This window comes from Podarcis raffonei, chromosome 8, assembly GCF_027172205.1.
Source record: "Podarcis raffonei isolate rPodRaf1 chromosome 8, rPodRaf1.pri, whole genome shotgun sequence".
NCBI lineage: Eukaryota > Metazoa > Chordata > Lepidosauria > Squamata > Lacertidae > Podarcis > Podarcis raffonei.
Window position 1 is genome coordinate 35,767,482 of NC_070609.1, and position 243,524 is coordinate 36,011,005.

Consider the following 243,524-nt stretch of genomic DNA (forward strand, 5'->3'; position numbering starts at 1 on the left):
CTGTACTCGGGAAAAGTCCACGTCTGTTGCGCCATCAGAGGAGACGTCCCGCTCCCCTAGGAAGGAAGCCTCCCCCCGCCGGACTTTCCTAAAGAGTCCCGTTGCAATCGGGCTCCGGCTGGTGACTACGAGCTTTCCTTACGCCGCCCCGAGGGGCTGCCTGCCTGGGGCCTTGATCGGCGCAGAAGGGGAGTATCCCGAGCGGCGGAGGGAGGCGGGACGGGCGGCACGAGATTCCGGAGATTTTGGCGCCTCCGCCCCCCGGGAGGGGCCGAGCTCCCGCCCGCCAGCCCGCCCCTTGCTCGCCCGCCCGCTTTCCGGGTGGGCGCCGTCGACGCCGCCGCCTGGTGCACTCGGGGTTGACCGGAGCGCAGCGCCTGCACAGCGACGCGCCTCCACCTCCTACCGCCGCCGCTGCTCACCGACGGCTCTTTCCCGAGGGCTCCTCCGCCCAGGCTAGGCTGGGCGAGGCGGGAGCCCAGCTGGGAGGAGCCGCTGATTCCGCTGTTGCTGCTGGTGGTTGGCGCTCGGAGAAGACGACAGGCAGTGGGCGAGGGAGCGATCTGCCGGGCAGCGGCGCTGCTCTCCGCCGGGAGACTCGGCTGAAGCGCGCTCGGCTCCCTGCGCCGAGGCAAAGGCAAACGGCCGCTTGGGCTCGCCCTGCCCGCGGTGAGGAGCGCCCGAGCGGTGAGTACGAGGCGAGGGACGAGGGGTGCGTGTGGGACTGGGTGCCATTGCGCCGCGATCCCTTCCCAAGGCTTGGATTTTGCGCGCGCGCTCTCTCTCCAGCTTGCAGGCTGTCTCTTTTTGCTTCTGGGAGTTCACTCGTGCCGCCGTACCAGACGCGAGTTTGCCACGGAACGGGCGCTTGTGGAGCCCCCTCCCCATTCCATATCTAGCTGACACACGTGTTCGGCGAACACAAGTTTGCCCCCACCTGTTGGTCTCGTGTTTCCAAGGCCAGTGTTTTAAAACACAGCTTATTGGGCTCGTTTATTTTCTGAAGAACGGGTTGCGTGTGCGCCGAGACTCGAGAGCCGCCTGTTTTGGTTCGGGGTGAGCCTGCAATTCTGCATGCTTCTGCCTTGGGGGATGCTGATGAGAATGGCAGAAAAATGGGAGAGAAACGTTGGAGACAACAAAGCAGAACCCTGGAGCGGAGACACTTTGGAGACAAGGAGGCAGGAATCCCAAAAAGGGTATTTCTGTGTGAGTGCAGAGTGCCTTCAACACAGCCAGCTCACACATCGCTGGGGTCAGGGAGAATGGGCTTTCAGGTTAAAGAGAAGCAAGCAGACTGAGGAGCTGGCATCTGCCATTTTTTAAGTGGGATTTTGGGTGACCCCGCCTGCCCTTCTCAAGCACACCTGGTTGGTGGGTTTATTTTTGCAGGGAAGGGGGTGCTCTCTTGACAGACTGTGGAAGGCTGCCGTGTCTTGGGGAAAGGAAAGGCAGGATAGAAATGCAATAAATACTTCAAAGAAAAATATTTCAATAATTTGTATGCCACTTAGTTACAGTACTAATTAATTACAGCAGTTAAAAGCAGAGTTCTAAAAAGCAATTAAAAACTCCCAGAAGCAATTGCCTACTCTCAAACAGTTTCAGTGTGGCTGCCAGAATGCAGGAGCACCCCACAATGTCCCAGATGTGGGGACCACCAGCCCATAGTATTTTCTTTCTTTCCAGGGTTGAAGCTCAGTCTAACCCAAGACTATGGCTTCAGGTGTTGTTGCTGGACTCCCATCATCCCCAGGCAGGATGGCCTGTTGTTAGGGATGATGGGATTTGGTTCCAACAGTGCATGGAAGGCCACAGGTTTGCCCCTTCCCACTTTACGACCTGATGTTGTGGCACTCTGAAGCACCTGTGCACAGTTTGCTCATTCACACCTGTTCATAGGTCTCCAACAGGGTGGAGAGGTGTAAAGCTTCAAATCAGTCTGCCCCCATCTAGTTTTCTCTGCATGTTTTGGACTACAACTCTCATCAGTCCCTGTAGCCAGCAGCCCCAGTGGTCAGGGATGATGGGAATTGTAGTCCAATGGCCCCCAAAGGGTTCTCCACCTCTGGCCTAACCCAAAAAGGTTGTTGGGCAACCCTAAAATGCACTTTTCCTCCACTTCCCTAGGCCCTCTCACCACAAGAACAACGGCAGCTGGCCTGGGGCCCCTCTTCCATTGGGTTTTCAGTGGGCTTTTATTGGTATGGTGTCCTGTCTATGGGATGTAGTCACCAGTGCCACTTGTGATTCCCCCCTTAAAAAAAAAGATACTCCCCACACCTGTGCCAGCAGTTGGTTGTCAATATTTAGAACTATATCTGCTGTTACCCATTGCTCTTTGGTTTTGTAGTATTGAGGGTTTGAAAACTAACTTTAGAGAGACTTTGCATTGTGGGGTTAAAAAAATTATATAAAGTGGCTTACATAAGGCAAGATAGCTCTTTTAAAATAAGGAATATACAATTCAGTGTTCACTGCTTCATTGAGTAACTGCAGCCGAAATATAAATGGAAACTAGTGTTAAATCACACATTTCAACCTCCCAATGGCTGCAGTTGTTACTTGCTTGTGTGAAACTGTTCTAATTCATCTCCTTGGAGCACTACTTCATCTTTTCCTTATCGAAGGTTTATTATTATTATTATTAATTATTTATTTTTCAATGGTACGATAGCAAATATAGCAACTCTGTACATCCCAAAATGTCCCAATCGGGGAACTTCGCACAGGTGTCTGGTGGACCACAGTGAGAACAGGATGCTGGGTGAGAAGGGACCCCTGTGTCCTGACCTGGCAAATCTATTTTTGTAGGTTCTTATGAAGAGCATATTATATTCTTTTAAAAAAGGGGAAAGATTGGGGTGGCAGGGGAGTGTACAAACAGCATCCACCACAAAGAAACAAAAGCGGGGAGAGGAGGTCTACATGAGAGGAGGGGGGAAATATCATAGTGTATAAAGATAAATGGTGTTCTGTTTTAGTTAATTAGTTAACTGAATTATTAGGAAGAACTTTCTGGCAGGAAGAGCTGTTTGACGGTGGAGCAGACTCCCTCCCAAGGTGGTGGACTCTTCTCCCTTGGAGGTTTTTCAACAGAGGTTGGGATGCCCCTCTGTCAGGGATGCTTTAGTTGTGAGTCCCGCGTTGCAGGGAGTTGGGCTAGATAACGCTTTAGGGACCTTTCCAAATGTACATGGAATGTTTGTCCCACCCTAATTCCTAAAGGAGCCCACGGTGGCAAAAAGATGGAATTAAATATAAAATGAAAACAACTTGAAACATTTAAAGCAATGAAAAAAAATCTCAAACCATTAAGAGCATCCAAAACCACTTAAGAACAGTCCCATATCCCCATTATCCTATGGCCGTGCTGGCCTGGGCTGATGGGAATTTTAGTCGCAAACACCCAGAGGGCGCCAGACTTGGGAAGGCTGTTCTCAGCCAGTAATGTCCAACCTGTGTGCCTTGCAAGAGCTGCCCATGTGCTTTGGTACAGTAGGTGAACCTCCAGTGAACTCCAAAGAGTTCATCCATAAATGAGGATCCCCACTGCATCTCTGCATGAGTCATTGCCCTGGTAGTTTTGCTGCATCTCAGAAGAGGGTTTTTTTTGTGTGTGTCACTGCATGAACTCCTGCTTGGGGCTTGTCTCTTTTAACTGAAGAGGCCCAGCCAAATCAGCAGTCCCAACAGAAGCACAATAGCATGGGACTCCTCTGAGCATACAAAGCTGCCACATACCAAGGCAGTTCATTGCACTTGTCTGCACTGGTTTCAGAGTTTAAAGCCAGAGATTGATGGATGGCCAGGGATTGAGCCTTCTGCGTGCAGAACAGATGCTCTACCACCTTCCCTGATGGCTTCTCAGAGGACCTGTAACTTACACCTTTGGAAACATGAAGGTGAACCATAGCTATCAGAAGTTGGGACGTGCTGTTGCAGAGGTTGGGGTCCCAGTCTTCCTTGGCACTTGGCTTGGTTCTGGGAAGTCCACACACACACTGTTCTCTGTGAGAACTCCCCCTGCTTTGTTCTTCTTGTTAAGCTCTGCCTGATACTGCATTAATGTTTTGCCTGTATAAACTCAAGTTCCCGCCTTCACCTGTTCTGTGTGTGTATCTCCTTTCAACCTTCGCAAAGGCCATGGCAGGGAGATGGAGGCTGGCTCTGTTTGCAGCAGGTTATGCCCCGTGCAACTCAGTGGCACTTGCGCTATCGAATCAGGGACTAAATGAGATCTCGTAACCCCATTAATCCATCCCGATTTTGCATTTGGTTCTGGAAAATTGCTGTAATTACTGTGTCCTACTTGTTTCACTCTCTCTCTCCTGCTATTGAATAGATGGTGACTCGCTCTCTGCAGCAGTTATCTGAACAATATATTGGCACTTCCCCAAGATAAGTGGCTGGATCTCTGAAAATGTAGCTGTATAGAGAAAGTTCATTGCTTACAGTTGAGCTGCCTGTTCCTTTTTCTTTTTCATGCCTCCATTCAAATCAGATTCCATCCTCCCTGTCAGAATGCACTTGATCTCTAACAGCTTCTGTGGCTTGCAGTACCCAGTTCAGACATTACACTTACATAGATAAGGTTAAGGAAACCTTGGTTTGGCATGGTGTCTGGATGGGGAAACTGTGGTTACTGCCCTTATTTCATTTCAAGGGAACCCTGCAGCGGAGCACTGAGCAGCGCCATAAGACGAAAGATTACTCTAAAGCTGCAGGTCTGGAAGCTCAACCCATTGTTTGTGTTGTTAACCATGGTTAGCCCAAACTGTGGCTTGGGCTAATGTTGACCTGATGTGGTGTGACTGATGTTCCTTGCACTCAACCACTGTCAAAGGAAGGCTGGAAATGGCTCAGAGGTCAGCTGATCCAAGCTCTGGTCTTGGGGCAAGGCAAAAAGGTCTAAGGGTTAGAGACTTTTGCCCGTCCAGGCCCATTGTGAAATGAGAGCACGTCCACCAGTGAGATTTAAATACTTCACTCCATTAAGTGGGTAGTTCTTCTGATTGCTTGTGTCTTGAACTGGGCATGTTCCCTTGGCCTCTGTTTCCCCTCTGCCCTTGGAGGCAGGCTCAGGCGGAGAAGGGAGGCATCACTAAAGGAGCCACTGAGCCCCCTCCCCCAGCCCAACACCGGGTAGAAAGTCTCAGGTTCAACCCCCACCAGCAGCATCTCCAGGTATTGCTGGGAATGTCCCTTTCCTGAAACCCTGGAGAGCACCTCCCAGACAGTGCAGGCAGTTCTGAGATAGATGGACTTGTGGTCTGACTTCGTATAAGGCAGCTTCCCATATCTGTCTTTGAAGGAAGAACAAAGGTGATCAATTGAGCCTTAGAGGTCCTTTTAATGAGCAGGCATTGAACTCAGGAAGACAGCACTTGGAGCTTCTGAAAGGCCAGCTCTTTCTAACAGTTCTAGGTCAGAGGGGCAGCTTCCAGCTTGAGCGCTGGTGCTCAGGTGTGCTGGAGACAACGTTTCCAATTCATCGGACCCACAAGACTTTAAAGCACACTCAAATCTGCTTTCTGAATCCTTATTACAACGAGGTTATCCAAACTCTGTAATAACAACTGCCATTCAAAACACACAATTAAGAGAGAGGTCGACCCTTCTGACATCTGGTTCGCATGTTAACACTAGATCTTCACGTATTTTCGCTTCCCTAGAATATAACCATATGACTTTTGAAATTGAGAAAATTATCAGACGTCATTGGCATATTCTTAAGGACATCCCTGGGTGTGATAATACCCCCCCTTTTTTTGCTAAACAACACACCAAGTCACTAAAAGATATATTGGTGCATATGGATTTAAAATCAACACCCATACAACGTACGTTGGCAGGTCCTCCACATGGTTTCTTTAAATGTGGGCATTGTACCTCCTGCAAATATGCTCTGCAGGTAAAAGAGTTTAACAACAAAGAAGGTTTTAAGTTCGTTTTACAGGCATTTGCCACATGTGCTACTGCACGTGTAATTTACATGATTAGATGTCCCTGTGGATTGTTGTATGCAGGTCATACTCTCAGACCTATCAAAGTAAGAATAGCAGAACACCGATCTAGGATCAGGAACAATGTAATAGAGGTTCCTTTAGTACAACATTTTATTGAAGCATCTCATTCCAATGAGGACTTGACATTTTTTGTAATTTGGATGTATTCAGGTCCTGTAGAATGAGCTAAAAAAATCCACATGCAGAAAGAAACTAGGTTTATTTTCTTATCCAATTCCTTACATCCCTCAGGTCTGAATACTGAAATTGATTATAGTTGTTTTTTGTGAATTTGTGCTAATGTTTACATGTAGAACACCTGAGCATGGACTAAGTTTGTTTCACCTCTGTGAGCCAAGTGGATTATTTTGAGTACTTAATTGTGCATCTGTGGATTGCTGTTAACTTTAGATCCAAAAATTGTTTACATTGATGTATGAGTTTGTATTAATGTTTATATGTATATCATCTGAACATGGATTAAGTTTGTTTTATTTCTGTTGTGATATATGGGTCACTTTAAGAAAGATATTCTGTATCTGTGGATTGCCAACACCTGCAACCCAATCAATAGACTCTGTGAAAGGATTTTGTGGGACTGTAACAACCTTTCATGTGGCTTGTTTGGACTTTATGAACAGACAGGTGGAATAGACACCATTACACGGATGGACCTTGTGCATGAACTGACTGGAGAACGATCTGATCCACTGGGTCTTCTGCTTTGTTTGTTGAACTTTATGAGTTACTTCTGTTGAAATTTAATACAATGAATAGTATACCTTATTTATCTAAGAACACAGCCGGTTACGTCTCGTGTGTTTATTGAGGAGACAATGTTTGGGCAGATCTGACATTCTGTTGCTACCATGTTTTTGGGAGGCTATAAAAGTTGTTATATGCTCAAGATTCTCTTGGCCCCTGAGAGATCTGGTAGGGGTGTGACAGGCTCCAAACCAATCCAGAACTACAGCTTGCTCCTCTGGACCTTCTGGCCTTCTGTGGTTGCATTAGGAATGCATTCAGAACGCAATGCAAAAGGCATCGGAGCAACTGGTAGTTCCCAGTTCCTCCACTGTGCTCTCTGTCTTTCGAGAATGAGTACGCTCTCCACTTTTAAAAGCTGTTTTTGGCTAGTTGCCCTCAATTCTTGTGGGTGAGGTTGTTGTTGTTGTTTTACAGCAGTAAGCAGACTTCTTCCAAATGTCAGAAGTTGTCAGACTGCTTAGCCTTCCAACCTGGCAGAAGCTTTTGAGGCCTGGGCAAAGAGGAGAGCCTCTCCCGCCCTCTGATCCTTTTAACTAGAGACCCTGAGGATTGACTCTGGGACCTTTGCATGCCAAGCAGGTGCTCTGCCACTGAACCTGAGATGTTTGCCCAGGTGCAAAATATGAATCCTTATTAAATGATGTCTGATAAAGGTTGCTAGAGCCTCTAAGGCTCAGACCATGAGACAGGTGGAATACAGCTTGGTCGGTCTGGCTATGCTTGGTGGCTGAGGGGGTGGAGCTTGAGCTGGGGGCGGAGCTAATAGCAAAAGCTCTCAAACTAAGCGGAACACAGCCTGCTGTGTGTAAACAAACAATCATTTCCCAGCAGGAAATAGTCTTCAGCTTATTTGGCAATAATGTGGGTCAGGAAGGCGTTACACCTTTCTAGCAAATGGATCTGTTGAACAGAGAGAAAGGCCTCCCCTCAGATCTGCATACCAACCTCTTATGCCCAAGTGCTGCAAGACGACTCAGTTGGACAGAAGCTCTCTCTCCTGGGGACTGTCCGGGCTGGGCACATGTTTGCTGCCTTCTTTTTTTACTGGCAGGCTGTTAAACATGTCCCTGCAAGCAGAAATCTAGCAGGAAAGGATTCTTCCATCACTGTGTGATGCCAGTAAGAAGCTTTGCTTGCACTCCCAGGGACATGCGTGGATGGTGTAGATTTGGCAGAGGCTCCTGGATGTGCCTGAGGCATGTTGCCAGGCACCCAGGTAACTCTCAATCATTACAGGGGAGACCCATGTTGAAAACACAGGATGATTTCCCCTCCCCTTTCTTTGGCCGCCTCGTGTGATGCAGCACTGCCCCCTCTCCTCAAGCCATAGGCTGTGTTCTTAATGTTGGAATTGGATTTGTTTGTGAGCTGGATTGGATTTTGCACTCACGGCTGTAATTATAAAGGTTGCCTGCTGCCACAGGAGAGAGAAGTGGGAGTGCTTGTGTATGTTTCATTCATTGATGCCCATTGAGTATTAGAGGATACACAAAGGTACAGCTGATTGCCACTGCCAAACGGTGTTGTGAGCTGCGTGAGAACAGTGGTGCCATGTTGGAGGGGGTTTTCTTTCAGCATGGCCAATTATGTATCGCTAGTCAGACATAATGGGTTATATTTCCATTCCTGGGGGGGTCTTTTCAAGTAAGGATCAAAAGCACCTTGCAGAAAAAAACACTGTTGGAGGGATAAAATGGCACCATAGAGATCTGGATACCAATTCTGGGGAAGAGGATGGCACATCAGATACTGCCTTCTGTGCTAGACCATTGATCATCCAACTCAGTATTGGCAGTGACTCTTCAGGGTCACTGGCAGGGACCTCTCCCAACACTACCTGCCAGGACCTTCTGCATGCAAGGCTGAGGCTCTGCCATTGAGCTACAGCCCTTCCTGTAGTTGATCTATTCTTTTGGATTATCCCATTTTCTGGAAAGACAAGATGGCGCCTTCTCAGTTCCAGGCACAGAAGCCAACCAAGACTGGCAGCCGAATCTGACTCCAGCAAGGGGAGTGCTGGCGAGGGGACAGGCCCAGAGTGGTTTAACTGCCCATTCCTTTTCCAGGGAACATTGGGAATTGTAGCTGTGGGAGGGGAATAGGGGTCTCCTGACAACTCTCAGCGCAGTTAACAAACTACTTCTCTCAGAATTCTTTGGGGGAAAGTCCTGATGGTTTCAAGTGGCATCGCAGTTCTTTAAATGTATGGTGTAAATGTGGCCTTGGATCATTTACTCTTTGTTTAGAGAACTTTGGTCTCTTTCATTCACTGAAAAGTGTAAGCAAACTGGAACTCACTTCCAGGGTGGCTGGTAGCATTAGCAGCGCTTTAGTAGTCATTTTAAAATGATTATTTAAGGTTCAAGAAGACTTTTTATCAGAGTAGATGAGCCATGCCAGGACACTTTTTTCCTGCCCCCCCCCCCACTAATCTGAGCTGTTTGACAGGCCTGGCTGTGCATTTAAGCTCTGAGCAGGATTTATTTTAGTTGTATGTTAATATTTTAATACATTTTAAAATGCATTGGCATCTTTCTTGAGGTTCCAGGGATGGGAATAGCAATAAGTTTGATAAATCGTCATGCATCCTCTTCATTTTGCGGTCCACCCCATTGGCTCATTGCAGATAACACGTTTGCTGCAAAACTCCATATTGCCTTGCTTAAACCCCCAGCTTGCTTTTTCCATGCCCACCAAAAGTCAATATGAATTGTGGTCAAAGTTCGCTTTGTTTCTGGAAGAACCCTGTCCTTGTTCTAGGCATGCTTTGGAATAAGCCGGCAGAGTCCTGACCGCACCACCTGACACTGGACCGCACCACCTCAGAACGCAGATGAGCAGGGGAATCACATTTTTAAAGCACTATCGGTGAAAACCCCTCTGTAAATATCACCCCTGTGCCACAGGTCCAGAACAAAGACCTCCTTCCTAGTCTGTTAAAAACAAACAAACAAACAAACAACCTCCAAACTCCTTGCAAATAGAAAAGTAGTGCAACAAAGGTCTGGGATTGATCCCCCCCCCCATTTAACTTTCAGGGAATCATGGCTGATTTTTTATTTTGTTTTAAGCATAGGGAATCTGTACTTCCCAGTCTGCAGTGGTAACATTCATTCTGCAAGACTCTCCCATCTGACTCTCCTGCCCCAAAGCCTTGCATGGCCTCTCCACATCATATGCATGTTGCTTGTGACAAGACCCTCTTGTGCACTGGATCTCCAAAAAAATGGGGATTCTGGGATTGTGCAAAGCCTGTATGTGTAGATTCCCCTTTTCACCTTTCTCACTGCATGTGAAGATCTCGGAGGTAGGGCTCATAGAGGCTGGGGGAGGCGGTTCTCTTGTCCTCTCCATGCGCTGTATGTTCACAGGGAGTGGCCCAAGTAAACATCCTTCTAGAACTTGTGTTTCAGTGAGTTTCCAGGTAATGCCCTCCTGTATCCCCTTGTGGCCCTGGCTTGAAGCACCAGTTACAAGCATGGCCAGGAGTGGTCTCTTAATCTCCACTGTCATGAGCTGACATAATGATGTAGGCAATCTCTTAGACCTGCTGGGTCCAGGGTTTGTGTGTTGTGTGTGTTTGTGTATACATATACAATCTCTGTAATGCATACATCAATAAGAGACTGGAGCCTGCTCTGGCCGGCCAGTGTTCTTTCCCCACTTTCTCTGGTCCCATCTGCCACAAACTGCCTTGTGGACGGGAACATCAAAGGTCGACCCCTCTTCCAGGAGGCCTGGCTGCTTGATCTTCCTTTTCAGTGTGTAACTTTGGTATAGCCATTGTATCTTATCAATGTTTTGGCATCAAGCCAACAAATAAGATGCAGAATGACTAAATATATGACACAGGTAAAGTATTTATTTTTATTTATTTTTTGCACTTCGTATATATGCACATATGAATGGTGTCCCCATCTTTCCTCCAAGCAGCTTGTGGCAGCCTGGCCCCTCCCACTTCATTCTTTCCCCTCCCAACATCCCTGGGTGGTTGGTTAGGCTGAGACCAAAATCACCTAGTGAGCATCATGGCCGAGTATAAATTTGGAGCCAGGTCTCCCTGGCCCTCCTGCGGTGTTCTAGCCCATGGGGTTGGGGAGCTAGTGCTCATCAAATGCTATTGGGTTCCCAACTCCCATCAGCCCCACAAGCATGGCCAGTGGACTCAGGGATGATGGGAGTTGTAGTCCTCCAGCAACACGCGGAGGGCTAGAGGTCCCTTTCCCCTATGCTAGTCCTGACCCCAGTCCTGGCTCTAAAGTAGACCTGGAGCTCTTTTGTCTTCAGTGCTGGCTCCAGGGGATCTTTGGCAGGATGCCCTCAAAGGATTCCTTCCACCGCCATTAGTGCCAGCTGTTGCTTGCTAGGCAGAGCCAAGGCAGAAGCAGATGGTGAGCCTGCCCCTCTCTCTTGACACTCCTGCTGCTGTTTTCTTGCTCTTCCCCTCTGGGCCAGAAGGAGCAGGTTGCAGTCTCGAAGGGGAGGAGTAGTAGCTGGTCCAGGGGGCTCAGGTCAATGGGCCCCTCTGCTGGGGTGTGGGGCCATTGACAGATGCCTGAGTATGCCAGTCCTTGGCACCAGCACTGTTCACCTTGACCAAACAAGCATCAAATTCACTCTGGGCATCCGCCCTATGGCAGTGCCTTGTTGCAGTTTTGTGAAGTAGGCTTCTTAAGGCCTTTGCTGGGTTCCCTCCTTGCTTTAGATTGGGGCTGTTCTTAATTAGCTTCACTCATTAGCTTTGTTTGGCTTGCTTCCTTGCATAATGGCAAAAGGTGGAAAGGAGCAATGCAAGAAGCATCCCTGTAGAACAAGATTCCCATCCGCTCTCCAGTCACCTGCTGAGGATGGGATGAAAATCAAGGGAGATGCTTTTTTTAATGGATCCCTTTAAGAAACAACCCCAAGCTCTTCACTTTGGTCTGGCTTTCATGAGCTGGGCTCTCTTGTTCCTGTTCTCGGACCCTTTTGTACGGACCATGTGCATGTGGAGCAAGCTTGTTTTCTGCTGCTCCAGAGGGGAGGATCCGAACCAGTGGCCTCCAATGACAAGACAGGAGATAACAACTAAAGCATAGGAAGAACTTTCTGAGGCTAAGAGCTGTTCTTGGATTGGTCTGCCTCGGAAGGTGGTGGAGTCTCCTTCATTTGAGGCTTTTAAGCAGGGGTTGCGTGGCCATCTGCCAGGGGTTCTCAAAAGCAGTGATAGCGAAGGCTCCATCTTCCAAGAACTAGGGAGCTTCACAGGTATCTTTTGCTCAATAACTAAGTGTGCCCCGTCAGCTCTTCACCACTTGACTGGTGGTTGGGTCATGGTCAACAACTGAGGCAGATGCTCCATGATTCTGATTCTGTGCCCTCTAGTAAAACTTGAAATGGCACTTTCAGCTCTTCTCACCTGCAGCTTGATCAATGACCTCTGGAGGTTACCTGCAGCTGCCAGTGAGATCGGCAAGTGGCATTAATTGTGGGAATCAGAGGTGTGAGGTCCTTCCTATAGAGATCACAGTGTTCCACTGGGTTTCTCCATTCCACCAGTATTCCACTATGCTCCCTGTATCAATGCCATCCTCTTGAGACAAAGCACTCCAGTTCACCATATTGTCTCAGAGGCTTCTAGCATTGCTGTATAAACACTTGTATATACTATCTCTCTCCAAGTGTCTTTGGCACTTGTGGCTTGACTTGTAGTGCTTTGGCCTCTCTCAATTGCTGTCCCGTGCGCCTGTAGCCAAAATGCCTAGTTCTCCTCCATCCCCATTTAATTTAATCATCTTCATTCATACCTGGGAGAGATTCATTCTGAACCTGATCCTCCTCAGCTCCTGATACTGAAGGAATCAGCCCTGCGTCCCTTCCTTCCTACCTCCCCTGCCTTGTGGAAATGTCCAGCCAGTTTGAATGCATGCTGTGATGTCATTGCAGCTCCTTTACTCCACATCACCGGTTGCCGTTTGGAATTGGGGGTGGGAAGCACAAACTTTTGACACAATGATGTTATGTCTCGGGGAGTAGGCGGCAACCCTTTGATATTCATAAAAAACAACCAAGTGTCTTTTTACCCTTTAAAGATCAACAGATTTATTGTGGCATAACCTTTTCTGGGCTAGAGGCCACTTCCTCAGGCCCATGCCAGAACAAATCTACCGGGCTTTTTTGCTGCCACAAGACTGTGCTTGCTGCCCCTCTATAAATAGTTACCACTCTGCATGTAGCATCTCACCTTTGCCGAAGCGAATCATCTCTGCCTGACCTTTGCTAAAGGAAGCATCTCTTTGGAGGCGGATAAGTGTGCTCAATGCACCTCTCTCTGCTGAGAAGAGATTCACTTCTCTTGGGTGAGCAAGTTCCTTCTTCCCAACTGTGAATAAACTCTACAGCACAGGGATAGGAATTAGCAACAGAGCAGTCCACATGCGGCTGGCTTGTGTGAGCTGGCAGTGGAGCCAGGAAAACTCTTACTAGCTGTTGCTTCTCACTGCAGAAATCACCTGTCTCCCTTGTGGTATATTAAATTGAGCGAGAGAATTTGCAAAAGTGTTTGTAAGCATGGCATGCGGGGGATGGGAAATGGTCAGAGGTTCTGGATGAGTTCAGACATAACAGGAAGCTGTCATTTCCTACAGGGTGTGCCTTAGGCTTATGTGTTTTATACCCTGGAAGGAGGTATAGATGGATACGTGCTTCATAACCTTCATCTATGGCCGTTCCTCATGTGCCCCATCCAATGGAGGTGTGGGTGTGGGTGGGTGTGTGATGTGAGAGTGAGGCCTTTTCAGTGGTAGCTCCCCATTTGTCAAATTCTCTCTCCAGACCTCTTGAAATTAACACAAGAAGAGCCTGCTGGATCAGGTCAGTGGCCCATCGAGTCCATTTCTCACAGGGGCCACCCAGATACTTCTGGGAAACGAGCAAGCAGGGTTTATCCACAAGAGGACTCCCCTCTTGCAGCTTCCAGCAACTATTAATCAGAAGCACTCCTGCCTCTGTCTAGTTAGTACAGTGGTACCTCGGGTTAAGTACTTAATTCGTTCTGGAGGTCCGTTCTTAACCTGAAACTGTTCTTAACCTGAAGCACCACTTTAGCTAATGGGGCCTGCTGCCGCCGCTGTGCCGCTGGAGCACGATTTTTGTTCTCATCCTGAAGCAAAGTTCTTAACCTGAGGTACTATTTCTGGGTTAGTGGAGTCTGTAACCTGAAGCGTATGTAACCCAAGATACCACTGTAGTCATTGACAGCCTTCTCCTCTGTGAATTTGTCTAATCCTGTTTTGAAGTTGTCTAGGTTGGTGGCCATCACTGCCTCCTTTGGGAGCAAGTGCCATAGTTTTATCTCTGCACTGTGTAGACTTTAATGGACCTAACTTAGCCATAATAAATTCATCAGGTCTACTCTGAGTAAAACATAGTTGAGAACACCCCCTCATTTTTAATTTGGAGGGTTGTCAGTGCCTTTTCTTGCACTCCTTGTTCAAGAAGGTGAGCAGGACATGCTGTTCTAAAATATATTGTCAGATGAGTGTCTTAGTCTGATTTAAAGATAAAAAACCATGGGAAGGTAGGTGGGAGCCTTGAAGTTTTCACCAGCACCCAGTGAGCAGTCCCACAGGTTACCTGGTTGCAGCCTCCCATACGATACTGAGGTGCCCTGTAATTATAGCAATTGTTTCTAAATTTGGTTCTACACATATATGAATCAGCTTATGCAAATTTTATACACATCTCTGTCCTCATTTGTCCTTTTTTATTTTGTGTGCATGTGATTTTTTTTTCTTTTTGGCCCTAAGATACAAACTTTGACAGAGCTTTGTATATTAACCCAGGAAGCTGAATATAGCACAGTCCTAATTGTGTGACAGTGCCCAAGGCATCTCTGATCAGAAGCACAATTTCTTTCCCAAAGGTGATGCTCTTACTGACTTCAAAGGGAAAGTACTCTCCTGTGCATCCGTGTACTTAAGGTATTGTCTATCAAAGTTGGTGAAGCTGTTTGTCACCTACAGCAAGGAAAACCCAATGTGGCTCTCCTGGGTCTCTCTATTTAGTGCTTGGCGAATTTCAAATGCTGCTGGAAAGTGTCCTGGAACTCTGAACTTGCCTCTTGCTTGCATGGGTGGTGGATAAAGACAGGCATGTGTGTGGAGGTAAAAGGAACATTTGTTGCTGTGCCCACCTTCCCTTCTAGCTCTGTTCCCTACTTGCCCATGGCCTTCGGAAAATTGCCCAGGTAGGAATGCAGCTCCTTGGGCTGGGGAAAGTTCATTTCCGCTGACCTGCAGAAATCCTTCTTCCAAGCCCTTCTCCAACAGCTTGAAGTAGTGCAGCCCAAGGAACGCTTTCCATTTGACCCTGCCGGTAGTCATGCGAACTGGCCCCAAGTGCACTCATGTTGGGGTTCTGTTCCAAGGGTTCTCCGTCTACGTGGAAATTGTGTCTATCCAAACCAGTAGAACAGCCTCGCGGCTAGCAGGTAAGGGAGAGAGAAAGAACTCTCCTGTACTCCCAGGACCCATATGCTGAGTGGGCCTCGTTCCCCTACCCGCCCCCCCCCACAAGCAAGGTAGGGAGCTTAAAATCTTGACACTGGAAAACCTTAAAAAGATCTGGCACAAAGAGAGTTTTTAAACTCTCTGTCATTCTTCATTTACCGTATTTTTTGCACCATAACACTCACTTTTTTCCTCCTAGAAAGTAAGGGGAAATGTCTGTGCGTGTTATGGAGGGAATGCCTACGGGTGGCATGCCTACGGATTTTCCTCCTCTAAAAACTACGTGTGTGTTATGGTCGGGTGCGTGTTATAGAGCGAAAAATACGGTAAGTGGTGCAGTTTCAACCGGCCAGCCTTCAACTGCGTAAGTTCAAGACCTCGCAGGCTAAATGAGCATAAGATGTAATTGTACTGTAGTTGCAGGTAAATCTCAGCACCCCCCTCCCTACATTGCTGCTGGATCCAGCTGAGCACATGACTTCTGGATATCCCCCCCCCAAAAAAATCTGTCTTTAACCCTACCGTACAGTGTATTATTAGTACAGTTGGAAACTCCGTGTTGCCCGCCCGCAAGTGGTGATTATCTACTAGAGCTCTGCAACTCAGCGTTTCCACTCAGTGAGACTCACTTTTCTTTTAATTGCACCTTTTGAATTGTCCTGCGAGTCTCCTTCCTCTTACCTTTCAGCCAGGCCCCTTAGCTTTGTGTTAGCCAGGCCTGGTGTCTCTTGCATTCCACCGACTCTCTTTCCGTTTTGTCGGCGTAAACTGACCGAAAGAATCCCCACGCTTGTAGACGCACGCAAGATCACGATGTGTTCCATCTTTAGCTTGCAGAAGTCTATTGAGATTGAAGGTGAGTACTTGGGAGTCCCTTTGATTCTCTGCTCTGTCTCCAGATCTGCCCCCCACCCTGCTAGCTCAGGCTTATTTTTTTAAAAAAATCCCACCTCATATCTTCCACCCAGAGGCAGACACCAAGGACTCAGTTCTAATCCCTGGTTAAGTCTACAGGTTTGTCTTTCTACAAAGCAGACACTGTGGAACTTCTTCTGTGAGTCTGCTGTGCAATTTGATGTTTTTTTTTTTTTTTGGTGCATCTGTGTTTTTATCACTGGTGAGGATGGTGTGGAAAATGCTTGGTATTTAAGCTGCTTTCGAAAACTGCTTTGGAGAACTGTGCACCTTCCCTTTGAAACAGCATTGCTAAAGCCAGGGCTGTCTTAAGCATATGCAGCGCCAGGGTGAAAAGATCCACCCGGCGCCCCCCCCCCCCCAGGTTGCCCAGTCCCAGGCATGCAGGAGGGCGGAGCCGGCCGGCCGGCCGCCTCAGCATCTCGCTGGCTTGGTCGCCCCCGAACTCAAGGCGCAGAGCCGTCCACAGCAGAAGAGCCCACCGCGGTGCTCCGACTGATGGGCGGGCTCTTCCCCGTACTCAACTCTCGGGTCCCGGACTCTTGGCCTGGTGCCCCTGAGAGCCCAACGCCCGGGTGTCCCGCACCCCTGGTGCCTATGGGTAAGACAGCCCTGGCTAAAGTCCTGCTTGATGTCATTGTACATGGCAAATCTTTGCTGGAAGATACAGTGGTACCTTGGTTTGCAACCGCTTTGGATTACAACCATTTTGGATTACAACCACGTCAAACCTGGAACTGCATGTCCCTTTTTTTGGATTACAACCCATTTTTGGGGGGAGGCCCCATTGGTGAAAGCACGCCTTGGGTTAAAACCTGTTTTGGTTTACAGCCGGACCTCCGGAATGGATTATGGTTGTAAAGCAAGGTACCACTGTAGTAGAGAATCCACTCTAGTCAGTGACTGAAATCAATTCATTCTTGCTAGAGAATCTCTACTGGTAGGAACTTAACTCCTCTCATGTATATGAAGCTTCTTCACATGGAGTCTAACCATTGGTTCCTCCAGAGTAGACCTTCCCTATCCAGGTGCCTCCAGATCTTTTAGACTGCAACTCCCATCATTCCCAGCTGGCAAAGCTGAGGCTGGTGGGAGTTTTGTAGCCAAAATATATGAAGGGTAGCAGGATGCTTTGCCACCTGACAACTTCAGTCCTTTTTGTCCCTCGCAGGGTTCTGTACGTAGTTGTGCTGTAAACCTAGAGTGGGGAACATGCATCCATCCATGTGTTTTTGGACTACAACTCCCATCATCCCTGACCATTGGCCATACTCATTGAGGCTGATAGGAGCTGCAGTCTATGAGTAAGCCACCTTTGTGTTAGGATTGTAGGCCCTTAAAACTGGGACATGTTTGGTGTTGGCCCCACACCTGGCAGGTGCTGCTGGGTAGGGTGAATATTGTTGGCCTGGACTATGGATGAGGGAGAAATTCAATTTAATATCCATTTAAAGATGAATTTAGCAAAGGTGTGTTTTCCAAAACAATAAAGCCGGGGTTGCTTTGGAAAGCTAAGTAAGCTGGGATAGCTCAGTCAGTAGCGGGTGAGACTCAGAGTCGTGGGCTTGAGCCCTACAATTGGTGAAAAATTCCTGCACTGCAGGGGTTAGGACTAAATGATCCTCGTAGTCCCTTCCAACTCTACGGTTTTGTGATTCTGCTATTCTGATTCTGTGGTAGAGTGCTCTAGTGTTTGAATCCTACTTGCTGGTTTCCTACAATTCTATGAGGACACTGTCATCCTTTGTAATTTGTGCTTATCTAAATTTGCAATGCACTTCTATAACCAAAATGCATTATGTTAGGGGGAAAGTGTACATAAGAATTAATTTATTGGTGAAACTAACATTTTATTAGGAACAACTACTTACAAAAATGTTTTCATTAGCCAACACAGCATACAAAAAAAATCAATAAAATACAGAAGACTTTTCATTAAAATAATTTTAATAGCGAATTGTTGCAGATATGTGTACTGAATGTCAGCTTGGAAAGTACCAAAATTGGCAAGGTCCTTACTTTTTTACAATAATTTTTATTAATTTTCAATTACAATCCAATAATAGCCTCATTATAACAATACCAAATTATAATACAATTGCTAATAGCAATCATTCAAATACCGAATTATATGATTTACATGGCCACCCGCTTGCTAGATTTGATAGTTTTTTTATTTCTGCATTCCAAAATCTTACTAATTTCAATTACATTCCGGTCAAAATAATAATCCCTTATACAACAACTGCAATATTAATAACTTCTATTTGTGTTGACACATTAAATGATTTATAGAATTACAAGTGAGGCACTCAGACTATATCCTTGTTCTTCCTGTGTGTGGCAGTTATTCTGTCTGTGGTGTTTCTTCCTGTCCTTGTAAAATGCTTTGTCTATCTTTTCCTGGTTGTTGCTGTTCTCCATCATGCCTTGGGTGGAGCTGATATCCCAGGCAAGGTCCTTTCTTCCCTGATTCTACAAGTAACTCATAAGGAGGGATGGTAGTCCAGTAGGAGAGCAGGTGTTTGTATGCAGAAAGTCCCACTATCAATTGGCAGGATAGAAAAGTGGTTCCCAAACTTTTTCACACCCCTGCCTTCTTGATTCCACAAACTCATCCCCCTTCCTATAAAAAACATTATTCACACTAGTGGTTTGCGCCACCCACTAAGGAAGATAACGGCACAATAAAATTCAAAAGAAGCAAAAATTAATTTCACAATATTTATTCAAAATCCAATTAACATTATTTCATTCAATCCGTCCAACAAAACTGATAAACTTGATCCAGTGATGCTGGCTTTTCAAAGTCTGCTAGTCATTTAGCAAGAACCTTAGATGCCATGTGTAGTGAATACACTTCACTGTTCAAGTAAATGCTTCATGCAATGTTTGGGCTTGAAGAAGTGATGCCAGTCTCCAAATTACTGGCTTGAAGCCACTTAGCAGCAGTCTTAACTCACCACTTTCAGTGCCTGCCTTCCTCTTAGCACCCCCTAAGTAATCCCCTCTGCTGTGGGTGATACTGCCCCATTTGGGAATGGCAGGAATAGATCAGGATCTTGAGACTCTGGAGAGCCTCTGCCAGGCAGTGTGTGGATCTGAGGTGTGAAACCTTAGGCCTGGGGGGCTGTGTGTGGCTTTCCTGGCCTTTTCTATCCAGTCCTGAAGACCCACCCTGACCCACACCCCCTGCCCTGCCTCCACCCAGCTCATGACCCTCTCACCAACCCTGCTCTGTACCATCTTTGAAGGTTTTTATTGGCTGTATTGTGTCCTCAGACTCTGAACATGCTGTTATTTATTTATTGCATTTACTGTATATGCCACCTTTTTGTCCTCCACGGAGATCAAGGTGACGTACATGGTTCCTCTGCTCTCTCATTTTATCCTCACAACAACCCTGTAAAATAGGTTAGGCTGAGAGACAGTGACTGGCCCAAGTTCACCCAATGAGCTTCATGGCTTAGTGGGGATTTGAACCCTGGCCTCTTCCAGGTCCTAGTCTGACAGACTAACCCCACTAGGATAGAGGGGTGTGTGTGTGTTGAAATTAGCCTACTGTACAAAGGTAAAATATTTATACTTTGCTCCCTGCATTTTTGCTTCTGGCCCTTCCCATCTCTAGCATGTGGCCCCCAGAAACTTCCCAAGGGACACATGTGGCCCACCCATTTCTGGTGAAGGCACTGCTGGGTTGGATGGAGAAGATGGTCTGACTTTGCACTTCCTGTTTTCCCTGCGTACATCCAGAGAGCTATTTTTAAGTGTGCCTGGAGGACTCGCAGGCACCCAGCAAGACTTCCACAGCCGGCCTTCATGTGAAGCGTCACTGAATCAGTTGCTGCAGAGAATATGCTCCAGATGGGGTTGGTCGCATTTCTCCATAGTACTCAAAAATAACACAAATGAAGTAAAAAAATAGCAGCACTGGGCTGCCTGTGGAGGGGGCTGTTTTTGTTCCTTGTGCAAAATGGTCTCATGCTAGCATGGCCCAGGGAGGCTTATTATTATCATTATTATTTTCTTATATATATGCCACCCCTCTGACTGGGTTGCCCCAGCCAGTCTGGGGGGCTCCCAACAGAATATTAAAACCACAATAAAACATCAGACATTGAAAACTGACCTCTCTTTCTCCCTCTGCCCCCCGTCCACAAACAACAGAGCCCAAACTGCTTTTGAAACTTCATGGCTTGCCATGCCTGGCCCTGGAGAATGCTGCAAGGCTTAAAGCCTTAGTGGCCTTGTGCACCTCAGAGTTTGGCTCACTGTGCCTACAGAGAAAGGACATTAAATAAAGTAACAAAATGAGCTCATCTTTCTCCCATCAGAGCAGCGGGGTGGTTGGGGCCATGTGCGTGACTAATGGCAAGGGGCAAACCAGCAAGCTGCAAGTCTGTCATTAAAACCAGGTGCAAGTTGGAGAACCCGTCAAGCTGTGAATGGGGAAAACACTCTGCCTTGTTGTTAAAAAAAGATGATGAAGGAGCAGCGCAGAAGCTTCCTGTGGCTTGCTCCTGGAAATCTGGGTGCCCCCTGAGCAAACCCAATGCAGATGGATGCAGGAGCGAGTGTGGGTATTGGTGCAAAACCCATGGGTCTGGTGGGCACTGGAGACCTTGCTGAAATGTGCAGAATTCCAGTGGAAAAGTAACAAGCATAGCATGGAACAGTGTAGATGAAAAAAGAGAAAGGGATCTAGGAATCTGCGTCCTGCATACTGGAAAAAATGACTTTGGGCCAGTCCAGTGGACATTCCATTTCAGCCATATTTGGAGCTGGCCTCCTAGCTTGGGAGCAATCAGTGTTCAGGCTGATTTGCTAGTTTCCTGCTGTACTCATGGAGCTGTTGTGGAGTGAAACATGCCTACCTTATCGCCCTCCTGGTGTAAGGGTGAACTGCTATGGATGTGCCTCCTCTGCAGCCAGTGTCTAAATGTCTGCAGTCTGTACTTGATCCTGCAGGTACAGGTTGAGCCATTCATTCATTTTATTTGTACGCCGCTTTTCCAGAAAAGAAATTTGTGCTCCAAGCAGCTTAAAGCAAAAGAACAGGAGTACATTGCAAACGAAAGCAATTTCATAATAACACAGCAAAACAACATAGCATCAGTTTCACAAAAACAGCAGGACAATAACATAGTAACTGTTTCATAATAAGATTTGCAAATTAATAGCAAATCTAATAGTACACAAAAAACAGATCTCAATGCTGTAAATGTAACAAGATTACATAAATAACATGCAGCATCCTCAAGCAAAAATAACAAGGGAGCTTCACGGTTTGACCATGGCCCTAGGAACACCCCTCCCAAGATGTTGCTCACAGTCCCTTTCCTGCAGCAGCTTCTTATAAGGCTTCCAAGAGCAAGGGGTGGGGTCGTGTTTCAGGTGTACATCTTGCAGGACCGATGCCTGATGCAAGAGCATAGGGCCTGAAGGTTTATCCTAGCTTGTGTGCTTTGCTTGATTTTAAAATGCCAAGATGTCAGTATCTGTTTTTACAGAAATGCTCAGAATGTGGAGGTGTGCCAATAGCATTATTCAGCTGTGATTTCTGCACAGCAGCAGGGTTGGGGTTCCTGGCAACTCTACAGTGCTATGATTCTAACTTAAACACTATTTTAAGGGCTTGTTGGTGCTGACCTTTAAATCCCTAAACTGCCTCGGTCCAGTTTACATGAGGGAGCGTCTCCACCCCCATCGTTCTGCCCGGACGCTGAGGTCCAGCGCCGAGCGCCTTCTGGTGGTTCCCTCATTGCGAGAAGCAAAGCTACAGGGAACCAGGCAGAGGGCCTTCTCGGTAGTGGCACCCGCCCTGTGGAACGCCCTCCCACCAGATGTCAAAAAGAAAAACAACTACCAGACTTTTAGAAGACATCTGAAGGCAGCCCTGTTTAGGGAAGCTTTTAATGTTTAATAGATTATTGTATTTTAATATTCTGTTGAAAGCCGCCCAGAGTGGCTGGGGAAACGCAGCCAGATGGGCAGGATATAAATAATAAATTGTTGTTGTTGTTGTTGTTTTCCCTCTGCCAGGCTTAGGCCATCTCAGCCAGCAGTGGCCCCACTCCTGAGCAGAGTTTGGATCTGGCGTAACTTTACACAGGTTTAATTTACTTCAGTTTCTTTCTTCCCCAGTGGATGGGCCTTTGAACCTAACCTGCATTTTCTTCCCTCCTAGTCTATCCCTTCAGAGCTAAGGCTGGTGCCAACACAGCCGTTGTGAATTTGGTTTTGGTGTGGAAAAATGATATAAATAGAACAAGCCTGCTTATTTTAAGGCTTTGGTTGCGTGAAAAGTATATTTAAAAAAATAATAATGGTAGGTGGAAACACTTCATTCTCGTCTGGACTTATTCTCTCTCTCTTTTTTAAAGGTTTTTTAACAGGCCTGTAAAAACAGAGTTCTGAAGGTTTATCTAAATTGGAGGGAAGTGGATGATTAATAACCCTGAAGTCTATGACCTCAGGACTTTCCCCCTTCCTGTAGACTTCCCTATATAGCTAGTTTTTGTTTGCTCCAAGTCACACTCTTTACAAACCAAAACACCTTGCAGCATGGAAAAACATGAGGCTGGACTCTAAGGCTGCCTATGCCCTAGATCTTTAAGTGCATTCTTCACATGCACACCCCACTGATTTTGCATTATAACAATTCAAAACATGTATGCAGTGCAACAAATAAACATTAGTTAACATGAAATAACCATCATGTCTGCTTATATACAGTGGTACCTCAGGTTACAGATGCTTCAGGTTACAGACTCCGCTGACCCAAAAAATTGTACCTCGGGTTAAGAACTTTGCTTCAGGATGAGAACAGAAATCGCGCAGTGGCAGCTGGAGGCCCCATTAGCTAAAGTGGTACCTCAGGTTAAGAACAGTTTCAGGTTAAGAACAGACCTTCAGAACAAATTAAGTTCTTAACCCGAGGTACCACTGTATACACCTTTAAAGCACATTTGAAGTAACTTCTTTCCCTCAAAGAATTACAGGCATAATAATAATAATAATAATAATAATAATAATAATAATAATAATTATTATTTATTATTTATACCCCGCCCATCTAGCTGGGTTTCCCCAGCCACTCTGGGCAGCTTCCAACCGAGTATTAAAAACACAATACAGCATCAAACATTAAAAACTTCCCTAAACAGGGCTGCCTTCAGATGTCTTTTAAAAGGAAGTTTGCTATAGTTTACTCCTCACAGAGTTACAATTCACAACAACCCTTCACAAACTACAGTGCCCAGAATTCTTTGAGGGAAAGAATGTGCTTTAAAGGTATAGCATGTGCACAGCTTAAGGCTCAAGATATTAAGCCTTGGGTATTGGTATAATAGGGCCTGAGGCCTATGTTGTGATAGATTTCCATTCCCCTCCCTCCAACCTCTCCCTCTCTCCTACTTGGGCACTCACATTTAGCCTAAGTGTTCTGCATAGCTCTGAGCCTCCTGGGTGGTTTTCTGCTTAATGCTTGTTTACTAGTATAGAAACCATAGCATCATTAAAATGATGTCCATTACTCTAACAGAGCTGTAGTTATACTAATGTGGAAACACCCAATTCATGCAAGCAGCTAAGACGAAGAATCTGCCTACCAAAACACAGGCATTAAAATACAACATCCGCCATCAAAAAATACCACAGAGCAATCCCACTAAAACATTAAAATATAAACACCCAAAGTTAAAATGTAATCGTAAACGTAACTGGAAACCGTCACGTAACAGGAAATATAAAAACTTACAAATGTGCACGTTTATAAAATAATATCGGAGGATAATGCAGCACTGGGTGAATAGATAATGGTGTTTATTTAATTAGTGTCATCATCACCATTTAATTTCTAGCGTTTTATTATTTTTATATAATATGAATTGCTTCCTGTGAAACATCTCAAAGGAGTTTAACAAAAATAAATAAAACAATTTCAGATATTAAAAATCATATATAAAAACAATTACAACAATTTCAGATATAAAAACAATTTCAAATCCAATACAGATACAAGTGAGGATAAAAAAATCTCCCCTCAAAAGGTTTGTTGAAAAAGGAAGGTATTGAATAGGTGCTGAAAAGACAACAGAGATAGTACCCATCTCATGTATATTAGTGTTTATGTACTCAGTTTCAAAGTACTTAACACACATGATCTTAAACTACAGTCCTAAATACTTACTGAAGCATAAGCTCCACTCTGTGCAGTAAGACACACTTCAGAGCAAACATGCATATGATTGTGCTATTAATCTTTATGACAGTTCTGCAAGGCAGGGTAGTATTAACTCCATGTTGCAGTTGGGAATAAAGCTGACTGTTCTTAGACCTCCTGGAAAGGAATCTGTGGCTAGGGCAAGATTTGGATCATAGATTTTCACTTACTCCTCCTAGTTTGCCCAAAACCCTTTTGAAATAGTGGTTCGGTTTCATGACGGGGATGAACATGAGGTATGGATGCTTTCCTACAAAAATGAAGTACAGTGCTACCTCGGGTTACAGATGCTTCAGGTTACAGACTCCGCTAACCCAGAAATAGTTCCTCAGGTTAAGAACTTTGCTTCAGGATAAGAACAGAAATTGTGCAGCAGCAATGGGAAGCTACATTAGCTAAAGTGGTACCTCAGGTTAAGAACAGTTTCGGGTTAAGAATGGACCTCCAGAATGAATTAAGTTCTTAACCCAAGGTACCACTGTATGTCTTTTTTTTGTCTTTCAGAACTACCTGTATTGTTTTTCTTAACACGCAGTTTCATTTCAGTGTAATTGACTACCCCTTAATCTATAACTAAACCAACAAAGATTTTTTTAACAGCCTGACCCTTATTTAAACAACTACAATTAATGCCTGAGCATGACCCACGAGGGGCTGCAAGATTTCTCCCGCCTGTCCTTCAGAGAAATTCAAAAGACTCTAGTTGTTTTTGCTGCAGCGAATGGAGTAACAAAGCTACCTGAAAAGTAATTTGCTCTAAAAGCCCCTGTTTTGCACTGGCTTCCAAAGCAGGGCATGTTAGCAAATGAATCACTATTTCCCCCTTCCCCAATAATAATAAAGAATATTTAGTGAAATGCTTGGGTTGGTTGGTGCAGCTGATTGTATTTGCAGCTGCAACTCAAAGAGAAAGTTTATTTGGGAGGGGGTACATGTTTGTGTGCAGCGAGAGTTTTCATCTGTGTACACGGGCCTTGATGCATGTTCAGTAAAGTCAGGATGCATCTACCACCTGATATGTGCTTGCGCACCCACACACTCTTAATAGTAGTAGTAGTAGTAGTAGTAATAATAATAATAATAATAATAATAATAATAATAATAATATTTATACCCCGCCCATCTGCCTAGGTTTTCTCAGCCACTCTGGGTGGCTTCCAACAAAATATTAAAAATACATTAAAACATCAGTCATTAAAAACTTCCCTAAACTTCAGATGTCTTCTAAAAGTCAGATGTTTATTTCCTTGACACCTGAAGGGAGGGTGTTCCACACACCCTCCCTTCAGGTGTCAAGGGGATTAAGAATTACACAACTTTTAGAAGACATCTGGAGGTAGCCCTCCTTAATGCTTGATGTTTTTATTATGTTTTTAGATATGCTGTAAGCTGCCCAGAGTGGCTGGGGAAACCTAGCTAGATGGGCAGGGAATTATTATTATTATTATTATTATTATTATTATATTTTATTTTCCCTCCCAACTTTTCACTTCAAAGTTTAAAATCAGGGCAAAATGGAGACTGCGGGAAATAGGAACTGCATAGGACTGTATGCATGTATATCTGAAGGAGCGTCTCCACCCCCATCATTCTGCCCAGACACTGAGGTCCAGCTTCGAGGGCCTTCTGGTGGTTCCCTCACTGTGAGAAGCCAAGTTACAGGGAACCAGGCAGAGGGCCTTCTCGGTAGCGGCACCCACCCTGTGGAATGCCTTCCCACCAGATGTCAAAGAGAAAAACAACTACCAGACTTTTAGAAGACATCTGAAGGCAGCCCTATTTAGGGAAGCTTTTAATGTTTGATGCATTACTGTATTTTAATATTTTGTTGGAAGCCACCCAGAGTGGCTGGGGAAGCCCAGCTAGATGGGCGGGGTATAAATAATAAATTATTATATTATTATTATATGAGAGCCAGGATCTCTGCAAGCAGCTGTAAGTTTGTGAAATAAAGACTCTGAAGTTTAACACACCCTAATACATGGTTCCCTCCAGATGTTTTGGACTAACAGCTTCCATCTGCTCCAAACAGCAGGGCTTTTTTTGGGGGGGGAAGACTCCTTAGAGAGATTCTGTTTCTGTAGCTGGTGTCGTTGATTCTCTCTGCATCTGCAAGCAACTTGGAGTAGAGGGCCCCCCTGAGCATGTGCAGAGCTCTTCCCAGCCAGCTGCTCTGCCTCTGTATTCAGGAGCAGTGGCTGTACAACAAGCTGTCTTTCTGCAGATTGAGCCCTCCCTCCTAACCTGGCTGATGTTGTTCTGCCTCTCTTACGGACATGGCTGGCCTGCCACCTTCTGCCCAGGACTTGAAACTGTCAGGAAGATGTGATATCTCTGTTGGCGGAGAAATTGAGATGCAGCTGATAGGGCCTGGGGCCGGGGGAGCTTGGAGAGATGGCTGACCCTGAACAGGATGAAGAGCACAGCTGTCAGCAGCTGCCCACAGGAAGAGACAGCAAAGCCGTCATCCGTGGGCAGTCATGCCTTTTGTGAATTAAAAAAGAGGGGGCTGTGAATCAGGTTTTAATGCTCTCCCATAGGGAAGCAGATGCGGTCCACCGAACTGGGCAGAGGATGCTGAAGGTTTTGAGCTGGAGGGAGTGGCAGTTCCAAGGATGTTCACCCAGATGGCCCTTGTTTCAGAGATGGAGATGTTGAAAGCAGCGTGTTAGTTGGGGTTGGTCACTTGTCTGTCCAGATAGCTGCACAGCCAGGGCAGGGAAGTTTGTTCAGTCCAGGGATTAGGAACCTTCTGGGCACAAGAAGGAGCCAAGGATGGGACATAACCTTTGTACAGCTGGCTGCATTGCAAAAGCCAATTGTATCTACACACATTTATCTCCACTGCATTATAGAATTGTATAGTTGGAAGGAACCCAAAGGGTCACGTAGCCTGGTGTGTGTGTGTGTGTGTGTGTGTGTGTGTGTGTGTGTGTGTGTACTAGAGGCATTATTATAGTTCAGTGGCATGTTCCAGTTAGAACAAAGCACTCAAGGAAGGTGTGGAGCCAGTGATGGGGTGCCTTGGGGAAGGTTCTGAGAGCCAGATAGAGATTCTTAGAGGGCCACATTTGTCCTCCTGTGTCACTGTGAGAGTCACACCCATCGTTCTGGCTACTTTTGCCTCTGGCCACAGCCACTGTTTCTGTCACCTCGCCTGCCAATGGCGCGTGGCCCCTGGAAGACTCTGCATCTGTCATATAGATTCCATCACGCAGACAGAAAAATCGCAATAGAGCAAGCCAATAAAAATATTCAAAATAATAGAGAAGCAATAAGAGAAGCAGTGAAATAGGGGATTAAGAGCAATGTGTGAATTAAGAGCAATACGAAAAGCAGTGAAATAGCAGCAAAACGTATTAGCAATAAATAGCAACATCCAACTTGGCACTGTATCATTGTACTGAATGAAATAACTCATCGCTAGATCATTGAACAACAGTGAAATATACTTGCCAAGGGAAACCAATTTGGAGCAAACCTGTCTTAAATGTTTGTTTGAAGGGACTTATGGTCTTCACTTGGAATTGAGTTCCATCAGTGTGCATCTTGACACATCACCTCATTTTGTTTTATATTTTATTATACTTTATGTTGAATTTCTGAAATTATAGAAAAAACAAAACTTCAGTATCATTCTCACAATGACCCAAATTGGGGACACAATGAAAATGCTAAGCATAAGCGATATTAATTCGAGCTTTCAGCGGTAAGGAAAATAAAGCAAAGACCCAAAACTACCTCTCTTAGTTTGATGGAAGAATAAAGTTGTAACAAGTTGCAGTCTTAACCATAAACACAACAAAGTTAAAACTAAAAGCAATGGGCAGGCCAGCTGAAGCTGAGAAGAGGGAATCTGCAAGGGAGTGAGTACACAGGATTGATATGACATTTGAATCATAGAATCATAGAGTTGGAAGAGACCACAAGGGCCATCGAGTCCAACCCCCTGCCAAGCAGGAAACACCATCAGAGCACTCCTGACATATGGTTGTCAAGCCTCTGCTTAAAGACCTCCAAAGAAGGAGACTCCATCACACTCCTTGGCAGCAAATTCCACTGTCGAACAGTACTTACTGTCAGGAAGTTCTTCCTAATGTTTAGGTGGAATCTTCTTTCCTGTAGTTTGGAACCATTGCTCCGTGTCCACTTCTCTGGAGCAGCAGAAAACAACCTTTCTCCCTCCTCTATGTGACATCCTTTTATATATTTGAACATGGCTATCATATCACCCCTTAACCTCCTCTTCTCCAGGCTAAACATGCCCAGCTCCCTTAGCCGTTCCTCATAAGGCATCGTTTCCAGGCCTTTGACCATTTTGGTTGCCCTCCTCTGGACACGTTCCAGTTTATCAGTGTCCTTCTTGAACTGTGGTGCCCAGAACTGGACACAGTACTCCAGGTGAGGTCTGACCAGAGCAGAATACAGTGGCACTATTACTTCCCTTGATCTAGATGCTATACTCCTATTGATACAGCCCAGAATTGCATTGGCTTTTTTAGCTGCCATGTCACACTGTTGGCTCATGTCAAGTTTGTGGTCAACCAAGACTCCTAGATCCTTTTCACATGTACTGCTCTCAAGCCAGGTGTCACCCATCTTGTATTTGTGCCTCTCATTTTTTTTGCCCAAGTGCAATACTTTACCTTTCTCCCTGTTAAAATTAATCTTGTTTGTTTTGGCCCAGTTCTCTAATCTGTCAAGGTCGTTTTGAAGTGTGATCCTGTCCTCTGGGGTGTTAGCCACCCCTCCCAGTTTGGTGTCATCTGCAAATTTGATCAGGATGCCCTTGAGTCCATCAGCCAAGTCGTTGATAAAGATGTTGAATAAGACCGGGCCCAAGACAGAACCCTGTGGCACCCCACTAGTCACTCTTCTCCAGGATGAAGAGGAACCATTGATGAGCACCCTTTGGGTTCAGTCAGTCAGCCAGTTACAAATCCACTGAGTGATAGCATAGTCAAGACCACATTTTACCAGCTTCTTTACAGCTTAGCTCACGTGTTTGGCCACTATGTTACATGGGTGGTCAAAGCACCAGCAAGGCTCCTCTCCTTGTAGCAAATGCCTTTTTATGGGGAATTTAGGAGTTTCATCCCTCCCCTTGTACTAATAAACCTTTCTACCCTTGCAGATTGTCGGGAATTGTTGCTGCCTGAGCTGATGGCGTACACAACCAGCTCCAGCCCTTCCGTGCCAGTGGGGCCCCAGTACTGCGTTTGCAAAGTCGAACTGTCTGTGTGTGGCCAAAATCTTCTGGACAGAGATGTCACCTCTAAATCTGACCCCTTCTGTGTCTTATTTATGGAAGTCAACGGCAAGTGGACAGAGGTAAGGCCCAAAATGTTGCCCTGTGTCAGGAATGGCCATCCTCTATTGGCCAGTTGGTGCAAGTTACAAAATGGTTGCCACAGGAGCATGGCATAACACAAAATGGTGGTTGTGGCAGAGTGGTATAATGGATTCAGTGTTGGAGAGGCTGAGACAGATGATCAGCTAACAAGAATTTTGTCATGGACTGGTTGGATGCAGAAGAGTGATGGGAACCCCCAAGGGAAGAAGGCTCAGAGCCAGGGGATTGGTGGTGGGACGACACTGAGTGGTTGGAGAGAGAAGAGGGAGCAGACTGGGAGGAGGTGGTGTCAGAAGCTGAGGAGGCAAGAGGGTTTAGTTAGCAGGAAGAGTCTGTGGCAGAGAGAGGTCCAGAATCAGCGGCAGAAAAGGAGGCTGGAGAGGAGAGGGGCCAAGAGGCAATATGCTCCTGGCAATGATAAGAATATTAAAGTTCATTTAGATAGAGAACCAGATTTGACACACATTCAAGCATTTACAAACCTAATCCCTGGTAAGAATTCAAAAGGGTGAGGGCTGGTCAGCTACAGGCATGCTTGGAGGATACGGATTCTCTATTTAAATAATAATAATAATTTAGGTTTTCACATGATACATCTTAGGAACACGATATATTACAATTCTTATTTTTCTGTGACTTCCCATATCACTTGATAATACGTTATATCGCCACTCTCTGAACTGCCCATTTGTGAGGATGCGGATTCTCTCTATCCATCACAATCTGGCTTGAGGTCTGGGTCCTGCTCTGAGGTTGCCTAGAATGCCCTGAAGGACGCCCTTTGTTGGGGAAGAAACAGAGGGAGTGCAGCACCGTTGCATCTCTCCACCATTCAAGCAGCGTTACGAGTTATAATCCAATATTTGTAAGCTGACCCATTGGCTTTTTTGTGTGATGCCCCCACCCTGGAAATAGTAGATCCTTGCAGTCCTGGGTGTGGTGGAAGGTGGTGGACTCTCCTTCATTGGAGGTTTTTAAGCAGAGGTTGGATGGCCAGGGATTCTCTAGCCGTGATTCCTGCATTGCAGGGGGTTGGTCTAGATGACTCTTTGGGTCCCTTCCAACTCCACAGTTCTATGATTCTATGAAAGTCTGTGAATCTGCGGCCCAGGAATCAGTTATTCTCTGGGCAGAAACCTCAATGGCCTCCTGCTTGCTTTGGTCATACATTTCTGTTATCTCCTCTTTGCAGACGCCTGTATTGATTAAATCTGCTGGCAAATTGTTCCCTTTCATAGACTTCTTAAAACGTTGTTATAGCTTTATCAGGAAGTCCAAAGAGCAAGCAGTTAACCCAAGGAGCAACGGTCAGCAATCACTCTGCAGGGATTCCTTATTGTCTGTTCAGCTTACCGGCAGTAGATTGTCCGCCACCCTCTTCTTGACTTGTGCCAACTTCCCACAAGCTCCTCCAAAAGGAGAAGACTGCGGGCAGGCTGGCCAACAAACCTGCATATGAACCCTGCTGCCTCCATCTCCATCTCTGGACAACCACTAGGTTCTAACCAGTGTCAGTCCTCCTCAGAGCAGACCCATGGGAAATAATCATTCCAATCAGCCTACTCTGAGTATTACCTGGATACAACCCATTAAGTCCACAGTCTAAAACCACCTAACTGCCCCACTGTTAAGCAAGGTTTTCTATAGCAGTTGTTCACTCTCCAAACAGATACTACTGTTGGCTTTCTTTGACAAGAAAACCGCATGCTGTGTGAAATGGAGTACGGACACACACACACACACACACACTGACTTAAAAGATGGTGCCTCTCTTCTGCGCTAATATATTCAGAGAGAAGACACGTCGTACTGCCCAGCAGCTGGGATTTGCATGCTCTTGGGTTTATTTTGTGAATAACATTTTTTTGCCCATAAGGAAGAATCAGCCCTGGTTTCTCAAAGCGGACGGCGTTGTTGCTTTGGATGATATGGGGGGGTGGGGAAGGAAGGGTAACAACTCTGTGGTGATGAGAGGCAGATGAACACAGGAAAGCAGCTGTGTTGTAGAACTGCTCAAGGAAGGAATTGGAAGCTTGTTTACACAGCTTTGTTTATATGGTCAGAAGCTGCCAGAAGGTTCTGCTCTTTCCCCTTGTAGTCTGCACTGGAGTCATTTACTCTGCAATCACTTCTTCTGCCAAAATGGTATCTGCCCTTTGGATGAAACCATGTGGTAGGACAAAAGCAAATCCACTGTGATGTTTGTGTGTATGCACTTACATACATGCAAAACCAGATTGATCCACTCCTATGGAAGGGGACATAACTTATTTTGGCTGTGTACACATCATACATTTAGAGTACATGCCCCCCCCCGAGAGTCATGGGAACTGTAGTTTGCTAAGGATGCTGGGAATTGTAGCTCTGTGAAAGGCTAAACTACAGTTCCCAGGATTTTATTTTGGGGTGGGTCGGGGAGGGGTGTTGTGTGCTTTGCATATATGGTGTTTTACACAGCATGATGAAGCAGTGAACTCTGAGGAATGGCAACTCTGAGCAAATTTTGAGAAGGCAAAAGGGGGAGATAGTGAATTTACCAAGAACCAGAAAATACAGTGCCTGTCTGGTGAAGGAGCGGGTAGCAACTCCTTAACTGATGTCAGTTTGCTATGTTCATGCTTGGTGCAACCAAGCGGATTGACTGGAGTTGAAGGGGGAGCCAAATACAATATATTTGTGGTTCCATGTTTATTTTCAGCTGCAGGGGACAGCGTGGTACAAATTCATGGTGAAGACTTTAGGTGCAGAAGGTTCCAGGTTCAGTCTGCAACATCTCCAGGTGGGCTGGAAAAAGATCCTGGAGACCCATTCCTGCCAATCACTGTAGACAATACTGAGTTGGCTGGAGCAATGATTTGACTTGGTATAAAGCAGCTTCCTGTGTTATTATGTTCTTCCAATGAACAGTATTGTGAGGCTCAGACTGCAGGGCAGGGGGAAAAGCAGATGGGAGTAAGAGAAGTGTTGGGGCAACAGATTTTGGAGCTAAGGAAACGGGGATGGCGAATCATTCTTAGAAACATGGGCAGTTTCAGGGCTGGGACTGATGGGAGTTGTAGTTCAAAACATCTGGAGGGGACCAGGGTGGTGAAGGTGGGTGTAATAGGAAGTATGTTCCTGAATGAAAAAGATTCCCTTTCCTCCTTTTTGTATTATGAAGTGCCATTTTTCACTGTCCTGTTGCTCCGAGCTCCTTCTCTGTTCAGGGTTTTCATCAGAACTGAAGTGTATGGGTTTCTTTCTCTCCCTCCCTCTCTCTCTGTAATGCCAACTTTTCAGATGTGTGGTTTTTATTTCGCCTGGGCTATTTTTGGACTGTTGCTTCAGAAAAACATGCGGTGAGGAATGTGAGAGAGAGGAGTCTTCAATGGGCAGTCTGTGAGACACACAGGCTGTTGCTTGCTGCTTCGATTCTGAAGGGAGGTCAGAGGATTGTCTGAGCTGGCAGCGGGTGTGGAAAAGGGGGAGAGGGCATATTTTCAGCCTTCCCACCAGAACCTGGGCAGCCTCCAGAAAGATGTGAAACAAAGAACAGACACTGACCCCTCCTGAATGTAAAAGTCTCCAGTGGGAAAGGCTTGCTGGCACCAAGAAATCAAAATCGAGGCTGCATTTTTAAGTGTCGCTTGAAAAGTCCCCTTTCATCGGTCAGATAATAGTGGTTTGGGGGCAGATTCTGGCCCACTAGGGAACAAGAGGGAGGTAACGGCTTGCTGAATGGGGACCCCCAAGGTTTCTGAAAGTACAAAAAACATCTACCTGCTACAAAGCCCCCATAGGGATGACTGTGCTCGGTAGCAGTGGAAAGCTGGGCGTCAGCTGGAAAACAAAAATAGAAAACTGAGATGGGGTGTGGAATGGAGTTTCTGAGGTGCACTGAGCAGAAACACTTCTGTTAGGAGATGGGAATATATTGCAAAACTCTGTCGCAGGTCCCACTTGTTTGTGATCTGCAAGGAAAATATCATAACTTTTCACTCTCTCTCTTTTCCACATTCCTTTGCATGCCATACCGTGGATGGTTCTATGAATCTATAAAGAAGGCAGTAAAAATGTTGTTAGGCAACAATTTCTTATTACTTATTTGCAGATGTATGTAAAGCAGCCTTTTATGGGGCAGGACACACAAATGTGTGTGGATAAAAATGAGTTGTGGGTTTGTTTGTTTTTTGCAGTTTGCTACCTTTTCTTTTTATATAATGAAACATCAAACATTAAAAACTTCCCTCAACAGGGCTGCCTTCGGATGTCTTCAAAAAGTCAGATAGTTGTTTACTTCCTTGACCTCTGATGGGAGGGCATTCTACAGGGCGGGTGCCACTACCAAGAAGGCCCTCTGCCTGGTTCCCTGTAACCTCACTTTTCGCAGGGAGGGAATCGCCAGAAGGCCCTCGGCGCTGGACCTCAGTGTCTGGGCTGAACAATGTGGTTGGAGACACTCCTTCAGGTATAATGGGCTGAGGTCATTTAGGGCTTTAAAGGTCAGCACCAACACTTTGTATTGTGCTTGGAAATGTACTGAGAACCAATGTAGATCTTTCAGGACCAGTGTTATATGGTCTCAGCAGCCACTTCCATCCATGGTGGTCAGCCACCATTTTTATTTACTCAAGATGCATGGCCCTGAATATAACAAACATTGTTCCTTGACCTTCTTTGGAGCACTTTGTGCCATATTTGGATCTGCAGTGCCAGCCTTTTTGTGGGTAATGACTAAAAACTGGAACAAGAAGCAATTAACTCTGTAGCTATGCAAAGGATGTTCAATGAATTCCCTCTAGTTAATCAGTGTTGGTATGTACAAATTAACTAGACAATTTTGAAAAAGATTAAAAAGATCTGCTGAAATCTGCAGTTTCCCTTCAATCTCAGCCGGGTTGGAGGGTGGGGGAGTCCCATGGAAAATGAGCTGGGATCCTGGATTTGAATCAGACCGAAGCTAAGAAATCACATCTTAGATGGGTGAATCATTCCCAGCCATACAGTCAAATGGACTTATTTGTACAGCCTGCAGTTAAATGGGGTTAGTAGTACAGCTGCCCGTTGTGATTTAGCAGAAACGTAGGTATAAATGCAACTAAAATATAAAATAAATTTACAAATGAAACAAAAAATAAAGTGTGAAGCTGCAGCATACAGTGCCACAGTGAAACATATCATTCAGTGCAGAGAGAAACCACAATCTACAATCAATTCGGAGTTTCAAGGTTGTGCTATGTAATTACTACTAATACGTAGCTGATTATTTGATTGCCATCCTCCCAAAAGATCGTGTAGGAAGCTGTTTTGAGAAGATAATATTCCTTTTCTGCTCTCTCCCCCCCTCACACCCCCGACAGCTGGTCCACAGTAACTCGCTGTTCCATTTCCCTTCCAACCTCCCCTTGTATTTTTAGCAAAATTACCATATTGTTGATGTGCATTTCCAAACATTTCTCCCATTTTTAAAAATACATTTCAGCAGAGCTTCTTTCCCTTTTTCCCTCTCCTACCCCGCTCACCATTTTTGACTCTCCCCCAACACACACGTTGCGTACCTATTTCTAGCTTTCAAATGTTCCCAGGTTTTGTTCATATCCTTTTCCTGTTTGACTCTGGCATCTATGCGCATTGGCAGGGTGGAATGGTGGTGTGCCTAAACGAAACACAAGGAGTGATGGCGGACAGTAATTTAGATACCTCTAAAAGGAAATTGAGAAAAATTTATGGTAAAGAAGTCTATCAATGGATACTAGTAATGAAAGCCATATTATGAAGCTTAGGCTTGCGCAGGAGAGCGCCTACTCTGTGGCAGCCCCAGAATTGTGGAATTCCTTCCCTTCACCTTCATGATACAGCTTTGCTGAAGTTGCACCTTTTAACACCCTGGCCATTTGAAACTTGTATGTTCATTTATTATTTTATTTATTACATTTGCATACCGCCCTCCATAGATCTCAGGCCAGCTGACAACATAAAATTACAATATAAAAAAACACAGAATACAGAATAAAAATAAGAACAAAAACAAAGCCCTCCCAGTTGAGAGAGATTTTAGGAGTTACTGTGTTCTTGTGGTTGTGCAGTGGTACCTCTGGTTACGTACTTAATTTGTTCCAGAGGTCTGTTCTTAACCTGAAGCACCACTTTAGCTAATGGGGCCTCCTGCTGCCACCGCCGCGTGATTTCTGTTCTTATCCTGAAGCAAAGTTCTTAACCCGAGGTACTATTTCTGGGTTAGTGGAGTCTGTAACCTGAAGCGTCTGTAACCTGAAGCGTATGTAACCCGAGGTACCACTGTAGTTTGCATTGTAATGTTTTTATTGTTGCATTTTAAATTGTTGTGACAATTTAACCCTGATGATGAAAGGCGAGGGAGGAGAGCAGCAACAACATAAAAAGCTTGCTGAATCAGACCAATGGCTCATCTGGCCTAGCACCTGTTCCCACTGTGGCCAACCAAATGCCCATTATGGGAAGCCGGCAAGCAGGATTCAAGTTTAAGAGCACCTCCCCTCCTGCGATTCCTAGCAGCTGGTATTCAGAGGCATACTGCCTCCAACCAGGGAGGTAGAACATAGCCATTGTGACTAGAAGTTGTGGATAGCCTTATCCTCCATGAAAACGCAGGTAAAAAGCCGGGCTCAGGGCTGCTAACACCAGTAAAATTACAGTAAAAACATAATAGGGGAAAAAACCCAATTTAAAATACAGGTTAAAAAGCAATTTAAAATGCCGCCTCATTTTAAAAGTAGCCCATAGATCAAAACCATAAGGGGAGGGAAACATAAGGTCAGACTGAGTCCAAACCAAAGGCCAGACGGAACAGCTCTGTCTTGCAGGCTCTGTGGAAAGATGTGAAGTCCCGCAGGGCCCTAGTCTCTTGCGACAGAGCTTTCCACCAACTCGGGGCCAGTACTGAAAAGGCCCTGGGCCTAGTTGATAAATAAATAGAAGCATCCCCACTTGTGTGCGATCGACACGTGTGCGACCGTGTACATGTGCAGCGCCAGGAAATAAGTAAATCATTGAATTCATACCCAGAAATGGAGGGAGAATGGTGGAGAGTCCTTGTGGCTTGCAAGGAAACCCTCCCCGGAACCCAAAGAGGACTTCAGTGAGGGCAGAGAAGAGACTGGAGGTGAAGCGGGGCTTTGTTTAGGCTGCTCAGCCTCCCTGGCCAACAGCTGGTATGTGGGGTAGCACAGCCAACACTTTTCTGCCCATCCTGCAGCCTCCTGTCAGCCCCAGAGCTTCAACACTAGTTGTGTATATTTTTGGTACAGTATTTTTGATTTTTGGAGAGGAATATTTTGAGAGAGTATGGTAGAGAGGGCATTTATGTGATTTTCACTTTTGCGGCGCCATAACATAACCCCCCCCCCCCACATACCTTAACTGGGAAGTCACTTGCAGTCCAGAACAGGTTGGCAAATGCTGATATAAGCCCTGATCATCAGAGTTTATTGTGTGCGAACAAATTAGTTTAATCTACAATTTTTTTCATGTGGAAACAATTTTTTATTATTCTTGTTGTAGTTGCAGCAGCAGTGATTAATCACCTTTCTGCCCAACTAGTGATACAAAATATAAAATATATACAATATTAAAAACAACAATGTGGATAAAAACAATGGTTGAATCAGAACAAAGCTGTAACTGGGGGGGAAGCGGAATAAAATTTAAAGCCCATCAAAAATCCGGCAGAGATTTTACTAATGGCATGCCAAAATGTTCCGCTGTGTTTTCATCGAACATTGCACATTGATTGATGAGAAAAGGAACTGCGTCTGAGAACTTTCAAATAGGAGAGAAATGTTTACTGGAAAGAAAAATAGACATAAGAACATATGAATAACCTGCTGGATTAGGCCAAAGGGGGCTCATCTAATCCAGCATTCTGTTCTCACAAGGGCCAAACAAATGCTCCAATGGGAAACCAGCAAGTAGGATTTGAGCGTAAGAGCAACTCTCCCCTCCTGTGGTTTCCAGCAACTGGTATTAAGAATCATTGCTGCCTCCAACTGCAGAGGCACAAAGCCCAGCCATCGTGGCTAGTAGCCATCGATAGCCCTCTCCTCCATGAATTGGTCTAATCCTCTTTTTAAGCCATCTGGGTTGGTGTTCCTCACTACCTCCTGTGAGAGTGAGTTTCATAGTAAAACCATGTACTGCGTCTTCTGCAACCTGACAGCAGTGGAGTTGGCTCAAAACCTCACACCCACCGAAACACTCAAGGAATTCTCAGGTGCCCTGACAAATAGACGAGGAAAATGGAAGACCCTTTCGTAGGGGAAGCAAACTTCCACGAAACCATACTGGTTTTCAGAGCCGTCTTTTCCATAGGGCTTAGTGGGGCGTCGCACCAGGGCACCGGCCTCTCAGGGGCATCGCAGCAAGTGGGGGAGCTGTGTGGCTTTGACGGTGGCCTCCCCTTTCCCTGCACGCCCGCCAGCTGTGCCCCGCCAACTTTAAGGCTGGCGGGCATGCAGCTTTCCTCCCAAGCCTCCTCGGGAGGAGAGCGATCCCCGCGGAGGCTTGGGAGGGAAGCTGCACGCCTGCCAGCCATATGGTTGGCGGGGCACGGCTTCCATCCTTAGCCTCTGTGGGGATCGCTCTCCTCCCAAGAAGGCTTGGGAGGAGCGCAACTTCACTCCCAAGCCTCTGCGGGGATTGCTGTCTCACAGCAGCATGGGGGAGAGTTGCGCCCCCTCCCCATGGCTGGCAGTGTGCAGCTATGGCCACCCCAACACTATCTGTGGTAATTTGGGGGTAATTTGCACCCCGGCGCCACATCTGCTAAAAACGGCCCTGCTAGTTTTATTCCTTCTAAGGCTTGGTAAAGATAGGGCCAACTGACCTCCTTAGCAAGGAAGGCCCACAATTGAGACTCCTGTGAGGAGGTTTCTAGGTGAGGAAGGGCGCCTGAGGTGACTGTGGCGGTTTGGTGAAAGGGCAGCCTCCTTGCCCCAAACCCCTTTCCGAGTTTCTGTTCTGACAGTCCCAACATTGTTTGCTGCTGAAGGCAAACCGATAGGTACAGAAGGGAAATTGTAGGGGAGGGGAGTTCTTCTTCTGGGAGGCGAGGTATGCATTTAAGGGCTTGCACTTTCTCTCTCAGGAGTATAATTTTGCGGGAATGTGTTGCCAGGACAGCAGGCACCTCACGCCCGCCTGATTTCCATAATCCCTAACAGAAGCCCCTTTCAGAGTTAAGGAGGCATTAGCACATAAATGCTCCATTTGAGGTCGAGTGAGCCTCTGAAGTGTCAGCGTTTTCCAGGGCCTGTGGCCAAGAAAAGCGTGTTGGGGCTGGAGCCGGGCCCTGCGCACATGCGGGCCCTGGGTTTCGGCTCCAAAGGCAGCGCCTTTAATCTGAGAAACATTGCAGGACACGCTGTGCGCCACTTGGCAGTGAATTCTCCCAAGACAACTTGTCTCTCTTCAGGTGGCTTTTAACGCTTGATACAATCACTCCTGCAATTTTGAGTGATTTTAAAGAGCTTTATCTTGGGATAATTGGAGCTGTGTGGAAACAGGGCCTTTCTGCGTCATTTTTCCCCTCGGAGCTTTTTCTCTGTCTTTTCCCCTCCTCCCTCCTTTTCCATGTAATTCAACAACAAGGCATGGAATCCAGGCTTAATTTGTAATTATAAAGGTGCTAGGAAGGTGTGTTCCTCGTTGAGAGCTGTGCTCTTGGACCAAAAAGCACTGTGACTTAGAAGCAAAACCTCCCCCAGTGGTGGTATAGTGGTTGGAGTGTTAGACTTGGACCTGGGAGAGCAGGGTTCCCACTGGGCCATGGAGCTCCCAGGTGACCTTGAGCCAGTCACTCTCACTCAGCCTAACCTACCTCACAGAGTTGTTATGATGATTAAATGGGACAGAGGAGAACTATGTAGGCCACCTTTCGCTCCCTGGGGGAAAGGTGAGGAATAAATAAATAAATGGGCTGATAATTCGGAGATTCTCATCATTTCCCCTATTTTCAATGTGCAGGTACATCCCCACCCAGGTACAAGAGGAAAGTATCAGCCAGCTTTGGGAAAACACCAAAGGTTGCAGAAATAGAGGAATGTTCGGCAGTGGGGAGGGAGAGCTCAGCAACAGCCCCATGCTCAGTAGCAGCTGAATTTGGATTTACTGTTGGGGATGGGCCGGGGAGGTGGGGACAGACCAAAAACCATAAGAAGAACATTAGAAGCTTCCTGATATTGGGTCAGGCTATTGGGTCCATCTAGCTCAGTATTGGGGTCTCCCCCAGCCCTTCCTTGTGTCATGGCCCTGTCAAGCAAGGAAAGTCGAGAGTGAAGAATTAACTCTTTATTGTCAAAAGTACACTTACAAGTTAGGAAAAGGCATGCCCATCAGTTATGTGTTTCTCAGCTGCTCCCAGGTGTGAACCCAGTGAGGCAGTTGCTGCAAGAGAGAGGCCCCGTCCCCTGCTTATGTATCTCCCCAACCTGAGCTCTGTTCAAGCAGGTGAAAACTACGCCTGCGTGTAACCTGTTTCCTCCTCCCACTTCAGTCCTCCTGGTCCAGGGAGACAGTGGAGCAAGATAGGTGGGGACACAAGGAGGAGGTGTGGAAGCCCTTGACTCTACACCAGCCTGACCTGCCTCTCCCTCCTGCTGCACCTGTTCTTCACTCTCCGATCCTGCAGCTTCTCTTGCCTCTCATTCTCATCTCCTGGCTGTCACAGGCTCCCCCAGTTCACTGATTCCTTCTTCCAAGTCAGTCTCCAATCCCACTTCTCCCCCCATCCAGTCCCTAACTCATCAGTATCCAGCTGGATAGCCACCACTCCTCAGTGTCCAGCCAGTCCCTGGCCCCTGGAGATGCTGAAGATTCAACCTGGGACCCCCTTTCAGCCCTAAAGCAGGTGTACTGCTTCCGAGCTTCCCATGTTGCTTATGGGAGTGAAGATATCTTAAAGTCGTACTTCAGGAGACTGTTTGGATTCTTTGTGAAATAAAGGGAGAATAGAAAGGAGAGGGGGAATTCGGTGAAGAGGGGTGTGGGCAGGGCGTTCACTTTCTGCTTCAGTGTGGCTACTGTTTTTTCAGTCAGGTTTCTGCACCCACACCCACAGATGTGGCCTTTTTTGAGGGGGTGTGTGGCCTGGGAGAGTTCTGGGGGCCAGATAGTGTGCCCTGCAGGGCCACATTCAGTCCTGTAGGCCTGGCATTCTACACCAATTTTGACTAGTACTGCTGGCGATCTGGAACAGGACCGGGAAGTGGCATGTGCCCTAGAGAGAGTCCTGAGGGCCACATAGAGAGCTCTGCAGGGCCATATTCAGCCTGCGTGTCTGAGGCTCCCAACTCCCATGAAGAGTACCATTTTATGTGCACCTGCAGAGTCCTGCGGTCATCTGTCCCAGGCTTCTTGCAGCTGTCTAAACTCACGTTCCGATTTTCCCTTCCCTCCTTCCTCATCGGCTCTGTCGTGCATTATGCCTTGAAGGCCTGCATTGGCACAGGAAGCACAGCCGAGAGAGCCAAAAACCTGCCATTCTCCTCACTTGGGCTTTTTCTAGGAATGCAGATTTCATTAAAGAGCACAGCCAATTATGTGAAAGTGAAAACTTCACTGCCGCTTCCTTCACCCCTCATAAGCCTTGCGAGTTTGAATGGGTGCCAGCGAGGCAGATGGAGTAAGTTACATTGGTACCAGTCCCTAGGAAGGAGGAAAAGAGGCCCTGCTATTGATCCCTGCAAAATATGTTGCCATTTCAACATGGCAAGATGTGGGAGGTGTGAGGGAGTCTTTGCTCCTTCTCTTGCATCGGTTCAATTTAAAAGTGAGCATGCAAAAAAAAAAAAAGAGAGAGAGAGAGCGGAAGAATTCAGTCTCTTTACTGAAGCAAAGAGAACTGATTTGTGTTGAAGCACGCATATATTGGCACCCAAAGCAGTGCTGGCACCCCCACCCCCAAAACTGGGGAGCCTTTTTCAGCTCGAGGGCCACGTTCTCCTCATGGGCAACTTTCTGGGGGCCACAGACCAGTGGAGGGTATGGCAGAAGTAGATGCGTGCCCACAATCTCAATTTCATCAAGGCAAGTGAGAGTTGTTATCGTAGATCAAGGATACATCCAGCCAAGTAAAATCACCAGCAGAGGCCACAAAGCAAGGCCAGGGAAGGCTGTGTCTCAGGTGTGTGTGTGGCCTAAGCAGTCTCAAGGGCCTGAGATTCTTCCACTCCTGTAGTGGATTATCTTGATGAATTCTGAGCTGAATTTTGTAATTGTGGGCTCATTATTACACTGGCTCCAAAAACCTACAAAACTGCAGCACGATACAGTGAAACAATATGACCCCCCAAAAGATGGAAGTGCACAGTAATCACTATTATTATATATTAATTTTTTATACCACCCTTTATTTGTAGATCTTAGGGCAGTTCACAACATAATGTTCGGGCTGCTGCATAAGCAGGTCAGCACTGCTGTGCTCCGAGTCTTACCTGTGATCGATGTTCTAGGTCGATAGGCCACAACGACTGAGTGGCCCCCGAATAAGGAGTCCCAGACTTCAGGTGGTGTTCTGCTGCCTACACTGGTGTAAATCCATGTAGTTCTTATTCACAGAAGTTGCTCCAGAACTGTATGGAGTGTACCTTTCATTTTCCCCATCGACACTGGTTGATATTTTGTGGGTTGGTAGGGGGAGAGGTCTTCCCTGTGCAACATGAATTTATCCATGGAAATCCTCTGGATTTTGCATTTTAAATATCTGGCGCCTGCCTTTTTAAGTGAACTAATGTATTGCACACTTCCTGGTCTAATCAGAGAGCATAATAATATTTTGGATGTTTCAATTCTTTGAAATTTATGATACAGAACATGGGCTTTAAAATGTACCATATGCATTAAAATACACATTTTCTGATTAAATATGTTTAGAGATGCATAAACATATTGAGTAAAATATGTACTAAATATTAAAATGCATATTTAAATATGTGTGCCATATTTTTATTTTTTTTAATTGCAGAATGGGTTGAAAACAGAATGTAGCAGTATTATGGATAAACACATGTGAAATTGATATGGGATTGCATCTGTTAGTCATGTTATGTTAGTCATACCCAGAGAAATGGACCTATGTTGGTCATGGCCATTGATTTCAATTGGTCTCCTTGTGACTATGGCTAACATTGGATACAGCAGATTGGCTGCAAATAGATGGATACCACCATCAATATTATGACCTTTCTCAAACCATTTTTGGAATGATTTTCTTTTCTTTCTTTTTTTAGTGCAAAACTGCCCTGGAGAGTAGAGGGTGCCAACATCTCAGGCTCTTGCCTGTCAGTGCTATTCATAGGCTGCTTCTGCTGCAGCCTTGCAGAATTGCCTTTGTGTTCAGAACTCAACCATGGAGAGGAAAGATATATGTCTGGACTGAACATAGCAAAAGCACTTTCAGATTGCCCCCAACACCCTAAAAATGTTCCACCTGTCTTCACCATTATTTTTCAACAAAAAACTGTACTACGGTCTAAAAGTTGATCGGCTCGTTGATCTAAACTCGTTGATCGGCTCACTTGTTCAACCTAATTCTTTATTTGTAGATCGACAGGACAGAAACAGCTGTGAACAACCTCAATCCAGCCTTCTCCAAGAAGTTTGTCATAGATTATCGCTTTGAGGAGGTTCAGAAGCTGAAATTTGCCTTGTTTGACCAAGACAAGTCAAGCATGCAGCTGTACGAACATGACTTCTTGGGAGAATTTTCCTGCACCCTGGGAACAGTGAGTGTTACTACCTGCTTAGTGGAATCCCTAAGTTTCTGCTTCCAAAGTATTGCTGGTCATTGGCAAATTGTTGCTAGTTCTTCAGGCAGCGAAAGAGATTAGAAGGCAGAACAGGGAACAGGAACATAAGCAGGACCCTCCTGAATTAGATCATAGCTCTGTGGAAAGCCCGCAGCAAGACATTAAAGGTAACAGTGCTCCATTGTTGCTTATTCCCATCTAATCTAGTTTACCACCATTGTATGTGAAGGTCCTGTTTCACTATCAAGCCTATTCTCCATTTAATAGACCAATCATCTGTGCACTGATTTATCTAATGCTTTAAAAAAACTCATTACAACATCTCATTGGCTAAATTACGTGCTCTGTAGAGCAGTGCCAGTCTTTGTTTACTGTGCCAATATCTGAACTGCTAGGTGACCCCCCCTCCCCAAAAAGCCTCTGTAGGCATCTTTCAAACAATTCCCCAAACAGTTATGAGGTTGCCTTTCAGATACAGGCAACCTCACAAAGCAATTTACACTTAACATTACAGCAAAACATCAGGGCAGCTTTGAAACAAGGTGGTTAGACTAAAGAACTGAGAATTAGGATGGTGGGGGGAAATCTGCCCCACAGAAAGTATGAAGAATTTGTCAGCCTTGCATAACCATGGGAAGAATTGCATTTCAGGAACAAATGTCCCAAGAACCACAGAGAAGCCATTTGGGGGTGACTGTGGTTTCTTGCTCTCAGTCATCTCTTGGATCCTCTTTCTTTTCTTTTTCTTCTTTCTCTCCTCTAGATGAAGATTCTTTCCATCACCTGCTCCAGTTAAAGCTAGTGATGCAAAGGGATACTGGCACTCACAACAAGCCCCACTTTGAGTGCAGATCCCAGCTGGCTTTCTGTGAGCCCCACTCAGCCCCTCAGTACTTAGCAGGAAGCCTGCTGGAATGTCCTCAAAGTCTTCTCCTGGGCCCAACTTTTTCTCCAAAGGCACGAGCAGCCCATGAATAGCCTTGGGAAGGAGCTGCCTGAATGGCGTCTGAGAATGCCATTCTCTCCCTCTCTTTAATTTCACTTTTACGTCAGGCTTCTGCTAGCTTAGTTCGGCTAGACTGTTGCAATGCACCTGATGAACCCTGCGGTTAGATTGAATGGAAAGACTCCTTCTCTTTGTCACCCCCTAGCAACCTCGGTGGCCACGTAAACTTGAAAACCAAGGAGATAAATCCCTTGGTTTTAGGCATGAGGTGCATGCATGCTGAGATCAGGAACACAAGTCAGGTCCGCCTGCTGAGCCGCTCTCTGCAAATGCCCTCTCCTGTTGTGCTTCCGTCTCTTTCTCTCCTCAGCAGTGCTGAGTGTTTTCCGCAGGTCCAAGGCAGGATGTGAGCAAATATGAAATGTCACCATTCAGCACGTTGTGCAAGTGCATGTTTGAACAGGGATCTTAACTCTGTCCAGTATTGGGTTTTTGGTTTTAGTTTGTTTTGGGGTGAATATTTTTTATTTCATTTTATAATATGTATAAAATGGAGAGAACAGTTATAACAACAGATGGAAATTAAAATAGGAAAAACAAACTATATAATAGGCACGTAGAATGAGTACAGTCACACATGGGTTATAAGTCAAAGTAGAGGATATTAGCATTATCTGATTATCAGCTATCATTCCAGATCTGTCCAGGCCTGTGACAAGGGTTGCCTTGAAAATGATGGTTCTGTTGTATATGTAAAAAGGAATGTCAAATCATATAAAAAGTATCTGGAGCTTCTGGTCCTTGTCAGAATCTCAAATTATGCATCATTTTCTCCATTTTGGCTAGATTCCAGAATGAGTGGTACCAAGCGCCCAGTGTAAGGTTTGGGGCTGTTTTCCAATGAGTTTGCAATTAATGTTCCAAATGCCAAGATAATAAATGAGGCCGATTCTTTTGGCAAGTTGGCATCATCAAAAACATTAATTTTGGGCAACAAACAATAGTTTCTTTAGTAATTTGTCAAAATTAGTATCTATCAAAATTAAATCCCTCAAATCTTGCAACAACTTAGCATTGCCACCATAAATAATAATGACTACATCCAGGATTGTACTCTGTCAGATCATTGCTACAGACCTCCCTTTGTTTTCTGTTCTTCTCCCTTAGATTGTCTCAAGCAAGAAGATGACAAGAGCACTCCTCCTGGGGAACGGGAAGCCAGCGGGAAAAGGAATGATAATGGTATGGGGGACATGAAAGCAGAGGTATAAAGAGGGTGGGGACTTGGATTCTGAACTTAAATCCCAGTTCTGCATTTGGGATATAGCTGGAATCCTTTTTAAGCCCTTGGTTTTTTAATGACTGCTGTGGGAGCCACCCTGGCTGGTCACTTTACTCCCCAAGATCTACACACTTCCCTCCGAAAAGAAAAAAACACACAAAGTGTACTTTTCTAAGGAACTGGAGTAAAAGGTTGCTCCAGTAGAATTGATCTGAGCCCTGAAAAGAACATAGAACTGAAAGAAGTGGGAAATGGAGCCACTCTTCCAGATTCCTTCTTCAGCTCTTTATACTTTTCAAGAGAGAGAGAAAGTTAACCAGCCTCTCATTTAAAACAAATTCCTCTTCCATCCCTCTGTTTTACCCTATTTTTTATTAGAAGAGCAAAAACAACAACCAAAGGGACCAGAGCAGCCAAACTTCCAAGTCCTGATTCATTCATTTCCATAGCAAAGCTTAAGCAGAAATTTCAGTGCGTGCTTAAACCTCTCACCCTGGAAACAAAGCTTCACTTGGACTGGGTGGCATCCAGGTTTTAAAAAAAATGGACTTATGTCCATATGAAACTATTTGCATAAAAATGCATATGCCATGCACTCCTTTATTTCTTCTGCAAATTTGTGCACAGTCTGCAAACCCATAAGCGACATGCAAGATAAATCAGAATAAAAGGTTTGGTTTATGGGGATGAGTAGTGTTAGTGGTAAGAGGAACAGGGCTTACTACTTAGCAACAGGTTTCTTAGCAACAGTTTTTCCTCTCTTGCACACTTGTGCACACAGAGCAGTGCCTTTCCCATTGTAGACATGTCTGGCTAGTTTTGCAAATGAAAGGAAGTGATATTGGCTTGCATTAAAAGCGCGCACACACCTCCCTCCAATCCTTCTCATCTATAATTATCAATTGGAATGAACTGTTTGCTGCACTCTTGATGCCTATACATCATCATGATATATCAAATGCACCATGAGCCATGCTGTGCATATTAGCTCACTGGTCCTTACATTGCAGCCTTGGGTTCACCGTTGCTGCTTCCAGCTATGCTTTCAATGCCTTCAGCCACTGTAAACCCACTACATATTGGTGTGTGTGTGTGTGTGTGTGTGGTTGCATTCCATGGAGTGCGTCTGAAGCCAAAACTGAGTATAGTCAAAACGCATTTGGTTCAATGGCAAGTGGATTTGCCAAAGTCATTTTTCCTGGAACCATTTTTCCCTTTCCACCCACTTTCTGCCCCCTTTTAATTTTTTTAAAAAAAATATTTTGCCACATGCGGAAAGTTGAATGTGCAGAAGTTAAATGTGCATAAGTTGTGGACTTATTATATGATTCCATATTGGAAACAGGAGAGAGAAATGGCAAAGAGTCAGAGGTGTTTTTGAAGGGATTTTTCCAACTTACTTTTTAAATGTAACCTGACAAGTGGCTCCCTCTACAATAGAAACCCACAAATTCTGTGCATGTTTCTTATCCCAGGAACCTTGTTCCTGCTCAGCAAAGTTGAATCTAAAGTGAACAATGGTGTTGCTTGAATTGCCTTCACTGCAGTAATCTTGGTGTATTGTCACCAGCTTGCTGAGATGTGTGGGCAGAGGAGGCTGGTCTATGATGTCAAATGGGGAATTGCCCTAAACAACCTCGGTCTGCCCATAGCCAGTCTCTGGATACCTGCCTTCTTCCTTACAACCAGTCCAAGCTGGAGCTAAACAAGAACAATCACACAAATTGCCCATGAATATATGGGAGAACATAAGAAGGTGCCTTCTACCAAATCAGACCATTGGTCCATCAGTACTGTTCACGGTGACTGGCACTGGTTCTCTGGGGTCGCAGACAGATGCTTCTCCTAACCTTACCTGGGGGATGCAAAGGGGTCAACTTGGGCCCTTCTGCATGCAAAACAGATGCTCTGTCACTGAGGATTCTCTGGCTGTGATTCCTGCATTGCAGGGGATCAGTCTAGATGGCCCTTGGAGTCCCTTCCAGTTCCACAGTTCTATGATTTCATGCATGTTGACCAAGAAGGCACTCACCAGAGAATATTTTCATCTTGAAATGGAACCAGCAGGATGCTCAGTTGTTGTGTTTCCTGAGCTTTGATGTATGCAATTGTGCATACATTTTTCTAGTGCAGGAGAGAAGGAAGAGCTTGGATAGGATTGGCCAAGCACACTTCGTTGCTTAAGGCAAAGGGCAAGATCACACACACAAACACATTCCACACACAAAAGCTAACTGGGCTAGCATTTGACTCTTATTTCACCACTGGTGATGGGACAGCGTCCAAGTGAGGACAGCAGGTTAGTTCAAGAGGGTGCATACGGTCCACACTACCTCTGCCTTCCAAGCCCTCACTGCCACTCAGGATGTGCCACCTGAGGCAGCTGTCGCACTCAGCCCAATGGTAAGGCTGGCCCTGAGTTTGGCTGCTGAATCCCTGCATGGCAAAAATTGCGAGCAGCAATCCACATAATTAAGGCCCCATTAATATTGTCTGCCCAACAGAGATAGGAAAACAGACATCGTCCAGCTCCTTCAAATTAAAACAGCCAGATGGACCATCATTAAAATGGAGAAAAAATAAAAATATCGCTATTTCCTGTGTTACAGGCTGCTTTAAGCATACTCATTGATGTGGGTGGTTCCTCCCCCCCCCTCCACCATAGGAACAAATATATATATATTTACATAGCTTGGCAAAATAGTTATAGGAGGAGATGCTGGACTAAATGGGCCACTAGCCTGGTCCAGCAGGCTCATCTTACGTTCTTAGGAGCATTTGGCCATGCAGCTCCCACTGGTGTGGATGGGGTACATTGGATATCTGTACATAAAACTCAGAAATATCTAAAAGATGCCACACCAGCCCAGATTATGATTAAAGTGGAGTGAGAAGGAAAAGGTATTGGCAGCAGGCTTCCGTGTGGAGGCACCCTCCAGCCCAGCACCCTGGAGAGAGATCTCTAAGGACTTCCTAATTGTGAGACATTGACGCCCATTGATAAAATGTCTACCAGCTATCCTGGCCCATGAGTCAGGAGCCTGTGGCCCTGCAGATGTTGATGGACTGCAACTCCCTTCAGCCTCAGCCAGCGGTCAGCAATGGTAGGAGCTATAGTCCAACAATATCTGGAGGTCATCAAGTTGGAGAAGGCTGTTCCTAGCACTCAAAACTGCTGTGGAGAAAGAGGTTGAGCTCAGGGCTTGCCTTTTCAGTTTGATGGGCTGGTGACAGCAGCTGCTTTATGATGCAAATTGCAGTCTCCTCTGATTTGGCTGCACCATGGTGGGCTATCACCTCCCTCTGCTGATCAGGTGTGCTTGATTTTAATGCCATGGGATCTGCTGAAGGCATCTTCATCTGTGCTTGCCCTCCCCATGCACTCAGCCAGTCACCAATCAAGCAGGAAATCTATGCAAGGAAACTGACAGTGGATTTAGAGAGGGGAACGGTGTAACTTGAACGCTCCGTGTTCAAAACTGGCTGCTCGCAGGGCTGTTGTGAGGATAAAACAGGCAGGAAGAAAACTATGCAAACCATTTTGAGCTCCTTGGGGGGGAAAGGTGGGATATAAATGCAATGAACGAATAAATAAAATTGTTGTAAATGGTGCTTTGCGAGGAATTAAAAGGACAGGCCTCCAAGGGGCATACTAACTAGACACAGACCCAATATCTGTACCAGGCTGACTAGATTTTACAGGAAATGTGAGGGGCTTTTTTAAAAAAAAACAGGGAAACAGCTGAGACCTACACAGAAGGCAGGAGGGTGCAGCTGGGTCCCATTGGGCTGGTGGTTTGGTGCTGCTGTGCCAGGAGAAAAGGTGGAGTGGGGGGGGGAGGTTTAACTGTTTGAGGGCAGCAAAATGGCAAACTGCCTGGAGATGCTCCATGCTGGAACGAGGCAGTGGGGCTGACCGACTGCCAGCACGTGTAGGTGGCTCGAGTTGTGCATGAAGCAAGCGTCGCGAGGCCAGCCGGATGAGGCTGGCAAGGCAGCCCCCTCCTCCTCCAGTGCAGGATGCGCTTTCTGTGCTGGCAGCCGCTTGCCTCTGCTCAGAGGGAGCTGTCTTCCTCCCACAGAATGAGAAACGTAGTCTTTCTTTCTCTGTGCCAGGGGAGAAGGGGAGCCTGAGGCCTGAATGTGGGCCCTCCTGGCCTTAAGGGAGGCTCTTCCTCAGGCACTGCCCCTTCTCCCCAGCCCTGCCCTGCCCTCTTCCTGAGTGCTTTTGCCCAGCTGGACTGTGTGCTTGATCTGGGGATGATGCTTCTTGCCTGCCTGGATGGAGAACGTGTGTGTGTGTGTGTGTGTTCACATAGAAACCTGTGAATTTTGTGTGTCCGGAACACAGAGCCGCAGCTATTGCTCTCCCCATTTTTGCCACTTCCATAAACCTGGAAGAGGAAAGTGACACTCTTTCCCACTTTCCTCTCTTGACTCCATGTGCTTTTCCAAGGTGCTTTTCCTGCACTGCAGGGGATTGGACTCCATGTCCCTTGGGGTCCCTTCCAACTCTACAAGTCTTCTATTATCTCACATTTTTTCACTTTGCGGTTGGACCTGTGTTCCCAGAATTCTGTGCTCTAGCCTAGGCTAAATCTACTGAATTCCTGGACCAGAAATGCCAGTGATGGAAGCTATAATCCAGAACATGTGGAGGGCACCTGGTTTGATGAAATCCATGTTGCTGGGCCCTCAGCCCTTATTCAGTTGAAAATAAGGCTCCTGTGTGGAAAAATTAAAATGCTGGACTCAACCTCTGTTCTGGCTGCAAGCACTGACATCCAGCCATTGTGCTCAGGAGGAGAGAGAGAGAGAAAGAGTATGAAGAACATTTGCAAAAAAGAAAAAGAAAAAGCAGCCTTGGCATCTTCTTCTCTTCCACCCACAGTGCCTGGAACCGCCTCTCACTCCTATGTTCCTTTCAGCACCTGTTCATGCAAAATAAACCCCAAAGCAGAGCAGCCGCAGGGAGGCCAGTGACAGACGTCTCTCAGCACCAGGCTCTGAGACAGGGATCCCCACTCGTCGCACATGGGCACCCTATTGCTCAGATTAGCAGAGCTGCTGGCTGGAGGATGGAACTGCAGGCAGTTCAAAGCAGGATGCTCAACACTAGATCACGGTCCCAGGAATCTGGAAAGCCAGTCCCATGCCATCGACAGCAAGGCAATTGGGCAACCTTGTTGCTCAACTTCAAAGCAACGTACATTTGGATTTTTGAGCAAGTGCTGTGGTCACTTCTCTGCTGGCTCTCCTGAATCAGCCTGCCAAAGATGCAGAAAGCACACACACACACTGCGCTTTCCCAAGAGATAGGGGTAAAAGCTGGACCGCATAGAATCATAGAATTGCAACTATAGAATCCTTGACAGATGGCCATCCAATCCCCATTTAAAAACCTCCAATGAAGGAGAGTCCTCCACCTTCTGAGGGAGTCTTTTCCATTGCCAAACAGCTCTTACTGATGGAAGGACGTTCCTAATGTTTAATCGGAATCCCCTTTCTTGCCATTTGAATCCATTTGTTGGGGTCCTACCCTTTGGAGCGGCAGAAAACAAGCTTGCTCCATCTTCCATGGGACAGCTCTTTAGATATTTGAAGTTGACCATCACATCACTGCTCAGTCTTCTCTTCTCCAGGCTTAACATCCCCATCTCCCTCAGCCGTTCCTCAAAGGAAACTTTGAGGTCCTTGATCATCTTGGTCACCTGCTCTGCATGCATCCGTAGAAGACCAAGTTAAGATTCAAGGAGTCTGTAGACTTAGTCCTATCATATACTCCGGCCCCGTGCAGCTTTGCTTTTTCACTTCGGGGCCTGCATCCGCATGACACTAATGAGGAAAGAAGAGGCGCAATTAACCAACTCGTCTTGTGCTCTCTCCACCAACAAAGGCTCTTTCTGACTCACTGCTTTTTATTCAGATCATGCTGGAGAGTAAACAGCAGCCCAAAGGGAAGAGCTATTTCCAGTTGTGGTCAATGTCATTTTCCCCCCTAAGCAAGATCTGAGTGGGGGGACCAGAGGAGAGACACCCCCACTGACATGAGCGGCTGCAGGGGGGGAGCAGTTGCCCCTCCTTGGATAATCACCAGGTCCCCAGTTTTCTTTCTTTCTTTTTTAAAAGTGCATTTCTAACATTTGTAGACCCTAAGGAAGCAAAATGTGCAAGCACTATTTTCTTTCTCTCTTTTTTCAGAATCTACCCTCCAGATGTTTTGGACAATAGTTGGCATCAGCTTTTGCCAGCATGGCCAATGGTTAGGGCTGATGGGAATTCTAATCCAAAATGTCTGCAGGGCACCAGTTTGTTCTGTTCCATTTCTCCTGCCATCCAGTTTTCCAGGGTTTTTCTGCAGCAGTCTGTCAGCATTCTGTGGACACTGAGCAAACTCACTCCACCTTAGACTGTTTTTGGATTCCCAACCCCCCAAAAGTGTTTCCCCCCCCCTTTCAAATAAAAGAGATTTTAGCTTTGGTTCCCTCAATCCTTTCAGATACCTCTCTGCTCTGTATGGCTGTTGTTGTTTTGGCTACATAGGCAGCAGCAGCACTCACACCTGAACATTGGGAGTAGATGGAATGATTATTTAATTAAAGCATTTCCACACTGCTCTTCAGCCAGAAAAAAAAGACTCTCAGAGCAGCTTGCAAATTCCAGTGATAAGACAGTCCTTATCCTCAGATTTAGAACCTAAAACATATGACACAAAAAGAAAAGGGATTGGAAGGGAGGAGGAAAGAAAAAAACTCAGGCATGATTTCTTGGTTACAAAAATCCTATGATGAGCAGCTGGAATGGGGGGAAATATAAGGAACAGAAGAGCCAAAGTGTGCTGGGCAAATGAAATTCTGCCATCCCATCCCTCTCCCTTCCCTGTAGCTGTGTTTTTCCACAAGCTATGTTTTTCTTCATCTTTGGGGGCTCAAACATATAATGTGTGAAGAATGACTGGAATTTTCTCTTGTCTTCCAGATAGCAGCTCAAGAGCTGTCGGACAACCGTGTGATCACTCTTAGCATGGCAGGCAGGAAGCTGGATAAAAAGGTGCGTGTTTGGGGTCCTGCTTCTCTCCCCCCCCCCAATAAATTCATATGGATGCAACATGTAGCCGTTAGGTGATGCTACAAATGCTTGTTTTGACATTGCACTGCACAGTGTTGAATGCAAGGCAGGAGCCCGGTCCTCCAGTGTTGTGCAGCAGAGACCACGCACAGACACGAAAGGGCTTTTCAACCAATGCTGAACAGTTGGCAACTGTGCTTGGATGCAGTAGAGGTAGAGGAAAGGAGTGTAGGAGCCAGAAATTTTAATAAGGCACACAAATTCTCTCCTTTCCCAGACCTGTTCATTTACCTTCTAACTGTCTACCCTGCCTGCATACCATGAGGTCTAGAAACTTGCCAAAGGAAATGGAAGCAAAGAGTCTCAAATAGGCTTTTCCTTTCTCTTGGAGGGCACAAATCCTCCTTTAGTTGATTAGCCTCTGGTTCCTACCCAGCTCTCCTTTCAGTTGCCAGAAACAGCCTTTTATTTTCCTGAGCTTTACTGATGCAACTTTAATCCTGCTGACTGTTTTATGTTGCTGGTATGATTTCATAGCTTTTATTGTACTTTTTTTTTTATAAAAAAAAAGGTATTTGCTTTTTAGGGTTTTATTTTTGTAAGCCTCCCTCAGATTGTGAGTGAAGGATGATATAAAAAAGACTTTGAATTAATGCATAAACCAAATAATCGGTCCCTGTACCAATAGAGATTCACACCCTGCATGGACTTCTGAGAAACCCCTGTGCATCTATAAATAAAGTATGTAAACGGACTGAAAACAAGCAGTCCTTGAAGAGGCAAAGCTCTGAAAGGCCTGTTGAAAGAGAGAGAGAGAGCCCTAGAACTCTGAGGAGAGACAGTTTGTTTTCAGGGTGGTGCAAGTCAAGGTTGATGGCTCCTTCCATAAGCGTACTGCCTGGTGCTTTTTTTGATCTGCATTGCATATTTTTTCCCTCTGAGATGCCTCTGCTCTTCATGTATTCCCCCACCCTCTAGTTCCCTAGGATTTATCTTGTGAATGTTCATCGGTTCAAGAACACATCTCCAACTGAAGGCTGCCTGGGATGGCATTGCAGTTTCCCACGGACAATAGTAGCAAAGGAAAAGGGTTTAATAGACCCTCTTGCCTACGGCTCTTCCATTCCTGACTGCAGCCTCCATTGCTGCTTTTCAGCAGCTTAAACTCTAAGAGATTAGTCATGTTCTCTCTAGTATCATTTAGTTTGGGCCATGGCTGTTGGGGAGCCCTTTAAATACAGGACTGGTTCCAAGAGTTGGCCTGGTTGGGCATCTGCTGGGGTGTGTCCACACCCCAGTTGGGGAGCCCACTGACAAAACCCACTACAGTGAGGAGGTAGAGAGTGCAAGTCCAACCGCTACAGTCCCTGGCAACCCTGCCAAAGTTGTTGAGGATTTGCATTTCGGTGTGAGTGCCAAGAGACCATTTTGAGCCAATAATATTTGTTGCTTTGGGGAAATCAGACCATCTGTGGATGCTACTGTTTACCCTGTGCTTAGATGTCTTAAGATTTACAGGCCTCCATTTCTTATTCATTCAAATTGTAGCACTGGGAGGACCCTGCAAGACACATTGGGTGCCTCTGATTTATAGCCTAAGGGGAAAGACTTCCTCCCTCCTCCTAATGCTACGTTACCTGGTGCTGATTTGAGGCAGCTGAGCTGGGGTAATTGTATAACCGTTGCGATTATTTTTTCCTCTTTCATCCCCCTTGCAGGACTTGTTTGGAAAATCAGACCCATTTTTAGAGTTTTATAAACCAGGAGACGATGGGAAATGGATGCTAGTTCATAGGACAGAGGTAAGCAGGGTCATCTGTTAGCATCAATGAATTCCCCCATTGAGAGATGCAAATATCAGTGTTTTGCAGCAAGATCGCACTCTGCCCATGTCCCATGCTGCCAAGGACCAGATATTTTGGGTGATGTTTTTGAACAAAGTGAAGTTGAGGTGTCCCCCAAACACCTCGAAAACCTTGAGTGGGTGTGTCTGTGTTGCAAGGGATAACAACTGGCTTTTGTGAGTTTTAAAAGCAGTTTCAAGGCAGAACTGGGGAACCATTATCAACCAGAGGGCCACATTCTCTTCTGGGCAACATTCTGAGGGCCATGTGCCAGAGGTGGGTGGGGAGAGAAACCAAAAAATAAGTGGAACATTGAATGTAAATGTTGTACTGTAGCCTAGTTTCTGCACACAAACACACTTCAGCCCTTGATAATGGACTAGCATCCAGTTCAAGGGCACCTTCCAGCCCAGCAAAATGTGGGGTACAGAGCAGGGCTGGTGGGGGATGTGGCTGGGGTGACTTCTGAGGGCCAGATAGGGAGGTTTGGATTGCCGCATTTGGCCCCTAGCTTGAGGTTCCCGTCCCCAATGCAGAATGAGTTGCATTGCAAAGGCAAAAAAGCAATATGGCCCAAGAAGAATTATGCAGCACTCTTCATACTGCAACAATTACATCTAAATGAATAATGTAGAAACCCATGTTCCAAATCCTTCTAAGGGGACATGGGGGAATCCAGCCATCCTCCTCCAGGGACTCTTTGCACTGGCTTGTGGTAACTGTGTCCAGGTAGTTATCTTGGCTGTTTAAAAAACACACCACACCACTAAAACATCAGCAATCAGTTCCTGGGGTGCCTCTCCAGTTTTGGGAGCTGCTGGAAAAGGCATAAATCATAAATGTTTTGGGAGTTTTTTGGTGAGAACTGGAGGTCTTTGCCCCCCCCCCCCATGGCCTAGCAGGACAGAATCCATGGGCTTCAGACCTTACAGCTGAACTGCTATTGTCATCGGTATTAACATTCCTGGCTGAATCCCTCCAGAGACTTTCTAAGACACCTCTTGCTTTCAAGTGCCTTTGGGAGCAATGAAAAGAACCTCTGTCCTCAAGTTTCAAAGTACTGTAAATGTCTTGGGTGCACATTGACAGGCCCATTCAGATATTAGTTTTTGAATGTAGCAAAAGCCTGGTTTGCCCATCCCTAAGCAATTTTTTCTCCCTCCAAGACCTCACTGATGTTGGTAGTGACAAAAAGAAAAAGACCCAAAGCAGACACAGTTCCTTTGTTGGACAGAGCAGGCAAAAAGCAGTTTCTTAAAAAATATAGCTCGGTCGGTAAACATTGAGACTCTTAATCTCAGGGGTGTGAGTTAGAGTCCCACATTGGGCAAAAGATTCCTGCATTGTAGGGGGTTGGACTGGATGATCCTCTGGTCCCTTCCAACTTTACAGTTCTTTGATTCTACCCAAGCCCGAGCTTTTACAAACCACTGTGCCTTCCTCTTTTGCAGGCCAGAAAAGAGACAGACACTCTCCAAGGAGACAATTATCAATACATTTGTTTTCTTCTTCTGTGCCAATCCTAAATACATTACGCAGAAACCAGTGTCATTGATTTATGAGTTCCTTAATGCTGATTTCCCTTCTTATATGATCCTTGAAATATTAAAGAGCTCTTGGCACGAAGGCAGAAAATGGCTCATTTTGGATATAATGCACCATTTAGCATTACATAAGTGACCATAAACTAGCCTTGGGCTCACATATTCCCTGCTCCCCCTCCCCTTCTCTGGAGGGTCCACAAGGAAGAGATGGGAAGCTTTCACTTTCTGCAGGTTTTTGCTACATCTGAAATAGGGGTGGAGGAGGGAGGGAATCAGGTCGCCTTAAAGCACAGTTTCTTGACACAAGCCAGGACCAGCATTAGAAGTGTTGCACGGTGTGGGGTTCAGAAGTCCACTTTGCACCAGTGGTGGTGCAGGGAGGGACAGTGTTGTGTGGGAGAGCCCTATCCTTCCCAGTTGATTTGTGTTATTGTTGACTGACACATTGTGTGATATTCTCCCATGTTGGGTTGTAAGTGTGCATCCTTTGAGACTCCCACACAGTGCTCCAGTGTCTGACAGTTCTGCACAGGGAAGTCTCAGTTTTACATCGCAGTTTCTCTTTGATCCTTTCCACTCCTTTGCAGGGAAGCGTTTACAGTCATTTTAACATTAACATTTAATCCATGCTCTAACTGGCAATGCCTTGCTCTTGATAAGAGGCCAATCCTGCCTCACTCTTCAATGCAAAGCCGATCCTCTCTTACTGATGTGAGTTCAGAGACAAGGCTACCTTTTTTTACATCAAAAACTCAATTATATTTGTAAATCATTTAGGCTTTGCAGGTTGAATGGGGAGCACATTGCAGTCATTGCAGGGGTAGAAACAGGGGAAGGTAGAATAAATGCATTTGTAAGCGAACCAATTTCTGGTACACATTTTGAATAACCCATGCTGGTGGGGTGGTAGTCTTCTCCACCTGATGAGAGGCAATAGGACAAAGCAAGGGTCCCAGGACTTGGGAGGAAGGCCCAGGAACTGCTGATTCCCACTGGCATCTACCACCTTGAGGCTGTTGCCTTGCTCTGCCCAATAGTAGGGCCGGCCCTGGTGTCTAGCTTGGCCCTTGGTGTGTTGGCCTTGATTGTGAAATGATCTCCCCCTGTGCTTCTCCCGTCTCTCCAAATTGCAGGTGATTAAATACACGCTGGATCCTGTGTGGAAGCCGTTCACTGTGCCTTTAATATCTCTGTGTGACGGAGACGTCGAAAGGCAGATAAAGGTACCAAGGGCCCAAGTCTCCCTCTGTTTCAGTGGTTGCCAACAGTTTGGGGTGCAGGAGGGCATTTTGGAATTTTGAGATAGTGCCGAAGGTACCAGTCATAGAATGGCTGCTTCCAGGCTTGTAAACTAGCAGAAAATGTTAGGTCTTTTTGTTTGAAAACCTTCCTTTGTTTCCAGACATTGTGAAGTTGGGTATGCACAGCATGTTCTGGTGATTATGAAATCATGGGCTCCACTCCTCCACAGAGCAATTTTACAACATTTTAAAAATCGTTTTCTTTTTCTTTTAAGGTCTTCAAATGGGAATTTCTTGGAAGTTTCTGGAAATAGCAATATTTGTTACCATAACCTTCATCTTTATCCATTAATTGGATCTGTTCCTCTGTAATTACTATTTCTAGACAGCATCTCATTATTTCTGACACCTAGTTCTAATTCTTGGAAAAAAATAAACGATCCCATTTCCGAGAAAGATGAGTTTCTTTGTCACAAAAAATGTGCAGCTCAATTTCAGGCTTCTTTAATGGGCAGCCCAGAAATAGGCAACATGAGGACACCTGTTTGCTTCTTTAAAGAAAACAAAAAACCCCACTCACTGCTCCTCCCTTTTCTCCCACCAGATCATATGTCATGATTACGACAACGACGGAGGCCACGATTTCATCGGGGAGTTCCAGACTTCCGTTGCCAAGATGTGCGAAGCCCAAGATGCCTTTTCGGTAAGCTCTAGAGAACCACTTTGGATATGAAGAATAGGAAAACGCTCTGGCCTGAAGGCATTGTAGCTGCAGGCAGGGCTGGGAGAGATTCCCTGCCTGAAACCTTGCAGAACTGCTACCAGTGTGGTGTAGTGGTTAAGAGCTATAGACTCGTAATCTGGGGAACCGGGTTCGCGTCTCCGCTCCTCCACATGCAGATGCTGGGTGACCTTGGGCCAGTCACACTTCTTTGAAGTCTCTCAGCCCCACTCACCTCACAGAGTGTTTGTTGTGGGGGAGGAAGGGAACGGAGAATGTTAGCCGCTTTGAGACTCCTTCGGGTAGTGATAAAGCGGGATATCAAATCCAAACTCTTCTTCTTCTTCTTCACTCAGTGTAGACAAGACTGAGCTAGACAGAAATTACAAGGCAGATTCTTAAATTCACCTTGCTAAGCAGATTTGGGGCTTGTCAGTCCCTGCATGGGAGACCACCTGAGAAATACATGTTGGGTTCTGTGATGTAAGAAACACGGCGGGATATATGTGTTGTAATAGTAGTAATAAGAAGAAGAAGGACAATAGAAGAAGTCTCTTTATGCTGAGCCATTGGTCCACCTAGTACAGTAATGGCTTGTCTGGTAGTAGTTTTCTGATGTTTCAGCAGAGAGTCCTTTCCTAGAAGGACCGCCTCTCCCCATATAAACCAACATGGACGCTGCCTTCATCATCCAAGGCCTTCCTTTGTGTGCCTCCTCCCAGTTAGGCTGATGGAGATGACCTTGCTCTCTCCCTGCTCAGAGGCAGGGTAGTGGTTGTGCAGGCCTGCAGCAAGGTTTCGGGAAGGGCCATAGCGCAGCGATGGAGCATACATGCGCACACAATTTATTTGTATGGCACTTTTCCATGGTTCAAACCATGCACAATGCGGTTTACAGCATGACAATGTACATCATTACAGATGTAACAAAAGTAGCCATAAACAATAAGTAAAACACATCAAAAAGTGCACAACCAAATAGCCAAAAATGTCACTAAAGGCACCCCCCCAACAACAACAACAACAACAACACCCCCGTGCGGGAGTCTCTTCAGCATCTTCAGCTTTTGCAGCTGGAGTCAATCACAGCTCTGCCCTCCTAGGCCAGGTGGATAAAGGCCTGCAAGGCAAGAAGCAGGTCTTCCAGGATTCACAGCCTTCACATGCAGAAGCCTCCATCTCCAGGCAGGTGCCTGAAACTCTGGAGAGCCGCTGCTGCCAGTCAGTGTAGCCAGTACTGAGCTAGATGCAATGGTTTGACTCAGTACAGTAGTTACAAACGCTTCGGGTTACAAATGCTTCAGGTTACAGACCCCGCTAACCTGGAAGTAGTACCTTGGGTTAAGAACTTTACCTCAGGATGAGAACAGAAATCGCACGGCGGCAGTGGGAGGCCCCATTAGCTAAAGTGGTACCTCAGGTTAAGAACAGTTTCAGGTTAAGAACAGACCTCTGGAACGAATTAAGTTTTTAACCTGAGGTACCACTGTACAAGGCCACTCCCCCCTTATTGGTTTTGTACTGCTGTTTGTGTGGATGAGTAGCAAAAATCCAACTGGATCATTAAAAAACAAAACACAACCTGTTGCTGCCTCCATAACTCACATTCCCCTACGCTGCTGCATTGCCAGGGGGGTTGGACTAGACGACCCTCCGGGTCCCTTCTGGTTCTATGATTCCATGATTCTGCTTTGTCTGGATCGATGTGCCATCTTCGTTCCTTTACTTGCATTCTCTTGGTTTGTTATTTTCAGTTCTCTCCAACCTCTCGCTCATTAGCAAGCCTTTACGTTGACAGTCAAAGAAAGTACTTCTTTTCCACACAGTCATTTAACTAATGGAATTTGCTCTCACGTGAGGTAGTGTTGGGCACCCATGTGGATTGTTTTAAAAGAGGATTAATGGAGGAGCAGGGACGCGGGTGGCGCTGTGGGTAAAACCTCAGTGCCTAGGACTTGCCGATCGTCAGGTCGGCGGTTCGAATCCCCGCGGCGGGGTGCGCTCCCGTTGTTCGGTCCCAGCGCCTGCCAACCTAGCAGTTCGAAAGCACCCCCGGGTGCAAGTAGATAAATAGGGACCGCTTACTGGCGGGAAGGTAAACGGCGTTTCCGTGTGCGGCTCTGGCTCGCCATAGCAGCGATGTCACGCTGGCCACGTGACCCGGAAGTGTCTGCGGACAGCGCTGGCCCCCAGCCTCTTGAGTGAGATGGGCGCACAACCCTAGAGTCTGTCAAGACTGGCCCGTACGGGCAGGGGTACCTTTACCTTTTTAATGGAGGAGCAGGCTATCAATGGCTATGTCAGTATGCACCTGAATATTAGTCACTAGGACTCACAAGTGGGGTGCCCAGGCCCTGCTCGGGGCTCCCCATCAGGGCATCTGGTTGGCCACTGTGAGAACAGGATTATGGGCTCTGCTATTATAATTTCTCCTACCTATGGCACACCCAGTTATATAAGGGATTGGATGGATGTTAAACTAAGATGCTAAACTAAGAACAGGTTTTTTTCAAAGTCCCAAACATTTTACCCTTTGCAGAATGGGAGAGCCAGATTAAAGGGTATCCCTAGAAGTCAAGCTGGATTTTGTAATTCTCAGACCCTTGAAGGTCTTATTCACTTCATACGTGAATGTGAAGGGCATGCAGATTTCATTTTTTTAAAAACCTACCCATTGCTACTTTTGAAGACGGATTTTCCGAGATAAGTTGCTCTTCCTGTCAGAGACACTGATAAATATGCTACATTTAGAGCAGCAAAAAATCTCAATTCAGGCACCGCATGATCGATGGAAATTCTGCTGATTATCATAGGGATGGCAGCTTTCTTCTGCATCAGATTATGATATTTTAAAAGGTTTTTTAAAATTTTATTTGTATCAGTCTCTGAAATCTTATTAAATGCGTGAGGTTTGCTTAGTTGATACCTGGCCAAATGCTTGTAATGGCAAGTAATTATATTACAGTTTTTTAAAAAAACACCTCATCTGACCTGTTTATCAACCTTGTGGGATTTATTCAAATGTTTGTGAACATTCTCATAGCTCAGAGCATGTTTTGCATTGGAAAAGTGCCTTCTTCAATCGCTGGCAGGTTCAGGCAGGGTCTGAGAAAGCCCTTAAGCCCTGGAGAGCTGCTGCCAGTCAGTGTAGACAGTACTGAGTTAGATGGACCAGTTGTCTGTCCTGGCATAAGGCAGCTTTTTAAATCTCAGAGGATGTCTATAAAAGGTCAATAAAGTGCCAGTTTTTCCTTATTATGTTCAGAGACCTTTTATATTGAAGGATGTTAGAGAATTCTCTTCCGTTTCAGGTAGATCAGACTACCGTATTTTTCACTCTATGAGACACACCGGACCAAAAGACGCACCTTGTTTTAGAGGGGGAGAACAAGAAAAAAAATATTCTCTCCCTCTCTGCGCAGTCCCCCTTCAGCGAAGTAGCAGGAGAAATGGAGCCCCTTCCATTTCTCCTCCTGCTTCGCTGAAGGGGCGCTGCACAGCGAGGGAAAGCTGCGGAGCGCCTCTCCAGTGAAGCGAAGCCAAGAGAGCAAGAGGGATTGGTGCGCACCGACCCCTCTTGCTCTCCTGGCTTCAGTGAAAGCAATGCGAAGCCTCCGGAGCGCAGCGGGAGCGCTCCCGCTGTGCTCCGCAGGCTTCACGTTGCTTTAGCTGAAGCCATGGAGCCTGCATTCGCTCCATAAGACACACACACATTTCCCCTTACTTTTTAGGAGGGGAAAAGTATGGCTTATAGAGCAAAAAAATATGGTATCTAGTGGTCTAAAGGTTATGTCACTGGTGTCACCCAGAGCAAAGTGAGCAGTAGAGGTCGATCTGTGAATTGATAAAGTCCCAGTAGGTCAGGTTCACAATTGTTCACAATCATTACATATTGACTTCAGACCTTCCTTTTTGCCTCCTACAAATGTGTGCATTTCTATCGACATGCTCCAGGTGGAAAGAAAAGGTTCTTTCAGAGAGACAGCTGGGGTGCTTCTACATAAAAGCTTAAAAATAAAATGGGAACACACGTTTGTTTACTTAATGAGTAATCAACATCCTTCACCCCCCAAAAGACACACTCACATAAAAAAGGACTTGGAATACTGCTGTGTTCATCTGCCATTTCCGCTTTTGTTTCTGTCAAGTGCTGAGTGCTACTAAATGGAGTTACCTGCTGTCAGTAACCCAGGCAGCTCTTTTATTCAAAACACCAGGCTCTAAAGACCAGAAGGGAATGGCTTTCTCAGCTCCATCGTCTGGGTGCATCCATAGCTAACGATGGTTGAGAAATTCAATTAAGGGAGCATTTTAATGCAGAACCTACTAGGAGACACTTCCTTGCTCTAAATCCTGGAGAGCTGCTGCCATTCAAGGTAGACAGTGCTGAACTAGGTGGATCAGTGGTCGGTCTCGGGCAACGTCCCGTGTTCTGATGTAGTTTGCAGTTTCCAAACTGGCAAGCAGACCCAGACGCAGCTAACCTTCCAAAGGTGCACTTTTCTGTGTTGAGTGATGCAGTTCCCCAACCTAACAAATCGTGGCTCATTGTGGCATTTTGCTGGCATTGAGAGAATGAGAACCGGCTGTGTGCAGGATTTCTGCATGGCAGGGACCCTTGTGGTCCCTTCCAACTCTACAGTTCTATAATTCTATGATTCAGGATCTCTTGTGTTTATTGTGACCTGTCTTCCTTCCATTTCCTTTTTAAATAGGTAGAATTTGAATGCATTAACCCCAAAAAACAGAAGAAGAAAAGGAGCTACAAGAACTCAGGAATCATCATTGTGAAATCCTGCAAAGTGAGTACTTCATACAAAGCATCTGTCACCAACCATGGTACCCTCCAGATGTTTTGGACTACAACTCCCATTGCACCCTACTGAGACTGGAGAGAGAGGTATCCCATGGGCACCCCCAGACTTTTGTGGGGGTAGGATTCTATCACATACCAGCAAATCCAGGTCTTGCAGTTGTAACAGACTGGGAGGTCATGTGCAACAAACCCAGTTTCTCAAGAAGATCAGTTTTTCCCCAATAAGGCATGTGACGGGAAGGGATGGGAAATATGCTGGAAAACATTGGACCGCGCTTTGATACAGCGTTGTCCAGCCTCCCTCAAGCAAATCAGGGGAAGGCTCATTAAACAGGTAATCTGGAAGCGATTCCAAACATCTGGAGGGTGCTGGGTTGGGTGAGGCTGTTGCGAAATATGTTGCTGCTCAAAACACATGTATGAAAACTCTTGCAGCTGCTTCTTGGAAGGAAAAGCCGGTGGCGTTGTTTTCTTCAGAGGCGGTGAATTGGAATGGTGGTGGTTCTTTTCTCCCACAGATTTGTAAGCAAGGCAGGGGGAAGATTAAGCTCTCCTCCCCCCCCCCCCGGTGCTTTTCCCTAGAAGAAATGTATTATTGTATAATCTTTAAAGTTGCAGTTATGGTTAGTTCATCCTAACTTTAAAAACAACCGTTACTGGATTTGCATAATGTTGTGACCTCAGGAAAGGGAAGCTATCAACGCTGAGCTTGAAGGGGAGTAGAAGGAATGAGAGAGGACGGGGAGGAGGGAAGACATTGAGATTCCTGTGAGGTTCTGGAGATGCTACAAAAAAGGGAACCAGGCAGTTGGTGCTTCTAGTTCAGCATTGTCCACACTGACTGCCAACAGCTCTCCAGGGTTTCAGGAAGTGGGACATTCTTAGCCCGGCTTAGAGACTGAACCTGTGACCTTCTGTATGCAAAGCAGATGCTCTAATATGACCCCCTCCCCTTCCATCTGGCAGGAATAGCCAACATGGTGCCCTCTAGGCATTGTAGGACTACAACTCTCTTCGTCCTTAACTATTTGCCATGCTCGCTGGGGCTGATGGGAGCTGTAGTTTTACAGCAACAAGTGGACATCCCCTTGGCACCCTCTACTGTAGGTTGCTATTGGCCATGGCTTCTGGTGGATGCATCTTTGTTTCACACCGTGTGCTGCTTCAGGTATTCTATGCAAATGTGATCATAGAAGCAGCAAACATTCTTGCCAGGATGGTCCTGATGCAGGAGGTGTGGTGTATGCATACATAGTATTCTTGATGACTGCAGTGTTCAGCAATCTTTTGCATTTCTAATTGGACTCGCCACAGATAGAACTTTGAACGCAATGGATCTAGTTTTTGCAGTGCACACATGGGCAGTTTCTCTTTGATACTTACTACCAGCCATCATATTGCTTCTGAAATTTTGATGGTCAACAGGACTTTAGTTCCATAGAGACAAACGGTCAAAAGTGCCTAATAATAAGTTTTTCTTTCTGCTTACAAATGTTTAGGGATTTTTGAAAATGCACTTATATTGCCTCCCTTCCTCCCCCCCTTCCTAACCATTTGAATTCCCTTTTCAGATCACCAGAGATTACACCTTCCTGGACTATATCCTTGGGGGCTGCCAGCTAATGTTTACGGTAAGGATCTTTGCCTCTTTGTGCACAAAGCGCTATAATAAGCATGAGGTGAAGTGAATTCGTTTGGGAACGTGCCATTCTGCACCCTCTCCTCACTTGGACTTAATCAAATGACAGGCCTAAAAAGATCCCGGGAGATCAGGGTAGCCTTGAGGAGTCTCCGACTACAATGTAATCGCTGTGGATCTGAGAGCAAGCTGCCTGTATCAGCCCCTGGCTGCGATCGCAAACGAGGCATGAGGTACAGCAGAACGAATGACATCAATCCAGCTCAGTGGGGCAGAAGGAAAGCAACATTGCAAAGCAATGAACACATTTCATTTGGCCAAAAAACCCCAATGCCAGGTGAATTTTGCAGCACACGTCATCGGTTTTTGCCTCAGTTAGAATCTGTATTGGATCTGAAGTTGTTACTGCTGATTCTTTTTTTTTAAAAAAAATGGTTGATCGCTTCAAGATGTCTTCATGGGAAGAGATTCAAAAATTTAATTTAATTAATCATCAATTTCCCCATGAATCCAAGTTCATTTAGGGCCACTTTCTGCCTGGGCTCATTTTGCAGGCTTGCTTACTAACCTCATTTATTAATCAAATGAAGACTGATGCCTCAGTCAGACAGGTCTGACCCAAGACATATTGCCTCCATAGGCAGGCTATCTGAAATCTCAGTTTAAATACATGCATCTGCACACAGATATTCATTAATGTTGGCCACAATCTGCCAGGAAGGTCATCAAAATGTCTAGGAGCTGCCTTTCAATGTGGATCGCACAGAGCGACCCCCTGGTCAAGCCCATAGCCAGAAAGCTTCTGGTAATTGGGCCAAAACTAGGGCAGAGCCAAATTCACCACCCGTATTCACAGATTATTATTATTATTTTGCTGGAGGAGGGGGATTTGGGAGTTGAAATTACTCAAATGGATTGGGGGCGTATTGTGCTACTGGTCTCTTCCTCTCTTTTTCTTATAAACTGTTTATAAATCTTTCTAAAAGAAATGATTAAAAATAAACAACTTACACATAACTCTCTAAGCAGCGTACACTCTAAAATTGTCAATAAAGCACAGCTAAGATCAACCAAAAAACCCCACAACCATAATGTAGTCATAGATAAAAACACAGCTAAAACCAGTAAAACCTTTAGAGCAAGCCTAGAAAGCTGAATCATATGTTTGCTGGAATAAAAATACGTTTCTAGCAGACCCAGAAAAAAATGAAGTGAGGGTCCCTGCCCATTTGTGAGTTGGATTTTTTAAAACTCATGCGCTGCTGGCAGTGGCTGTAGAACAGCTCCATCTTTTCCGCCCAGGATGCCCCTGGGGTATTGTACCAATTAGCATCTGGGCTCAGTTCCAAGTGTTGGTTTTGTTCTATAAAACCTCATGCTGCTCAAGACCACCCCAGTACCTCAAAGGCCACCTCATCCTACATCAGCCTGTTAGCAAAATGCATGTATAAGCTGCAAATTTGTGCAAATGTCTCTATTGGCACACTTGAAGATTTGGCAGATGTAGCTTTGGGCATGCCAAATGACAGAATCAGAGAATTGTAGAGTTGGAAGGGACCCAGAGGGTAATCTAATCCAACCCCTCCACTGCAGGAATATCAACTAGATCAAATGGCCACCCAACCTCTGCAACGAAAGGAGAGTCCACCACCTCCCAAGGGAGTCCATTCCACTGTTGAACAGCTCTTACTCTCAGAAAGTCCTTCCTGATGTTTCGTTGGCATCTCCTTTCTTGTAACTTGAATTGCTGCTCGCTTTAATCCAAGAAGCAGATCCTAGCTTTGGTTTATTATCTAGCAGAATTTCCAATGCTTTCCCCCTGTTCTGACCTGTATCAACGTTCTTGAGACCTCTGGGTTAAATGTTCTGTGTTTCTTCACCTTAGACATTTGCTGGTGTATATGCAATGAGAGATTTTTCATTCATTCTGCGCAGGTGCGTTTGCGGAATCTTTACTTCAGGAAGAGTGCAGGGCCTTTAAATTCCACTGTTGTTTCATCCAATGTATTGAACACGTATCCCCGCCCCCTGCTGCTTCAAACTTATTTTTTCGAGTACAGTGTCCAAGAATGTTGTGTCTATGCACACAAACACACAAATGCAGGCTATATTCTTTCCCCCCGTATTTGTTGTTTTGGTCTAAAGAGACATAAAGAGGAAGGGAGGAGGCGTTGCCATGGGAACGGGAATGAGTACAAGCATGTTACGCACACAGCTGAACTATTGCATAAAGGTTTGCTGGCACAAAGGAGGAAATGGTTCATTTGGAAGCCAAATAAACCATCACAGAGGGCTGGAATCATTTGTTCAGAACTTGACTAGCTGGACGGGCTTCTGGATTTCTCCTGATGCTCGTCTAGCAGGTCTGGAGTTGTGGAATGGTACCGTCAGGATCCACTGGGTAACTGATTGCCTTCCATTGGATGCCATGGCCAGCGATTGGATGTTATTCAGATAGTGCCACCAATGCACACAGTGCTTTGCAAAGTAGTAGCAGAGAGGTCTGTGCCCCAATGATCTTACAATTTAAAATGCAGCACAGTGGAGACAACAGAGGAAGCTGAGGGAGGCAGAGGAGAGGATGGATGGGGAGAATGTGGCCTTGTTCAGATGTAACGCTAAATCATGAGGATCTTGGGGTCTCAGAAGCTTCATATCAGGAGAGTCATTCCAGAAGGTATTGGGGGACCTGTGCGATGAAGAACCAATACTAAGAAATAGTATTGAAAAAGTCCACTTTTTGCCTTGACCAGTTAGTTGTGGATGGACCCAAAAGCCCTTTGAGGAAGAGATGGCCACTCTGTTGAAGTGGAGCCAAGCCACAACTTAGGCTTTCCAGGTGTGGTGAACCAGTGGCCCTCCAGATGTTGTTGGATTCCAACTCCCATCAGCCCCAGTCAGCGTGGACAGTGGTCAGGGATTCTGGGGGTTGGAGTCCAGAAACATTGGGAGAGCCCCAGTTTCCCTGTTGTAGAAAAGGGGGGGATAAATAACTCTTGCCCCCAGGGAAACCACTTTCCTGGTCTGTTTTTTGGAACCCATGGAGAAGAGCAGCCTTGTCCAGCCCCTGTGGCATTGCTATAGTAAAGGTGGTGCTGATCTTTCCTTGCAGGTCGGGATTGATTTCACAGCCTCCAACGGGAATCCTCGGGACCCCACGTCTTTGCACTACATCAACCCCATGGGAACAAATGAATACCTCTCAGCTATTTGGGCAGTGGGGCAAATAATACAAGATTATGACACGTAAGTGCCGCTTCCCTCATGAGGCTCTGTCTGGAAGGGATGATCTAAATATTGCTTCAGATGTTTTATGTATTTTAAAACAAAATTCATGGAGAATAAATCAATCAAGAGCTGTTAGCCATGACAGCTAGGTGGAACCTCCAGCTACAGAAGCAGTACACCTGGGAAACCCAACCAGGTGGGTGGGGTATAAATAATAAATTATTATTATTATTATTATTATTATTAGCCAAAAGATGGACACAGAGGGAAAACAGCAGAGGTCTATCAACACAAGGGCCACCAGTCAGTGGTAGAGCAAGGGGTCCCTGGTTCAAATTCCAAAGGCAGGTAAAAGACCTTTTAAGTATGCAATAATGGCAGCGAGAATGCTACTAGCCCAGAGACGGAAGGAAGAAGAAATACCAACAAAAGAAGAATGGCAGATGAAACTGATGGAATATGTGGAAATAGCGGAACTGATTGGAAAGATCCAAAACCAGGAAGATCAAGTATTTTCTAAAGACTGGAATAAATTCATAATTTACTTAAAAGACCACTGTAAACAGTTAAAATCTTTGGCAGGGATGTAAAGACACTTGTAATGTGGAATTGATTTAATGATAATTATGGTTATAGAATAGCTAGATAAGGGTAAAAGATGCAGTAAATTTAATCTTAAAGATGGAACCCATGAAAGGAGGTCTAAGAGTTCGAAAGAACTCTGTATTTTAATGTTTGAAATCGCTGTGTTTTATATGTATAATTTTTTCCCGAAAACTACACACACACACGCGTGCACACACACACACGAATACCAATGGCAACTCCACATAGGGCTATGCAAGAGTCTGCCTGAAACCCCAAAGAGCCACTGGCCGTAAGTGCAGACATTAGTGAGCTAGACAAACCAATATAACTAACTCGGCAAAAGGCAGCTTTTCACAGCCCTATCTTCCTGTGCCACCTTCATGCCTTGCTTGTGATCTTCCAGATTCCCCTGGCTGGCCAATTGGGAAATGGGATGTTGGATTAGATCAACCTCGCCCTACCTCAAGGCGTTACAGATGTTTTAGATTATGGCTCTCAGCAGCCCAAAGCATATGGATGGTGACAGGATACAGAAGACGGGACGGGGAGCTTGCTTTGAATCATCCTGGCTCTTCTTAAATTCCCCCTGGAATTCTGCAGATTGCCTCAAGGCAGGGACAGATTGCCAGCGTGGGGCAAAGTGCCCTTTCCAGAACAATGTGTTTCTTGGCTTATGTATTTATATTCCACTTATTAGGCATGTTTGGCTCCCAAAGGAGCTAACAATTTAAAATTGTTTAAAAGGGAAGAGGATTAACGCCTGCATGTGTCCCTTCCATGTGGTTTGTGTAATTCTCTGAAGTTTGTAGTCCTCATGATGGTAGAGAAACACATTGATCTGGCAGTGAAGTTTGACCACAATCGTCTTGCAAAGCTGGTTGTGAGGCCTTGCAAACACATCACCTTCTGAAACTCTTTGCATAGGGCTTTGAGGCTGATCAGCAGTGCCTGCAACCTCCCCCTTTGACTGAGCCAGGTTTTTACCTGCCCTACACCTGGGCAGGTGTGTGTGGCTTGGCCAAATGGGGTGGCCTGGTAGGCCTAATTTGGCCCAAAAGCAGGAGGCCCCCCTCCACTCCTGATTAACGGAAAGGCATATAACCACTGCAGAAAGGATGGGTGCTCCTTGTTGTATAACTTCCCAGCAAACAAATCGGAAGGAATGCTCAATAAAAGACTGAATATAATCTCACCTCTGCATAAGCTTTGTGTGAATAAATCAGGGTGAGTACTCAGGGAGCAGGAATCTCTCCTAAGTAGTTTTCTGCATATCTTGTTGAACCAATATCATTTATATGGGTTACAGAACCGTGCTGGAGATCTGCAGCCTTGCCTAAGTCCATACTTACTTTCTCCCTTGCTTCCCCCTCCCCCCCTTCTTCTGATTATTTTGCAGAGATAAAATGTTTCCTGCTTTGGGATTTGGTGCCCAGCTCCCGCCAGACTGGAAGGTAAACCTGCTCCTGTTGTTGTAGACGTTTCCATGCTTACAGTGTGTGTATATATCATTAGGTGGAACAAAGCTTTCAGGGTTTCCTTCTTGATTCAAACAGTGCAGTTCTATATTTAGAAGTACATCCCATTGAGTTCAGTGGGGCAGACTCCTACATAAGCATAGGAATGGAGCTTCAGTCAAACAGCTGGCCCCGTGGCAAGCATTCAGAGCATCCTGGGGAACAGAGTCTGAAATGGGGATTCTAAGGCAGGAGTGAAAAGAGTGAAAAGATGAGAGAGGAAGGTGTGTCTGCTTGTTCAGAGGTTTAGGCTAGGCTAGAGAATCCATCCGTTGCGTGTCGAGACTCCGCAGCCACCCCCTTGTTGGGAAATAACTCACACCAGGACACAGATATTAGGTTTATGTTATTGGGCAAATTTTGGCCACAACTTTATTGAATTACAGAATGTGAGCAGTATTGGCTTAGGCACTGATTGGACCTGACTGTATCTGACTCCTGCCCGCTATGCAGGAAGTCCAGAAAGGGTAAGCCCCGGTGCGAACCAACTCAAGCTCCCCCTGGTGTTCCCGTTGGGGTCATGTCAAGGCCCTAGTCCCCAGCCGGGCTTCGGACAAGATCAACACCCCCGGATTCCTTTAATGGAATACCCTTAAGAATGGAGGGGCAGGTGATGGCCACACCTCCCCTCCCCCACACAAGGTCAAACAATGCCTAACCGCAACCCTAACAAAGTTGTGACAATTGCTACGAGGTAGGTGAAAACCAAGTGGCCAGTGCCAATTTGCCAAATGGAAAAATTCCTACCAGGCCCCTCGGACAACGAAGGTGACCAACCACAGTCCATAGCAAGGCCAGTGCCTAACCTGCAAATAGGGACGGAGGGCGGGTGATTGAGGAAGCGAGCCAAAGAGCTCGCTCCTCGGTTTAAACTGCCCCAGCCACGCCCCCCGGCCAGCGGATTGGCTGGCCGGGTTCTGACATGGCTGGGATCCCCCAGGCAACAGGGGACAATGTCCCCTGGCCCTGGTGGGGAGTGGGTGGCCATGCGGTCCACCGCAACTCCTCCCCACTGGGAAGTGGAGCCGATCTAAAACTACAATTCTGGCTCAGCCCTCCAAGCTTGGATGGCTAATATCCAGAGTTTCTGCAAGATTTCCCTCTTTCTCATCTCTCCCCTGTAGCTCCTGACACCTTCCCCACTTGCACCTGATGGACCCCCCAACCTTTTGAAACATATTTGAGGGTGTTCCCAGGGGGTGGGGAAGAAGAATCCCATTACATGAATGAAAGACCATTCTGCTAGCAGATGGCACAACTGGGTGTCACTCATGTGGTTGGGAATGACTGCAATGGCTGTCAAACATTAGGAGTCACTGCCAACCCTAATAAGAAGGGCATGAGTGTCCCGGTTGTCCACACAACAACTCCAAAGACAGAGAATGTAATCCAAGACCAGCCAAAAAGGAAACCTGTGCCATAAAATGTGGGTTAGGAACCAAAATCTTTTCTCTGAAAGCCAGACTACAAAATGTTAAAGACTGTAAGAACAGCAATAGCGTGCTTTGCTTTATAAGATGCTTTGAGGGCATGTTATTGCTGGAAAGTAAAAATAGATTAATGAAATAAATACATGGCTAAATAAATGTTATGACAGTGCTATTAGAGGTTTGTGTATATGGATATTTGTTGTGTGGAATCTAATATATTTACCCACAATATTGATAAACGGGAATCTGCCCTGCCCATAGAGGCATCTATGCTGCACCTCCACAGTTTGTGTGAATCCTGCATGCCCTGTTGGTGCCCAGGCATGGTTGCTGACTCTTGGAGCCTATTCACTTGGTCTCAAGTGCTACCTTAATGATTAAATACTCCAGTAACTCTCCCACTGTGCACATTATTCTTGCTATTAATACAGTGGTGCACACTCTGTATCAAGGTGCCAGTGACATTAAGTGCAGGATCAGGCACTCAATGTGCTGCTTGAGAGTGAGTCATCCCCCTTCTTCACCATTAAACATTACATTTGTCTGTCATTTCCCCCATTACAATGAATGCAGTAAACATCTTTCGGTTCTGAAGGTGACCAATTTGTTGTTCCTGAGAGCAGGAGGAGGAATCAAATGCTGACATTTTAATGGGAAGAATTAGGATGGGTGACGTGCAACTTTGCTTCTGAGATGAATTTTTTTTAGATGAAGTAAGTTAAAATGGCAGTCCAAAGGTTTGCATTTTGGGGTGGTTTTTTTTCACCCCTGAGCAGAGTGTTGGGTGAGTCTCTACTTTCTAGGACTGCAAGCTTCAGTATTATGTCTGAATAATCACTGAAAGCTTTAATAAACATTTGCCAGCCATTTAACTGGAGAGACTGAAAATAAAAACGCCAGGTCTCTGAACACTCAAAAGGTCCACCGCTGTGATGAATACATGAGTGGGCAGCTTCCTTTGTCTTGCACCACATCACATGTGGGATCTGTTGTCTAATGATTTAGAAAAAGGGAAAGTGATCTGTTGGAACCCAATTAATGAAGTAAAATAAGAAATAAACAGTCTAGCAGACATAAAATTTCTTTCAGTACAAAAAACTCCATCCTTAAATATCTAAATTCATAGTAGCATATAACTAGACTATGTCTTTGGTAAAAGCCAAAACACCTTTGCAGACACTTGCTTTGGTTTTTACATTACAGTGGTACCTCAGGTTAAGTACTTAATTCATTCCGGAGGTCCGTTCTTAACCTGAAACTGTTCTTAACCTGAAGCACCACTTTAGCTAATGGGGCCTCCTGCTGCTGCCGTGCCGCCGGAGCCCAATTTCTGTTCTTATCCTGAAGCAAAGTTCTTAACCTGAAGCACTATTTCTGGGTTAGCAGAGTGTGTAACCTGAAGCATATGTAACCTGAAGTGTATGTAACCCAAGGTATCACTGTGTTCAGTGTTCTAAGGACTGACTAAATGTAACAACAACAAAAACAATATGTCACCCATTGAGTGGGTTGCCCCAGCCACTCTGTGCAGCTTACAGCAAAATATAAGCACCCCAGGCTGTGGGGTCCCAGATCTGTGCTCTGTGATGTGGCCTGAATGGAGCCACTGGAAACATTAATTGACAGGCCTAATTGTCATCTATTTGGATATTGCAGTTAAAACTCCCAACCCTGCATATTAGATCTGGCAAGCGCAGTAGCTCTGTGAAACTAGGCCTAAAATTTATGCTCAGAACCTGTCAATAGGACGCATAATTTCCATTTGTTCCTCATGTTTCAGGTCAGTCCAGTGATTGATACACATTTCTAGGTTTTTCCCACCCACCAAACAAAAAACAACACCTGTTTGCTTTTCAGAGAGGCAGGTCTATTTTATCTAAATAGCCTGTAAGCCTGATTTAGTTTCCAGCCAAAGAACAGGATGACTCAATACCTTTTGCATGCAGGAAACCGGACCACCATTCAGGAGGTTTAGGTTTATTTTAGCTTCGGAAATCTCTCACATATAACAACGCTTGTGACTTTGTGGGGGATCTGGCCAGGGATGGTGTGTAAACCTACCTCACAATACACAAACTGAAACACAGCTACATTGCAGAGTTCACATTTCTCAAAATTTTGCATTGCAGTTCTCTTAGCCAAGTAATGTGTGCAGAAATACATAGGCTGAGGTGAAGTGTGCATAGAAACACATGTATTAGTGAAAAGAACATACCAAAAAAATAGATACATATTGGCTGCTTTTGAGAATGCCTGCTCTTAATTTCCACCATATCTATAACCTCGTGGATGGCTATCTGCATTTTCCATGCACTGCAGATAACAAATTACAAACATGGCTATTGTTACAGTGAGGACCAGAGCAGGAAGCAGAGATGACTATTAAAGATAAGAGACATAGAAATCATGCTTTGTTCTCCCGATGCTCTTGTTGCCATGGTGCCTCAGGATGCTTTCAAAGGACTGATATGAATAAGATATTCAACACATAAAAAAACACCATGTTGGAAATGTCAGAGAACATCTTGAAATGCAAAGGCCTTTGCGAAGGGGACCTCAAGAAGTCGTCTCTGTAGGGGCTGTGAGAGGGAACGAATTCAAATTCCAAAGCACTGGGGGGGGGCACCCAGGAGGCTGTGGCTGCAGCCATCTGTCAAAATCCCTCCCATGTGCAAACTTGTGGTGGTGGTGGTGGTGGTGGGGAGACTATGTCAAGTTATTGTTTGCTCAATGGGGAGAAAGGGCCCTGAGCCTGCAAGTCTGGGAAAAGAAAGTGTCATCTATGGAAATCACGATGCTTTGTATTGTGTCACCTGAGGACCTGTCCCCAGCCCTCTTGCTAGTCTGAAACAGGATCCCTATGCTGTTGACTGGGACTTGCAAGGTGAGGGGGAAGCAAAAAGAACACTTTTTGGGGTTGTTGTTTACACATTCCTGAAGCTTTTTCCTACTATGCTATAAGGTAAAAAAAAAGGGTCAGTCCTGAGACCTTTTTTTGCTATATGTGGGGGGGTCCTAAAGAGTGGGAGAGGGGTGACCCCCCCCAAAAAAAACCCCTTTGTACATTGTTGGAATGAGTGTTTTTAACTTAATGGATCATATCACCTTGGTCCCAATGCCCACTTTTAGGATACAGCTGTAATAAATGCTCCAAGACAGACACTAAAAGTTCAATACTGTTTGTTTGTTTGTTTGTTTGTTTGTTTGTTTGTTTGTTTGTTTGTTTGTTTGCTTTAGAGTTATATCTTTCTTCCCCAAAATTGGGAGCCAAGCACAGTGCATGGTGTACTTAAAAAAGTACAGTGGTACCTCAGGTTACATATGCTTCAGGTTACATACACTTCAGGTTACAGACTCCGCTAACCCAGAAATATTACCTCGGGTTAAGAACTTTGCTTCAGAGTGAGAACAGAAATCGGGCAGCGGCGGCACAGCGGCAGCAGGAGGCCCCATTAGCGAAAGTGGTGCTTCAGGTTAAGAACAGTTTCAGGTTAAGTATGGACCTCCGGAACGAATTAAGTACTTAACTCGAGGTACCACTGTAATCACAAAGTAACCTTCACAGCATAATTTCCATTGTCGGAGACAGTCGCTGGGAATCTCAAGTGGGGAGAGTTGCTACTGTTCCTCTTACACTGCGAGAACAAGATGCCTGGCTGGATTGGCCCCCTTGGACCTGATCCAGCAGGGCTTTTCTTGCGTCCTTACAACCAAAGAACGAAAAGACACAAGCCCTGCAATTGCCTTCTCTTTTCTCTTTCTTTCTTTGGCACTGACCCACTCAGTGCTCAACTGCCCTCCACATTCCATAGAAGCCACAAAGGGACAAATTTGTGCCTATTTGGTTTGTTCATTCATTCATTCATTCATTCATTCATTCATTCATTTCCTTCTCATTCATAAACTAGTCTTCTGGATACCTGAGAAGCCCCCTGAGTAGTAACTTCTGTTGAGAAGTAACAGAACCGTCTTTAGGTGGGAATTTCCCCAAGGCCTATCTTTTAGCTTCAAAGGAAGAAAGATAAAAATAAGATCAGTGGACGACAAAGAAAGATTCCTGAAAGATCACGGAGAAGATTTGCAGAAAGAATCTGAAGAAGAGCCAAGAGCACTGAAAAGAGGAATATTAGACATAGCAACACTACCCTTTGGATTGGATAGCTTAGAAACAGTGATACCACCGACAGAACAAGAACAAACACTGGGCGCAGTCGGAGGAAAAGCAAAGTAATTACATCATGGCTCTGCAACTATTAAGCTGGAATACAAATGGTCTTAACTCCCCCCAGAAGAGGAAAAAAGTGTTTCATTTACTAAAAAAGGAACAATTGGACTTGATTTGTCTACAGGAAACACATGTGATAAGGCTACATAGAAAAGTATTGATCAACAAAAGATTGGGTCAAGAGTTTATCTCATCGGACAAAGTTAAAAAAAGAGGAGTAGTGATCTATGCAAAGGAGAGTCTATCACTGAAATTTATTTTTAAAGATGACCAAGGAAGATTCGTGGCAATTGAAATTCAAACACAAGGAGAGAAATTTCTGATAGTAGGAGTTTATGCACCAAATGAGGGGAAATCTGAATTTTTTAAAAAGTTGCATGAGACCTTGATGGACTACTTAGACTACAATGTGATCTTGATGGGGGATATGAATGGAGTGGTATCTACAAATATGGACAAGGCACAAAGACAGGTAGTCACCAAGGATGGTAGACTACCAAAAACCTTTTTTGAGATGACCGACAATTTGGACCTAGTTGATATTTGGAGAACAAAGAATCCCTTGGGTAGAGTGGAAGAATGGCAGATGAAGGTGATGGACTATATGGAACTGGCGGAAATGACTGGCAGAATCCGAGACCAGGGAGCAGAGTCGGTGGAAGAAGATTGGAAGAAATTTAAAGACTATTTACAGAAACACTGCAAAATTAATGAATGTTAGAATGATGTCGGAATGAAGTTAAGTGGTTTTAGCAGCAATGTTATAAAGGAGTATGTAAAAATGGATTGTTAATAGGTGAGAATGTAAAGTTGTAATATATTAAGATAAAGGATTAAGATAAAAACAAAGAGGGAAAGGATTTGCTGAAATAACCAACTGAACTGGAATACAAAAAAGGGAGGTGTGAGGAGGTCAGGGAAACAAGTAAATGAAAGACAAGATATGGAAAGATTGATTTGTTTTTAATTGTTTTTATTTTCCTGTATTTTGTATTTTCTCTTTCCCCCCCTCTTTTTCTTAATTTGTAACCTTTTTTGAAACTTTAATAAATATCTTTTCAAAAAAAAAAAAAAAAAGAGAAGCCCCCTGAGTATGCAGGAGCCAGACCTTGCTTTGGGGTGGCCAATTTTACTTCCAAACAGAGAGGCACAGGACTATGGGAGTTTGGCATGGGAGGGAACGGCAATGATGGTTACGGGCCGAAATGTAATGCAGTGCAATGTGATGAGAGCTGCCTTTGGGGGACAGTGCAGGGGTAATTGCGTGGCAGCTTTTGCCACCTTCAGTCTGACACTAAAGTTTAGTCCCATGAAAAAGGTGATGCCTTTATTTGGAGCAATTGTACCTTCCTGCTCTTCAGCCAGAAAGGTTCCCAGAGCAGTTTGTGTGCAGATAGTTGAACCAGACATTCCCTGCCCTGCAGGCTCGCAATCAAAAAGACATGATGATGACACAAAAGGGACAGGGAGGGGAAAGTGGGAAACAAAGGCCAGGTGCTTGTGCTTAAAGTTTTTGGTCCTTTCAGTGACTCGCTGGACTGGAAGCTGCTCAAGGGCTGGAGGCCCAGCCTGATGGAGCTGGTCTTCCATCAGGACTGATGGAAGGAGCTCCTCTTCTCACCTCTCCCACTGAAGCGAAAGAAGAGGCTTTGTGGAGCTAGCCCTGGGTTACATGAATTGCTTGCTAGCTCCATCATTACATACATTCAGTGGACAAGCAGGAGATGTGCAAAAATGGATGCGGTGTCCTTGTGCCACAAGGCAGTCTTTGGGGAAGGGTGGAGAGAATGGGCTCTCCTAGTTTTAATGCTCAGGTGAATCTTGGAGGAAACACATCCTGAAACTTGGGTATCAACCACATTTTGCAATATGTTTGGGTGGAAAGAGGAGTAAAATTAACCCCCTTCTTCTTTTTCAACCTTCGTCTTCCAGGTTTCGCATGAATTTGCCATTAACTTCAATCCTACAAACCCTTTTTGCCTAGGTAAGTGCACAGTTCATTTTATTTCTGCTGTCTTTAATTCACTGACTTTTAAATTTTAATGCTGTTTTAAAATCTAAAATTTTATTTTATTTCTCTACACTGCTGAGCATTTTCTGCATGTAGAGCAATATATACATTCTGTCTTAAATGCAGGGGGTGCAAAGCTGAGGTTTTTTTTGGGGGGGGTGGCACACCTTCTGAAAAGACACGAAAACTTCCTCTAAGTAGCTTCCACCACAGAAGTATCCAGACTAAAATAGCTCTATATGTGGGGTGTATAAAATGCTTAGAGAAGAGCCCCAGTTCAAATCTTTTAATGATATAAGGCCCTGGTTGGCTGGGGCTGATGGGAGTTGTAGTCCAAAAACTTCTGGAGGACACCAGGGAAAGTTGCCTTAGGTGTTCCAACTAGGGATGAGGAAGAGATTTGATTCTGTTTGCATTTCCCTAAGAAGCCACCCAATTCACACTTCCCGAAACAATATGCATATCCAAACATAACTATCCTTCAAAATCAAAATGCACTCTCCTCAAAATTCTGTGAGGCCATTGACTAACCAAATAATGTGTACCAAAATGCATATATTAGTGAAAATTACATACAGAATGCATTATGGTAGGGAAAGTTGCTTGCAAAATGTGTGTATATTAGTAAAAAAAAATGTATATATTAGGAGAAATCCATGTTAAATATTGACACATTTTCACTGGGAACAAATCACTGCAGACTGGAAAAATGAGAAAGGGAAATCAACAGATTCCTTCCTCTCTAGTTCCAGTTGCCTTTTTGAATTAGTTTGAAGCCTCCTGCTTCTGCTACCAACTAGCCAGATGCCCCTTGGCAGATGTTGCCTCTGAGCTTATCCTGCCTCTGAGCATAGAGGTTTCGCACTTGTTGGGAGTCGTCTGTGAATCCTCTGGGAAATGCAACCAAAGCAGCCTCCACCTTTCACAAGAGACATGAAGCAGCCTGGGAGCATTAGTATGTGTTCGTACACGTTGCTTGAGTGATAGGTTAAAGGGTCACCTGAGTTAACGGGGCGAGGAATAAATAGCTGGGATGCAGAGACAGAAAACCCCACACACTTCCGGATGGAGCCGAGCAGGAGGCCCCCTGCAAACAGCTTGACAAGAAGCTTGAAAAGGTTGTTTCTTTTATAAGATTCTTTCCCACTGCCACCCAATGATGAGGATGAGACTCCTCATTAATTAATTACCTATATTTAGGGCTACCCCCCAATTAGAGAAGTCTTCGTCATTTGGGTGAGTTTTAGGCCAGGATCCTCTATGCACTTACCTGGGGATGAGTCCCAACTGGACTTTCTTCTGAGTAGATGCATGCATGATGGGATTGTGCTGCAAGGCTATTTCAGGAACACAAAGGTTGCTAAATCAAAACTTTGGGACAGGAGTTGGGGCTCACACCTGGATTTGTGTGCATTTGTGGGCCTGACCACCCGTTCTCTTACTTTGCTCTAAAGGTGTAGAAGGCATCGTCCAAGCCTACTCCACCTGCCTGCCTCACATACGCTTCTATGGACCAACTAACTTCTCCCCCATCATCAACCACGTGGCTCGGTTTGCAGCCCAGGCCACCCAGCAACAGTCTGCGACTGTGAGTTCAGGCACCTTTGCCATTTGTCTTTGGATAAAGTGTGTTTGGTGGGGGCACTGCTGGATCTGCACAAGGACAGAGGCTGCAAGGAGGAGAACTATTAGATCAGTGGTTCCCAAAATTTTCAGGCCACCACCTTCTTGCTTCTATAAACTCGTCCCCAGTGCCTCCTACCATATAGAAAGCATTTAGCAGTTTGCAGGACCCACTATGGAAGAAAATAACACAATAAAACTCAAAACAGTAACAATCAATTGCACCTTTATTTAAAATCCAGTTAAAACTATTTCAATTAATTAACTGATGAACTTGATTGATACCAGCTTTTTGAAGTTTGAGAGTCATTTACACCTCTAGTGCACCCTGCCACCCCCACTGTCTCCTAGCACCCCCTTAGGTAATCCCACTGCCCCCAGGGGGTCATAGAGCATACCTTTACCTTTTTACCCTGGATCATAGAATTGGAAGGGACCAGGAGAGTCATCTAGTCCAATCCCCTGCAATGCAGGAATCTTTTGCCCAACATGGGGCTTGAACCCACAACCCTGAGATTAAGTGTCTCATGCTCTACTGACTGGTACTGCCCACTTTGGGAACCACTGCGTTAGATCCTGCAAGTACATGATAATGCTACTGCAGAATTGAGCCCCTGGATGACGTCCAATGCACTGCTAGCTCACTCTGCTCTGAAAGCTCATGGATTGGATCACCCGCCATTAAAGACTTGCAGAAATAAATGTGTGCTTCGGAGAGAATGTTTGTGTTGCTATTTTGGTTCCACAGTTTGAGCTGCAGAACAGGAGAAGGATTAATTTTATAACTCCAGTGTGTTGGTTGGAAATTCACGGGAAGAGATGTACCCCAACTGTCCTCATATACCAGGAACATTTGGTAGGGGTAGCCAATCTGGTGCTACTCTCTGGATGGTGTTGGATTCTAACCCCCATCATCCCCAGCCAGTGTGGACAATGGTCAGGATGATGGAAATTGTAGTCCAGTAACTTCGAACGTCTACCCCTTCCATCCCCTGCTGTGGTCCTGATGAAAATCGCCCTGCAAACCCTCACACCCCAGAAAAAGTTTCCATTGATATTATTTCTAAATGTAGATAGGCCTTCTTTTAGGAAAGTGTCGAGAACTCCGATGGGGGCTTAGCACAAACTTCTCCTTCTCCTGCACTATTCAGCTGAGACGTCCTCCTGTATTAAAATATTTCCTAAGGCAATGTTGTCCTGCACCTTGTCTGAGGACAAGGGACCATCCTGCAGGTTTCACCAAGGACCAAGGAGTGCTAATCAGGTGTCAGTTGTGTCTGTCCTTTGGCACTAATCATCAGAAAATTTTAATAGATAACATGCCAGAAGAGAATAGATATTCCATGAGGAAGCCTAAACTAGAGCCGGTCACATTCCTCAATCTCGTTTCTCCTGGTTTGGGGAGTGAGCAGGGTGCCCTTTGGATGTGAGCCATCTCCATCTTCCCCCGCCAACCCACTGAATCACCACCACACACATTTCTTTTGGCCTTACTGACACCAATGTTCCAGTGTCAGGCCAGGTGCCCCTCCCTCCTTGCAGCTAAGCAGGACTGTCCCATCCCCTGGCTCATCATCTCAAACTGCCCACGCTCCACCCATGTCCCCATACCCTGGAACTTGTCTGACTTTTTGATTTTTCGCCCTGCTTCTTCAGCAATACTTCATCCTCTTGATCATCACCGACGGCGTCATCAGTGACATGGACGAGACGCGGCATGCCGTTGTGCAAGCCTCCAAGCTGCCCATGTCCATCATCATCGTGGGAGTGGGGAACGCGGATTTCGCAGCCATGGAGTTCCTGGATGGAGACAGCCGCGTGGTCCGGTCTTACACGGGAGAGGAGGCTGTGCGTGACATCGTCCAGTTTGTGCCCTTCCGGGAATTCCGTAGTGTGAGTGTGAAAGGCTTTGCCAGCCCTAAGTGCTATTATTTTTATTTATTTGTTACCCGCCCTTCACCATAAGCTGTGGACTTTTTGGGATGCTGGCTTAGGTTAACGTTTGTTTCAGTCCAGAAAAGCTTGTCTTCTGTTCTTAAATCACCACTGAGACATACTGCCTGTCTTAGGGTCACTAAACAGATATATGAAGCTGCTTTCTGCTCAGTCAGACCAACGTTTTGGACTGCAACTCCCATATCAGCCAGGGTTGATGGGAACTGTGGTCCAAAACATCTGGAAGGCTGGCCTAACCCCACCAACTCCACTGACCACGACTCCGTGGTGGATGCCTTCAGGATACAGAAAACAGGCATAGTTATACGTTGTTTTGATATCGCGGCAGCGGCTGAATGTGTTAAGTGGCTTCAGTGAAAAGCCTGAAACTGTATCTACTTACCGTATTTTTCACTCTATAGGACGCACTTTTCCCCTCCAAAAATTAAGAGGAAATGTGTGTGCGTCCTATGGCGCGAATGCAGGCTTCTTGGCTTCAGCGATAGCAACATGAAGCCTCCAAAGCGCAGAGGGAGCAAGACTCTCCTGGCTTCAGCAAAAGGAACCCGAAGCCTTTGGAGCGCAGCGCGAGTTCCCGCTGCGCTCCAAAAGCTTCAGGCGGCTATCCCTGAAGCCTTTGGAGCGCAGCGGGAACTTGCGCTGCGCTCCAAAGGCTTCGCAACCTTGCCGCCGCTCCCGGACCTGTTCTGGGGGCTGGAGAAGCTCAGGCTTCCCCCGCCCCAGTCCCGCGGCTAAATATGAAGCCGCGCACAGCCTCTCCCGGCTGGAGAGGTTGCGCGCGGCTAAAGAGGAAGCCAAGACAGCGAGCGGGATGGATCCCGCTCGCTGTCTTGGCTTCTTTGCTCTTTGGGGGGGGGGGTAAGATTTTTTTCTTGATCCCCCCCCCCAAAAAAGCTAGATGTGCCTTGTGGAGCGAAAAATACAGTATTTATTTTATTTCATGGTGGAGAAGCTTGAACTGCACTGGCTTTCTTCTTTCAGGCACCGAAGGAAACCCTGGCCAAAGCTGTCCTGGCGGAGCTGCCGCAACAAGTGGTACAGTATTTCAAGCACCAGAACTTGCCGCCCATCAACTCAGAACCTGCCTAGGGCCCAGCCTACAAACTGTTCTTTGCCTGCATGTGCCCCAAACGTGTCGATGGCAGACGGTTGCATGTCTTATGTGGTTTCAAACAATTTGTACTTTTTGATTTAAGATGATTTAATTTAAGAGACGCAACAAAGAGCCCTGACCACCCCAAAAGTGCAACATGGGAAGCCACCAGGCCTGAGATTCCTGGGCCAAGGAAACTGTTGTCAATGCAGGACATTTTCCCTTCCCAGCCCTGAGAATCAACTTTTTAAGTATTTGAATGTACTTTGTATGATTTTTTTTTTGTGGAATGAGAGGAAAATTTTTACGCCCAGAACTTTCCAAGCCGTGAAGTTCTTGATATCCCATTGCCCAAAGAAATGTGGACAGTTCATGGATGTGTCATACTTCTCATGCTCAATGTTCATTTTTATACTGTGTACATGTTATATTTGTTATACTCAGGTTAATAAACAACCATGGACTCTTTGCAGCTTCATGAAACCCTGGTGTGGTCGGTTTGGAGCTCTGCAACTCAGGTTTGACAGGTGAGACAGCAATAGGAACCTGTAGCCAGTGGCCTAGAACAGGGATGGCAAACTCGAGGACCATAACCTCTTGGCCAGTCCTTGTGTGTGTATGCTAGTGTCAAGTGTGGCCAGTATGTGCATAGCACACATAGGCATATACATACACACACTTAATTTTTTCAAACCTGTCTCCCAAACCTCCCTGCTTCCTGGAAGCAACTTCTGCTTCATCCCACACAATTCCTGGGCTTTGCTGCTTGCTTCCTCCTCCTCCACTTTCTCTCTGGCGCTACACCATTCTGCTCTCTGTCATTTTAAGTGGTATATAACAAAAATCCACAATATCCGAATCTCAAATTTGCCACAGCACAAGCTTCCCATATTATATAATCCTGTGTTTAGGAAGAATCTTCACTTTCTTAACTGCTCATAGCAACAGTGAGGAAAAAGTACTGGGGAAAATAAAGTGTGATGGAGTCATGCTTCTAAGCCCAAGCACACAGCATTGGCAGGTAGCAGCTTTTAATTCTATTCTCCATCATTTCCTTGAATGATGGCTTAGGTTCAAGTTACTGACACCCTGCAGTATCCCATAAAATACATGCAATTTGCAGAAGATTAAGTACAGTCAAGCTTCCAAGTTTGCTCAAGTGCTTTTGCCAACCTGGTGTCCTGGCTTACAACTCCCATCAGCCCAAGCCAACACTGATGTGAGCTGTGGTTGAAAGCGTATGGAGGGCACTAGGTTGACAAACGCTGACCTGAAGATGCCCACACACATACTGCTTGACAAGGAATTTGGGCACCTGAGATACACCTGGCCAGGAGCCTGCACTGAAGAGAAAACAGCTAAGTAAGGCATAAGAAGTGAATAGAGATGGCAAGCTCCAAGGTAAAAATAATAATGCATTGAGGAGTTCTTTAATCAGATGCAACACTAAAACGTCGTTACAGTGTCATGACAATCCACATTACCATCTGCTTGATTTTGCACTCTCCCCACAACAAAACCAATACTTAAAAACTAAAGAGCGAGAGCCAGCCGACCCATATGTCAGCACCTGCCAGACAGCTACACCCTAAAAACGCTTCTTTGTAAAACCAACTTGGAACACCCCCAGCAAACAATCTATTCATTCATGGAATCTTTTTTAAAATACAAGGAATTTCCTGTCCTCATCTGTAAACCTTAGAAGCCTCAAGTCTTTTGTTGCTGTTGGTATAATGGATGCTTTTCTGGATTTTCTGGATATTGAAGATGTGTGTCTCCCCCAATCTGTACTCCCTCCCAAACGCTCTCTTAGAGTGGAGAGAAGGACAGGGGATATGAAGAGAGACACGCACAAAGACTGATTCAGTACATTATTTTGGTATTCTCTGGAAAATAAAGGAGACAGGAGAACAGAAGTTGCGAGTCTAGGGGATGGTTGAGATGGAAACAGAGAAATGACGAGCATCCCTACCCATGCTTCTAAGGGGCTGGGGAGACGCCTACAGCGGAGCATCAAAGAAGTTGCTTCCCCGAAACACGGAGGAGACGATCTTCCCGGTGGAGTTGATGGTCCCTTCGCTGTCCGAGCTGGACTCTGAGTCGCTGCTCCCAGAGTAGGCCCCGAGGCCCGGCAGGATCCCAATGCAGACGGCAGCTGAAGGACAGTGGAGGGCAGAGCCGCTCATGGAGCCGCTGCTCAGAGGAACACAGGGCGGCTTTTCTGGAAGAGAGCCGTGGAGGGGGGTTGGGAGAGGAAGATTGGAAAATAAAGCTGCCAATACAAATCTATGGAGCGACCACATTTGGAATACTGTGTATGGTATTGGTCTCCTCACCTCAAAAGGTTCAGAAAAGGGCAACCAAAATGACCACAGGGATGTAGAGATTCCACTATGGGGAAAGGCTTTTGGAACTTCTTAGTTTAGAGGAAAGGTGAGTAAGAGGCGGCATGATAGAAGTTTATGAAGTTATGCATGGCATGGAAAGTGTGGCCAGAGGAAAGGTTTTCAGGACAGATTTTAAAAAGCACTTATTCACAGTGTATAGTTAAATTATGGCACTCACTTTCACAATGAAACTAACAGGGAAGCAGAAGAAACCGCCATGTGAATACAGCCTCGGTGAGCAAAGCTGATGGTGCTGGCCTTTCAGCTACAGATCTGCTTCATTACTTTCCTTCAGTTACCTTCAAACATTACAGACCAAGGACCCTCATCAGAACAGAAGAGCCCTGCTGGTCAGACCAAAGTCCCTGTTAATCCAACATCCTGTTCCCATAGCTACTACCCAGCTGTGGATGGGAAGCCAGCAAGCGGGACAGTGGTGCAGTTTCATTATCTTGCTTGTATTCCCCCACAACTGAGGTTCAGAGGAAAGTGAGTGTCCCAGATACTGGAGATGATTCCCAGCCATCATGACCAGTTGCCACTGAGAGCCTTATCCTCCATGAATTTGTCATAGCCCCATGAAGATATATGCCCTTTAACCCAAGCCCTCACAACATGGGGCTGAGCTTTCATTTACATACATATACATCTGCTACCTATGAGGTGTCCAGACACAATCCACTTGCGAGCCTGAACCTGTCAGCTTAAGACCATTGCTCTAGGACAGAGGTCACTGAATTATCAGCTCATGACATCACCATTGCTTTGAGAAGACAAGTGATATGCACTCCACAGTCAGAGGCAGTAATGCTTACAAGCATCTGGTTGGCCACTGTGAGAATGGGATGCTGAACGGGATGGGCCACTGGCCTGATCCAGCAGGCTCGTCTTAGGTTCACTGCAATATCACTTTTCCCCAGGAAAGCCGCCTCATGGGTTTTGCCCAATATTCTGCAACAGGATGCATCCCTTCCTTCACTCCCCCCCCCCAATTGACTGATCAGCTGTTCATGAAGGCAACATGACCAATGCACAGCAGGCGATACGAGGCCTAGCGTAACCCACCATGCAAACACACCTACCTGGAGTCTTGTCATGGTCAGGATCCGGATCAAGTTTCAGTCTTTTCACGCTGTTGGCACCTTCTGAACTGAAAGGAAACAATGCAAAGTCAAAAAAGAGGACTGGAACCACGGGGGGGGGGCACTGCAAGTTGTTCTGTAGGTCACTGAGTTGCCATGGCAAAAAAGCACTAATATCATATTTACTCGAGTCTAATGCGCCATTGAATCTAAAGCACACCACAATTTTCAAAACCCTGAAACCATTTGCTGGCAAATGTAAATGTGCCATAGAATCTTATGCACACCTTGATTTTCGCAATGTAAATTGGCCAAAAAAGGTGAGCATTAGATTCGAGTAAATACAGTAAATTTAAAAAATAACAATGGGCTTTACATCTCCTATTCAGATGGGAAAGCCTGGTATATTTCTGCCTGGGAAATTTTAAACTCCAGAATCTACCCCACTTCACACCCCACATTGCGATGGTCAATTTTAAGCCTCAAAAGGTTAGCTTGTTTACTTTCCATCAACAAGGGCCCTTCATTCATCTGGGAACTTACCTCCGATGTTTCACAGCTCCAGCCAACAGCTTTGCCTGTGAGAACTTGCTCTTGTTTTCTGCTGATTTCGCCGGCAGTTTCTTGTCTGCTTCCTTCTTCAGGTCAGCACTGACCCCCACCTTTGACAAAGTGCTGTGGACTCAAAGGTTAAGGATCAAGTGGAATCTGAGGACTGACGGGTGTGCAGGAAATCCAGAGCAGCCAAACTCGCCCTTACATTGGCGCCTGTAGTCCCAGTCCTGCCAGGCTGCAGGGGTACCAGTAACCCCAATACCTTAGAAAAGGCAGTGTGTGTACACTTATTAAAACCTGCACAGGAGGAGGAAACCAATCTTTGTGGATTTGTTTTCCATCAGGACTCTAAACCTTTCCATCAGGAACACCAGTGAATCAATCATTTGAATTTTTTGAGTAATTATTTACTCAAATAAAATCAGTTATCAAATGCATTAAGCACCAGTGGATTTTATAGTAATTGCCATCATTCAGCTGCCCAGATAAAAATCTAACCACCCCGTCACATTCCTGAAGCACCTTCCCCGCATTTACATAGGACCACGCTAGATGCGACATCCAATGCATCCAATCTGAGTCCTACTCAGAGTAGACCCACTGAAGTTAATGGACTTTAAGAACTTGCACTTCCCAGTTTCAATGTTTACTCTGAGTAGAACTTTGTTGGATACAACTTTCCATTTAAAATGCATGCTTTTTTAAAGTGCAGATAATAATCTCCAAACAAGCTAATGCTGTCTATATTTTTAAAAATATGTATATTACTGGCTTTGTTTTTTTTTGAGATGCTCAACAGTACTGCTAAAGGAAGCTCTCTGGCACCATCTGGTGGAGAGCCTCAAATACCAAACATGCCTCTTGAAAGGTGGGTGGGTGGATCACTCTGACCAACTTTACCCATTAAAGAACTCAGTAAAAGTTGCAAACTGGTAGTTCATGCTTAGCAGCACACAATATGAAAGGTTCAGTTTCCAGCATCTGCAAGTGGGGCTGGGGAAGGACCTGCAGCTGAGGCCTTGGAAAGCCCCTGTCTGCCAGTGTGGGGAATACCAAGCTGTGTGGGTCACTGGCTTCACTCCGCGTAAGGCAGCGCAGTCAACATTCGAGTTTCTGAGATGGTTCCCAGGTCAAGACCAGAGAAGTTCAGTGAAGAAACTGATGGGTTCAAATGTGGAGGGGGGTGCTGGGAAAGATATGGAAGAAAGGGGTGGTGTGAGGGAAGGCTCTGGAGCAGAGCCTGGGAAAAGTACTATGGACAGGGCAACACACAGATCAGCAAGGCCTAGAGCCTCCCAGGCTATCAGCCCAAGCCAGCACAGCCAGTGGCAAGGGATGATGGGAGTTGTAGTCCCTAGCACCTGGAGGCTGCCCACCCCTGATATCCACACTTAGAAGAATCGGCCCAGCTACCAGAGCCACAAGAGCTTCAAGCCCAGATGAAAAATTCTGTTCCAAAAGTCTACAAATCTGGTCACCAGCAATGCTTACCCACTCCCTGGATGCCAAGCACAAAAAGATTCCTTTCTGATCTGTGAATAAACTCACAAAAGGGATGCGGAGGGGTCAGGTGACCCCAAATAATGGCAGGCCACCAAAACAAATGTTGTGGGGGCCCTGGTGCTAGTCACCAACCTGTTGCCACATCTCCAAGAGTCCTCCTGTTTTCATTCACAGCCAGATCAAATTATTGAAGTTTAACACATCCTGAATAACAAACCCACAAGCTCTATTCTCAAATTCATCCATAGCAAAGCGAGAAAACAGCTCTAGTAAAAAAAATGAAATGGGCTGTGGAAATTAAGCTCCAGCTCTTCAGATCGCCAAGACACCCCAAACCGCACCCGAGTGCTAAACAAGCCACCTGCCCCTTCTTACTTCCAACTTTACAATAGAAAGTGCTTCAATGCAAAGGATATTCTGTACTCATTCAGCTCTTTGAGATCCTCTTCTCGCCGCTGCTTCTCTATTAGCGCTTGCTGCCGAGAAACCTCGTCGAGGAACTTGGTCTCCTCTTCATCTAGGCCTCTGACCATGTTTTCTGAAAGAGGAGGCGACAGGAGAACAGACTTGAATAAGCCATTTAGCTGCAAAGCCAGCACCATCTTGCCCTTCCTCTGGAGCATGTTCCTATTCTGATCCACATGACACTGCAGTGCTTTAGCAGGAGGTCTTTCTGCCCCAAACTCTGGAGCTGGGAACACATGATCTCTTCTAGCCTCTAGAGACAAGTGCAGAGATAGGCAGCCATGCTAGCAATGGCTCAGCTATGTTACGGGAACCAGGACATCCCCTCTTCTGCCAGTACTTTGGCAGACAGGCTCCTGTTCCTTCTCCTTGTCCCCCAGAAATTGTCATGTTCTCAGAATTCTTCAAGGAGCTCAGAGATATAGGGGCCTGCTTTGCTCAGGAGAGGATTTTCACAAAAAGTACTGAAGCCGTTCAGTGCGGCTCCCCTGTGTCAGGATTCACAAAGATGCTTACTGGAACTTACTGAACTTGAACTGCTCCTCAAACTCCTGCTGCTTCTTGTCCTTCTGCTCCTGGAGCCTTTCGTAGAGCGAGCGGGGGTCGTACACCTCCTCGGGGCATTCTGGGAGATGGAGAAGAAAGAAGTTGTACAGGTGGCCACTATGAAATAAAACTTGCTCCCAGTACAGTATCTGACAGCCTTGCCAATAATCTCAGAGACATTCCAGGTCTACTAGCCTTGATGCTACCCACTAGCTGCTTTTGGAATAAAAGGAAATGAGAAGCAACTTCTGTGAAGATCCATTTGTTTGTCACCTGAAAGGGATTCTGACTATAGGCAATAGGCAAGTGGCTCTTTACAAGCCAGGTTTATCAGACTTTGCTGATAGTTTCATCAACAGTTTATTTGTTTGACTCTCATGGTAAGCCATGCTCAAGGTGGCTCCAACTTCAGAAAAGTTTATACAATAAAATACAGCAAAGTAACTCACAAACAATTACAAGACATAACAAAATTTCTGTAATCATACAAATAAGGGTAAGGAAAACATCGTATAAATATGCATGCAGATTAAACAACTCATTCATAGCAAGGCCAACAATATAAATGCAAAAGCTTAACCCAAATGGGAGTAACAATAATGTATCTTCTCCAAATCAAAATGTTGCCCCAAGAACAAACACTCAACAAGAACTTGCCCTGATGAACTTTTCCTGAATCACAGGGGGAGCAAAATGCAGCCACTTCTCCATCCCTTATGCTCTGCTGTTTTCAAGAGATTGCTTTGTGCAAGGCTGCCCCTCTCAGCATATCCAAGCGATTTTGCATCCTTATTAGCACAGAAGCCTAGGAAGCTATCAGACCATTGGCCCATCAGCTCAGTATTGTCAACCCTGACTGGCTGTTGCTCTCCAGGATTTCAAGAAGGGGCTGTTGTGAGTCCTATGTGGAAATGCCTCTAGAAGTTGAACCAGGGACCTTCTGCTTGTGAAACAGATGCTCTAACCACAGAACCTCCAAAACATTGCTCCCTAACACCCCAGCAAGCTGCTGTAGTAACATGACTGTGAAGCTAAACAGCAGAGCAAGAACCCTGGATTCAAATCTCACATCTGCTATGAACTCACTTGGTGGCTTTAGGCTATGGAAGCTTAAACAAAAAGCAGCCAGGAAGGGGCATATACTGGAGGTGGGACCCACCACCACCTAAACCCACCACCACCTAACACCACTCCCCCTTCCTTTCCTGCAATCTCAGTGAAGGTCCGCCTCATATTGCTACAACACTTTTCCTCAAATTAAATCGCAGTGTCCAAAATTGCCATTGGAATGAGGGAGTGGGAAAGTAAACCCAACCACCCCTCCCTGATACTACCCATCTGATTGGTGGAGAAGAGAGGGCAGCCGTGCTACTTCCACCACTCCCCATTGCTCTGATGCTCCTGCCAATCAGGAATGCAACAGATCTCTTCAGCCAAAGGAGGAGGGGAGGAACTTGGAGAAGGGGTCAGGCTAGATGGAAAGGCAACCTATGGCTCCCTATCCCTGCTTCAGGCCAATGGCTCTTAACCACTTTCAATGTCCCATTCCACCACCCCCGCCCCCGCTGCATTAATAAAATAGTGCTGACCTGCTTCACAGAGCTGTTCCTTTAATATTTACATAACAAAATATTAAATGCTTCAAAAATTGCAACACATTCCTCATCATTACTGTGCTAAAAAGTAACAACTGAGTGTTTGAATCATGCCTAAACAGTCTTTAGTCTCCGTTTGATCCTACTCTGTCCCACTAAGTCCTTAGAAGCTCTTGCAATTTGTTTTTGTACAAGCTTCAGGTGACAGACTCCGCTAACCCAGAAATAGTACCTCGTGTTAAGAATTTTGCTTCAGGATGAGAACAGAAAAGTGTGGTGGCGGCGTGGCAGGCTCCATTAGCTAAAGTTGTACCTCAGGTTAAGAACAGTTTCAGGTTAAGAATGAACCTCCAGAATGAATTAAGTTCTTAACCCAAGGTACCCCTGTACAGGGGTACCTTGCTTCTCAAACTTAATCCGTTCCAGAAGTCCATTCAAAAACCAAGGCACACTTTCCCATAGAAAGTAATGCAAAATGGATTAATCCATTCCAGACTTTTAAAAACAACCCCTAAAACAGCAATTTAACATGAATTTTACTATCTAACAAGACCATTGATCCATATAATGAAAGCAATGTACTACAGTCACACAATCAATTAGTAGTTGAACTGGGTTTCACACAGTCCCAAAAACAAAACAAAAAAGTCCCCAAAACAAAAACGCAAAATAGCAAAAACAGGCAGACCTCAGCGTAACACTCAAAGCGGAAGTGTGGCACTCAAATCAGAAGCGTAACACTCAAAACAGAGCACGTTTGGCTTCCGAAAAAGGTTTGCAAACCGGAACACTTACTTCCAGGTTTGCAGTGTTTGGGTTCCAAGTTGTTTGAGTACCAAGGCGCTTGAGAACCAAGGTACCACTGTACTACGGACTGTTGAAAAAGGTTTGTCTCCCAGAACCCTAGGATGTTCTGGCCCCATTTCACTAGAGGTAAAATATCCTACGACAACAGATAAGCTACCTGTGGCTAGATAGGAAAAGGTGAATATGGATAACTTCCAACAATCTCTCATGTGGAGGAGTTTCAGGTAGAGCAGGCTTTGAGGGATTGATTGGTATTGTAACGGTAGTTTGAGCTCTCCTGCTACCTCTCTATTCAGCAATTCCCCAATCAACAGTCAAATACCTTCAGGGTCTTCGGGTTTCCGAACCTTCTCCCATTCTTCCTGCCTTCGCTTGCGCCGTTCTTCTATCTCCGCTTCAGACACAAACCTTTTGTTAATCACGAGGTCGGCACTACCTTCTCCTCCATCCATTGTGGAGCAGCCTGTGCAGAGAAGAGAGTTAGGAGCAGGACAGTGTCTATTCCCTACATATAGAGACACACTGAACTCTCTGGCATAGAACTGGCCATGCAGTGCACTGCCATGCAAATAATTCTTAATCCAATCCATGCATATAGGAAACCAGTTTTCAGGTAGAAGGCTAGGCTAGATCTCCTTGACACACAGTTTTCTATAGGGAGGTACATTTCACACAGAAGTATTCAGTAAGGTAAATTCCCACCCTGCAATGGCGCAGTCCAAATACACTGTGTGTAGACCATCTCAGTGAGAAATAAATTAGAGTCTGAAGCATGCCTACAATATCCCTGCCTACATCTACTATGCTGTACCACCGCTAATTCCCCCTACCTCAGAAGACCAGAGGCAAAGCACAATGAATTGCAGGAAGGAGGCAGTTTATGCCCTATAGCAAGCACTAAAGTGGTACTGTCTCCTACTTGGACTTGACATGTGGAGCATTTGCCACAAATGGATTGTGGAAGAAGTGACCCAACAATGCTGCTAAGTTTGCAGACATCTGCTGCCTTTAATAGATATGGAAAAGAGAATGTGTCCTGGGGGAAGTTTTGTAGAGGACCTGATACATTCCCTCTCTGTTCTATGGACTGAAATGTTAAATTCAGTCTCCCACTTTCCCCATTAATCAGAAACAGGAGTTCCTTCTTAACAGAAAAGTCAGGGCTATCACCTGTAAAATTCCACCATTTGCTGTACACAGCAACAAAACAGGACGACATGTTTGTCAAAAACAGATATCATTTAGTCTCTTACAGGGTCTGCATAGTAGCCATCTCCATGCCATTTTTTTATGCATATTATATGAATTGCATTAAAAAGCCTTGCAATATAAGACTAAAGTCATATCTAGTCCAGCATCCCATCATCCACAATGGCCAACACGACGATGCCTCTGGAAAGTCAATAAGCAGGATATTGGAACAAATGCTATCTCCTGCTGTTGCTCCCCAGTAACCGTTGAGAGACACACCCATCACAAATCTTGGCAGCAGTATATAGTCATGACTTGTCGTCATTGACAAACCTCATGTTTTCTACTGAATTGTCTAATCCCCCTTTTAAAAAAGTGGCCTTCACCTCTCACTTCCATGAGTAGCAATAGAATTTTATTCTCCATTATGCGAAAATGGAAGCTGAGCTAAATTACACATATATTGAACAAAACAGCACTGCTTACATCATTTATTTTTCAGTGCAGAATTTATTTTATCTTACATAGACCTTGGAGTTTCAGCAATGGATCTGCAGGTGTTGCACACAGGATAAAACAGCTTTGTAATGAAAGGAAGAAGCTGAGCCAGCATGCAGTTTTTAATGTCAGGATGCAGCTGCTCTGAGCAAGCAGGTGACTCCAATCATGAATTAAGTCAACCAGTGCTTGCACCTGAGAAAAGGCTGGCCTACTGGCTCCTTACAGATCCCTTAGCTAGAATACCTCTCATCAATGTGAATTATTTCACTCAAATTCCTTCACACTTAAAAAGGTTCCTCCGGTTAGAAAAAAAAAGACTGCAATGAGTGCAATTACTTGCCCCCTTACTGTTCACAACCTGAGGAAGGTACAGATGTCACAACCGTTCCCTCTTAAACGAACAAGGTGCCTTACATATGTAACACTCCTTGCTTGCAAGCTTTAAAAACCTTTTTATATCAATCTGTTTTTAACTGAAATTAGAAGCTGGATTTTAAACTACTCCCCATCTGAAATAGTAATATGACTTTTTACAGGAGTGCAAAAGGCTTTAAAGTTAAATCCTGTTTTTAAGTTAAAAATAACTGCAGATGTTGCTTCTTAAATGCATATCCCATTAACTAGAGGCCACCTTGAGAAAACTTATTTTTAAAGAAATTTTATATATTGCTTTAAATAAATTTTTAAAGTACAGTCGTAGCTTTAATAAACAATGGCATTGCTATCAACAGCATTTCATCGGTATTATATCAATAATATTCATCCTCATTGTGTGGGTCCAGACATTCGATTTTAAGAAAACTGTAAGGACGAGGGTCCATCCATAAGTTGCTTTTAAATTGTGTTTTAACGCTGTAACCCGCCTTGTGGCCTAAGGGTGAGTGGCGGGCAATAAATAAATAACAGTACTACTACTATTACTACTACTAGGATAGAATATCCTGTTAATAACTTATTTTAATTATCATTCATTATTAATAAATAATTTCGCTATTCCAGTTACCATCCCTGCACTCCCCCCAGTCTCAACGGCCTCCTAGAGCCGGAAGGCGGCCCGCGACACCCACCTCTCCGCCATGGATCCCTCCAGCGGGGCCTTCCTTCCTCTTCCTCCCGAGCCCACCTTTGTGGACGGAGTCCCGGCCGCACCAATGACAGCCCCGCCCCCTTTACCCCACGGTCTCCCCGCCTCTTCCGCCTCCGAGTCACCCAATCGGACGCCGCGCTCCTTTTCCTCACCCATCGATCCAGCCAACCGAGGCTTCCGTCGCAAACAAACCAGCGAGTCCTGAAAGCGGCGTCTGCGACTGGGTTGGTTAAAAAAATAATAGAGGTGGGAAGGGACAGGCGGGCGCTTAGGATTGGCCAGCCTCCCTTCCGAGCGGCGTGGGCGGAGCTTCGCTTCTAGCAATTTGAGAATGGGCCGCGTGAGTGGAAAGCGACGAAGAGGAGGGGGCGTGGCTAGTTGCCTTGGGGATACGGAGCGAGGAGCGGCGGCGGCCTGGCGGGGAGGTGGGCGGAGCCGCGGCGCGCTAGCTCTCGGAACGGGGAGGGTCCGCGGAGGCCTCTTGCTCCGCCGCCGCCGCCTTTCCTTCCCGCCGCTGGCTGAGGAGAAATAGGCGCGCGGTGGCACAAAGAGGCCGCCCCGCCACTGCCCGCCGCCAGCACGGCGCTTCTTCTCTGGCCTTGACGGGCTGAATGGAAGGCGGCAGCCAGCGTGGAGCGGCTGAGGTGAGTTGAGAGGAGGGGCGCCTGGCGGGGAAGGAGAGGGAGGGGAGGGGGCCGGGGGAGGAAGTGGAGGGGCGGGGGGAGGGCAGGGCCTGATCCTGATCTTGAAGTAGGAGCGAAGAAAGGGCCCTGCGGGTGGATGGGCGAGTGGGGAGAAGCCCAGCGCACAGGGGGATGATAATTTCTCTTAATTTTTTTTTAATAGTGTCTTAACGCTGTAACCCGCCCCAAGCTTTAATTCATTAATTGTGACAATGATGAAAGTCCTGGCAGTGGGGCTGAGGGTGGGAAGGAGCCTGCATGTGTACAATGCCTTTGTGCGTGTTTGATCTATTTAATCTCTCTCTCTCTCTATGATAACAAATGTGCATAACTGATCCACACATATGTACGTATGCATATACATATATACACAGGTGATAGTGACATAAGTGTGTGTATACATATCATACATATGCATGGTCTTACATCATTTTAGTATCTAATGCATGGCTTGTATTATGGGTGGCTAGCCCTCAGATTGGGGGCCTGATCTGCTCTCCCCACCACCACCACACTCAGCAGTTTTTTCTCTCCCTTCCCTCCCCACAAGATTTTGCTAATTTGGGTGGTGACAGCAAAAAGAAAACTGGAACTAAAGTAGATGCAGCACTAAAGTGGGTTGAGCCTGGTGTGCCTGCAAATCCTCAGAGTTTTCCTTAGATGTCAGATTGATGGGTGTAGAAATGGACAGTTGTTTGGTAAGGATTACCTGAGGTGTGGCTGTGTGTGTGAAGAGTGCACACACTTAAAAGAGTGTGGGGTGGCCACACCAACCACTGCCATGCAGCCCTCAGAGGGTTGGCCGAGGGTGAATGTGGCCCTCAGGCCAAGAAAGTTGAGCCACATCTGACTTCCATGATAACCCACATGCATGCAATTAATACACAGTATTGTTGTTATTGCTTAAATTAGCATAACAGCTTTCTGAAGGGTAGTGGTGTTGGACCGTTGCAGAAAGAAAAGAGCCTTGTGGTACCTTTAAAAACTAACAAATAGTGTTGCTGCAGCACAGTGCTACCCTCTAAGGTGTCGTTTGTGATGATAACGGTAATCATAATGATGTCATTAATAACAGTGACGAAAGCTGCTGTTTTAAGTGCAGCTCTTCAGGGCACTTTGCATGCATTTCTCTCAGTAGGCAGGTAGCATTTGACAGCTCAGAGACCTCCAGGATAGCAGCCCAGAAGGTTAGAAATGCTGGCATTGACACAGCTGTTATTTAACAGCACCCAGATAAATGTTTTGAGGGAGGGCGAGTCCCCTTTCAAAGAATGCATTGAAATTTGGTCTTTGGGGGGCAGGGTATAACACACAGGGTAAAATATCTCTTCTTACAAATATACTCCCTTCTGTTAAATATGGCTTTCTAGTGCATACACATTCATACTCTTTATTCTAGCACATTTACCTGGGTTCTGCTTCATAGTAGCAGTGTTAATACTAGCATTTCTTGCCTCTGGGTTGCTGTGGTATAGGATTGTGAGCTGCCCAGTTTCCTCCTTGTGAAGGACTGCCTACTTTGCTTTGCTAAGAAAAAATTATGTGAAGTGGTTTGAATGCTCTAAAGCATTAAAGTAGCAGCATTGTAATGATGTAGCTATGGACATTGGTGCTGCTTATTTAGGCAATGATAATGGTCTTTGTCCTTTTTGTGCCTGAGGTTTAAGAAACCAGAATCTTTGAATGTGTAGTATCTGCCATGGGAGGGTATGAAGCAATGTCTTCCAGCACGATGTAGCTGTGGCTTACCCTTTGCTAGTTCTGCACACCTGCTTGCTTCTCCTTTCATGCATGTGGAAGAAGCAAACCACGAACCCAGGCTGCATGGTTTGTTTCACTCACAGCAAATCGCCATCTGTAGCCAAGGTTTGTTCTTGGCTTGCTTGGTATGTTTTGTTGGAGCAAAGTAAATCACAGTGATAACTGTTTTTTTATGTAATACTAAACCAGGGATCATGGTATAGTTCCTCTGCATGCTGGTAGGAAGAAGATAAACAACATTCCACATGGACCTGCTCTTTATTATGGTCGGTGAGCTGGGCCAAGCTTAAATCTGTGGTGATTACAATTTTCTTCTCAGTTTCTTCCTCCAGTATGAAACAATACTAAGCTCACTTTCACCACTCCTCTGTCCTAGTGATAGGTGCAGCTAAATGAGTGAGGCTGATTGTTGCTCCTCAAGGAATAACTACTCTGGCCACTTTTCTGTTGCCAAACATAATAGTGTGTTGAGTACGGAGGGGGAAATAGCTTGACTTTTACTAACCCTTAACCCTCTTTGCTAATATTGATTTGTTTGTTTGTTCACTTGCTGAGCTGTATTTTTAAAGTTTTAATTATGGTTTTAAATTTGTTGCATTCTTTTGGAAGTGCTTTAAAATAGAGGGTTTTGTTTGTAATCATGTTGAATGGTGACTTTAAATTTGAATGAATGAATACATGGATTGGTAACATAGTGTGTAACAAGGATGGGAGAGTATGTGGTCCTCCAACCATTTGCCTTGCTGGCTAGAACTGATGGGTGTTGGCAGCCACCATAATCTGGAGGGCCACAGGTTCCCTATCCCTGCTATATAATCTTGAATACGTCTTGTCTAGAAAATGAGATTTCCTTAGAGTTTAAAATAGTAGGTTGGAGACCTGGGGATGTACTGGCGATGAGTAAGAGATTCCTGGGGACTAGGGCAAACTTGAAATGAAATGAGGAATGGCATATGAGAAAGCCTGAGGACAAGAATCTTCCTGTGGAGATAAGATGGTACTGGTAAGCTATGTGGAGGTTGCTAAAATAGGGATGAGGGAGGACGACAGGCACTTCAGGTTGGAGTGAGTGTTCTGCTGTGTGATGAGCCAGGCAGTTTCTAGGGGAGACTAGCAGCTGATTTCCTCTTGCTTTTAAGATTAGTAATTCCCAAATTGTATGTGTTCTTTCATAATTATAGAAACCTTTTTGAGAGCCCAGAGTGCCCGCCCACAGAAGGCAGTCTGCATGATCCATTGAAGGGAGGCCTCTGGCTTTCTTTTTTCCACCTTCTATGGAGGTGGGTAATTCTGCCTTGTCTTTGTTTGGATCATTCAGCCATTTCTGACGCTACAGAATTATCTACCTCCAAGGATTGCAGGAAGAGGTTGCCTGTTGCATCCCTCCACCAGTCAGTGCCCTGGGTTTTCCGCCTGACAAAAAGCAAGCCCAGAGGCACAATTCTTGCAGGAATATGCTGGGCTACAGGTAGTGCAATTCTTACTCTTGCACGCTCTAAACCTTTTGAAGTTTGACGAAGTGTGTTTCTTCATTTTAAACTCAGTAAAAAAATGTACTTCTATCATCAAGAGTTTAGAAATTCATATTTTAGATGAGCAAGGCTATTTCTGAGGGAGATTAGTGGCTGCCTGCCTAGATGGTAGGGGCAGAACTGTGTTCTGCTCCCACATTTTATGAGACGGAAGACATGCTGCTCAGAGTTTTGAATGGTGCCTCACTTTGCGCATGATGCTAAGCTTCATGCTAAACCATGGCTTCACATCAATGCATGGGTTCCCAGGGTGCTCTGCCTCTAGTGCTACTGTGAGATAAGCCATGTTTTGGCTTGGCAAGTCATCTGAACTGGGATGGTGGTTTGTCTTATTCCAAACAAAATAGTTGAGTGAGATTTGTTCTTAGTTTGTCTTAGAGCCTGCCTTCTGCCCCTCACGTTGGGTGTCCTGTTCCTTGTAGGCAGGAACCCCCTCATTCAAGTGTGATGTGTGAACAGAGTATGCAGAGAGACACTGCATCCTTCCTCATGAATTCAACTATTCACATCCTTGCTCCAAACACACTTTTCACCAATAGTGATATATCATGGGAAAACATCATCTTTGTTAATTAGTCTGAGGGATGCTCTCTGCTGATGGTTATGAATAAAGTGGGGTGGGGTTGGTAGTACAGTGGGGAGAGTCCAGGATATAGGCCCAAATGAGCAATATTTGTATAAATAAGGTTTCCAGTCTGTATGCTCTTGAGTCACAGGAACAACTTTTTAGTCATGCCTGCTAGTTTGTGTGACTAAATCCAACACACAGTTTGGTTTGGTTATTTGACCAAGAATTTTTGTACAGTACTGTGGGGCAGAAGCATTTACTTGAATAAATAAGAACTTAACAATTGCTCAGACAGAAGCATTTTTGCCATAGGGACTGGGTGGTCCATTGGCGTGGGCACAATTGATCAGTTCAGTATGCAAATAGATTCATAACCCATGACGCTCACACTGTGTAGTTGGTTTTATAGCCTGTGGAGCTACTACACCTTAAATGACTAGGGGGAAGGGTAGGAAATCCATCTTCCTGCCCCAACCAGGATTAGCATTGAACAAAGCTGTAGTGGTGAAGCTTGGCCTCCTTGGCTGCTGCCTGTACCTCATGAGTCTAGCCTTTGCCCAAGTGAGTCAGTCACTTGGCTAGAACCTCTCCCTTACATTGAGGAGGCTATCACCTGAACTCTCTTTCCTGGTCTGTTTCAGCTCCTAGCAGTTGGTGCAGTGCAGGAGATTGTGTGCTCTACCCCTTTGTATCAGCTGCCGACATTGAGGATAAGTGAGGTAGCTTATTTTTTACCAATGCATCGCTTCTTTCTAGTCAACTTTCCAGCACCATTCAGATACATAGAAGTGTGTGATGACCCATAACAGACAAGTGCTTGGAGGCTAGATGTGGACCAGTAAATTGAAGGTGAATCCTGAGACGACAAAGATGTTGTGTGTTCTGAATTGCTGAGTCTAGGAGGTTGGAGATTACCTGTTCTGGATGCGGCTGCACTCCCCTGGAAGTAGCCGGTTCATAGCTTGGCGGTGCTCCTAGATCCACTACTGCCCCTGGAGGTTTAGGTAGCCTTGGTGACCTGAAGTGCCTTTTTTCCAGCTATGGCCCCTTTTGGAGAGAGACGACCAGTGTACTCTACGCCCTGATACTGTTCAGACTGGACTATTGCATTGTGCTCTGTGTGTGGAATCCCTTGAAGACTATTTGAATACTTCCACTGGTCAGAAATGCAGGTCCAGAAGAGGGCTCTCTCTGTGGCAGGCCCTAAATTAAGGAGTTTCCTCCCTGCAGAAATGTGTCTGCAATATTTATTGTACATGTGAAGATTCACCTCTTAAACTGAAGTTTTAATTCTGCTTTGTGGGACCCACCTCTTTTGTTGAATTTATATCATTCTGCCCTGTTTTTTAAAAAATGGTTTTACTAGTTTTATAATTATAGCAATTTTATCCATTTTTATAATTGTATATTACCAGTATATTGTTTTAACTCTCCCTGAGACCTTATGGTGAAGACTAGGTAAGAAATTAAATCAATCAATTAATTAATTTCCCCACCTTTTCTTAAAAGTATGTCATATGATTGTGACCCAAACTTGAGAATTGGCTTCCATAGGAGATTTAATGAAATTATAATCTTCTAAACCTTTTAGCTCAGTTTCATGTTAATGTGTGCTTGGTAATGTGGAATGATTTGCATAAGGAAATTTTCTAATGCCCTAGACTAGAGATTGTAATTCTCTTGCTTATTTGACTTCATTTAGAAAACAAAGTTGAAGAAATAGCCAAGCTTTCTTTGCATTGTGTTTGCTGTACTTGTACTTCCCACTTCCAAGCCAAGCACTGCAGAAATATTTCTTCGTTTAAGAAACACCTCTGCAGTTATGACCTACACGTCAGCAAACCCTAAGTCTGGATTGTGGATAAAACTGATGTCAATCATACATGAAAAATGATTTGCAATGTTTGCTTACCATATGTGCCCCATTTCTAGGAAGTAGGATTTGAAGAGAGTAACCCCAAATATAATTAAGATTTAGACTGCACCATTCTTGGTCATAAAGCAAATGAATAGTTGGTGTTTTGTTAGTAGGGCTAATTTTTGTTTTAAATGGAGGGTCTGGGGAAGCTTGTACATGGGGACCATTGAGTCTCCAAAACAGAAACTTCTCAGGTGCCAATTGCAAATTTACACTTAGAAAACCAAAAATAAGGTTCTTATAATTGCATATTACTGTTTGGTTTTTAAACAGTAATTTTTACACTTCAGAAAATTGCCAAGCTCTTTCTGATTCAGGCAAGTTTAATAACAGAATGCGAAGAAATTTCTGGCATAGTATGATAGGGAGGTTTAACCAGACCCAAAATCCAGTTTGCACATGGGCATTCTTGTTTTCTTTGCAAGAACAGTCAAGCCACATTTTCTCTCTCTTTGAAATGCAAACAGTATCTCTGTGTTAACTTTTTGTGAGTTGATTCTCTTAGAGCTATGGGTTTTATGTATTTACGATGGGTGAGGGGAAAATCCAGCTATTACTGAGTTAAGACTGGAAACTGAAAGGTTGAAGTCATCCCTGTATTCAACTTTGGCTTCTTGGCAAGAATTCAGAGTGGGCAGGGTTTTTCCACAATGAGGTGATTATGGTTGAGTGTAAGGAAACACTTGAGGCTGTGAATCATTGATTCCTTCCCTCCTTACTCTAGAGGCGCCTGCGCTCAAAACCATTTCCAGCCAAGTTCTTAGCTGACCACTTCTGCTGAGTTGTTTGGACCAGGAAAATTTGGTGGGATGATCATATAGATGCCGTACGTTACATTGGATAACATGTTAAAATTACGAGCGTGGATGTCTTTTTATTGGAGACCTTCCCATAGAAATAGTGCCTGTGGAGCAAGCCTGTTCAGCTTTTTGTTTCAGGCAGTGCACAAGGGGAAATGTGCATTCTACAGTTAGAATTGTTCAGTAAATTAAGGAACCAAATTTGCATGCTTCATATTCTGTTGCAAGTGGTATACCCCTGTGTTTGCAGAAGCTAGATTTATGCACTTTTTAATATTACGAATTGGAATATAGGGGGAGGAGACCAGCTTTTTTCACAAAGGGTGGCAGTTCATTCCTAGAGTTTCTGAGAAATTAAGTATTGTGTAGAAAAATCAAGTGTTCTTTTAAGTCTTTATTTTTTTACGCTGGCTCATAGTAGGCATTCTCTGTGTGTGTGTGTTGTGTGTACGCGCTAAGAAAAGGAGAGTATCAGGTGTCAAAAGGTATTTATTTCTAGTGTTGTGCCTGGAGCCCACAAAAATAGAACTCTTGCTGGAAGAATTTGTGTCTGATGCAATCAGTTGGCAAACATGTTGCTAAAAATACATGTACTGTAGTAGTTAACAGAGAGCAGCTGAAAGAGGCTGGTATTTGGGAGTCCTCGTGCTGCTTCCTTGATTCACAGAACTAGCAGTAGCCAAGTCTAGTTTTCATCAGTACTGTATTAGCATTTCCCAATGTGTGTGTTCCTCTGATAAGCAGAGGTGACCAAAAGCATGCTGGCTATTTGAAGGGAGTTATTGAACTGTCTGACAGGCAGACCACGCAAGGCCTGCTGATAGTAGGGCCAAAAACCCTTGCTTGGAAGTTGTTGTTTTTCTAAGTTGTACTGTGCAATGCTTTCCAGACCTGTGAATGATACCCTTGGTTCCCAATGCATTTCTTGGCCACTGACACACTGGTTTGTACATACAGCAAGTTACTGCAACTTTGTAGGGCTGTGAATTTTATTGGATGATGGTTTGGAAATTATTTGTTTGAGCAAAATTAAGGCTGCTATATTTCAAAATTTCATAAATATATAGAACAGCACAATTTTATGTGGTAAGTTATACATAATGGGTTGTATCCATCAGAGCGCTACATGAACAAAATGCATTGGATGGACTGTGTTTAACTACCTTGTCTCATCAGTGCAAGGATTTCTGCTTGCGCAACAGAATATTATGCCCCCCTCCTTCCACTATGTGTCACCTAAGTCTGTTCTAGGGTTTCCCCTAACACTCCTGAGCAGATTTGGCAAAGGCACAGAGCACACGAGGGGGAGGAGGCGGGGAAGTCATGTTATGCAAACAGAAATCCTTGTGGTGATCAGACAAGGTAGTTGAACTTCATGCTATGCATTTTGTTCTCTTACAGAGGTAGAGTAAGTTGAGAGCTGATAAGGAAAGGTGTCGCATACACTTCAGTTTCTCCCCCTGCTCCCCGTGTCTTTTCACAAGGGACTGACTCATAGCTTCCACATTGCAAGAAATGTTCTGTCTCTGTTAGGGGTAGAGGGGTATGTGGCATATCTGAGACAAAGCTTAAACAAACGAGAAGCTAGAAATTGGCTGGCAGTGTTTTGTATAGGTTGATGTACTTAAGTGAAAAATGTAGGAAAAATACAGACTTCAATCAAATTAGCTGTTATACCTGTATATATCTAAAGTGCATTAAGGTGGGGTGGCAGCTGAGGGTTACATAGACTGTTTACTGTGAGCTGTAAGATGGCTGGTGCACAGATAACTTGTTTATGTATTGAGTGCCCAACAGAGCAGTTTTGCTTTCTGTAAGGGCTACTTAACTTCGCATTTGCAGCTTATCTTTGTCTTTGCAGCATATGTAGAACTTCTTTTTCAGGAAACTGGCAAACTGAGGAGAGTAATAAGCTCTCCCTTGTTAGTTGAGAGTCTCCATCCCAAGTACTGTGCTAATTCACTGGTTTTACACCATGGGTTGGCTCCTCATGATTTTAAGAGAAACTTGGACATTGTGCTTTGAAACCAAATTATGCGTGCTGTTATATAGCCTGTATCAGTTTAGGAAAAAATAAGGCAGAGGAACAACTTAAATAGGTTTGCATCAGTGTACCTTAATCCTAGGTGCACAGTCATCTCATGGATTGTTGTAAGTTATGACGTTTCAAGATGATTGACTTGATGCTTCAGCCCCTAGGAATCTGTGAAACTGAGTTCCTCCCCTTCTTCTGCCTTACACACTGATGTGCTGGATGATCTAAATATACTGACTTTCAGGCTCTGTGATTATATATATATCAGTCATACACGAGAATGGTATATCTCATGTATGATGGATCAATATGACTAATAATGACGAATAACATCACTTACTTTCTATATTTAATCAGTAGAGCATTTATTTTCTCCCAATAGAGAGTGGTAGAAATTCTAACTGTAATCAACAAGTGAAAAATTAGTTCTCATTCTCGTTTAGAAACAAGTTATTCTAAGAGTCTTAGATTTTATTTGCCAGGTCCAAATCACTCACAGTAATTCCTTAATAATTTGATATTAGAATAGCTTTACAGGTGGACAAAACAACAAGACAGGCGTTGAACCTGCTGTCACATGTGTGTATTGTCAACAGGGCTGTGGCATGCAAAAGATCTCAGGTTCACTTCCCAGCATCTCCAGGTATCGCTGGGCGAGATCTTATCAGAAATTGTGAAGAGCTGCTGCCAGTTAATGTAAGCAATACTGAGCTATATGGACCAATGGTCTGACTTGGAATAAGACAGTTTCCTGTGGAAAGCTTGGGTTTTAGTCATCACTGGGCTAAATGTGAGTTTTCACATAGATTAGTACTTCCTACACCTTACTCGGGCTGGTTCAGGTAGGATTTTGGGTTGATAATCATCCAGGTTAATTGTACCTTGTTCCATTAAATTGTAGTTTTCATATTATGACTAAGCTTTTATAAGTGGTGGTTTCACAAAAGCAGGTTATTTTGATAGTTACAGCTATGCCACTCTCAATATAGTGGTGTGAATTGGTCTAAAGGAAGGAAGGACCAACCTATATGGAAAGTTCAGCTCTCAGTATCACTCTTCCCTGTTGTTGTTTTTTAAAGATTTACAAGCATCTTGCATTTTTTTTAATTAAGCCAGTTGATGCATTCCAGTCATTCACTGTGGAGGGCCATGTGTCATGAAGTCATGAAGTTACATCTCTTCCTCCTTTCTCCTTTTGCCACCCCGTGCTCAGAAGAGCTTTATGGCTATCCAAATATGGCAGCCAACGTAGTGCCAGTGCCAGCATCTGGCTTGCTTTTGGGAGGCAAGTTCTGAGCCCCCCACCATCCCCATCACTCTCCTCCCTCCACTGGCCTGGTCTTATTTAAGGTATTTCTATGCTGGTTTTCAGACAGACATCACAAAGCAGTTTATATAAACATTATTACAATAATAAGAACTGATTTTTTTAAAACAACAACAACAACCAATGCAAAAGGCAACTGTTTGTTTAGAAGAAGCTGTGATGGCAACTTCTTTTCTGCTCTGCTGCAGAGTGGGTGGTTCTGCAAAGATTTCCTGGGTGACAGTTAGAGGAGGAAGGGGCCACCACTGGCAGCTGGACCTGGGCAGCTTACTAGGCTGTGGGTTTCGTTTCCACTCTCTTCAGAGCAAAATAATTCTTCATAGACCTTTATGTGCTATTTCCTCCATCAGTTGACAAGTTGCCATTTGTTTCGGGGCATAATGCTAATGGAAACTGACTGGGCAACTTGAATTGTGTGGGGTTCTTTAGCCTGCTTTTTGATAGTTAGATAACATTTTTATTCTTGGTAAGCTGGCTGGAATATCAGAATACACTTATTTTCAAATAAAGCATAGTAGAAGAGGCAACATGGTATATGGAGGGCTAGGCTGAAATCCATAGGTGTCTGGCTCCTTGATTTTTATTTTTATTTTAAATGCCCACCACTTAGTAAACTGATCTTTTTTTTCAACTTGAGGCTGGCTCCTGGAGAAACAGAAATATTTTTCAAGCTCTATACTGGCTGCACACTCTACCTGCATTTCCCAGTGACCCAACTCCCTTGCAGCTGGCTTTGGACTCACACAAAGGAGTGGGAAGGACTTTACTACTGGCTGCCTTAAGAAACCTCGCATTGATCATTTGTTTTAGGATGGCGGGGATCTGGATGCAGTTTGAGCCTCCCCCAGGAACTGTGTATACGTGCATTTCCCTCTCCCGCTTCAGTTTACTTTGAGAACAGCATGTTAGAATGCTTCAGGGTGGGGGTAAATTGGAAGGAATTGCGGGTGATTAGCATTTTTGTAGCCCTGGGTATCTGAACGGGACAGAATTGCAGTACTGGGCGCCTTAGCAGATTTGAAGATAAGAAGCAAGTTTTCCTTCTTTGTAGCATCAGCTGTTGGGTTTAAGGCAGGGTTGGGGAACTGGGCTGGGACTGATGGGAGTTGGAGTCCACCAGCATCTGGAGGGCACAGGTTCCCTTTCTGGTGCAGGGCACAAAGGTATGCCAAAGGGGAAATTAGGATTGTTTGCTTGCTTGCAAAGGAACTTGTTTGCTAGTCACATTATTTTACAATTTCAATCCAAGTTGATGGGCTTGTATTTTTTCTTACCCTCCAGGCCTCCTTTTGGATGACCAATGTGTATCTTCAGTGATGATGACAGACACTTACCCAGCCATTCCCTGCCCATTCCAGTTGTTACAGACTCATATGATGCAAAAGCTGCAATTCAGGATCCCAAAAACATTGCTTTTAAAACTGTCTAGATGATTGTCGTTGCTTTGGTTGTGTTCTATGCGAGCAGGAGCCTTCTCCAAGGTTTACGGCTGACCCTTGAACAGCACATTCCCTGTTTGCTGCAAACCTTGGGGGCTAGCAGCATGGGCAACTCCTGTGTTTGTCGGGAAGACAGTGGGGTAGAAGACAATGCAGAATCCAGAAGTCGCCAGACAGAGAACAGCAGAGTGCCTGTATCGGACTCCAGGAGCCACCCGAGGGACCCAGTGAGGCCCCCCCGGCGGGGACGGGGGCCACATGAACCAAGAAGGAAAAAACATAACGTGGATGGATTAGTACTTGACACGCTAGCAGTAATTCGGACGTTGGTAGACAAGTAAGTACTTCCTGAAGAGAAATATTGCCATGGATGTACCTTCTTTCTCTTGTAAATTGCTGTGCTGCAATCTGTGGGTGTCCCCCTCCAGTGGCATAAAAGTGGACAACTTTATGTTGGAATTGGAAATGTCTACAGATGTTTCAGGAACAATCCATGAATAAGATAGTAGATTCCTCTTGGCTTCTCTTCGCAACACTTGCGCTTTTTGAATACCCCTCCAGCAGTTCATTTTGACGTCCAAAGTTTGTTTCAGTGAAATCCAACTCGGCCCTGTAACCTTACACTGCCTGATTCTGTTGAGTGGCAGCCACTGCAGTGCCTACACCAGTTGTGGGAGGAGAGCCAAATGGCAAACTGTCTTTGTGTCATGTTGAGACTTCTACAGTTTCAACAGACACAAAAGCAATATACAAGATGCTGCCTAAGGTCATTGGAGGCCAGAGGTAGTTCTGCCACCTTTGATGGCAGAAGAAAGGTTTCCTTTGGGACGGAAGGTGACACCCTGATAGTGCTAGTAAGTGCTGTTGGGATTTGTTAACCAACTGGACTTCCTTCAACCAAATTCCCTTTGTGTGTTTGCAGTGCATTGTAAGATTGGGCAGTGCATGCTAAGGAGGCAGTTATTTAGGGAAGCTTTCCTCTGACCCCTTTCCTAACTCAGCAGTTGAAGATGTCTTCGTGGATAGGTGGGGGGCAGCAACTTGTGCTTGTCCCCTGTCTTTGAGTTGACTTGCTTCTGCAGAAGCATGCATTGGAGTGGTCTGTTGGTCTGCCCCTTCCAAAACTCCAGATTGAAAGGAGTTAAAGGAGGAATAGACACGAAGAGCAGTATAGAAATTTAATTATTGTTAATAATAATAATATTAATAGATAATAAGGCTCCCTTTGGCTACCAGTCATGATGATACTTTCAGAATCAAATAAAGCCCAATTTTTCCCATTGCTTGGAATAATGGCCAGAAATGGTGATTCCCTTATCCTGCTTGTGGACTTTCCATAAGCATCTGGCCGAGCACTTTGGGAAACAGGAATTTGGGCTTGGTCTGGTCCAGCAGGGTGATATATGTGCTGTGCCAATTTTTACAAATGTATACATAATGGTTAATGATAAGTGGAAAGATTCTGAGTAGGGTAAAGCAATAAAGCCACTTTCAAAGAAGTGATGCCTGGGTGCGTTCTCTGGTGGCACAGCTTGTGATGTTTGAATTGGATCTGAATAACCCTGTTGAACCATGAGCACATTGGGAGTGGTTGGGGACAGGGGGCTACAGACAGGCAAAGGAAGGAATATCCCAGGCAAGCAAAGTTTATGTGAGGAGGGAGAGAGACATGATCACACCCTTCCAATGGCAGAGGAGCTACTGCCACATATCATAGCAACAGCACCAACAAAATTGTCCTTAATGCTTCCTTTCCTAATCAAAATTGTCATTATTCGTTGTCAGTTTGAGTTATCTTTGTAGTATCTTAAACATCAACAAGGGTGTTGACAGTTTCCTTCCTGCTTTATTATCTGAGCTGCTGTCAAAAATGCTCTTTCATAACTCCTTAAATAATCACTTCATTCTTTGCTACCTGCCAGCTCCAAGCGTCTGAGGCCCTTTCTGGCACAGACTGGAGCTTCTGTTTGTCCTAGGCCACAGTCTGAAGGCACGTGATGCCCTCACCTTGTTGAAGCAAAGAGGGTCTGGGTCTGATTAGGGTTTGACTTCAAGACTGCCTGGGAATCCTTTGTGAACAGCCTTGCGTTTTGTGGTGGAGGGAAAGACTGGGTATAAATGTAATGCATAAACAGAAGCTTCTGGGCACAATGGAATGCATTTCCACCTCTCTTCTCAAGCATTATAGTTTACTTGGATTGAACCTCAGCAGTACAATGCTTCTCCTGTGCCACTTTCAAGTAAATGACGTCTGTTTCTACCCACCTTGTGCTGAGAACAAAATGAATGACTCTCCCACTTGCGCAGAATACAACAGTGTGGGGCAGTGGGATGGGTTCAGTTGCTTTCAGGACTATCTTGTTCAAGCATTATTGGCTATAAACATTGTATTGCTTTCACTTGGGGGGGGGGTGCTGACCTGAATAAACTAACAGACAGTTTTCTACAAAAAGAGTAGGCTGTTTTGGGGGATTTTCTAGCAATAGTAAAAGTTCATCCTGCTTGGATCCTATTTTTTCTTTAAGGGGCTCAAAGTAGCATCCAGGGGTTATCAACTGGCCCAAGGCTACCCAGTGTGCTCAATGGCTGTGCAGGGTTTTGAACCCAGGTCTCTCTAGGCTAAGTCCCAAACTCTGTTTTTACTCCCTCACCTGGGCACTGGAAGGGGCATGTCTACTAACAAGTTACTAGGGAAAGCACTCAGTAGAATTCTTAGCCATTGGGAATTCAGTCCTGTGATAGAACATATTGCCAAGCACATTATAAGTGGAAAATAGTTTTGTGATTCTCCTCCCCAGCCCAACCCCGCAAGATTGGATCGCAAGCGTTCTGTTGCTTCCTTCCATGCCCTCTGTCATTCAGCACTCCACAACTTCCATTCCCTTTCATCCTGTGTTCCGTTAACACTTGGTGTGTAGCAGCTGGCCTTGAGCCAGAGTACAAGGTGCTCTGTCTTCTGTTCTGAATGGAGGACTCTGCCCCTCTTCCCTCTTGTTCCTTTAATGGTCTTTCCTTTTATATTTTAGACCTTGGGTGTGGACTTCGGTGTTTTTATACTTTCATAAAAGCACTTGGTATACTTTTAGGTACTGTGGAAATAATGAAAAGATTCTACATTAATGTGTTGACACTGTCTCATTATCCTAAGAATTTGGATTATTGCAGTATCCTCTGAGGCAATGAGAGTGTGAGTGGATGCTCATCAAAGTTTCATAACAGCTGATTGCACTGGTTGGCAGTTTATTTCCAGACAGAAATCAGTGTGCTGATGATTACCTTTAAACCCCTAAATGGTTTGGGCTCAGTCACCTTCCTCACCAACCTGCCTGCTCCATTAGATTTGCTGGGGAGATTGTTGTTCTTCTTCCAAGGGTGGCTGAGATGCAGCTGGCTGGGATGTGGCTTTTTCTATGGATAACGGAATTCCCCATCTTGGGAGGTCCATTTGGCCTCTATACTTTCCACCACATGACCAAGAATGTTGTTCGTTCCAGTAGATGTTTGGCCTGCCAGGTTCTAGTTTTAATGGCAAACCGCCATAACAGTTTTCTTGTTTCTTCTAATAGGCAAAGGAGTGCCTTTTGCTGGAAGGATTCCAACCGTCTCTTAAATTAATGATACTAATGAAGGTCTTGCCATTGAATCCTGGGGTATGGTGCTGATTATGGCAATTGTCTAGAAAAGCCCTGTTTCGTGCAGTAAGAGTTTTTGTATGCCATGTCAGGGCCTTTGTTTTCATTTTCACTCTAGATGACCGCACCACCACAAAGCCGTTGTGTTCCCCACATTGTATAAAGTTCTACGTCCAGTTTGTTGTAGGGCTGATAAATGTCCTTCAGGCACATCTGTACATGTAGATCCCTGGATTTCAGTCCCATGGTTCTGTACTTGATGATGTGACTGTGGCCTAGGAAACATTTTCTGCTACACCAGTATGGGGAAGTAGTGAAGAGAGAAGGTTCAAAGTTCTTATCAGCCACGGTTTGGCTCAGGGTTACCATGACAATCACTGGCTCTCAGCCTAACCTGCCTCACAAGGTTGCTAAGAAGATAAACAGGTGGCCATATATGCCCCTCTGAGTTCCTTAGAGGAAGGGTGGCATAAAAACCTATTCAGTAAACAAATATGATAGTTATTCTTCTTCATTATAGATATGAGACTATATCCAACCAGGTTCTACTCAGAATAGACTTATTGAATTTCATGTACCTAAGTTAGTCATATCCAGTCATTTCATTGGTTCTGCTCTGAATAAAATTAACATTGGATAGAAACCATGGAACTTAGCTGGCTGTTAAACAGTCATGGATCTGCTGCATTGCTCTTCATTGTAAGCTGGTATGAGTGTGCCAACTTTGATAATGATTAACGTAACCTTTTTGTCTTGTGTTTTCTTCCAGTGATCAGGAGCCTCCTTATTCAATGATGACTTTGCATGAAATGGCTGAAACAGGTACCTCCCTGCTCTAGTGTGGCACTCCAGTTGCAATCTACTAAGAAACCGTTTAGCTCTGTAAAGAAGCTTAAGAGTCGCACTGCATGTTTATTTCCAAGGGCTGAGGCAATTTTACAGTGATTACCTAAATAATACTGCTACTTGACAATGAGCTTGGTAAATTTGTAATTAGCTTAATATGTGTACCTGTCTAATCTGGCTAAATTTATGAGGTATGCTGTTGCGAAATCAGCCTGCCAGCTGCCATGAGGCTCAAGCTAACAGGCTTATTTTGGTTTTACACTGAGCTAGTAAACAGGACTTGGAGTAACTAGGAGAATAATTTGCTTCCAAATTAAAAGGAAAATGTTGATTAAATACTGAGGAACCTTGCAGGAGAGAAGGGAAGAGTGTCCCCAAATGTGTGTTGATATTTCCAGACCAGTCTTCACCAACCTAGTGCCCTCCAGCTATTTTGGGCTAAAGTTCCTGTCATCCCCTTTCAGCATACCAGGTGGGTGAAGTTGGCTCTGGACCAGTATACCTTTTAAGCATTTTTGCCTGGAGCAACTGTAGATGTCTGAATTCCCTGGTTCTGGAGCTGCTTAAAATACCACACCTGCTCATGCAGCTGTGGTTTTAAGGAGCACAATTCCTAAAGATGTAACTGAAGACTTGAGAGTAGCTCTTTAGAACAGCTAGAGGCAGATCAATTTCATGTCTGATGCAGTGGGTTTCCATGACACAAACAGTTTATCATCCTTTATTTTCCTCATAAAAAAATTATACCCCTTTAACTCTAAAAAGGACTCAAGATACATTTGCCCTCCTTTAAATTCAGTGTCCAAAATCCTTTGGACTTTATTACATGTAATTCTTCTGAATTGGTGCTGTACTTAACATGTGGGAAACGGAAAAAAAACATCTAGACAGTAATGTCAATTGTGGCTCTGACGATGCCTTGCTCTGCAATGCAGCCTTTAGGCCTCAGTCACTCTGACTTTCCCCTTCTTCCTTGGTGAGGTACTTGAAGAAAATGAGCCAGGGTAAGACAATGTCACTAACTGATCAATTAAAATGTTCTTCAAGAACAGAAACTTGTGAGAGCTCAGATTTTCCTGTTTCATTAGCAAGTTATAGATTATCTTCTTTATACATAAATGATAGGAAATATAACAGCCTATTCACAAATTCCTCTCTGTGTCCTGCTGTTGGAGAAGGAGACTGCTGGGAACTGGTTTAGGAAAGGCAGTGTGTTACCTTCATTGCATTCCATCTCCTGTGTGCCTTTCTTAAACTTAAACCATAGTTTGAGAAGGAAGGGTGGTGTGTTTCTGATCTTTTGCCTCTTATAAAATAAATCTGGAGCTGGCTTTCCAAGAGATAATGTATTAGACCTCGTAGTATTCAGGGAATCCTTCCTAATTCACTAATCATTACCTATAGAAGCCAGTTCCTACATTCTGTTACAAATCACTGTTCATACTAAGGGATGGAGGTTATGCAGAGATGGATCTGGTTCAGTCATTAGTGGCTCCCATTAACTTAGTGGGACATAGTAAAGGAACTTCAGAAAGGGAGCAAAATCTCACCTTATTTCTATGCTTTAGAAACTCATGGCATTGATTGTGCATAAGCATCATGTTACAAAATGCAGCTGAATTTGTGACTTGCCTTCACTGAGAAGTGTTAATGCTTGGTGGTGGTGGTGGTATTATTATTATTATTAATATTACTATTACTATTACTACTATTACTATTACTATTTATTGTACTTATGAGTCATCACTAGGTATTGCAGTTGGGTAAGAAATATGCATGTGTGAACTTGTCCTAACATTAATCCCTGGAGCTATGAATATTTGCCCTATCTCCAGGAGCTGAGTTTGTCCTGCTATTGTACTCTAGATTAGCAGCTGCTTGTTAACTGTGATGTGTTGTTCAGATGAATTGTTAAAATGCTATTGAAATCATACTTGTGATTCGTGTATGATTATTGTCTCCATCTATTGTTACCAGTCTAAGACAGTTGCCTCTGTTTTGTGATTGACAGATGAAGGCTGGCTGGAAGTTGTCCAATCCTTAATTAGAGTTATTCCATTAGAAGATCCCTTGGGACCAGCTGTTATAACTTTGCTTTTGGATGAGTGTCCATTGCCAACGAAAGTAAGTAAAATAAATGCATGCAGACTTGGTAACCTTATTACAACAGCATGTAGCATCCCCTACTGTCGAACTGATTCTGACCAAACTTTTTAACAATGCACATCTTAAGAAACAATATTACAGTGTGTCATTTTCACATCAACAATTTCCTGAACAAAAGTTTCAAAACACAACTGAAAGTCATTGGACGGAAAGCTTGTCCTGGTGAGCACACATAGAGACACATGCATAGAGTTGTATAAACTCTCTGTTATCTGAATCTGCTAATTGCTTGTCCAAACTGAGAATTAGGCTGTTGATGCTTTCAGAATTCATGTATGCTCCACCATTTTGTAAAGATATATAGTCTTTGTGCCCATAAATCTTTCCGTATGAACTATGAAATGCATTAGGATATCTGTCACATGACTAGAGAAGTCAGTAAGAATTCTTTCCCCCCCTAGTGTGCATTGCTTAGTCAACTTTGTATAAGTGTACCACGAGACCAAAAACACTGCAAAGCCCAGGCACTTTTAAGATTTCTCTTGGGCCCTCTCTACTTCCAAAAATATGATTCATTGAATCTCCTCTCATCATATGACTAAAGAAAGAGTTGAAGGGAAACAACACTTTGCAGAATGGCTGGTGTGCTTTCCTTTGGCCAAGGTTCTTAAATAGCTTATCCTGGATTTATCCCACAGGCTTCAGTGGCACAACTCCAGAGCGAGAGATTTTAGGATTGCAGCTATATATTGTTTTACAGTGAATTACTTTTTAAGAAGGAAGAAGTATTTCCTAACTTCTTAAAAACCTGTGACTACTAATTTAGTGTCTTGATAGTCCTTGCAGTTTTGTGGATGCGAGTTTCTGTTTTTCTAACAGAAGCTGTTAAACAAGAGGTTTTGCACATGCAAAAATAGGGAGCATATGTTTTGTTCCCCATTGGTTACAAAGTACCGTGGAGATAATTGGAGTATCTTCTGGTTCTGTCTGGAGCTGAGATAAAGAGAAGGGACTGTGTCTCTCAGTGTTCTACTATTCAGTAGCATTTTCACTTGTCTTGTTTAGGATGCATTGCAGAAGTTAACGGAAATATTAAGTTTAAGTGGAGCTGTTGCTTGCCAGGATGCCTGTCATCCTGCCAAACACCGGAACACAACAGCAGTACTAGGCTGTTTGGCAGAAAAACTTGCAGGTAAGAAGGATTTTTAATGTTTTTATGTAACTGTGGGGGTTATTAACAGGCACCCTGCTTTGTTTTGCTCTAGATTCTCCCCTCCAGTCTCTCTGCTCAGGCCACAGGTGATCTGGTGTAAATACGTTGCATGTAACTCCCATCATTATCAAGAGTATGCCCTCAATATCCTGGGGCAGTGCTTAGAACATTAACTCCCTAATTGAAATCAACGAGTCTTTAAAATGTTTTGTTCAGCTGCACCCAGGCACCCACAGCTGTGGTCTCCAGATCATCAATGATGCCCAGCAGGGTGTCTCCAATGTATTCCTCTACAGTAGGCAACATCTTTTTAAAAAAATAATGCTGGCAACACCAGAAAGCAAAGGGTTCCTCTTTGAAAGTAGTGTCAGGCTGAGTTGTTTTGCTGGAATGCACACTTACTGTTATCGGTTACAGTGGGAGGGGGGTTGCAATACACCTTCTGCTCCTCCATTTGAATGCCCCTTAACTAGGGGCAGTAAATACAAGAGGGGTGTACATACTTTGTGTAGCTGGGTCTGGGAAGTGTCCAGTAGGATCAATACTTGGCTGTCACACCTAGCAAAAATTTGTGGGCTCCTGCCTGCATCCAATATACAGCTGACTGCTGGAGGTTGATACTAAAAACAAGGGGATGGATATTACCTTCATGCCATCTTGTGAACTTATCTGTGGAGTCTAGCTTTCTGAGATCCTTTTAAGCACAGTATGATTGTATGCTTACCCAAACCCTTGGAACTGCCCCTGTACAATCATCCCTTGCCTTCTGGAGCCAGCACACTGAGTAGGCTTTGCCACCTTTGGTTGAAATTGCACAAATTACATGTGCTTAAGATGCAATATTACTGTATTTAAAAAACATTGGCTTTTCCTGCTTAATTTTTTTTTTAAAGCTAAACTAAATATACTTGATTTCTTTCTTGCACAATGCCTTATGCCTATAGAGCACAAGATATCAGGGAGGGCAGAGTTGTACATTAAGCTCTTTGGAATTGACTTTTAAAAAACGTAATGCAGCAGCTTCGATGCACGTGTTTCATTTTTAGTGTTCTTGCAGGCCCTGCAAGTGTAGGTTTACTCAGCCAAGGGATCTTGGAATACTTGCTGCAGAGCTTGGTGAGTATCACAATTTAATCCTCCTCTAATGTTGTTCCTCTTTAAATGCTATGTCTCCTGTGTGTGAACATCAGAGGGATCAGGGGCTTGCATTTCATCCAGTTAAGTTTTGGGAGGAAACAGCTCCCAACATGGGGTCAAGCCTTCATCATTGCTGCTGCTACCGCCACCATCCTCCTTCTTCAGTAGTGAGTGTGTGTTGAGGGGATGCATAGAAATGGGGAGGGGGCATTGCTGAGAGGTAGAGCACATGCGTTGAATGCAGAAGCCCCCAATATCAGAAGGCACAAGTCAGCTTCAGAAGTTGTTCATGTGGCGAAGAGTCATGTGCTCACCTGCACATTTTTTCCTCTGGGCAAGCAGTGAAGAGTAATGTTCCCATCCCACCATCTGTAGGTGGTGGTGTGGATTTGCCCCTTTAGGAGCATTTATAAACTTACAGGCAACTTATTTCTGTTTTTCAAGAAAAAAAGCAATGTATAAAAAGTCTTAAATTAAAACCAACATAGTAAAATCATTACATTGTTCTTTAGTACAATGGAAATTAATGAAAGAATAGAATTTAGAGGCCTCAAATTTGTCTGGAAAGCTTTGAAAGGTTAAAAGAAAGCTTTTTATAATGTGTTGACGGAAATGATAGCAGGTAGAACATGGCCTCCCCTTCCAGACTTAATAGGTGAGAAGAAATTGCTTAGAAATTTCATCCCCTCTGTGGCCCGGTTCAGATGCCACAGTCCTCCAAGCCATGGTTTGGAAGATCAGCAATACATCAGCATCAGCTCCACTCTCCTCAAATCTCTCACACTCATTTCTTGCTGTGCTTTGGCCTCTAGTTATAGTTTGTTCAGATTCCTGAATCAAGCAGTCCATGATCAGCAGTAGCCTCCAAGCCACAGTTGCCAGATTTGAACATTACAGCAAACTACAGTTAGAGGAAGCCTGAAATTGAAGGAGGCGGTTTGTGGGAGTCAGTGGCTTGTTTTCCGATCCTCTGAGCTGAGCCATGGATATTTCCCTAATCCAGAACAGCTTCCTTCTTCCTTCTGCGTAGGACTTTGTCTTGGTGCTTGGGTCTCTAAAAAAAGCCCTGTAATTAGACCGTTCCTCTTATGACAACACATGAATGCTTTTGTCTTGAAAGTGCAATGTTTTCCCCTGTATTTGACAAATCGGCTAAAGTTTGTTGTTTTCGGAGGTCAGTTTAAGGGAATACTGTATCCTTTAATTCTCTTGTTTATCTTAGGAGTTCCAGTCCCACCCAACCGTAATGCTTTTTGCACTAATAGCCCTGGAAAAGTTTGCACAAACAAGTAAGTGAGTTAGCTCAAAATCTATGGGGAAAACACAAGATGGTTCCTAGTAGTCTGTGTGGTGGACTCCCCCCCCCCCAATACACACACTTTGTTCATAAGCATGCATGTGGCACTGACAAGATGGCTTAGGCTTGCTCCAAGTGCTATGGAGTTCTTTACTGTGAACCTTCAGAGCCTGACAACTGCTCTCCCTCCTCTGCTCTCAGGCTCCACCTGAGATTTGGAGGGTATTCTTAGTTGCCTGGAAGCAGCTGAGCAGCATGTCTGCTGTTGCAGCTTCCTCTAAAGAGAATACCAAATGACTGTGTGGTGTGGCAGGACTGTTTAGTTGTGCCTGTGGTTTTGCATATCTGTGTGTGGTGCTGCCTACAGTCCCAATATCCTGACAAGAGTTGCCTTGTTTTTAATGGATGAACAGGCCCAAGTGATGCCCAACCAAAGGGCAGAGGGACATCAAAACATGTTTAGCCTTCAAACAGAGCCCTTTAGCGCTATAAAGTAGGGGTGGGGAGCCTCAGGCCTGGTGGCCAAATACAGTTCTCCAAGCCTCTCTATGTAGCCCTCGGGCCTCTCCCCAGACCACACCCCTTTTCTCCAGCCCTGCTTTCCACCCTCCTTGAGTGCTTTTGCTTGCCTGGGATGCATCTTTGAATTCTGATAAAGCCTGGGTGGAGAATGGAGAGGGGTATGAGTGTGTGTAGGATGTTGCCTACTTGGGCTGAAAAAGTTACCCACCCCTGCCAGATAGTAAGGGTGTGGTGTCAGGAGGGCAGGGAAGAAGAAATGGTGTCTGCAAAGGCCCTCTTGGATGCTTGGAAAGGTGCTTTGCTTAGCTAATCATCACATGGCCAGTGACGTAAGTTCCACTGACTGCTTAAATGTTGCCTGGTTCCTCTTTGAGAAAGAGAGAAGAGAAACTAATACTGCTTTTGGATACTTAGAAAATGATATGTTTAAGCATGAACAAGCTTTGTTTCTGGTGAAGGTTTTTTTGACAATCATCACTTTGTGTTACCATTTTAGGTGAAAATAAAATGACAGTTTCTGAAACGTGCATCAGTGACCAGCTAGTCTTGTTAGAGAAATGGACAGATAATCCAGACTACTTAAAACGCCAAGTTGGATTCTGTGCCCAGTGGAGTTTAGACAATCTATGTAAGTAAGAATTTATCTGCGAGATGGGGGCGTTGCTGGTGACATGCTCTGCGTTCAAAGATGCAATGTTTTATTTGGTATTTAAGCAAACTTTGACTACTATGGTGTAATGTAGCTTTCAGAATCCGAAAGCGAAAACTTCCTTGATAAAACCAGCAGTGTTATGTGCATGTACTGCTACTGAATTCGGGTCACTTAACCCAGAGGCAGGATAACTCAAAGGTGGAGGAAATTTGGGAAATGTCTTGGGGTGGCTGCCTAACCCTTTAGGGGACCTTTGAACACTCAGAGAACTGATTCTTCCTGCACTTCACAGTGTAGCAGTTTTGTACATTTTAGCCTTGAGGTCAGACAAGTCTGTCAGAGCAATTTTCACAGAGGGAGCTAAGTGAGGTGTACAATTATTATGGGTGTAACTTGTCGTGACTTGCTGTGGAGAGTTTATGGCCCCAAGCAAACATCTGCCTTGCATTGTCCTCCTTCCAGCAGGAAGTGCACTGGTGAAAACTTTGTTGCCCAGACATTTTTTTAATCAGTTTAATTTAGCCATCCCTATAGAAAAGTAGTGGGAGACTGTGGCCCACTTCACAAGTTGACCTGAATGTGCTGTTATGCAACTCACCTTAAGCATGTGGGTGGAAGTTGCACAGGCCACCGGGAGTGATATGGAAGCATCCACAAGACAGCAGTAACCACATTGCTATGGGTAATATATGAAGGAAATCCATGGTAGTTATAGGCTTCTGCTTCTGCCACCATTGTGTTCTCTTTGGGTTGCAACTTCCCTTGAGTCTAGAATCTAGTCTCTGGCAAAAGCTTGGTTGCTGTTCAAAGTCTAAAAATAGGAATGCCTTTAAGGGGGAAAAGTCCTTAAAATTGGGACTCATTTGGCTTTGATGCAGCAGCCCACTTGTTAGTGGGAGTAAGTCACAGGTAACATATAAATACTTGTGCTCATGAAAGAGCTACACTGACTTCCAGTAAGTTCCTGCATGCAATCTAAAGGCCTGGTTTAAACCTTTTAAAGGTCTAAATCAGGGGTGAGAAACCATTTTTGACTCCATAGGCCAGACCCTAATCAGGATCTGACTTGCAGGCCAAATTTGACAGGTGGGCAGGGCCTTTTACAAGTCTCTTTCTCTAAGCCTCCAATTGCAGGGGCTTAAAAGGGGAATAGGAAGAGGCTTGGAAAATGCAGGAACTGTTTCAAAGCCATTGCAAAAAGGCTCTTTGAAGTAGTGTGTAAGCAGGGCTTGCTATAAGTGTTGAGCAGCTCACTGGTGTTTGCAGCAAGCCCCAGTTTGGGCAGGGATTGGCTACAGTACAGTGTTCCCAATGTGGAATTTCACCAGTGCTTGCTGTCGCCATTGATCAGCGCAGATAGCAAGGCTCGCTTGTCAGGGAACATTCAGGAGCACCCTTTGAGGCCCCCAATTGTTCATTTGCAGCTGCATATCGACCTGCTTCCCAGCTGACATCATAAGCGACATCAGATGTGAAAAGGGTGGGCATGGTTCGAGGAAAACTGCCTTTCAGGCCAAATTGGATCCAGCCTAATTTGGACCTTGCACCCAAACTTTCACATGCCTGTACTAGAGGGTGGTCTGCCGGATAGTCCCTTTAATGAAGAAGAGGTACCTAATTTTCCACAGTTCCCATTCCTGCCCATCACCCTTCCTCAGCGTTCTGAGAATTTCAATATCCCATCTTTGACAAGTGTAGCAAAAATTCCATTTAATGAATGAAATATAGTGACAATTTAATTTATTATTTGTATAAATTTAACTTTATTCTAACTGGTAACGTATCTAATGTGTTCCCTGATGGGGGCTTCCTTCTCGGTCAAATTCCAGACCATTTGATCAAATTGGTTAACTAACGCTCTGCAGTAAGAGTCGCATCAGGTGAGCAGATACATTTGATTGCCAGGTCCATGTTTTGCAATATTGGGACTTCTACTACAGTTACAACTTCTAAATATGTATTTTTGCAGTTTTGAAAGAAGGCAGGCAGTTTACATACGAGAAAGTTGACTTGACCAACATAAATGCCATGCTGAATAGTAACGATGTCAGTGAATACCTTAAGATTTCACCACGTGGGTTGGAGGTAAGTTTTGGTACTTAATTCCATCATATTTTTATGTCTTCTACACTTCTCCAAACAGTAAGAAGTTTCAGAATAGCACTATTTGGGTTTCATTTCCCTTTGGAAGAGAGGACACTAGAGGCTTCACTCTCTTTGAGATAATGATATAGGCCGTAAGTCAAACCAAGCCATTTTTATATGTGGTTTTTTTTTTTAATAAACCCAGCTGAAATAGCAGAAAGAGAGGAAGTTTAGCAAGAGGTTTTAATCAATGATTAATAAGGTTGTGAGATCAAAGGGGATACAGTAAGACTTACAAATCCTGTTTCGGAATGTAGCTATTGGTGATCCTGGTGAACTTACTAAAATGGACTACAAAGCCTGCATTCACGATCTGGAATATACATATCACAACCCTGTATCACTTGCTATCAATTTGGGAAATAATTACTGGTTTGCATTATTTGCAAATATGCAAACAAAGCATAAGGGAGGGCAAGCAGGAGCCCCTCCCGCAAGGCAGCATTGGACTCCCAGAGAGTCATGTGCATAGCACACTCAAGGCTCCACCTGACTTTGTAGCAGACTCCAGACATAAATTCTCAGTGGTCTGTGTTTGCAGAACAAAACAACAAAACAAAACAAAAGCAAGGCTTTTTCAGACCACACCTGCAGGGCACTTAGTCTCACATCTGCGGGTGAGTTACCTATTCAGTATTAAATGTAGAATCGGTTTCTTCTGAAATATGAGCCTGTTGCCTCAAAATGGAGCTGAGAACTTACAAGGATTTAAATTCCTCCTGCTAGGGCCAGGTAGCTGTTGTCTTTTGGAAGGCAAGCATTTATTTATTTTTCTTTTGGTTTGTTCATTAGGCCCGATGTGATGCATCGTCTTTTGAAAGCGTTCGATGTACTTTCTGTGTGGATTCTGGAGTTTGGTACTATGAAGTCACAGCCATTACTTCTGGGGTGATGCAGATAGGATGGGCTACCAAAGACAGCAAATTCCTCAATCATGTAAGTGCCACTTTCTGCCATAGGAACCTACTCATTAAGTTGGATCAGCCTTGGAGTCTCTTTTCTGGGTCCCTGTCACCTCTGGAAAAGAGGCAGATGGGAGCCAGATAGAAGGCCTTCACTGGGGCACTAAACTTGTGGAACCAACCTGCTTGGAAATGTTAACCTGGTTCCAACACTGACATCTTTGCAGAAGCCATTTGAAGATTCTGATTTTTCTTGCAACTTTTGGTTTAAATGGGCCCTCCAGATGTTTTGGGCTGCAGCTCCCATCAGCCCCAATCAGCACAGGTTGGCAAAAGTTGCAGTATACAATTACAGGGAAGGTGTTTCACTGAAGTAAAAATGTTGTATAGGGTTAGATGCAAATACCTTGATATGGTGGGGAGAGTTGGCATTGCTGGAGAAGAAGGTAGATGAGAGCCTTTCTTCACCTTCCCCAGCAGAACTGTACATTTAACTGTATTTTAGTTATCAGTTATTGCACAGCACTTTGATGCCAAAATGTGCACTGGTGTTTGGTGCAATGACTGGTGTGGATGGGATTTTCTTAATCTTAAGCAAGAGAGCCAGACTATCCCACCTGTTTGCATGCTCCCTCCTCTTCTCTCCTGCACAAATCCAGCATAAATTCAGTTGTAGCATTGCATTTGCACCAAATTTAGCTTTTGACTAGGTTTTAAAGGTGATTTTGCAATTTCAGAAAGTGTCAGGGAGCTATACACAACCAGGAAGCCATAGCCTATGGATCTTTCCCCTTCTGGAATTCACCCAGTGTATGATCACACAGCAGGAAGCAACTCTGGGTGAGAGAAGCCCTGAGTCTGTACTTGCAAGAGGGCATAAATGTGCCCAGTGTAGTCCAACAGTGGACCACATATTCCAACCTGCATTCAGATCTCACCCTTGTTAAGAAAGAACATATTGATACCCCCCCATGTGCCCATAGCTATGCAAAATGGTTGAGAAGCTTTAAAAACAAGATTCCCACAAGTATTGTCATGTCTCAAGAAAAATAAATGCTGTATTTTATCTTCCCTGAAGGAAGGTTATGGTATTGGGGACGATGAGTACTCCTGTGCATACGATGGCTGCCGGCAGCTGATCTGGTATAATGCCAGAAGTAAACCACATTCCCACCCGTGCTGGAAGGAAGGTACTCCACCCATCTTGTTGCAGTTGTTGCTGTTGTCGTCTTCATTTGCGGGGAAATTGTTCTAGCACTCCCCAGAGGGGAGCAAAGCTGCCAATTTAGTAGCCTAGAATCCCTTCTACCCTGTCTCCTACCATTGTAGGTCACTGTAAGTGAAGAGTCATTTTCATCCCTTCGCAGCAGCCTTCTGAGGGCCACATGCCATTGGTGGGTGGGACCAGAAGCAAAAGTGGACAGAGCCTACCTTTGTGCAGAAGGCTAGCTTCTACACACACACTTCTCTCTCTCGTCCATTCGGGCAGTCCAAGGTTCACCAGAGTTCAAGGACACATTCCAGCTAGGCAGAAACACTAGGAGAGCATGGAACAAAGCCAGTGAGGGCCATGGCCTAGGGAAAAGAAAATATGGCTGGCACACGTGTGTGGCCTGCAAATAGTCCCAAGAGACATGGAAGAGGGTCACATTTGGGCCTCCTAGGCCTAAGGTCCCATCTTCTGTCAGATTGGAAAGGCTAGGCTGCAAACTTTTTTCAGTCCTCACTACATGCAGGAATGGTTTTGTATTGGGGGAGCATTCAACTGTCCGGTTCTCCACCTATAACCAGAAGTGGTACAATCTAGAAAAAGGCTTTTATTGTTGGACTCCACTGAACTAGATCCAAGTTGGGATCCTTCCATGCCACTGAAGGAGAAACAAGTGTAGCCAGGAAAGGATCTTGACTGAAATTGAATTTTTGGACAATGGAACAGATGGCCCAGGGATCCAAGGGGTCTCTTTCCCAGGTGATTCTTTTGTGACATGTCCGTACATCAGCTTCCTGTGCTTTTAGCTCAGTGCTTTAGCAGTAAACTAGAAGCACAGGAAGCCTTTCCTGGAAAAACCAAATGTCCCCTCTTCCTTCAAATGTCCCCACAGACCCCACACAGACATTCTTATTGCTGCTGTCACTGCCAGTCATGCAAATTGCACATCCAGTATTGAGATCAACATGCTATCTGGGGTGAAGACTGCAGAGGAGCAGCATGATATGTACATGTTGGTGCCTGCACTGCAAACTCAAGGCACAACTGCATTTTTCAGAGCATATTTACAACATGTTTACTTTTGTTTCCTATGCGCATCCAATCCCTGGGGTCAATGTTTTAACGTGCTTCTGTTCATCTTGATCTTCTCTGCATTATGTGGAATCTATGTAGCGTCAATTCATCCTGCATTTGGGAAAAGAGGAGCACAAAGTTTCCTTCCTGCGTCCAGTTACAAACTCTTACCTAGCTTCCTAATTACTTAAATTTGAGAAAATGCTGAAGATGACTGAGCAGGCGTAACGCTGGCTCCCTGCAAAATGTATTGCATTTGTAAATCAGGAGTCAGCCTCCAGAACATATTTATTTTTTATTTCATAAAATGTTTACAAAACAAAAACTCAAAGTAGTTTACAAAAAGATTTTTTTAAAACCCAGTAACAATTTGCAACAATAGTTTGAAACTTACAAAAAGTTCAAATACTAATGTCTGCTTCTTTTCCCTCTTGTGTGAATTCTCCCCTCTACAGTTAAATCATAGTTTAGAGCAGGGGTCAGAAAACTTTTTCAGTCCACTGCCCCTCAGACCTTGTGGGGGGCCGGATTATATTTTGGAGAAAAAATGAATGAAGTCTTATGCCCCACAAATAAAACCCAGAGATGCACACATACTACTCACATAAAAACACGCTGATTCCCAGACCGTCCACAGGCCAGATTTAGAAGGCAGTTGGCCGGATCTGGCCCCTGGGCCTTAGTTTGCCTACCCATGGTTTAGAGTTACAGGTGTTATAACCCTACTTGGTGCTAACCAGAGTTCTCTTCTTAACCATGGTTTGAAGACAGTTTACCAGCCCTGGTTAAGATTGAGCCTGTTTTTTTTAACCATTGTTATTGTACACTGTAAACCATAGTTAAAGCTGTTGAGGGAAGCGACATGCGATTCATGTCAGGGAGAAGCCTCCATTCCCAAAGTTGGTTTTCAGTTTGCAAACCACAGTGTGCAGAAGTCAGTGCTATATCCTCATCAGGCCTTTGAATACTTGCTGCAAGGTTTCAGGATTAAAGACAACATAAAGGAAGAGAGGAGGCATTTAAACAGATGTTGGATGGCCCTCTGTCAGGGATTCTTTAGCTGTGATTCCTGCATTGCAGGCAGTTGCACTAGATGACCCTTGGTTATCTTCTAACTCTACAATTATATGAAAAGGGACTGGTATAAGTTTACTCACATGCAGAGGTTGTTCCCCACCCACTGCATATACCAAGTCACTATTGTTGGGTGGGTTGTTAAACAGATCTCCAACAACCCTGTGTTTTTTCTTATATATGACTTCAGGTGATACAATAGGATTTTTGCTGGACCTACAAGACAAGAAAATGATCTTTTATTTAAATGGGAACCAGCTTCCTGCTGAGAAGCAAGTCTTTTCTTCTGCTGTGTAAGTATGTGGCCCTTGTGAAAGCAGTGAAAAATTAATAGCAAGCTTTTAAGACCCAGATAACAATAAAATTAAGTCTAAAAGGCCAGGGGAACACAAAACCACACTTGCCAGATGCCATAAGAACAACAGAATAGGGTTCCAGGTGGACCTCTTTGTAGAGAGCATTCCATAACTGAGGTGCCACCATTGAGAAGACTTTCTCTCTGGGAGGCACCTGCCTCACCTAAGATATGGGGTACCTGGGGAAGGCCCTCAACAGAACATATAGATTAGATACAGAGACAGGTGGCTCTTCATATACCCTGGTATTAAGCCATAAACAGCTTTAAAGGTCAAAGCCAACATGTTGACTCAACGACTGGATGCCACTTCAACTGGTGCAACACCTGTATAATACGATTGTAATGCCAGTTTCAGTTAGTAATCTTGCTGTCAATAGAACTTAGCATTTACGTATTGCATTTATATCCCACCTTTCCTCTAAGGAGCTTGTAGTGGCTTACACATGCTTCCCGCTCTCCATTTTATCATCACAACAACTCTGAGGTAGGTTAGGCTGAGACAGAGTGACTGACTCAAGGTCGCCCAGTGGGCTTCATGGCTGAATAGAATATGAAAACTGGTCAATCACATCCTAGTCTAGTACTCTAACCACTACACTACTCTGGCTCCAGCATTGTTTTCAAAAAGTCTTCAAAGGCAGCGCTACATGGAATGGGTTACAGTAGTCTTAAATTGTAGATTGCCAGAACATGGCTCATAGATGCTTTGCTATCTCTGTCCAGGTACAGCAGGCCCACCAGCCTAAGCTGATAAAAGCCACTCGGTGCCACAGGAGCAAACTCGTGGATCTCAAGCAACCTCCCCAAGCTGTGTAACCCTGTTGCTTCAGGGGGAGCACAGTCCTGTGTATTACAAGATGAACATTGCTTCCCTGAATTGATATGATTTGATAATAGACCGTTTGAAACTATACCTCTTCCCTTCCCCCAAGCATTGTAGAACTGCTATAACCTTGGAGAATGCCCACAAACATTCTAATTGCTCAGGAGGAATGCGTTGAAAAATCTGCAGCGGTGGGTTGACCATGCTGGAGACTATAGTAAATCCCAGAATCTGGATAGTTGAAAGAGTAGGGACAGAGTGAGCAGTGTGCTCATAAGCAGAGTCGTTATGTAAAGAGGTTTGAGAGGCAAATTACTCAGTGGACCAAGAAGTGGAAATCTGAGTGAGCAAAGAGTGGAATTCAGGCTGGGTATTGGAGGCAGGCAGGGAATAGATATGCAAGGGGCATGTTTGAAGTGGCATGTTAAGGATCCAAGCAAACCTGGAAGGGGGGCGTTCTTCAGTCTGCAACCCATCTACTTGGGCTAGCCAGCCCTTCCTATCCCTAACTAGAAAACAAGCCATGACTTGTAGTAAAGACAGCATGGTGTAGTGGTTAGTGTGTTGGACTAGGATCTTGGAGACAAGGCTTCAAATCCCCACTTGGCCATGAAGCTTACTGGGTGACCTTGGACCAATCCGTTCTGCACACCTGGATGATTCTACAAGTCATGGTTATTTCTCAGTGTGGCACCATGTGTCGGATGCTTTGCATGGTGGTGCTCTAATATTATTCTCCCTTGATTTTGCAGGTCTGGCTTCTTCCCTGCAGCTAGTTTCATGTCTTATCAACAGTGTGAGTTCAACTTCGGAGCAAAACCTTTCAAATATCCACCATCAGCTAAATTTAGCACCTTTAATGACTATGCCTTCTTGACAGCAGAAGAGAAAATCATTTTACCAAGGTAATATTTTCTACTTGTCAGTGCATGGAACTGAAGGCCGAGATTACAGTCTTGTTCTTTGTAGGTTTTGACCCATGTGGATATGATAAATAAAGGATATCCTGTGAAGTTTTATCAAAAGCCTGTAGTTTCACACACTGAAGCCTTTCACAGTGGAAGAACCACTTAACCTCGGGACTGTTTTGTGTGTTGATTGTAGAAAATGCAGCTTGAAAATGTAATGTGGGAAATGCTGGATACCTGTCATTCTGAGAGTTGTATCTAGGGCAAACTTAAGGTAAAGGTACCCCTGCCCGTCCGGGCCAGTCGTGTCCGACTCTAGGGTTGTGTGCCCATCTCACTTAAGAGGCCGGGGGCCAGCGCTGTCCGGAGACACTTCCGGGTCACGTGGCCAGCGTGACGAAGCTGCTCTGGTGAGCCAGCACCAGCGCAGCACACGGAAACGCCGTTTACCTTTCCGCTATAAAGCGGTACCTATTTATCTACTTGCACTTAAGGGTGCTTTCGAACTGCTAGGTGGGCAGGAGCTGGGACCGAAAGACGGGAGCTCACCCCGCCGTGGGGATTCGAACCGCCAACCATGCGATCGGCAAGCCCTAGGCACTGAGGTTTTACCCACAGCGCCACCTGCGTCCCAAACTTAGGTGCAAACTTAGGTGCAGATTATTCCATGAGAATGAATCATGTAAACAAAAGCCAACTTTCATAGATTAGATTAGTTCTGTGCTATTTATCCAGTTTCTGTGATTCAGGTTTTTGACTAACATCTGAAGTTTTGTTGATTGGTTTATTAGGGGAACGAGAGAAAGGCTAGTTGGGAGGGGGAGCTTTCCATATTCTGCCTAGACCCTCCCCAACTATAAGGGGTAACAACTTCTTCCAGTGGTGGTAGCTTTAAACGAGAAGTTTAGATCTTCCAGATGCCCGATTTCATGCTTAGTATCAAATCTGTGTACTTGTTTGATAAACTAGTGGATATGCAGAGCATTAATTCTGCAGTGGCCTTAGTTAACAGAATTGAATAAATTGTTAATTGAATTTGTTTTTGTTGTTTTTGTTTCCATTGCTGCACATACTAATTCACAGATATTAAACTGAGATTCATTGTCGTGTAAGGTGATCATGTCCATAGTTAAATACATTTGATATGAGCAGGATCCCTTGAAACTGTTTCTTTGAACTGAATCCTGCTGATTTTTCCTCTTCAGACATAGACGACTGGCCTTGCTAAAACAAGTGAGCATTCGAGAGAATTGCTGCACTCTTTGCTGCGATGAAATAGCAGACACAGAACTCAGGCCATGTGGTCACAGGTATGGTGGATAATTATTCCTTTTATTTATCATGGTTTTGTAGCTTCCCCTGTCTTACACGCCCTAGTATGATAAGCTGTAATTGGTCTTGGAGGGATTATTTATTTATTTATTAAATTTGTATACTGCCCTTCATCCAAGATATACAGGGTGGTTCACAACATAAAAATTTAAAATGAGAAAATATACAATAAAACAAAAACCAATAAACGCCCCCTCTCACAAACACATTTAAAAGACTATACAGGATATATATTCTAAAAGGTGGATTAAAAATACTATTATTAATTATTCATATCATCATCATCATTATTATTATTATTGATTTTCTATTTTGTAAAGCTTTGCAATCCAGGTTAGACCTGGTCTGCATATGTAGTAGGATGAGGTGGTAGAAGGGATTCTGCCAGTTCAGGCTGCAGGTGAGGAATGCCACTTTTGTTTTTTCTTCATCATCAAGAGGGGAAGCCTGCAAAGAACAACAAGCACAGCAAGGAGGAGGTGTTCCAGATCAGCCTGTTTCCTGCTGTACTAGGTTTCTACTAGCAAGGATTTTGTTGCTGCTGCTGCTGCTATACCTGCAGTATGACGTGGTACTGTCCACGCTTCTCCCTTAAGATTCTACTACCCACCTTATTCCCCCATTGCTTCATGTGTACATAAACCCTATAAGTATTGAGGCAACAAAGAAGATGGATTTTACTGCTTAGAATATGTGCATTGTCTCTGTACTATTAACTGTCCACAACAAAATTAGCATTGGCAAATCATGTGAGTTGTGACACACCCACCTGCCCATTCAGTGTTCCCATGGAGAATTACATGACATAAGTTGCATCCATGCTCAGAGTAGTCCCATGAAATAAATAGGCACAGCTAGCTTTGGTCCATTATTTTCAGTTGGTCTACCTGGATTAAAAGCTATTTGTATACAGCTCCATTCCCACAACAAAAATGAATGGATTTGTTTGTTTGTTTGTTTTTAAAAAAGAGCAAAGACATTTCTGTTGTTCCTGATGAAGAGTTCTGTGTAACTTAAATGTTTGCATACTATTGCCTGGACAGAAGTTGCCCTAGTAACCCATCTTATATCGTTGTCCTTCTTTTAGTGACTTGTGCATGGAGTGTGCCTTGCAACTAGAGACCTGCCCTTTGTGTCGACAAGAAATACAGACTCGGGTCCGACAGATCGCTCACATTTCATGACACGTGGGGAACTGTATCTCGTGAACTTCCCTCTGATCCATTCCATTCAGCGCTAGAAGGGAGAAAGGCAGCTCTGACCGAGCCACACACAAGCTGAGAGCCCCAACTGTGGCCCACTTTCACGCTGAACAGTAGACGGAAACCTGTTAAGTCGCCCTGCTGCCTCAGAGCTGTGGAATGTTCTTTTAGCAGAAATGAAAGTTGGCGGTGAGACTTGAGCTACCTGTTGGTTTGTCTCCGACCAAGGTGGCTGGAGAGTCTGCCTCTTAAGTTTGTCCCCTGTCCACTCTTCCCATTTCCTTTCTTCCGCTGCTCCTTCCACTTGCCCATCACATGTCAACAGTTTTGCACTGGAAACATAAGGCTCATAATCTCCTCTAATGGGGGCATATCTGTCTTCTAAAGCCTTTATTTCAGCAGCCGTCACACATTTAAAAACAACACCAATATTTCTTGGTCAATGTAGCTTCCTGCTGGTCAGAGACCCTCTGTATTTTGGACTGTTGACCTGAAAATGTTCAGACTTGAATTCTACATGAAGAAACTGATTTGTAAAGGAGGTGTTGAGATTCTAGAAGAATCCAATTTTTTTTTGATAACTCTGTGATTCCAAAGAACATTGATTCTTCCACTACCACACCTTTTTTTTAAACTGCAGAAAACTGCATTTTCATTCATAGTGTTTCTAGTTCCTTCAATTTCAGTACCTACGTTGTTGTCAAAAAAGAAGTGATTTTTCAGGAGGGATTCTTATAACTACAGTGCCAGACTGGAGATAGCTTGTTATTCTGGGTATTTTAAAAGGTACCATTGATTTCTCTCTCTCTCTCTTTTTAAATTCAGTATTTGTTCTTGCAAGTTCTGTACGTTTTGAAAGTATTGAGGTATAGAACTCAAGATCTGGAAAGAAAATGTGGAGAAACTCTGTTAATATTGTTTTGAAAGAAATACATGTTGTTTGAATAGCAAGTCAGCCTAGGTTGACTAAACTACCATTTCATTTACATAGGCTCTAACAAACTTAGTCTGCCAAGCTCATGCCTATCCACTTGGCAAAACATGTGGGAAGGAGGGACACACAGTGCAACTTCTAGGGTTGCACAAACCAATATCAAAAAGTTCATGGGGCAATGTGCATATTGTGCCTCTGTGCAAGTGCAGAAAAATCACTGAAATCAGCTGTGTGAGAATCTCAGCCTTAAAAGAAAGTAAGTTTCTAGTTATGGTTGCAAGGTACCTTTGGAAGGTTATGTGAATAATGTCTGTTGAATTCTTAAGATGTTTAGACATTGTTGAATCACATTTCCAGTGGTTCAGGATGGGGCTTCAGTTTCCCGTCTTAATTTATAGAGTGCTGAATCCAGCTTTTCTTGATTCATTAAAAACAAAAAGCAGTTGCAACAATTATTTATTTTATTAAAATTTCCTACCCGATTTTCTTTATAAAGGAGTTCCAAAGCTGGGTACAATACCAATGAATAAAACCATAAACTGGGATAGCTCAGTTGGTCAAGCTTGAGACTCTTCTCAGGGCTGTGGGTTCGAGCCCCACGTTGAGCAAAAGATTCCTGCATTGCAGGGGGTCAGACTAGATGACCCTCATGGTCCCTTCTAGCTCTACAGTTCTTTGCTCAAACAAACAATAAAACAGTAACATCAGCTGAGAGCACATAGACAGTTTAATAATACCTGTTTACAAAGTGTAGCAACACAGATACCCCAAAACCTGGGTGAACAGTAGATCTTCAGTAGTCACTGAAAGCTGACAACTCAGTGCCGGGCAAGTCCACATAGTCTTATCCATGGCCCTGCCCAGTTTTCAATTAGTAATTTGTACCCCTAAATATGTTTCTTTAGAAAGGAACCTTCAGTTGAACTTTCAGCTAATAGACTGGGGTCCTTGCAAGTGGTTCTGTCTTCTCAGATGGGTTTTGGTCTTTCACCTTCCTGAACTGAAACCCTTCTCATTAGGTATCAAAATACTATTGAACCTGCAAGGAGTTTTAAAAGCTATGACAAGAAATGCCAAGTTCTGATCTGTATTTTCCTGATGGACCATGATCATGAGGTGAGGAAGCGTAATTTCCTGAGCCCTGTGGAAGATTGAGTTCACCTTAGGCAAGAAGTCAGGGTTGGGTCATAGGACCATATTGCCCAGGTGGCAGATAGAGAGTTCCTTCCAGACCAAGAGGACCCTGAGTTTCCCCACTTTTGTTGCTGAGCTCCCGGCAGTAGGTGGAGTGCAGTGGTTTGAAGGGTGAGGCCACAACAGCCTTGAAAACGAGGATAAGTTCAGCTCTGGAACCCAGGCGAAAGATGAGCAGAGCCTCTTGGAGGAAACATGCAACCTTTCAGCCTGCAAGGAGCCTCCATGTGCTGCAATAACACTACCCAGAATGGTGCCTGCTGCTTGAGTGCGTTGGGGGCCAGGCCCTGGTCTAGCCCGTAGGAATTCAAGAACACTGGGTGCACATGCATCAGCAGAGTGGACTTGCTCTTGCATCAACTTGTTGAAGACTTTCTATGGCATCTTGTAAATTTGATTGGTGGAGACCCTTTGAGAGGCAAGGATAGTCTGTTTCACCCAGGGAAGAGCCACGCTTAGCATTTCAGCATCTGCTTTGCATTTAGAGGGTTCCAGGCTCAATCCCTGGCATATCAAGGTATGGCTGGAAGAGACACCTGCCTGAAACCTGGGGAGCCGCCACCACTCAGTGTAGACAATACTGAGTTAGAGGGACCAAAGGTTTGGCCTGGTGTAAGGCAGCTTCTTATGTACCTTACCCAAGTACCCCCCATGTCTTGGCATGTGCCACTCGGCATCCAGATCCAGCATTTTCATCTCCATATTAATCCAGGAAAGTACCTCCAGGTGTATTGGGGGGGGGGCTGTTGCCCATGATAACCCTTCATTGGGCTACCGGCCTGACAGGCTTTGTTTGGACTGATGTCCCTGACTCAAGACCACTCTCCTTAACCCCTGACCAAGCCCTCTGTTCTCCCTCTTCCCACATTCCTAGCAGGATGCAAAATGGTGCCCTTTCAGAATCACTGCCTCCAACATGGTTCCTGCAGAGATACCCTCATAGTCATCCTTGGAAGAGGAGATAAGATGGTTGTACAAAGTTCAGGGCTTTAGAATCTGGTCTCACCTGAAAGGGCGAGGAAGGTGTATGAATCTCCTAGTGGCCTCTTTCCCCAACACCGTGGATCATTCACCACATCTTATGGCCGTGCATCTTCTGCTGGCTTACTGGGGCTTGGGACCATAAGCCTGCAAAGTATTCTACTGCTTTGTGTTTGAGGATGTGTTGCTGCCTTTCGCTCTTCTTGCCAAGCAAAGATGCTGAGTTACGTATAGGCAGTTCCTTCGGTGGGTGACAATTCCCTTCTGTACCAGACAAGCTGTACCTCCCACCCAGGGGTTTATTAGGTTGGCTGCAGTCAAAGGTGGCAGGCTGGGGGGGGGGTGTTATGCACAAAAATCAGAGGTCTCCACTCTACCTAAGAGCTTGCCTGCTCCCTGGGCTGCCAAGCAAGGTGCAGAGGCTCCTCTGGGTGCCTTGGTGGAGTAATTCAGTTGCTGGTGTGGGGCATCACGGCAGCCCTGTGGGACCCTCTTCCCAGTCACCCTGTGACATTATTAGACAAAAAGCAAAATTTGAGTTTCTTGTCCATTGTCTCGCTGGCTTCAGAGGCACTGATACAGCCCCTTGCCAAGGACACAAAGGACAGGGGGCACCAATACAGCTCCTTGCCACTTGCCCTGGCTATGTTCTTGGTGCCTAAACAGCTCCCCATTCCAAGAAGAGAAGAGTTGGGCAGTGCCCCTTGAACAATGGGTGTGTAGGGGGCTGCTGGGCTGAGGGTGGGTCAGAAAATCTTCTTTCTGTGTGATCTTAAATAAACTTGTTAATTCATTTTGAGATATTTCCACCTGTTCTTAAGGATACCTTTTCACGGGGGAATGGAGGGGAGTGGCAAAGCACTAAAGTCAGGATGCTGTCACATTAGCAAATCAACCAGAGATCAACAGCAATCTAATGGTTAAGTGTTCAAAGCAAGCCTTCCTCACTGACCCTACCATAAAAATCACGATTTTGTGTTATGCTTGTGTAACAAGCACATTATTGTGGGTCCTCGGTCTGTAACTACTAAGTCAACAATGTCAGCTGACATGTTTATTATGCTTCTGTCCTAGCTTGGCATGTGGCTCCTGACAGATGGGTGGGTGGGTGTGAATGTTTTGCAAACAGGCAGGAAAGCCCTTCAATGTAAGAGACGTGTGTCATCCCATTTCACTGGAGAGCATGAAAGCAAACAAGAATCTAGTCAGGATGACCCTCTCCCAACAGATTATAATCTCAAGCAAGATAAATAGTATACACATACACCCACAATGTGAAAACTGCTTTCCGGAGGGATTCGTCACTACACAACACCATTGCCCATGTTTGGTCAACCACGAAGCTCACTGGGTGGCCACTGCCTCTCAGTCTAACCTACCGCACAGGGTTGTTGGGAATTAAATATCATGGGATAAAAAGGTGGGATGTAATTGCAATAAACAAAAGAAGAACCCACTGGTTTGGCCACTGACAGCAGGCTGCTGGGCAAGCGGAGTCTTTAGCCTGCTCCGACAGACAGGCCCGCCTATGTGAAGACACACTTCAGATACAGGCACCGAGCTCGGCGACTTTTAAACTCGACGCGTAGTTACCGTAAACACTGAAACTTTCGCAGGAGGCAAGATGGCCACCAACTTTAATACCGTTAAAAGAAGATTGAATAAATTAACGGAGGAGAGGGCTACTATGCACAATGGCTATGGCATGCTCTGCCTCCACTGTCAGAGGCAGCAATGCCTTCTGAATACCAGCTGCAGGAAACCACAAGAGGGCGAGAGGGTTAATATGCTCAAATCCTGCTTGGAGACGCCGCAGGCGTGGGCCGGCCACTGCAAAAATGATGCTGGACTAGGTGGGTCGCCTTTAGCAAGTTCCAGGAAGGATCTTAGTTGTTGCTGCTGCTGCTGCCGCCGCCGCCGCCCACTTTGTTCGGCTCAGCCAAACTGGGCACCGCCATGTGGTCGGTGAGGCTGGAAGGGAGAGAACCGCTCCCCCGCGCGCTTGCGCGCGCGCTTCCTCTGATTGGTTCTCTTCTTTTACGTTTCTTATTGGTCGGGAGAGAAGTCCCGCCTAGCCTCCTGTGATTGGCTCAGTTCGTTCAGCCTCACAATGATTGGTCAGGTAGGTGTGCGTTACCGGAAGAGGCCGTTTCCTAGGCAGCAGCAGCAGGAGGAGGAGGAATAAGGAGAAAGAAAGAAGCGGCGGCGGCGTTTGCAACGAACTCTATGGGAGAGGCCGAGGCCTTCGTCCCGCTCGTCGGTCTGCGGAGTGACGAGCTGGCGCTGCCTGCAGGAGGACAGGTAGGAGCCAAGGCGGAAGGGGGTGGCTTTGACTAGGACTCCTGGGTCCCCTGTGGCCCTGAAAGGAGCCCTGCTAGGTAGGCCGGGGGTCCTGGCTCGCTCCTGCCCTTCAGAGGTAGACTGAGTCAGTATGTGGAGGCTCTATCTGCTGGCTAGGGACTTGGAACTGCTCTGCCAGGTCAGGCCAACCTTGGGTCCAGTAGGGCCCCTGCCCTCCCCGCCCCACACAATGGCAAACCAGAACCCCAGAAGCAGGTTATTTGATTGATTGTATTTATATCCGACTTTTTTCTCCAGTAAGCTCAGTGTGTCATGTATGTAGTTCTCTTTTATGCTCCACAACAACCTTGTGAAGTAGTTTGGGCAGAAGTGAGAGAGTGGCCTCCAAGGTCACAGTGAACCCGGATTTGTCACGATTTGAACCCGACTCTCTCCCAGGTGCTGGTGCTTACAGCTTGGTCTGGGCGTGCAGCAGAATTAGGTGGTAGTAAAATGAACTGTCCCAACTACTTCTGGAGGATTACATTTTTAAAAATAATTCTCATCAACAAAAACTCCCTGCAACAGGAAAGCTAGTACAGTAGAGAGTGGACTGATCTAGAACTTTCCCCCCTCACAGCCAAGAGAACCCAAAAGCTCCTGGACCGTATAACAGAGGCCCTTGATAATTGCAAACATGCAAGACTTCTTGTACGTCTGGCAAACCCTAGTTGTGATAAGTGGCACCCACAATGTATTTGTGAGTCTATAAATTCTGTGGATTTCTGCTGCCCGTTTCCAAATCCAAAGTCTTGGGATTCCATACCTTCAGATCCACCAATTCCAGTGCAATGGGATAAGTTGCTTTTGTTTCAGGCAAACCTATTCTGCTGCTTACTTGTATGTATAGTTCATTTGTTGCCCACTGTTTTCCAGGAAATAGAAAACAAGTCATAATCAATGGTTATTTCTAGATGTGGAGGTGGTGTAATATTTTCAGATAGGCTTGAGACCTGACATTGAAGACAGGATGACTGACAGCCAAGTATTACACCCTGAGGATTAAAGTATTTAAAGGTTTACATTATAAAACAGGTGACAAAGCCACGATGGAAACTTTAGAAGAAGAAAACTTTGGTGTGTCCATGTAAGTATATTTCTGTTTCTGCACTTTGAAATGTTAAAGCCAATAGGAAGTTTTAACAGTTAGGAGAAGATGGTTTTTTTATGGCATGTGCTTCTGTGGATTTGAGCCTAGATGATAGAATAGGCTCTCTAGTCCACAAAAGCTTATGATGCAATATTTCTGGTACTTTTTAAGGTGGGAACATTGCTTGGTGATATGTTATTTTCTAACTTTATTAATAGTTGGTTTCAGTGTTAATTTTTAAACTACAATCAAGACTGACTCATAAAGATTTTTCTTTCTCATGGATATAGATCAGTAATGGATCAATGATAGTTCAATGCCTTCCAAATATTGTTACACTATAGCTTCCATCATTCCTGGCCAAATCTGTAGGGCCATAGGTTGCTCACCCCAGAAATTGATTTCCATCCTCCTTTTTAAAAGCCATCTAAGCTAGTGGTCATCATCACATCTTGAGGTGGTAAATCCCACAAGTTAATGAAGCATTGTGTGATGATTTAGTTAAGTGCTGTATATAGAAGTACTTTATTTGTCTGTTACAAATTTCCTGTCAGTTAAGTTCAGTGGATAACCCCAGCTCTTTTATAGACCCTGACTTTTAATATAATGCCTGAATCAAGCCAAAGCGATTCTGCTTTTGAATTGCAAAAACAACTATATTCTGATCTGGAGGGATTGCTGTTATCCCTTCTGTATGTGGCTAGATGGCAGCAAGTAGCAACAGTGTCTCCTCCACCAGGCTTGGGTTAGGAACAGCCTCTTCCTTGCTTCCATTAGGACAGGGATGTCCAACAGGTTGATCGCGATCTACTGGTAGATCCCCAGGAGGTTTTGGTAGATCGCGGTCGATCGCTGGGTCCCTTTGCTTAGCGTTGGTAAAATAGAATCCAGCCCCGCCCTCCATTGTTGCACGATCTGCACAATGGAAGACGGAGTTTACTCAGTGAGGCTGTTTGTCTCCCCAGTGATCTGTTGGTGAGTGGCTGTTTCCCTTTCTTCCTAAAAATGGCCAACAGCTTAGCTTTGAACTCCCCAAAAACAGGGCTTTCCTCCTCCATAAAAAAAGTTCAACAATTGACATCACTGCCATTTTTTAATTCCGTGAGTAGATATCACAGTCTCTTGTGAGTTGGCCACCCCTGCAGTAGAACATCAGCTGTTAGGCACATCACTTTTATTCCTACTTAGTGATGAGGGAGAAGAAACTGAAGGATGATGCCTTATCTAAAACCTTGCCTAGTTTCTTCATGGATAAAGTACAGGTTGAACCCAGTCCAAGTCTGAGATCAGACTTGACTGAGGCAAGGCAAGGAACTGCTTCTCATCAGGGTGACTATCCTTGGTTAAATCTTGTCTGCAATGCAGAAGAACGTCACCATAAAATAATTCTTTGAGTAACTTGTGTTTGAATAAACAACAGCTTCTCTCTGAATGTAGCGGAATCTGGGGAGGAGGACTCAGTTCAGGTAGAACAAAGCATTACTGCAGTGGCTTAGAGACTTAGAGCTGTAAGCCAGGAAGTCTCTGGTATGAAATCTCACTTTGACAGCAAATGCACTTAAGATAGCCATAGGCAAATGGTTCTTTCTCTTAGTTTGAAGTTATTCTCTGTAACAGGGGGGTGATAGTGTACCTCCACTTTACAGGACTGATGAAAACATTACTGAGTAATATATGTGCTGGAAGTATTTTGTATGCTCATGTGTGCCATAAAGGCAGTAAGCATTATTCTGTGTGCCCTGGATTGTTATGTTTATGTGTATTTCACCTTCCATAGTAACCTGAATCCAACTTGGCTGTCTCTCATTTTAGCTCTTCACCATCGGATGCTGAGTTCGATGCTGTTGTTGGCTATTTAGAAGATATAATAATGGGTATGTTTTTCTTAAGGTAGCACTGCTCAAAAGGGACTGCCAAGGTGCATCTCTTCTTATTGTTATTTGTGAACACACTGGGATATTTTAGAGGAATTGTTTTGATCTTATCTTCAGTTCTGATTCTGGGGTGGATTTTGTCAGCACTGGTTTTTATACAAATACATCATAGTCTAGACCAGACCTTCCCCAACCTGAGATACGAACTATCTAAAAAGCACTACAGTGGTACCTCGGGTTACATACGCTTCAGGTTACATACGCTTCAGGTTACAGACTCCACTAACCCAGAAATAGTGCTTCAGGTTAAGAACTTTGCTTCAGGATGAGAACAGAAATTGTTCTCCAGCGGCGCGGCAGCAGCAGGAGGCCCCATTAGCTAAAGTGGTGCTTCAGGTTAAGAACAGTTTCAGGTTAAGTATGGACCTCCAGTACGAATTAAGTACTTAACCTGAGGTACCACTGTAGGTTGAGGGGAAGTCGGTCTAGATGATATTATTGTTTATGTATTTTGCAAGCCGCTTTGAGGGCTCCTGAGGTGCCAAAAGAAGAGATAGCGAACTAATAAATAAAATAGATACCCACCACTCTCTTCTTTGTGCAGTATCGGCACGTGGGAAAGTGTTCAGTGGTTGGCATTTGTGGCTGGCTGAAGGTGGAACTTGTATTCTTTTCCTTGGACATGGAAGCAGAGTTCTCATGTAAATTTTCTTCTTATTCTGCCTGCTTTTCCTTTCTTGCCTCCACCTACTGCATCAAGTTCTGAACAAGGTTCCTCCTCCTAAACAGCTGGACCCCATGATGAGAGCTCCTATTGAGGGCTGGGGATGCACCACAATGTTTTATTGTGGGTCCACACTTGTTGATAGATAACTTGCCTTTCAATGAAACATTCAATAAATTGGTGGTGCCTGATGTACTGCCCAGTAAGTGGCTTGAAACAACCAGTCAATCCCTTTCATGGAGAAGTGCTTGACAGCCGTGTTGCAATTACAGTGGCAAAATTTATGCCTGATTAATTGATTCTGGATGAAGGATTGGAACTGTGTGTATGCTGACTTCTCCAGGGAACTGATGTTGCCTCATATGTTCATTATCCAGCTCTGTTCCCTGGGTGAAACTTGCCAAAAGTCTTTTAATCAGGCTCTGCCTTGTTTGTGTCAGTGAGAGAAACTCTTCATCCTGCCAGAGGCTTAGCGAGCTAGCAAGATAGAGAAGCTACTGCATGGATTGGGCCTCCGTCAGCTGCAGCTGTGCTGTCGTTGCAGCTATGAGGGTCACCATGTACTGGATCCTAAGCTGAGGACAGCACACCAATGAATGTAGTCACTGTCTTTCGACTGAATGCAACTGTGTTGTGATTTCAGATGATGACTTCCAGCTTATACAAAGGAACTTCATGGACAAATACTACCAAGAGTTTGATGATACGGAGGAAAATAAGCTCATCTACACTCCTATTTTTAATGAATATGTGAGTGCATATGTCCTGTTTTGATCGTTATCTCTTGCATATGATGGTGGGCTTTGTCCTTTGAACATTTGCCACCCTGTGAAAGAAATTGGATTCTGTGTGTTTCAGCAGCAAGTGTGACCTGTGAACCATAAGAGAGAGAGCAGCCCTGCTTCAGGATGTTGAGGCTCCTCTCACACCCTCAGAGGGACCTGAGACCTCAGTGCAGGTGCTGAAGGCCAGCCTTCATCAACCTGGTGACCCCTCACTGTTTGTTTGTTTTTAACTATAACTCCTGGCCAGCATGGATGTGAGTTGTAGTCCAAAACATCTGGAGGGCACTAAGTTGCTTAAGGGTGCTGCTGGCCATCCAGTGTGCTTCTCTGGGCTGTACCATCACTTTGTTCACTGTGCCAGGAAGGTTTTCCTGCTACAAAGTTTGCTCAGTGACTGGAGGGGAGGGGCCCAGGCTGGTTGCTGTCCCAACATGGCATCTTTTGTAACAGCTTAGCTTCTTGTGAAAGTTTTCATAATTGTTGCAGATTAAAGGGTTGTTAAGGGCACAGCTGCAAGAGCTGGTTTAAAAGCTGGCAACACTGATTGCTGCTGAGGCACATGTGGTTTCTGAAAGATCCTTATGGTAGCTTGAAAGTCTCTAGTTGGGTTCTGAAATTCGGGGGTTATATCCAGTGCTAGTCAGGGTACTCCCATCATTAGTCGTGCTCATTGATTTCAGACGTATAGTAATTTTGGTGGGTCTACCCATAGTATTCTTATAACTTAAGGGTAATGAACAGAACAAATTACTTCCTCAAGGCAGAGACTCAGCTCTACATATTTCAACTGGTTGTATCCTGTTGCTACCTGTAACATCTCTCATATTTGGATCTAAAATGTGGCCCAGCCATTGACAGTCTAGTAAGCTGCACCTGATCTGTCTAGATCAAAACACCTCTTTGTGAGATGGTAAGCTACAATATTTGCTCCCTATCATTCTCACCTGGAAAATAATAATACAGTGCTTCTCACTTTAGATATGCTTAGTTGAAAAATACATTGAAGAAAAGCTCTTGGACAGGATTCCTGGTTTCAGCATGTCTGCCTTCACCTTGTCATTACAGTAAGCTGGATCCTTTCCTTTCCATTTCTTTTTCATCTTCATTGCATTAACTAGTTCTTAAGACTCCTTATTGAGAAGGGTTGGGCTTTGAATTTTGGGAGCATCTTCTCTCAGATGTGAATCCACCTATTTTAAGCTCTGCTGCAGACTCCTTGCCCCAGGGTCTGTCCTTACTCTGAAATGCAGTCATGTGGTCCTCAGAGCAGGGAGCTCTCTATAATCTCAGTACAGCTGTGAAATAGCATCCCCTAAGAGTGCCCACCAGACCTTACCCCCTTTTTCCCATTTAGATATCATGTAAAACAGGAAGAAGACCGCTGTACATAATTCATATATGTCATGCGCTGAGGCCCAAATGTTCGTGATATGCACAAATGTAAACGATGGGCTATTAAGTCACTTCCATGAAAAGAGAACTGTTCTATGCTTAGCCAGTGGTGCCCATCCCAGCCTCCTTTGCAGATTAAGGCCCATGCAATCCCATGCCATTTATAGAAACCTCCTTGAAGATTTCATATTGTTGATCATTCCTGAGGGCTGCATAATGAAAACTGATGTTAAATGGATATTCTGCTGCTTAGCGAGCAGATTCATGCCTTTGTTTAGTAACAGCTTAGAGCCTGCTTGCCCAGTATTCCCTCCATCACCACCCTTGGGCACACACAGCTGAGGAAAAGCTGTAAATCAGACATCCATGAATACAGTTGGCAGAAGTGGCTGTGATTGCAGCAACAGCATTCCCACCCCCCTTCAGATTCTGAAGCTGCAGAAATTTCTGTGGGCTGCTGTCTGTGCATTTTCAAAGGTGGGGGGGACGATGACGGAAGCACCCCCTGATGCAAGACTGAATAATGATTAAGCTTAAAATCTAAGATGTGTACAACTTTGAACTACATTTTCTTTGGATAATTGCATAATTTTTAATAAATTAATGGGCTTGTTAATGGTGGTGTTGGTAGTGGTTATTTGCCTTCCTTGGTGGGTGTAGCCCTAATTTCACTTTCTCAGTATATGTATTATGATCAGACAGGTACTTGCTTGGTGACAGTATGTGAAGCACCCCTTAGTCCCATTATTTTCAGTACAAATTACTTTGTGCAAGTGGCTAATTTAAAGAGAAAAGGCAACTTTTTTTGATAGGCATTTTCCTCTTTAGCTTTTGTAATGCATCTTTTCTCAATGCGTTTTAAAATTTAGAATGTCTTGCTGTTTTAATGATGAATCTAAATCCTTCACTTACAGGCAGCACAAGGATGAAATTGCAGGCGATATTTTTGACATGCTTCTCACATTTACTGACTTCCTCGCATTTAAAGAAATGTTCCTGGATTACAGAGCTGTAAGTACTTCAAAGCTCAGAAAGCGCACACTGAATGGCCAGGCAAGTTGGTTTAATTGGGAGTGACTCTTGGGCATATTGAGCAGAGAGAGATCACTTTCCCAGTTCTGCTTCCTAAGAGCCTTTTAACTGAGGAAGTGAAAAACTGATTTTGCGGCTCTTCATGCAAAGTAACTGGCTCTTCCCAGCTTCTGCATTCTGGGAGCGAGAAAGAGGACCTCAGTTCATGAGGAGAGTGTTGGCCCTGGTTTTCAGTTTGGCCAAACTATAGCACTCTGGATGGGGCAGAGTGGTTTTCAAATGTAACTTGGGGTGGTGGTTCTTTTTTTTATCAGTGGGGAAACTGAGACTAAAAGTATTATGCCCCAAAAGTTGCTCAGTGACAATTTGATAAGACACCATTTTTGTTAATTTGCATAGCTATCACGATTCATGTCTTAAGTTGGTATTGGAGTTCTTTTACGGGTTTGGGAGGGGGTGTCTAAAAATGCTTTTAGTGAACCTCAGTGGTGAAATGTGTGTTCACTGCACAAGTTTTGCTCCAGAAATTTATTTCAGAAAATACTGGAAACCTGTGGTCCAAAACAAGTCAGTTTGAAGTAATGCATGTGAAACCCCAAAACCAGTTGCATTTAAAAATTCAGAACTGTTGTTATTGTGAAATCTTAAACACTGATCTTTTAATAATTAGTCTTGATAAGGAGTGTTTGAAATAGCAAAGGGGCCAGTTTCAAAAGGTTGGTTAAGGCAGAAATTGTAAGGGAAAGAACACATTCCAGGCCAGCTGCAAAAATAATTCTTACTTATTTTGGTAGTGGAGGTGTTCACTGTAGATGCACAGAATCTGAAACCCAACAAGGGAGAACATTGTGTATATTGCTCTTAAGAAAAATGTGTGCATATACACATAATGTGTGTATGTTTGTATGGAGATGGTGTGTAAATTTTTATATATGGCTATCTGTGCCCCTGGTTGTCATGAGGGTTTGCAAAGGCCAGAGTGGCAGAGGGCAAGATCGCAAAGAGAGGGCATGGATTACTAAGGTTACTTGGCATGGCAATAGAGGCTAGGTAGCATGGAGTAATAGTCAAAGGAGGTCTGGCAGCTGTACCAAGGTTCAGAACTTGCCCAGGTCAGTAGAAACCCTGCCCAGTCTCCTCTGGCTTCACCCACGGCTACTGTCAGCAACCAAAAAGGTCTGGGGGGGGGGGAATCATTGCTTATTGATGATGAAAGTTATGATTCTCAGTTTCCACAGCAGGTGCCAGATTCCATGTGGAATTTCTTGCCCACAGCCTTGCAGAAAATAAAAGCCCTGTGTTTCATTACAAACATGCTTCCTTTTCTGGCTGAAAGCCTGCCATTTAGAAATGCCACCAAACTGAAGTATTTTTGGCATCTCCGTTCTAGGAAAAAGAAGGCCGAGGCCTGGACTTAAGCAGCGGATTCGTGGTGACACCCTTGAGCAAGTCCTCCATGTCGCCTTCAGCAAACAGTCTACGATACTAGCTTTTGCCTCCAAAAGAGAGCTGTCTCCACCTGGGGTGCCCTGAATGCAAAAGCCAGCAGAAGAGATTAGTGTGATGCTGAGGCGTGCAACCCTTATTCCCTCTTGGCAGGCCAATTTTTCGTCTTAGCTGCTCGTTTGAATTGGGCCTTTCCACTTGATCAGTGACTAGTATAACTCCAGCCCTGTCTTAGCACTTGGATTTGTTGCTGTGCCAGCCAAAAGGGACTTTATGCCATGGAGGTCAGTTAGTGCCATGGTCTGTTTGAGGGCTGCCGATTTCTTGGAAGGAAAACAAGCACTTCTTCATTGGACAGCAGTGATGGAAAATGAGTGTCAAACGTGGGATGGTTCTAACTGCACAACCTTTTTTGAAGTTCACAATCACAACAAATCGGGGAAAACATGTTTAGCGTAGTTCTGAATGCCACATTTTGACTTTCGACAGTAGCACGTGTGTGTGTGATGCGAATATATATATTTAGCATGAAACTGTTATTTGTCAGTTCTCTAGTAATTGTGAATTTGTATCCTTTCCTATTCAGCAGGCTTAGTGGTGTTGCTCTTGTAAGGCCCCCACTTCAGCTGCAGAAGGAACCAGAAAACTTGGGATTTCCAAAGTAACCTCTCTCCTAAGAAAAATCACACCCTGTTTCATTACTACCAGCAGTATGTGCTCTAGCACGGACAAAGCTTTCTGCAATGTCTTCATGGGGGATGGGGACTGTAAACCCAAATCCAAACTTGTATGGCTTTCAAGGAACTTTGGGAATTACAGTTCTGTGAGGTGCTGCAGTTCTTTAAAAACAAAAACAAAAGAGCTAAAGTTCCCCAGGTTCTGCAATATTAATTAGTTAAGCTGGTTTTAACTATAATGACCTCCCTCACAGCGAAGCTCAGGAAATGGTCTGAGAAGTCTAGGTCTGACTCTACCAGGTTTTTTTTTTATATCACAGCCCCCCACCCCCAAAATTACCAAGCTTCTTTCAGGAAAGCAATGACAGTTAAATCCTCTTTTAAAGTGGAGTGAATGTGTCCCAAGTGGCTTGATTATACCTGCAAGCTTTGGGATTTCATCAGTGTTGTGTTTCACTAAGGTTAAAAAAAGAATAGCATGGATAACATTGCCTGTGCCATTATCAGTCTGCATCTTTGCCAGACACCTGGGAAGCCTCATGTGTGGTTCATGCTGATGGCTTCCTCCCTCCATCCTGGCTTAGTGATAACAGCTAGTAATATGTGCCAGTAGTGTTGGATCTGCTCTGCTTGCCCCAGCCACATCTCTGTTTCTGGCTTACCTCCACATGAATCTGTGGAACTCTTGCTGAGAAAGGTGTAGCTGCTGTTGCCATCTTGACTTGTGGAGGACTAGGCAACAGGAGCAGGGAATTCAAAACCCAAAAATTCCCATTGTTCCCACTTTCTACGTGTTGCCCGCCTTTACTCTTGGTTGGTAATTGAGTGCTCAAAGACTCGGCATGTACCTTCCATGTGCTGCTGTCACTCTGAGGCTTCTTCCAAAGTCACATAATGGAAGAAAGGCCAGGATGACTGGCTGAGCCCTGGAAATTTACTATTGGAGCCTTTCAGGCTTCAAATCCTTTTTGTCGAAGCAGGGGTAAGTGATTCTTGTAATGAGGCTGATCACAAACATCTTACATGTTTCAGTTTTGGGTGACATATGGCACAGCACAGTACTTGCTTAGCTAAATCTTGGGAGATTGAGAAGGGGGTAACGTGGTATCTTTACATCAGCAAACTTTTGCTTTCACAGTGTTTTCTTTTACATACGTTTCCCTTTCAGGGTTATGTTCTGTAATGTGTTTAGGCTATACACTGATCTGAAACTTGATTGGCAAGATCCAGAAGCAAACTCTGCATTGTAAAGGATGTTTTTTGTAGCTTGTTTTGGCAAGGTCCCATGTGTGTAAACGAGGAATAATCTTGTCCCTATACTTTGAATATTGTTGGTATTTGAAATGTGCAAGAAGTGCATTTTCATACAGTCACGGCAAGGCATGTTGACAATATTAATGACAGTATTTATCTTGGTGCAGTTTGCTTTTAAAAATCCAGTCTTGGTCAGCAAATGGGTAACACGGACTGGAATGCAGGATCAGATTCAAAGTTGGAAGTTTCTTGTTTCTCTCTTGCCATTTCAAAGACATTGTCTTTCAGTGCCCAATTTGTCAGAACTGCTTGGAGCAGAGCCACAAGGAAATGAATTTTCATTTTCTAATCTCACCCAAAACCGTTGAGGTGCATGGGATTGATTTTTTGGTACAGGCTGAATGGAATTTTAGAATATGTCGTTACAGTATTGGATAGTCTAAGAAATCCTTGGAGGACTCCGCTGAAGGAAACATGTGCAATCGCTGGAGAAACACCTTTCGTCAAGAGCTTCTTTTGGCATTTCTTTCAACGGTGTGTTCACAGTTTGCCTGCCTCCTGTTGAAGTTCACTTCATACCAAGAATCAATTTGTGTGCTGTTGGCAAACTAAGACTATCGTTTTGTGTTTGATTAAACAACCAAGTAAATAATTACACTCTCTGGGTGTGTAAATCTGGGACACTGGGAGAAGCAAGTATGCAATGCTATTTCCTGGAGCAGAAATAAGGCCAATAATGTAACATTTAATTACCCTTAGCAAAATTGCACACCTGATTTTGTGTGTGTGTGTATCTGTGTGTATGTATGCGTGTGTGTGTGTGTATATATATAGTTTAGATTCGAAAGTAACTGCACCTTTTGACTGTTCCCCTGGTCACTTTTCAGATAACTGCTCAGTCTTGTCTGTATGCTGTTGCTTCTGGGTGGAAGGGAGGACAGAGATTTAAGTAGCAGCTACTCTCCCATTTTTTAAATAAAACCTCCTATCTACCCAACCATAAAAACAAAGGCAGAAGGAATGGTGGTACATGTAGCTGCAGGGGAGAGCAAAGCTGTCCATGGTAGAATGCCCCTTTTCCCGCAGCTATCAAAGGTGCAGTCATCCTGTCCCTTCTTTGCTTCCAGTAGACATTGGAAATGGCTCTTGTCATTGTCTTAAAGGGTAAGGTAGAGGGAGGAGAAGCAAGAGGGCATGATCATAACTCCAGACTCATGGAACAGTTAGGGTGATGCCCTGGTGCCTATTGCAGAGCACTGAGAGCTTGCTGTGGAAGTTAAGGAAACCCAGGTTTAGTTTTCTGGATGGGAGATTGCCTGAAAAATCCATCAAGGAAGAAAGAAAGTCTCTAATAGAAGGTGAAAAGCTAGCTGGACCTGGTGTGCTTGGAACTCTTGGTCACAAAGCCCAACTCTGCCTTTTGGAATTTCTTCTGGCCCCCACTTCATAAGGACTGGAAACTTGTTTCCTTTTTGCTTAGCCATACAATGAAAAAGTTTATGAGGCTGCTGTGCTTGCATAATGCAGTCCAGCACAGGACACCCACATGCCTTCCTGAATTGTCTAGACTATATCTGGCAACTAAATAAGTGTTTAACAAGTAAAGACAGGCAGAGCCATTCCCCGTGGACTTTTACTACTGAAGGAAGCGAATTAGGTGCCTCCCCAAGCAAATTCGGTGCTGGAAAGCCCTCATTTGACAAAGGTGAAAGATTTATTTACTTTATTTAAAACAAAACATTTTTTTAGAAATAAAATACCTGTGGTCTTGTACCAGAAGCATCCTTGCTACTATGGAACACGCTGGGTTAATAATTATACATTATTTACATAATGGCTGCAAGTGGCTGGCATAAAGGGAGGCTGCTGGGTTTGCTTTTTTAGTGGGTTTAGTTTTTGGTGAGACGTGCTGGCTTGGCCGTCCCTGGAGATGGGCATCCTCTGGGCTGCTTCACAGGAGCGTGTCCATCCCTTGATGACAGTGTGGCTCAGTGGACCATCTTCCCACTTCAGAGCACTTTGATGTCACTTTGAACCTGATGCTTGCTCAGTGTAGTCAGTTGACACATTCAGCTGCCGGTCATCAAGTGACGGCAAATACCTGTGCGCACCAGGCTTGCGGAGTGTCAAATCGCCAGCACAAATCTGACCCTGCAACTTTGAATGGTCACCACATGCAGTGGCCTTTAGCAATAAGATCACATGCAGCCAAGGTACGGAAAGGCAGGTTCCCCCTTAATTTTGACCACTTGATTTCTGTTTGTACAGGGCAGTCCCTGCAGAAGCATTGGGTCAAAAGTGGCATGAGATGCTGAGATTACTAAATGGGGTGTTACCTGTGCTGCCTCACTGCAAGCCACGAGTCGTGTGTGTGTGAGAGAGAGAGAACCAGCCCTTGGGTTGTCTCTTGCTGGCTTTGCTCCATTGATTCAGCTGGCCCTTGACCAGTCTGAGGGTACTAATTAGTGCATAGGGTGGGGTGGGGTGCTTTAACCAGCTATAGATGGCGTTAAAAACACATACAGCATACTTGGCATAGGCCATGCTAAAGCTGGGACTGGGAATAGCATTCAGAGTACTAGGTCTGGAAAGGAAAAGGGCAGAGGGAAGACACCAAACACCCAAAGGCCCCAGTAGCCACTGTCACCCAGTCAAGTTGTGTTGATTAAAAATGGCCCACAGTTTTCAGGCGTGATTAGAAATGGTTGCTTGGCTGGTTGCTGTGTTACTCCCATATCCCCTCCAGGCTCGAATGCTGAGGCAGGCACTGACCCCGTAGCCAATCATCACCAGGCAAGCAAAAAACTGCAAAAGACAGGAGACGGGGGCATTAGTGTCCCAGGAGCTTAGGTGAATAAGTTGTAGGTCCATCCTGGGTCCCAAGTCATCGTATGATGATTAGATTGTGAATGTGCAAGCAAAGATTGCAGTGGTGGTTGTTTCTACTGAGTCAGTAGAAACAACCACCTCTGAGTGGTGGTTGTTTCTACTGAAAACAGCTTCAGTAGGAAAATGCTGATGAACACAACATTATCTGTGAAGATCTCCACTGCCTGCAGTAGAGACAATCTTCTGCTTAAAATCTCAATTAAAAGTAGCTTGCCTCTTCTGGCAGCTAGAGTAGCAGTTTTAAAGGGAGAGATGGGAACTGGTCTTGTGCACAAATCTGCTGGGCATTTATTGGATCATATGGACAAAGGCCAAATGCAGAAGCTGAGTTTCAGCACTGAAGCCTTTCAAAACATCCACTCTGGTGGCTGTTAATAACATAAGAAAAAGTAGCTTCCAGCCAAGGACTATGTCAATACTCAGCACAACATTCAAGAACTCCACGGCCTTGAGTTCTTAAAATAGGGAGTAAGTGAGATGCAAAGAAGGATCTCCCTCTGAACTGTTGAAACCTCAGTCCTAAATTGATTTAACATGTCCATTTCAGTCTGCAGTAAAGGTAAAGGGACCCCTGACCATTAGGTCCAGTCGTGGCCGACTCTGGGGTTGCGGCGCTCATCTCGCTTTATTGGCCGAGGGAGCCGGTGTACAGCTTCCAGGTCATGTGGCCAGCATGACTAAGCCCCTTCTGGTGAACCAGAGCAGCAGTGGATTTCAGTAAAAGCATAGTACAAAATGATAACCTGGAAATTGAGGGTGGTGTGTCAGCATGCCCTTGCCTAGCCGAAACTGGTTAACACAGCATTACACATCACCCGTCATGCTGGTGGCTGGCACTGGACTAAGGAGCTGAGTTACTCCAGGAAGGAGGACAGAACACATTATGTAGTTTCAGCTGGATTCCCAGCTACTGAATGTTACCTCATTGCTGGCACTGCAAGCTCTGGATGAGTACACAAAATGATGTACTAGCAAGCTAGCACCACATATTTACAGATGGCATTGCAGGGGGTGGGGGGGCTGAGTACTGTGGGGGCAATCGGGGTCATATAACTATGTAGGTATGGTAAAAGAAAAGGGGGGCTCAGAGTCATCAGGAGGCTCCCTTCATATTCTGATAGGCAGGGATAGGTGAAACTGTCAGTTTTGGGTTCTCTCAGATTCTCACTTTCCCCCTCATTCAGTTCCCCACATTTTCACACCATTGTGTTCTTTTAAACAAAAAGTCCTCATGAAAACAAAACATTTTAGTGCAACTTTTCTGTAAGTTACACATTTTTCTATGCAGTTCCATGTTTTTGGCAAAGCAGTTTTTTTGTATGTTGTTTTCACCAATGTGTGCACTCTTAGGCACCCTTTACCTTAGCATATGCATGTCTGTGCACTCAACTTCGCTGGATTGTGAAATTCAGCAAACCGCGTATTTCAGATGACGGCGTTTCTTGCCCCTCCCCGCCCCCCAGCAACAAGTGCAACGGGGATGCAAGTGCAAAGGGTTAACTCACCGACGCAGAGGCTCTTCTGTTGTAGTCTGGTGAGTGCGGCCAGGAGTACGGCTCAACAGAAGCAGCGCTTGTGATGAAAGCTGTTGCATACAAGACGGACGCAGCAACATTGAATACCACTAGCTGGAAGAAAAAGAAGACAGTGTTGGAGGATATTTCATGAGGTCTAAAGGCGAAGACCTACAGAACATTGGGGAAGGGCTGCAACTCAATGAAAAGCATCTCCCTATGTTCCTAACATTCTTGACAATTCTCACAGCAGATTGTTCAATTGCAGGTGACCTGGATGCCATGACCTGCCTTATGAATACAAGCTGAATCTTGCTCTTGCCTCTCGCCCTCATGCTTCAGGTGGGGACTGACTGCATCTTTATAATGTGTGCTTTTTCCTTGTATCTTACAAAAAGAAACTCCGCACGAACATTTTAAATAAGTTGCAAAGCTGCTACAGGAACTGAAGTGTGTATGATCTCACAGGTGTTAGCCAATAAGATGCCCATTTTCTCCCCCGCACGAGGTTGTTCCGGGAGATGAAAATGGGCATGTGTTTCCAATCGCCTCTCCCACACCCAGTCTTCCTCCTAAGCAGCCAGGTGCATGAGTTTGCTGCCATGGCACTGCCCTCAGCGTTCCTCCAGGAATGAAGAGATTTTACTTGTAGCTTCCTTTGCTCAAGGAGAATGCAAACAAACTAGCACACTGGTGAAAATTCTGGGATACAAATCCACAGAGATTGGATACAATAGTTTTGCTTATCCTAGTGAAAAGGATTCTGAGGATTGTTCTGATTCAGATATATAACACTAGGCGAATAATAGGGTTTATAGAGTGAAGAAGACAGATGTAATATCTATTGGGTAAAGATAGATGTAATAATTTTAGTTATGGGTTGGAAGCCGCTTTACTGTGTTCGGTTACAAACCTGGAGCTAGACCATTGGCCCATCTAGATTCTAGACCATTCATCTTTACTGTGAATGGCAGCAGCTTTCCTTAGGATCGGGTAGAGACTTTTCTCCATCACCTGCTTCTTGATTCTTTTATGTGAAAATGGAAATTGAGCCTGGGTCTCCTGCATGCAATGTGTGTGTTTCACCAATGAGCTATAGCATATTCCCTGTACAGCAATCATACATTTTTTTTCAAGCTCTAGAAAAAAAATCTTCTGGTTATGCAATTTTGCAGCAGAAGTCAAATGTCATCAGTACTGAATGGCTAGCACCTGCGACCTCACGAATGCACATTCCCCTGAACAGTTCTGTCTTTTTTAAAAAAGCAAACAAACCAACTTTCCTTTTTTTTAAAAAACAAGGTGAATAATGGTTCTTTAACCATGGTAATTAAATTTAATTTTAGAAAAGACAAGCAGTCCACTTGAAGCACTGTCAGACAAGCAAGAGTAGCCTCCAATTTGCTGGTATGCACCATTCAAACTGTGAAGCTAGAAGCAGTCAACATGTTGCACCAGCCTTAATATTTATGTCTGGCTTCATCGTAGATGAAAAAAGCACATGCAATTCTCTGTAAGTGAGCTGTGTGGAGGGGACCGTTTCGTGGATCTGTTCCTGATTGATAAAGGTCACTTAGACTAGGATGTTCTGTGGCCAAAACAAGTGCACACTTCGCTGATTTGCACAGGACCAACTGCAAGAGTCGCCCATTCAGTTTTGGAATTTTGGCAACAGTTTCTGCTTAGATGGCTGTAGGAATTCTAGTCATACTGGTTATGAAAGTGTAACAATGAGAGCACTGTTCCTTTCCTGTCTCTGCCTTCTGGACTGGCAGAATGGGGAGGTGGCACTTTGCTGTTCCACAGAAGAAGAGAAGGGACTTGCTGAACTGCTGCAGAAATGGAGACTGTTAACTGTTTCCTGCAGGACTCAACTAAGCTGATGTCCCTGGTGCCAGGGGTAATCACCTGCTGCTGTTAGAATGCTGCAAATTCTGCTTCACTTCCCTAAGGCCCATTTTGCATTTTTTTTTTTAAAAAACCCCCACAATACTTCTATTTAAACACAAGGTGAAATAAACCTATCGTTTAATTCTACTAGAACAGCTGGTCCTGTGAACATCAGAACCTATCCTGAGCAAAAAGGCTTATATGCCTTACAAATGCCTTTTCTCTTTCCTGCGAAAGCTGCATGAATTACAATCAGACATTAACAGCAGAAGAGAAGCACAAAGGCTGCTCTCTAAAGTATATGCTCCCTAAAGTTCATATGTTGGTAACCCTGAGGCTGGTTTACTGTGATGCACTCTATGGGGGTTGCCCTGGACGTTGCCTGAAAGCTCCAACTGGGGCAGCATGTGGCAGCCAGACTGCTGATGGGCGCACATAGCTGCCAACATGTGACACCCTGGTTAAGACAGTTGCACTGTCTACTACTGAGCCAGGTTTTAAGCCCTTGTGTCAATTTACAAGGCCATTTTTGCCCTTTACACGGCTTTCTGCCATTTTGATCGATTGATTTCCTGGCACCTCGTGTACACATGCTTGCGCATGAGCCAAATTGCATAAACGGAGAGTCGCCTATATACTGTTGCAAACTGCTTTGATTTTTTTAATGATGCGGCAGTGCATACATTAAAAAATAAATAAGTTGATAAATAGGGAGGTAGCTAGGCTTCCAGAACTTAACAGGAAAGGCCAGACATCCTGCCACCCCCCACTGCCTTCCTGGTGGTTTGATCTACAGTTCCCATCAGCCCTCAGGCAGGCACAGCTGAAAGCTGTAGTCCAAACCATCTGGAGGACAGTGCGGGGGAGAGGGCTTGGGGTGGGGTGTGCCAGAGCACCTGGGAGCTGTAGTTCAAAACAACTGAAGGGTCCCAGGCTGAAGAAGGGTATTGGGTACTCACCACAATAGGCCAAGGAATCATGTAGAGCTTCGCCTGAAGTTGGAAGAGGTACATCCCAAAAAGGATGACCGTTACCAGCCAGAAGAAGATAGCGACAAACATCACCCACCCGTAGGAAGGGTACGGTTGGTAATATGTGTCGGCAATGAGGGCCCACACCAGGCATCCCAGCACCTGCACAACAGAAAAAAAGGACATTGACAACTTCTGCTAGTGAAGGATATTTTGCGGAATTGGAGTTGGAAGGAACCCCAGGGGTCATCTAGTCCAACTATGCAATGCAGGAATCCCAGCTAAAGCTTCCATGATGGATGACCATCCAAGCTCAACTTAAAAACCTCCAGTGAAAGTCCACCAGCTTCTGAGGGAGTCCATTCCACTGCTGGACATCTTTTCCTGTCAGAAAGTGCCTCTTTAGTCAGAATCTCCTTTCTTGTCATTTGAATTCCTCAGTCCGGTTCCTACCTTCAGGAGCAGCAGAAAACAACTTGCTCCATCTTCCATGTGACAGCCCTTTAGATATTTGCAGAGAGCTATCATTTCACCTCTCCATCTCCTCCAGGCCCAACTCCCTAAACCATTCTACATAAATAAGGCTTGGTTTCCAGACTCTTGCTCATCCTAGTCATCGTCCTCTGCCCACCTTTCAGCTTGTCAATACACTTCTTAAACTGTGGTGCATGTCGTCTGAAAGAGGCAGTAGGTAAGCTCTAACCCCACCACACTACTTCACTCCCAAGGCAAAGAGGCATTGCTGCAATATGGTACATTTCCCTGTGGCACACAGTTCCACTGAATTTATTCCTAGTGACACAGATGTGCAGAATAAAGGCACCTGGCAACTTTGGCGCAAGCTCTTCATTCTCTCTCAATTGCCAATGCAATGTACTTCAGGCGCCTGCAAACCGCCTCATGGTGTCTGTGTCCATGGTTACATAGGCACACTCTTGGCTTCTGCTCAGTCACTGGAAGCAATGTTATACCTCCCTAGAGGCTTGTTGCCCATTGTCTCTTTCCTGGCTCTTGGGCCTAGTGGGGCACAGCTCCTGTCTGCTCCTGCTGCCGTCTTGGCTAAGTCATCCAGCCCCTTGGCTGCTGGGGAGTAAACAAGCAAGCAATTTTCTGCCCACAACGCACTTGAAACCATAGAAAAAAATTAAAAAACAAGAAGCAAAGATGCACAGTGAAAACGTTGCCATGAAAAAGATAAACAAGTAGAAAATGACTGCGCAGACTCCCAGCTTGCAGGGACTGGTTGGTTTCTGCACCCCCAAAGAGAACATCGAGTTCACCAGCTGGAGGCAAGTAGCTTAGAAAGTGGAGGCATCAGGTTAAGGAAGAGGACATCTCACATCATCTCCAAAGTATTAATATCCCTCTGACAGGAGGAGGTAGAGGAGGAGGAGAATGATGCAGTTAAAGCAGCTGGCCAGGGGCTTGATTTACCGCCGGTGACTCCACAAAAGTCTTTCATTGCTGGTGGCCATGAAAGAGGCGCTATGTGGCCAAAGAGACATTGTCTCCGGCATAAACACTCTGGCTCTCTCCTGTTGCTTCGGTCTGGACAATGCCTTCTCTTTCAGGCCTCCGCTTCCCTGCCTCCACAATAGCTATTAAGAAAAGAAATATATTGATGATGATGTTGCGGTTGGTACAGGAGGCAGAACGCACAGTTGAAATTCTGCTCTGGGCTTTACTAGAGGTGGCCCGCCACAAATTTGGCATGTAATTCACAGCAAGTGAGGGGAAGGGGGTTCTGTTTTCGAGGAGGGAGGAGAAAGGAGATAATTCCCATGGCAGCCAATTGCCTGCAGCAGCCTGACTGCCGCTGACTTCCGTCGTTAGTCCTGCTATATTAACTTTAGCAAAAAGATAAAGCTATTTTCAAATCCAGCTTGATAGTTATCAGATTGCCCATCAAGCACAGCCATGCACGATCCAGCACAAAAGGCTATTGAAAGGCTGGCACTGGCAAGGCACTCTGTAGGACCCACATCAGACTGACTGCAAACCAAAGTGTGGAGGAGAGGATGACAGGGGTGGTCTAGGGGTGGGCCAATACATCAACTTTGGTTTCTCTCAGCTTCTCCTTTTTTCAATCTGAAGTTTAGTTCTCCGTATCTCCATATCAATTTGTAAAAAAAGAAGAAGAAGACAGGATGAAAGTCCTCATGAAAATTCATCAACATCTTAGTGTAAATTTATCCTAATTTATTTGCAAGGCAATTTCCCATAATAAAATGTGTTATTTATAATATTGTCATTAATACATGCATGTTTGTGCACATTAAATGGCTGGAGAAATTCAGCCATTTCAAAATTCAGAGAAGTGTACATTTCAAAGGGTGACTATTTTAGTTCACACTTTGTTTTGAAAAGTAAAAAGTAGGCAAGTCTGCCTTTAAACAACAACACAATCAACTTTCTCCCCCATCTCTGGTTGGACGAAGCCCTGTTCAGCCCTGCAGGTTTGCAAACAAGTAGGAAAGTAATTGGTCTCTCACAGCCTTGCAGGCGGGGCGGTTACCAGAGGCAGTGGCAGCTGGGCTTTGAGACCCCTCAGGCATCCTCCTCTGTTGTGTGCATCATATCTACAAGCATTGTGCAGCAGCAGTAGAGGCTAATGCAATAAGAAGCTGCATCAATAGAAGTCTAGCATCCAGATCAAGGGAAGTATGTAATAGTACCACTCTATTCTGCCTTAGTCTGACCCTTGGTCAGTCCTGTGTCCATTTGTGGACTCCATGGTTTAAGAAGACTATTGACAAGCTGCAGTGTGCGCAGAGGAGGGTGACCAAGATGATACAGGTTCTGGAAATCAAGTCTTACGAGGAACAGTTTAAGGACTTGGGAATGTTCAGTCTGGAGAAGAGGAGAAATGATAGCCATCTTCAAATATCTGAAGGGCTGTCCCTGGGTAGATGGTGCAAGCTTGTTTTCCACTCCTCCTGAGGGGAGGACCTGAACTGATGGATTCGAGTAACAATAAAGAAGATTCTAACTAAACATTAGGAAGAACCTTCTGACAATAAAAGCTATTTGACAGTGGAACGGACTCCCTTGGAAGGTGGTGGACTCTCCATTCCCTGCAGGTTTTTAAACAGAAATTGGATGGTCAGGAATTCTTGAGCAGTGATTCCTGCATCTCAGGGGGTTTGGCTAGATTACTCAGGGGGTCCCTCATAACTATGATTCTATGAAGATTCGTACCCATAATACTATCAGGGTGGTCATAGGCTTTCAATAGTTTTTTACATACGGAAAAGTTTGGGGGCAGATGTACTGCATGTCCAGTTAGTGTATGCCCCTGAAACCCTCTAACTTTTTATACTATATGTTCTGGGTTGCCTGTTTTTTGTCTCACTTTCATTGCCCTCCAGTCCACACGGCAATAATGCAATGACATTGAGGAAGTGTCACAGAACATTTCCATTCACTGCCTCCTTCCCCACCCCCACCCCTCCTCTCTACCTACTGATCCAGCTCCCTTTGTTTCCTTCATGGATACATTCCAAAGAAGCAAAAAACAAAACAAAAAGCAAACAAATTGTGGGTAGGGCAGCTAATACCAGCCGTTTTCATTGTGCAGAGGAGAGGAGGATAGCTTGGGTGCCTGGTCAGCTGGGGAGGGCTTTGGGATATGAATATTTTTACAACTGTCACTTTGGGCAGAGATGGGTGAATCCCAGCTGTTTTCTCCCACCTTTGCCATGTCACTGTTTGCTGTTCTGTGCCATGCAGAGCTGGTCCTATCATTGAGCAGAGTGGAGCAACTGTCTCAGGTGTTCGGTTTGGTGCCACATAAAAAGGCACCCTTCTTAACTATAAAAAGCACTTAACTATTAAAGCACCCAGAAACTGCTCAGGAGAAGGGAAAATGAAATATAGCATGATAGAATTGATGTCATCTTTGGATTCCACCCCAAACACAGAAGGAACGAGTCAGACCAGTCTGTTAAGCGGCCCTAGCCTAGTCCATTAAGCATCTTTTTACATGACTAAAGAGTTGGCCCAGGACAGGTGTGTTGTCATAGAAATTACTGGCTAGTGATGCTTCCAGAAGAAGGGGCCAGACTTTCCTCCCTCACCTGCTTGGAGGCAATGTCATTCTGGGGTAGAAGAAGAGTAGGCCAGTCTTTTTATAATAATAATAATAATAATAATAATAATAATAATAATAATAATAATAATAATATCTTCATTGTCATTGCCCCCTCTCAGGGACAACGAAATTACTTGACTGCTCCATAAAAACACTAATTAAAACAATACAGTATAGTACAGCAAGGAAGATTAGATGACTTTCAAAGTCCAGGCTTCCCATTCAGGGCCGAGATCGCTCTGGAGAAGAAGCTGTTCTTAAGACGGCTTGTTCTTGTCTTCATCGTCCTGTATCTCCGTCCCGACGGCAGAAGCTCGAAGAGACAGTGACCAGGATGCGATGGACCTTTTACTATGTCCAGTGCCTTCGTATGGCACCTTGTGGCATAAATCTGCTCTAAGGTGGAGAGTGGGCAGCCAACAATGCTCTCTGCTGCCTTAACAACTCTGCACAACCCCATCCTGTCCTGGGTAGTACAGCTTCCGTACCACACACATAAGCCATAAGTGAGCACGCTCTCAATGGCACAGTGATAGAAGGCAAGCAGCAGTTTCTGCGGAAGATGGTTTCTAGTCTTGTCTGAAGCTGGGAAGACATGGGTGTGCGCTAGCACCTCTGAAGTCTCCCATTACTTGGAGAGTGGGGTGCATGTAACAATACGAATTAAGGACAGGGCAGGATAATGGAGCCTGCCTCTGCGGTGTGCAACCACAGCAAACCTAAGCTGAAAAACGTGTTCTTAAGCCCCTGGAGTTGTGTTTTTACCATACACATTGAACACACATGCTTAAAACAAAACAATGTGATATTGTGGAATATGATCAGAGAAATCTGAGAGACCAAATCCTCACTCAACTATGAAGGCTCACCTTCTTGAGATAGTTTGTCAGTCTTTGGTTTCTCTCTCTCTCACTCCTTAACCCCACAGAATTATTGTGAAAATAAAATGGGGATGAGAGAAACAGCCACATGCGCTCTCCTGAGTTCCTTGGAGGAAGAGGCAGCGGCAAAGGTAAACATGAAAGAACAATAGCTGAAGCTCCCATTAGGAGATAATGCAAGGGGCATCTGAAGGGACACAAACTTACCCCAGAGCCCCACTCCTCCCCCCACATGCCTCTAAGGGCCAACCTGGGTGGTATTTTTTTGAGGAAGCATGAAGTCAGAAGAAGTATCCTCCTCTATAGGTGCAGGCTGACCTTCACCTTGCCAGATCTACCTTATTCTTCACTAGGACCCTGAGGCCCAACAGCTGGGACCAGATGCAAAATCGTTGGGCTGCCGGCTGGGGTGTGGAAGTTGGGTGATTATTTGGAGTATTGAAGAGAAGATTGCAGGACAGTGGAAAAATACAGGCTAAGCTTCTTTTCCAAGCCACAGCTTCACCTAGGATAGAGGCTTTAACATGACAACAGGTGTTGACACCCCATCAAAGAGGAATTTTGGGTCTAGGCAGCATTAGTGCCAACTCCCTGGAACCCTGGGTGCCCGAGCACCCACCAAATTCTCCTGGGTGCCAGGCACTCAAATTTTGGTGCCAGGGCCATGCACACTGCATGGCACCCACGGCCCCAGACACCCACGATCACAGGGCCAAGTTGGCACTCCTGCTGGGCAGACAGAAGGTTGCCAGGGAAACCTGACAGGAAAGAGAGTGTCTTAAGCAAGGTGTGTTGGGAAAAAGAAGGGAGAGGCTGGCTGAAGGCTGGCTGGGAGATGCCCAGGTTTGACTCCAGGGTTGCACTGCTGTGAGGAACAAGCCCATCTTGAAATGACCATGCTTTAAGTTCTGGATTCTCTCCATGTAAGCTGAAGATGTAAATAAACTATATTTCTTAAAGCTATGACTGTCTCTGCTGCATCATTTCTACTAATCATGGGTGAATGCCTGGAACCCTGGGAAACTTGCTATTGCTCAGCAGAGAGTGGGGGTGGCACCCAACTTTTGTAACAATAGCTTTATTCACTCTTTTTAATATGTAAAGCCAAAAGCAGATGCTTTTGGTTCACACCTGATGTAACTTGTATTTTTTCCACATAAAAAGTTCAGTAAAATAATGGGATGGGGAATGGAACAGGCAGAAGATCCTTAACGAGCTACTCATGGAGCCTTATGAAACAGCACCCACAGTTTCAGCTCTTGTTAGAAACTGTTCTTCTCTGTCTGCTCAAACTCCTCATTAGCCCAGCCTGTGCTGCTTTCTGCAGAGCACTGACCTCAGACTCTGCTGCTGCTGCTGCTGCTGCAGGTGGGTTGCCAAGTCAGAAAATCATCCACAAAAGTTCTTTTGTCCGTCCCCAAGCTTCTGTGGTGGTGCCACCAGGGCAGGACTTGGGGGCAGAGGTCTGGGGCCCAAGTCAGCAGATCAAGCTGGGGGCAGGGGGGCAAAATGCAGAAGGGCAGATGCTCCACTTATTTCAAGAATGTGGCACAACACACATCACCATCTAAAATACCTCCCACCCCAGTAGGATCAGGAAGTCTAGAGCATGGAATTACATAACTGTACAAATATTGCACATTTCCAGTGACTGAACTGGGCAAAGCCCAGAGGCCCAGTTTGCAAATAATATGAAGCTAAACAATGACTTTTTGAATTATGGTGCTGGAGGAGACTCTTGAGAGTCCCATGGACTGCAAGAAGATCAAACCTATCCATTCTGAAGGAAATCAGCCCTGAGTGCTCACTGGAAGGACAGATCCTGAAGCTGAGGCTCCAATACTTTGGCCACCTCATGAGAAGAGAAGACTCCCTGGAAAAGACCCTGATGTTGGGAAAGATGGAGGGCACAAGGAGAAGGGGACGACAGAGGACAAGATGGCTGGACAGTGTTCTCGAAGCTACAAACATGAATCTGACCAAACTGCGGGAGGCAGTGGAAGACAGGAGTGCCTGGTGTGCTCTGGTCCATGGGGTCATGAAGAGTCGGACATGACTAAACAACTAAACAACAATAACAAACGATGACTAAGTGTGAAGACACAGGAGTGTGGGGACTTAGCAAAAATAATGCTGCTTCATTACCCCCACTCCACCCCTGCTGTTGTACCATGGTTTAGCATTACATCCCAACCCTGGTTCATGGTTCATCTCCCCCAGCCAAACCACAAGCAACAAGCCAAGAAGAAAACTTCCCCACAGATCATGGCTTGCATGCAGAGAGACACCAAAGCACCAGCCTGGGTTTGGACACAACACTAAGCCAAACCATGGCTCAGATCTAGTTAGCGCAGCAGGAGGAGGAAGAGCAAGGTGGATTACGAACAGCCCAGCAGGCGGTACAGGGCGTCAGCTTCCTCCTCCTCTGACTCAGTGCTGCCATTAACAAATTCAACAGGGAGGAGGCAGAGACCAAACCAGAATTAGTTGGCACCACCACTTACTAGCTCTGGCGCCACCTAGAATCATAGAATCATAGAGTTGGAAGAGACCCCAAGGGCCATCGAGTCCAACCCCCTGCCAAGCAGGAAACAGGAAACCTACTGTTGTCCTCCCACCCTTCGCCTCACCTTAGCTGCCACTGGGTTTGGCTTGGTGTTATTTCTGTAGGCTGTGATAATTACAAGAAAGGAGATTCTGAATCAACATTAGGAAGACCTTTCTGACTGTAAGAGCCATTTGACAAGGAAACTGACTCCCTCAGAAGGGGGCAGATACTCCTTCATTGGAGGTTTTTAAGCAGAGGTTGGGTGGCCATCTGTCAGGGATTATTGCGCTGTGATTCCTGCACTGCAGGGCGTAGGATTCGGTGACCCGTGGGGTCCCTTCCAATACTACAATTCTACAATTTCATGATTTCTCTCTGCTTCTGGAGAGACCTTTACACCAGGCAACTGCCCTTTTCCACTCAAGAGGTAGATGCCGCTATGCTGAAATCAAGTGAACCTTAGGTGCACACATATAACCGCACCTTTTAGCAGCCTGGAAGAAATGAACACACTCCTATTCTGTAGTCAAATTCATAGAATTGTAGAGTTGGAAGGGAGCCAGAGGGCCATCTAGTCGAACCCCCTGCAATCCAACTCAACAGGCATGTTTTACAACTCTCCAACCCAGCTGTGGACAATAGTTAATTTATTGAGGGGAAAGGAAAGAACAACCCCTTTATCCCCCTGACGTTTGCTATGACTGCGTGGCTAAACTGTGAAAAGAGCCCATTAAGGCTGAATCTCTCTACATCCACCTTTGCCTACCTGTGCTCTCCATCCCTTTGGGGCCACAGGCCCCATCAGCCCTGGTCAGGAGAGTTGGGCTCCAAAACATCTGGATGGGTGCCAGACTGGCAAAAACTGGTCTACACACACACACACACACACACACACACCAGAACTAATTTGTGAATCTCCTCTTGCAAATTTCAAGGCAATTTAAAATAATGCAAGGAAAACAACTAAAATAGGTTTTAAAGGAACACAACAACCCCCCCAACCATTAAAGGTAGGTTTAAAAACAATACAAAGACTAACATCATACACACTGCAGCTGGGACAAAAATGTCTCCAATTGTTCCCAGAGAGCACAAATAGCAGGAACTTCTTGTATCTTAGCCAGCAGCCATGCTGTTCCTCAAAAGAGAATGAGGCCAGGGGGTCCAGAGGTTGTACAGGACCACCTTAAGCACAGGAGGCAGAAGAAACAATTCTTCAAGGCTTCCCTTTTGCAAAAACAAACCACACCAAAACATCCTATCCAAGTCCTTTGCTCTCAGGCCATTTTGGAGGGTGATGAATACAGGCTTTGCCCCACCCCCATCACCTTCCAAGACATGGATGGATAGATTGTCTGTAGAAAACCCTACATGATCTGCACTGGAGGTATGTTGTGCTGTGTGGGTGGGTGGGTGGTTGGTTGATGATTTTATTATTTATACCCCGCCCATCTGGCTGGGTTTCCTGCCTGCCTACCTGCCCCCACCACCCCAATGAACCCCTCCTTTTCTGACACATATCTGTACCCTGTGAAGCTGGGGAAAGGGAGACAAATTCTACCCAGCAGCCTTCCCCAACCTGGTGCCCTCCAGATGCTTAGGATGGCAATTCTGACATTCTATTCATTTAGGAAATTTCTTAAATTGCTTCATACTAAAAAAAACCATCCTCAAAGGAATATACAAACAAAAGTTATATGCAATACATTCCTAACATGGGTGTAGCCAAAAGGAGGCAGGGAGGGGGAGCAGCCCTCCCTAAATCAATAAAAATAGCATAGCTAACTAAGGTTCTGCCCACTCCCCACAAAAATCCTGGCTACACCCATGAATCTTAGTCAGACACACTCTCATTGTGCTGTCCCCAGAAAAATGGTGGCCAGGATTCGGTTATTCTTCTGAGAAGACAGTTTGCAATTAAAATACGTCTTCCAAAGTGTCGTTGCCTGTTGAATATCCACCAGAAAGGAGTTCCATAACAAGGAAAAGGTACTTTGCACATTCTTAGAAACACTTCTTGCTTTACACGTCTGCTATGGCTGCAAATATTGGTCCAAAACATCAGGACAACACCAGTTAGAAAAACCTACTGTACATTTTTAGGGTGTGGGGTGGGTTGCCTCTTATGACACAAGTTTGGGGAAAAGTTTGTCCCTCTTCTGGAGTCATTCCCATTTGGGTACTCTGTGGGCCAGCCAGCCAGCCAGCCAGCCACAAACTTGGGGGGGAATTGAATAAACCCTCAGCCACCTTCTATCAGAACCAGAAGTCTCCTGAAAATGTGTAGAAGTTCCCTCTCCTGCCCCGCCTCCCCCAAACCCAGCTCTGGTATTCCAAAGCAGTGTTTGACCCACCCACAGCCCCCCAAACAATAGAGTCTGTGCTAGTTTTAATGAATCTTCTGTGTGTGGTTTTAGGAGAGGCTGGAGATGGTTTATTAGTGTGCACACACACAGAGAGTGCCAATGTGCATAGCACTTTACAAAGAAGGAGATACCCTGTTCCAAGGGGCTTACAGTAAATAGTTAGAAAACAGAAGCAATGGAATCATAGAACTGCAGAGTTAGAAGGGACCGCAAGGGTCATCTAGTCCAACCCCCTGCAATGCAGGAATCACGGGTGTCCTACTCTGTTCCTCTGTAAAGGTAAGAGCTGGCTTAGAGCCACAATCTGGAAATGTTTGCACACAAACAAGAGACCTGCGTGCACAACAGCTCTGAGCGCAGGTGTCTGCAAAGTCCCTTGTGAAATCAATGACTAGCATTGGAAGAAGGGAGCCCAGAAAATGAAATCATTTGGAAAGCCAACTTCCATAGAATTCAAAAAAGTCTGAGATGACGCTAGTATATGCGGAGCGGAAAGCTCTCCTCCATCTCTTGGCTGGGAACTTGGCAGGGATGTTATTGTTGCACAGGAGATAACTCCAGAATTCAGTTCTCCCACCTGTAGCCCAAAACTACGCAGGCGAAAAGGTATGCTGTACATACTTAGGAGCACTCGTTGCTTTTCTGGCCCAAAGTATTTTCACAGCAAGCGCCCAGACATTGATGTGGAAGCCCGTTACCCCCACTCACCCTCCAATTTTTGGCAGGTAAAATTATCTGCATTGGAGCAAGAACCAGTCCTACCTCCCTGGGGCACCCTGCACAGCCACCTGAAGGTGCTAGTCCCCGTTTTCAAGCCCTTTGCTGCTTGGTGCAACACAGAAGAGGGCAAAGCAAAGCAGCAAGCAGGTGCAATTGACGCTGCTTGCCCGACTTCATTCTGCATCTCGCTCTCATCCCTCCACGGTGCCCACGATTCTTCTGCCCTGGGGTCAACCCACAAACCCCCAGTTTCTCTTTTGCCTGGAGAGAGGGCTTCATCCTGCAGTCTTTTCCAGCCCTCCTTGGAATCCCAGAATCATAGGACATGGAAGGGACCCCCCCCCAAGGGTCATTACTCCAACCACCAGCAATGCATCACAGCCAAGGAATCCAGCCTCTGCTTAAAAACCACCTGCTGAGGACCTTCTGCATCCCAAGCAGCTGCTCTGCCGCTGAGCTAGCGCCAATTCCCCAACCCCTTATGCTGCAGGGGGGACAAACAGACAAGCGATCTGCCTTAAGGGAAGGTCCCACCCCGTCCTCATAATAGTGCGGTGGGGTAGCTCAACTGGACTTCTGGAAACTCTCTTTCGACGGTAAGGGTTGTTATCAGATGATTTCCCTCCTTTCAGAAGTGGGGAGCCAGTTCTGCCCCCCCCCCCGCTCCCGCCAACGAGCATGGGAAAGGGAGCCTAGCCTGACGCGCCTGGCCGCTAAGGAGCCGCTAGGCTAGGACGGCACTCTGCACGCGCTCCGAGACACCCTCTTCTCGCAAGACGCCTCTCTCAGCCGCAGGACCGGGGAGGAGGGATGGGAAAAGGAAGGAGCTTGGGGCGGGGGTCGACTCACGATTTCCACGATCATCAGGACCCCGAAGAGGGAGCGGAGGAATTCGAGGTCCACCGAGGAGGAGCGCAGCAGCCCGCCGCCCTGAGCCCCGGCGGGGGTGCTGGTCCGGGTGCTGACTTTGGCCGGGAGCTCGGGCATCCTGAGGCTGCGGTCGGCGCCCCCCGGAGGGGGATCGGGCCACGAGAGGGGCCGGCGGAGCGGGGAGCCGGGCTGCTGCTGCTGGGGCTGCCTCGGAACGCTGGTCCCGGTGCCTCGAAGGCGCGTCCGCCGAGCACAAGCAGCAGGAGGCGGCGGCAGGCAGGGCAGGGCAGGGCCGCCGCCGCCGAGAGCCCAAGCCCCCGGAGGGCGAGCCCAGCCGCCGCCAGGCAGCCGGCTTAACCCTTTCCCGCCCTCGGGTTGCCACCTTCCTGGAACAAGCCCTGCGCCGCAGCTTTGGAGACCGCAGCTTTCTCAGCAGGGGATTCTTTCCTTGGCATCAGGACTCGTAGAATCATTGAATTGCACAGCTGGAAGGGACCCCCAAAAGTCATCTAGTCCAACCCCCTGCAGCGCAGGAAACACAGCTAAAGTATCCCAGGCAGACAGGAGTGTAACTTGGCCCCGCGACCGTGGGTCCCATGCAGTGTGCATGGCCCTGGCACCAAAGTTTGTGGGTGCCCGGCCCCTTCATGCAGAATTTTGTGGCCCCAAGAAGTTGGCCCCCATGCTGGCAGATGGCCTTCCAACCACCTCCGTTAAAATTTTTCCAATGAATCACAGAATTATTGTCTAATTGTAGAGTTGGAAGGCCCAACTCAACACAGGAGTCCCCTTTTCTTTCTCTCACACCTGCCGAGGACCTTTGCTATGTGCCACTCCTCAAAAGTCTCCCTTCTCCTCCTGACATAGCAAAGTGGGGCCGGGAGGAAGCTGAGTCCCCAGAGATCCTTACTCAGGAGGAAACAGCTTTAACTGCGTGGGCCTTACTCCTGGACGACAAATTATGTTAATTATTGACATAGCAAGCTGCACTGTACTGTATCCAACTGTGTCCATCTAGGTCAGTATTGTCAACACTGATTGGCAGCAGCTGTCCAGGGCTTCAGGCAAGGGACATTTCCAGCCTTACCTGGAGATGTTGCCCAGGATCAAACCTGAGACCTTCTGCATGCAAGGCAGATGTTCTAACCACTGAACTACCTAGCCTCCCAAGGATGACTGCTCCTTCATTCTTTTTGATAATGAATTTCATCTTAGTGGAATATTCATGTATTTGTGTTGGTTTTCAATCCAGCCTACTCTGCCTGCAGAAAGGGCATGAAAGGAGCATAGAAATGCACATGCCTCACCTTTGACCTTTTCCCTGCTTCTGAAGAACCACCTGCCACATGAGCAAGGAAGGATGGAACCCTAAGCACACCTTCTGCAGAACATGTCCTGCTGAACTCAGATTTACTGAAGAAACATCTAGAGTTGGGTGTAGCTACGGTAAACTTTTCCAGCCTGGGGGCTGCATCCCACTGCTCAAGCCCTCCAGTCAAGTTCCTTTGTAAGGCAATGATCTTAGCTGGCCACTTCAGTGTCCTCATCAACATCCCAAAAGAATAAGCCAGGCTGCAAGAGCTACAACCAAGTACTGGTGCTTTCCAGGCTAATGTATGGGCCTTCCCACCCCCACCCCTAGCTGTTGGGTAAGAGAACAATAGCCAGAGGTTGTGTATGAGCTGAGCTGGAAGCAGGCTGGCAGCTGGAGACAGAGACATGCTTGCTCTGTGCTGCATCCAAAGATGAGACTAATGGAGATGCAAGATCTGTTGGGGTGTTCATGCTGTGAGCCCCGCTATCTTGTGCTCAGGTTGTGTAAAGTAAAGGTAAAGGGACCCCTGACCATTAGGTCCAGTCGTGACCGACTCTGGGGTTGTGGCGCTCATCTCACTTTATTGGCCGAGGGAGCTGGTGTACAGCTTCTGAGTCATGTGGCCAGCATCACTAAGCCGCTTCTGGCAAACCAGAGCAGCGCACGGAAACGCCGTTTACCTTCCCGCCTATTTATCTACTTGCACTTTGACGTGCTTTCGAACTGCTAGGTTGGCAGGAGCAGGGACTAAGCAACGGGAGCTCACCCAGTCACGGGGATTCGAGCTGCCGACCTTCTGATCAGCAAGTCCTAGGCTCTGTGGTTTAACCCACAGCACCACCCGCGTCCCTATTCAGGTTGTGTATATGTGTAAATAAAACCATATAGCCTAAAGCAGGGACCTTTAAAGCCCTAAACGGCCTCGGTCCAGTATATCTGAAGAAGCGTCTCCTCCCCCATCATTCTGCCCGGACACTGAGGTCCAGCTCCGAGGGCCTTCTGGCGGTTCCCTCACTGCGAGAGGCCAAGTTACAGGGAACCAGGCAGAGGGCCTTCTCGGTAGTGGCGCCCGCCCTGTGGAACGCCCTCCCATCAGATGTCAAAGCAATAAACATCTACCTGACATTAAGAAGACATCTGAAGGCAGCCCTGTTCAGGGAAGTTTTTAATATGTGATATTTTAGTGTATCTTTCATCTTTGTTGGAAGCCGCCCAGAGTGGCTGGGGAAACCCAGCCAGATGGGCGGGGTACAAATAATAAATTATTATTATTATTATTATTATTATTATTATTATTATTATTATCAGCAAACTTTTTCAGCAGGGGGCCGGTCCACTGTCCCTCAGACCTTGGGGGGCGGGGCGGACTATATTTTGGGGAAAAAATTGAATGGATTCCTATGCCCCACAAATAACCCAGAGATGCATTTTAAATAAAATGACGCATTAATCTAAAACAATAACAAAATGATTTGGACTCCTTGACAGGTTTTGAATAAATATCCACAAATTTATTAGTAGAATATATGACAGATAAGGCAATGATATGTACAATTTTACAACATGCAGAGAATAATATGTGCAAACAAATCAGAGAGGGGAGCTGAGGGAAGTCCTTAGTGGGCAGGAGAGGGAGGGATGGAGGGAGATAAAAAAGGGGGGAATGTAATTGGTTATATTGATTGATAATTTGTTCTGTTAAAATTGTTTAATAAAAATATACTTTAAAAAAATAAAAGGACACATTCTACTCATGTAAAAACACGCTGATTCCCGGACTGTCCATGGGCCAGATTTAGAAGGCGATTGGGCCAGATCCAGCCCCCGGGCCTTTGTTTGCCTACCCATGTCCTAAAGATACTATAGCCTCTACCAACCTTTATTCTAAGGAAAGCAAACTCTGGTCAAGCAGTGGAACCTCTGGATTTTCTCAGCACTTGGAGATTGGGGTGGTGAGTGTCATAGTCTCATTGCTGAGCAACAACATGCAGAGCTCAGTGGAGTGGAAGACCAGCCAACCAGAAGAGTCTCTGAGGTGTACTTACCTGGAGGCAGAGTCAGCATCTAAAGTCAGAGTCAGGCAAACAGCAATCCATGTGGTCAGGGAATCCAATGATCAAGGCTCACGAGGAGCAGGAAGTAGCACAGCAGAGCCAGGAACTACAAGCTTGGCTTCCCACATCTGACTACTGCTGGAAGCTCTGCTTAAGAAACCCGAAGCCAGCTGATTCTCATCAGACCTTCTCCGTGTCCTTGAAGGCTGATCAGCTGCAGTTGGAGTCATTCCACCGTCTCCACCTGACTCCTTTTTTTAAAAAAATAATATTTTATTAGGTTTTAACAAGAAAAAAGGTTACAGAATCAACAAAGAAAGAAAGATAAACATAGGAAAAAACACCAGTATAATAAGAAAAATAATAATAAACACCAGAATAATAAGAAAAGACACCAGAAAAGTACAAAAACCAAACATTCAACACCAAAAACAAAAAGAAAAAAGAAAAAAAAGTTAAAAATCCCTCCTTTCAATTTCTACCCTTCTTTTACTTATTTTCCTGACTTCCTCTCACCTCCCTCTTTGTATTCCATTTAAAAATTTATTCAGCAAATTCATACCCTCTTATCTTACCCTTAATTATGCATCCCCATATAATATTACTTCATCTTTTCATTTATGGTCAAACCATTCTTGCAGTTTCTTATTTCACCTTATTACTCAAACCACTTCATTTTGCATTAATTTCATAAATTTTATCTTTTAACCTTTCTGCTAAAGCCAATCACTTCCTTTCCAACATCTCTTAAAATTTCATTAGTGTTACACTAATTCCATAAATATAAATTCATTACAAAAGACATTTCTCATTCTAGGTTTATCCAACGTCCTTTTTCCTGGTTCCGGGTAATGTCAGTCCTTATGTCATTATATCCTCCTCAGTCAGGTGTCCTAATATCTGAGGCTCTCAGGTCACTTCCAAGCCCCTTCTGCAGGTTTTCTTGTTTCTGTTTATAGTTGCATACCTCCTTGTTCCCTGTTGGGTTCTTTCGCATTTTCTTCTCTTTCTCTTTGGGGAGCCAATCACTGGGGAGTTCCATACAGTAGTATTCTTCATTTCCTTTTATCCAATTGTCACATTCCCCGGTGTTGCACTCCCCAGTGTTTAGTTTATAATCCCAAGAGTGGTTGTTCCAAGAAAGATCTTCCACTTGTTTCACAGTCCCACCAGAGGTAGGAATTTTCTTAAATCCAGAATTCAACCAGTGTCCTCCAAGTTCCATCTCCCAATGTTGCAACCCTTGGTCATGTAGGACTTGAAGTCTCTGTGTCTTTTGAGGTGCATTCACAACCTCTTCCATCTTTCTCTGCCCTTGCACTTGCCCTGTTGAACCAGTTTCCTGGATAGATTGTTGTGCAGTTTCTATAACTGCGTTTCCCATTGGCAACTCTTTGTTGACTGCAGCTGTTATATAGTCCATCTTTTGATTCATCAAAGACACTTTCTCATCCAGCTGTCGCAGCACATCATGTATTTTGTCTAGGGCAGATAAAACTTTTTCTCTAGTAATTTCTGTCAAGGTCAGGGAGCTGGTCCCACGGTCTGATTTTCCCAGTTACTATGTTCTCTTTATAAATTGAAACAGACACACTGGTAGACTTCCTCTAGGGGGTGTAGTTACTTTTTAACATCCATTTTTAAAATGTATCCAACAAGGAAGAAAGAAAAAGTTACTTTCGATTTTTAAATATTTTGTTTCCTTTCAATATAAAACAAACCAGGCAGAAAGCAGCGCTGGAATTATTTTTCCCCTTTTCCAATTCTATCTGACAATATTTCCATATTCAAATTGCAAGCATCACCGACAGTTTCTTTCCTGTCATTCCGTCCCCAGGTTAAGGACAATGGAGACTTATTTTCTTAACTCACTCTCTGCAGGATTAGAAAGTCAAGTTTTCCCCCCCCTTTTCCTCCTGCTGTCTGGGGGGATTTGATGTTCAAAAATGCAGGAATTTTCAAGCTTTCAATTTATCCGGCTTTTAGCTTATAAAATCTTTGCTTTGATGTTTATACAAGGAACGGGAGGCGGACTTCCTGTTTGCGCCTTCCCGTCTCGGGTCAAATTCAAAGGTATATTTTTAATCCAAAAGTTTCAATTATCCTACTCACAGGTTGTTGTTTAAAGTCCGAATTGTCACAGGAAAAAGGACAGCGCTCTCCGACATCAGCTGTGCAGCTTCACTCCGCAGAAGTAGCGATTGACTCTCAGCACCGCGCCAGCCCCCGTCTCACTCCGGAGCCCTTTGTGGGGTTCCTTTGCCAAACGGGGGGGGGGCACAAAAGGTGCCCGCTGAGTCCCACGGCCGCAGGCTTCTTCCGCCTGCGGTTTTCAAAGGGTCCTCGCTTCGCTGCAGCGGTAGGACCCGATTTCTGCGGAGCTGTCTCCCTCTGAGTCAGAGGGAATCCGCCATTGTCGGAGGTGCCGCCTCCGGAAGTCTGGTAAAGCTGACTCCTGGCCCATGGCAGCAAGTAACAATATCTGCCAGAGGGGAGCCACAGGGATTATTTTATTCCATCATGTGAGCTGCTGTGCTTTTTGTGGTTGGACAAGGAAAATTATGTGACCTTACGTGTTTCTCTATTTGCATTGGCTGCCCAGGAAATTAAGAGCCAAAGTTGTGGATGTCTTTTTTTCTGTGGTTATGGCTTACAAATAAAATTGTTACTACTTCTACTTTGAGACAGGTTCCCATAAATGGTGGGTGGGGTGTCATCCTTATAGCAGAGTCTATCCCTCCCACTCATAAGGAAGCTGGCTTGTGCCAGCCCTCAAATCTCAAAGCAGACCTGGAAAGTACGCACGGACACTCTGCCCAGGGAACACAGAAACCATGGGAGTTTCATGCTGGAGACAAATAATTTTCAACAGAGCAGAAAATGGCCTGAGAAACACACCACTCTGTCCGGCATGCACAAACATTTCCTTTGTCCCAGGTTGCCTCTGATCAAAGGGGTTTGGCAGATCTCAGAAAATTATGCAACCCCCACTCCTTAAAAAGTACTACAGAGCCTTTTCTGATGATAGACTGCACTAGTCTGATGCGCTCTAGAGCAGGCATCCCCAAACTCGGCCCTCCAGATGTTTTGGGACTACAAGTCCCATCATCCCTGACCACTGGTCCTGTTAGCTAGGGATGGTGGGAGTTGTAGTCCCAAAACATCTGGAGGGCTGAGTTTGGGGTGTCTGTTCTAGAGGTTTTGGGGTACCCAGTCCCAGTCAGCTTAGCACCATGTTGGGGAAGGCTCCTGTTGACCCTTGCCTTTCCCTTTGTCGAAATATATTTAAAAAATTTAAAAATTGTCCAGTAGCACCTCAGAGACCAATTAAGTTTGCTCTTGGTATAAGCTTTTGTGTGCATGCACACTTCTTCAGATTCCTTCAGATACTTTCCCTTTGTGACAGAGTTGGGGTGTGGTCCAAGCCCCCAGCAAATGCTGTAGTGTGTGATTGTAATGGTTAGAGTGTCTGACTATGGTCTGGTAGAGACCAGGGTTCAAATCTCCCCATTTGGCCATGAAGCTCACTGGGTGACCTTGCAGGCAGTCGCTCCCTCTCTGCCTAACCTACCTCACAGGGTTGTTGTGGAGATTAAATGATGAGGGGGAGAAGAACCATTTATGTCACCTCCTTGGGCTATAAATACAGTACAGTAAATAAAACTAGGGGAGCAGATAATACCCAACTTGGCCATTCCTGGAATGCTGGATTTGCACCAGGCTCACAATGGTTTCAAATCCACCCTGGGGGGCAGAGGAGATCTGTGACTAGATGATTTTATTGTTGTTATTATTATAATTTGAAAGTATTTATTATTTTATTAATTTATTAAAATACCACTCCAGCCATACATTAATTAATTAATTAAAATACTTACAACCTTAGCCCTATATTAAACTGATATTGGGGCAGGATATGAGATTACATTTGAAATTAATAAAACAAACAAATGAAAAGCAGATAAAATAGTTAATATGTGCCAGTACAGTGCAGTGGTTAGCCTAGGACCGGAGAGACCAGGGTTCAAATCCTGACTCAGCTATGGAGCTCACTGGGTGACCTTGGTCAGTCACTGCCTTTCAGTCTTATAGGGTTGTTATGAGGATATTAAACATTATTTTATTTCAACAACTAGAATAACATTAATAATAATTTATGCGGCACCATTTTCATAAGTCCCAAGGCAATTGACAAATTGACAATAAAAGCAACTAAAAATTGTGGGATGAGGATATACATGTAAATGCAATAGAAGAAGAAGAAGAAGAAGAAGAAGAAGAAGAAGAAGAAGAAGAAGAAGAAGAATCTAAACGAAATTGCTGACTTTGTATACACAGGGCAGTGACATCTTCCAGCTACCAGCTGATTGGTGATGGATATTTGTCTGACTTGATCTGCCAATTCTGCTGGGTTAGTTTAGCCGGTAGAATATGAGACTCTTAGTCTCAGTGTTCTAGGTTCGAGTCCAACGTTGGGCAGAAGTCTCCTGCAGTGCAGAGGGTTGAACTAAATGACCCTCGTTGTTCCTTCCAACTCTACAATTCTGTGCATCTATGATCAGATCCCATCAGTAGCCTTGCTGCGTTTCTTTTACTCAGTGCCTTCCACTAGGGGGCAGACTTCTGCTTCCACCCACTGTTTGCTGCAGTGCTCACAACAACCCTGTGAAATAAGTCGAAATTATTATTGGTGTTTAAAGTATTGAACAAGTTCGGATCTGCATTCCTGATGGAGGGTCTGTCCCTATACCAGACAGCTTGGGATTGATGCGGGCGGTCACTACTTTCAATTCCACACCCTTTTAAAACATGGAGAGTGATGGAGGCTTTAAAAGATGCGCGCTAAGAGGAATCAGAGATTCAGGAATTCTGCATCAAGAGTTCTTTGCAAAATAATATTGCACCCCTACATATTTCTTCGCAAAATAACATTGCACTCCTACAATTATCTGCACAAAAGTCGGAAGTGGTCAAAGACAAATAGCTCCCTTCCTGTGTTCCTGTTCCAGGAATTTTAAAGTCTCTGTGTTAGAATTCAGATCGAGGGGACGTTTACACAGGGCAGTGGTAATTCAGAGTCAAAGAGCACCTCCTGTTTGGAGAACAGTTAAGCATGGCTCCACGCTGCTGAATCTCCGTTGTGATTTACTTAAGACAGACTTTGTTTGCATGGACAACGAGGTTAAATAATTTAAGTAATACAGTAGTATTAAAATGATTTTTTAAAAGGAAAAAATAAAATATTGGAGCTCTTTGTCAGAAGTGGGATTCGAACCCACGCCTCCAGGGGAGACTGCGACCTGAACGCAGCGCCTTAGACCGCTCGGCCATCCTGACAAGCTGCCTGAAACGCATTCCCTCCCATGGAAGAGATTTTGAAAGAGGATTGGTGCGCGTACTGCTCCGCTACCCACAGGCTTGCGCAGGCGCAGTTGGACTTCCTTTGATACTACTTCCCTGTTGCATTTCGATCCTGAGTCTCGCTTTCCTTTGTCAAGATCAAAGGCAGGATTTATTCCTGCAGGAAGGGCGCTCTGAGTCTTAGAGTCCTCTGTTTCCCAGAGGCGGAGGGAGCTAGAGAGGGGGTAATGGGTTTCAGAATCGCCGAGCCCCTTTTGTAAGCGCGGGGGGAGCGAGTCACCACCAACCCGGGCAGGCGCTGGAAAGGGGGGCAGCAGAGAGGATCGGGCCCCTGAAATGCTGCAAGTCGGTTTCTGTGCAGCCTCTGATTCCAAGCGGGCTTCCTCCTCAAGTATGCACAGTCTCTATCCCAGCTCTTAGGCATGTTGACTCCTGTTGGGAAGCTGCTTGAAAAACATCCGGTGAAGGAAAGGCCATCACCTTCCGAGGGAGCCCGTTCCACTGTTGAACAACTGTCGGAAAGTCCTTCCTAATTTCCATAAGACGAACCCCACTGGATCAGGACAGGCCGTATCTCCTCCAGCATCCCACTCAATGCTGCGTTTACGTACGTATAAGCTAAACAAGCTTAAGGCCCCACTCTTTTGGGGGGGGGCACAAAAAATGTAAAGGGGAAAAAACTGGATGTACATTTCCAAAATATAAGATAAAAAACAAAATAAAGTCTACATACAGAAACAGTGTTTTATGTTGTGTAGGCTCCTATGATGTAAGTAAATACGTATTTTGTTATGTGCAAATGGCCTTAGGTACCTATTAGGTCCATAAATTACCATATAGCATATACTCAGCACAAAAAACAGCGACAATTTGTTGTTGACAAAGGACAGCTGGACATATAAAGGGCCTCATTACCTTCAGTAACTTAGGGCCCCATCTAATCTAAATCTGGCCCTGATCCCGCTTCTTAAGAGTCAGTGGGTTGGCTCTGGGAAGCTACCAAGGAGGGTGTGAAAGCAGCAGCCAACTTTCACCCCTCGTGCTGCCCAGTGTCCAGAAGGGGCTCCATTTCATGGCTAATAGCTGTCAGTAGGTCTGCTTACCGTCAACCAATATAAAAGAGAACCTTAGTATTGAGTGCCGATGGCTGGACAGGAGCGTTTCTTCCTAGGCCAGCCCTCCAGAGGTTTTGGGCTACAGTTCCCCTCAGCCCCAGCCAGCTGACACAGTGGCCTGAAGACTGATTTGGTGGGTGAGGGGCGGGGTCCTGGCCTTGGCAGCCCACCAGCTGCATCCCAGGCTCATTGCCAAGCTGTGACCACTGACAGAAGAACAAAGGCCCCTCTGAGCACCCCTCTCTCCCCTTGGTTCTTTCCATGACTGGACGTACACATAGGCTTAAGAGGAGGGCATCTCGGCTGGTCAAAACAGATTGGGTGAGAGTGCCCACTGGATAATGGCTCTCAGGGGGCCAAGCAGAGTTTCTCTCATCCAGCTGGCATTCAGCTGCCCAAATGCAGAAGGACTGCAGGCAAGTGTTGCCAAATGATGAGGGAGGAAGAGCAAGAGCCATCATGGCTAGTAGCCATCGATAGCCTGCTCCTCCACGAATTTGTCGAATCCTCTTTGAAAGCCATCTTTAAAGGCTGTAGTTTAACTCGGTGCTGTGTGAAGAAGGACTTTCTGATGTCTCTCCTGAACCCGCCAACTTTCAGCTCGTGGCACTCCAGATGTTGCAGGACTCATAACGCCCATCAGCCCCAACTGGCAGGGGCAGAAGAAGCTGCAGTACTGCAACATCAAGAGGGCCACAGGTTGTCCACCCCTTGTCAGGAGTGCGTGCAGGAGCCAGGCCCTGTGACCAGTAGGACTTTGCAGGACTGGGGCCTTCCTAAGTTTGTTCTGAAGAGGCAAGGCGCGGCCGCACAGGTAAAGCCGATTGGTAACTCACAGCACCTGGTGGCAAGAGCCGGGAAGGGATATAAGGTCAGTATTTCCCTTTGGCTCTTTGCCACAGCAACACGTTTCCTGCCTTGCTGCGTTTGGCTCCTTGAGCCCTTGCTTCTTGATCCTCAGACCCTTGACTTCGTGACTCCTTGCTTTCTGACCCTCAGACTCTTGGTTTCCTGACTCCTGGCTTCTGGACTCCCATTCCTGCTCCCACCCTGCCATCTTGCCCCCGGTCCTGATGTCCCCAGCCGGGACTTTGATCACCCTTGAACCGGACCGTGACACCCTTTCTGCAGGGGGTGGGTTCTGCTTCACTCTAACACCAGATCTTTGAGGGTAAAAGAGCACTCCTGGGAGCAAGCTCTGTGGAAGTTGTAGAGAGTGGGCCCTAACAGCTTCCTGGCACCAAAAAGACCCAGACCATTGCTTCCCTGTTCTAAGATGCCTGTAGCAACCCTCTCCTGCAGCCTTCGCCAGATCATTTAGACTTCAATTTCTTTCGGCCCCAGCTGGAACAGCTGTTGTGGTCCATGTGTCTGTAGGGCACCAAGTTGACCAAAGCCTGCTCTTCTTGAAGCAGCTGAAAAAACCAACTCTTTGACCTTTGTATTTCCTCCTCCTCAAAAAAGGGGGAAACATCTTTACTTAGAAAGAACATTTAGTGAAATGTTCCATCCTTTCACTTCCTTTTCTTACTTGATCTTTTGACCTTCCTTTATTTACACCTCCCGATTCACTGAAGTGTCCATAGGAACACAAGAAGAGCCTGGATCAGGCCAAAGGGGGCACAATCTAGTCCAGCATCCTGTTCTCACAGTGGCCAAATGGAGGTGCCATTATGGGGAGCCTATCAATGGGACCCAAGGGCAGCAGCAAGCTTCCCCACTTGTTAGTCCCAGCATGCTGCCTCTGACAGTGGAAGCAGAACATGGCCATCTCAGCCAGACCATTTTTAAAGCCATTCAAGTTGGTGGCTGTCAATCTTGTGGAAGTGAGTTCCACAGTTCAGCTATGCCCTGCGTTAGGTGCAGTATTTTCTTTTGTCTGCCCTTCTGAATCTTCCAGCATTCAACTTCATTGAGGCCCCCAACCTCTAGTATTATATGAAAGAAAAACATATCCCTATGCAATTTTCCCACACCATGATTTTATATATTTCTATCATGTCACCTCCTTGCCTTTTCTCTAAGCTAAGAAGTCCCAGCTTTTTTCCACAGGGGACTTTATCCAATCCCTTGGTTATTCTGGCTGCCCTTTTTTTGACCCTTTCCCAGCTTCATAGTATCTCACCCAGGCAACCACTTCCTGCATCAGAAGCTGTGATCAGGTGCAGCCAACCCGATAAACTGCTGTTCGGCCTTATTCTGAAAGCACTTGTTTCTCTGCTCCGGTGTGGATTTTGTAGGTTGTGCTGACTTTGGGGGCACGAGGAACAAGCACTATCAGTTTGATGTATCGGGTTGGCTGTCCTAACTGTTACACCCCACAGTGTGTGGGAATGGGATGATATAGCTTAACCACCCACTTTTTTTTTAGTTTAAAAGTTATAAGTGCAAAACATTTCAAGTGCTGCTCTTTGCGTCCTGGGAGAATGTGCAGGAAGGGCCCAAAATGGAATGTGAGCAGGCAAGACACACAGAAATATATTGGTTATGGTCCTGATTGACAGAGACTGGCCCTGTTGAAACTGGTAGCCAGACTCTGAGGCTGAGACCCTGGCAGCTTACAGGCAAATCCTTTGAACATAGCAGCTGACCTTTTCATTTGCCCCCCCCATGAGAGGACGCCCCACCTGAAAAAGCATCAAGGTGAGTAAAGCTGATGTGCAAGGAGACGGTAATTATCAATTATCAAATGAAAACATCACCAATGAATAATTCACATTATTATTGTTACTATTATTAGCCTTTAATGCCACCTTTTTCTCCAAAGAGTTCAAGGAAGTGTACATGCCCCCCCCCAATTTAATCCCCACAATAAATTCAATTCATTGGCCTTATGCAACAAACCTGCTTGTCCATTCAAACTGGACTTTTTGCAATAAGGAAAGTATGGGGGGGATGCAGAGAACAGTGTGGAGTAACAATTGTTTGTGGGGTTGTCCAGTCTCCCTACAAACAAATCGGAATGGATGCTTAATACGTAGCCAGTGTCATCTAGGCTCCCTGCAAAGAAATCTGGATGGATGTTCATTGAACAGGTCTTTTGTCTCTCAATGAACCTGCACCTAACACTGAGAATCTTCTCTTCTTTGGTATCACTCATAGCCGAGTAAGATTGTCTTCCATAAACACGCTTTTAACAATGAGTCTGTAAGTGACTGTGGAGGCCAATTCTGGATCCACATGTCCTTCCACAGTGGGGGTATTGGTTTTGGGCAGGAGTTGATCACGGTGTGGATTTGCCAAGTGTGCCTTCCTCTTAGCACCTTTCTCCCTTGCGTCCTGAGTTTGAGCATCTTTAAAGCCCATGGCACCTTTGGTAAAGTTCTCCAATTGGAGCGCTCACAGGCAAGTGTTTCCCAGTTGTTGGAGTTTAAACTACTGTACATTTTTTTTAGATTTGCCTTGAGACAGTCTTTAAACCTCTTTCGTTGGCCACCAGCATTACGCTTTCTATTTTTAAGTTTGGAATAGAGAAGTTGCTTTGGAAGTCGATAATCAGGCATCCGCACAACATGACCAGTCCAACGAAGTTGATGTTGAAGAATCACTGCTTTGACACTGGTGATCTTTGTTTCTTCCAGTACACTGATATTAGTTCACCTGTCTTCCCAAGTGATGTGTCAATTTTTTGGAGACATCGACTGATAATATAGGAATGGCCATAGGGGGGCAGTAGTTAAGCTCAGCAGGAACTAGAGTCTGATTTTCTGCTCCTCCTTCACATAAAGCGCCCTGCTCATTACCACCTATGATATTTTATTTTGCCCTTTGAGGAGCTGTAGCAGCAGCAAACCAAGCGTTCGTGCTGTCATTTTTCCCCTAGGCTTGGCAGCTTTTGAAGCAGTCCTGCAGCTGTGAGTTTATGTCTTTTGATATGCAATAGCTACTTTGCAATTTTGAAGATTTGATCTGCTCCAATACTGACTGACTTTGTCCCTAAGATCTGCTGCAGGTGGTGGAGGCTTTGCTGGTGGTCCTCACTAGGATTCATATTTTGGGAACACACCACAGGGCTTTCTCTGTGGTGACACCCTGATTTTGGTGCCACTTCCTGCAGTTAGTCTTCCCTCTTTCTTTTTACATTCCACCATCAGTTGAAGATGCTTTAGTTTAACCAGACCTCTGGATTAAAACAACAAAACACCAGTGCTCAACAGGTGTGAGTGATGTCTGTGTTTCAATTATTTCATTATTTCAGAGTTATTTATGGTTATTTACATGTGTTTTAGTTCAATTATGCATCTTATGATTTCATCTTTTACTGTATCTTACCCTTGTCTCCCTTTGGAGGAATGGCAGTTCATAAATGCAATCAAATAATAATGAAAAATAAATTAGCAAGTCATCATGCCATGAAAACCTTCAGCTCATGCCCTGTAGCCCAAGGTTTACTGGTGAGGGGACTAGGGAAGAGAAGAGTTTATTGCCACTCGGCCAATGCATGAATGCAGGTATCTTTAGAATGTTTACACTGTGTTGCTCATTTATTTCATTCATTTATATCTTGCCCTTCAGTGTAAGAAACATTTCTGGGGTGGCACGTAAAGTAAAACTAAAATGATCTCCAATAAAAGCAGGAATACTGAAAGAAGTATAAATGACACAGGATGAAACCAGTTCACCTAAGACTCACAAACAATTTCAATTTAAAAAAACTGGGGATATTAAAAGCCTTTTGCCTGGCATTGAAAAGACAATGGGATAAGTGCTAGGGGAGCATCTCTGAGTGGCGGCGGCGGCGGCAGGGGTGGGAGTGGAGACATTCTATAAAGCAGGTGCCACAACCAAAAAAGCCCTGTCCCAGGTGGCTGGGAAACTTGGAGAAGAGTCTCTGAAGATGACCTAAGTTTGTGTGGGTAGGTGGGTACACTGAATTGTGTGAAGAGTAAGGAGTCTCAATATGTATTGTATGAATAGTAAGTGCACACACACACACACACACACACACACACACACACACGAGTGAGTGTTAGTCATTTGGGCCACACCCATTGCTGCCATGCCCCACCCTGGGAGGTTGGCTAACCCTCATTGTGCCCCTTGGGTAAAAGAGGGTTAAACACTCCTGGTGCCTAGGGGACCCAGAAATGGAGTGAGCATTGTGCAGCTCAGTGGGCAACTGGGTAGGATCTGGCCTACATACTTTTTCTACATACTTCACCACTCCTACATACTTCACCACTATTGAAAAGTATGAAGAGTTAATTTTTAAAATAAAAACTGAAGTATATCTGGCAGGCAGTGTCACATGGAAGCAGCCCATCTTGACTTGCTGATCTTGACCAAAGTCACAGGAGCAGGGCAGGCTATGTGCATGTTTGTGTGTGCATTTGGCCAGTTGAAAAACCAGCTTCTGCCAGCTTCTTCCATGTATGCATTTAGGGATTGGGGAGCAATTTGATCCAGTTTGCAATTAAAGGCCAATCTACCAAATTTGAACTTTCTAAAGCAATACGCGAACTGAAACATACTAATCCCTCACATTTCAAACTTCTCTCCATTTTGCAATGCAGTTCTCCAGCCAACTGATGTGCAAAAATGCATATGCAGTACTAGGGTAAAGCACAAAAACACACATAATAGTGAAAATAACAAAAAGAAAATGCATTATATTAGAAGGAAGTGCTTTGCAGAAACGTGTGTATTAGGCAAAAGAGCATGCAAACAGGTATAGTAGGAGGAATTCACACAAAAATGCTAATGAATTTTCACAAGGACTTTTTTTAAAAAATGCAAACTGGTGTAGAAATGTGGAAAACAGAGAGAGAAAAACAAACCAGGCAGATTCACCAGTCTCTAGCAGGGATTGTATACCTTGGAGGGAGCAAGATGGGAAGCTGGCAGGAACTGGACTGTGTGCCAAGGAATTTATGCCAAGAATTTCCAGTTTCCCCTGCAAATGTTCTGTCATAGTTGTGAGGTGCAGCCAAGCCATTATTTTTCCCTGGGATTTTCCCACTGAAGGCTATTCTTTGACAGTTTAGTGAAAAACGAAATTTGTGAGCTAGACAAAACTCCAAGTTGGATGTTGTTGGTTTTTCATCCAAAAAAAGCCACCTCATCTGTGCCTGGAGAAAGGCCACAGAAAACCACACTCCCCGCTGAAAGCAGCATCTACGAAATGTTTCTGTGTGTCAGGTTCCTGTTAAAAGCACAAAAACAAGGACAATTAAAAGGGAGAGGGAGAGAGAGAAGCGCCTCTTTGATTTCAGAACCACAAGGCACAATCCTCAATGACAGGTTTCTACGGGGAAAGGAAGGCATATTGATTGATTAATTGAATTTATAGCCTGCTCTTCCTTCACATGAAACTCAGGATGGCAAACAGACACATGGTTCAAAAACAAAGGAAACATATTCTAAAAGATGTCAAAACATTCCAAAAACAATTACCTTTCTAAAAGCTGTTTACAGCTAAAAACATTCTTCCATCTAATGGCCTCAGGGTTGCTAGGAACAATATTCATCAGCCACCAAATACACCTAGGTGGCTTTCTAATTTCTCATGGAAGTGCTTTCTATGTTCTCGTGAAAGCTAAGAATGATGAAGATGAGCACATCTTGCTAGGGAGAGCATTCCACAATTGGGGAACCAACACTTAAAAGGCCCTGTCCCTTGTCAGTGTCAACCAGGAGGTTGCGGACTCTCCTTCATTGGAGGTTTTTAAGCAGAGGTTGAATCTGTCATAGTTCTTGCATGGCAGGGGGTTGGACTGGATGACCCTTGAAATCCCTTCCAACTCCACAGTTCTATGATTCCGTGATTCAACACCTGCATGACCCCAGACCATGACACCTCTGCTTGCGGGAGGTGGCCCAAAGTGCCAAATAAAAAGGATGCTGCAGTCATTGCAGTTCCTCAGCTGCAGCCTGATGTGGTGCACTCTAGGGAAAGCATTACTACTTGATTTGGCAGATGGCAGCTCAACTGCCCCAAGGAGCCACTAAACCCATGTGCTTCAGCCTTGAGTCCCCAGAAATGTTGTTGTATTACAACTCCCATCACCCCTGACCATTGGTGGTTGGAGTCCAAGAAGATGTGGGGACACAAGGTTGAGGAACTGTGCACGAAAGTTAGGAAAGTTTACTTCTGGTTGTGCAGTGCACATAGTATCAGGTTTTCAGCAGTATTTCTATGTTTGGCTTTTCAAACTCCCTAGCTTTGTGGAATTAGTATTCTGCTAAGACTACCACAAATGTGCCATTCTACTTCCAAACACAAAATACACAGATTATCTGTGCAGGTCCAAACGTCTCTGAGATGCAGGAGCCAAAAGTGGCTGTCCCCGCCAGCCTCCGCCCCACGACGTCACCTCTCCTGTTTGTGGTTTCTTCTGTTTCAGGTGAAATGTGTTATGCAACTCATTCCCTTCTCATTCTTCTCTCTAGGCACTTTTCTTCTACCATTTGAGGAGGCAATTGCATAGCTTCTCTCGACAAGACACTTCATGCCCAGTATAATCTGAGCACTGGGCTTATGGGGGATCAGCCAGGAGGAGGAAACTCAGCAAATGGCATTTTCCAAGGACAGGCAGACAACTGGCAGGTGGTGCTGTTCAGAGCCTTGTTGCATCGTCAGACCAAAGGCCCATCTAGGTCGCTGCCATGTTTGTGGCCCATTCATCCTGATTAGTCCATGGGGAGATTAGCTGGCTTGGGTACTTCTTGAGCATTCATTCCAGTTTGTTTGCAGGGAAGTGTCAGACAACTGTGCGCCAAGTAAATATTATTTCATACTTTCCAGTCCATTTGCCTATTATTTTACTTAATCACAAAGAGTTTGATTTTGAGGGTTGGGCAAGCAGGTTGTTGAGCAAGAACTCCTAATCTGCTTTAATTGCGCAAACTGGACTTGCCAGTATGTGACTGAATCTCATCCCAAAATAGCAAGAGCATGGAAGCCCCCCCTAGTCCAGCATCATCTTGTCTACAGGGACCAACCGATGGGGAACTCACATGCAAGACGTGGATGTAATAGCATTCTCTTGCTCTTTCACTGCACAATCCCATGCAAGCTGACTTAGAATCATGGAATCATATAGAGTTGGAAGGGGCCACAAGGGTCATCTTGTCTAACCCCTGCAGTGCAAGAATCTTCTTGGTGGCAATTCTCACAGTGTTCAAGTGGACTTCCCCCCCTGTGGTTAGCGGGTTTAGGATTGTTGCGAAGGCTGAGGTTAGGGTGATTTTTTCTGTCTTCTTTGGAGTGTTTGTGTAAATTAATTCTTAATTGGAATTCTGCTGTGTTTAACCACACAGAGACTTTATGCACCTGTTAGGTTTTTGATATCTGCGTGAGTCACTTTGGGAGCTTTTTCATGGAAGAGAAGGGAAGATGGGCACGGGGCGGCGGAAGGGGGTGCAGTGAGGGCAGGTCACCATGGGTGTCACAACTGAGCGGGGTGACAAAATGCCGGGTGGCACTCACCACAGGGCCTGCAGCATGCCCGAGCCAAGCCCCAAATGGTCCGCACGCCGCCTCCCCCTCAGCTGTAGGGCGGCTGAGTGGGAGGAGGTAGGCAGACTCATTGGAGGCCCCGCAGAGTGTCCTGCCCTGGCTGGCTCCACCCCTGGGTGCAGGGCACATGCGCTGCCCCAGGCGCCCGATTGGCTTGCTCCACTGCTGGATGGCCAGGGCTGTCCCAAGACATTTTGCTGCCTGAGGCTGAGCACTAAAAGACACACTCACCCACCCTCTTGCCTTAAGGCACACAGCGCCGAAGGCTGCTCAAGCAGAAATCCCCACAAGCGCCTCTCCTTGTTCCCTGACAGTAAAGCCACAACAATAAGAAATTAAATAATGTAACCATTTTTTGGTGTTTCATGAGGACAACCAAAATCAGTCACTCAATGTGGCCACCTCAATCTGCTTGACAGTACAGCTGGCCTGGGGGTATAAGCGTGTCTGTTTGTGTGTAGTCATACACACACACACACACACACACACACACACACCCCACACACATATATATGGAAAGAGCAGAGGAAACGCTTGGATTCAGTCCCTTTTCTGCTCCCCTTCTTATCACGCCAACCTCTTACGCAGGGCCTGAGGTAGGCATTTGAATGGTCTAAGTGCCTCAGGTGAGCCCTGCTGGGTCAGATGAGAGGTCCACTCAATTCAGTTTCCCATTCCCATCCATGGCCCACCAGATGCTTCTGGTTTAAGCAAACCGTGCTTTTTTTTTAATTGTCTGGGCTGGCAGCCAACAGAGGGATGACCATGGTTTAAATAATTTTTGTTATTGAAAGGGCTAATGATCAACCCATGAGCAAGTCAGGGAGAGATGGAGGAACTACAAAAGGGTGTTTTCTCTCTCCTGATTCTGTAGAATTCCATAGACTTTGCATGTGCAAGGCGTCTTGGGCAATGTGTTCTGAACTTAGAACAAGCTTCATAGAAGAAATCAGCAAAATAACTAAACAGGTACTAGAAGCCATCCCAGAACTGGCCCTACTGAACCTCTTCCAAGATAACAATGACCACTCACACTATAAATAGCTCATAACCCACGTACTCTCAGCAGCCAGAAACATCATAGCCAGACACTGGAGGGACCTGTCAGGAGTAAATATGGACCACTGGTATCAAGTAGTATGGAAAACAACCTTACTAGAAAAGCTAACCAATAGACTGAAACTGACAAGGGGACAAACAGAAGAGGACGCCTTCACTATGGCGTGGTGTAGTGGTTAAGAGCAGTGGACTCGTAATCTGGTGAACCGGGTTCATGTCTCTGCTCCTCCACATGCAGCTGCTGGGTGACCTTGGGCTCGTCACACTTCTCTGAAGTCTCTCAGCCCCACTCACCTCACAGAGTGTTTGTTATGGGGGAGGAAAGGAAAGGAGAATGTTAGCCACTTTGAGACTCCTTCGGGTAGTGATAAAGCGGGATATCAAATCCAAACTACTATAACTACTACTACTACTCTTCTTCTTCTTCTTCTTCTTCTTCTTCTTCTTCTTCTTCTTCTTCTTCTTCTTCTTCTTCTTCTTCTCATACACAGCCCAACAAGACAACAACACGAACCCACTAGTAGCATACAATTCAATATGGCTAACTTAACCCAACAACCCCCCACCCGACCAACAAACAAACCCCACTGGAGCCAACCAAAGACAATCAACCACATCCTAGGCCACCCCAGCCTGTCTCCCCACCAAGGAAACATAATAAGCGAATAGAAAGAGAACCTACCCAAGTGACACTGACACAAAAACCCACACATATACTAAGTAGAAGAACACAAGCTTTACCACCCCACCCACTCTCTCCTGTCCCCCCCCTTTTGTTTCCAACCCTATACTCCATTATCAGTGCTTTTTTTCTTTAAAAAATGTTTAGGGGTACTCTCATTTTCCTACTCACATTGAAATACTGCCCCTCAATGAGGCCGAACAAAATGTTTAGGGGTATGCGTACCCCCAGAAAAAGCACTGCTGCATATAACACCATCTCACAACAAATGTAACTGATCTGTAGAAAACACAACCTGAAGAAAGAGACAGTACTTATGCTTTTGTAACAAAGAAAATATTTAATGAAAATTATCTAAAAAACGAAACAAAGTGTCTGGGGCAGTGGGGCAGTTGTTAACTTGGAAGCAGCTAAAAATATATTTCTTTTTACTTTTCATTTCCCTGCCCTCCTGTTTTTAAGCTTAGAGGTTGTAATAAGCATCCTATGCCTTGTTTGACCTTTTGAACTCCCTTTGTAATAAAATATAGGTGATATCCATCTGTAGATATCCATCTGCACTATGCATTTAAAGCAGTGTAGTGCTACTTTAAACAGTCAGGGCTTCTACCACGGAATCCTGGAGACTGTAGCTTGTTAAGAGCTGTTGGAAAACCCCTATTTCCCCACTCAGAGCTGTAATTCTCAGTGCGGCTCAACAGTCAATCCCTGTTCTTACTAGGGAGCTCTGAGAACTGTAGCTCTGTGAGAGGAATAAGGGCAGGCATAGGCAAACTCGGCCTTCCAGATGTTTTGGGACTACAACTCCCATCATCCCTAGCTAACAGGACCAGTGGTCAGGGATGGTGGGAATTGTAGTCTCAAAACATCTGGAGGGCCGAGTTTGCCTATGCCTGAATAAGGGTCTCCTAACAACTCTCAGCCCCCTTAACTAACTACAGTTCCCAGAATCCTTTGGGGAAGCCACGACTATTTAAAGTGAAATGATACTGCTTTAGATGTAGAATGTTGAGAGTGCCTAAGCCAGTAAATCATACTCAGAGTAGACAAGGCTGGTTCAGCCATCTCACAGAAGTGCAAGGTTGCTTGCTCCATCTGAGGACCAGAACTGCTTGAAGCACTAAGTTGTGCCCATCCCTTTTCCTTATAATTGGGCTGCAGGGGGCATGTCACTGTTGGATCAATGTCCTTGCTTGTGTCGCAGTGATCAGAGCACTAAACCAGGCATAGGCAAACTTTGGCCCTCCAGATGTTTTTTCCTACAACTCCCATGATCCCTAGCTAACAGGACCAGTGGTCAGGGATGATGGGAATTGTAGTCCAAAACATCTGGAGGGCTGCAGTTTGCTTATGCCTGCACTAAACCTTTGGGTAGAAGCCACCAACCGAGTTTGAGCCAGGACAGGCACAGCCGTCGTTGCTTGTGACCGCTGCCTTGTTTGTCTCGATGGCTCAGCTGCCCCCGCTTACAGGAAGCTCAGGTGTCAAGGGTTTCTGGCTGAACAGGTGACACACCTAGCAGAATCCAGGAAAGAGAAAGCTGACCTTTTTGATGTTTTTGCCAATGTGGTTATGACTCAGCCAGCCACACTGTGCAACCGGATGATAAAATGTATAGTAAAAGTGGTGGGTGGCATAGAGAACTCATAATACTGTACTTTGACAAGCTCAAGTCATTGTCATCCCCACCAGTGTTTCTGTTTATTTGAAAAGCTTGCACCTATCTTTGGACATAAAACAGCTCACGGTGTGAAGTTTAAAAATGAAATTAAAGTAAAAACAACAAACACCTAGAATAAGAACCATACAAGGCAGAAATGGAGAACCTGTGGCCCTCCAGAGAGGCCGTTGGACTACAACTCCCATCATCCCTGAGAATGGGCTATTCTGGCTGGGACTGATGTAAGATGGAGTCCAACAACATCTGGAGGGCACCATATGGACAAAGTCTATTTATATATCCCCTTTCAACTGCTTAGATTTCATGGGAGTTTAAGATACATTACAAACATAATATTGTACAACAAAACTACTTTTACTCGGCACCATTACACATGTATTGGTCAAAAGAATCATTTTTAAGCGACTCTTTGAAGGGTGTGGCTAGACGGGAGTTGTGAATTTACCATGTTCCCCAGCTACAGACTTCCTCTGAATCTGGAGACCCCATATCCTCTACAATATCAGCTGCCACAGTGAGAGGAGCCAGGGAGCTGGCTTACCCACATTTTGAGGAATTTCTCCTCCAAGAAGTCTGTCATCTGGCTCTTATTTGGGACTCTCAGTTCTGAGCTAAGCTTCACTTCCCCCTTGCCGCTTCTTTGTACTGTGAAGCGGTGTGTTCCAATGAAAATGTGTGGTCTGGTGTTTTCTGAATTGTGTGGCTGACCTTTATTTTTTTCATCTGTTTTTGCTGTCCCCTGTAATTTATATTTTTTCCACTAAATGGCCTCCCCCTGCCTGCAGAGTTGATGAAGGCTTTCTCACTTTTAATGTCTACCATTTATTTTAGCTCTGCCCTTGTAGGGCTGATATGATATCCACAATATTTTTGATTATGACTCCGGAAAGGTCCCTGGCCCAATCCCCAGAGCTCTAGGAAGGGCTGGGAAACCCTGGTCAGTTGCTGCCAGCCAGTGTAGACAATATTGAGCTAGAAGAATCCATGGTTGGCATAAGTAAAGCTACCTTTGTATATGGGGTAGGTGGGTGTCAATGTCTCCCTGCTTGCTCTGCTCGCCAGTCCTCCCACTACTTCTCCTCCTCCTCCTCCTATTATTATTATTTATTAAATTTATATACCACCCTTCACCTGAAGATCTCAGGGTGGTCCACAGCATAAAAATACAAGATAAAAACACAAAACATATCATCTTCTCCTTTGAGCCAGTGCCAACGACTGGGCTCAACCTCTTCAGCCCCGACTGGGCCAGGCAAGCTGCAAAAGCACTCCCAGAGACCTTCCACTGCGGGGAGCAGGTCTAAGTGCTGTGGACTCACAACTTAGAGCTGTGAGCACCAAACTCAGTTCCAAAAGTCAGCGGAGCACAGCAGAGCATGAACCACATGAACGACAACTCTGAAGTATAACTTCTTTTATTCTCTACAGCTACTGCATAAACTAACTACCGACTAATCGGAGGTGCTGGACTGCATGAGTGTTACAGCTACTTGAGCAGTCACCTTATCTATATACAGATAACACTCAGACTCCCTTTGAAGTCAGGCTGGAGCGGAAGAAGCAATGAGCAAAATCCGCCCCCTCCTTTCTGAAACATTGTCAGCAGATTCTTGCAATGGGAGGGGTGAAACATCCTCAAAATACATAAGAAAACGCCCCCCAAAACCCCATTCCCCCACCTCCTCCCACAGACACATTTAAAGTAGCACATAGTGCTAGTTTGGCTACAAAGCCATGTCTCCTCAGAAATAAATATTATTGCATTCAGTGTGACTTATTCCCAGGTGAGTGGGTTTAGGAGTGCAGGTTTAACTACCTGCCTTGGAAATACATTAAGATAGAAATTCAAACAAACGTACATGCTTCCAGTGTGTGGAAATGGATAGGGACAGGGAGAAGAGGCAATACTTTGACAGTAAGAGGAAAGTGAACAAGGGAAAAGAACTCCTAAATATTAGGCAACAGCTGCATTTAACATTTTAAGGTAGAAAATTGTAACAGTGTTGGATGAAAGGTTTTCAATCTCTTCAGTAATCTTTTATCACTCTAGGATGAAACATGCAGTAAGAAGCAGTAGAATTGGCAGTAATGAAACTATGAGGGTCTAAATCACTACTGCTAAACATTGTTTTAAATCAATGTTTTCAACTCTGTGCCAATTAACTAAGAATAGTATATGTTCTGCACCTTATTTAGTCTGAATACTGCAAGCTTCTGAAACAGTACAAATACTTAAGTGAGGTACTACTGTATTGTGATTCTGACCATGACACAGAAATGGTATGGTTCACTGGAAGCTATGACAACTGCCACAAGAAGACTTTCTGAAAGTCTTTCCCACTTAGACCTTCCTTGTTACGCCTCCCCCTTTCCTCTCCCCCTTTTCTTCTTCCTTTGGTCCTGTCTCCCATCATTAAGGGATACTTTATCTGTGATTGCAGGGAGTTGGACTAAATGGCCACTTGGGTCCCTTCCAACGGTACAATTCTATGATTCGACGATTTACTGCAGATACAACCTTCCTCCAGGACCCCCTCCCTCCCAATCAGCTGCAATTGTGCAACCTGAATTTTCTACTATGAATCCCAGTCAAAAGAAGTGAGAGTCTGGAAGTGTCAGGCATCTTGATCTCCTATAGCTTATAGTATATCGGAGAAAGGCATGGTTAGTTTGCTGGACCCCTAAACAGGAGCACTCCTGCTAGGATGTGTGGATGTACTGCATTATTGCCGCATTTAGGGCCCTCTCCCACTCTTGGGGATTTTCTGGATAATCCGCAACACTCTGTCATTAAATATTACAGCACATTCAGTACATGGGGCATTAGTCACAGCCATTCAGAAATCTGGATTGAGGCCATTATCTATTATGTTCAGCCATGACTTAATGCCCCAAAATGCCTCTTGAATGGGTTGGATCTGTTTGCTTTTCACAGGAGAACAGAGGAATCAGTCAGGGGAGTGGTACTAGTCCTTCTGGGAAGAAAGCCGGCTGGGAGGAATATGAATGAACTCGAATGCCACTCAGTGGTAAAGCACAAGATTGGAATGCAGAATGTCCCAGGTTCAATCCCTGGCAATTCCAGCTACAGCTGAGAAAGACCCTTGTCCAAAAGCCAGAGAGCTCCAGCCAGCCAGATGGACCAGTGGCCTGACTCACCAGAAGGCATCTTCCTGAGCTCCTAAGGTTGCTTCTTACTTGCTGGAAAGCATTTATCCATGTGTGTTTTCAGGACCCACCTAATTCCTGTGACTGTCATTTGTTTTAACTGTTTTTAATTTGAAATTGTTGTAACCTGTCCTGGGGCTTAATATAATAATAGGGTGGAATCCAACATCATAATAATACAGTTGTTCCATCAGCACAGATATTTCTCCTTGCTAGACAGAACAATCTCTCCCCTGCCCTCTGTGCTGTCCTGGGGGTTCCACCCCCCAGAGCCAATTGAGGGGGGCACAGGGCATGCAGGAAGAGGAGAAAGGGGGAAAGGCCCATTGCTCTAGAAGGCTGGGACAACTATTTAGCTGAGTCTGGCCCAAGATGATGATGATGATTTCCCAGTCACTTGCCGTCTGTGTGAGAAGCTGTTATCTTTCAATTTAGCTTGACAAAACAGAACCCACAAACTTTTATACTCCGACTTCCATGTTGGTCTAGGCTTCATTTACTTTGTGTTACTGTAATGGCTGATGAAGGATCAGGTCCTAGATTTTGAGTCCAACTTAATTATGCTGAGATTACACCCACTGAAATCAATTTAAATTAGTGATCATTAGCTTAATTCACCTTGATTTAAATGGGTTTACTCTACAAATGAGTAGGGTTGTAATGTTAACCCCACTTACATAAAAGTAAGCTCCATGAAAACCAATAGGATGTATTTCTAACTTGATGTGGTTAGCATTGAGCTGTGAGTCTGGATCCAACCTATCTGGTATCTCTAAAACAGAGGTTGCCAACACAGTGCCTTCTGGATAATTTGGACTACAAATCCCACTACCCCCAGCCAGCATGGCCACTGGACAAGGATGATGGGAGTCGTAATGCAAAAACATCCGGTGGATTGACTATCCCTGCTCCAAAGAATTACTTAAATCCTCAATAACAGTCATGGATTATTAAGAGGGATTTGTGAAGGGATGTGAGGATATGCTGATGGAGATATATGGAGATTTTTATAGCACAGAAGATTTAGAAGATTAAGGCTGGATTCATCCTAAATTCCTTATTGGTTCAGATCTTATGTGTTGACCATTGTTCTGAGATGGTTTAAACTATGGGAGATTCTAACTAAGTCTTAGTAAGACCGTTTTGATGGTAAGAGCTGTTTGAGCATGGAACAGACTCCCTCAGAAGGTGGTAGACTCTCTTTCAATTGAGGTTTTTAAGCAGAGGTTGTGAGGCCAACTGTCAAGGATTCTGTCAAACCTATCCCAATATAATTCTTCAAAGACCAACCCATGTCTACTATAGCACCTCAATTCCTCTGCCTAATAGTTTTAACAGACCAGAACGAAGGTACATTCTTTCACCTTTGGTGGACGTGCCCTAGGATTAAGGCTTTCTGGGAAATGATATATAATGAACTGAAAAAGGTATTTAAATATACCTTCTTGAAGAAACCAGAGGCCTTTCTCTTGGGCATGGTCGGCCAATTGGTGCCAAAGAAGGACAGAACGTTTTTTATGTATGCTACAACAGCAGCAAGAATACTTATTGCAAAGTATTGGAAGACGCAAGATTTACCCACTCTGGAAGAATGGCAGATGAAGATGATCGACTGTATGGGATTGGCAGAAATGACTGGCAGAATCCGTGACCAGGGAGAAGAGTCGGCGGAAGAAGACTGGAAGAAATTTAAGGACTATTTACAGAAATATTGTAAAATTAAAGAATGTTGAATGATGTTGGATTGAAATTAAGGGGTTTCCAGCTGTAATGTTTTGAGATAAGGATTTGCTGAGTAAATAATTTGAATTGGAATACAAGAAGGGGAGGTATGAGGAGGTCAGGGAAATATGTCAATGAAAATTAAGGATTGAGAACTGTATGTGTTTTTTCTTTTTTCTTTTTTCTTTTTTCTTTTTGTTTGTATAAAATTGGAAACTTAATAAATATCTTTATAAAAAAAATAGTTTAACAGACAAGAGAATTGGAAGGAAATTCCATGCAGCATCTGGTTTGTGTGAGGCTTTTAATAGTCATTTGTAGGAAATGGCAAACAATGCCTTGTGGGTGTGCTTACCCCTTCTCTATATAAACAAAGTTGGGGAGTGAATATTCAAAAACATATCCCACCAAGGAAGGCCACCTCTGCCACAGAATTTCCAACAATTCTGCTATAAAGCGGGTCCAAAGTATGAGGAAGTTGGGGCTGAATTCTTGCTGGGCCTTTAGTGCCTGGAGCCTTTGCATATAACTCCATGGCTCAGCTCTGGAATGTGTGTGAAGCAAGGACCAATGAGGGGATTCTGCAGGAAGTAGAGAGTGAATTCTCCACTTCCCCCACCAAATGCACTGAGTCATCATCAGCACCGAAAGTTGTCTGATCTCAGGGATTATGGTGAATGAAGGTGGGGAGGAGGTGGAACAGGAAATGGGTGCAGCTTGGAGTGCTACCAGCTTGGAGAAGGGAGGAGGAGGAGGAGGAGACAACCACCGTTGGAGGCAGCAATGCTTCTGAATACCAGTTGCGGGGAATCTCTTGTGCTTGAGTCCTGCTTAGAGGCTTCTCTTTGGAGCATCTGTTTGGCCACTGCTCAGTTAGTTAGATAACACCAAGGTTGCAGGTTCAATCCCCATATGGGGCAGCTGCATATTCCTGCATTGCAGGGGGTTGGACTAGATTATCCTAGGGATCTCTTCCAACTATGATTCTAAGATGCTGGACTAGATGGGACATTGGCCTGATCCAACAGGCTCTTCTTATGATCTTATCTTCTTTCTTCTGAGGCAGACAGTTAGGATAAGAACGTCTACTGGCAGTGAGTTCCACAGGACATGGCCTTGCTACGTGAAAGGCTTGGCCAGCGAACCTCGGGGGCGTATGATTCTTGTGAAGATTCTTGTGAGCGAAGGCTCAGAAAAAACTCAATATGGAGGCCAAATGGCCGAAATATTGGGAAATTTTGGAACAAGTGGGAGACAAACTGAACTTGCAGAGTTATGAAAAACTAAAAAACAAAGTGCGAGATTGGCTTCATTATTATCAAATAATGGAGGCATACAATTTGGACAAAAAAATTGGATTCCAGGTGGAAAAATCAAAATTGGAAACAGAACTGTTAGATCCCAAAACTAAGACTTTGTCAAGGATGTATAACTTGCTGTTGAAATGGAATACGCAGGATGAAACGGTGAAATCTGCTATGATTAAGTGGGCACAAGATGTTGGACATAACATTATGATGGCTGACTGGGAACAGTTATGGACCACAGGTATGAAGTTTACGGCATGTAATGCCTTAAGAGAGAATATTATGAAAATGATATACAGGTGGTACATGACACCAGTCAAGCTTGCAAAAATCTATCATCTGCCCGATAATAAATGTTGGAAATGTAAAGAAACTGAAGGTACATTCTTTCACCTTTGGTGGACGTGCCCAAGGATTAAGGCTTTCTGGGAGATGATATATAATGAAATGAAAAAGGTATTTAAATATACCTTCCTGAAGAAACCAGAGGCCTTTCTCCTGGGCATTGTCGGCCAATTGGTGCCAAAGAAGGATAGAACTTTATGTATGCTACGACAGCAGCAATAATACTTATTGCAAAGTATTGGAAGACGCAAGATCTACCCACCCTGGAAGAATGGCAGATGAAGGTGATGGACTACCGGTATATGGAATTGGCAGAAATGACCGGCAGAATCCGAGACCAGGGAGAAGAGTCGGTGGAAGAAGATTGGAAGAAATTTAAAGACTATCTACAGAAATATTGTAAAATTAATGAATGTTAGAATGATGTTGGATAAAAAGTTAAGTGGTTCTTAGCTATAACACTATAAGGAATATGAAAAAATGGATTATTAACAGGTAAAAATTTAATGGTACAATATTTTAAGATTAAAGACTAGGATAAACAAAGAGGGAAAGGATTTGCTGAACTAACAAATTGAACTGGAATACAAAAAGGGAGGTGTGAGGAGGTCCGGGAAACAAGCAAATGAAAGACAAGTGATGGAAAGATGGAATTGCTTTTTAACTATTTTTATTTTGTATTTTTCTTTTTTCGTTTTTCATTTCGTAAAATTTTAATAAATATCTTTTAAAAAAAGAAGATTCTTGTGAAGATTTTAAAAAGCAGGGGAAGACCTTTCTATGCATGCCACCCTGAGCGACTTGGAGGAAAATGTGGACTAGAAATGTATTAAATAAATAAATCTCTAAAAGGGGGAGTAGCTCAAAACAGCACATTGAGGACTGAGCATGCTTGGTGAGTACAGAATGCTGACATGTGGGAGGAAGACACAGAGGCTGTGTACACACTGTGCATTTAAAGCACACTCAAAGCACATTCTTCTGCCCAAAGAATTCTGGGTATTGTAATTTGTGAACTCTAACTCTGGGTACTACAGTACCCAGAATTCTTTGAGGGAAATAATGTGCTTCAAATGTGCTTTAAAGGTATAGTGTGGGGGCAGACTTTGGTCTTTCAAATTTCAGCAAGAATAGAAGAACAATTGAGGACAAAAGGAAAATTCAAGTGTTCACTTCAGAAATATCAGTATACCTCAAAAATTGAACCAAAAGAAAACAAGGATGTATTACAAAGACGACAGGTTCTGTCACACAGCATAATACTTCAGTATTTCTATGTTCATGTTGAATTAATTTCTTTTAGTATTCCAAGCTTGGAGAGATGCTGCCAGCTGCTGCTGTTGCAAATCAGTACATAATAACATGCCCCCAAAGTGCATACCTTGTAAGGTTCTCAAGGGAGGTTGGTAATATTTCAAAAGTTGTTGTACCAAAGAGAAAGTTCCAGGTCCTGTAGAGCTTTCTGTTTCTGTACAATTGACAGTCTCACAGCAGTTCATAAAAATGTTGGAAGGTCCCAGAACTTAAGATTCATGGTTGCATCCACATCAGAAATATGCAAAGGAGAAAGCGTCTCAAAGCGCTAGGATTCTGAAAAGCCTTTTCCATACAAAAAGTTGCAATCACATACTGTCAGCCCTTGAAGTGTTTAAAGCTAAACCCCTAGCACAGTTATTACATGGGGTTCAGATCTGGACAGGCACTCACCTTAGATCTACAGAACCTGTTCAATCTAAGTTCCTAAGGCAATTTTTTTTCTGTTCCATCCTGTGTTCCAAATGCTTCATTGCACTTGGAAGCTAATATCCCCTCTGTTGAATTACAGATTTGGTGTAGGACATTTAATTATTGGCTTTGGCTAAATTTAAACCCCACCGGTCTACTACCCTTAGTATCGCAAGATTGTCATGAGAGCGCTTGGACTAAAATTGTCATTCAAAAGCTTTGCTTTTCTGGTTTATCACCACAACAGTTATTAACACTGGGCTTCAGTAAAGCAAATAATTTAGTTAGACAGTGCCTATATGATATCAAGCGACATAATAATCTGGCCACAATAAAGAAATTTTGTCCATTGTATGATTATTTCCCACCTAGTCATTTTGATACGTTGGCACTCTATTTGCAAAATTTAATAATTCCTCAATACAGATGTGCTTTCACATACGCAAGGATAAATATACTGCCTTCAGCTGTACTTGAGGGTCTATTTCAAAAAATTCTGCTGGGAAAATGGTTATGTCCATGTGGAGATGGCAGTATTGAGTCAGTGGCTCATGTGCTTCTAGCTTGCACTCTTTATAAAGGTTTGAGGTTATTTCCCCTCTACTAATGTACTAAGACTCCCTGGAAAAGACCCTGATGTTGGGAAAGATGGAGGGCACAAGGAGAAGGGGGCGACAGAGGACGAGATGGTTGGATAGTGTTCTCGAAGCTACCAGCATGAGTTTGACTAAACTGCGGGAGGCAGTGGAAGACAGAAGTGCCTGGCGTGCTCTGGTCCATGGGGTCACGAAGAGTCGGAAACAACTAAACGACTAAACAACAGCAAATGTCCATACTAATGTTCTACTGTGTTCTTTCTTCTAGAAGATCAAGATGACCAGGTGACAGCAAAAACTGCACTTTTTTTAGCAAGGACCAATAGAATAAGATCTATTATTTGATGATGGATGTAAACCTCCAGAATGTATTTTGTATAGTTAAGTTTTTACCTCTATTTTCCATACACTGTATTTTATTTTATTGCTATGGCTAGTGGCTGATGCAAATAAAGATTTTTTCTGATTCTGATTCATGTTCACATCTTCAGACACCTCACTTCAAACACCCAACACTTCAAACACACATGTTGGGAGTTTCTTGAAACACAGTAAACCAAAACTCCTTTCAGGTGGAGATCCCCACCCTGGGTGCTGGTATGTAAAAGGTAAAAGGCAAAGGCCCTATGAAGGGTTAAGTCCGGTCAAAGGTGACTATGGGGCTGCAGCACTCATCTCGCTTTCAGGCTAAGGGAGCCGGTGTTTGTCCACAGACAACTTTCCAGGTCATGTGGCCAAGCATGACTAAACCATTTCTGGCGCAACGGGACACCATGACAGAAACCAGAGCACACAGAAATGCTGTTTACCTTCCCGCCGCAGCGGTACCTATTTATCTACTTGCACTGGCATGCTTTCAAACTGCTAGGTTGGCAGGAGCTGGGACAGAGCAACGGGAGCTCACTCCGTCGTGGGGATTCGAACCGCCAACCTTTTGATCGACAAGCTGAAGAAGCTCAGTGGTTTAGACCACAGCGCCAGGACTTGAAGCCATGCATGGTAATTGAATCCAGGTCTGTGCCACCTGTGGTAGATTTTAAATAAACGGAAATTGACTCTGTTGGTTTACTGCAATGGAGCCCCTGGCCACGAGAGAGGGCATGATTGGCTGAAACACTAAACAGAAGCACTTAACAAAACAACATCATGTTAGGGGACGTGTCCCGTTTGTCTCAAAGCCTTGCTGTTTCTGGATCCTTATGAACACACGAATCTACATTTAGATTTTGATGGATCTATCTGGTTCTATTCCAAACCCTTTCTAGCTAGCAAGGTTTCTCGCGCGCGCGCGCCCTGACTTAGACACGTCTTTGCAAAAAGTACCGGGGCAAACCCCGAAGAGGGGGCGAGGGGCCAAGCAGGGAGCGTGACTGCCGTTGCTGCCGCCAACCCAATCAACCATCCCCAAGAGAATCGCCTGGATTTTCCCAGACGTCGGACTTTGGCTGCCAAGGGAGGCGTGCCGCCCTCGGGAAGGGAGGGGAGAGGGAGGGAAAGGAGGAAGGAGGTGCACAATCCGGGAATGGCGCTGCTGCTGCTGGTTCTGCGAGGTGCCCATCGGGCTTAGGAGCGCCCGCCTCAGCCGCCGGGGCAGGAGCATGCGGGACCCTCTGCTGTTGGCGCTGGGCTGGGTGGTGGCGGCAGCGGCCATCGCCTCGACGTGGCACGTCCAGGTGGCAGGTGAGACCCCAACGGGGAGAGAGCGAGAGCGAGAGAGTCCCCAGCAACCTGGGCAGGGCGTCCCCTGGAACACATGGGGGTTTCCTCTCGAGGAAGTGGGCAAGAGGGTGGCATTTTCACTGCTCACACGGGATCCGTTTTAGCTGTTGGTTATTCAGTTCATGAAATGTGTATTCCGCTTGATCGTAAGGAAAAGCCTCCAGCTGTTTACCAAAACACGTTTTAGATCGGCTGCTTTTAATCGATTGGCTGGTTGTTTGGTGCTGAGCTTACTTTTCTTCTTATTCAATGGATCCGTTGCTTTGTTTTGTAAAATAAAACTGTAAAAGCCGCCCTAATAGTTGGGTAGAACAGGGCAGTGACTGGAGAGGGGCATTTGGTGATTTGCTCTTTTACCTGGCTTTCAGTGACTGCACACTCTGTTGCTTGTGTGGGTGTGTTTTGTACTGTATTAATCTGTCCAGCATATTGAGGGGCCAAAAAGTGATATACAAATAAACCGTTGTTGTTGTTGTTGTGCCCCCAAAGTGATATTTATTTTATTGCATAAAATTTATACGCTGCTTGATTGTAAAAGAAACAAAGAAAGCTCAAAATAGTTTTCAAAAAAAGATAGAATAATTAAATTATCAATAAGAAAAATTAACAACAGTGATTTAAGACTTTTGAAAAGTCAATATAACAGTAGACTAAAGACAAATTAAAACTCTCAGAAACTCAATTTTCTAAACATCTGGGTAGGCTCACCTAAAGACAAATGTTTTTAGAATGTTTTCAAAACAAGAATGATATAAGAATATATGATAATCATTAATAATAATAATAATAATAATAATAATAATAATAATAATAAAAGCAATGAGGGGCTCCAGCCTGTGTCGAGAACCACTGGCAGCTCTTGCCAACCTGCTGCCTCCCAGGTGTTTGGGAGCTGCTGATGGGAGTTTTAGGGCAACATGGAGAAGGGTCACTACCACTCAACATGGCCCCCAGCATTGCTCCTCTCTCTTTAACAGTGGTCCACTGCTGAAGCTTTCACACCACCACTTCATTTTTCCCTATCAGGAAAATCACCACCTGCTGAATTTCTGTTGAATTTGCTTTTTAAGGCACAGGAGCAATGGCAATTAAAAAGGTGGCAATCCTGAGTTACCTTTAAGGTGCTTGCTTGGACCATGGTAATTGAACCACCAGCAGATAAATTTATTAATTTTTAGAAAGGGCCATACAGGTGTGAGTCACCCCACTGCTTTTGTACTTCCCAGCCATCTAGGCGAAGGGTGCCTGAGTGTGTTTTGTTTCTGTTTCCCTTTCTCTAACTGCGAAGCAACATGGCACCTTTTTTCTCTTGTATTTCCAAACGGGCCATGGAGAAAGCAGATGCAGCGGGCTCAGCTATGTTCACCCCGCTCCATTCAAGCGCAAGGGTTTGAGTCTTTTTAGTTTAGAGAAAGGACAAGCAATTGGCAACGTGATAGAAGTTTATAACATGGCACTTTGAAGGTGCACAGAGAAAAGTTTTCATCCCTCTCTCGTAACGCTCAAATTGGTGGATGTACAATGAAGCTGAATGTTGGGAGATTCAGGATAAACAAAAGAAATTCCTTCTTCAACCAGAACATATTGAAGCTATGGAGGCAATGATGGCTCCCAACTTGGATGGCTTTAAAAGAGGATTGGACAAATTCATGGAGGGCAAGGCTGTTAATGGCTACTAGGCATGATGGCTAAGCTCTACCCCTCATGCGTCTGGGAATCTCAGGTGGGCAGAGTGCTGCTGTGCTTATGTCCAGTTTGCAGACTTCCAACAAGGATCTGTTTGGGCACTGTGCGAAGAGATGGGTCACTGGCCTGATCCAGCAGGCCTGTCTTATGCTCTTATGTTCTTATGTCAAGGTGATGGGTGGGATGCTGGATTTTGTAAATTAATAAAGCGGGGGGGGGGGGGGAGAGACATTGTTAGCTCACATTAAAAATAAGAAAAATCCATTAATCCCAATGATACCCAAATGAGACTAATGATTATAAAGATATATGCTCAGATGTAGAAAGGGCAATTCGATCTCCAAACCGTTGAGTAATGGATAGTGGGTGTTTTTCCTTTCAGTCTCTTTGGGACTTGCCAGATCCCCTTTCATTGTTCATCCATTAGCCCCCATCTCAGAGGGACATACCGTAATTTTTGCTCTATAAGACTCACTTTTTCCTTGCTAAAAATTAAGGGGAAATGTGTGTGCGTCTTATGGAGGCTGCGCAGCTATCCCAGAAGCCAGAACAGCAAGAGGGATTGCTGCTTTCACTGCGCAGCGATCCCTCTTGCTGTTCTGGCTTCTGAGATTCAGAATATTTTTTCTTGTTTTCCTCCTCCAAAAACTAGGTGCGTCTTGTGGTCTGGTGCATCTTATAGAGCGAAAAATATGGTAATTTAAAAGTATGTGAACGTCTGCAAACACCAAGCATTTTGCTTTTAGCATAGGAAGAGGTGCTTGGGTGAGGGGTGCTGAACTCTCTCTCACACCTGTGCACCCTTTGTTCCATCGCCTCAGGTGCTTTTCTCACAGCCACCTCTGATTCTGGAAATGGCTGGACTGAGGAGAAAAGTGCCTGAGCTGATGTAGCAAGAGGAGCCCTGGTGGAGGAAGGGGAGAGGGCTCAGCTTCCCTTACCCTGTAATGTAGGGGTAAGAGCAGCTTTTGCCAGCCTGTTGCCTTACAGGTGTTTTGTATTACACTTTCCAGGAGCTGCAGCCAGCGCAGCCATGGTACTGTTAACTCCAGCATCTGAGAGCCCAGCTGACTGAGGCTGATGGGAATTGTAGTTAGGAATGGGAGAGGATTTTGGTTTGCTCCAGAACTAGAAGCAAACCTCTCTGGTCTTCATCCAATGGCTCACATTGGATCACATGTCTAGATTGGATTGCATGTATGTGAACTTCTCAGGTTGTGGTTCGTTTGTGCTAACATCCTGGTTTTAGTTTCATTTCTTTACAAGGTGGTTCGGGGGCTTTCTAGCTCTTTTTGCCTTTCTAGCTGCTTGAAAGATACAGTATCTGTATTGCAGTTTCAAAAAAGATGTTATTAAGGTGTTTTTATTGCTTTATTGTTTGTCATTCTGGGCTCCTTTGGGAGGAAGGGCAGTATAGAAATTGAATAAATAAAAAACAAATTAAAATTAAGTGTGTGTATGTGAAAATTGCTTTAAATATCCACCTGGTTATAAGATGGAACAGACTTGCTGGTCCACTTGTGTTCAAGGGACACAAACCAGATGAAGGCTGCATTCGCAACATACATTTCAACTGCAATGATACCACTTTAACAAGGCATGGCTTCTGCCAAAGAATTATGGGAGCTGTAGTTTGTTAAGGATGCTGAAAGTTTTTAGGAGACCACTATTCCCTTCACAGAGCTACCATTCCCAGAGTTTCCTGTGAAGAGGGATTGATTATTAAACCACTCTGATGAAATTATAACAGGGCAGATAATCTATCAGAGACCCTGATTCCCCGGACCATTTGGTAGGAAGGGTCCTTTTTGAAGTGGGGTTGGGCTAGAAGACCCTTGGGGATCCCTTCCAACTCTATGATTCTATTTTTTTAAAAAAAGATATTTATTAAAATTTTCAAAGTATTACAAAATGCAAAAAATAAAAAATAAAAATACAAAATAAAAATAGTTAAAAAACAATTCCATCTTTCCATCACTTATCTTTCATTTGCTTGTAACTCTATGATTCTAAGTGTAGCCACATGGCGAGGTTTCCCCCTGAGGGCAGCTGTTCACATCTAGCACCCTTGAGACTTGATTGAATGGCTTTTAACATTGATTGAATGGCTTTTAACCTACTGTGCTTTGTGGTAGGCTAGCCAAAACCACAGGATGAAGAATGGTGCCTCCAGAATGTCACTATTTTGTACAACAAACCCACTTTCTTAAAATGAAATAAAAAGCCCCCCCCCCCGACTTTTAGTGGTTAGGAAAGTGACAGGAGAGTAACAGGGAACCGTACTGAAAAGTGTGGGGTGAACTAATGATAAATGGGAAGACATGTCAGCACCCCCCCACACACCAATTGGAATGAATGCTCATTGTCTTGTAACTGGCCCATAATAATATTTGTTAACAAATGCTCAATACATAGCCTAGCCTCTGTGTAAGCTTTGTGCAAGCAGATCAGGATGCTGAATAGCAAAGAGTCCTCAGTGTGATTTAATTTAAAGTGTCTGCTGTGCTACCATTTGTCTGCATGAGCTGGGATGAAAGAGCCTCACGCTTTCTAGTGCATATCTTAAAAGTATTTGTGTGCATGTTTGACCGTATGTGTATTTGCAGAAACACGGATTGTTCAGGGACATTGTGAGTTGGGATTGGACCTCGGACTGGTTATTCAGCCTATTTGTTTGCTGCTGTGTGTGACTGTGTGAAGCAGACGCAAATGAGTGAAAGATGCTTTCATCAAAAACACTTGAGTTCTCCAGCAAACGACGCCAGCTGTCAGGTCTTGGTTACTTTGTGCATATTGAGCTAGGCATCTCTTGCAAAAACAAAAACAAACAAACTTAGCAAAATTAAAATTTTTGAAATATGGGTTTGGTCTCTGTTCCCCACCCTGCATCAGAATATAACTTTTAGTAGTGAGAAACAATTGGCAGCCTTTATTGATGAGTTCTTCCTGCCATCGGGGCCACTGCAGGATGCTACTTCTCACAGTGAACAGCAGGGATTTGTTTGGGGCTGGGAAGGATTAAGAACAGGCAATTAATCTGAACCAGCATTGCTCAACCATCCACATTCCTGCCTGTCATGCTTCATCTGGAAGAGTCCACAATCAGAGGCCAATGTGGAGCTCTCACTACTTAATGAAGCCCAGGGCCCAACGAGATCTGTGGACAAGGACAAGTTAGAACTCGGGGACAAGGGTGCTAGGTGGGCATCCCGTGGAGACCTCTCCTTTGACAACAACTAATGGGATTCGCCTGGGTGTGGTTCCAGCAAGCTGTAGCTGAAAAGCCGCAGTATCAGGTGGGAAGAGCTGCTTTTTGCCTTGTACCTGGTCATCTACTTGCATGGAATGAGACCTTGGACTGCCCCTTGACTTGCATCTTTCCTGAGCCCTTGCTTGAACCACTGTTTACCTGGGACTGGACCTCGGACTGGCCTTGGGTGTTGCTGGTCTCTGTGTCCAAGGCAGCTCTGTTTATATGGATGTTCGTCTGCAGCTCAGGACCCAGCTAGGACAGGACACTCCCCTCCCCACATTTTATTCAACTGTAGCCAAGGGTCAGGCTAGGCAGAGAAAGGGGGTGTCCCTCTTATGCTGGTTACAGTGAATCCAATTTCTCCTCTGTTGTTCTTTGGAATGCAGAGGCACCCCCTGAGGTCAGATCCCCAGGCCCTTTCAAATTCTGCGAGGCCTTGCTGTTGCAATTCAAGGAGGGGAGGTAAGCTGAGCCCTTTGTCCTCCCCTCTCCCCCCTACTTTCCTCCTCACTTCCATCAGGCTCGCTGCTCAACTCCTGTTCTCCTCCTAACTGGTTAAAGATGCTGGCTGAGTTTATTTTAGGTGTGCTCAGGAAACCCAACTGGCGCCTTTGTGGGGAAGGGACTTGTCCAGGGATAAACACATCTTTCCAGAGTCCAGATAAGATTATATTTGTCTCTGCTGGCACTTCAGTGTGCCAGTTGGTGTCACAATTATGTTGGTTCTTTTTTTAACTTTGCTGCTTGTAAAACATGATAATTTTCTGGATAAAAATATAGTTTAAAGAACTCAACTTTTTTCAAATGTGTGTGTTAGAGGGGAGGGTTTCCTAGGATATTGTTACTCAAACGGATTTTTTTGTTTAAATATTTACAAAACACAATTCTCAAGCGTATCAAGGTGGCTTACGAAACATACAGAATGTAATAAAATTGCCTGTAAAACATAATTTAAAACATCAGTAGATGCCAGGGCTGTCAGACAGGCAGGACCACCCACAAATGTCAAAATGAAGACTCCCTGTGTTCACTCAGGCCAGCTGATTCTACCACCTATCAGCTTGTCCCCTCCTCAGACCTGTCGTCGGTGTCCCACGACCAATGTTGTGGGTCTAAGTCTTCTTCCTCCATGTCATCCCTGGGGATTTTTGGGCTGGCGTCTCCCACTGCTCTTCATCAACCAGCCAGTCTCTGACAGTAGACTGGTTAGAAAGGGAAGCTCATATTGCAAAGGCTTGCCTAAAGAGTGTGGTTTTCAGAAGAGGACTGAAAGAAGGCAGGGATTAATGCTGCCAAAGCCAGTTCCACAGGGCAGGGCCTTCCACACTAAATACTCAGTCCCTACTAAAGGCCAATCAAACTTCAAGGCATGGAGATTCATCCAAAGAGCCCCATCAGATGATTTCAGTGATTGACACACAAGGGAACAGACAGTTTTTCAGGTGTTTCAGGCCCAGGGTTTTGTGGATTAACACAAGAACTTTCGAACTGTTGCCTGCAGTCTGCTCCTGTGAGCAGCCTGGCCACTGCCGGAATCAAGTCTTGAGGCTACCAGTGCACAGACCACTGTATGGTCAGGCTGTGTGGTCCAGGAATGGTTTCAGTTGGCATACCATCTAGAGCTGGTAAAAAAAAAAAAGCACTCTTGGGCATTTTTTAGGCATCCCTCTGTTTTGATATGGTTTGGGCAGTTTGAGTATGGAAATTGAGTTCATCTCATTTATGTACATATTGTTGCTGACATTGCCTGTCATTTAAGTCCTTAAATGCACCTAGTGTGTCCAATTGTCCAAGAGGATTGGTGGATAAATTCATGGTGGATAAAGCACTATCACTGGCTACTAGGCATGATGGCTGTGCTCTGCCTCCATGGTCAGAGGCATCAATGCTTCTGAATACCAGTTGCTGGAAGCCACAGGAGTGGCACATGCTCTTGTGTTTGGGGTTGTGGGTTTCCCACAGGCATCTGGTTGGCCACTGTGAGAACAGGATGTGGGCCACCAGCTGGATCCAGCAGCGCTCTGTGTATATTCTCTTGGGTTGGCGTGCTAATTTAAAAAAAGGGGGGGGGCCTCAGTTTCTCTTTTTCCCTGTGCTTTCACCCATTTAGATTGTGATCTCCTCCGAGAGCTGTTGTTTAAGCACTTCTGTGAGCGTTATATAAATAACAATAAATTATCCATTCCATATGGGCTGGATATCACACAGTCGTCCTTGAATGGGGCCCTAAACAACTGTTGTGCAAAAGCCAAATCTAGCTGGGATCACTGATTGCTGAGTAAATCCCTTGAAGGCAGAGGCCAGATTCCACAAGGGTGAATCTGCAGAATATTCATGCCTCCAGCTATTCAAAATCCCACTGCAGGCACTTTGTGTTGTGGGGAAATTAGCATCCTACACCCAGTTTGCATTTAGGTTAAAGCAATACAGTATCTCCCAAGATCAAGGTGGGGCAATCTTGGCTGTTCTTGCCTATCTCCCCTTGTGCAATTCTCCAGAGCCATAGGTGAATATTTCCCAAGTAGCTGAAACTCTTTCTGAGAGGTGTATGTTCCAGATTAATCGATAACCCAGAAGCTCAGTCCTACCTGGCCAGTCCAGGAGCTACAAAGACCCTGATAAAGCACCCCAGCCTCCAGACGGCAAACAGTCCTGCTCTTCCTTTCAACCTCTGCCATGCGACAATACCTGCACTGTTCCAGATGAACATGTTCAGCTTATTGCAGTTATTATTTCATAATCTGTGAATCACTTTGTGTAGCTCTGTCCCAAGGTGATTTGCAGGCACATTCTTAGAAACAGCTAAGAGAATATTGTAGGCAGTAGGAAAACAGCCGAGTATATATTTAAAAACAGCACAGAATGAACACCTAAGGCAGATTCCTCTTCATCCAGCTGGAGAAGCCTGTCGAAACAAAAAATACCTTCAATTGTTTCTGGAGAATACAGATATCAGTTGCCTGTTGTATCTCAACAGGAATGCTGCCCCTCCAGAGGACATCATAACCTGGGGTGCATGAATCCACTCTCCTAGTCACAGAGGGATGCAATTTCTCCAACTAACCCCATTTTATGGTGGCTTAAGGTGCAGGAGGGGGGTGCGTCTCCTGCAGCAGGATAAATGTTGCTAATCAATGGCTAAAAACCAAGTTGCTGTCAGCTGCAATCCAGGACGTGGTTGAAAAACTGGCAACCCTGATCTCACAGTGAGTGCCAGCTCTTAGATCTGTACTACTAATTCTTGAAGCGGATTAGGGGTGGCTGTTCTTGCCTCAGAATTCCATTGAAAATGTGTCTGTGCTGGGCAATCTTACCTTTTATCTCCCTGTGTGTGCCAACCTGTTGACACTCTGCAGCCATAAGCTGCCTTGCTTTCTGTAAAATGGGTGAAAACAGTTTCACCAAAGGTGTGTCCTAGGCAACAATGGGTCCTTGGAGATGTGACTGCAAAGTTAGTTTATTCCTTTGTCAAGCTTGTTTGACCTCAGTGCTCTTTGAGGACCTGTCCCTGAACATTTTACTATGAAAACATGTTAACATTGTTTGGGGTAATGAAAACACCCTAATGGCAAAATTTGATGCATTTCAGGGACATTTTATGCCTCAGGTGGTGTTTTGTTTGTTTGTTTGTTTGTTTCCAGAAGAAAAACTGAAAGTGATAGGTAGCTAAAATGTGGGGACCTTGTATGGGTCAACTTGTGACAATGTCCTAGAATGACTTCCTGGTAGGTTTGTTTCTATGTGAATTGCACAATGATAAGGGTGCTGAGGGGACACTTGGGTACCCACAAAATTGGAAGAAGGTTAAGAAGAGGCTGGAGGGGGGCTGCATTATAGACACTGCCTTGAGACACTGTGGTACTCCAGCACCACCCTGAGTGTCTCCCATCCCCACTGCCAGAGACAGTGGAGAAGCAGCGGCAGGAACTCAGAGTCCCCTGCCTTCTGCTTCTTGTTTCTGCAGCAGCGGGCAGCATGGTGTGGCAGTAGGCAGGCACAGGGGCAGGATTTGCTGTCTCAAGATTCCACCTCCACCTGAGACAGCTGCCTCAGTTTGCCTAATCATAAGGCTGGCTCTGTCTCTAAGCTCCCTTCCAGCTCTTTATGTGATGCAATAAATCATCTGCAAATCTGCAGAATCATTTCCTCCCACTTTGCCCTGAGAGAGGAAAAGGTTGAATTGAACACTATGATGAGGTTACCAGATTTTTTCATTGAATCTGGGGACACTTTAAATAAATAAATAAATAAATAAGTAAGTAAGTAAGTTTGGGACATTGATGCTGCAGCGATGGCGGTGGCAGAGGGGTCATCAACCGCCTTGACCTCAACTGCCACGTTTCCCCTTTCTTCCCCAGCTTCTATCTCCTTTCTCCTGGAGCCTGGGCAGCCCCTGAGTTTTTGGTTCTTTCGTGGTGGGGAAGCGGTACGCGATGGGTCAGGCATGGAAGGCGGAGAAGGAGGGCCGAGAGCGGCGGCAGCAGCGAGGCTCGGGCAGCACGAAGCCTTCCTTCCCATCGGAGCAGCCCCAATCCCACTCCCACTTGTGTGCAAGCAGGAGGGGGCAGGGATCTCTCAGGCAGCATGATGCCTTCCTTCCCATCTGAGCAGCCCCAGTCCCATTCCTACTTGCATGCAAGCAGGAGGGAGCGGGGATCCCTCAGCTGGGAAGGGTGTTTCCCCTTGCCTAACTGAGAGATCCCTGCCCCCTCCTGCTTGCATGCAAGCTCTGATAGGCAGCATGAAGCCTCCCTTCACAGCTTAGTTGCTGGGGTCAGGGAAGGTGGAGGCAGCCCGGAAGCTGCATCTTCAAGCCCCTGCACCACCATCATATGGGGACTTCTTAGCAGCTCCTGTTGCCAGCCAGAGCCAACTGCTCCAGGCTGCTGAGACTGCCGCCCCTGCGTTTCCTGGGGACATTAGATGAAATCTGGGGACATTCCAGGGATGCAATTTGTCTGGGGACTTATTCACAAATCCAGGGACTGTCCCTGGGAAACGGGGACGTCTGGTAACCCTACACTATGAGGGCACTTTGAAACTCCTTCCCCCATTATGAGAACACGATGCCTGCTCTACTCTCACAGAGAGTCTGTGAACAGGGCAGACCTCAGCCAGGTGCCTCTAAATATCACAGAAATAGCAAGCACAGTTTCCTGCTTCTGCTCCATAGAGGCACAAGAGTCCCCTGCTAGGTTAGCTGCTGATGTGTATCTCGGAAGTCACGGCCATTTCTTTTGTTAGCCTGACATTTGGGTTGGCTCAGTGGTGTTAACAGGCACAGCTACTCGGTTTCAAAAATAAAACAATGAGATTGCTCATCAAAGAGTAAAGAGTTGGGCAATCACAGTCTATGCCGGCAAATCTTTCTCACATGATCCTTTTCCCTAATGCAACCAGAATTCAAGGCACATTTTCTGCAACAAGAATTCAAGAGAGTTGCGCAACCTGCAGCTGTTTTGAATATGAAAACGATTTTATATAATCGTTCTCTGGTTTGAAATTGGAAATGTGTCATAGCAAAGTATATATATATATATATATATTTTAAATTATGTTTATTAAAATTTTCAAAAAGATATAAAAGAAAAACAGAAAAGAAAAAAAAGAAAGAAGAAAGAAAAGAAAAAGAAAAAACAACAGTTGAAAAAGTTTACATTACTTACATTCCGTGCCCAATTTCCTTGACTTCCCCACACCTGCCCTTCTTGTATTCCAATTCCAATTTTTAGCTCAGCAATTTTTGTCCCCACACTTTACCTTGTTTCCTCTAATTCAATTTACTTAATCAATTTTAACTTCTAAACCTCAATCTTTATATTTCAAAACTTATTCTTAAAATACTTTTCCTAAATTCCCCCCATCAATTTAATTAACCTATTTTAACTTAGAAATCTCAGTCTTTATACACCAACACTTATTCTTAACAATCTTTTGCTAAGGTCGGCCCCAAATCCCTTCCCCAAAATCCCCATTTTTATGTTAGTGGCAAAACCAACTTAATTAAAACAGAATATATTTGTACACCCTTTGGATTCCCGAAGCCCTACCACCCCCTTTCCCGGTTTCGATCCCCAACCAAAGTCCATCAGTCCATCCAAAATCAGCCTGGCGATCTCACATCCGAGGCACTTAACCCTCTCTCAATTTCTCTCTGCCGGTTTTTTTGATAGTCCTTTATTTTAAATTCCGAATCTCGAAGAAGCTCTGTTCCAATAAGGTCCATATTTCTTCCAGCCAGACCTCCATATTTAACAATGGAGCCAAAATCTTGTTTCTTACTTCTCATAAGTCCAAATGTCCCAAAGGCTCCAAATTCTACATTAGCCAAATTTGTATTCCATAGGTCTTCAGATCCCCATAAGAGGAGATCTCTCCAATTTCCATTCTTCACTTCCAACCAAATTTTCATCGTGTCATAGCAAAGTATAGTCTGGCCATCTGAAGCCTTGGGTTTGTGTGCTTCCTAAACTTTATTTATCGTTCTGACAATTTGTATAACACTTAACAACAGTTGCCTCTAAGCAGTGTACAAGAGACTCAATGCAATGAAACTAAAAATGAGCTAAAAGGTTAAAATTAACTGTAAAAATGTTCTCTTGCCATCCACACTGATTTCCTCCTTCACTTTCTAGTTTGATCAGGCCATAGTTTACTACTACAGCGGAATTAAGCATGCTAGAACTTTAAGCAATAGACCACATAGATGTGTGAGCATCCTGCCCTGAAAGCAGTGGAGCCTTTGAAAACATCCATTCATTCATTTCATTTATAAATCCCATGACAGCCAGTGTTGCATAGTGGTTAGAGTGTCTGACCAGGACCTGGGAGGCCAGGGTTTAGCCATGAAATGCACTGGGTGACCAGTTGCTGCATCTGAGCCTAACCTACCTCATAGGGTTGTTGTAAGAATAAAATGAGGAGGGGGAGAGCCAGGTACACCACCTTGAGTTATTTGCAGGAAAGGGGGGGTATAAATATAATATATAAAGCATTCAAAAGCAATTTAACAATGAAAGCATCAACAATAAAAATGTACCTAAAAACACTTCCATTACTGATTCAGAGTGGGATAAAATCTCTATTGAAAAGGCTTGTTGTAAAGGGAAGATCTTCAATAGGGGTTAGAACGACAATAGAGACAGCAAGTGGCTGATATGTAATGGGAGTCTGTTCCAAAGCGTAAAGGCCTGATTCTGACACCATGCAGAATGGACCTCTTGATGAGCTGCTGTTGGTTATGGTCTCTGATATGAGTGCAGTGATTTGTTAGGTAAATGCACAGCAAGATGATATTTTAGGTATCCTGGTCCCAAGCTGTATAGATTACCAGTGCCAGCATCTCAGATATAGCCCAGTGGCTGCTTGGTAGCAATTCAAATCAGTGAAGATGTTTGCAAAAGCTCAGAAGGTGCTCACTGCTGCCTCCCCCTGTTCCCCAAAGACCAAGTGATTTATCTGGGACAAGGCAAGGCCATGGAGAGAAGGGTGCATGCCAGGTCCCAGCTCTGTCATTTCCTGCCTTGCCACAGCTGGGCTTAATGGCAATAACTACACATACTTGGGACTCTGAATCAGACTCAAAGTTTGGCATGGTACTAGTCGGGAGAGTGTTGTTGCAATCAGGTCCTGATTTTGGGCTTCCCATACGTTTTATCTGGCCGCTGTGACAACAGGATGCTGGACTAGGTTGACCTGCTTTGACTTGATCCAGCAGGGCTTTTCCTATGTTCTATTTTGTATTTGTTTATTTTCTCTTCTATTTAATATCAGGCATTTTATTAGGCTAGCTTATTTGCATACAGTGTTCTTTAGTTTATGCTGTTAAATTAGGTTTGCTCATTTGTATTGTTTTGCACAACGTTGTATGGACTGATGCCTTTTTTCTATTTATTGACATGGTGACTTACAATCCATTCTAATGTTTTTGAACAGTAATGCTTATTGTTCGTTTGATATGTTGTGAGCCTTTTGGGGCACAGTTTTCTGGGAAAGTGGCATACAAATAAACACGCAGTGATCGATGTGCTGTTTTCTTGCTGCAGGACAACCGGAAGTAGGAAAAGGCTGTGCAAACGAATGCAGGCAACACTTATCCAGACCGATTCACCAAACCAAACTGCAAAATTATACGAAAATGACATGTGGGATGAAGACTTCGGTAATGTAAGTGCCTTGTGCCGTTAATGCTATGCCAGTTATTATACAATCCAGTTTTCTTCTCATCAGAAGAGATGGAAGTTAAATGCAGTTGTCACAGGAGACGTGTGTCTTCCAGTTTTCTTTCTACCTATCCAAAGCTCTTTAAGGAGGTCATAAATGATTAAACTGATTTCAGGAACAAAAAAGGGTGGGAACAGGCTTAAAATACATTGATGTTGTTGTTATTATGGCTAAAAGCAATGGCTGTAGTGATGCTGTCTTTTGTGTGACCCTTCCCTCCCTGACTTCTGTAGGGTGAGTGTGTAAATTCATTTATCACTATGACTATATTATATATAGTACTATCAATTTGCATGATGCCCCAGACATTAGCAATGAGAAGACAGGGCTCCACTTCATACAGTATATAATATAAAACACGACACAAGCTGAGACCACAGAGGGAAGAGAGGGAAGGAGAGGGAACAGTAAAGCAGGGAGGACGGTGGCTTCTTAGGGTGCAGAGGTGACAGGGTGCCAAGCTTCACTGCAACTCTTTGGTTTATTTCTGCTACTCTACAACACAATGTTGATGAATATTTGCAAGGCCTTTTTTTGTTAAATGGAAATGGATGTGGAAAGATATTTAAGAATATCTTAACTAAGCAGTGCTAAAGGATGTGCTTAAATCTGTCCTGTTGATGATCACTGAGTTTTAAAACCGCTTAACTGAGCTGGATCGTGTCCCTTTTAACTGTTGTTTCCCTTCTCTGTCCAGACTGATCACTAAGATGAATCGTAAATTCTGTGCAAGACCAGAGGATGTCTGGGTACAGGAGGCCGTGAGGCAGCTGGATGCAATGAACGCTCCTACAGAAGTGACAGGTGGGTTTGACAAACAAGTGGGAGATACTGTCTCCATATCAGTTCACCCTGCGGGTCCACCTGACACCACTGTCACATTTAGCACAGCTACTTACACTCCCAAACCAGCAGTGATGGTGACTGGAACGACCCTTCATCTGCAAACCCTTGCAAGTGGCACTATGGTTTCCCAAACCTCTGTTGGACCAAAGAGATATGAGGGAAGTCGCACAACTGTTGGGAAAGGCCTGGAAGAGTCCCCTGGATCAACTCGTGATTTGGTGGCATCTCCATCCAGCTCCCCCATAAGCAATTTTATTATCGCAGATTCCACGGCAAAAGGCACAAAGCCGACCACAGCATCTGCCGCTCCCCCAGCTTCCTCCGAACAACTGACTCCAGTTCTGAGCAGCTCCAGCACAGGTACCGGAAGGCAGTCAACTGTGGGGCTCCCAACTGCTGAAGCAAACATGCACACTTCTACCAAATCAGCAGCTACTTTGTCAACGTCAGGCTTTCACCAGGAGAATGCAACCGGGAAAAGCAGAGCACAGCCAACCACAAGCACTCCCGAGGTTGCCTTCTCTCCCAGTGCTTTGGCTGGACCCAGAAGTCACATCATCTTCTTGGCTTCCGTGGGGACTTTTGTGTGTCTCACCATTGTCGCTGTTGTGTGGGCATGCGCTAGGCCCAGAACACCACCTAAGGAACTGGTCCTAGGCTTGCTCTTCACTTCCTCTGACTCTCAGTCTGACTCCTTGGCCATGGAAGTTCTCTAACTTGCCTGTGACTTTGTCTAAGAATGCTTCTTTCACCGCATGGTTTTAACCAAGGCCATTGAATAAAAGAGGGGGAGCAAGTCAGCCCCATCCTGCATGTTCAGTTACAAGATGCAGTGCACACACATCAGATGAGTGGCAATGCCCATAAACTGGGGGGGGGGGAGAGGCTGGCCCCCTCAAATATGTTATTAGTTGACTTCTACGTTCTAAGGCAAGGCAGGTGGTGTGAGCTTCCCCCACAAGAGCGGGACCTGTGACATTAGCTGCTCTTGGGCAGCAGGATGTAGCAAACACATTGCCCAAGGGTAGTGAGAGAGGCCTTATCCTGCAGGAATATGAACTCAGGCCACTTCAAAGTGGGAGGCAGGCCTTCTCACCAAATCCCTCTGCTAGGGGAACAGAGAGCGGCTCCTTCCTGAGCCATTCAAGCCAACTTGGTTGGAAGCAGTGCCAAGGCAATTGTATATTGACCTGAGACCAAGGTCAAAGGCTCACCGGGGACATATAAACAAGCATCCTTGGATGGGACTCCTCCTAAAGTTGTTTGCTTGATCTTCCTTTATTTGTCAAAGTAGGCAAGTGTTGAATATGTTCGTGTCTCCGTAGTCCACCAAGATTCAAATCTCATGAGGTCGCTTAGACCCTGTAGACCAGGGTAGACCAGGGCCACATTCTGCCAAGAGCCACATTCCCTTCAGGGTAATCTGATAGGCGCCACATGCCAGTGGGAGGGGGGCAGAGCCTCTCACCTCCCTCCTTCTCTCCCTGCCCACTGGCCTGCAAGCAGAATGGCAGATCGCTCTTGTCAGAGGTCTGAACTGCTTGCTTGTGGTGGTCTTCCCCTCCCTCCTTCCATTTTGCCTTCCTCCTCCCCCTGCTCTGTCTTTCCTTCCAGGCTTTTGCCCCCCTCAAGCAAGAAATTAGGCAGGGGGCTCCAAGTAACCTGCTGGCTACAGACTCTCCACTTCTGCAACCCGCACCTGCTGGTATCTGTTAGCACATAGGAATTACCATTTCAAGTATGGGAGAGAAGTGGGAAAGCATTACGTATGTTGAAATTTGCACTAAACGCTCAAGACCAAAAACCAGGTCATTTAGCCAAGCTCTAGGTGTACAGTAGTTTTTTATCCTTATCCATAGAATGGGTATTTTCTGGGTTTGCTATATGGTGTTTTGTATTTTCTTTAAGTAAATAAATAAAAGTTTAATCCCATGTAGTGTGTCGTCTTTCACAAATGCGAGGTGGAATAAAAAAAGAGGGTCGTCCAAGTGAACCAAAGTACCTTGTTATGGAACCACTAACAGATTACAGACGTAGGGCCATCACTTTGCTTTATTTACACCCTGCCTTTCAATTTTATAAATGCCTAAAGTGGTTTAAAATTGAACAAGGAATGGTACTGGGAAAACCAAAACAACAGTTTAAGCAGGAAGGAAAAAAGTCAAAGCATCAAAATCAGGCAGTAGCAAGTCTCAGAGTTTTTTGTTTGTTTTCTTTTTAACAATTTTTATTGGTTTCTAAACAAATTCAGATACAAGAACCATTAAACACTTATCCAGCAATACATCTAATGGTGTTTGTTTTAGCTAGACTGGTGACTGGGAGTGGCTGCCAAGACCATACAACACTGGTCATGAAAGACCTACATTGGCTCCCAGTACATTTCTGAGCACAATTCAAAGTGTTGGCGCTGACCTTTAAAGCCCTAAACAGCCTCAGCCCAGTATATCTGAAGGAGCATCTCCACTCCCATTGTTGAACTCGGACACTGAGGTCCAGCTCCGAGGGCCTTCTGGTGGTTCTCTCACTGCAGGAAGTGAGGTTACAGGGAACCAGGCAGAGGGCCTTTATGGTAGTGGCGCCCGCACTGTGGAACGCCCTCCTATCAGATGTCAAGGAAATAAACAAATAAACAACAATTTGACTTTTAGAAGACATCTGAAGGCAGCCCTGTATCAGAAAAAAATTAGTGTCATTTTTTTACAATTTTCTATTTGCAATAAGCCACCCAGAGTGGCTGGGGAAACCTAGCCAGATGTGTGGGGTATAAATAATAAAATTGTTGTTGCTGTTGTTCTTGTTCTTGTTCATTGACTATAGACATAAACTTGCAAAAAGAATGTTCAAACATATTATTTAATGTAACCTCTGCTCTGAGAATATTGGCATGACAAGGTCTTGGTTTTGGTAATTAACATGCTTAAAGAAATGGGCCCACGTTTCTTGGAAGGTATCTCTATTCTGAAATATAAATGGATGGCAAAGACAGGCTCAGAGTTAAGAGGTTAAAAGGTCTGGATGAATTAAGAAGACAGGAATGAAAAAGCACACACTTGTTAAAGGAATTGCTGGTCTGGTTTGCACATAACACTAAACCATGGTTTTCTAAACAGTGTTGATGGGGTGCTTTTATGAAAAAGTGTACTCACTCCCATAGGAGGCAGTGGTGGCCATCAACTTAGATGGCTTTAAAAGAGGATTTTACAATTTTATGAAGGATAAGGCTATCAAACGGCTCCTAGTTATGATGGCTATGCCCTTCCTCCAAGTTCAGAGGCAGCAATACCAGTGGCTGCAAACCTCAGAAGGGGAGAGTGCTCTTGAGCTAAGGCCCTGCTTGTGGACTCCTCATAGGTTTGTCACTGTGAGAAAAGGATGCTGGACTAGATGGGCCATTGGCCTGATCCAGCAAGCTCTTCTTATGCTTAATAGACCAGCCTCCTAGTTACCAAAGGTAGTTCCAAGGACAGCAAATGACTTGGGCATGTGGAACTTCAGGCATCTATATCTGGCCCTTGAGACTACCAAGGCCACACCCCCTCTGTAGGCCACACCCCCTTTTGACGCTACCACGCCCCTCTTTTTGCCTGGCTGGACTGTTTGCTTGATGATGGCTTGTGCTTCCCTGGGTGAAGAGGGGTATGTAGAAACTAACCTGCAGTATAAAGGTAAGGAGCCACCAAGCTAAGGTACCAGTGCCATGTGGTTCCTGGAAGGAAGTCCAGAGGGGAATGTGGAGTTCGGGCTGGAAAAGGTTTTCCAGCGCTGAATTAAGGACTGGGATGAGAAGAAAGCTTGGAGGCAAGATTAGGACAGGAGGGAGTTTACTCCACATCAGCAGCTGAGTAGATTAGATGGGAGTCCCACAGGAAGGAATTTAGTGGGGGAAATTTGCAGGGATTATAAAATGCATTATGAATAGCATTCATTTTGTGTTTTACTTTCTTTATTGAGCCCTTGACCTTAGAGTCTGCACCCTGTTTACAATTGCACAAATGCTGGAGTTCTTCCACTTGATAGCGACTTCCTCTGTAACGTTGATTCTTATCAGCAAAACCAAAAGAAAGTATGACATGTTTCAGTTTAATGCATCACCATCTGCCTTTATATCAAAAACAATTGCAAACCCTTCCGCTTAAGTGATTTATTCTGCTTCTAACTACTCATTTTATGGCAAAGTGGGAGCAACACTTGTGGACCTCCTAGTGAGGTGTCCTCCCAGCCCAAAGCACAGGCCTGATGGAGAAACTCTTCCAGTCCCATGAGATACAGCGGCGCACAAGATGGAACAATGCTGTCACTTCACATAAGGCAGCAACGTATGGACAGACTACCCAGGAACCTTTGCAACATTGCAGAATGTCCCTTGCTCGTGCAAAGCTGTGGGGTCTGACTTCAGGGTTGTGAGCACCCCTAATTAGGGTGGAGGCAAATGCACACCCTCCAACAAACTGAATCTCAAAACCGGGATGCTTGTCATTGCGGCCGTGCTCCCATGCAAGTCACGTGACCCATATGAGATCACGGAGCCCAAAATATGCACTGGAGGGGGGGCTCTCACATGAGAGCACAGCATGCAAAAATGTGCATTTTGGGGCACCACACAAGATCATGGCTCTGGAAAAAGCGCTTTTTTTGGGGGGGGGGAGATTGCGGCACGAGATCGCAGCCCAAAATTGCCACCATGCTCTCACGTGAACAAACGGGATGTCCCGGTTTTACCGGGGCACTCGCAGGGTATGCAAATATGGCCCTCCAAGCTTCTCTGCTTGGCTCTTGAGATTCCTTCAAAGGACACTCCTACTCCCCAGGCCACACCTCCTCTCCCCAAACCATATCCCTCAGCAACCCTGCTCTGTACTCTCTTCCATTGCTTTTGCCTGTGTCCTTGGAACCAGGCCCACACAGAGTTTGTCTGAGGCCCGGGGGTCAAGTCTTGTTCTTGGCATGACAGTGTAACTTCAGCCAGCCACTGGCAGGGCCCCCCAGTCAGCTTAGCGCTCTGAGGCCTGGAGCAAGTGTACCCAGCTCCCCCCCCCTCCTGGCTTGGAACTGTGATCATGTCACAGAGGATGAAGAGGGTGGGTGGGTGGAGGAGGAGAATCCTCTGACTTCTGCTTGGCTGGAATGTACCTATTGTGTAACAAATAAGAGCCACCCACACCTATTGTTCTGCCCACTTTCCCCCCTGCACTTTAGAATGGAATGCAGCTGGAACTCTCAGCCTGAAAAAGGTTCCCCCACACCCCTATTGTAGGACCACAAGTTGTTTGGGACTCATCCAGCTCACCCAAACTCTCTGTTCCTCCTCCCACACAATTTTCTCTGTATTTTCACTTCCTTTTCCATCCTCCTTTCCTTCCGATTGTGTCATCCAGTTTCATTCCGGACTTCCTTCACCTACAGCCCATAATGTCCTTAAATATACCATATTTTTCCGTGTATAATATGCCTCCGTGTACAATATTTTTGGGGGACGCAAAATTAAGAAAATGGGGGGGGGGGATTGCCCTCAGTTGTTCAGCTTTCAGGAGGGAGGATTGCCAAGACTTCTTGTGCTTTTTGGGGGTGTGTGGATTTTTTTTAGGGAGAATTGACGAAAATGGCTCACCCACATGCGTCGCAAAAGCCACCCATTGTGTGTCTCTGTGCCAATCGTCCACCCTAGTACCGCAGCGACAGCCAATCAACAACAGCCCTTGCCGCAGCCACCAATAACACGCCAAATAGCTGATGATAATCTTCGCATAGCAGCAGTAACCAATCCCACGTCCCCTTATGCAGTACAGTGGTACCTCAGGTTAAGTACTTAATTCGTTCCAGAGGTCCGTTCTTAACCTGAAACTGTTCCTAACCTGAAGCACCACTTTAGCTAATGGGGCCTCCTGCTGCTGCCGCACCACCGGAGCACAATTTCGGTTCTCATCCTGAAGCAAAGTTCTTAACCTGAAGCACTATTTCTGGGTTGACGGAGTCTGTAACCTGAAGTGTATGTAACCTGAAGCGTATGTAACCTGAGGTACCACTGTATCCCCAATTTTTAACATAATTTCTTAATAAATAAACCTCGTCTTATACATGAAAAAGTACGTTATATCATGCATACCAAGAAAAGAAAAATACGTCCATGATAAAATGATTTTGTACCATCTGTACCTAGAAACATTGATCCAAAGCCAGAATATTTTCAACACAGCATCTGAATCTATAGACATTTGCCCATAATGGATACATCTCTATCTCAATGCCTGTCCCAATTATTTGCAGAGGATGAGGATTGTAAGGGTGGGAAGGGGAGGAGGAGAATATTTCTTCCCCGAAAAGAGTTTTGGGATAGCAGAGAACCCTCAGCTGATCTCTGCCATGGAGATAAGGCTCTTAGTGGCTACCAGCCATGATGGCTAATTTCTCCCTCCAACGACTGGAGGCAGGATGCATTGGAATACAGGCGTCCCCGTCACTTATGTGCAATTGACTTGCATGCGGCCACATGTATGCACGGTGCCAGAAAATAATTAAATAATCCAATTCAAACCTGGAAATGATGGGAGAGAGCTGGAGAGTCCTCGTGGCTTGCGAGGAGACCCTCCCCAGAGCCCAAAGAGGATGTCAGTGAGGGCTGAGGAAGCTCTGAAGAGACTGGAGATGCAGTGGGGCTTTGTTTAGACTGCCCAGCCTCCCCGCCTAACAGCTGGTGTGTGGGGTAGCACAGCAGCAGCAGCCACCATTTCCCCACATGTCCTCCAGAATCCTGCCAGCCCCAGAGCTTCAATTCTAGTTGTGGGTCATTTTTGGATCCAGTGTGTTTTTGTCTGGATTGAAGAGAGAGGAAAGTCCCAGGTTCAGTCCCTGGCATCTCCAGACAGGGCTAGGAATGTACCATCTGAAATTTTGGGGTGTCACCATGGGTCAATGTACAATATTGAGCTAGATGGACCAGCAGCTGGACTCAGTATAACAGGGAGGAAATATGCCCCAGTCCAACAGACACAAAAACTCCTGCATGTTGGGATCTGAACATCAGAATTTGACAAAATAGAATACTGTACCATGCAATAAAAAATAACAATAATAATTTTATTTTTTATACTTTGCCCCTCTGGGTGGATTTCCCCAGCCACTCTGGGTGGCTTACAGCATATATAAAACACAGCAAAATATCAAACATTAAAAACTTCCTGATACAGGGCTGCCTTCAGATGTCTTCTGAAAGTTATGTAGTTCTTTATCTCCTTGACATCTGAAAGGAGGGTTTTCCACAGGGAGGGTGCAATACTTATGTAAAACAACTTTGTATCATGAATATGAACCAAGTATGGAGAATATTGAACTGGTGCATTCTTTGTATATGTTACACATTGTTTAGATTGCTTATAATAGCTCACTGAAGGAGACCCATGAACAAAACACATTGGGTTTAGTTATACTTAGGTTGATTGTGTCAATTAAAATTTGTTTGCAGGGTTGGTGTTTTTACATAAGCAGCTTCCTATGTCGAGAATCATAGTCCATAACCTCTGGAGGGTCCTGCCTTGGCCTCTGCTGCCCAAGTGCATCCTTCTATCTGTGGCAACAGGCAGGCAGGAGTTGCTTCTCTTCCTCCAAAATAGGCTAGACATTCGCACCTGAAAAAGTGAGATTTGACTCTCTCTACTTCTCCTCAAACGCCTCCATCTCCCCCTGCTGTTTCCCGCTGGGAACTACATCTCCAGGTTCTCTGGAGCGCACAAGGATTGCCCTCTACTTGCTCAGTAGTAGAGATTCAGTAGGGGATTCAGCAGTAGAGATTCAGTTTACATTTAAAGCCAGATCTATTACATTCACACTTTCCAAAACAATGAGAACCGAAACACCGACATCTTTTGAAATCCATCCCTACCTGAATTTTACAATGCAATTTTCCAGCCAAGCAGTGTTTACAAAAATGCATAGCCATGGCGAAAGTGTGCATAAAAATGAATATACAAGTGAAAAAAACACTCAGAAATGCATTATATTAGGAGACATTGCTTGCACACATTTGTACATCAGTCAAAACTGCATGTGAAAATCTGTTAGGTAAATTTGTATTAAGACGCTGAAGAATTTTCGGGGGTTTTTAAACACACCTACAAATTGCTGCAAAAGTGTGCAGAGCTGAACTTAAAGTTGGAAAAATGAGAAACTGAGAGAACCAAAATGGATGGATCCTTCTATCCCTGTTCAGGAGGACTAGTCCTGATGGCATCAGCTCACCAAGGACTGAGGGAAGAGATCTGGTTTTTGGCTATTTGGCTTTTAAACTGGGTATGGAGATGCCTGGGACTGTTTGCATGTGAAAGCATCGTTTTGACCCCTGTGGTGGCAGGAGCAAATGAACATTTCTGAACTCATGTTTTCCACAGTAACATTGAATGGGGGGGGGAGTGTATTCTCATTGTGCAAGAAGATGGGCAGGTGGGAAGGAGTGTTTAGCTCTTTATTCTCCTTCTTCCCTGCAAATGGGCTCTAGCCAAGTGGATACCATATCTGCTTTACATGCAAAAGGTCCCTGGTTCAATCCCCGACAACTCCAGGTAGGGCTGGGAATGGCCCTGTTATAAAATTCTGGAAAGCCCCTGCTGTTCAGTATAGGCAATACTGAGCTACAGGGACCAGTGGTCTGGCTCTGTACAAGACAGCTTCCTATCCAGCCTTGTCATTCATGCCCCATCCTCCAGTCAGGCTTCTATCTGGTCCCTGGAGCTGGTCAGGAAACTAGTAAAGAAGGGCCGGAGGGGGCATGAAGGTGTGTGGAGGAAGGTGGAGGGTGTAGGAAAGAGGGCATATACTTAAAGAGTATACTGAAAAAGCAAAAGGAGCCCCAGCGGCTCAAAAACCTGACAGCTTCTAACTTATTCACTAACACAGTGTTCCTAGCTGACTCTTAAATAAGCCGTGAGGATGGTCTGCTTCCTGACAAACAGTAAGTCACAGTTTGGACCCCCAATGGCTGCATATGACAGCTCGGTTTTTAAAGCCTTTCTCACATGTGCTGATGTTTCAGTGAATAAACAGACTTCTCTTGAAATAAGCATCAAAGTAGGGGCCGTTTGCTGCTTCCATCATTACTGCTGCAAAATTCAGTCAGTTAAATATTTGTGCCCCATTCACAAATATTTCACTGCATCGTTTGTGTGTTCATGTCTTGCTTGTGGGCTTCCAATAGGCATCTGGTTGGCCACTCTGAAAACTGGATTCTGGGCTAGACAGGCCTTTGGTCTGATCCAGCCTTGTCTACTGTCTTTCGCCAGTTAAGTCATGGTGCTTTTGCACCCAACTTCAAAAAGAAAAGCATACAGTAGCTCTTAGATTCCTTAAAATGCACTCCAAAAACCTCTATTATGACTGAAATATGTAAACATGAGCAAATCCATCAATCAGGTGAAAGCCAATCATTGGACAACCAGAATTACTATATGGTAGCAATACTGGTGGATTGTTGTTTTGTTCTTTAACAAGAAGGGGGGGAACTCCCCCATTGATTTTAAATGTATGCAGTGCTACTGCAGTGTAGGATAGTGTAGATTATTCAGCCTTATCTAGCAATTCATAATAATCCGGGAGTTCCAGCAGCGATGGTTGTTATGAATAGAGGGGCATTATGAAGCATGTCCCTATTTTCATCTATGAAATGTTATTAAAAGGTATGGTATATCTGCTTAGCCTGCTAGATATGACACCAGCCTCTTCTTTAGCAACGGGAATCATAGGAAGCTGCCCTGTACAGAGTTAGACCATTAGTCTATCCAGCTCAGTACTGCCTGCATCGACTGGCAGTGGCTCTCCAGGATTTCAGATAGCAGGGATTGAACATGGGAGTCTCTGTGTGAAAAGCAGATGCTCTGTGGCTGAGCTATGGCCTTTCCCCTGCAGTTCCCCCAGCCTGCCTTCTCTGACCTTGTCCACCACACTGAGTAGCAAACAAAATTCCAGATCCCCCTCTTCTGAAGTAAAGATGTACCGGTCTGGTTTCACTTCTGCAAACTGAAGCTTTAGTCGCGCGTCGCAAATGCTTGGATTTGAGCTGTGGGCGCCTTTTCTCTCGAAAGGAGAAGTGAGACCCACCTCTCGTGGAATTACGCTTGACATTTTGTGAGTTTCTCTGGAAAGAAATGTGGGTGGAAATACATGGGTAGAATCCTAGGGAAATCCACACTGGGGATGGAAGTGTATATATTCACACAGCTTCGTCCCCAAGGACACACTCTCCAGCTTCTACAAAGGCAGCAGGACAGAAGAAAGCTCCAGACCTTGAGAACAAGCCAACCATGGGCAGTCTGAAGACCGCATTCCTGATTGCCCTCATCCTGACTCTCTCTTATCAATACACAGAAGGTGAGCAAGTGGCACTTTCCTCTTGTTATACTGTATATATGTGTGTGCCTGCTATAATATTTAAGAACTATAAAGCCTCAGAGTCTCTTGCACTGGGAAAACCCAGCAGATCACAGGCTGAGGTCCTGGCATCTCCAGTTAAAGAATCTCAGATATCAGATTCTTGGCAAGCAGGTGTTGAATGGTGGCTTAGTGCTCATACATTGGTGTGCATGAGTGCTAGAGAAGAGGAAGGGACCTCTGTCTCATAGAGCTGCAGTGAGCGAGAGAGTAGACCATGCCCCAGCTAGGGTCAAACACACAGGTGGTGTTTGCCAACTGATTAGAGGCAGGAGGGATCAGTGCATCACTAACAGCAGCTCAGTGGGAAGATGGAGCTATTCACAGCATGGAGGTGAACATGGTCACCTGCCGTCAAGTGTCCATGAAGCATCTGTTAAATTTTAGCACAGTGACAGGGACTGCAAAGCTGGCAACCCCAAGTGTAACTGAATCAGCGTTCCTCCTAACTGCTTCCTCTCCAACCTGCTGTGTGTATAGAAAATGCCTTTCAGAGGTTTGCTTTGGTAGCTCACAGCACGCCTGTTTCATCTTGCACTTCCTGGCTAACATTCCAGCAGGGTATCAAAGTGGCTCTGCTACCAGACAGCTATCCTCTGTCCTTAGGAGGAAAGCCCCTCTGAATATGCAAAGGAGCATTGCTGAGTAGATATGCATGAGATCAGGCTATGTGCCTCAATGACAGTAAATATAAGTTTTGTGTCATAATAATGGTCAAAATAATGTTCCTCTCTTCTCTTCTCTCCTCTTCTCCCACCACCTACAGCACTGCGTCCTCGGATTCCGTCAGACTGTTGTGAGGGATATAGGATGGGAGGACAAATTCCCCGCAACAGAGTGCAGTATTACTACAGGACTCCCAGTGATTGCCGCTTGGATGCTGTTGTGTGAGTACAGAATGCCACTCCCCAATTATATATTCTCCTAACATTCAAATAAGGACATCTAGGTGGCCTTGACTGGGGTGAGGGTGTCAGAAAAATCATTTCTCATTCCATTAAATGGCATTTCTCACATTTGTGTTGAGCTGCAGTCGGAGCATTTGTTGAACCATTTGTGATGAGACCAGGCAAGTGGAGGTTTGGGGGAAAATAACAAGTAAAAAGCAGCCTCTGAGAGAGAGTTCCAGAGGTTCCTCTGAGCTGCTTTTCTAGGACTTGATGGGATGAGTTGGCCCCAATGAAGAGATGGACAGATCTGTCAATTTCAGAGAGAGAGAGAGAGAGAGAGAGAGAGAGAGAGAGAGAGAGAGATGAACAAGGGTTTGGGGGTAGGGGAGAAGGTAAGAGTTGGAGAGGAAGTACAGCCAAAACACAGAGAAAAGGAGGATAAGCATTGCTGTCCCCACAATGGATAGAAGTGGGGCCACCTGCCTCCATATGTGCCCCTCTGTCAACTATTGCAAGGATGAGGAACCTCAACACAAGGTTCAAGTGCAACCCTCCAGGCCTCTTTCTCCAGCCCTCAGGACATTTCCTAGACCAAGGCCCTCTCCAGCCCCACTTTGCATCTTCTTTGTGTCTGGAATGAACCTGCCATTGAACAGGGACCATGCTTCTTGATTGCCTGGATGGAGGATGTGACCATGTGTGGAAATCTCTGGCTGTGGAGAAAGAGCCTTCTCAGTGGTGGGGTTGGTGGCTTCCCCCAGGAAAGTGCCTGTTTTTGTGTCATTTCAGTGCTTGGCAAATACCTTTAGGGGTGTTTCTTTTAAAAAGATTTCCCAGGCTTTTAAATTGTTTGCTTCAGTTTCTTTTTCAGTACTGCTCTTTTAGGTTCTGCTGTTAGTATCACGCTGGCTGTTAGTATCACGCTGGCCTGCTTTAATTGTGTCCCCCAGCCATCCCACTGTGTTTCCACCTGCCCTGCCCTGTCACTGTGCCCCCTGATCTGGCCTGCTGCTTCAGGTGTCATGGAAGATACTATCCCATTTGTGTTCAAATAGGATTCAACTGTAATGAAAAAACGCAGTTTGTTCTATTATGTAAATTGATGTTGCTTTGTTCTGTTGTTTATATATGTCATTTTATTATTATATAAAAATGACAAAAAAATAAATGGATCAAACAGCAGCCAGTCAGTGGGGAACAGGTGAGATTTTGCGCACTTCAGGAAGTGAAATCACATCTAGAGCTGGCCCTGTGGATTCCTGCACTTCCAGCAGCTAGTAGATCTTCTACACAAGAAGAAGGGAAATATGATTACAGGAGGCATACGCCAAGAGATTGTTTCTAAACCAAGTTATTTTGCCTTTTCTCTACAGGTTTGTTACAAAGATCGGTAGGCGTGTCTGTGCTAATCCCAGGATGTCATGGGTGAAAAAATTAATGTCACAGCTGAGAGAAATTAAACCATAATTTTGGAGAACCAAAGGAAGAACCTCCGCTGAACAGGAAGGAAGACAAAGAGCCGCTATCCTCCTTTCCAGTTTCTCTGCTTCCTTCTGCTTTTTTGCCACTCACAAGCAAACATCTATAAGCATTTAAACAGCACTGAAAACAGTGTAGCTGTGGCCACTTATGCACTGTCAGAAATGCAACATTAAAGAAGAGGATACCAATTTGCATAATGAATATGTAAGATATAACTGTTACAGTTTAACTAGAAATACAACGCATCTCACCATTGTGGGGCAGGCCGTGACCTAGGTGGTACCGGTAAATGGGGATGGGCAACTACAAGGCCTCTGCTCCTTTCTTTTTTAAAGGTTCTTTTAGAGTCTTCTGAGGAAGGGTAGTATATACATGTAATAAATAATAATAATAATCTTTAACTGGAATAGGTTTAAGGAGATGTCTCTCCTCCAACAACCCTTCAAATATAGAAGGGTCCATCAGATTACGTATATAGGCTAGTTAATGCTATATGTTTCCTGATTTCCTCCCAAAAATCTGGAATTTGTAGTTTGTGGCCTACTAAGAAATGCCTCACTCTTTATTCAGTGACATTTCCCAGAATTGCTTGGGCTGGAAACCACAATCATTAGAGCATGGTCAACACTGCTTTAAAACTGAAGTGTGGACACAGACATGGTCATGGAAGGAGCAGAATAACGGCAGAGTCTTTGAGGGTCCCTTCTCCACCGTTTGCACTGTGGCCTTTCTGAATTCATTCATAAAATTAGCTAACACCAGATTATGTATGAAACCATCAATAGCAACTGGCAAGCAAGCTGTATTTATGACTGTCATATATACTCAATGCCGCTGCCATCGCTGGGCTATTGATGCCTCCTTGCTTCCTTGGCCCTTCCTGGCTTCCTCCCTCCCCCCCATTTCTTCCCTGCAAGAACCTGAACTGTCCAAAGCAGCTCTCAAAGGGGGTCTTTCCCCTCCTCCTCCTTCTCCTGCTGCTGCTGCTACAGAAATTAACCTGAAGACTTCTTGCAGCAGGACCTTTTCCATGCTTGGCAAAGTCCCTCCTGAAGGAAGCCTGGCAACAGCCTCAGTCAAGAAGACCTTTTGTTCTGTTAGGCTGCAATTCTTCCTGCTGACTGACATTAGCTTAAACTTTCCTATGTTTATGGAAGTTTTAAAGAAGAAAGATGGAATATAAGCTTAAAATAATAAAGATTTTTTTCAATTTATTCGATTCATTCATTCATTCATTTACTCACTAACAGCATTTGCAGGCTGCCCCTTAACAAAAAGTTCTCTGGGTGGCCTTCAGTAAATGGCATTCACGATCCTTGGTGTCATCCCTTCGAGCTTGCCCAATTCTGGTCGTCTTTTTTTTAAGCACAGAAGGCACCTACAAAATTTTAAGTGCCCAGAGTCTTCTGAACACTTACTTTGGTGTCACGCCCATAGATAAAGGTAAAGGTGAAGGGACCCCTGACCATTAGGTCCAGTCTTGAACAACTCTGGGGTTGCGGCGCTCATCTTGCTCTATAGGCCGAGGGAGCTGGCGTACAGCTTCCAGGTCATGTGGCCAGCATGACTAAGCTGCTTCTGGCAAACCAGAGCAGCGCACGGAAACGCCATTTACCTTCCCGCCGGAGCGGTACCTATTTATCTACTTGCACTCTGACGTGTTTTCAAACTGCTAGGTGGGCAGGAGCAGGGACCGAGCAACAGGAGCTCACCCCGTCGCAGGCATTCGAACCACCGACCTTCTGATTGGCAAGTCCTAGGCTCTGTGGTTTAACCCACAGCGCCACCCACGTCCCATAGATAATGCATGGCTTACTTACTTCACAGGCACAGGAAAAAAGCCCTGTTGGTTCAGATCAGAGGCTCGTCTAGTCCAGCATCCTGTTCTCAACCTCACGCATCTTGGGAAATCCACATGCAAGACAAAAGCGCTTTCCCCAATAGAATTCTTTAGAAACTGGTATTCAGAGGCATGTTGTCCCCAATAAGGGAGACAGAACATAGGTATTGTGGCTAGCGGCTATTGATAGCCCTCCCCTCCATGAATTTATTTAATCCCTTTTAAAATCCATCCAAGTTGGTGGCCATCACTGCCTCCTGTGGAAGTGAGTTCCATAGTTTAACCATGGGGCGTATGAAGAAATCCTTCCCTTTTTTCTCTTCTAAATCTCTCAACATTCAGCTTCACTGGATGGCCCTGAGTTCTAGTGCTATAGGAGAGGGAGAGAAACTTCTCTCGGTCCGTTTTCTCCACACCATACATAATTGTATAGATCTCTAAGATGTCCTCCTCACTCACCTTATTTTTTAAACTAAAAAGCCCCAAATGTGGTAACCCTTCTTCATGGGGAAGGGGTGTGCCCTAGCCCTTTGATAATTTGGGGGGTTTGAACCTTTTCTAGTAATGCAATGTTCTCTCTGCTGTCTGAGCATCATTTTCCTCTCTCTTCTCCCTCACTCCAACTTGCAGTGAACCTGAGAGTTTGCTTCCCTTCATGCCACCCAAATCCAAACTGTAAATGCCACTAAATGTCTTTGAGTTGCATCCCTTCTATAAATTATATGGCTGGATCTGTAATTTGACAAAGTAAGGGGAGGGGGCATCTCTTCCAAGGGAATGAAAGGAAGTGATGATCACTTGGATGACCGTGGTCATGACTACCAAGCCTAGGAGGGAACTTGGCAGAGACATGTACAAATGCTATCCATTAGATGGCACCAAACGTCAGGCTACAAAGCACAACTTGAGGGAAATATGCTAGCAATAATCTTGCATGTTTGTTTCCCTGTTGAGATATTGGGTGCAATCGGATGGTGATTCAACCCATATTCTCCTGGTTTTTCATGGTGATTTCAGATGATGCTGTCGTTTCCTGGTTTGGGGCCTCATGGAGCAAATTGCTTTTGTCTTTAGTGCTAATTTAATGCTTAGGTTCCACCTGCCAGTAACCCTTGGGGGCAGCCCTTGGGCCTGGTTTGGAAGCTCCAACTGGGGCCAGACTGCTGAGGGGGCATCTGGCTGACAACACAACACCATTGTTAAAAGAGCTGCTTCACTGGCTGTCCATCTACTACCGAGACAGGTTTATGGTCCTTGCATTGCTTTCCAAAGCCCTGAACAACTTAGGCCCAGGGTACCTCCTTCAAGGACCACCTGAACCCTTATATCCCAGCTTGATCACTGAGGTCATTTGCAGGAATGTCATTGGTCGTTTCCTGAGTTGGCGAGGCTCATGTGACAACAACAAGAAACCAAGCCTTTAGGAAGCTGCTTGGGTGCCTGGAGCTAAGATCCATAGGGATGGGGCAAGGGCGGGGTGCACCATGGGGCCTCCAGAGTCTGCCTGCCTCCTCCCACTCAGCCGCCCTACAGCTGGGGAGGGAGGCAGCGGGTAGACCGTTTGGGCAGCATGGAGCCTGCGTGCGCCCATGTCACCGCATCTCTCCCAGGACACGCTGCAGGCCCCGCAGTGAGTACCACCCGGCATTTTGTCACCCCCCCTTAGTGGTGATACCCGGGATGGACCGCACCCACCGCACATCCTTCCTCCATCCCTGCCTTTAGTGTCATTGGCTCAGTCCTATGGAACTCTCTTCCAACAGAGATTCAGCCGGCGCCTTCTGTGTCAACTTGTAAATGCCTGCTGAAAACATTTCTATTTCATCAATCTTATGCAGGCAATTAAGACCACGTGCATCCTTCCTCAGTGGTTAACTTTCTGTTTTTAACTTTATTATGGTTTGTATGGTTTTAATCAGTGCTTTTTTTCTAAAAAAATGTTTAGGGCTACTCTCATTTTGACTCAAGAAACCACCATTTTATAGTTCAAATCAGGAAAAATAAATACAGTAAATGGACAAAAGTAAAAAGATTCACAAAATGTTTAGGGGTATGCGCACCCCTGCCTAACCCCCAGAAAAAATCACTGGTTTTAATGTACTGTTTTATGTTTTTATTGCTGCAAACCTCTTTGATATCTATTCATAGATTTTTATTGATATAGCAGTATACAAATACCTGATCTGTGACATTTGTGATGGGTGCTGCCTCCTGACATTCCAGATTTCCAGATTATGCGGATTCCTCCTCCTCAACCTCCATTCTGATTCTAGGATCATTTCTCCTCCCTTCATTAAAAATGTACATTTCCTTCAGCTTTTAATTTCATGCCTGGAAAGGAAATGTCAGGTTACTCCAAGGCTGACAGGACACATGCAGCCCTATCTGCCACACAAGGCATGCACACAACCTCTCCTTGGGACTCCTCTGCTCTTGAGATGAGGGAAAGGACTAAGATCATCTTATCCATTTATGAAAGCTTGTGTTTTTTTGGTGCACAGAAGTTTCTGAGGAGGTGGGAAAGACTCCGGCCCAGGGCTGCAATTCTAACTGCATTCATGCACAGGCCAGGCTGCCAGCATGAAGGGAGGAGTGGTGTAGTCAAGAGGGGGACGAGAAAACAGGAATTGTCAAGCCACGCCCATCTCTGCAATTGCCTTGAAGCACAATTCTTATGGGACATTGCAATGGAAAATCATGCATGTTGTGAATACATCGTTGGAACCTGCTAACAAGAGAGCCCAAAAACCTTCTGCAAAAAGGTTTGTGTCTGAAAACACACTTTCTGGAATCATCACTGTTTGTTGCAGGATATTCAGTAAAAGCAACGAGCATTGCTATGATGGGCTTTTCCAAGGAAGTTTCTGAAAAGGCTGTAAATGCGCTACCAAAGGTACACTAAGATTTTGAAGTCAAATTAAACTGCACTTTGTTGTATTCAGGGCTTAATTATGCACTGTGGCAGGTACACTGTAAACTTAGGTGCCAGCCGATTGGAGCTCCTGTTATGGTTCATTTATCTGGAGGTCCTCAGGGTAAAAGTGTGTGTCTCTGGGAACGATTCTTCCTGTATGAAGCTCCCTCAAACTTAAGGTATGTCATGACATCCCTGCTGAAGGTTCCATCTTACATGAATGTTAGATTAGCTTCCACAAGAAACAGGGCCTTTGCTGTTGCTGCCCCATCAGTCTACAAATGCCCTCTTTCAGCATACCTTCCATAGTTGGTTTGTTAAAAAGCTCATTCTCTGCTGCTTGGTTAGTTTCAGCACCATTTGATTTTTAGAAGAAGAAGAAGAAGAAGAAGAAGAGGAGGAGGAGGAGGAGGAGGAGGAGGAGCAGAGGATGTGTACATCTCTTTGAAATGTGCTGAAAATCTTGTATATAAATCTTTAAAATGAATGAAATGCATTAAATACTGCTCCCCTCACCTTTTGGAAGTCCCTGCAGCTCAAAGCACTGTAGCTGTTCCCTCACCACAAAATAGAGGCAGAGTTGATATTCCGAGCTGGACAGAAATGCAGTGTAATGTGTGTGGCCTGCCAGAGTGAAGGACAAATTATTTTGAAAGGAAAGTATTTTCAGGAAGTTGTGCACAGGGTTCTGGGAAGTAAGAGTTGCTAAGGCTCTGGAACTTTCCTGCACTCTGATGTAGCTTTCCTTTTCCTGATGAACTTGCTCCAGCTCTGTCAAACCTTTGAATAACAGAACCACATGTCACTTCTGGAAAGATGGGATCCCAATGCACTCTTTGCTGAATACTGTGAAAGTGGAGGCAAGGGGGCAGCCTGGCTGATTCCTCCCTCCCCGGTTAGAGTCATTTCTTGTGCATTCACATGATTTGTGCCCATGATGAGATTGGGGCGCTGGTCACATGTGATCCTGTTTGCCCCTGCAAAACGTTGCTCCATTTCTGGTCAGGGCATACCTCTTTCTACTGAAATCCTATAACTTTTCACACCACAGACATTCAGTTTTTGCTGTTTTCCTGCTTTTGTTGCACTGTAGCCACTCCAGATAGCAATAATGTGGCAGCATTGGAGAACAAATAATAAAGTAGAACAGAACAAAGCCACCACTGATACACTAGGATTGTGTTAAGAACATGTTGCAGAATATACCTGCAATAAGTACTTCAGTATGGAGGTGCTAAAAGCAGCATGAGGAGCTGCTTCTCCCTTGAGAAAGCTTGCTCTTGCATCTATGCTTTTTAGCAAATTCAGCATTGGAACCACATGTCTCCAGAAATAATATGCATCTCCATCCTAGGAGTGAGAAATGTTGGCCTTTCTGAACTGGAGAAAATAGGGAGAAAACAGTGAAGTCTCTGTTTAGACAATCTGCAGCGGGATCTTCTTCTGATCTATAGCGAAGGTCACAACATGCTAAATATGAATGGAATAATCTATATTCTGCAAGAGATGAATTCAAATTGGCATCTTTGCAGCAGACATAATTGCAGCAGAGCTATTAGGAGAGAGGCTGGGTATAAATTTGGCTTACTGCTTATAGTAAAAAAAACAAAACAGGATTTTTATTCCCTTGATTAATGATGAACGTAATATGGCATACAGTAAGATAAAGGGACCCCTGACGATTAGGTCCAGTCGTGGCCGACTCTGAGGTTGCGGTGCTCATCTCGCTTTATTGGCTGAGGGAGCCGGTGTACAGCTTCCTGGTCATGTGGCCAGCATGACTAAGCTGCTTCTGGTGAACCAGAGCAGTGCACGGAAACGCCATTTACCTTCCCGCCAAAGCGGTACCTATTTATCTACTTGCACTTTGACGTGCTTTCGAACTGCTAGGTTGGCAGGAGCAGGGACCGAGCAACGGGAGCTCACCCCGTTGCAGGGATTCGAACTGCCGTCCTTCTGATTGGCAAGTCCTAGGCTCTGTGGTTTAACCCACAGTGCCACCCACATCCCCATATGGTATACAGTATACAACACCAAAAGAAATAAAATTAGAATGTTAAATGATACAGGAAGCCTAAGGATCCTATCAGGTGTGAATTTGAAAAAAAATATCTTGAAGCTGGTTCTCCTGCTCCTAGGAAACCCTTCTAAAACCACTGTAGTTAAGCCCACTATAGAAGAATTGCTGATAAAATTATTGTATCTGGCTGAGATGGAAAAAGTTAACATGTTTAATTAGAGAAATGTCATTACTGGCATTTGTTAAGGATGTGACATTTCATATGAACTGGTAATGAAAATGAACTGGTAATGTCAGGATTTGAGTATTGAAAGAATACTGGTTTATAGAAGATGGAATGGTTGGATTTTAAGTTGTTATAACAGAAGCCACCAAAGCCACTGCCTGCTGCTTCTGGCTTTTCAGGCAAATGAAGTGTTTTGAGTCTGCTGGTAGCACTCTAGCAAAGGAAGTGGATTGAACAGGTGGCATTGCTCTGTGCAAAGAGACGGTTCCTCTGAACTCTCCACTAGAGCAGTTATTTTTTTCTCTGGAAATTGCTCCGCTTGTTTCCTCGAAGCCCTGGAGTGAATCAAAAGACACTCAACAACCCCAGGCAGAGTTAGGAGTTCAGTTCTTAAGGGGAGGAATTGGATGGGCACCAGGGTTGGGCAAATCTGTCAAGTTCGCTAAAAAAAAAATTCCTCATAGGAATTCTTCAGCATTTTAGTGCAAATTTCTTCCAATAAATGTATTGTTATTATTTATTTATTGAATTTCTATACTGCCCTTCACCCAAGAAGCATGGGGAAATTTACAATATACAAACACAAAAATACATAGCATAGCATAAAGGGCTGCCATACATCTGGATTTTCCCAGACATTATTGGGATCTCAAAGGCGAAACTGACATCCAGGAAGAATTTCTGAAAGGCGGCGCTTTGTCCTGAATCTTAGGCAAGTCAATAGAAAACCAAAGGTTTTTTTGCATTTTTGTAAGAGAAAGCTCAACAACTTTCAGGGTGTCCTGGTTTTTACTTTTTGAAATATTGCAACACTAGTATAGTAACAAACAAAATCAATACCCACCCCAATAGTTTAAAAGGCCATACTGTAGATTAATTGGCCAAAGGCATAAAAATGTGAAATGAAGGCACTGGGTGAGCCTCCCTGGGGAGAGCATTCCACAAGCAGGGAGCCACCACAAAAAAGGCCTGTCCTCATGTTGCTGCCCTCCGCACCTCCCATGGAAAAGGCAAATGAAGAAGGGCCTCAGATGATGATTGCAGGATCAGCTCATAAAGAATTGTGGTCCTGAGCCATTTGATATACACATTTTTGCAGGCAGTTTTGACTAATCTACACATTTTTGCAAGCGACTTCTCTCAATATAATTAAATGTCACGTGCTACTTTTATTTTTATGCACATTTACCCACTAATATGCACTTTCATAAACACCGTTCAGTTTGAGAACTTCACTGCAAGATTCAGATAAGTGTGAATTTTGACGGATGACGACATTTGGATCTTGCACTGTTTTGGAAAGTGTGAATTTGATTGATTTGACCTCCAGTGTGAACTGAATCAAATTTCTCCCCCCATCCCTAGCCTCACATACCTGAAAGACTGCGTACTCTCATATAGACCAAACTGGGAGGTAGAGAGCCTCTGCTGCCCCCAGAGGCTGGAGGGGTGGTTATCCATAGCAGAGACTTCTAACTGGTGGCCCCCAAGCTCTACAACTCTCTCCCTTTGGATGTGAGTCTGAAGCTTACATTGTACACATTTCAGTGGCACACCAGCATGTGCCTTTCCACCCATGCATTTGGGGACTGGTGAATGTGAGTTGTTCTTTTGTGTATCTAAGGCTGCATTGTTTTGTTTGAATAGAGATTTTTTTTAATATTAAATTTTTATTGATTTTCAACCAGAATACAATTATGTACATTTGTTATACGAATAGATCTCATATACAACCTTTAGCTCTGCTGAGCTTCAGACTTCCTTGTTTGAATAGAGATTTATGCTTTTAAATTTTGGATACAATTGTATTCTTATTCTTACTGCACTCTTTTGTGTAGGGCAGGTAACAAGCCACATTCTGCAGTGGAGAGTGTGGTAGCGATGGTGAATTACTGTTTACATAGCTGAGCTCTCTAGGACACCTGATTCTGGATGCAATGCTGAAATCCGTCACCTGAGAGGCAGCAACCCTTCCCATTTCAAAAGGCTAAGAACATAAAACACTTGTATTTACCTTCCTCAGAGAGCTATAGCCTTAGTTCCCTTTTCTTCTAGACTGACTTCTCCACAAACCTGTTTCTGACCACCATTATGCTCTTCCTCAGCCTCATTGCCTGTTGTTTCAAAATATTTAACTTCCCAGTTTCTTTCAGACAAGCCGAGTCTCTTTACATTTCCCAGCACCCCTTCCCTGGGGGGGGGTCCCTGACCCTTCTCAGGGCTCATCCCTAATGTTGCTTAATGTGGGTGGTGAGCTTTCTGCACCTCCATTGACTCGCTGTTGTCCATATGAAGTCCTCCTCCAAATCACCACACTCCCATGCTTCTAGGTCCTTTTCCAAGCATCCCTGGTATTAGGCAATCCAGATCGAGGGAGGGACAAGTGTGGGAAGGCAGTGATTTGGAGGAGAACACCATATTGTTTTGTGCCACCCCGATTTCCAAGCAATGAGAGACTCCTGGGGTTCCAGGCACTGGCCCCGATTCAGGTTTCTTGGAATGAAGGTCAGCCGAGACTGTGCTGCCTTTAGGATAGATGGTTTTATTCACACATATATACAACCTGAGCATAAGATGGAGGGGCTCACAGCATTAATAACCCAGCAGATCTTGCTACCCCATCAGCCATAGCTTTAGATCCAGCACAGATGAGGCATGGCTCTATGTCTCCAGCTTCTAGCCTGCTTCCAGCTCACACACCACACTGGCTATTGTTCTCCTACCTAGCAGTTAGGTGATGGGGTTGAGGAAAGGCCCATCCAATAGCCTAGTGGACACCATCACTTAGCTGTAGCTCTTGCACCCTAATTTGTTCTTTTGCAGTTGCTTCTTTTAAGGAAATGCAACCTTTCCCCACCCCTGCAGAGCAAGCCCATCAGATTGATTTAGGGCAGCAGCAAAATAATGTAGGCTACCTCACTGCCCCAGACTCTACAGATTTTGGAGCATTTTCTTTTGCCTTCTGGTGCAAAATCAACCTTCACCCTCACTTCCTTGCTTTCCTTCCCTCATAATTCCTACAGACTCTCTCTCTCTCTCTCTCTCTCTCTCTCTCTCTCTCTCTCTCTCTCTCTCTGTGTGTGTGTGTGTGTGTGTAATGGGGGTGTCCCTGGCAGCCCCCTCCCTCCCACAGGCCAGCCTGTGCCCCTCCCTTCCAAGTCAAAGTGCATTGTCCCCAAGGCCAGTCAAGTTATTTTGGCCAGAATAACCTTTCCCTCCCATGGCTTCTTTGGGCAGGATATAAATTCAATTATTAGCCTTGCACTCAAAGGCCCATTCCCAGTTTTCATTTTAACAGCCTGATATAGCTGGGGAAAGGCATTTCACTGCAGCTATGAAACAACTGGGAGTCAGAAACTCTTGCTGATCTTGTTGATCTACTGCAAATTGGTCCACTTACTGCTCACCCCTCAAGCATGGTAAAGCTTAAGGCTGTCTGCAAACCCTCCATCCATTTACTTGGGGTGTAAAAGCTGCATTGGACAAAGTGAGACTTACTTCCCAGTCCACATATGTAAAACTGGGCTGTAGGATTGGCAGCCCCCCACCCTTGGCTGTGTAGGTTAGCAAACAGCAGATCTGCAAGGCGGAATGAGGAAGACAAGTTCAGATGTGGTGCTGGTGTAAACAGAACCATCAAAGTCAGATGGGTCTGCAGGCTACACCATGCTTTGTTTTGGCCCACAGAGATTTCAAGCCTGAATAGGGGAGCTTTTCTCAGCTGGAAGGCTGGACAGCAACCTCATGCCAGCTCATGGTTGCTAGGAACCAGAGACAAAGGAAGGGGACACAAGGCCTCTTTGTTGGTTCCCCTATTCTTGAGGCATCCGGGTAGACCCACAGAGCTTGCTCAGAACTGAATGCAGAGCAGCAACACGTCAGACAGAGATTTCCAGAAAAACCTCAGCGCCTAATGCAAAAACACACAAATACCGCTGACAGGCAAAAAAAGGGAAAACGTCTATTTTTGATGCAGAACAGGCTCATGCTTTTAAGAACAGGTTTTGCTTATTGAGTTTTCAGACATAACAACATACAAGTAGAAGAAACGGCAAGGAAACAAAGAATAGCAACTATTTGGGGAATAGCAACAATATTGCAGTTGGGATAAAACAGAGCAAAATGTTTGGTACACTTTTGCAGACATTGTAATGAAAGAGTCCATGAAGGGACGTTTCACTTCCAAAATGTCCCTTGATGGACTTTGTTTCATTACTATGTCTGCAAATGTGTACCAATATCATATCAAGTGCACCAATATCAACATATCAGTAAGGCAGCCTCACAGTACACAGAGACCTGTGTCGTTGGGGGCTTCTGCCACTCTATGTTTTTATTGATAAAGGATATAATCAGAAACCTTACAATGTTTGGATCTAGGTTTGATTCTGCTATCCCTGCATGGATTTTTCCTAATTTCCCCAGGTGGCGTAATTTATTTTGAGATGTCCAGATGAGTCAACTTCCCCCCTGCTTTGTGCCTGTGGTCTGCCAGGGAGCAGCTGTTGATGCCAGGAGACAGGCAAAGAACATGCCACCTGCTAGCATTTGCTGCCTGAGTAACGGTGAATCTAAGGAGCCCAATGCACTTGTGGCTGTGGTGTTGCTGCTGACACAAGGTGCTGGATGGGTGTATCATAACATGCGTGGCTAACATATACAGGAATACTTAAGGTAGGTTTCTCTTGAGATATCACTTCCTACCCTGCCTATGCCAAGACTCCAGTTATGTTCAGGTGGGGGGAGACATCAGCTGGGATGGAGTCACAGGGAGGAATCCCTTCACCTGCCTGTGGATTCTATCCTGCACAATAGTGGCTGGTGCCTGCTGGGACTGGCAGAACAGAAGACAGGGTGCCAGGGAGAGCTACTTGCTGACCACAGGGTTGGCCCAGGATGCTTTGCTACATGAGGGAAACCCCTGCTGCTACCTTGCGCTCTCTGCCTCCTCCTGGAGGCAGCCTGGCAAAGCCCTAGCTTGCTGAAGACAGTGAAAGGGAGAAAAGGAGGCAGGCAGCTGTCTTTGTTTGCAGTGTCTGATGCTGAATCATTGCTGAAGCTAAGCCAGAGATGAGAGTCTCACTAGGCTATGGTTCAAATTCTTTCATTTATAGCTGTTTGAGTTGCCATCTCTATGGTTCTCAGGGTCTTTTCAGTGAGGACCCCAAAATTATGAAATGCTTGGGTAAATGGCAGGTGTCTTGTTTTAAAATATTTTTGGTGTTTTCTTGTGTTGCTGCTGAATCCTAACCATGTCTGCTCAGAAGTACGCCCTATTAAACTCAATGGTTATTTCTGCTGAATATACTCATCAGACCTGGGTTCCATTTCTGCCTTGTTTCTGCCTTCCAATGTGTGTCTCACGTGACCAGACGGTGCTAGCCATGATCCTTGTGACATCAATGTGGTTCTGAGGTTGTTAGAGCTATGGTTTCGGTTCTGCTGCTATGGTTTTGGCAATGTCTATTCAGGGAGATGCTTTGTAGCTCTGCTTGAATGTTGGTCTCTATGCTCTGTCTACTATGACAAGAACATGGAAGTATAAGAATAGCTGGCAGGATCAGGCCAATGGCCCATCTAGTCCAGCATTCTGGTCTCACAGTACCTGTGGGAAACCAGCAAGCAGGACCTGAGCAGAAGAGCAATCTCGTCTTCTGCAGCTTCCAGCAACTGTGAAGGCAGAGCACAGCTATCATGGTTAGTAACAGGTTAATGAGTTGACAATGAATGCACATATCCAAGTTGGTTTCCACAAACAACAGGTGTTTCTGAACTAGACTGGATTAGAATCCAGGTGGGGACAAATAAGGCTGTTATTCCATGAAATGAAATAAAAATCTGGCCTAGCCTTCCCCCACCAACCTAGCTTTGTGCGCACGTGAAGCATTAAATTATGCAAGGCCCCACCTGCACTCTGAAGTACCCAGATCTAGGACTGGATCCAACTAGCCCCACTGAAATTAATGAACCTAACCAAGGCCACATGCACACCACACATATAAAACACTACAATACTACTTTAAACAGTTGTGCTTCCCAAAGAATTATGGGAGCTACAGTTTGTGAAGGGTGCTGAGACTTGTGAGGAGACCTCTATGGCCCTCACTGAGCTACCATTCTCAGAGTGGTTCAACAATCTAGCCCTCTTCTTCCCAGGGAACTCTTGGAATTGTGTCTCTGTGAGGGGAATAGGGACAACTCATAGCACCCTTAACAAACTATACTTCCCAATATTTTCTGGGGGAAGTCATGTCTGTTTAAAGTGGTCTCATGGCGCTTTAAAGGTATGGTGTGAATGGGGCCTTGGTCATGCTCATTAATTTCAATGGGGCTACTCTAAGTAGGACTAGCATTGGATACGACCCATAGCTTTTGACCTTGAAGGGGAATTAAGCCTGCAAGTCAAGCCAGACATGGCAGTTTCCAGGGTAAGGTCTGAAGGACCATGAAGCCACTGCCTAGCTGATGGGTCTGGTCAACATCTGTAAGTGCATCTGCTTATGCCATTGATAGCCTTCTGCTCCAGGAGTAAGCTGAAATAAATCCCTTTTAAAGCTGGAAGTGAGAGCTGGACCATAAAGAAGGCTGATTGCCGAAGAATGGATGCTTTTAAATTATGGTGCTGGAGGAGACTCTTGAGAGTCCCATGGACTGCAAGAAGATCCAACCTATCCATTCTGAAGGAAATCAGCCCTGAGTGCTCACTGGAAGGGCAGATTGTGAAGCTGAGGCTCCAATACTTTGGCCACCTCATGAGAAGAGAAGACTCCCTGGAAAAGACCCTGATGTTGGGAAAGATGGAGGGCACAAGGAGAAGGGGATGACAGAGGGCGACATGGTTGCACAGTGTTCTCGAAGCTACCAGCATGAGTTTGACCAAACTGCGGGAGGCAGTGGAAGACAGGAGTGCCTGGCGTGCTCTGGTCCATGGGGTCACGAAGAGTCGGACACGACTAAACGATTAAACATCAACAAGTTGGTGGCCATCACTATAGCTTATGGTAGCGTATTACAGGGTTTAATAAGCATAGGTAGCAAAGCCACTGTGGGGTCAACATACTGCTCAGTACATTTCCAATACAGTAATTGCAGAGTTTTGACAAATGTGCAAATTCATGCAAGCAGTTTTCATGTGCAACTTACATCAGTGTATGCACTTGAACCTAACATATACTTTCTCTTTTTGTACACATCATTTGGTTGGAGAACAGCATTGCAAAATTCAGGGAAGTGCAGATTTCTAAGGAAAGCTGCATTTAGTTCAACAAGTGCAAATCAGGTAGTTTCACATCCACCGTCCCTGCATAGCACCCACAGACATAAGTTACTCAACTGACAACTCTTTTGTCTTCAAACCAGATCTTCCCGTTATTTCCTCATTAAGAGTGACAGATGCTCATGGGAGAAAGTCCGTACTTCAATGGTGCAATGATTTGGTATCTTGTTCTCTTTCTCTTTCTCTCCTCCTTCCTCCCCTCTCATCCTTTCCCATGGAAAAAGAACCAAAGACAGAAGTTTGCACTCATTCAAGCTCAGGTCTTTGCGGGGAAAATGTGATGCATTTGGCAGCACGTTTTAAAACAGTTTTTGGAAAGAATGCCTCCTGCACTGGGAAGGGGGGGGGAATAAGCTGCCCCATATTAAACAAGCTGTACCTGCACTGTATGCAGATAGTGAGGGGAGAGCAAAAGCTGAGATGAGAATGGTGGACAGCAACCCTGTAATGTGGGCCAGGCTTATGTCTGCCACACTGTAGGGGGGCTGGAGATGTAAGATAATGGCTTATGACAGGGCTCAGCAAACTTTTTCAGCAGGGGGCTGGTCCACTGTCCCTCAGACCCTGTGGGGGGCCAGACTATTTTTTTTGGGGGGATGAACAAATTCCTATGCCCCACAAATAACCCAGAGATGCATTTTAAATAAAAGGACACATTTTATTAATGTAAAAACATGCTGATTCCCGGACTGTCCACAGGCCAGATTTAGAAGGCGATTGGGCCAGATCCAGCCCCCGGGCCTTAGTTTGCCTACCCATGGCTTATGACAACCTTGCAGTGCAGTTCCCTGATATTATCCCATATATTGTGGGGGTGACAGGCGGAGGAGGGAGAGCTAGAGTTGAGGGAGAGTGACTCATAATGACAACCACATAATGTGCTGTAGTACAGACCACCATTAACAACCCCCATATTGCAGGTGGCAGGTGTGAAGCATCTTACACATGAGTCCATCCAGCTCAGGATTGTCTACACTGACTGGCAGCAGCTCTCCAGGGTTTCAAGCCAGGGTCTCCCCAAGGCTTACCTGGAGATGCCACAGGGGCCATCAGCATGTATAGTAGCTGCTTGGTGGGATGGGGCAGACAATGAGAGACAGCGGCTTGTGGTGGTGGCTAGGGTTGGTGGCAAAATTCAAATCGGTTTGCTTTTAAAGGCAAACATACTGAAACACAACCACAGCAACAGCCCTCCTCCAAACAACACCTCAGCCCAAGAGTGTGTTCAGCAGCCTCAACTTTTGTAGTTGGAGTCAGTCACCTCCCAAGCCAGGTGGGAAAAGACCTGCAAGGTAAGGAACACGTCTTCCAGGACTCGCAGCCAAGATTCTCTTGCAGGTCAAGGCTGCCCACTGAGGGTGCCTCATTTGAGCAATGTCAGAGACAGCAGTGGCAATAACGCAGCTATTTGGCTCCTCCTTCCTCTGGTCCCTGGCACAGTTGCTCCCCTTGATCTCTCTCCATGTGGACTTGACCCTCAAGCATCGTAATCAGAAGCACAAAGGTCCAATTGTACCCAGAGTGGACATGAAAAGCCATCATGTTGCATTCGTCAGTCTGTTTCCACATTAGGCCATCTGTTCAAAGGAAGATGCATTATCCACAGTCAAGCTCCATTTCTGGGTGGGGATGTGTGTGTTCTTTCGGTCATGTTCCTTCAGCTACTGTGTTCTCCAAATCGGGCCTCAATAAATCTCAGCAGGGACTGGTTCTTTTTTCCCGTGGGAACAGAAGCATTAAGTTGGCACTAAGCAAGCAGCACTGCCAGACCTCAGCTCGAGGCGGGCAGGTGTGGGGGACTCCCTGGTCCTGAATGAGGTAACTGTGCCCCTGAAGGACCAGGTGCACAGTCTGGCAGTCATTTTGGACTCACAGGTGTCCATGGAGACACGGATCAATTCTGTGTCCAGGGCAGCTGTTTATCAGTTCCATCTGGTACGCAGGTTGAGACCCTACCTGCCCACAGACTGTCTCGCCGGAGTGGTGCATGCTCTAGTTATCTCTCGCTTGGACTACTGCAATGCACTCTATGTGGGGCTACCATTGAAGGTGACCTGGAAACTACAACTAATCCAGAATGCAGCAGCTAGACTGGTGACTGGGAGCGGCTGCCGAGACCGCATAACACCAGTCTTGAAAGACCTACATTGGCTCCCAGTATGTTTCTGAGCACAATTCAAAGTGTTGGTGCTGACCTTTAAAGCCCTAAATGGCCTCGGTCCAGTATACCTGAAGGAGCGTCTCCACCCCCATTTGTTCTGCCCGGACCCTGAGGTCCAGTGCCAAGGGCCTTCTGGCAGTTCCCTCGCAGTGAGAAGCCAAGTTACAGGGAACCAGGCAGAGGGCCTTCTCGATAGTGGCACCCGCCCTGTGGAACGCCCTCCCACCAGATGTCAAAGAGAAAAACAACTTCCAGACTTTTAGAAGACATCTGAAGGCAGCCCTGTTTAGGGAAGCTTTTAATGTTTAATAGACTATTGTATTTTAATATTCTGTTGGAAGCCGCCCAGAGTGGCTGGGGAAACCCAGCCAGATGGGCGGGGTATAAATAATACATAATTATGATGATGATGATTGGGGGGACTTATTCTGTATTTTGTGTTTTTATACTGTAAACAGACCCATGATCTTCAGATGAAGGGACGTAAATAAATTTTAACAACAACAGATGGGATGAAGTCTCCTTAGTGCTAGAACCCCACACTTTTACTTGTGTTCTTCTGTAAAACGGCATGTGTACTGATGTGGCAATTTCAAAATGCTATGCAGCTTCCTGGATTGTTTTTGCCCCATTGAAATGCATCTTTTTAACGCTGATAATGCCTCTGGTTTGCTTTAATGGAGGGCTAGAAAAGTGTGTGTGTGTATTGTAGAAGCTAGCCTGCTGCAAAAAGGTAAAAAGGCACATTTATTGCTCCACCCATTTTTGCCTCTGGCACTGCCACCCACTAGGATGTGGCCCTGAGAGGTTGCTCTGGACTGGGAATCTGGCCTTCAGGCTGAAAAAAGTCCCCAGGCCCTGCTTTAGAAATGAAAAGGTGAGGTTTTTGGTGTAGAGTTCACATTTGGTGCTTGGCTCCTTGGAGAAGCACCTGCTCTGCTGCTGGTGGGAAAACTCACAGCAACCTCCAAAGACTGTTGAGGCAAACTGTGTGGCTTCAGGCAACAGGCACTTGCAGGTGTGATATCAAAGGCTGTTCAGCAGACCAGTGTAAGCAACTCAAACAGGCATCCTGCAAAACAGCTGCTCCGAGCAGTGAAGGCCCCAGGCCCCCAACTGTAAAACAATGGATCTCTACACATGTGTTTTGGGAAGCAAGTCCCATTGAGTTTAACGGGTCTTATTCACAGTGATCCGTGAAGCTGAGGCTCCAATACTTTGTCTACCTCATGAGAAGAGAAGACTCCCTGGAAAAGACCCTGATGTTGGGAAAGATTGAGGGCACAAGAAGAAGGGGATGACAGAGGACGATATGGTTGGACAGTGTTCTCAAAGCTACCAGCATGAGTCTGACCAAACTGCGGGAGGCAGTGGAAGACAGGAGTGCCTGGCATGCTCTGGTCCATGGGGTCACGAAGAGTCAGACACGACTAAACAACTAAACAACAACAACATTCACAGATGACTTGGTATAGGATTGTAACCTCAGCATATCTTACTGCATTTGCCTGCATTCATCTTTGGCAGCAAGAGCTGAAATTTGTAGTGCTAACCTCCAGATGCCCTCCAGATGGTTTGGACTGTCCCAGAGTCCCAGACTGTCCCAGAGATGGTTTGGACTGTAGCAGAGTCACCAGTTAGAAGGATTAAGAATATGAGAAGTCCCTCCGTATTAGCTACTGTAAGAATCTGGTGTGAAATTGAAAGCAGGATATATGTGGGTCTATTGCTTTTAACTTCCCCATTTTATAATGAATTTCTAAATCTGGAATCAACAATAATGGCAAATTTCCAGCAACGGCAAAATACTGGTTTAGAAAGCATAGAAATGATTCCACAGGGTCAAGTCATGGGGAGAAGGAAGCTTCCACTTTTCCAATATTTTCAAAATAGAGGTACAACCTCCTCTCTTACACAAAAATATGGGGAGGTCAGGAAAGTGAACAAATAGTTAAACTGTGATATCTGAGAAAATGGGTGTGAGATTTAGAACAAAGAATAACCAGGAAACAATGGACTTGGACAATGGACAATGGATTTGGGACAAGTTCTATTCTAATATAATCTCAGCAGACCTAAATGGTAACTACTTTATAACCATTTATCAATAGTAGTTAATGCCTTACAGTGGCGTAGCGTGGGGGTGCCAGGGGTGCCAGCCGCACCGGGCGCAACATCTGGGGGGGCGCGAGTCCAGAGGGGACAGGTTCCTTCCTCCGCCGGGCTCCCCGCCGCCACCGCCAGCCTTGCGCCCTAGCGCGCGCCCCCTGCCGCCGCTGCGGCTGCGCTCCACTCACTGCTCGCAGGAGGAGCAGCCACTGCAGCAGCGCCGATGCCGCCACCGACGCCTGGCCGGGCATGGGTAGCCTCCGCACCCCGCCGCCGCCATCTCCTCGGCCCAGCCACAGCTGCTTCTGCCGACTGGAAGGGAGGAGAGCTCCAAGGGGCCTCGACGCGCCCTGCCCTCCCCAAAACCCTCCGAGAGGAAGCCGGCGGGCGGGCGAGGGTCTCCCAGCGGAAGCGGGCGCCGCTGGCTTCGGCTCTCAGCGCAAGTCCCAGCCGCGGGGGGGGGGGGGCGAGGACGGAGCGCGGCTGGAAGCCCCGGACCCGGCCGGGAGGAGGAGAGGCGCTTGCCAAGCCCGGATCTGGAGCGCCTCGGAGCGCGGGCTCCACCTACAGCCCAAGGAGAGGAGGGGGCGGGGAGGCGCCCGAGGGGAGGGGGCTTCGGCTGCCTCGGCCCGCGGGGCTCCGCAAATAATAAATTTAATAAATTCCTGCTGAGCCTTTGGGGGGGTCCTTGGCTCCTTCGCTCGCCCCCAGCCCCAGTGGCGTAGCGTGTGGGGGTGCAGGGGGGGCGGCCGCACCGGCCGTAACATCTGGGGGGCGCGCGCTCGCACTCGAGTGCTAAAATCCACGGGTTAGGGGGCGCAAATTATTTGCCTTGCCCTGGGTGCTGACAACCCACGCTACGCCACTGATGCCTTATAAACTAAATTGGATAAATGTTGGAAATGTGGTTTAAATAAAGCAGAGAACATACATATCTTTTGGAGTTGTTCTCCAATAGAGATATTCTAGAAACCCATTCAGGCTTGGATATGTTAGGATATCATATACCCCTGGAAACTAAAATATTTCTGCTTGGTTATCTAAAAGTCATTACTCTGGAAAATGATAAATAGTGTTCAACCTTATAACTACTGCTAATATTATAATAGCTAAAATGGGTAGAGCATATCTCCTACTACATCTGAATGGACTGAGAAAATTTAGTTCACAATAACTATGATTAAACTAATTTATTATAAAATATACATATAAGCTAGCCTAACAGGTTTATGGCCTGCAAGACAGAGCCTGCAACAGGCCTGCAAGACAGAGCTGTTCCACCAGGCCTTTGGTCAGGGTGCAGCCTGACTCCCTCCTTTGGCAATCTTTACAAAACTTTAGTTTATGCTTGCCATCAATTTTGATTTTAATTAATTTTTATAAGTTGCACTGTTTTAGTGTTGTTAGCCGCCCTGAGCCCGGCTTCGGCTGGGGAGGGCGGGATATAAATAAAATTTATTATTATTATTATTATTATTATTATTATTATTATTATTATTATCATTGAAAAACAGGTATTTTTGTAGTATTTTGGAACAAGAAGATCAATGACAATGTCCAAAGTTATACTGCTTTCAAACAGCTGTAACAGTATTTCTTTATGCTCTTTATCTTTCATTTATTTTGTTTATTATAGGGACACGGGTGGCATTGTGGTCTAAACCACTGAGCCTAGGGCTTGCTGATCGGAAGGTCGGCGGTTTGAATCCCTGCGATGGGGTGAGCTCCCGTTGCTCGGTCCCAGCTCCTGCCCACCTAGCAGTTCAAAAGAACGCCAAAGTGCAAGTAGATGAATAGGTACCACTCTGCCGAGAAGGCAGGGGCGTAGCGTGGGTTGTCATAACCCGGGGCAAGGCAAGTAATTTGCGTCCCCTAACCCGTGGATTTGCGCCCCCTAACCCTAACCCCCAGATGTTGCGCCCGGTGCGGCCGGCCCCCCCTGCACCCCCCATACTACGCCACTGCGGGAAGGTAAATGGCATTTCTGTGCGCTGCTCTGGTTCGCCAGAAGCGGCTTAGTCATGCTGCCCACATGACCCGGAAGCTGTACGCCGGCTCCCTCGGCCAATAAAGCGAGATGAGCACCGCAACCCCAGAGTCATCTGTGACTGGACCTAACAGTCAGGGGTCCCTTCACCTTTACTATTTTGTTTATTAATACGATAAAATATATTAAAAAGAAAAATGGGGGTGGGGAGAAGATGGGAAGCATCCTGCTGAAACAGGCCAATGGCCCATCTAGTCCAGCATCCTATTCTCATAGTGGCCAGCCAGATTTCTATGGGAAGCCTGCAAGCAGGACACATGGACCACACAGAGAGAAATCTCCTACTCACAATCCCTCAACAGCTGGTATTCAAAGGCACACCGCCTCCAATATTTGCCTTCCATAAATTTGTCTAATTCCCTTTTAAAGTTGTCCAGTTTGTTGGTTACCGCTACATCTGGGTAACTGTTTGAAGATGTACTTAGTTGTGTCTGTCTTGATTCTCTCACCATTCAGCTTCTTTGGGGTTTATCCCTTGACTGATCTAAAAAACCCCTCAAACATTGCCACCTTATATTGGTAATTATTGAGTCCTCACAACCACAGGACAAAACCAAAACATTCTCACCTTAATCTATTCAGAACAATTTCATCAATTAAGGAGGTGTCTCCAGTCATATAAGCAGCAGGTTGGTATATATATATATATATATATATATATATATATATATATACATACACATACATATACTCAATGTATTGATGTTTTTAATACGAGTACTTGTCAAATCATTTTAGAAAAGGTATCTTCTCTCAGATAATTTTTATGTTGCTAGTTGGGCACCACATGTACTTGAGAAACCATGTTCCCTCCCCTATCAGAAATGTAGGGGTTTTCCCCCCACATACAGTTTTATTCATATTA

The 243,524-nt window shown here is 45.1% G+C and overlaps 6 protein-coding genes and 1 non-coding gene across 11 annotated transcripts; 4 read left to right on the plus strand and 3 right to left on the minus strand.

Annotated features, from left to right (window-relative positions):
• The first annotated feature begins 220 nt into the window (after positions 1–220).
• On the plus strand, positions 221–82,754 carry CPNE2 (copine 2). Of its 3 annotated transcripts, none has more exons than XM_053399215.1 (16): positions 221–687; positions 29,539–29,735; positions 43,314–43,493; positions 45,631–45,705; positions 52,724–52,795; positions 54,532–54,615; positions 57,335–57,424; positions 58,047–58,145; positions 62,879–62,965; positions 64,551–64,610; positions 67,731–67,864; positions 69,831–69,885; positions 77,536–77,587; positions 79,069–79,202; positions 80,894–81,130; positions 82,175–82,754. In XM_053399215.1, exons 2-16 carry the CDS (start codon positions 29,568–29,570, stop codon positions 82,280–82,282), a joined length of 1,635 nt encoding a protein of 544 aa, XP_053255190.1. In that variant the 5' UTR covers positions 221–687; positions 29,539–29,567; the 3' UTR covers positions 82,283–82,754. The 3 variants fall into 3 exon arrangements, with proteins under 3 accessions (XP_053255190.1, XP_053255191.1, XP_053255189.1); XM_053399214.1 differs by lacking the exon at positions 221–687 and adding an exon at positions 16,037–16,121; XM_053399216.1 differs by lacking the exon at positions 29,539–29,735 and having other exon boundaries at positions 571–687.
• Positions 82,755–84,148: 1,394 nt separating this feature from the next.
• PSME3IP1 (proteasome activator subunit 3 interacting protein 1) lies at positions 84,149–94,269 on the minus strand. 3 transcript variants are annotated; one of them, XM_053399218.1, is made up of 7 exons: positions 94,158–94,269; positions 91,549–91,689; positions 88,805–88,903; positions 88,229–88,351; positions 86,299–86,431; positions 85,756–85,823; positions 84,149–84,507 (listed from the first exon to the last, which is right to left on the minus strand). In XM_053399218.1, exons 1-7 carry the CDS (start codon positions 94,159–94,161, stop codon positions 84,287–84,289), a joined length of 789 nt encoding a protein of 262 aa, XP_053255193.1. In that variant the 5' UTR covers positions 94,162–94,269; the 3' UTR covers positions 84,149–84,286. The 3 variants fall into 3 exon arrangements, with proteins under 3 accessions (XP_053255193.1, XP_053255194.1, XP_053255195.1); XM_053399219.1 differs by having other exon boundaries at positions 86,299–86,427; positions 88,225–88,351; XM_053399220.1 differs by lacking the exon at positions 94,158–94,269 and adding an exon at positions 93,986–94,082.
• Positions 94,270–94,400: 131 nt separating this feature from the next.
• On the plus strand, positions 94,401–129,887 carry RSPRY1 (ring finger and SPRY domain containing 1). The gene is made up of 15 exons (XM_053399217.1): positions 94,401–94,649; positions 105,911–106,405; positions 110,470–110,522; positions 112,558–112,670; positions 113,718–113,844; positions 114,923–114,981; positions 116,225–116,291; positions 117,318–117,449; positions 119,443–119,558; positions 120,411–120,554; positions 121,599–121,710; positions 124,069–124,171; positions 125,812–125,964; positions 127,173–127,277; positions 128,387–129,887. Exons 2-15 carry the CDS (start codon positions 106,059–106,061, stop codon positions 128,481–128,483), a joined length of 1,728 nt encoding a protein of 575 aa, XP_053255192.1. The 5' UTR covers positions 94,401–94,649; positions 105,911–106,058; the 3' UTR covers positions 128,484–129,887.
• Positions 129,888–133,761: 3,874 nt separating this feature from the next.
• ARL2BP (ADP ribosylation factor like GTPase 2 binding protein) lies at positions 133,762–142,826 on the plus strand. Its single transcript, XM_053399221.1, has 7 exons — positions 133,762–133,911; positions 134,986–135,037; positions 136,853–136,914; positions 138,282–138,388; positions 139,402–139,487; positions 140,730–140,826; positions 142,238–142,826. The coding sequence occupies exons 2-7, from the start codon at positions 135,000–135,002 to the stop codon at positions 142,334–142,336; spliced, it is 489 nt and encodes a 162-aa protein (XP_053255196.1). The 5' UTR covers positions 133,762–133,911; positions 134,986–134,999; the 3' UTR covers positions 142,337–142,826.
• Positions 142,827–145,932: 3,106 nt separating this feature from the next.
• PLLP (plasmolipin) lies at positions 145,933–163,252 on the minus strand. Its single transcript, XM_053399223.1, has 4 exons — positions 162,943–163,252; positions 151,477–151,650; positions 148,619–148,741; positions 145,933–147,029 (listed from the first exon to the last, which is right to left on the minus strand). The coding sequence occupies exons 1-4, from the start codon at positions 163,078–163,080 to the stop codon at positions 146,910–146,912; spliced, it is 555 nt and encodes a 184-aa protein (XP_053255198.1). The 5' UTR covers positions 163,081–163,252; the 3' UTR covers positions 145,933–146,909.
• An 8,334-nt stretch (positions 163,253–171,586) lies between these two features.
• On the minus strand, positions 171,587–171,669 carry TRNAL-CAG (transfer RNA leucine (anticodon CAG)). The gene has a single exon. It is a non-coding gene; the product is annotated as a tRNA-Leu (tRNA).
• A 23,358-nt stretch (positions 171,670–195,027) lies between these two features.
• CX3CL1 (C-X3-C motif chemokine ligand 1) lies at positions 195,028–210,443 on the plus strand. Its single transcript, XM_053399225.1, has 3 exons — positions 195,028–195,231; positions 208,255–208,375; positions 209,130–210,443. The coding sequence occupies exons 1-3, from the start codon at positions 195,150–195,152 to the stop codon at positions 209,992–209,994; spliced, it is 1,068 nt and encodes a 355-aa protein (XP_053255200.1). The 5' UTR covers positions 195,028–195,149; the 3' UTR covers positions 209,995–210,443.
• Positions 210,444–243,524: the final 33,081 nt, after the last annotated feature.

Bases quoted from the DNA above. Each gene is read 5' to 3' on its own strand.
- CPNE2 (XM_053399214.1), top strand. From the start codon at position 16,079: ATGTGTTCCATCTTTAGCTTGCAGAAGTCTATTGAGATTGAAG. The intron at 52,796-54,531 runs GTGCGTGTTTGG...TCCCCCTTGCAG, and splicing joins GCAGGAAGCTGGATAAAAAG to GACTTGTTTGGAAAATCAGA. The intron at 58,146-62,878 runs GTAAGCTCTAGA...CTTTTTAAATAG, and splicing joins AAGCCCAAGATGCCTTTTCG to GTAGAATTTGAATGCATTAA.
- PSME3IP1 (XM_053399218.1), bottom strand. The intron at 88,352-88,804 runs GTAAGTTCCAGT...CTCCTCTTTCAG, and splicing joins TGAGGAGCAGTTCAAGTTCA to AAAACATGGTCAGAGGCCTA. The intron at 86,432-88,228 runs TATCCTTTGCAT...TTTGAGTCCACA, and splicing joins AGAGCTGAATGAGTACAGAA to GCACTTTGTCAAAGGTGGGG.
- RSPRY1 (XM_053399217.1), top strand. From the start codon at position 106,059: ATGATTGTCGTTGCTTTGGTTGTGTTCTATGCGAGCAGGAGCCTTCTC. The intron at 110,523-112,557 runs GTACCTCCCTGC...TGTGATTGACAG, and splicing joins GCATGAAATGGCTGAAACAG to ATGAAGGCTGGCTGGAAGTT. The intron at 114,982-116,224 runs GTGAGTATCACA...TGTTTATCTTAG, and splicing joins AATACTTGCTGCAGAGCTTG to GAGTTCCAGTCCCACCCAAC.
- ARL2BP (XM_053399221.1), top strand. From the start codon at position 135,000: ATGGAAACTTTAGAAGAAGAAAACTTTGGTGTGTCCAT. The intron at 138,389-139,401 runs GTGAGTGCATAT...TTCTCACTTTAG, and splicing joins CTCCTATTTTTAATGAATAT to ATATGCTTAGTTGAAAAATA. The intron at 139,488-140,729 runs GTAAGCTGGATC...CTTCACTTACAG, and splicing joins GCCTTCACCTTGTCATTACA to GCAGCACAAGGATGAAATTG.
- PLLP (XM_053399223.1), bottom strand. From the start codon at position 163,080: ATGCCCGAGCTCCCGGCCAAAGTCAGCACCCGGACCAGCACCCCCGCC. The intron at 151,651-162,942 runs GTGAGTCGACCC...TCTGTTGTGCAG, and splicing joins TCCTGATGATCGTGGAAATC to GTGCTGGGATGCCTGGTGTG. The intron at 147,030-148,618 runs GTGAGTTAACCC...TGTCTTTTGCAG, and splicing joins ACAGAAGAGCCTCTGCGTCG to TTTTTTGCTTGCCTGGTGAT.
- CX3CL1 (XM_053399225.1), top strand. From the start codon at position 195,150: ATGCGGGACCCTCTGCTGTTGGCGCTGGGCTGGGTGGTGGCGGCAGCG. The intron at 195,232-208,254 runs GTGAGACCCCAA...TTCTTGCTGCAG, and splicing joins GTGGCACGTCCAGGTGGCAG to GACAACCGGAAGTAGGAAAA. The intron at 208,376-209,129 runs GTAAGTGCCTTG...TTCTCTGTCCAG, and splicing joins GGGATGAAGACTTCGGTAAT to ACTGATCACTAAGATGAATC.